This window comes from Sarcophilus harrisii, chromosome 5 (assembly GCF_902635505.1).
Source record: "Sarcophilus harrisii chromosome 5, mSarHar1.11, whole genome shotgun sequence".
NCBI classification, from domain to species: domain Eukaryota; kingdom Metazoa; phylum Chordata; class Mammalia; order Dasyuromorphia; family Dasyuridae; genus Sarcophilus; species Sarcophilus harrisii.
In genome coordinates this window covers 110,807,400-111,062,786 of record NC_045430.1, presented here as the reverse complement: position 1 = coordinate 111,062,786, position 255,387 = coordinate 110,807,400, and the positions used below count along the sequence as shown (strand labels likewise).

General features: G+C 33.3%; 1 protein-coding gene across 4 annotated transcripts; it reads right to left on the bottom strand.

The window, feature by feature from the left end:
* Positions 1 to 29,130: 29,130 nt before the first annotated feature.
* On the bottom strand, positions 29,131 to 235,257 carry PTPRO (protein tyrosine phosphatase receptor type O). Of its 4 annotated transcripts, none has more exons than XM_023504519.2 (27): positions 234,729 to 235,257; positions 143,630 to 143,903; positions 134,772 to 134,930; positions 124,698 to 124,850; positions 119,560 to 120,003; positions 114,630 to 114,791; positions 111,210 to 111,409; positions 107,736 to 107,856; positions 107,230 to 107,423; positions 104,773 to 104,884; positions 99,345 to 99,496; positions 97,425 to 97,545; positions 90,414 to 90,553; positions 87,680 to 87,812; positions 84,676 to 84,796; positions 79,872 to 79,940; positions 74,356 to 74,439; positions 65,070 to 65,105; positions 58,258 to 58,339; positions 55,181 to 55,271; positions 54,055 to 54,131; positions 53,081 to 53,215; positions 51,075 to 51,197; positions 41,275 to 41,429; positions 38,397 to 38,532; positions 35,088 to 35,208; positions 29,131 to 32,619 (listed from the first exon to the last, which is right to left on the bottom strand). In XM_023504519.2, the coding sequence occupies exons 1-26, from the start codon at positions 234,801 to 234,803 to the stop codon at positions 35,104 to 35,106; spliced, it is 3,654 nt and encodes a 1,217-aa protein (XP_023360287.1). In that variant the 5' UTR covers positions 234,804 to 235,257; the 3' UTR covers positions 29,131 to 32,619; positions 35,088 to 35,103. The 4 variants fall into 4 exon arrangements, with proteins under 4 accessions (XP_023360287.1, XP_031794202.1, XP_031794203.1 ...); XM_031938342.1 differs by having other exon boundaries at positions 29,131 to 32,483; XM_031938343.1 differs by lacking the exon at positions 74,356 to 74,439.
* Positions 235,258 to 255,387: the final 20,130 nt, after the last annotated feature.

The window sequence follows — 255,387 nt, the reverse complement described above, 5'->3', positions numbered from 1 at the left end:
CATTTTTCCCTTTTTATTCCTAGTTCTTACTACTGTGTGTTGCTCTGAGAAGTCCTTAATAATGCTTATTGAATAATTGAGTGTGTTTAAAGTACATTTTGTGTACAAGATATTATCATGTAGGACTTTGAGGATAAAAACTCAAATGACTAAATACAAGCCTTCCCTCAAGTAGCTTACAATTTATAACCTGGAATGAATATTATTCATGGGAGTAAGATGCAATAGAATAACATGGAGTAGAGTGTTTTGTTATTTTACGAAGTTCATTTTGTTTTAATTCTGTAAATAAATATGTCTCCAAAATCCTCCACTACCATGGCACCCTGAATCAAGTATTTCTTCCAGTCATGCCAATGGCAATTCATTCACCGTTCTCCTGTGCAATCCTTGTCCATGTCCTGATATAATTTACAAGGAATTCCACTAACATTCTAGGGGCTTTCCTCTCAATTTGAGACATTGCACTAATATAAGTTGCTGCACCCAACTCAGCCACCTCTTATCCTATTGGATCTACCTTTTTTCCTGATCATCATCTATGTAATATCACTTAATGTGAAAAATTGATCATTTCTATTTTGCTTCCACCTTGTTCTGTCCACTTTCTGTACCTTCATTGTTCTTTGCCCACAGTTTTAATTCTAAGGGACTACAATGTTATACTTTTTGTAATCATAAACTATCAACCAGTGGAGAAATATTAATGTAAAAATGAGTTTTATTTCAGAAATTATTTTGGCATCATCATTGAAAGCACTATTCATTTTTGCAAATATAATTCAATCAGCTCTCTTCCTCCTATTCAATTTTCAATCTCATATCTGTCTAAAATATATGTATTGTTGAATAAACTTGATAGCAGAAGATCTTGACCTTTTTGTATCATAGAAACTTTGGTATCTGCTAAAATCTATTGAATTTTTCCAGAATAATGTATCTAAATGAATAAAATAAATAACCTTACAAAGGAAAGTATTTATATTAAAGTATCATTATCAAGACATACTCAAAAAAGCAAGGTTACAGATCCCAGTGTTAAGAATACTTTCTGTATAAGCTGTTCACCTAACTGGATATGAGAGTAAAACAAGAGATAGTGTTCATTCAAACATTTCTCTGAATTCAAGCACCTACTGTGTGCCACCCACAGGGTTTTTCTTGTTGACTTTATTACCTTTGATGAATGTCAAGAAAAGAATGAAAGATGATTGTGTGGCACTGTCATGGGGGATTTCTATTACAGAGATCAAATGGAAGAGGAACTCTTTACAGGTTTTAAGGTGTTCTCAATTCTATTGTTTGTAAATTAAATTATGCTAACTGCATCAACCCAAGCAATTGAAGAATCTTCTACATGAGATCCAAAATCACAAAGAAAAGTTCACCCTACCTTCAAAATACTTTTCATCATCAGCAACAATATTATTCTAACCTCTCAGAGTTGTTTTTTCCCTCTTCTCTCCTTTCTTTAACAGGGCAGAAAGTGGTGGAAAAAGTTAGAGTAACATAGTAGTTTAATGTTTGAAGGAATCAAAATGAACCATATCAATTCCTCTTTTTCCCAGGGTTGACTGAGTTCTTGTTTGTGTATCATTGAAAACTTGGATACAAAACAAAAGATTGTCAGTAAGGTCCAAAATACCCTATGTGTTTAGCAGCATATGTAATGCAGAATTAAAAGAAGAAAACAATCAGCTAAGATGTTCTGTAAGAATAGGATTTAGATTTCTATATCATGGCTTAAAATATAATAACACTGGTTCCCGGCCAAGGATAACATGCTGGCAAGAAATTTATTTATGGTCTCAGAAATTTTGTCAAATGAAAGAGAGAAATAATTGTCTCCATATAAGTACAGAAGTAGAGATGCCCAGAAATTTTCATGAGCCCAATTCTAATAGTGAAGTCCATGGTCTCAGACATATATAAATAAAATGATAATAATCAGATAACATTTTTATGTAGCACTCACTATGTGCCAGGCACAATGCTCAGCACTCTACATTATTGTCTCAATTGATCTTACCAACACTGGAAGATAGATGTTGTATTGGCCCATATTTGCAGCAGAGGAAACTGATGGAAATAGGTTCTTTCCAATTTTATAGATTAGTACCTTAAAGAAGAAATATACTTTCTCTTTTCTAAAAACAAAGGCTTTGTGTTTTTCTCTTTTCTCCCTGATTGATCCTTAGAAATGGTGTCTATTTGCTAATTGTCTGGATTTAAGCATTGATTATTATTTAGCCTTTTCAAGCTGCTTGTTACCTTTCTAGGTTTCACTTATCTTCTGACTTTGCATTTTGGATATTTTACTCACCCTTTCTGTCTATTAACAAGAATGCATGGAATGAATCAGTTTTATTAAAGATCCATTTTGGGTTTTTTTACATTAAATTAATTTTATTTTTGCACACACAAAACCAACAGAAGCAAGGAAAGTACAAAGCTCGGAAAAATATTTACAACCAATGTTTCTGATAAAGGTCTAATTTCCAAAATATATAAAAATGGTGTCAAATTTATAAGAATACAAGTAATTGCCTAATTGATAAATGGTCAAAGGATATGAACAAAGTTTCTGATGATGAAATTAAAGCCATATATATATATATATATGTATATATATATTTTAATTTAACATTTGATTTCTTTTTTTTATTAGAGCTTTTTATTTACAAAGCATATACATGAGTAATTTTTCCAACATTGTCTTTTGCAAAATCTTTTGTTCCAAATTTTCCCCTCCTTCCCTCCCCCCCGTCCCTTAGCTGGCAAGTAGTCTAATACATGTTAAATATGTTGAAATACATGTTAGATTCAATATATGTATACATATTTATACAGTTATCTTGTGGCACAAGAACAATCAGATCAAGAAGGAAGAAAAACAAAGAAAACAAAATGCAAGCAAATAACAGAAAGAGTGAGAATGCTATGTTGTGTTCTACACTCTGTTCCCCTGGTTCTCTCTCTGGATGTAGATGGCTCTCTTTGTCACTGAACAAGTGGAATTAGTTGGAATCATCCCATTGTTGAAGAGAGCCATGTCCATTAGAATTGATCGTCATATAGTCTTGTTGCCGGGTATAATGATCTGATTCTGCTCATTTCACTCAGCATCAGTTCATATAGGTCTCTTCAAGCCTCTCTGAAATCATCCTGCTGGTCATTTCTGACAGAACAATAATATTCCATAATATTCATATACCACAATTTATTCAGCCATTCTCCAATTGATGGGCATCCATCTACTCAGTTTCCAGTTTCTTGTCACTTCTGGCTGCCACAAACATTTTTGCATATGTGGATCCCTTCTCTTCCTTTAAGATCTCTTTGGGATACAATCCCAGTAGAAATGCTGCTAGATCAAAGGCTATGCACAGTTTGATAACTTTTTGAGCATAATTCCAAATTGCTCTCCAGAATGGCTGGATCTGTTCACAGTTCCACCAACAATGTTTCAGTGTCCCAGTTTTCCCACATCCCCTCCAACATTCATCATTATCTTTTCCTATCATCTTAGCCAATCTGACAGGTGTATAGTGGTATCTCATAGTTGTCTTAATTTGTATTTCTCTGATCAATAGTGATTTGGAGCACCTTTTCATGTGGCTACAAATAGTTTCAATTTCTTCATCTGAAAATTGTCTATTCGTATCCTTTGACCATTTATCAGTTGGAGAATGGCTTGAACTCTTATAAATTTGAGTCAATTCTCTATATATTTTAGAAATGAGGCCTTTATCAGATCCTTTGGGTGTAAAAATGTTTTACCAGTTATTTCCCTTCTAATCTTGTCTGCATTAGTTTTGTTTGTACAAAAACTTTTTAACTTAATATAACCAAAATTATCTATTTTATGATCAATAATGATCTCTGGTTCTTCTTTGGTCACAAATTCCTTTCCAAGAGATAAACTCTCCTATATTCTAATTTGTTTATATCATTTTTATGTCTAAATCATGAACCCATTTCAAAATCCATTTCAAATTTATCTTGGTAAACAGTGTTAGGTGTGAGTCTATGACTACTTTCTTCCATACTAGTTTCCAGTTTTTCCAGCAGTTTTTTGTCAAATAGTGAATTGTTATCCCCAAAGCTGGAGCCTTTGGGTTTGTCAAATACTAGATTGTTATAGTCATTGACTATTTTGTTCTGTGAACCTACCCTATTCCACTGATCAACTGCTCTATTTTTTAATGAGTACCAAATGGTTTTGATGACTGCTGCTTTATAATATAGTTTTAGTTCTGGTACAGCTAGGCCACCTTCATGCTTTTCTCTTCATTAATTCCTTTTAAATTCTTGACCTTTTGTTCTTCCAGATGAATTTTGTTGTTATTTTTTCCTAGGTCAGTAAAATAGTTTTTTAGGAGTTTCGTTGGTATAGCACTAAATAAATAGATTAGTTTAAGGAGTATAGTCATCTTTTATTATATTCACTCGACCTATCCACAAGCACTTGACATTTTTCCAATTGCTTAAATCTGACTTTGTTTGTGTGGAAAGTGTTTTGTAGTTTTGCTTATAGTTCCTGATTTTCCCTTGGCAGATAAATTCCCAAATATTTTACATTATCAAGTTATTTTAAATGGAATTCCTCTGTACTTCTTGCTGCTGGATTTTGTTAGTGATTTAGAAGAATGCTGATGATTTATGTGGATTTATTTTGTATCCTACAACTTTGCTAAAGTTGTGGATTATTTCTAATAGCTTTTTAATTGATTCTCTGGTGTTCTCTAAGTATACCATCATATCATCAGCAAAGAGTGAGAATTTGGTTTCCTCATTACCTATTCTAATTCCTTTAATCTTTTTTTTTATCTCTCATTGGCAAAGCTAGCATTTGTAATGCGCTATTAAACAGTAATGGTGATAGTGGGCAACCTTGTTTCACCTCTGATCTTATTAGGAATGGATAGTTTATCCCCATTATATATAATGCTTGCTGATGGTTTTTAATAGATGCTACTTACTGTTTTAAGGAAAAATCCATTTATTCCTATACTCTCTAGTGTTTTTATTAGGAATGGGTGTTAGATTTTATCAACTGCTTTTTCTGCATCTCGAGATAATCATATGGCTTTTGTTAATTTGGTTATTGATATAGTCAATTGTGCTAATAGTTTTCCTAATATTGAATCAGCCCTGAATTCCTGTTATAAATCCTACTTGGTTGTGGTGTATTATCCTGTGGGTGATTTTCTGTAATTTCTTTGCTAGTATTTTATTTAAAATTTTTGCATCAATATTCATTAGAGAGACTTGTCTATAATTTTCTTTCTCCATTTTCCTTTTACCTATTTTAGGTATCAGTACCATGTCTGTGTCATAAAAGGAATTTGGTAGGAGTCCTTCATTCCCTATTTTTTCCAAATAGTTTATATAGTATTGGAGTTAATTGTTCTTTAAATGTTTGGTAGAATTCACATGTAAATCCATCTGGTCCTGGAGATTTTTTCTTAGGGAGCTGATTAATAGTTTGTTCTATTTCTTTTTCTAAAATGGGACTAAACTATTTAAGTACTTTATTTTCTCTTCTGTTAATATGGACAATCTATATTTTTGGAGGTAGTCATCCATTTCATTTAGGTTGTCATATTTATTGGCATAAAGCTGGGCAAAGTAACTTGTAATAATTGCTCTAGTTTCCTCTTCATTTAGTGGATAGTTCTCTCTTTTCATTTTTGAGACTAACAATTTGATTTTCCTCTTTCCTTTTTTTCTAATCAAATTAAGTAAAGGTTTATCTATTGTGTTGGTTTTTTCATAAAACCAATTCTTAGTTTAATTTATTAATTCAATAGTTTTTTTTTCTTTTTTACTTTCAATTTTATTGATCTCTCCTTTTATTTTTAGAATTTCAAGTTTGGTATTTGATTGGGGGGGTTTAATTTGTTCTTTTTCTAGTTTTTTTTAGTTGTAAGCCCAATTTATTGATCTTCTCTTTCTCTATTTTATGCAAGCAAGCATCTAGAAATATAAAATTTCCCTTTATTATCGCTTTGGCTGCATCCCACAAATTTTGGTATGTTGTCTCATTATTGTCATTCTCTTGGATGAAATTATTGATTGTGTTTATGATTTGCTGTTTCATCCACTCTATTCTTTAGGATGAGATTATTTAGCCTGGCCTTTTATCGAATGTAATTTTTATTGCATTGCGATCTAAAAAAAATACATTTACTATTTCTGCCTTTCTGCATTTGATTTCGAGATCTTTACATCCTAATATATGGTCAACGTTTGTATAGGTTCCATGAACTGCTAAGAAGAAAGTGTACTCTTTTCTGTCTCCATTCAATTTTCTCCAAAGATCTATTATATCTAGTTTTTCTAGTATTCCATTGACCTCTTTAACTTCTTTCTTATTTATTTTGTGGTTTAATTTAGCTAGTTCTGAGAAAGCAAGATTAAGATCTCTTACTATTATAGCTTTGCTGTCTATTTCTTCTTGCAACTCTCTTAACTTTTCCTTTAGAAATTTAGATTCTACACCTTGTAGAAGGTAGAAGGTAGAAGTGTAGAAGGTACACTTGATGTACATATGGTTAATATTAATATTTGCTTCATTATCTATAGTACCCTTTAGTAATATATAGTTTCCTTCCTTATTCCTTTTAATTAGATCAATTTTTGCTTTTGCTTGATTTGAGATCAGGATGGCTACCCCTGCTTTTTTTACTTCCCCTTAAGCATAATAGATTCTATTCCAGCCTTTTACCTTTACTCTGTATGTATAATTCTGCTTTAACTATGTTTCTTGTAAACAACATATTGTAGAATCCTGGCTTTTAATCCAGTCTTACATTTTATGGGAAAGTTCACCCCATTCACATTTATACTTAAAACTACTAATTCTGTATTTCCTGTCATCTTATTAACCCCACATTATATACTTTTCTCTTTCTTTTTCCCCTTCCCCTTCTTCCTAGTATTTTATTTATGAACACTCAAGCAATCCTCCCCCTTTAGAGACCCTCCCCCTTTCTTATACCTTCCCCCTACTATTTCTCTTTTCCTTTCTACTTAGCCAACCCCTTCCCTTTTCCCCTTTCCCCTCCCACTTTTCTATAAGATGAGAGATGTTTCTTGGTGAAACCAAATATATCTAATATTCTTTCTTTGGGCATGATGAGAGTAAGATTCACACAATATTCATCACATTCCCTTATTTTCCTCAGTTATAATATGTTTTTTTGTTTTTTTTTTTTGCCTCTTCTGGAGATGTAATTTCCTTTATTTTACCTCCACTTTCCCCTTTTTTTCTGTTATAATCCCCTTTCCACCTCTAGTTTCTTTTTTGTGTTATAACAGTAAAATCAGATTATACATGTACTCTATCTATACCCATAACTGAAATACAGTTCTCAAGAAGTTGGGTTTTTTTAACCTTTTTATGCTTCTCTTGAGTTCTGTATTTGGAAGTCAAATTTTTTTGTTTAGCTCTGGTCTTTTCATCAAAAATAAATGGAATGCCCATCTTCTTCCCTAAAAGAAAATGCTCAGTTTAGCAGGGTAATTTATTCTTGGCTGCATTCCAAGTTCCTTCATCTTTCAGAATATTGGATTCCAGGCCTTTCAGTCCTTTAACATGGAAGCTGCTAGGTCCTGAGTAATCCTTATTGTGGCTCCTTAATATTTGAATTGTTTCTTTCTGACTGTTTGTAATATTTTTCTCTTGGTCTGATAGTTCTGAAATTTAGTCACAATATTCTTTGGGGTTTTAATTTTGGGGTCTCTTTCAGGAGGTGTTCAATGAATTCTTTCAATGGTCATTTTACTTTCTGATTCTATGATATCCAGGAAGTTCTCTTTGATGATTTGCTAAAAGATAGTGTCTAGGTTCTTTTTTTTCATCATGTATTTCAGGAGTCCAATAATTCTTAGATTATCTCTCCTATATCTATTTTCCTGGGTTGAAGTGTTTCTCATTTAGATATCTTACATTTTTTTCCTATTTTTTCTTTTTTCCTTTTTGGTTTTGCTTGACTGATTCTTGTCTCATTGAGTCATTCATTTCTCTTTGTTCAGTTCTAAATTTTAGTGAATTGTTTTCTTCATTTACTTTTTTTTACTCTTTTTGTATTTGTCCAATTGAATTTTTAACTGAGTTATTTTGTTCTATGGATTTTTTCCATTTCACAAATTCTGTTTTTTAAGGAGTCATTTTCTTTTTCTGTTCCCCAAATCCTGTTTTTCTGGGAGTTGCTTTCTTTTTTCCATTTTATCAAATCTATCTTTTAAAGCCTTTTTTAATTTAATTTTTTAATGCCTTTTCCAAACTCTCTTGCAAAATTTTCATTTCTTTTCCCCATTTTTCTTCTAGCTCTCTTTTAAGCTCCTTTTTAATTTCTTCTAGGAGAGCCTTGTGATGGGGACCAGATTATGTCACCTTTTAGGGCTCCCTTTACTCTCCTCAGGGTTTGAAATGTGTTCTATTCTTTAACCATAGAAGCTGTCTATCATCAGAATCCTCTTTATTTTTTTACTCATTAAAAAAAATGTTAAGATCTGCTATGAGAGTGGAGGAGGTTTTTCAAGCAGCCACAGCTGCACTGGATCAATGCTGATTCACTCCCAAAATCCTAGTGCTGAGTGGATGTGGCCAGGTCCTGTGAGATTCTGGCATTTCAAGGTTCACTATTAGTCTTTTGTGTTGGATGTTTTATAACTTCTCTGCTGATCTACTGGCTTGCAACCAGGGCAGAGTGGCCAACACTGCTGTAGATTCCTGTAGATTCTTGGCCATGTGGAGTCTGCACAGGTTTGCAGAATCAACACCACCTCCATAGTCCGCACTGCTGGAACTCTGCATTGTCTGTGTTGACGTTTGTGCTCAGAAGCTTGCGCTTTGCTGCCTCCCTCCCATTTCTGATTGAAACAGATCTTTTCTGGTCTGTTTCCTCCTCATAGATTCTCTGCCACATGGAGACTGCATCACTCTGGGACTCTGCATAGGCTGCACTGGCATTTGTGCTCAGCCTTGTGCTTGGCTGCTTCCTTCCCATTTCCAATTGAAACAGACTTTTTCTGGTGATCTTTGAAATTATCTTCTACTGATAATTTTTTGCACTTTCAATATTTGTGGGTTCTGCCAGTCCAGAGCTAATTCAGAGGCTGGATTTGCTAATTAGTCTGAGGGTTTTAGAGAAGGCCAGCAAGAAACATGTGTTGTCTCCACCATCTTTCTCCACCCCTGTAAATCTAAAGATCCATTTCTTAATAATAAAATTCAGGTTTATAGGATAAGCTCTTTGTGGGTATAGGCATTTTTCTTTTACCCTTTGGTACATTGTATTCTTAACTTTCTCATATTTGCTTTGTAATAAAGTGTGATTTAGACTATGGTTCCTTAGTACTTTATTAGGCACTTCCTGGATGCTCACAATATTTTTCTTATTTACCTGGAAGGTCTGGAGTATGGTAATCTTATTTCTGGAAATGTTAAATTTGAAGTTTCTTTTTTGTATATTTTCAATTTACCAATAGTTCTTTAGTAGTTTTATCCTAAGACTTCCTTAAATATAGCACTCAACGATTTTGTTGTGGTTGTTGTTTCATAAACTTCACTTTCATAGACTCAATAATGCATGAATTATTTTGTAATTTTCTGTTTTTCAGATCAGTGAGTTTTGATTACAATTAGCTCATTTCTTCCAGTATTTTTTGTCTTTTGACTTTGTTCTAGTATTTATTATTCCATTGAATTTCAAAATTCTTTTAAGAGGAGCTAAGTTTAGATTGGAAACTGTCACATCATTATCTTTACTGGACATTTCCCCATTCTTTCCATTCTCTATCTTTATCATTTTTATACTTCATATTATTCACTATTTTCTTATTCTCTTTCTGAAGTTCAACATTTTGACAGGGACCAAATCCAAAAATGTGTTATTTTCAGCTAAATGGAAGACTGAACAATGAGGATATTTTTTCCTATTCAACATTAATTCTGCTTCCATGACAGCATCCCTTTATCTTGCAAGAAGACTTCCTAAAAAATACATGAATGTCATAGTAACTATTCTCCCAAGTGTTCTTGGTTATTAAAATCAGAGGACCTAAGGAAAAGCTAGAATCAACAACTGAAGACTGTTAAGGATTTGCTGCAATTCTATGTACAGTCAAAAATGATTAATATTAAATTTGAAGAGCAAATCTAGATTTTTTTAAGAATTAGACTTTTTTTGTATTGTGTAAATGTATTTTGTGAGGATGCCCTTCTGATTGACCATGTTTTAGCCTTTGCTATGAATTTGTTGTCTTTTATTTTCTTTTGAAAATCTAACTGAGGGACAGCTAGATTGTGCAGGGAGTAGAGCCCTGATCCTGAAATCAGTTGAACCTGAATTCAAATTTGGCCTCAAACACTTAACACTTAATAGCTGTGTATTGCTATTCACAATACACAGCAAGTCATTTAATCCCAAACGCCTCACCAAGAGAAAAAAAGCCTAATTGGGTATATGAACCAAAAGTAGATAAACCACAATTATTATTTCCACATATGAATTATGGACCACAAGATAGTAAAGCAGATTGGAAGACCTGGCTTCAAATATGGCTTCAGATATTTAATAGGTCTGTAAGGCTGGGCAAGTCCTGTGTGTTCAATTTCCTCAGCTGGAGAAGGAAACGCCAAACTTCAGTATCTTTGCCAAGAACAAACCCAAATGGGGTCAGAAAGAGTCAGATATGACTGAATAACAATCACTTCCCTTATCTTCCCTAATTAATAATATAATAATTGTGTTACATTAATGTTTTGTGCAGCTGTAGGCTTTTTAAATCCCACAGTCCTCTGTGCTGTGCTAAAAGAATCACAATACTTCCAGTAGGATAAACCACTTAGCAAATACTGCTACCCCATTAATGAATGGGAAAACTATAAGATAGACATGGAATTATTTACTCCCAATGACTCAATTTACTAACCAAGAGAAAAATTCTTTTTTTCCTCACTACTTTCTCCAATATTCTAAAACTGAGATAAATGTTTCCCTTTCTAGATAAGATAAAATAAAATTCTTTTAATACTTTGCCTCACTGAAAGTAGTCATTAGAAATAGCAATCCAATAGAATGAGTGAATGAAAAAAGCACTTCTTTAAGCACATACTATGTCCTAGATATTATGTTAAGTACAGGGGATGCAAATATAAGCAAAGAAAATGGTTTCTTTCCTTAAGGAGCTTAAAGTCTAATAAGGGAAAATAACACAAAAGGAGAACTAGGGTTAGAAAGCAGGGCAGCATGATATAAAAGTCCAGGAAATGGATTTCCCAATCTAGTATCTCTGCCAAGAAAACTCCAAATGGGGACACAAAAAAATCAGGACTAAAAATGAGTGAATAGTAACAATAATAACAACAACAACAACATCTATCTATCTGCATCAGATCTCTTCCTCTCTCTCATATCTCTCTCTTTTTCTCTCTCCTCTATCTGTCTGTCTCTATCTATATAACCACCCATCCATTCATCCATCTATCTATCAATCTATCTAAACAAGACCTCATCCCTTAGAGAAACTAGGTGGTGTGGTAAATTGGGCACCACGTCTGATGTCAGGCAATCTGAATTAAAATCTGGTCACAGACATTTATCGTCTCTATGACTGAGCAAATCATTTAAAGTTACTATACTTCCTAGTCCAGGAATTGGCAGGATGATCTGGTTCAGAACAACATAAGGTCAAAACTTCTCTAAAGATGGTCCAGTGTCCCATACAAAATTTTAGTCATGATGAAAAAAAGATGATGATCAGAATGAAAGCCATTTAGTTTGGAAATGGCCCAGAAGTGAAATTATGGCCTGGCCACCTATCAGAACCCAGGATTCTGGACCAGGGCTGATTAACCCCACATGAAATGTTTAATAAAGAGGGATCATTATAAAAATTTGTTTTTCCCATTAAGGTGTCCAGAAATAGGTCCAGGAAATACTTTTTTTTTCATTTGGATTCTCCTTAGAGTATATACAAGTAGTAGTCAACTATAATATAAATATGTATTAATGGGCAACAAAGACTAATGTTGATCCTATTGTGTTGTCTTGAAGTCACGGTGAAATCTATCAATGGATCCCAACTTAGGAACTCTATAAATTAGATCTATTTATGTAGACTACAGTGTATACCCTCTTTCAAACCTGGAGTCTACTGGATATAATTGCTGGGAAAATTGCTACTCTCCACTAATGTCTATAAAGTATTATTCAAGAAATCATTGTGAGTAATGGGGAGTAAAGAGGAGTAAAGATCACTAAAAGCCTGATTTGGTTAATCAAGAATATGGTTTTTTTTTGGCAATTTACTAAAAGGGTAGGTCAGGGGAACATGTTATTATTTTATACGGCACATATTATATTTCTGCATGAATTCAATGTTTGTTGTAATCTTTGCAATGATGGGTACGTAATTATATTCAGAATTATTGTCTGTGATGCTGCTATAATACAAAGTGATTAATGCTCTCTGTTGATCAACATATAATATATGCAACTAGTATAATTTCTGGAGATTATAAATATTTTGGACAGGACAATCTTTGGAAATATATCACCCACAATTTATACACATATAGTAGATAATGATGGTTGCCTTGAATGAAACGTGGTTGAGGAAAGCATTTTCAGTACGCCTGGCAGGAGGAGGGCCATGAATTGTTGCAAGGAGATGAGATGCAGAAAGATAAGAGTATAACAATGGAAGAAAGAGAAAAAAAAATACTTGGAGCCAAAAAGCTGTTTAGCAGCTGCTACCTCCAAGGATGTTTTCCTTCTGTGCTAGAAGCAACATCTGCAGGCATCCTCCCAGTTGCAGTTTCTGTCCTGAGAAGCCACAGTGACAAGATGTCAGTGGTTCACAAATCTGCTGCTGAGAATCAATGCCTTTCATTTCCCAAGACTGAATTCAATTGCTGAGCAAATTGCTATAAATCCTTTACTCTTCCTTATTTTGCTGATATAGCAGCTCAAGAAATGCCAGAAGAATAAACTCACAGATCTATTTTTTCTTTTCTTTTTCTGTTCTAATAGTTTATAATGCCAGCCTGATAAAAAGCCAGCGAGAAAGTAGAGTTTGAAGTTTGGGAGACTGTAGTTTGAAAAATGGATGTTTATTCACTGTTTGATTCTTATCTCATGTTACATATATTGCATTCTATTTTAGGTAAATGTTCTTTTATATTGATATGATTTCATGTGGTTAATTCTGGCTGGTTGAGAAAAGATTCAGATGAAATGACTGAAGTTTAAAGCAGTGGGTGAATAGATGATATATCTAAACAGGAACTAGGAACCTGAATGTAGCAGCAGGGTACTAAAGTTAAAAGCCCCAGAGTCAAAAGAAGATTCTCTGCATTTTTAACCTAAAGTTAGATTCTCCATGTGTGGGGTGTGTGTGTCTTTCTCTCTGTGTCTTTCTGTGTCTCTGTCTCTCTCTGTCTCTCTTTGCATCTCTCTCTTCTGGTCCCTACCTCCCTCTGTCTGTCTCTCTCTCCCTCCTTTCCTCCTCTTCTTTCTGTCTCTCTATGTCTCTCTGTGTCTCTCTGTCTCTGTGAATCTCCTCCCCCTCTCTCCTCTCCCTCCTTCCCTTCCTCTCTTTCTTTCTCTTTCTCCCTCTTTTCCTTCTTTTCTTTCTGTGTCTGTCTCTCTCTGTCTCTGTTTGTGTCTCTCTCTGTCTCTGTCTGCCTCTGTCTGCCTCTGTCTCTGTCTGTCTGTCTGTGTCTCTGTCTCTGCCTCTGTTTCTCTGTCTCTGCCTGAACTTTTGACTTTCTGATTTCTCTTTTACTGTAGGACGGTAACTGGTGAGGATCAACAGTTTACCTTATTTCTGCAACTGAGTGAAAAACATAGTCAAGGTCAAGGCAGGATACTTTGAACAAGTAGTTTTCAAGTGAATGAAATATGGAAGAAATTCTATAGCCCTGCAGCAACACAATACAATAGTTAAACCAGAAAATGAAGAAGAATTTTATTTCTCCTTTTGATAGCATGGGTAATTTATTTTACTGCCTTGTCTTCAGATCTATTCTGTTGTTTCAGCAGAATTTGGGATGGGGGGATTTGACTTCTTTTATCAATAGAAAAAATATATATATAATATATACACATATTAAATAGTTTCAGGATATTTGGCCTTAAAATGACAACAGGATATTTGTTCTTAAAATGAAATTAAAAGGCTTAAAATGTTTATCTGGAATTACAGACATTTTTCACTTGATTTTAATACCTGCCCAGTTTAAAGTCCACGGCAGTTAGTTGTATCCTTATTAGACATGAGTATAATTACTGACAAGTTTGATTCCATTAGGATGTCTGTGACACTACCACATTGAGTTACATGTCTAGAAATAGTTTGCCCATTTTGAAGGGCTTTATGTGAGTACTTAGGGATCTTATGGGTAGTTTCTTAAACAAGTCTTAGGGCTTGGGAATGATAACCTGGAAGTGCTGAGAGGGAAAAGATATACTGATGTAGCAATACCTCTATTATATCTAAGGGAGTTAGTGAGGAGAGAAACAGGCTCAGAGGTAGATAGAGAGGCAGTGACAGAGATACACAGTGAGACAAAGACACAGAGAGCATGCAATATTGCTTTCCAACATGATTGCTCGCTTTTGCAAAATAAATTCCTCCAACTTATTGTCCAGAGAAATGTAGAGAGCTGGAACTCTGGAGAAGTATATGTGAAACAAGGTGTTAACACAGTGGAATTGATGAGATAATGGTTCTCTAATTCACATATATACTTAGTATGATGATGTAATGGTTCTCTAGTTCACACATATTCAATGTACTGTAATGATGTAATTATAATAGGGTATTTAAACTGGGGACAAAGTCTCAGACAGTGACTGGTTAAGACTGTCAGACTGTCAGACTGCTGGAGGAGATTGGTCAAGACTATGACAGACACAGAGTGTGTAAGAGACAATAAAGACTTTGGACTCTATTCTTGTCCATTCTCTTGGTATCTATCCTGCTGAGACCAAAGCCCTTCGGGAGGACCTTCAGAAAGTTAGCCCAAACATTACAGAGAAAACATTGTGTAGCAGCACATATAGAAAATATTCTTGGATTCTTTGAATCCAAGACTTGGATTCAAACAATTCTTCTGACACTTACTAGTGGTCTGATCCTGGTTAAGTGACATAACCGTTTTGAAACTCAAGTTTCTTTATTTGTAAAATAAAGGGGTTGGAGTGTCTCTTAAATTTCCTTTCAGTTCTAAATCTATGACCCCAATACAATACTTTCTGTTACCAAATAAATTAGTATACAAAGATTTGTATATATTTGAGTTGTGAACCCCAAGAAAGGGAAGCTATGATTAGAATAAGCTAGCAAAGAGCCATAAATAGTTCATGAAAGCCTAGGATCATTTCTTTCTTTGATAGCATTACTAAACCAATAATTTAGGGGAATACCACATATATAGTATTTCTTTATTTTAGTAAGGCATTTGACAAATTTTCTTAGAAATTCTTCCAGGAAAAAAATGGAGTAAAATAAACTAGATGACACTGGTGGATTTGTAATCGTCTGAATGACCAACTCTGTATAGAAAGGGAGAGGGGGAGGGAAAGAGGGAAGAAAGAAGGAAGGAAGGAAGAAAAACAAAAAGCTAAGATTTGATTTCAGTAACCTAGACTTCAAATTCAGAGTTCTTTTGCACTGTGTCAGGCTAGATTTATATAGAATCAGAATGACCAAAGACTTCAGTACTTTAAAACAAGGAACCAACATTAATTCAATGACATTTAAAATGGAAAAATGTAAATTTGTACATTCACATAAAAAATATCCGTAGAACCTCTGGATGTCCAACATGTTACTTTGGGGGAAAAATCAAAGCTTAGTATACAGCAGGCCACATGTCAACTGTGTGATAGTGTCAGAAAAGCTAATAAGATGTTTGATTGTATTCTTTATAGAATACAAAAGATGTAATAATCTTTTTGTATGTTACTCCTAGTAAGTCACAGTTGAGTCTTCTATTCTAGACAGAACATTTGAGAAATGACTTTGACAAGTTGGAAAATGTCTAGAGAAAGATGACTGATTATAAGGAACTAGCGATTATGCTGTTAAAGAATTACGTGTAGCAATTGTGGAAATTTCTCTTAAAGAAGGGGGTGGGGTTATAACATAACTGACTTTAAACCCAATGACCTTTCCTCAGACCCCATCCTTTGTGGTCTTTCTCAATCATTTGAAGCCACTAATTATAAACTCTTTTGCTGGGGATTTCAGGTCACGATTGTTACTTAGATCTCCTCCTACCTACTCTAGAGCAACTAGATGACATATTAGAGAAAGAGAGATAAGGTAAGGTAGATTTGAGTACAAGTTCTAACACAGATACTTACTAGCTTTGATTACCCTAAGTCTCAAGTTTTATCATTTGTAAGATGGGAATAATAACAACTGTCTTGCAAGGGTTTTTTTTTTATTTTAAGAGAGATAATATCTATAAAATGCTTTACAAATTATGTAGTGCTGTTTAAATGTTTGCTATCATTTTTATTACCTGTTTGCCTGATTGTTTCCTGTTATTAATACTGAACCCTAAGGCTCTATCCTGGTTTCTTGTTTATCTCTTGATATTATCTCCCTCATTAGCTCCCATTAAGTTAAATATCATCTCTAAGGAAATAATTCCTAGATCTGGATATCCAGACATCATCCCTCTCTTGAGCTCCTTTTCATACCATCAACTACCAACTGGACATTTCCAGGTAAAAGATGGTTTATAGGCACCCCAAACTTAATATTCAAAGCTCATTCTATCTTCCCCAAGTTCTCCTCCCTTCCCAACATCCTTATGTCTCTTTTCCTTCTTTTTTAAACGTCTCTATTTATATCAATGACCACACTGTCTTTCCAGTCACTCAAGTTTGGCACTTTAGAATCATCCTAAACTTTTCATTTTGCTTTTCTTTCCCCATATTCAACCAATTTTAAAGTCTTGATGATTCTATCTTCTCAATACATCTCCCATCATCCTCCTTCTCTCTACTCTAATTTTGCCAGATTAGTTTAAGCCTTCATAACTTCTATTTGTTATTAATTTGTTTCCTGCCTCAACTGATGCATTTTCCTTTTCCAATCCATTAGCCACATAGGTCCTTCTAAAGCACTTATCTGATCATATTATTTCCTCAATAAAAAACTTTCATTCTTTCCCTATTGTCTATACAAATATTGGTTAATAACTATGGACTAATCATTTCTCAGTACTCTATGCAACCATCTAAGGCTATCGATTGCAGAGAAGATGTTGACCTAAGTAGGTACAGAGAATTTCTTTATTCAGAATTTCCTATGCCAAACAAATTGCAAGTTCATTTGCTGTCATCTCTCCCCTTTCCCTACCAAATACAGACTCCTTTGTTTGATATTTAAATCCTTGTGGTCTGAATGTAGCCTCTATTTACACATTTACATAATACTCTACATCATGTACTCTAAAGTTCAACCAAACTGACTTCTCTGCTATTCCTCATACACAACAAAGTGTCTCTTATTGCCATTTCTTTGTACAAACTGTCCTCTCTGCTTCGAATGCATTCCCTTCTCCCTTCTTTTAGAATTCCTATCATCCTCCAAAACTCAATGCCATGTTCTTTCCTGATCTTCCCAGCTATGAGCATTCCCATTACACAAAAATCATCTTGCATTTAGTTTGTCTATAGTTGCAAGTGTGTATGTATGTACATAATTTCCAATTTTTCTTCACTGCAATTCTTAACAGAAATATAAACTTGAAATCAGGGACTGGTTTTTTTTTTTATTTGTTTTTATTACTGAGCATCTACAACAGTGCCCGGTACATAGAAAGTAAGTAATTAATGTTTATTGATTGATTGGTTGATTCCTGTATTTGAAAAAGTGTCTTTTGTTGGGGTTTTTTTTTGTTGTTGTTGTTTTGTTTGTTTTTTTTTTGCTGAGGCAATTGGGGTTAAGTAACCTGTCCAGGGTCACACAGGTAAGAAGTATTAAGAGTCTGACTTAAGATTTGAACTCAGTCCTCTTGACTGCAGGGCTGTTGCTCTATCCACTGTGCCACCTAGCTGCCCCCCAAAATTGTCTTATGGAAGAAGGATTCAACTTCTTCTCTGACCCCAGAGAATTAAACAGAAGTTGCAGTATGGCCTTGGTGTGAGAAAACTCCCTAGAAATTTGAGTTGTACTAAAATAAAATTATTTGCCAAAGGAAATGAATTCATTATTACTTAAGGTCTTCAAGAACAGACTGGATGGCCAATTATTAGGAATGTTGTAGAGGAAATGCCTTCACTGATAAATATTGGACTAGATGTTCTCTGATGTACTTTAAAAACCTGAAGATTCTTCACTTTTATGACTTTATTCCCTTAGAACATGGTGCTGCTTATGACTTTTTATAGTATCGCTCTGATGTCTGTTTCAATTGAGGGAAACAAAATACTTGATACTAATATAAGTATCTGGAAAAAAAAAAAACTTAAATAAAAACCAGACCACAATCTGGACCACAAACTCATGATTTATCATAACAACATACCACATATCTACTCTAGGTAATAGATTATTCCCTACAGGTTCACATTCTGGAATACTAGAGATCTAATGATATCACAGAGACCAAATCTAAAAACAGCCCATTGAATTGTCTAATCTGGGAAAAATCAACCTGAGGACTTCAGGGCAGGGGCAGACCTTGGAAATCCTAAAAAGCTTAATTCTGGAGAACTCTGGATGCTTTAGTGGGACTGATAAACTCCCCCATGAAAATCTTTATTCCTAATGTATATTTTTTGGAAAATTAAATGAACAATTTTGAAGCCAACAACTTGATCACTACCTTTGTTACCAGACCCTCTCCACTGAGGGCCCTAGGCCTCACTTATAATATGAAATGGGGGTCACTTAAATAATCAACAGGTTTCTCATTGATCTGTGAGACAAGTCATGTGGTAACCCTTTAGTATGGGCTTTATCAGAAGTAGGCTATTATGAAAGCTACTGTCAATTGGGTTAAAGAAACCACATGAGAAAGCTTTGTTTTGAATTTTCTTCATAAAAATCTTTAATGGCAAATTACCCAGATTAGAAAAATTAATCCATCAACAAGCATTTGTTTATTAAGTATCAACTATGTGGCAGGCACTATTTAAGGAGAGAGTACACAAAGACAAAAATGAAATAGTTCTTCCCATCAAAAAACATATTCTTATTGGGGAAAGCAACAAGGACACAAAAAGGCTAATACAAAATTCACAATAGGTCAATTATTTTTATGCAATTGAGGTACTAGCAACTCTGGAGAGGTAGAACGATGAGTCTCTATTTTAAGATTCCTAACTGTGCCAAATGGCATGGGGCTTATATCAACTTCATGCCAATTTCTGAAGGTTGTATCAGCCTTTAGAGACTTCAGGGTCTTTACCAAAAAGAGGTAGCCCCTCTTCTCCCCTTCCTATCTTCCCTCCCTGCCTCATGGCCCTTAGATCTACATTTGGATTTTATGCATTTGGAATGCATAAGCTAAGTTTGACTTATCCAAGTTTGTCAGCTCTAAGAATATAAGTTTGTCAGCTCTAAAAAGCTGAGAGTAGCAAAAAGAAAGATAATGTCATGTGACCTGAACAGACCAAAAGTGAACAGGAAGGCCATAAGGAAACACAGTACTTCCACTCAGTTGAATTGGCTTTATTCTTCCTTGCAGTCAAGGGGGCAGCAGGTGAGAGCAGAGCTCTTCCACTCTCCCCTTAAGCTCTACTTGAGCAACCACATGGGAAGCCCTTCTGCACACAACACAGCCATAAATCAGTTATCTTATTTCCTCCTATTTACATGAATGCTTGCATGTCTGTATCATATAGCATGATTGTCAGGAATTATATCTCTGATTTATAGAAGCTGGGCTTTTTTATGGATTTGGCAGCACAATGTTGAAATAATTGAGCATCTGGGAGAATTAAATTTTATGCAGAATCCTTCAGTCATTTGGAATCTTAGGGCATCTTTCATGCTAGAGGCAAATACTGTTGATAAATATACATCCCCTAGTCTCATTTGATATTGAAAATCAGAGACTGATTGAACTGAGTTCTAGCTATGGATGAATCTATTAAGGTACCTTGTGATTTTTAACATATATTGAAAGACAGTTCTGAAATTTTTTCAAATTGCCTTTTGTTCTGACAGATTTTTTTTTTACTTTTCAATCAATTATGCAACTGTGAAGATGTGATCTGCTGTAGAAAATTATTTGTGAAAGCCTACCTGTTATCTTCTATTTTCTTTAAGGATATAAGGATCTTCAAAGAATATAATCATTCTTTAAAAGATTTTATTTAGAGAGATGAGAAAGTTGGGTCAGGTAGTTTATAGCTGCCTTCAATTTCCTTTCTATCTCTGCTTATGAGATAATTATGTTTTGCTCACTTGTTTGGTATCTTTTCCATTCTCCAGTATCTTGAAATGAATGTCCTCATGTTACCTAATTTTCTTTAGATATAACTGAACCTAAAATCCATCCACACATGAAGGGGGTACTTACTCAGAAAATCAAATGGATTCCACTAGTCTAAGAGGCCTGACTATAGGATAAATACCTACCAATTTTCCCTTCTCCAAATCTTTCCATGGAGGTTAGATTGTTTCTTTCTCTAAAAAAGAAAAGAAACTTCTATTTTGGAAATCAATTTGGAACTGTGCCCAAAGGACTATAAAACTGTGCATTCCTTTTGACCTAGTAGTGCTACTACTGGATCTGTATCCCAAGGAAATCATGAAGGAGGAAAAAATAACCACACGTACAAAATGTTTGTAGTAGCTGCTTTTTTTGGGATGGCAAAGAATTGAAAAATGAGTAGATGCCCATCAATTGGGGAATGGCTGAATAAGTTATGGTACATGAAGATAATGGATTATTGTTCTATAAAAATGATGAACAAGGTGATTTTAGAAAGGCCTGGAAAGATTTACATGAACAGATGCTTAATGAAATAAGCAGAACCAGGAATATATTGTACAGAGTAACAGTAAGATTGTGTGATGATCAGCTATGAAAGACTTGGAACTTTTCAGTAGTTCAGTGATCCAAAGCAATCTTAATAAACTTTAAATGGAAAATTCCATCTGTATCCAGAGAGAGAACTATGAAGATTGAATGTAAATCAACACATGCTATGTTCATTTTTTTCCTTTTCCTCTGCTTTTTTTTTTCATTTGTGGTTTTTTCCTTTTGTTCTGATTTTTTCTCTCTCAACATGACTCCTAAGGATTTTTTTTTAAAGAAATAATGTACATGTATAACCAGAAAAAATTTTTTTAAAAAGCAAAAAGAAAGAAAAGAAGCTGTTGCCGAAACTTAATTGACATAAAGGCCATCCAAGCTATTTCAAGGTTAATCAGTTTCCTGGTGACTCCCTGAAGGCATAAAAAGATATATCTAACAAGCATGGGGATGCTTGTTGGGGGAACGGTCACCATACTTTCTCATTCCATTTGGAAACTTGAGAGACTGTCTAACTGAGGGAAGTGCTTTTTGAATTCTTGTTGAATATCCTTTCTATGTTGTGGCTAAATAAACCTCTTTTTGTTAAGTATTAAATAATCTATGAATCACTCATTTCATTCAAATATTGGACCTAAATTACCACAGGACCAACCTTAATCAGTTCCAATGACAATATCTTACTCTGCTGCTAATTAACAGTGAATGTTTACATGTGACACTCTCTGAATCCATTTTCTCAGTTATAACTTTAAACAAGATAGAATTTGGGTTTAAATTTTTAGGAGTTCATAACCTGGGGCATTATCTTATGTGAGGTATTTAGAGAGCATCCTTTACTCTAGACATTATGAAATAATCATTTATATGACTTTGTTGGTTTAAAATATAGTGTAGCTAGTTTCCTTGAGAATTACCTATTTGGATTCATTTGTATAATCCAAAAGAAGAAAAAAGACAACTTTTTTTCATGAGCTTGTATGAGTAATAATTTCTTCATGTCTCATCTTTCTCACAGTAAAATGAAAGGGAAAACTAGATGATTTATGAGGTCCCAACTCAAGAGAGCTAAGATCATGTGATCCAGTGCTAGGGTTCCTTGCTATCGACGCAAATCTTATTTCATTAAACAGATTATATTTTATTGAGGTCCTTTCTTTTTATATTGTCTATTTCTCCTTGAATCCTATCTTATCCCCTTCCCAGATAATCACCTTTCATAAAAAACTTATTTTTTTTTTTAATGAAAGAGAAGAAAAAGAGAGACCTTCCTCTCAAGCAAAAACTATCAAAACATTTAAAAAGTCAGATAGTATATGGAATGTTCCACAGTCATGGATTACTGCTATCACTATTTCTAACCTCTATAAAGATTCAGGGGGGCAGCATTTTTCCAGGTCTCCTTTTTGGGATATATATATATATATATATATATATATATATATATATTGAAGCTTTTTATTTTCAATACATATACAAGGATAATTTTTCACCATTGACCCTTGTAAAACTATTATGTTCCAATTTTCCCCCTTCCCCCACCACCTCTCCTAGATGGCAAGTAATCTAATATATGTTAAACATGTTAAAAATATATGTAAATCCAATATAAACATATATACTTATACAATTATTTTGGTGCACAAGAAGAATCAGATCAAAAAGGAAAAAAGGAAAAAAAAAATAAAATGCAAGCAAACAATGACATAAAGAGTGAAAACATTATGTTGTGATCCACATTCAGTTCCCACAGTTGTCTCTTTAGGTGTAGATGGTTCTCATCATCATAAGATCATTGGAACTGGCCTGAATCATCTCATTGTTGAGAAGAGCCACATCCATCAGATTTGATTATAGTATAATCTTGTTGTTGCTATGTACAGTGAAATCCTGGTACTTCTCATTTCACGTAGCATTAGTTCATGTAACTCTCTAGGCCTCTCTAAAATCATCCTGCTGATCATTTCTTATAGAACAATAATATTCTATAACATTCATATACCAAAATTTATTCAGCCATTCTCCAATTGATGAGCATCCACTCACTTTCCATTTTCTTGCCACTACAAAAAGGTTGCCACAAACATTTTTGCACATGTGGTTCTTTGGGATTATTTTTAATTATTTTGTAGTGGTCATTCTTTCCATTCACATTGATGTAGTCATTGTGTATGATGTTTTCCTGGCTCTACTTCCTTCACTTTGCTTCATTTAAAAACAACCAACCTTTTACCACATTGAAATCCATGATGATCACCAATATAACTCTCACTAACCCATTTTTGGGGGCACCTGGTCTTTCCAAAGCATAGGTTTTCTACTGAATGGGAGGACTTGATGCAAAAATTTTGAACCTGTATTACTTCACTGAAGAGTTAGTCCCATTTTCTGGATCCTTATAGAGAACAGAAACCATTATACGTTTCACTATAGGCTTACAGCATAGGTACACAGTGTTCTGAAATGATGCACATAATCTTATGATTATCACAGCCCACTCAGTCTCCTGAGACAAATTCATGAACTTGGCTTCTGCATTACTCTTCTTTAAAGCACAAAGAGGAATATGATTCATGTCTCAAATTTTTTGTACTAGTTTCATACCCATTAATGTCATAAGATCATAGATTCTTAGTTCTGGAAAGAATCTTAGGTTTCATTTCAATTGAAGGAAATTTTCAACCACGAGTTTGTCAAATATTTATGATCATCAATCAGGGACATTGGTGATAGACATTTGGACAAAATGACTGGCATTGTGCCATTCGGTACTAACACTTGCTAAGGTCATTGAGGATAACTTTACATTGATGTTCTTGTATTGCTTTAAATTTGGTTGAAGGAAAAAAAAAACCCACTTGCTAAATTTAAAGCAATCTAAAAAATGTCTACCTTTTGTGACATCAAATAAGGTCTATCAAATGTGACAGTGAATTTATCATCACTGCAAATTTCCAAGAAAGGTAAGCTATGGAAGACATTGCTGATATGCCCCTGGAAAGTCCATTCTAACCTTGTGATGTTTATAAAATATTTTGAAGACAGATCTCTTATCTTTAGGCTAAATATCTAGTCTTTCAAACCATTTCTCTTTTCTCAGCAGCAGCCTATTTAAACTAGAGACCATTCCCTAGAAGTTTTAACCTTTTCTTCTCTGGTACTCCTGCTTTAAGGTTGCCTAATTGATGAAGAGTGTCTTATAGCTCACTATTTCAGGAAACCCCTGAAATATCTTTCATTTTACTTTCTGTTCTCAACAATGGTCTTACTCTTTTGTGAGTTCCATTTCTACCTTACTCCCAACTTTTCTGCTGCAGTTTTGGAATTGTAGCAAGCAGATAGATAGCATGGTAGATAGAGAACTGAGCATGAAGTCAGGAAGATTTACCTCTCTGAATTTAAACCTGGACTCAGACACTTACTAGTTGCGTGACCCTGGACAAGTCACTTAACCCTATTTTCCTGAGTTCCTTCTTCTGTAAAATAAGTTGGAGAAGGAAATGGCAAACTGTTTAAGTATCTTTGCCAAGAAAACCCTAAATAGGGTCATAAAGTATTGGACATGACTGAAAATGACTAAAAAAAAACTTTGAAATCATAATCAAATAAACTCTGCCATTATTCCTGGAAGAAGTATGTCAACACATTCTCCCATAAACTTACCTTTTAGGACCCAAGTGTTCTTCACTCCCCATCTGCATAGTCTCCCCAAAAATAAAAGTCCCTTAAGGGAAGAAATTATCTTTGACTTTTGTATCTAAATCTCTATCCTTTGGCATAGATTTGGCATTTAATGAATTTTAAAGTATTAATTAATTCACATTTACAAACCTTTCATTATGCTGGTGACCCTCTTCTAAATAGTTCCTTTATAATCTCTTAAAAAATGAATTCATTGTTCCAAATGTGGTTAAATAATCCCTCAGGATAACATCTTGTGATAAGTCTGAGCAAAAAGGAAAACCACATGAAGTAGGCAAACCAAATATAACTTCTATGAGGAGACAGTTGTTGCTCAAAGCCATTTTTAAATGCATCAAACAATAGCATTTTAAATATGGGGGTGTGTGATTCAGTTTCTGTGTACCACTTTCTGTGTTTTTAAATAGTGAGTTTTGGCTCATGTGATAGTTACTTTTTGCATGTCAATATTACCTGTTAGTCAACAGATAATTTTGTGTGAGGCACCAGGCAATATTTCTATGAATCAGAAGAACATTTCTATGAATCAGAAGAACAATCAGGTTATTTTATAGCAGATTGTGTTGGGTTTGTTTCAGCCTGAATGGTGAGTACTTCCTACTACCCAGCAGTAGGCATTTTGATTACTGAAAGACAGCCTAGAAAGTGCTGACCTTTGGACCATGGCCAAGATCTCTAGTATCCAACTAGCTGGAGTCAGCACTCATCAGAGACAACAAGAAATAAAGATTTCTAGAAATGAAGTAGTTTTTAAACCCTCCATTCTTAGTAAATGAAACTGCTTTGGATGAAAATTTCAAGCCTTCATGGGAAGATGTATTGTCCCTTCTAGTACATTCAATAGAGAATAGACTATATTTGTAAAATTTTAGATAAAAACTAGACTTTTATCAGATTTTTCTAATTTCAATTCATGTTGCTCTTACAGAAAATGTGGAAACTTGGTAAGTAAACAAAGAAATTGATAATGAAGAGGACAACATTAGGACCTAGAGTAAGGACATAAACACCCACATTAGAATCAATCTAAATGAGACAAAATGATTTTCACATTCAGTATTCAAATAAGGTGTATTTGAAAATTTGGGTCTGATTGTACTTGATCTTAAATAATTTAGAGTTCCAGAAGATTCAATTCTTCTGGGAGTAGAAATTACAGGTCATAAACATTTGATATCTAGGATAGAGGAGCTTACAGCAGAAAAGCCTCTAACACTTAGGCCATACTGTTTTGTTTGTTTACTAATTCTAACATAAGAATGTTTATATTAAAATGCTGGAGCAGTTTGGAAGCAGGTTTTGTCAAATACAGAATGGAGATTATTATTTCCTACCATTTGAATCTGATCTTTAAACTCTCTTAAGGAAAATGGCCACCAACTCACTACCAGAGGAGAAGGAGCTGGATTTTTTAAATTCTGGTTCTGAATCTACAAGAAGAAAATGTACGATGTTCACTAAAGAACAAGTAGATATTCTTAAGTTCTATTTTCAAAAGAATGGATATTCTGGAATTGGAGAAAGACAGCAACTTTCAAGGCTTACCAACATTTCTGAGGATCGACTACATGTGCCGTTTCAGAATAGGAGAGCTAGACAATCTACAGGAGAAAAAGAGCTAGCATCTGAGACTTCTGCCAGCTTAAGACCAAAATGCCTGGAAGATGTATCTCCAGATCCAAGTCTGGAAGAGGATTTCTCTGAGCAAGAATTTTCAACACCCAATGAATCCACATGCCCATCCTGGGCAGGTGATCCTAGTCAAGAAGCTGACCCAAGGAGAGGCTGCTCCTTTGAGAGGAGTACAGGTTCAACTACTGAGGCTGCTTTTTGTATGGACATGGCATTTCTGAAAGCAATCCTTCTGTCTCCTCCCAAACTATGGGATCATCAGTTGATCCTCAATCTTGTGTCCTTTCCAGGCCAATGTCCCAGGGAAGCTCCAACCAGTGGACATCTTCTTTGGCTCTGCAAGGCACCCAACAGCCAAAGAACTGGCCAGATAACACACACAGCTTCCATTATGGAGGACTACAGCTGCTACTGAATATTCAGGAGCTAGACTTATACCCAAATGATCACCCACTGTCTTGTTGGTGTACACACCAACACAGAAGTCCCCATATCAGTTGCAGTAGCCACTTTCCCAACAGCTCCATACCCAACAGCTTCCCTCCCACCAGCTATGCCCCCAGCAACCCTACATCCAGCAGTCTCACCTCCAGCAGCCCTGCAGCCCTTGATGCCCCAGGATCCCCACTTTTCAGGGACAACAGCTGACCTTATGTCGACATTACTCACAGGAGCTTCAAGACCAAACACTGTTCTCATTGGTGAGGAGGGAACAGCAGCCATGTGAATTATTCCCTGCTTTGAACCAACAAGAACTTCATTGCATGGATGTATCTAAGAAAATTGTTGGACTTAGATCCACATTTCTTCTTCCTGAAATTACCTCCCTGCTTTCTCCCCCCACCCCCCCCCCAGGAACATTATTTCCACAAGGACATCAGGGTTACCACTTGAGAGATCTGGCTCTTTCTCTTCCCCTCTTTCCCCAACCAAAAAAAAAAATTCTGGTTGTCTTCTAGGGACAGCTAATTGCCCTTCTGAGATATTTGGCTGGACAGCTAGCTGATACCAGAGACAATCTAATTGACATCCAGGAAGATCTGAGATACTAAATACCAGATTCAAGAATTTCAGATTTCTAGATGTCTGATTGTCTAAGTTAAATGACATTCTCAGCTATGTGAGGAATATGGATCTTGAATTATTTGAAGAATGTGAATGCCATGGTATGACTGGCACTAATAAAATCCTTCGTCTTGCTTTGTCAATGCATCCAAAGGACTCCCTATGTGACTTGTTCAACAAAGCAAGGTTATAGGTGGAGAAAGAATATTAGAGGCTAGATCACAGGAGTTCCCAGTTTAAGGTGAAGGGACACAAGGAACTTTACCTGATTGAGGAGCAATTATCATCATGGCCTATAAAGCAAGCTAAGTTGAATGTACTTTGACTGCCATATCTTTTTTGCTTCAGGATCTATAAGACCTTAGACCATGATATATTAGGCTCATAATAAATCTTTGTGGCCTTGAAAAATATAAAATGGAAAAATGATTTTATTCTATAAGTATTCCCTTTCATCTCCAAAGTCCTTAGTTGATAGTCAAAGTCTAAGGTTGGCAAAATAAGGAAATCCCAGACCAATTCCCATATCCAGGCCCAGAAAATGAACATTTCCTAAAAGTCAGAAACCCAAAACTCTCTCTAGTTAGTGCATTTTTCAGAAGAGAATTGATGAGCATCTGCAATTATTAATTATAATTCTAAGCCTTGTCAAATAATAATAATGATAATAATACTTTACATTTGGATGGCACTTTTCTTCTTTTTGTTTTATTGATGCCTTTTGTTTTTACATCATAGTAATTTCCAAATAAATCCTTCCCCTTTGCCCTCCCCTGTGAAACTTCCCTTGTAACAAATTTTTAAAAGCATTAAGCAAAACCAACTGACACATTGACCATATTTGACAGTGTAGTTACATTCTATACTCATATTCTCCAAGGAAAGGAGACAAGTATTTTTTTTTTCATTTTCCCCCCAGAGCCAGCACTGGCCTTTATAATTCTACAGTGTTCATTTTTATGTTATTGTTCTTTTTTATTTTCATTATTACATTGTTGTATTCATTGTGTTCATTGCTTTCCTGGTTCTGCTTATTTCACTCTGTAGCAGGTCAGACAAATCTTCACATGTTTCTTTGAATTCTTCACATTCATTATGTTTTATAATAAAATCATATTCCATTGCATTCAAAGGTCAAAATATAATTCAGCCATTCTCAATTGATGGGTTCTTTATTTACAGGTCTCCTCTAAAAGTTTTGCTACTAATACTTTGGTGCACATGGGACCTTTCTTATCTTTGACTATCTTGGAATATAGGGATAGGGGCAAGATCTGTGATTTTACTGGCATAGGGAAGTCCTGGATATGGAAGTGTCCCTTTACCAATGCAGCAAACTGGCACCTTCTCTGTGATTTATGGTCTTGGAAAGTTGCCTAGAGCATGGAGTTTAAGTGACATGTCCAGAGTCACCAGCTAATTATGTCAGAGACAGGACTTGTGTCCAGACCTTGGTAGCTCTGAATTTGGTTCTATAATTTCTAACCCTTGAAGTATATGGTCAGAAATAGATATGTGGTTCAAAGGATAGGAATAGTGTAGTCACTTTTTCCCCTTACAAATTTTTTATAGTATTTTTCAAAGCACTTTTACATTTGTTTTATTTAATCCTCACAATGACTCTGTGAGGTAAGTAGAAAAAGCATTAGGATTCTCACAAAAAAAAAAAATAAGAAACTGAGGCTCAGAGAGGTTTAGTGATTTGTCCATTTTTTTTTTTTTTTTTTTTTTTTTTTTTGCCAGATAGGATTCAAGTTTCCTGGAACATATTCCAGTGTTCTTTCCATGATGAATAGGTAATCTAAGAGTTAACAAAGTTAATACTTATTAACATTTAAGTTAAAATTTGTTAAAAGTTAAATTCTAAATCACAAGCATTAAGTATAGCATTTCTAGAACCCTTCCCAAAATGATTCAGTATGAACTGCAGGATATTTGGAGCTCTTTGAATCGTTTTTATACACTTTTCCAAGGTTTCAAAATTATCTCAGGGAATATGGTTCTTGAAAGGAATATTCTTCCTGAATATTGAATTCTCTAGTAGTTAGTTCTTACAATGAATATTAAAACAAATCATTTCTGTCTTTATGTCCATATTCCAAGAGTTGAGAATTAAGTATTTTAGTTTTTCTTGATATTTTGGCTCCTATTCCTCCTCCTTGAAGCCATCTCCTGTTGGAGCTCATATTATTTTTCTTTTTTCCCTCATCCTTCTTTCATTTGGATATAATATCTCAAAATACAACAAGGGAGGTGTAGCTAGACTGCAAATAATCTGAATATAATATCTGGCGGCTCAATAACATACTATAGCAACCAAATGTGATATTAAGTTATATAAAGAGAAGCACAGTGTCCAGGGAGTCGATGTTTCTTCTATATTCTCTCTTCATCAATTCATATCTGGAGTAGCATGTTCAGCTCTCAGTACCACATTTTAGGGAAATGATTTAAAAAGGCTTTGATGTCATGCTATACAAGAATCTGGGGATGTTGAGCATGGAGAAGAAAAGACTTAAATGGAATATACCTATCTTCAAGTTTTTAAAGTGCTGTCTTGTATTGAAAGCACTCAGGAAACATCCATTCCAAGCCCTTGGAAGCTTGACTTCTAAGAAAAAAAAATTCAGAGCTTAGTGGAAGAGTACTAAACTTGACATTAGGTAGAAATGGATTTAAACTCTGTCTCTGACATTTATTAGCTATGTGACTATGGGAAAGGCATTTAATCTCTTTGAGCCTCAATCTTTTTTTCTTAATCTGTTAAAATGGGGAGAAAAATACCCGTAATATTTTCTTTATACAGTTCTTCATAGAGGATCAAATGGGGCAATGTTTGCTAAGTGCTTTAGAAATTTTAAAGTGCGATATAAATGTCAGCCATTATATTATTAATGTTCAGAGAAGCGTTTGTTCTTCAGTTGTGAGAAAATTTTCCTAATAATTGGAATTGTCCCAGAGTAGAGTAGGTTGTTTTTCAGGCAGGTGCTGGATGACAACTTGTTATAGAGTTAATTCTTGTTTAAGTAAATGATGGACTAGATGGCCTTTTGGTTACTTCCTGCTTTGAGATTTCATAATTCAGTCAAATTTGCTTTGCTATGTTAATTTTGGAGGGAGAGAGGAACTAGACAAATTTCCCTGTTCCTTAGCCTGCCCATCGATCACAAAGTTATACTCAATCCCTTCCTTGTGGAGGTCTTAAAGAGATTAATGAGATGTTTATAAAATTCTTGATTTCTAGAGACTGTCCAAAATAAAATGCTATTACATTTTTTTTAAAGACAGCTAGCTTCTGGATGACAATTTTGGGAAAAATTCTATTCTTAACCATACAACTCCTCAGCTGTAGTTTTCATCAATGGCCTGACTCATCTGTGAAAGCCTGATAGTTTTTTTTTTCCCACTCCCATGCTGTGTTGGTTTTTTGAAGTGACGAAATCATTATAATAGTAAGTAGTGATATTAAACAACAAAAGTGAGAAATAGCAGTGGGAAAAAGGGGTGGGCAGGTACCTAAATACTATTCTTTCTTGAGTCATAATTCATGTTAACCTGTTCAAAAAGAAAGAATCTCTGGCCATAGACTTATCAAAGTAAGAACTGAAATAGACAGTCTATGTCTCATATGAAATTTTGTCATATTTTCTGGTTAAATCCTCTCAGCAATGAGGCCTTGATATCCATGCCATTTGCTTGACATTCTTCATAATTACTATGTTTGGTAAAAAAAAAAAATATCAAACCATCCCATACATACTGATTCTTAGAAAGCTGGAGAGATCTCTAAAGAAAATGTCTAGGGAGTATGTGCTTAACCAATAAACTAAAAACCACAAAGTAAGAAACCTTCACGACAACAGCAATATTGTCGCAATAAATAGTTGATGAATATTTACTTTCACTTCTAAATGTTTTTCCTTGTACTTTTAGTACCATCATCTCTTATACAAATGAGTATTGCAGTGAGTGGCACAAAGAAACAGGCTTCTCAGTGCCATCAATGCCCATTTTGACAGCATTCTTGTCACAATACACAGTTATATAATGTCATTACACAATGCTCAAATCATAAAATGTTACTAATTACATCAATAATAGGTGAAATTGACAATCCAAGAGTAAATAAAAACTCCACTGGGACCCAGGTTGACTGCCTGTCTGCCAAGTAATTCTAAGATTCTACAACTCCTTATCATAGGTTCATGAATTCCCTTCAGATGGGTGAAGGAGTGTCTTTATGGCACACATTCTCCAAAAAAAAAAAAAAAAGAGCTTTCACTGTATGCCATTTAATAGAAAAAGGAATGATAGATCTTCAAGCACCAAAAATTACTCGAACAGCTCAACACTATATCAACAGAGCCTCAAGATAATCAGACTGTAGACTGTAAACTGTTCTGAACCCAGACCAGAGTCACTGAAAAGAAACCGAGGTGGTGATATATGTCCATAAGGATCAGGGATGAAACATCCTAAATATGAAGAAAGAACCCTGTCAACAACTAGAACAATTAAGACAATATTTTCTTTTCTATTCTACATCAGAGCTGTATTACAGCTTTTATATATTTGGAATAGGAAAAAAAAATCCATTGATCCAGTACCCCTGCTTCACTTCCTCCATTCTCTCCACCCCAACCTGGTATAGTACTTTAATGGGAGGGTAAACAATAACATCAATATTCCTATTTCCTTGTGCAGAATTGCAATTACTTGATGTATGTTCATGCCTCTCTCTTTAATAATGAAGAGTTATTAGATGCTAATAATAGACTAGTGACACATAGTGAAAGCAACTTTTCTTTCTGGGATAGTCACCAAAAATATATATATATATATATTTATATATGTATATATTGTACTTGTATTTAAACTAAGTCCAACCAGCAAAAGACAAACCAAACTCTTCAGGAATGGTGTACTTTCTGTCCTCTGTTCTCTGTAGAGTATCTCATCGTTTATCATGTTTGGTTGAATTTGGTCCAATATTTTAATTGTCCAGAAATAAGCAGTCCAAAAGACACTGTAGGCTCTTTAAGGCTAAGTCTTCCCAGTGTTTCTACAAGATAAAATATATCCTCTTTAATGGCCATGTACTGCAAAGCAGGGACCTTCCTTGGCAAAATGGCTAGTAGGTTCTTCCCGCCCCCAATAATTTTGAAGCAAGGGAAGGTGGGTATACTTTGTGTCCTCTCCTGTGAATGAAGAAAAAAAGAACACAATAAGCATTCTGTGCTTGGAAAAGGTCCTGCTCCCTCAGTGAATGGGTTTGGATGACAAAATAATACACCTATAAGTTTCTAGTCTCCTCCTAACCTTGTCACTAATTTACTTAATTTTTTTTCAGCTAGAAGCAAGAAGGAACATTCCTAAGTCTCCATATTCTTTAAATTTCTGAAAGACTCTTCCTTTCTTATAATGTTCTTCTCTAAAATTTAATGTTCTCTGGGAGCAGGTATCTTGGGGGACTTTTGGAGGTAGCCTTAGTTTCAGTTCTGTGTAATCATCCCAAATGCAGCCAGGGGTTAAAATCCAAATCCTTTATTGTCTCCTTCACTGGGGCTTGGCTAGTTTTTCTGGAGGCCTTCTGCAGTCTAGGTTCTGACAGCTTAAGCTGCCTTCTCTGGCTTGTGAATATCCCAGACTGAATCCTGGTTGAGGCTTCTAGTGGACTCGTCCTCCAGTGGGCTTCTTTGTCTGGCCCTGAGAGCTTCTTGGTTATATGCTGTACACTGAGTATACATCAATCATTATATCACTGGGAAATCATTATTTGTTGTATGATTAAATCAATACTAAACTAGATTTAAACATTGTCTCCTCAATTCCACTTAGTACCTTGTTTCAAATTCTGGCCCATAACATCTTCTTGTAGGATCAGATAAATCATACTGAACCATGCTAAATTAGCTAATCATTGTCTTCAATTCCACTGACTTAGCACCTTGTAAGAATCCTAACACCTTCTTGTTATTTGTTCTTTTTTCTATGCTTCCTCTTTCTATGGCAAATTTTCTATTTTTTTCCTTTTTCCCTTTCTTCCCAAGTTGACCTTCTTTCTTAAACCAGACACAATCTAGAACTGAAGTGAATTTTTAAAAATTTGTTGTATTTATAGAATGAAACTTTGTTATCTGTGCTCTTGGGTTTTTCTTTGTTTTTTTTTTAATTGAAGAATTAGTTATATGGTATTTGCCTCTCTTGAAGGATCAATGAAAAATCAAATTTTCTTTTACTATCTGGTATAACTTCCCAAACCCAAGTTTTTGTCTTCAGTGTCATATTGAACTACTTGGTCTCACCCTATACAGCTACTAAATCTTGTGATGTCTACTCATCATCTCTTATACACTTCTCTCTACACGGCCACAGAGAAAAGTTACTGGAGATAATAAGAAGAAAGGGAGAGGATGAAAAAGAGCTATCACAGAAGGTGACATTTGAGCTGTGTTGAAGGAAACCAGAGAAGCCAGGAAGCAGAGGCAAAGAAGGAGAATTTTTTTCTTCCTTTTTTGTTTTGGCTGAAGCATTTGGGGTTAAGTGACTAGCCTAGGGTCATACAGGTAGGAAGTGTTAAGTATCTGAGGCTGGATTTGAACTCAGGCCTTCCCGATTTCAGGGCTGGTGCTCTAGTCTCAAGAGGGAGAATTTTCAAGGCATGAAAGCCAACGGGTGAAAAGTACAGAAGAAGGAGATAGAGTCATTGATGAAGTATAACAAGTAGGCCAGGGTAGCTGGAACAAAAGAATACATGAGAGAAGATATGTAAGGAGACTGAAAAGTTAGGGACCAGCCAAATTAGGAAGGACTTAAAAAACCAAACAGATTTTATATTTGATCCCGGAGGTAATAGGGAATCACTACAATATACTGAGTAGGAGTATGTGTGTGTGTGTATGTGTGTATGTGTGTGTGTGTGTATGTGTTGTGTGACAAAGCCAACCCTGAAATTTAGGAAAATCATTTTGATAGCTGAATAGAGGATGGATTAGAGTTGGGAAAACCTTGAGGCAGGCAGACCAATGAAAAGTACATTGAATTGTCAGGTGGGAGGTAACCAGAGCCTGAATCATGGTGATTGGTGACTTTGTTATTTTGTTAGTAGAGACAAGATATAGGAGAGGTGTTAGGAAAGTAATAATAATATTTGACAGAAGATTGTCAAATGTGGGGTGAGTTCAAATCCAGTTTATTGGTATGTGACCCTGAGCAAGTTACTGAGCCCTATTTGTCTTAATCCACTGGAGAAGGAAATGGCAAACTATTCCAGTATCTTTGCCTTGCCCCCCAAAAAATCTCATCAACAGTGTGGTATAGGGTCACGAAGAGTCACTAGTCATTACTGAATAATAATATAGAAATGCTATTGTATTATTTTATAACCAAATTTATTTTTATTGACTTTCTCTTCCTTGCCTATACAATCCAGCTCCTCTTCTGTAGTGCCCCATTACCTTGGTCCAGACATTTCTATCCATGTTTACATATAGCTGAAGGTAGTATGATGGATGTCTGGAAGTCAGAATTACTATTCCTCCCACCATTAACCAGAAATATTAAGCACATACTCATATGTGCTTAATGCACATATTGTGCACATTAGCACAACACCTATTATTAATTATAATATAAGTTATTATTAGTATTAGCCTTCAATACTTACTGTTCAGTATCCTTAACTAGGACTTGCTAACATTCTCATATATCACATCACTGATGCAGAACTGTCTCTTTTTCTTCATCCACATCAATTGTACACACTGATGGATAAAAATGTATTGTTCCTAGAGCAAAAGAGAAGTATGAAATCTTCAGAATCAGGTAGTCTCTTTTCCTATACAGTCCTAAGACTATGATATCAAAATACATTTCATCAACAATATGGCAGGAAACTATGGTCATGGATCTGCTAAACTTTGATAGATGGTTGTTGTGCTGATCTTTGCATACAGGAGGAAGTCTAATATCTCACATTTGCTAATCTAATACCTCGGTTAAAAATGTAATTTTCAGTTCACTCCTTCAAGTAATTGATCAAAAAACATGCACCATAGAATCTTGTGATTGAAAGGGAAATTAAAAGTTTATTACTTTAATGAATTAGTATGGTAAAAACAGAAAAGATAGTTTATTTTCAGTCAGATGACCCAGGTTCCAATCTTAGCTTCATTATGATTTTTATAACATCATGCAAATCACTTAATGGTGCCTCAGTTTCTCCATATGTAAAATGAGAGAATTGGCTTTCATCACAGTCCTAGAACTAGAAAGGACTGATGATTTCTGAGATATCTTATAGCTCCAAACTCTATAATCCTCTATAAAGCATGGATGTTCTTTATAACACCAAACTCGATTTAACCATACATTTATGATAGCAACTTAGAATAAAAAGTCACTTTATATTATCTCATTTGATCTTCACAATAGTTCTTCTCTGACTTAGTCAAAATTACTAAGTAATACACTAAAATTTATATGGTGTTGATGAAATATTTAGTCCTTTAACAGAGAGGGAAACAAAACAAAGTTAAACTAACTTTAATAATCTTCAAGGAAAAAATTATTAAAATAAGAAGCTACCAAATGGTGGGCCCTTCTCTCCTCTTATTTTAACCACTGTCATAGGTATATTTTCTTCCTCAGGATATTCTACAGGGGTTTTGTTTCCTGAAGTATTAAGCCTCCTCCTGGGGGTCTCCCCTTCCAACCCCTGGTCCTTCCATTTTATTTTCTTAGGCACCAGAATTATCAGTCAAGGCTCTGCCACAAGTCTTTTGATCTTATAACATCAAATAGCCTGCTGAAAAAGCTGTTAAACAACATTTAACAAGTCCTTTACTTCTGGGTCAGGTGCAAGACAATTCAAGGGGAATTTTTAAAGGCCACTAAAAGTATAATAAAAAATTATTTTTATTTGGTTCTTGCTTCCCTTCAAAACAAAAAATGGTAGAATAATGCTAAGTGAATACCATGTTGTAGGTATAAACTGGACAGAGAAATGAGAGGCTAAGTAACTAGAAAATAGATGACATGTTCTCAAGAGTTTTGAAGTAAGTCAAAGATGAACATGTGGAATTGTTGTCTAAGATGAATATCCTTTGTTCAAGGTCACCATGTTAACCGTGATTTTTTTATTTTATTTTATTTTTTTTGGTGAGGGCAACAAATGGCCTTTCTGCAGTTCAATGAAAAGAGCTTAGAAGTTGGAATTAGGAAATTTGTGACATTGAGCAGATACGAATTTCTTTGATTTCAGTTTCCTCACTTGTAAAATGAAGAAATTGGGGTGAATTTTCTCTAAGGTCCTTTATCAGTCTAAGATTCTGATCCTTGACTTCAAGTGCTTTTTCTGCCAATTATAACAAAAGATTTAGGTATGAATCTATCTAAGGAGGGAGAGGCAGACATGTATAATGACAATGTATTTGAATTCAAAGGGGAGAAATGATATCTACCTAGCATCTGGAGTTAGATTGTACCCAAATATAATCCTATTATTTCTCACACATTAAACAGATTGTTGTGTCCAATATGTATGAGTATTTGTGTTGGAAGTAGGGGGAGAAGTAGAGAAGGACAGGCTGACAGACATAAAAAGACAGACAGAAAAGAGGAGGAAGAGGAAAAAGAAGAGGAGAGTTGGGAAAATCTAACAGAAAACAGCAATAGCTATTTTTCTAAATTATCCTGACATCTAGTGGTCTAGTCGTGCAAAACATAAGAAAGAAAACTATTTTTGTTCACTTGAAATTTTTAAAAGATCCAGAAAGCATTCAACTAAAGTGTTCCTCCTACACACTCCTTAGAAAAGGGGGTCATTTTCTACCTGATTTTAAGATGTTCAGAATCTAAACTGATTGACTAGGATTATAGGAAAGGTTCCTGGGGTGTTTGTACTTACAATAATTCATGCCTACTTCCACTTTTTGCAAATCAGCTCCTAAGCATCAGGCTGCTGGTTGGCACCAGATTTTGATTATTATTATCACACCCTGCTTGTGTATTCCAAAGACACAAAGATGGGGGTGGGGTAGGGTATTATGTCCAGTACAAGATGATGAAGAAGAATGTCATTGCACATTTATCAAAGGTTTTTCCACGTTGTGAAAAATGAAAGATCTACTTAAATGAAAGAAGAAAACCTAACAATGGAGGTAGAAAAAGAATGGGGGAGGTGGGGTGGGAAAGGGGGAGAAGGGAAGGAGAGAGAGATAGGTTTTCTTCTGAAATCATGTACCAGATGTAGATTAGATGGTAATCCACCCAAAACCTATCATTGGTTGTGACACTTGCATAGAGAAAAACTAATGAAAAATTCACTGAGTCAAATCCAATATTAACAATTTAAATGAAATTTGGTCATCACTCTTACATGTTTTATTTTGTCATGTTTTAACTTGTAGAAACATTCTTGTTTAGATACCTTAGTTTACTCACAAAAGCTTAATTTCTCTTTTGGCAAATGAGGAGGATGGTCTCAATAACCTTGAGATGACTTTCAGCTTTCAATTTTATAATTCTGTGATAAATGTTATGTTAAAAAATCTTGACACCAATAAAATTATGACCAAATTTACTTCTAGAGACACATAGCAGTATGACATACTTAATAGAGTGCTGAATTTGGAGGAAGATAGGGGATTCAAATTCTACTTTTAACATTTAAGAGGTATATGACTCTGGACAAAACACTATTTATGAACCTATTTTCTCATCATAAAATGGGGATTATAATAATCCCTAGAGTACCTATAGCATTTTTGTGAGGTAGAAATAAAAATATAAAATAAAAGCTTTTTTAAAAATGCTAATTTTAGTTTTAATTGCTTCTTTTATGGTAGGATGACATCAAAATGTATGAAAACACAATTATAGATAAAACCAGGATATTTGCTATGCTGTTTTCATATAGATGACATGTTCCCTTCTGAGAGCAAAATTTAAGCATGTACATTAATCAAGCTCTTACCTCTGTCTGCACCATGGACATTCTGTATGATCTCATGTCTGACACCAGACCCAATATGTCAACATATTCATGATCACAAACATGTTGTAGCAGTCGATCCAGGGCTATGAATGTTCCTGTCCTTCCCACACCAGCACTGCAATGTTGTTTAGATAATTTGATTTGTAGTTGAAAATTATCAATTATTTTTCTTTAAATATACTTAGTACTACTAGGGAACATATTAATCATGTTCTCCCACAGTATTTTCCACTTTAATACTTTAAAAAAAGCTATATTTTAAAGAGATGCAGTTATTCTTCCTGGTGTTTTTTTTTCCCCCCTTCGGAAGATTGTTTTTTGCTGTTGATACTTTTTTGGTGAACTTGCTAAAGAAATGATGATCACACATTCACATGGGCTCTTAGTTTTCCAAACAAATCAATAATTTATTTAGTCTATACTATAGGCTTAGTACTACTAAAGTCCATTGGAATACTAGACAAGTTGATGACATCGTCTGTATCTTTAAGGAACTTGTGAGTTTATATCTTCCACAGTTCACATAGGAAGGTTCAGCCTTCCCAATTTGGTTGTTACTGACATTTTTGTACCTATGGGATCTTTCCATTTCTATGTCACTTTGGGTAAATGGGTAGTATACCACAAAGGAAGATCTGATTCTAAATTGTTAGAACTACAGCCCTGGGATATTTCAGTATGAAGTCTGTATGACAAGCTAGTAGTAAAGCCCTAAAGATCATTACCCCTTGATAGAAGGTAAAGGAATTCTATTGAAGGCAGAATCTTCAACTGATTATAGAATAACTCCTTCTTCAAGGACATCTTGGACAATTGTTTCTAAATAGAATTGAATATCTGGATCAAGTCATCCAGATTCCAAACCCCAGGACTCTTAGGATCATGGGGTTAGGACCGGGATGGAAGAATAAAGGATGCATGCACTAGAGAATTTATTGGGATATCTGGTGTTCTGTATGAGTTAGCTCTTCTTTGCTACCAGACAATTGCTTCACATGTTTACTGAAGCATCCAGGCAAAGAATGGCACTAATAGAACAATAATAGAGCTAATGTGTTCAATAATTCTGGTGTTTGATCTTTAAATCTTATGAGATGAACTAAAGGATATGAGATTTCAAAGAAAGAACAATCCTAGTCTGAAAAATCTGGATTCATATTATTTATGTACAGTGGTCTTAAAAGTTAAAAGACTTGGCTGACATAAAACCATATGTAAGAACAAGTATATTACAAGGCAGAAAATAGATAATGACTTTTGACAACTGGATTTAATTAACTCTTGTACTTGCTTAAATTAATCTGCAGAGCAGACTCAAAACATCTCCAGTTTCCCAAAAAGCTACAATAGGTTGGACCCACAGAGTTCTGTGGAATTTTTGTAGCAGAGTACCTTCAAAATGAATTTTGTTGTGGAAAGAATGATACGTTTGATGCCATCAGACCCAAGTTCAAAGTCTGCCTCTGCTACTTATTTGTGTGACTTTGGGCACAAGTTTTTGTTTCTTCAGTGAAAGAGAAGTATTAGAAAACCTTGAATTCCTCTTCAAGGTCTACATCTATGATCCTATTATAAACTTGACAAAAATCTGTAAACATGAACATTTCCACATACAAAGGACAGAAAGGGGAGGTTGTTCATGAGATTATGAATCTCTCTTACATAGTTTTATGATATATATATATATATTTATACATGTACATATATATCATAAACTTAATGTGGCATTACTAACATTTTCTGTGTCCTATTCTGAACTTTCTTTTATTTTCTTTTATGCAATTTTAAATGTCTTTAACATGTCCTTCATTTTTATTTCATTCTCATGCCATCCCTCTTCCCTCTACAACCCCCCCTCCAAAAAAAAGCCTTCCCTTATAATAAGAAGACATAGTTAAGCAAAATAAAATCGCATATTCGTGGTGTTTCATTCTACATGTACAGTTCATTTCTTCCCTGCCAAGAGGTGAGAAGCATACTTATCATTGGATTTCTGGACTAGTGATTAATTGATCTTTGCACAGTTCAGAGTTAAAATTTCAAAGCTGTTTTTCTTTACAAAATGTCCAAATTGTTCTACTGGTTTCTCCATTTCACTCTGCATCAATTCATACAATATTCTCTGAGTTTCTTTAAAACTTTTCCTTTCATCATTTCTTTGGTCTCAATAGTAATCCTTTACATTCACATATTATAATTTGTTACCCATTTCCCAATAAATGGTTACCTACTCTGTTTCCAGTTCTTTAATACATCAAAAAGCATAGTTATAAATATTTGTATAAATAATATAAGATATAACTGTAAGTAGTTGTATAAATTGATTCTCTCTCTTTCTTTGAGCTCTTCCAAATTACTTTCCATAATAGAAAAATCCACGAAACTATATATGTCTTTGTTCTCCAAAGCCTCTCAAAATATTACAATTTTCCTTTTTTCCTTCAAAATAAAATAGGTAATTACAGAGGGTTTTTTTTTTGCTTTAAACTAGAGAGTATTTTAGCATAGGTGCAGACCATAGTAACTAGGAAATATGATTTAAAAAATAAAAGCTTGTTGTTGATTAATGGGAACTCAGAAGAGATTGGTCCAGCACTGCATTCAGGAAAAAGTAAATGAAGAATACATAGTTCCCAAGTGACATGTAGCTGGATGGGAGTACTGCATATGGATAGTAAACGTACACAATTTCATAGGACTAAGAGAGAGAAGCTAGGTAACATTTTCAAAATTGAATAGTACTCATAATAATTCTGAAAAATATTGCCCCTAAGGGAAATCTAGTATTACTTCCATTGAGAAAAAAAAAAGCTCACCCCACCCATTGCTTAAAGGAAAATAGAAATGAGTAAATTACCTGCAGTGTATGATCATGGGGCCTCTGCTCTTTGTGGAGTGCTGTCGGACCATCTGTACAAACTGCATGATGCTTTCTGCAGCATTTGTAGTGGGCACACCATGGTCAGGCCAGGCAGTGTAGTTAAAATGCATGACATCCAGCATCTCATCAGCCTTTTGTAGGAATATACCAAAAAAAGGTGTTTCAGTAACCTTTCTATGTGATTCAAGCACTTTATCAATCAATAAATGCCAACCATGTGAGATGCACTGTGCTGGATGCTAAGGATACAATGAAAAGAATAAACTAGTCTTTCTTCTAGTAGCTTACACTCCATTGGAAACAACATGAACACATATAGTTACATACCGAATCAATACAGATTATTTGATGAGGAAGCACCAATGAGATTAGGATAGGATGAGGGTTGTACAAAAAGTCTCCTATAGGGGGTACTCTTACTAAAGTATGACTGATACTGAGCTCAAAAATATAAAATTTCCAGTGCAAGGATAAAGGTATCTCAATTTTGCTTTATGTTACTTGGTTTTTTTTAAAATAAAATTATTTTTTATTTTCACTTCTAAGTTCTTTCCTTCTTTCTCTCCTTCCCCATCCACTGAGAAGGAAAGACATATGATATTCATTATATATATGAAAAGAGGCAAAACATATTTTTGAATAGATATCTTCTGAAGAGGGGTAAAGAAGAAAAAGAAAGAGAAAAAATATGCTTCAATGTGTACCCTGAGTCTATCAGTTCTTTAAAAAATTAGTCATCAGGAATCCTTTGGCATTGTGGTAGATTTCTGTATTGAACAGAGTTACTAAATTTTTCTTTTTTTCATAATTATAACTTTTTATTGACAGAACCCATGCCTGGGTAATTTTTTATAACATTATCCCTTGCACTCACTTCTGTTCCAACTTTTCCCCTTCCTCCCTCCACTCCCTCTCCCAGATGGCAAGCAGTTCTATACATACTAAATATGTCACACAGTATATCCTAGATACAATATATGTGTGTAGAACCAAACAGTTCTCTTGTTGCACAGGGAGAATTGGATTCAGAAGGTAAAAATAACCCGGGAAGAAAAACAAAAATGCAAACAGTTTACATTCATTTCCCAGTGTTCTTTCTTTGGGTGTAGCTGCTTCTGTCCATCATTGATCAATTGAAACTGAGTTAGATCTTCTCTTTGTCAAAGAAATCCACTTCCATCAGAATACATCCTCATACAGTATCATTGTTGAGGTATATAATGATCTCCTGGTTCTGCTCATTTAGCATCAGTTCATGTAAGTCTCTCCAAACCTCTCTGTATTCATCCTGCTGGTCATTTCTTACAGAACAATAATATTCGATCACATTCATATGCCACAATTTACATTTGGCACATATGGGTCCTTTTCCCTTTTTTAGTACCTCTTTGGGGTATAAGCCCCGTAGTAGCACTGCTGTTACCCAACCATTTTCCAATTGATGGGCATCCATTCATTTTCCAGTTTCTAGCCACTACAAAGAGGGCTGCCACAAATATTTTGGCACATACAGGTCCCTTTCCCTTCTTTAAGATCTCTTTGGGGTATAAGCCCAGTAGTAACACTGCTGGATTAAAGGGTATGCACAGTTTGATTACTTTTTGAGCATAGTTTCAAATTGCTCTCCAGAATGGCTGGACGTGTTCACAATTCCACCAACAATGTATTAGTGTCCCTGTTTTCCCACATCCCCTCCAACATTCCAAATTATCTTTCCCTGTCATTCTAGCCAATCTGACAGGTGTGTAGTGGTATCTCAGAATTGTCTAAATTTTTCACAGTTGATTATTTTACAATAGTGTTGTTATTATGCAGATTGTCCTAGTTGCATCAATTAATATGTCTTCCCAGGTTTTTTGAAACTATCTCCTTCAATATTTCTTAAAATACCATAGTGTTCCATTTCTGTGCCATAACTTGTTCAGTCATTTCCCAAATGATGGACATTCTCTCAGTTTCCAGTTCCTTGCCACTGGAAAAAGTACTGTTATAAATACTTTTGTATATGAAGGTCCTTTTTTTCATTGAGTAGCAATATTGCTGTGTTAAACAGAACACATAATTTTATAGCCCTTTGGGCACAATGTTTTAGAATGATTATACTTGTTCACAAATTCACCAATAATGTATTAGGGTATCTATTTTTTAACATTCTTTCCAGTATGAAATGTTTTACTTTTTTCCTCATCTTAGCCAGTCTGTTAGGACAGAGTTGTTTTATTTTGCATTTCTCTAATTATTAGGAATTTTGAGCATTTTAATAGATTGATAGCTTTCATTTCTTCTTAACACTTGGAGAATGGCTACTATTTTTATAAATTCATCTTTAATATGCTTGAGAAATGAAATCTTTATCAGAAAAACTGTAATTTTCCCTCTGGTTTCCTACTTTTCTTCTAATTTTAATTGCATTAGTTTTATTTATGCAAAAATCTTTCTGATTTTATGTAATCTAAATTATTTACTCAGTTCTGAACTCTCTAGCTTTCTTGGTCATGAACTCTTCCTCTATCCATAGATCTGATAGGTAATTTTCTATGTGTTCTTTTAATTCACATAAATATTACCCTTTATGCCTAAATCATGTTTCCATTTTGAACTTATCTTGGTATATTCCATGAGATGTTGGTCTACTTAATTTCTACCAGACTACTTTCCAATTTTCCGTGTGGTTTTTGTCAAAGAGTAGTTAGTTCTTGCTTCAACAGCTTGGATTTTTGCTTTTATCAAGTACTAGGCTACTGTACTCATTTGCTTCTTATTCCTCCTTACATTGTGGAACTAATATATTTACTGTTCAACCATCCTATCTTTTAATTCCCTACCAAATTGTAATTTCCTTTGTAATATAGTTTGAGATTTGGTTCTGCTAGATCTGCTTCTTCACAATTATTTTCTTTGATTCCCTTGATAATCTCAATAAAATTCATTCATAGGAATAAAAGGTTATTACTTTTTATTAATTTAGTTTTCCATAACTGATTTTTGGTTGATTTTATAGTGGGAATTCACATATCAAAAGCTAGGGTTTGGGCTAGATGATTTCTAAAAGCCTTTATGATTTTTGTACATGGTCTTTGTATATAGTTGAGGGTTTCATTGTCCCAATCACCTATGAACCTAGAATACGCCTAGAAGATGAATAATTGTGATCATACAATGGGAAAGCATAGATTACATAAAAACTGGTTACTGAAGGTTAGGTGCAGATGAAAAGAGCTCAGTAGGAAAAGTTCAGTATCTAAAATAATCAGCAGGACAATAAAGGTCAAATATTATAATGTGACCTTGATCTTTATTTTTAAATAAAATGTTTTAATGAGAGTCATGAAGGTAAAAAATAATCTTTACGAATATGAAAGATGAGAAGGTAGAATCTATCAGAAGTGTTACATGAATTGCTACAATGCACAATACTGAAGAAAAGCAGGAAACATGGTATTTATCAACATTAATTAGGTATATGAATCCCTTAGAGAGCTCAGATGCCATAGGCTACTAAATAACATTTTCTAGAGAATTTTATGATGGGTAGGTAGATATAATGCTGGACTTGGAACAAAAAAATAGTGTTGAAAATTTATTTCTGGCACTTACTAGCTGCAGAACCATACTAATTAACTTTTTAATCTTGATTTCTTTATCCTTATATGGGGATAGTAATATCAGCCATATTCATTTCATAGAGATTTTGGGGAGGATCAAATGAGATAACATATAAAAAGCACCCTGCAAACCTTAGAGGATTATGCAAAGGCTTATTGATATGAATAATGATAGTGAAATGTAAGACAGCATGTAGGATATGGAAATCACTTAATAAATATATTTACATATTCAACTGAGACAGGTAATATTATAATATTTATAAATCCAACAAAGCACAAGTCTTCATTTGATCAAACAAGACAGCAAAAAGAAATCAGCATACTTCCATAGGACGTAAATTACTGGAATAAAAATTTCTGTTCATACTCTTTGTCCCCCAGTTTTTTACAATGTAGTTTCCCATCTGTTCAGTGTAGGACATTTGAGTGTGATGATATTTCTCTGTACTTTACCACATCAGCACCCATCAAACAGACCAAATGAAAGATTTAATTTACTGTTGGCCTTCAGGGTACATTTCCTACATCAAATGAATTTTAAAAATTAGGATACAAAGATTGCAGAAAACTAAAGTGTTGGTTAAACATTTATTCCCATTTTCAGAATTTTGAAGTAATTGTCATTAGAATTTGTTGCTATTATTTGATTCCAATCACCAAAATTAAATCTTTGAAAATATTATGAATCTTGTGATTTTTTTAAACAAATGTCTAGCCATGTCATTCCCCTTTTCAAAAAATTCCTTGCTATTCAGTATTAAAATCAGACAGAGGAGTTTCTCTGTAAGCCGGGGAACACATTGACTGAATGACATGGGGAAAGAGTCTGTTCCATCCTTCTCATAATATTCTTTCCCAGAGCCCAGGATAGATTTCAGAGGGGCAAGCTGTTGCTCTGTATGTGATGGTCTTTCCCCTAGAAACAGTGGAAAAGGGAACTGATGAATTCTCAAGCTAGGATTAAGAGCACCAATTTGTATCATTGATGAGATATTTCTATATTGATTAAGTGAAGTACTTTTGCAAAGAAATATATCACCAAATATAGAATTTGTTATGCTATTAGCTTGATATTTTACTAAATTACCAATGCATTAAAATAATTATTACTGTCAACCTTTTAGAAGAGTTCTATTGATTTTTCTACTGTAGCCAGCAATCCATATTAAATCAACAAATATCCACTAAGTCCTTATATGAATAATGTTTCTATAATATAATTAGCTGAATAGGGCTGTTTCAAGAGAAAGAGGAAAGGCATTAGAGCAACCTAATGAATACTTTCTATTATATTTTCCACTTTATTGACTCAATTCAATTCATTTCTTCAAACATGTATTGAGCACCATCATAATGATATTAAAGTCTTTTGAACAGGTCAATGGTATAATTAGAGCTATACATTAGGGAAATGATTCTGGCATCCAAGTGAAAGAGGAACTAGAGTTGGGAAGAACCTAAGCACAAGGGGTGCAATTCATATGATCATAGATTTAGGAACTTTAAAAAAAAAGCAACTCCAACTATCTTATTTTACAGATGAGGAAACTGAGGCACAGTGAGATTAAGTAATTTTCTAGGGTCACACAACTATTGAGAATCAAAAATAGAATCTGAACCCAAATTTTCCTTACTCCATGTTTACAACTCTAACCACTAACCAAACACCTGCCTCTAGCACCAGAGATCTAATATTCCAGAAGAGAGTAAGTGAGCTAGTAATTTGCTAGGTTTTAATATTATTAGGATAGCAGTAACCAGATTAGAAAGAAGAAGGGAAGACGTTCCAAAAGAGAAAATGTCATCTCTTTTTATTTTATACTTTCTCACTTGGTGATCTTATCCATCCATGTTTCCAATTATCCTTGTTATGCAGATTATTACCATATATATGAATGAATGAATGAATGATTAAGTGCTTACTCTGTACAAAGCAATCTGCCAGGTGCTGGGGAAACAAATAAAAAAGTATGACAGTCCCTGCTTTTAAAGAGCTCACTTTCTATCTGAATAGATATTTTTATTTTTCTTCCAAGCTCTAGTCATGCATTTCCTACCATCACATAGACATCTCAAATTGGATGGCACAGGCATCTCATACTCAACGTATTCAAAACAGATCTCATTTTATTATATTTCATTTCCCCCCACAACCCTTGAAAAATCCCTATTCTCTTCTGTATTGTATGCACTGTTATTACTCTTTAGGGGTATCACCATCTTTCCAGTCACCCAGATTCATGGGTATCATTGATGTCATTCTTGACTTCCCATTTTCAGATACAATCTTTTGCCAAAATTATTTTAATCTTCACAACATCTCTTATAAATGCATCCATCTTTCTATTCATACCGCCACAATCCTAGTAATGGCCCTTATCACTTTTCACCTAGAATATTGCAATAGCAGTCAACTTGGTCTCCCTGACTCAGCTTTCTCCCTATTCCAATGCATCCTCCAAGTCACCAAGGCAATAGATAATTTCTCCAAAGCATAGATCATAGCACTACAGTGCCTCTACATTGTCTCCAGGATAACACAGAGAATCTGTTTGGTATTTAATGCTACTCATTACTTTACCCCTTCCTGTCTTTTCAGTGTTCTTACAATCTACTACCACAACTATATCAACTACCTTGCAGTTCCTTGAATAAAATATCTTTTATTTCTGTATCTCTGCATTGGTTGTCTTCCATTCCTATTATATTCTAGGCACTTAACCTCTGCTTTTTAGTTTGTCTCACTTTTCCTCCCAAGACTCAACTCAAAGTTTTTCTTCAATGAGAAGCCATTCTAGTCCTCCAAGCTGCTAATGCATCTCTTATCAAGTTACCTTCCATCTACTCTGCTGATACTCTGTATGTTCCTAGTTATTGAACTAATCATTCACATTCTATTAGAATGTATGCTTTCTCCTTGGGAAATTAAGTCAAGACAGAATAATAGTGGCTGTAAAGGCAGATAATTAAAAGGCTGAAGGTTGATTTTTTGGGAAATGATCTGTAAAGGAATGAACATTGTATTGACTATGCTCCCTACTGGCTGTATTAGCTTGAGAATATCATGTAATTTTTCTGGACTTCAATTTACCCATCTGTAAAATGGGGAAAATAATATTTGTACTCTGCTTCATAGGATTACTTGAAAGTGAGCTATATGATATGAAATACTTTGTAAATATGACCTATTTTGTTAGCCTGTTGTTATTGTTAATGTCATTATTCTAACACAGATTTAGTTGAGTATGATAGCACATACTTTTTTTGTTTATTCTTGGGAAATTCTTGGGAAACAAAAGGTTCATATTATTAGTGTATCCCTTATCCAACTATATGAATTATCAACTTTCATTAGAAGAAGAGAGATAAGGAACAAACATTTATTAAGAGCCTGTGTTCCAAGCACTGTGCTTATCATCCTAATATATTATCTCATTTGATCACGTAATCAAAATTGTACATTAGGAAGATAAATCTGATTCTTTTTGTAGGAATTGAAGGGAAAGGGGAAAGGTCTAAGGATAAAGAACTCATTTCATAGGATCATAGATTTTGAGTTAGAAGGGATTGAAGACTGGAAGATAGCATTTTTAAAAATATGGTAAATATGATTACTGTCTGATTATTGGACAACAATTTTCACTGTCTTTTAGATGTGCAGAAAGCTGTTTGATGGGTTTTTGATATTTTGTCCTAATCCATAGTTTTCTCTTCCTTCTTTGGCATTGGAATACCTCTTCTTCATTTTTGGTCTCTAGTTTCTTGACTCTACTCTAAGGGGCAGATTTCCCCCTCCTCTTTTTTTCCTACACTTTTTTCTTGGTGGTCTTATCTGATGGGCCCATATGATTTTTTTTAACTAGCCCTAGTTTCTCTCCTAAGCTATGGTTCCAAATAACCAAATAGTTGTTGCATATTTTAAATTGAATGTCTTGTAGGCAATTCAAATAGATTTCCAAAAACTCCTTAGTCTTACTTCAAAACAAAACTCATCTTTCCCTCACACAAACAACACTACTTTTCCCCAAATTTCTGTATTATCATTGAGGGTGCCACCAATCTTCAAGTCAAAACAGATTCAAAACTTTGTTCATCCCAGACATCCAATCACTTACTAAATATCATAAATTTTTTTTTGGAACATGTTTCACATAGCAACCAGCCTAGTTTAACCTCTTATAACCTCTTGCCTGTTCTATATTTATGAGCTTCTAATTTGTCTCCCTGACTCAAGATTCCACATATTTCAACCCATCCTTATCACAACTAACAAAGTGATTTTCTTAAAGCACAGGATTGATGTCATTCCTTCTATGTATCCCACTAAATTCTAGTGGCTCCCCAGCACCTCCAGGATCAAGTAAAAAGCTCTTTGTTTGTCATTTAAACCTTGTTTCCACCCAGCCCTTTCTTCTTACATTTCAGATATTGTTTGGTGAAGTCACACTGTTCTTCATACATAATCCTCTATGTTATACCTCTTTTCTGCTACATAAGTAATTCCCCAGGTCTAGACTATTCTCCTCCCAATTTCAAACTCTTAGAATCTCTTTCTTCCTTTCACACTAGACTCAAATGTTACCTTCTTTAAGTCTTTTCCTAAACTGAGTGGATGCCCATCAGTTGGAGAATGGCTGAATAAGTAATGGTATGTGAATGTTATGGAATATTATTATTCTGTAAGAAATGACCAGCAAATGATTTCAGAAAGTCCTGGAGAGACTTGTATGAACTGATGCTGAGTGAAATGAGCAGAACCAGGAGATCATTGTACATGGCAACAACAAATATTATATGACAAACAATTCTGATGGATGTGGCTTTCTTTAACAATGAAATGATTCAGGCCAGTTTCAATGATCTTGTGATGAAGAGAGCCATCTACACCCAGAGAGAATATTGTGGGAATTGAGTGTGCATCACAACATAACATTTTATTTTTTTGTTTTCTTATTCATTTTCTCTCCTTTTTGATCTGATTTTTCTCATGCAGCATGATAATTATATAAATATACTTACATATATCAGATTTAACATATATTTTAATATGTATAACATATATTGGATTGCTTGCCTTCTAGGGGAGGGGAGTAAGGAAGATAAAATTTGGAACACAAAGCTATGCAAGGGTCAATGTTGAAAAATTACCCATGCATATGTTTTAAAAATAAAGAGCTTTAATTAAAAAAAAGAGTGTTTTCCTAGTCTTCTTGCCTTCTCCCTCCATCTGGTAGTGCCATCATATCACTATTTATCTTGTATATTCCGATTTACCTTTCATTGGAATATAAGCTTCTTGAACATAGAAATTGTTTCATAGAATTCCCCAACTATGTCCGAAGGGCTATCAAACTCTGCATACCCTTTGATCTAGCACTGTCTTTACTGGGTCTGCATCCCAAAGAGATCTTAAAGGAGGGAAAGAAACAGATAGGTGCAAAAATGTTTGTGGAAACCCTTTTTGTAGTGGTAAGGAAACCGAGTGGATGCCTATCAGTTGGAGAATGGCTGAATAAATTATGGTAGATGAATATTATGGAATATTATTTTTCTAGAAGAAATGATCAATCAATCAATGTGGCTAAATCTTGATGCTCATAACAATGGCTATGGAGTGAGCCATAGCCCAGAATGATTTCAGAAAGACCTGGAGAGATTTACATGAACTGATGCTAAGTGAAGTGAGTAGAACCAAGAGAACAATGTACATGACAACAAAATTATGTGATGATCAACTCTGATGGATGTGACTCTTTACAACAATGTGGCTATTCAGGTCAGATCCAATAGCTGTAATGGAGAGAGCCATCTGCACTCAGAGAGGACTGTAGGGACTGAATATGGATCACAACATAGTATTGTCATCTTTTTGGTTGTTGTTTGCTTGCTTTTTTTCTTTCTTTCTCATTTTTTCCCTTTTGATCTTATTTTTCTTGTGCAGCATGATAAACTGGATTGGATTATTAGATTGGATCATTTGCTGTCTAGGGGAGAGGAAATCTCCCCTAGAGACTCCTAGGGTCTGGGAGAGGAAGGAGAAAAATTTGGAATACAAGGTTTTACAAGAGTGAATATTGAAAAACTGTCTTTGAATGTATTTTGAAAATATAAAGCTATTATTTTAAAGAGAGAGAGAGAGAGAATTCCTCCATGGTCCCTGCTACTTACATAGCTGATTCGGAAACTTCTATAGGCCCAATCACTATGTTCCTCTTCAGAGGTCATCTCCACTGTAATGTCTCCATAAGCAATAGGTTCTTCAGTAAAGGGCCAGTAATGATCACACTTTACCTGCAACAAAAAAGGACCTATGTTTTCAGAGTAACTATGAAAATGAATGATAATAAATCAATTAGGCTATTTTAAGAAAAGACTAGAAATTTATACTCTTATTTGATTCTCTCTCTCTCTTTAGTCTTCAAACTTCACTTTACTAAGGAACAAAGATCTAGATTGAAATTCAACCTCTGACTCCTGTGAAATCTCTAACTTTCCTCGGCTTTGGTTTCTCTGTAGAAGAAAGGAGTTAATCTAGGTTACCAGAAACTTTGCTCAGTGTTAGGCATATAAATATGAAAATTAAATCATTTCTGTCCTCAAAGAACTGAGATTCTATTGAAGGAAATAACATGTAAAAATATAAAGAGGTACAAAAAATGCAAGAGATAAAATTATTTAGTGGGGAAGGGAGGTATTAGCAACTAGAGAAAATCAAGAAATATGTCACATAAGAAATAATCTTAGACTGAGTTTTGAAGGAGACTAGAGGTTCTAAAGGGCAGAAGTGAAGGATAAGTGCATTCCAGGTATGTGGAATAGCCTGTTCAAAAGCAGAGATACAGTACCAAATGTGAAGAACAGTAAGTATATCAATTTAGACATTTCTTTCATACAATTTAGAATGTATGGCAAGGAGTTATGTGTAATAAACAGAGCAGTATACTGGAAACAGATTGGGAAAGATTTAAAAAATAAAATAGAGAAGCCTATATTTCATCATAGAACAACAGGAAACCACTCAAGCTCTTTGACTTGGGTAATGACTTGGTTCACCATGTACTTTAGAAATATCACTGGATGCTATGTAGACTATTCTTTGGAGAGGGAGAGAGTGGAGCCTGGGAGGGTCAATAAGGAGGTTATTGAAATAAAACCAGACAAAAAAAGTTGATGAGGGCCTGAAGTTGAGTAATAGGCACATGAGGTGAAAAAAAAAGGTTATGAAGTGAAAGATTATGCAAGTAGGATTGATAAGAATTGGCAAATGATTGAATGTAGGAGGGAGATAAGGGAGTGCAAAGAGTAAAGCATGACAGCTTGTGAAACTGGGTAACTAAAAGAATAATGATTGCCTTGATAGAAACAGGGAAGTGAAACTTTTTTCTGAAAGTTAACTATCTGTATTACTGTGGGAATGTTCCCAGCCTAAGTTTCAATTTTTTGATTTGTAAAATGAGGATAATAAACCTGTAATGCCTTTTTATATATTTGCAAGAGTCAAGTGGGAAAATGCATATAAAGCAGTTTTGCAAACCTTAAAAAACTATGTAAAGAGCAACTATTATTATTCTAGAAAGCTCAACCAGCAAACCACAAGCTAGAGCAGGATTCTACCATACTGGAAAAATTTTTATCAAGGGCCAAGGAAATGTCTATATTTCTGAATCTGAAGAATAGCTTAGCTAAATTGAAGCTGACTCTGGGGAATGTGGAAGTGGATCAGGTCAAACAATTTGCTCTTGGGTCAGAAACAAGGTAGGACTAAAAAATTATGAAGGTGATCTGCTTCAGAGGTTGACTAATGGTATTTCTGAAAGTAGAGTCTCTGTGTAGCAGAGATCAGAAGTAGCAGTATTTGAAAAAGTGAGTATAGCCTCACAGGGTGATTACTTTGCAAGCAATAAGACTCATTTGGATAAAAAAGTTCTATCAAAATCAAATACCCTAATTGATGTTAAAGTTTTATCAATAGGATTATATATTGAAATTTCTTTCCCAATACTTACCATATTTTCTATCTAAATACTATATATATAATAGACAGCATATAAATATATAATAAATATAATAAAATACCTTTATTTATACACGTATAAATACACACAAGCCCTGTTTTCAATAGAAACTGAAGTTTCTATTGATTTTCTCACATAAAATAGAATTTAGGTACTTACCCGTCTTTTCTCATTACACTGAGTGAGCATGACAATAATCTGTGACTTCTGCTGAAGAACCATCTTCCAAAAATCATTTCTGGTTTCTGGGAGAGGTCCCTGTGTGGCAATGTACTCCTGTGGTAAATTATATCCCTGTTTTTAAAAAAAGTGTGGTAAATACATTACCCATAGGCTATTGCCAACATTAATACCTCCTGAATGAGCAAATTATAAGCACCTGCAGCATTAGCATGGCAGGCCTGATTAAAATAAAAATTTGACTCTGACTATATACATTTTTTAAGATTAAATTTTGAAAAAAAATTTTATTGTTATAACCACCCAGGCTAATTTAAATGATTATATAGAACTTTAGGATTTCCACCGTTATTTCCAAGGCAACCTGACGATTTCTGTCTTTAGTCTTTTTGAGCAGTTGGTTGGATTAGCATCCCAGAGACTCAGCTGTTGCTATTTCAACTAGTTCAGATCCCTGGCTTTGAACAATCACAAAAAAGTAGAGGTAGTTATTGGCATCATTTCTATTTCAACTTACACTAAAAGTATGTTAAAATAATATTTGAAAATGGAAATAAAGATACTATGATTTTATTCATTCATTTTTACTCTGTATTCTGAAAAAGAAAAATGGATATTGTCCATTAAATAATAGGGAGGGTAAAAGAATTGTGAAATTTTTTTAAAAATATTTTTCCCCTGGAATTGACATTTCTTTCATTTTATCTCCCAGTATTTCAATTTTTTTTTAATTTTATATTATCTGAATGTATGTCTTACATTTCCTTTAACTTCCATTATTGAAACCTATGCCTTTAGGTATATTTGTATTATTTATATCAGGTTGTTCATGGCAGATTTTTAATAAATGCTTACTGAAGAAGTCTGTTCAATTATTTAATTATATATATGTATATTATATATATATTCTAATATTTTTCATCACTTATGCTTGCTGATTCTTTTTTACTTACAGGAATATAGTTGGCATTGATGTAGTCTGCACCTTCCTCTTCATTCATGGAGACTAGTCTGACACGGCTAAAGTCATCTGTAAAGATACCAGAAGGAAAGGAATTATATTCACATTTCATCATGGAAGATGCTGAATAAGTCCTCAACTCAAGTGTGAGGTAAGTCAGCAAAAGTCAAAGAAACCTTTAGAATCATGAAGGAATATGAGTACCAGCTGGGCAAGGGTCACATGCCTCCTAAACTTCAAATTGTTTTCATTTAGATTTTTTTTTAGGTTGTAGCATAGCCCCCAATACTGTTGGGGATTTTTCCTCATATGAACTATCTAGCTATATTAGACATATTCCCTATACATTTGATTTCTGAACCCAAATATAGAAGTTTATATTTTCCTTATTAATATAATACAATTAAATCTCAATTAATAAAACTTGTCATTATTCCAGCCTTTTTTAATTCCTGATTTCATCATCTAAATATATTAAGAATCCCTACCACTTTCATGTCATCTAAAAGTTTCACAAACATATCATCACTTGAAACATTTTCTGAGGAGACATGACTATACATGTCATCTAACTCTTAGAGTATTATAGGAATTATGAATGTCCCTTTGCAAGAGATAACTTGAGGATAGACCTTTCTGGTGACCAAGGCACCTTCTTTCTGATTTCACAGATCCTGGGATGGCCTTCATGGCACACTTCAACACAGAGGAAGAGTGGAGTCTGGTTAGAAATGGAATCCTTAACTCTATGCTTTGTGGTCTGTTCCTATTGCAAAAATGCTCAGATTGAATCTAGCTTGTCAGTTGTAAGTAGGCATTTCAGATAAACTATCCTTCACTTTTTCCTTCCCAATATGTTAAATAAATATCAACTGTTATGGAAACCCTTATTTCAATCTCAGATTGAAGTTTAATGTTTTCAATGTATGTTAAATATTCATAATTTTCTTTATCACCCATTTATTACCATTTCTTATCAAAATGAACAACCAGCAAAATTTTAATGTGGTACGATATAATTTTATCATAATTTTAAAAAACCTAATAAGCTGCTAAAAACAAAAACTTTGGCCCTTGAAATATACCAGCATGACTGGGACGATGTTCAATACACTCACATGGTAGAATATTTGTATAACGGTTTTTACATCTATTCAGTGGAAGATCAGCAGCAAAATGTGGAATATCCAGTCCAATTAGCTTCAACTCCTATTAAATGACAGAAAACAGAATTCTGAGATAATATTCTAGAACTTTTTTCATTACCTAAAAAGGTAGAGGGTCAAGATACCCCTTACATTGCAGGAGACAAAATTAGAATTAAGGAAATTTCACTAAATAACTGGGAAGTATTATTAAATGTGTCCTTTGAATATTGGAGTATGGACACAGTTCCACTGATTTTCCAAGGGAAATGACAGTAATCTGAGGACCAACCTAACAAAATATAGAAAAACAAAGAATGGGTCCTAATAAATATTGTTCCTTTCTATTTCCATTGGGATCATTGTGGAATGATGAAAAAGAGCACAGAGGATGCTAATTATTTCAGTTTTAAGAGCCTCTATAAATAAGTGTTCTTTGTCTAATGACCAATGAATTCCATCAGTATAGATATTCTTATAAAACTTGAAGCCAGAAAATAAAAAGTAATTGCGACTGAACAAAGAATGATTTAAAGAGTCTTGTTAGAGAGACAAACAAAAAAGTTGTCAGAGTTGGTTCAACATGTTATCAAAGGCAACAAAAAACATTATGTCATATGGTCTTGATCCTCTTGCTTTACAGTGCTTATCTTGAATATAAACAAGAGATCATCATGAAGATAATTTAAAGTTACTCATCAGCATCTGTTTTTAGAAGTCATTTTATTAATATAATTTTAACATCACCACAATTTCCCCCATGTTCCTCTCCTATTCATCCAAGATAGCCATCTTGTATAACAAAGAATATTTTTTAAAAAGAGAAAGAAGAAAAAATAACAATTAGCAAAACATTTTAATATACTGCAACAATATAAAAAGATTGAATGTTCTACAACAATGACTTTTCCATGTCTGAGAAGTAGTGAGAGGAGGTATCTTTTCATAGCTCTTCTTTAGGGCCCTACATAACTTTTATAATTTTGCAACATTCATTTCTTATTATTTATGGTTGTTTTTTCCATTTATATTGTTTTAAACACTGTATACATTTTCTTAACTGCTTATTTCATTTTGCATTAATTCCAGTGTCTCCATGCTTCTCCGTATTCACTATATTTGTCATTTCTTTCAGCATAGCAAGATTCGATTATATTCATATAGTATTAATTGCCTAGCCATTCACCAAAAGGTGCAGATTTACTTTGCAGATTCCAGTTCTTTGCTAGCACAGAAAGCATGGATTTTTAGTCACTTTATTTGCGTAATTCAAAATTATTTTTCAAAATGATTGTACCAATTCACACTTATTTTTTGGATAGTCCTTGCAGAGGAGAAAGTGATAGAGAAATTTTACAATCTGAGGAACTATACAAGATCCTTTAAATCAAATGAAAATGTACTGGGTGATGCTGAATGTCATCACATACACATACACAAAAATGAAATTGTATCATAATAGATGGGAAATAACTATTTACTGATGGGAAGTCATATCATATTAGTTGTGTATGCAATAAAACTAATAAAAACAAAGGACAAAGGAGAAGAGGACACCGTGAAGTTATAATGGCACTAAACTGAGTTATCCAAAAAAGCTATTAAAGCTCTGAAAAATCAAAAATGGAAAAGAAAACAACCAAGTGACATTGACCCTGATTATCATTATTTCTGGCAAGAGTTTACCTGATATAAAATTGACAGCAGAATGAATAGGTAAAAAAAAGTCTCTAAATTCCCCTCACCAGCAAACATGTGATTTTCCTGTCAGATGGGGAGAGATGGGAGCCAAGAGAGGTATTAAAAAAAAAAAAAAAAAAAAAAAAAACTATGAAAGAGAATGAATGACTTTTTTTTTTTTTTTTTTTTTTTTTTTTTTTTTTTAGTAACATCTTGTAAAAGAACAAAGAACACTGGAAGCAAAATCTACAAAAAGTTTGGCATGAAATGCAAATAAGCTTTAACTTCCCAAGAAGTCAGAGGAATCTGGTAGAAGGAAAACAAATAGACATAAAATGTAAGAAATTTTCCCATTTTCCTATATCAATCTGCTTTCATCATCAGTTGTATCCAAATTAGTATCCTAAAATTTCAGCAACTAATACATTAACTGAATAAGACAATGTGGGACAAATACTGACTAGACAAAAGTATATATTGAAATAATCCATACTGGAAACATTATCATCTGAGTGGGAAGAGAGAAGTTGCAGAGGGAGACCCTAAGTGTGGATTTTTATGGAAGTAAAAAAAAAAAGGCATTTTGCAACTCAAGTTCAGAAGCTGGAAAATTGAATATTGAAGTTGAGTAGCTGTCTCTACTTTCAGCATCCAGAATATGTTTTTGGAGTTAGTAATAAGGGTTTCAAGTTCCATCTGAAAAAAATAGGTATCTGGATTTTCCTCCTCCCTTTCTGTCCAAAAGGGGCAGAAGCTGATTCCAAAGCTTATTCTATTATACATACATATATATATATGCATATATATAATATATATATATATACTATTTTCTGTTCAAGTATGATTATTTTCTGACTAGATAAAATCTGCTTAAATCTGTGAAATACCAAAATGAAAACAAGAGAGATGCAAATTTTAATTCAAAGTGTGAAGTTTTTCCCTGGCAATGAGTTTAAATCAAATGAAAAAAGAATCTCATGGCTTTAATTTATTATTATTTTTTAAAATCAAAGTTCCAATACAGGGTAAAGATGAGCCCCAAGATTTTTCTGCTTTTAAGCTAAATCAAAATCAGTAGTCACTGACTACTGGTCAAAGGGGATGGACTCTATTGAATTATCCTCACTATTGTTTTCTCCCTGGAGATGCTTAGATGAGGACTAGGCATTGGGTCTGGCTGCATAGGAGGAGAAAAGAGAATGCCTGGGAAAGTCTAGCCTGCCCACATTCCAAGGATGGGAGCCATCGAATCGCAAATTGAAGATTTTCCTTTCTCTTCATTATATTCCACCAACATTGACAGATAATATAAAAGCCACACCTTTATATATAAATATTTGTGTTATTGAATTGAATTCTATTATACTTACTTCAAATTGCAGAGAAAATTTGTAATCTGAATCTTTGGCCATCTCTTTGATATAGGTGTCAAAGTCGTCCAGCTGAACAGGACTTTGTTAAGCAGGAAGAAAATAATAGAATAAAAATTGTTAAAATATAGTATTATGTTTTAAATGAATATTAATAATTAATAAGACATCTCATTCAGTGATATAGTCTTTCTCTGACCTTAGTCTTTCATTTAACAAATATATAACTTATAATGTTGAACTTTCATGATTAATATGACAATTCATACTCTTAAAATTCAATTCTCAACATTTTTCTTAGTTAATATTGTCTGTCTTTTGACAATCTCTTTAAAGGTAGAAACTTATTCTCTGAACTAAGAAATTAAAGGAAATCTTTATATTTCCCTTATTGTGTCATCTTTGATGTGGTAAAATAAAATAGTGTACCCTTCTACCTTTTTCATTAATTATTGAGACCATTCCATCAGAACTCTAACAATGCTGTCAACTCATTAGAAGTGAAGTATTAGAAACTCAGGCAAAATTGAACTAAGCATTTATTGAGTGTTTATGCTTATTATGCATGGAGATATGTAAATATATATGTGATTGCATATATTTGAAAATGTATACAAACATATGAATATTATATAAATGCATGTACTTCCATTTCTTTATTGACTCTTCATTTTGGGACAGAGTTATCCTTATTTTCTTAAAGGCATTTGCAACCAAGTGTAAGCTCTGACAAGTCCTTTACAGAATTGGAAGGTTTGTAATGAATATCATATATTTATTATACACCTCTCATATATATATAAACCAATAAATATTTTCATATTTATACATATATGTTTATATGTATCATATATAATAATAATAATAGCTAGCATTTATATAGCACTTTAAAGCTTTTTTAAACATTATCTCATTTTATTCTCACAAGAATACTGAAAATAGATGTTATTAGTATCTCCATTTTGAGGCAGAGATAAAGTGACTTTTCTAAGGTCAAATGACTAGCAGACCCTATTAAATCTCTGGTCTTTCTGGTTCCCTCAGTCTCACCATTATAACTGGGCCATTTTTTGCTCACGTACTTCTTTGATGGCAATTTCTATATTACTTCACTTACATAATACTTGATAATGTGACATGACCCATTCATGTCTATCATGTTGCTCTCCATCGCTCTTTGGGTGAATTTGAATTAGAATTCTTTGGAGATTAAAGTGTTTCACTCTTAGTCATTAAACCCCACCAAAATAAAATAATTTTTAAATGGACCTTTCTTTCCTGGAGAACTTAAGGTAATTAAAAGAAGTCTGCAATTTCTAATAGTCTTTGCAGCCTAATTTCTTTCTTCTGTTCAAGCTTAGGTCCCTGTCATGGAGTGTTTTCCATGTTTATCCCAGATCTACATAATGATAGAAGATATCTAAACAGTTTCAATACTTGATTTTTCCTAAATGGAGAGTTAGCTAGGCTCTTTTGAGTGATTAAGAATATCAATCAGTTAGTGCCCTGCAACGTTTTGGACTGCTCTTGAAAGACCATTGATAAATGGGATTATCTGGAGAACCTTGTCATCTGTATGAGTCCTTATTAAACTTTAATTTTGCATTGGGTCATCTTCATTATCACGGCAATCATATTGTGCAAGCATAAATATACGTATTGTGTGCCTCTACTGATACTAACTAGGTGGTTCAGTAGATAGATCACTAGGAGGTCCAGAGTCAGAAAGACATGAGTTTAAGAATTAAGATACTACCTAACTGTGTGATCCCAGTCAAGTGATTTAGACTCTATTTGCCTCAGTTTCCTCAATTGTAAAATGGGAATAATAACAACAATTATCTCACAATGATGTTATGAAGAAAAAATGAGATAACAGGACATACAAAGGCTAAATACAAAGAGGTGACTGGGATGAGGGAGCTCTGCCAGTAGCTAAAGAAATCAGGAAATACTTCTTGAAGGAGGTCATAGAACAACTGAAATTATACTTTAAAACCATCAAATTGACAAAGATGATTAATAAAAAGAAAATGATATTTCTTAAAGAAAATATAGGGTGAAGGGGGGATAGGCATAAAATACTAATAAGGGAGCTGTTCAAAAATTCTGGAAAGTATACCCTAAGAGTCATTAAATCATGTATTTCTTTTGATGCAATATAATCATGTCTTTCAAAAAAAAAATAAAGAAAGAAGAGAAAAACCCCATATAGGGAGGAGGAAGAAAATTTGCAAATCAAAATTAAAAATAGAAAGTATGTGATAAATAAATAAATTTATCTAAAATTATTTGTAAGAAAGTTCTTATGAAAATAATTGCAGCTTGTGTAACAAAATCTATGGCAAAGGACAAGATAGAGAAGTTCAGGAGGCAGAGCCAGAATGGCAGAGAGTAGACAAGCCTTTGCTGAGTTCTTTCTGGCTTCCTTCAGAATCAACACCAGGTCAAGCTTCTGAACGGATTTTAGAATGGCAGAACCCACAAAATTTGGAGCATAACAAATTTCCAGCAGGAGATATCTTGGAAGCAGCCCAGACCATCCTAAATGCAGGGAGGTCTATGGCAGAGAGGCCCCACATGGGGAATCCAATGGGAGGCTCTTAGCCAAAATACAGCAGCCTTGGTTACTCTGTCCTGGTTCAGAAGCCAGTGGGCCAGCACACTAGATGTGAGACCTCCAATGCAATTACAGAAGGCAAATAGTGAGCTCCTGAATCCCAGCATAGCAAGTGGCACTTGGCCACACCCAAACAGCAAGGGAAGGAAGCTTGTAGCACTAGCCCCAGAGCAGCCTAAAAATCCCTCTTGCCCTGTAGAGGAAACTCAAGACAATCCCCCTCTGCCCTAGGAACAGACTTCAACCTTTAAAAATAAGCAAAGAGGCAAAAAGAGCTCTGAACATAGATAGCTATTATGGAGCCAGAGAAGAACAGACCTCAAACCCTGAAGGTACTAAAAGCAAAACACCTCTATATGAAGCCTCAAAGGGTGAGAATTGGCCTCCAACTCAAAAAGCTCACTTGGAAAAAAAAAAAGGATCTTAAAAGAGAGTTAGAATAAAAATGAGGAAAGGAAATGAAAGCTTTGGAGGAGAGTTTGGAAAAGGAAACAGAAATTGAAGAAAACAATTCCTAAATAGCAAAATGGAAAAATAAAACAACTCTTTGAAAAACAGAATTGGTGAAATGAAAAAAGAAGACAATTTCTTAAATATAGAATTGAGGAAATGGAAAAAATACAATGAATAAAACAACTCATTTAAAAGTTCAATTGGCCAAATGCAAAAGGAGGTAAAAAAGCTAAGTAAAGAAAATAATTCATTAAAAATTAGAATTGAACAAATAGAAGTAAATGACTCAATGAAACACCAGGAATCAAACAAAACAAAAAATTAAAAAATAGAAGAAAATGTAAAATACCTCATTGGAGAAGTTCAATGAAGAATACAATAAAAAATTCTAAATTCAATCATCATATATATTAATAATGACTACAACCCAATGATCTGAAGAGCCAAGGATAGCAAAAAAATGTGTTGGGAAAATTTGGCCAGCAATAAAATCTGTGAGGGATCAATGATTGCAAATTATGTGAAAATTCCACAAATATAACTTGTGGGTGCTTTCCAGAGACTACTAACCAAGATGAATATTGGATAACAATAAAAAATAAAATTGATTATATTTTAATAGATAGGAAAGACTCATCGATGAAGGAGTCAATTTTGGATCAACTATGTATAGTGATGATGCAGTATGATTGATAGTGCTTTTCAGATTTTCAGCAAGACAATCCAAAAGACTCAAGATGGAAAATGTTATCTGCATCGGGAATAGAACTGATAGAGTCTGAATGCAGATCTAAAAATATTATTTTTACTCTCTGGGTTTTTTTCCTTTTGTTCTGTTTCTTCATTTACAACATGACTAATATGGAAACATGATTTATATGATTGCACATGTATAATCTATACCAGATTGCTTGTTGTCTTAGGAAAGATGGGAAAGGAGAAAAATTTAGAGTTCAAAATCTCAAAAATATTGTCTTTATATAAAATTGGAAAAAAAATAAAATACTATAAAAAAGAAAGAATTGTTAGGAACCTCTCATCAAGGGAGGGGCAACAACACCAGATGTCAAGTATGCATGAGTTGTGTTTTATTCTTTCCTTATCTTAGATGAATGAGTATTGACTGACAAAATGGATCAACTTCCAGATTTGTGAGTTCCAAAAGGTCATCCCTGCTACTGAGGGAGCCGAGGTTGATAGATTTCTCGAGATCAGGAATTCCGAGCTGCAGTTGTCTAGGTACTTGGTTGTCTATACCAAGTCTGGCCCTGACACAGTGAGCCACCTGCTAGGCTGCCTAAGCTGGATAAAAAGGGATCAGGTCAAAGCTACCATGCCCATCAGTAATGGGATTAGATCAATGAATGAACTGGAGAGATCCAGTCTCAAAAGGAGTTATCAGGAGAGTCTTCAACTATCAAAATTGGTAGCAGAGGCACCAAAGCTTGGAAGAGAAGTAGTGGCTCTAATGAAGAGCCAACCTTAAGTAGAGATCTACTTGACCCAGGAGCTAGACCAGTTGATAAAGGAAGTGATTATAACATTACACCCCAGAAGTAAACTTTGTGGAGACTTCACAATAAAGAAAGAAAAGGATTTTTACAGTCAGGAGTTATGATGTACTCCATGTACTTCCTACTTGTGTACATCACTTTCCTGTTTTAAATTTTAGTCCACTCTTCTCAGAGACTGAATAGGTGCAGAAGCAAGAATATGGACTGGTTTGGGGATGTTTCTCCAACTCTTCCTCCTCTTCCTCCTCCTTCTCCTCCTCTTTCTACTCCTCCTCCTTCTCCTCCTCTTCCTCCTCACTTCCTCCTTACTTTCTCTTCACTTCCTCCTTACTTCCTCCTCACTTCCTTCTCTTCTTCCTCCTCCTCCTTTTTCTCCTCCTCCTCCTCCTTCTTTTTTGCTGAAGCCACTGGGGTTAAGTAATTTGCCCAGAGTCACACAGCTAGGAAGTAGTAAATGTCTGAGGCCCGATTTTGAACTCAGGTTCTCCTGACTTCAAAGCTAGTGTTCTATCCACTGCACCACCTAGCTGCCTGTGACTTCTTTTCTTCCTATACTTTCTAAGTGAATATTGCTTTATAAAAGCTAACTGATATCGCCTGGTTAATATATTGGAGGGTGAATCACACTGGAGGAAGACTTGTGATTGATTGTATTAAAAACCCTAACTATTTAAGGTTATTCCTAGAACTCCAAAGACAAAAATAATCATCTGCATTCTAGGGATTCAGCCAGATAATATGAATAAGTTGAATAGCTATATTAATAAAGTCATATCAAAGGCATTTATAAATGAAATTAGAAGAAATTTCCTCCCCAATGTTCCTCCCCAAACATTGTTTGACTGATTCTTGATATCTCATTGAGTTATTCACATTCCGTTTTTAAATTGCATAAAATATGTAAATATTTTATAATGAACTGTTTTTACTCTCAAGGATAGTGAAACTATCACATATAGCCTAATATTATAGGCTTTTGTATCCTTATTATAGAGAAGGAGAGAGGTGGCCTTAAAGGGAACAATAAGTTTTCAGAATAAAGATCTGTACTGGAGATAATGCAATTTTGAGGGTTTTTGGAGATCAATTCTCAAGTTTTCTAAGGAAGATAGAAAGATATCCAAGAAATGTAGGAAGATCGTAACCTTTATCACTACCCATAAAAGGAGACCATGGAAATATCGATTTCTACTGCCTGCTTTTCCAGATAAGTAATTTTTTTTTTTTTATTAAAAGAGTCTGCAGAAATATTTAGGAAAATCTTGATGAAGATATTGGAGAACAGTTGAGTTTTCACAGTTAAAATTCCATAGAAAACCAAATCTTAACCATTATAAATTGGCTGAAAGATGCAGAGAATACAAGATTTCCTTGTGCTTATTGTTTGTTGACGACAAAAGCATTTGATTTCGCATCTTAATATTAACTTTGAGAAATATTTAATTAATGAGAAAAGTATTATATAAAAATAATATTAATTCTAACAATGCTAATACTATTAATTTTTATCTATTCAATGAATTATTTCTATTTTATATCATCCATTCCCTACTTACCTCCAATGGAAGTGGGAAATTCCCATATTTGCTATTATCTTTTTTGCCTACAATTAGTAATGATGCAATATTCTACCAGAGATAAATATCAAGAACGAATTGTTTGCATAAATGCCCCATTTTTTATTTAAAACAATTTTTATTCTTAATGAAGGAAAAGCCTGAAGGGAATGGGTAAGTGTTAATTTTTAATGATTATAATCTTGCTTCTACTAACTGTTCCTATATAGCTGAAATACATTTATCTTAGAAAAATGATTTTTTGCTATTTATTTATTGAGGTTATCTGAGATAGTTCTTCCAAAAGCATTTATTATATGCCAAATGTAGTAAAAGGTCTAATCACTGAATTAAAAACGCAAGCTGACAAAACAGAGTATTGCTTATAATAAATAATTTTTTTTCATTTTTAAAATTTTTATTTCAAAGGCAGGTTTTGAAACCAACTCTTATTAACAATAATGTAAGACACATAACTTCTTGGCTTAGTTTTATTCATTTTCAATATACAGACTTATTGTTTATTATAGGAGATATTTGTTTTCCAAATATTACCCTGTTTTTTTGCAAGCAGAGTTTTTGGTAATTAAGTGAAAGTTAGTCAATCCATTCACACAGATATATTTTAATAAGTCATCAAGAGATAAAAAAAAAACCAGAGAAACCTACTTGGTTAATTTTCTCTTCTTTAGTCCATTTTTACTCCTGTAAATAATAATGAAAATAACAAAAAAAAAAAGATTAAAACAAATTTATCTGGGAAAAATAGCTGATTAACATAATGACTTGAATCACAGAGATTTGTTGCTTAATTACACAAAAGTATTACATTTTCATTGAAATTAAATCATTTTACTTCTTTCTTAAAAATGAGAAAATGATCTGGAATGTTTGGTTAAAAAATCTTTTAAATTTTGATTTCTGAGAATATGACTATATTTTAGGTTTCCTTATATTTTCATATTGCATTTACTCCAAGTTTTATAATCATATAACTAATTTCTAAGGAATAAGTAGAAGGTAATTAATATACTTGGTAAGTATAACAGTATAATCTGCTTCCAAAACTACCCTGGCACTTCCTGATATAGTAAAGGGTTGCAAAAGCTTGGAATCCTGTACTATTCTAGAAATAGAAATATCTTAGTGCAGTTTTAAATTATTTGAGCTTATGGCAAGATAAATATGCCCCAAAAGGTTTAGTACATTTTAAAACTATATTTTAGGGACACTGTATTTACATTGCCTTTAATAAAAAATTTTGGCTAGGGCTTATAACTTAATTGTGAGTGTATATGTATGTCTCTGATATGAAGAACACTGCCATGATGAAACTAACATATATATATATATATATATATATATGTATATATATATATATATATATATATGTATATATATATATATATCATGTTAAAATTGTATCTATATGTGTATAAATGTATCTATAAGTACATAGATATGTACACTTATTGATATATGAAATATATATCATAGTATATAATACATATAAATACACATATACATAGACATACTTAATTTGTTATATGTGTGTATGTGTATGTGTGTATATATGTGTATGTATTCATCTTGATATTGTTCTTATCCAATAAGAAGAATACTATTTTGAACATTTAAGTTATATGCTTTTTCTTTTTTGACATGTTTGTAGACATAAAGGTATGTTATTTATGAATGCTATTTTTGATTTTCCTGGGTTAAAGATAAATAGTAACACAGATATTAACCAGTAATTAAATTACATTAATTTAATTTTCAAAAACACAACAGAATAATGCCCTTAAAACAATTTTAAAAAACACTTGGTTTATGATCTATTGGTATGAAGTACTTGAGAAGCTGTGAAACAGTAGAAAGAACTATTCTAAGCACAGGGGAATACAAAGACAAGAATAAAATATTCCTTGCCCTCAGGGAACTTATATTCTATCACAAGATATAACACATAGTAAGTATATGAATAATACAGACACAATAAACAGCAAATTTTTAACATTTTTAGAGGTGGTGAACTGGAATCTGGATTAGGAAATGTTTTTGTGTAAAATGTGGAGCTTAAACAGAATTTCAAAAGAATCAAGAAATTCTAAGAGGCAGAGAAGAATATGGGAGTATGTTATTTCAGGCATGGGAGACAGTCACAGAAAAGGTACAGAGATGGAAAATCGTGTATTAGGAGAAGCAAGAAGGCAATTTTGGCTCAATTATAGAGTAAGTAAAGTAAGAGAAGGGGAACAAAGGAATAGGAATCAGGAGACCTGAGTTCAAGTCCCAGCTCTACCTCTACCTTAATGAATGACACTAGACAACTCATTTAACCTACATTACTGCTGCTTCTTTTATAAAATGAGGCTATTGGAATAGTTGGCCTTCCCTTCAAGATTAAACAACCTACTTTAAAGCAAAATTTAATATATATTAATATCAAATTGGCCTTTCCATCTTTTTAATAAAAACATTCAGAATGCAAAGGGCCTTGGATGGAAGTGAAAATATTTGATCTCTAGTCCCAGCTTTGTCACTACTTAACTATGTGACCACGGGCAAGTATTGAACATCTTGAAACGTATCACTTTCCTGTTGGGTGAAATGGGAGAGTTAGATTAAATTATTTCTGCAGTCTTTTATATCATGACAGTTTTATGATTCCATGAGAATATAGGAAAATAAACTATTTGATATTGGTATATGAGACCAAAGTTTGTTAGATCACCAGTTATGTTAAGGTCAGAAACACTAGTTTAAATTCCATTTGAAGTCATCAGCAGATATACTGCTGAATGATCAAAACAAAAAAATTAAGATGCCCTTACTAAATAAATATTTTCTTTTTGGTTTTTCATCAAATGATGTATTTGATACACCATCAAGTCAAAGGGGAGGGAAATATTTGTAAGAAGAGAGGAAAATTAAGAAAATAGAAGGGAAAGATGACACATGGGGTAGGGGCAAATAATCTTGTGTCTTTGGAAGTTTTTGTTTCCTGCCTTATTTCTAGGTGGAAAGCCAATCATGCTGTAGTATTCTTGTTTCTATCACTCCCTTTCTTCATCCATCATGATCATGAGAAGGAAGAAGTAGAACCATTGAGGTACTCTTCCCCTATGCTCCCACTAAAGTGGAAGTATCCTGTTTTTATATATTACATATTAAGACATTTTCTGACCCTCTTGAATCTAACATAGTTTCTAACCTAGGCATTAAGGGTCTGTTTTAAATACATTTAGGAGTTTCACAAAATATTAGCCTTCCTGGATAGGATGGGATTGGTTTGAACAAGGACTAAGAAGTGATTTATTTAGTTTCTTTTTTAGAATATTTCTTTTCAACATTTCTTTTTCATATTTTCCCTTGAGAAAGTTTTAAAAACTGAAAGTAGATAACATTTCTGGAAACTATATAAACTGCTAACATAGATTATTACTAGGTATAAGAACTATAAAGATTTCCTACCTAAATCAGAACTCTTATTGATTCTTGGGGCAAAAGAATAGAAGATGGAGAAGAAAATAAATCTATTTCTAAAACTGAGATGACAACATGAATGCATTCATCAATGAAAATTTAATCTGCAATTACTATTCAAAAACTGACTAGATACTTGAGTTATGGAGGAGGCAGAATCAGGTTTTGTTTCTGCATTGTAGATATGGCCCGAATCAATTTTCATATATATATATATATATATATATATATATATATATATATATATATATACTTATATTTCAGTTGTCTCATCATCAGTGGTATGTGTATTTCTATAATTTGTTCAGGACTAATTTGAAATATTTTGTTTGACTCATCCTGAATTTATAGAAGAGCCAATTTTTAGATGCTCGGTTATGACAGATAAAATGGGGAAATTACATAGCATCATCATGAGAATGTCCTGCTTGCTCAAGGCTTTATGAATTGTAATGCTAATGCAAAACTGATGTAAACTGAATCCATTAGAAAGTTATATCTAGTAATTTTAACTTGATTGTCTTGTAAAAAAAAAACAACATAATGTATATTAAAGTGATAGGAGGGAGAGGGATTAGATTTCACTTCACTGATATAGGGATCTACCTCTATCAATCCAATTCAGAATTTTCTCTGTAACTATAATCATAGACCAGTAGTTCCTTATGGTTCATGAACCTCAAGAAGCTTGTGCTAATAATTTTTAACAGTGTGCCTTAAGCAGTAAATAAACATTGAATTCTATTGGATTTGAATTCTATGGATAGTATATTAAATTACCCTGGAGGTCCACAATACATTTTTGTAGTTGAAAGGGGTTTGCAGAACAAAAAAAAATATTGGGAATTACTTACTGTATTAGTTATTTAAAGCATGAAATGATTAAATGATTTGCCCAGGGTCACATAGGAAGTATGTGGCAACATGTAACCTTTCCTTTTACTCTCTTTAATTTAAAATATATACTTTTAAAATTTGTGGTACAAAACAAATATTTCCACAACATAGTAAAATAAAAAAGATGATTACAAATGAAACTTCAAATTTGTTAAGTACAACTTTTCATTCCTTTAAAATATATAATTAATGTATCATGTAAATTTATTTTTTCCTTTTTTTCTTCCCTTTCCTCCTACCCTAGAGATAACTTCCATTAGATATAAATATGTTTATGTTATAATTGTGTACAATTATTTTATTCATACTTCTATTTATCAGTTCTTTCTCTGGATGCAGATAGCATCTTCCTTCTTAGGTCCTTTGTAGTTAATTTGGATATATATAAAAGTAGAAATGAGTCAGTCCTTTAAAATTGTTCTACTTTCTTCTTAGCTCTCTATACTCTGGGTTCTGAACTTCATCATTCTCTCCAAAGTTACTAAACATTTCCTAACTGTTCTAATAGGCTTTTCTCTATCTTCACCCTTCTAGAGCATTTTGCAATATTTGATATTATTCACCATCGTTTCCTTTAAGATACTTTTTTTTCTTTTCTAAGTTTTATCAAACTGTTCTCTCTTGGTCATCCTTGCTCCTTTGCTAAATCTTTATCCAGGTCACATCTGTTAATCATGAGGGGATGGGTGTCTCACAAGATTCTGTCCTGGATCTTCTCTTCTTCCTCTATATTATTTCACATGGTGATCTTGGAAGCTCTCATAGATTTAATTATCATCTCTAATTAGATGATTCTCAATTCTACTTTCTAGTCCTAACCTCTCTCTAGTCTTGACTTTTTTAATTGCCTAATAAACATCTTGAACTAAATGTCCCATAGATATTTAAAATTCAGTATCCCCAACCTAAATTCATTATCTTCCCCCAAAGCCCTCCAATTTTTTCCAAACTATAAGAGTACCACTATCCTTCTAGTCATCTAGGCTCACCATATGAGTGCCATTTGTGACTTCACTATGTCCCACTTCTTCATATCCAATCAGTTGTTGAATCCTGTGGATTTTATTTTTGCAACATTTACACTCCTACACCTAGTTTGGACATACCCTCATCACTCCATCCTGAACCAGTAGCTTACTGATTAGTCCACCTATCTCAAGTTTCTCCCTAATTCAGCCATCCTCCAGGTGGCTATCAAAGTGATATTCCTAAAGCACAAGTCTAACTGTGTCCTTCACTGAGACAATTAGGGTCAGTGACTCCCTAAATGCCTCCAAAATCAAAGATAATGTTTTTACTTTTCTTAAGATCTTCATGTCCTTGTCTATCTTTACTTTTCCATTCTTCTTACTCTTTACTTTCTGCCACATATGATCTAGAAATCCAACCCTCCCTTCTGTTTCTTGAACAAGATATACCACCTCCCATCTCTGACCCTTTTCATGCCCTCTCACTCCTGGCTTCGGCCCTTCCTCACTCACTTCTGTCTCCTGGCTTCCTTCAACCCCCAACTAAAACTTTACCCTCTACAACAATGTTTTTCCAGCTTCCCTTAATACTAATGCCTTCCTTTTGTTATTGCCTGAAATTACCTTGAACATTTTTCTTTTTGCACATTGTTTTCTAATTAGATTGTGAGCCCCTTGATATAAGCAATGGTTTTTGACTTTCTGTGTGTCTCCAGTGCTTAGTACAGCATCTGCTTATTGACTTGACTTGAGGCTAAAGTTGAACCCAAGTATTCCTACCTCCAAGACTATTTCCCTATTATTCCACACTGTGATGATAAAAATGCTAATTTGAAATGATTATCTAAATACAGTGAATTTTCCAAACAACCTATCTAAAAAAAGTTATCAAATAGCAAAAATATGCAGAATGAAGAATTTCTTTTCAGTATCTTGCTTTTCATTTGATACTAGGGAAAACTTTTCCAAATATCAAATTGAATGAATTAAATTGATCAAAATGCATTTATAAATCTCAATGAAAGTGGGAAATCCATACAACCAGCCAAATGGAAATTTATCTCAAAGGAAAATTATGAAGGTATGAAGTACATTGAAGTTTCAGTGAAATATTTTAATGGATTCCCAAAATAAATGTTACATAGATTATAATGAAACGTAACACTTTAAATAATCTCAAATGAAATTAATCTATGATTCCTAAAATAGAATGAAACACAAATTCATTTGAAGCAAAGACAGCATTATAAACTGTGTTGTGTCTTGCTGAAAATGTCAAATGACCAAATGAATAATTCACCACACTGTGGGTATTAGAAAAGACTCTAGACCTTACTGAAATTAATGTGTGCTTTAAATAGGAAATAAAATCTGAGATAACTGATATAAGAACTTCTGGTAGAATATTTTTTTTTTTTGATTAACATCACTGGGCAATGGTACTCCACAATGATGCTGCTTTCTGCCCTTCTCCCTTGGCCCCTAAAAAAGAAAAAACTCAGCCAACACCAAGAGAGATTTTCTTGAGTTCAATACAAAACACAGAAGGCAGCATAGGGATTTACTTGAAAACCTATAGAGTACAAAGTCCTTTGCAAGAAGTGAATAATTTATACAGGAGGCTGGAGGGGATGTTAGAAAAATGAAGCTATGATAAATCTAAAACATTGTTATGGGAGGTGAAACTAGATAATGCATGGAGATGGGCAGACTGAAAGGCTTAACAACAAGTATTCAACAAATGGAAATAACATGAATAAAAAATAGAACCCTTATAAGGACAGGAAAAAAAACGACCTAAAGAAAGGACATTTGAAAGGCTTCCCAATCTTAAGCAGGAGTTTTAAGGCAGGGACTATGTCTCACTCTTCTGTATCCCCTATAATAGCTAGTACATGTCTGGGTTTACACTAAATGTTCAATATAAATTTAATAGTTGACTGAAATGTATAAAGGGCAGAAAGTTGTATTTCTGCTCTTAGAAGTAACCTTATTAGTTGAAAAGTAAAAAAAATTGTTATCTTAGGATTTAACCTGATTGTGATTGTCAGATATTCAATTAGAGACCAAAGGTATCTAATAAAAATAAAAACCATGAAAATTCATGTTCACAAATCTGGGGTATAAAAATAAATCGAGGAGGCTTTGATGTGAATTAGAAAGTGAAATGGAAAGAAATTTAGTACTGGTGATTTTTTTATTGGGATTTTAAAGAAGAAATGAATTATTTTATGATCAATAATTGAAAATGGTTAAATGATAGCATTAATAAATATTAGGATAGGCAACATATTCAGAGGATCACAGTTTGTGCAACTGTAAACAAACTATATACCTGCCCACAGGGGAAGAACTAAATGAACTATAGTATATAACTGTAATGAAATATTACTATATCATAAAAACAAAAAATATGAAAAATTCATAGAAATGTGGAAAACATACAGTGAAATAAGCAGAATTAGGAAGAATATATATGTATATGTATGTTTTTATAAATATATATATGATATATAAATATAAAATATTTATACTTATATATTATAAACAAATTATATATGTATGTAATATATAATGAGTATAACATATTAATGTAAAGAACACAAAACAAATAAATTGAAGATAGTATAATTATAATGACCAAACAGTCCTGGAAAAGACAAGAAAAATATATATCTTCAATGTGGTGATATACATAGAATTTTCAAAATAGTATTTTAAGAGTATAACAGTAAGTAGATTACTTCATAAAAAGTAAGGAGCAATTTGATGATAACTTCAAGTATAGCAAGAGGTTAATAAAGTAGCTCTGGTATTAATAATTATAAATTAAATACACACATATAATTTAGTAGCTATAATTACCACTTAAATTTTATATTCAAGGCTCATTCATGTTTTCATCTAATCATTGCATTCAAGCCCCTCCCTTTTTGCAGTCCTGATGGATCATTGGTTCCTATGTTTTAAAAATTAATTCATGAAATAAGATGCCCTACTATTCTTTCTTTATTCACCATAATAATTAGCAAACCTTATTTCCAGGAAGTTCTTTATATATTTCTTATGTTGCAAGCCAATTTTAAAATTCTTCTTGTTGCACCCACACTGTTCTCAGAGGAGCTAGACACATCTTGTCATAATCCTTTGCATAATTAGTCCCCTTTGTCCTTCCTTCAATAAATTAAATAATCTCAATTCATTTCATCTCCTTCCCTACACTTGGATCTCTTTCTTAGTCTTTTAATTATTTCTATTTTTTTTCTTTGTACCATTCCAAATTACTTACACCTTTGGATTGCTATGCCTATCACTGTAGCTCCCAAACTATATGCATTATTATACAAGAGCAAAAGTATTGTAAACATTGATTCCGGGAGACTAATATTCCACTGTTTAGCCTTAAAAGTCTTTCACAATATTGGTTTACAATATCTTTCCACGCTGACTATACCTTTCTCCCCATCATTCACCCAAATTGTTCTGTTGACTATTCTCTGTGAATGACATTCCGTATTTTTTCTCCCTGCCTTTGTATAGGATGTTCCCCATTCCTGGAATATTCTCTCACTTCCCCTCTTGGAATCCATACCTCCCTTCAAGACTCAACCACCTCATTCTATATGTTCTTCCTAATTCCTCTGGTTGTTGATGCCCCTTTTGAAATTTTTTTTTCTTTTTCTTTTGCATGTCTTTTATCTACTTATCCATATTAGTATTGTGTTCTCCCAGTAGAACATAAGTTGCTGTTTTTTTTTTTTTAGAGTAGGCTGTTGTATGTGTGTGTGTGTGTATTTGTGTTGTACCCACAGTGGTACATACTAGGCACATAATAAATGCTTGTTGAACTGAATATATCAACCAAATCCTTTCTCTTTTCTCATTTGTCCCATATGAATTTGCACAAACTATAACTGTAACATCTTCCTGATTGCCATTTTTGATATCCCTCACTTCAATGAAGGTCTCTAAATTCCATTTCCTTCTTTTCTCCTTTCCACCCAAAGCCAGCAAAAATGACCTTACTTTTCTCAAGTTGTTGGTAGCACTTTGCTGTTGCTTTAATAATAATTAGTCCTTTCTTGATGTTAGATGATAAACACTTATAGGTTCTGAGAGCAGGCCTATATTGAGTCAAACTGAATTCTCCAGTCATGACATAGTATTTTGAAAACAATAAGTAATTAATAGATGTTTAGTGAATTAAATTGAATTAAGGAGAGCATATAAAGTATTCTGATTTTACTACAATACATGAGTGTATAATTGGTTTTTTTCTGTGATATAAAGTCTTCTAATGGACCAAAAATCAGGAAAAAGGTGAAACATATTTACAAAGATGAAAGGCATGTGGTAAGACATGAAATGGGTGGGTCAAAGGTTAAAAAAAGAAATCATAAAAAAAAAACTTTGAAAAACAGAAACATAAATGATAAAATGACAGCATTTTAGCCCCATAGATTGTCTTAATTCCTTTTTTAGTTCATGGAAAAGTATTTTAGATACTTTCAGCAAATTAGATAAATTTTACAACCCCTTTTATTTATTAAGAAGATAACATTATTCATACATTGCACAAGGAAAACAGTAAAAACATCACTTACCAGGGGTTAATATAAAATGCCAAAAGATAATCAGTCCAAAGACATGAGGGTAGCAGGGTTAGGAAAGCAAATATACTCCTACGCCTGTGAGCATTAATAGATAATAGATGTGGAGATGAAAAAGCAAGATGTTAGTAATGTAAACATAAAACAGAGATCAGTTATCTAATAGACATATTCAAATGATAGACAATTTGTATTATTAGAATTAAAGATCATCCTATGAAATTTCAGATATAAAGGTTTATTTGTTAACTGACAGATAACTATGCATTATCTTATGGTCACTAGGTAGATTTTGTGATAATTAGCATGTTGCATGGTGATTCATGTTATGTTTAGAGAATTAATGCTCTTATATTTTCCTTGGGCCTTGAAAACTGCCCCCTCAAAAGACTGATACTAGAATGAACTTCTATGTTGGCAGAGACTGTCTTAGCTAAATTTTATCCTTCACCTGGGAAAGTATAGTGTACTTTGTTTAATACATTTTATTAAATGAATGATTGAATAATGGAATGCACAATATTTTTTTAAGATATAAGCGAGCTACCAAGATTACCTCCCTGGCAACCACTCTGAACAAAGATCAGAGATTTTGTTGCTAAGAAGGATGCTCAATAAAGAGAGACTGAGAGTTCTTCAGTTTCACCTAGCTCCTTTATCCTTATTCTAAGGTTTTTTTGCATGTCATCCAAAAGGATGGAAAACAAAGGGAACTTTAATGCCCTGAATCCACACTGATCCTTGGAGGTTTTGTTGGGTAGGGTCTCTGAAATGTTTTTAGGAAAATGTCTTAACAGGAATTTGAAAGGAAATAAAGGGAATTTTCTAAGTTGTAAGGATAAGCATCTTGACCTGGATGTCTGTTGCCTTTTTCCAGATGCTTGGATGAGTCTAGCTGTTATGGCTTTAGGCTACATGAGCTATAAAAGATCTGGCTCCTTCCTTCTAAGGGAAGAGGCTTCCTGCCAACTGCACCACAGAAGATTGTAGCAGAAAGGACTTTGAAAAGACTGTGTAGCTAAAGACCAGCAGATGGTAGCAGAGAGCAGCACAGTGAACACCTCAGCTATGGAACAATAACAATATCCAGCAGAGATAAGATGTGACATGCAGTAGAGAGCAGCAAAGACACTGTTACATCGAGCAAGAGCAGAGAGGATGAGATAAACTAAGGGCATTCCAGCTTAATGGAATGACTCATATTGTTAAGTTTTCAGAGTGAGCATTTATACCTTGCAGATCAGCAAACACTACAAATCAAAATGATCTATTGCCTTATTAACTCTATACTTAAAAAATAATGAAAAATGTTAATAATGCAGATTGAACTTAAAATATGTCATGCATATTTTTTTCAGATAGCCAGCTGTTAAAACATTTACACTCTCCAGAAATTTGTCATCCTACAAGATGAAATCAATTCTGTAATTGATATTTCTTCAGTTATTTCTCAACTCTTCATCTTGTCCCATGCTGAGTATACACATTGTCTTTTCAACTTTGTGTGCGTGTGTGTGTGTGTGTGTGTGTGTGTGTGTGTGCATTAAGGGCTGAGATTGCCATGCCTTTTTTTTTTTTTTTTTTTTTTTGTATTCCCAGCACTTAGCATGGCACCTAATACATAGTAATACTTAATAAATGTTTATTGATTCTGATTTGCAAACATACTTCTGAGCCAGACTATACAATGTGCAAATGGTAGTGCAATGATGACATCATCAGAGGTTATCAGTGACTCTTCAAGCTCAAAAAGGTGAGTTTCCCCAGAAGTGCAGGCACGTAGCCTGCATTTGTATTTCCTTTGAGTATTCCACTTTGTTTGTGAATATATATTCTTCTTCATGCCTGTATATTAAGAGTTACCTATATATTCCCCTCCCACCTCCAACCTCTGTGATAACCTATGAAGAAATATACCCCTCTGAGCATTAGAGAGTATCTTCTTATCAGTTTTTTTTTTGCCATGCCTTTTGATAAAAAGCCTTTCCTTTGAATGAGTGTGTCCTTTCTAGTTAAGAAAATGTTTTAGGTCACTTTTCTATTAAACTACACCATTTCAAGTCCAACCACGTGGAAGAAGTTTGTTTTCAAATTCTTCTTTCTGAAAGGTCCTGGGAGGTAGGGAGTAAGGAAGGTAAATTCTATGTTGCTTTAGATATCCCTTGTGCCCATTCTGTTACATATGTAGATCATGTTGTACATAGGCCTGGAGACTCCAATTTATGAGTATCAATTAAGGAACGAGAAAAACAACGATTAGAAAAAACACCCACATATAGAAGATAGAACAACTTTACTAGGATCTGATGGTTTGACTAATTGATATTATATGACATGTTATCTTTGTAAAAAATTATTACATGGGGGAAGGTCCTTCCACTAAAATAAATTTAAAACCACTTTACTTTGCTGGTTTTGATCTTTTTTGGGGGGGAAAGGAGTAAATGTGAAAGTCTCTATCCTAATACTGGTAGATTTTTTTAAGCCAAGTGTCCCCTCTCAAAGAGCTATTTATTATATTATTATGAGACTCAGATGAAAGGATAAAATGTTTGGGATACAGTTTGACATACGGTAACTCAATGTATCTCATTGTCTTACTTAAAAGGATAAGTTATTTCTGTAAAGATCAGTTTTTTTTTTTTTAAAGAGATCTCTTTTATTTTAAGAAAAACTATTTAATACAATGAATGTTCCATTTATCCAATATTTAGTATAGGATTCTATCATATCTGGGGCTAATTTTTAAATATATACTTTGTATAACTGATTACTCAGATACTCAGAATAATATAAAATAAGTGGTTTATTTTGTAATAAATTGGCAGTTCTGCCAACTTTGTCAATTTAGCTTGTCTTCTAAATTTTCTTTTACTATACTTGTTCTAATATACTTTCAATCCATTGAAATACTTATCATAACTTAAGTATCTGGCCCTCTTTCTCATTTTAACATAATGAGAAAAGCAAAGCAATGAGGGATTAGGGTAAGGGTGGGGTGCAGCAAAAAGAAGTAGGAAGGTAGCAGGGGCTGCCAAAAGCCCTAAGGAGGTCATATATTTTTTCTAAGATTGCTTGCAAATGGAAGGAAAACTAAACATTCAGAAGTTTTCCTAAATTCACTCCTATATAGTGGTTTTAGAGATGAGGGAGATATGAAGTTTGAGTTCAAATCTGCTTTCCCATATTTATTAACTATTTGACCCTTTATGAATAGGTAGTGACCCTGGAGGGAGGAGTAAAATGTCACTGGATACATTGACATATTCTTGGAGAAGGTTGGTGTGGTCTGAAGTAGGAAAACTCAAATAATCTTGGCTGTTTTGGAAAGTAATCAATTTTGCCTCCTTAGGGATTTTGTTGTTTACTCTTTAATTTCTCTGATAGTAAAATCTCTGAATGGATTAACTTTCACTTATCTTGGATTGGAAATGAGTCTTCCACCCTTTCTAAGACCTCAGAACAGAAGCTGCAGGTTTACTTGAGTCAAGATCAGTTGGAAGAAGAAATTGAATGGCAGCTTCCTTGCCATGAGTATAGCAGGCCAAGAGATTGTTCGGACATGTAAAGAGATGCTTCTGGGGAATATGACTTTCAGGTTCAATACTCTATAAAGAATGATAAGCCTTCCTAGAAAAGAAGGTTTGGGAACCAACAGCTCACCCCTTTAGACAGAATCATGAAGGAACTGTATAATGGTAAAACCCTGGAGGAGTTCAGTGAAAAGACAAGAGTAGGGATGACTAGAATGACTAACTAGCCATTCATCTGAAGTACAGGAAAGAAGAATGATTAAAATCAAGGACAAAGATTGTTATACATATTATACTGGGGTGAAACATAAAGGACTTTTCTGATATACAGGCACCAACTGAGGAGAAGGTAGTGAACTAGTATAGTAAGCAATGAGAAGCCTTTGTTGGACTAGAATAGATATTCCTCTTTCAGGGAGGGATGATACAATTAAAACAATCAGAAAGACAAAGCAGTTGATTTGTGGATACATCAAGGTGAGAGCTATAAATTATGAGAATCCTGGATTCTCTCCCACTCTGAAACTTCTTGTAAACAGTGTATAAATGTCAGAAAAATCAAAATCTCTAAGTTGTTTTTCCTAAAGTGGTATCTATATAATAATTCTCATGGAGTTGAAGGATGGTTACTTTTGTTAGTTTTAGTGATTTTATTTTTCAGGATCATATGAAAGCTTTGTAAAAGGACTTATAAAACTAAAAGAAAGGAAAGAGAAAGAAAAGGGAGAAAGAAAGCCAGAGCTTTTTCTCTGTGGAATAGCAGTGCAGTTCTGAGGATCTGGGGTACTGTAATGGTTGGTGAAGCACTGTGTTTAGGGAGCTTGAGGCATTGGATCAAGAGTACCACAAATGTGTGGAAATTATTGTTTTGTATAACAAGGAACATGAAAGCTACAACTTTTAAAATATAGTTGAGCCTTTTCCTATTCTTTTGGATGTACCTGCATTTGAGATTGGGAGACCTAGAAAACTAAAAGAAATAAGTTCATGAGCATTTCTGTCATACTTTAAGGCTTATAACTGCTTCTAAAATATTATCTCATTTTATTTTCATTTTTAAAATCTAAACCTTGGGAGGTAGATGGTATTATGATTCCCATTTTGCAGATGAGGAAATTTTAGTCAGACAGAGTTTAAATGACTCATTTATGGTCACAAAGCAAGTAAGTGTCTCAGGCTGGATTTGAATTCAGATCTTCTTGATTTCAGATCCAATGTGTTATTTGCCCTATTGCCAAGTTACCAAAAACTGTGTATTGAACTTATATTTGCATATTTTAATAGGAAGAGTGGCCTGTAGTCCGGGGGCAATGAAATCTAGATTTTAAATGGGATTTATATTGCCTTGCTATGCACAGCTACCTGGGATTGTAAGTTTATATTTCTTCCTACCCAGCCTTTTTTGAGAACAATGTACCTCAAACTCTCACTCATCTGCTCACCATTTATCTGGGGCTTTCGGCTCATGTGACAACTAGGTGATCTGTTATTTGTAGAATTATTTTCTCCATTTAGTTGCTATGATGTTAAAATACATATGTATCAACATGAGGCTGCAACTACTTAGTTTATTTCTCTTAGGCAAGGACCTAACTAATGTAGGCTTATATATATCAAAATACACATTAAAGAGCCTGATATAGTAACAAAGAGCCACAAGGCCCTGGATTTGAATCTCTTATCCTCAAATTCTACCTCTTATGATTCACTGCCTATTTGAACTTGGGCCTGGCTCTTATCCTTCATGGACCTCAGTTTTTTCTTCATCTGTAAAAGCAGTGCTTTGGACTAGATAGCCCCTATTCTTCCATCTTATACTTGTGTAATTGAACTTGAAAAAATTCAATTAGGAAGCCTTAGCAATAATTAGAGGTCTTTATTATCTGCAATTTTATAATAAAACTCAAGTACAGTGCTTTAAAGTGAATAGGGCTCTTGGAATTTTTTCCTGAAGGATGGTCCCAAGTTAATACTCACCAGTTGTAGGGAAGCTTTCCATCTCTTTCTAAGGAGGCAAAATTGACAAATGTTCCAGCCCCACATTCTCTGTTTGAAAAGAACCAAATAGTTAAGGTTATGCTTGCCAATGCTTGGCACAATACTGCTCTAAGACAGATTCTTTATTTTAACAACATTGGAGGTGTGGATCTGGGAACAACAAAAATCAGCTAATGTAGGATGTAATGAAAAAGCAAAACATCAACCGTTTCACAGAATAATAAAATCAAATTGGATGGAATCATAGCCATCTGTTTTGAGTCCCTTCTACAAGGCTCTCATATAATCCTGAAAAACAAAATCACTAAAATTAACTGCAGTAACAATTCTTCAAAATTTCCATGGGAAGTGTTAGTCAAAGTCCCCCAATAAATTCTGCAGTGTTTGAGATGGTAAGAGCTTCAAAGGAATGTAATAATTTTCCTTTGCTGTGACCTGAGTCCTTTGCTTCTTGACTAAAAGGTCACAGGACTTCTAGATGGAGTTCTACCTTGGAGTATATCTAGTTACAAAAGCTCAGAGTGGAATGGGAAGATGAGAGACACTTAAGTCCAAGCCATACCCCAGTGAGTATCCCTTTTAAAACAGTCCTATCAAGTAGCTCCTCGACCTTTCTTTGTGTGAAGATGAAACCCAATGTAATGGAGTAGTTTCAGATGTTAGAATGTTTCTCCATTTATCAAGCCTAAATGTGCCCCACTTTTAATGACTTCCTTTCTTTTTTTTTTTTTGACTCTTTTTGAGCCAAGAAAAACAAATCAAATCTTTCTTTTTCCTTCAAATACCTAAAATGATTATCTTTTCTTATCCAAAGATGCTGAGTTCCCTCACTCAGTCTTCACATGGCCTGATTTCCAGGCTCTTTTTCATTCTACTCATACTCCTCTAGATGTTCTCCAGCTTAACACTATCTAGGTGAAACACTGGATAAAGTGGATAAGAAAACACAGGTTCAAATCCAGCCTCAGATACTTACTAGCTCTGTGACTCTGAGCAAGACACTTAACCTCTGTTTACCTCAGTTTCTACTTTTGTAAAATTGGAATAATATTTTATAACACTGACTTTACACAGTTGTTGTGAATTTTAAAAGGAATAATGTATGCAAAGTATTTTACAGACTTTAAAGATATATGTTATTATTATTTTTGTTGTTAAGGAAAAGAGCCTATCTAAGTTCTTATAGAATATTTGAGATAGAATAGAACTCCATCAAGGAGAAAAAAATCACTTTCCATTGCAAGGGTCAGGAAAGGCACAAAAAATGAGATAACTGGGGTATGCTCAGAAGAAAGATGAAGATTTTGAAATCTAAAAATGAGTATAGAATGCATGCCTGAATGATTATCAACTCTAAGTTTTTGGAGACTATAATATTCCATGAAGCATGACTACAAGAGTATTATTGCTAATAAATGGGGCTTTTTTTCCCAAGAGAAAGCTTGGGATCACTTAAAATTACACAATAATATCCTCAAGGAAGTTTAATACATTCTCCTTTCAGCTCAATTCTGAACCCATGTAAAAGGTCTGACCAAATTAGGCATCTGTGTTCCAGAATTACTGCAATAAACACTATGTTATCTGAACACAGGAACAAATGAACAACCTCACCATTTTTATACAATTCCTTTTCAAAGTATATTTTGCAATGAACATCCAAATAGAAAATGGTAAGGTCCTTCTGATAGTTCTTTTTGCAGTTCATATTTTACTGATTTTATAATTATAGTAAATCATCATTTTGTGTTGAATATGCAACCTGTTAAATTCTCCCCCATATGATTTTTCATTGTGGTATTATCTGGCTTGTTTCCTGTTTTGTATTTGTAATATTTATTGTACCCATTAACAGCTGACTGAATGAAATAAAACTAGTACTTTCAAATACATGGAAATCTAAAATAAAAAAAGGGAGGAAGGGATTGACTGTTGAACCACTGAACTGTAGCTAGATAGATCTGAACTAACACAAGTATTCTATTTTTCAGGGATTTCTTAAGGAAAATGATGGATCACTTGAGTAATGTAGAGCTGGACCACAAAAAAGCACTTGAGAATATACTCTGATGAGCAATGCATCACTGATAAAAGGAAACATGAAATCACAAAAATTGAAAATCAAAAGGATTTCCCATTTGAGTAAAAACTTAAATCACTTATACCTTCAAATAATAGTTATGAGACCAACAGAAAGTAACTCTAATGACTTAAACTGCACACACATTTTACGATAGCACAGTTATAGTGAAAAAAAAAAACAATAAATTTTTCCCTCATTGTCTATTGTCTATTCTCTTCTATTTCTTTCAGGGAGAGACCATTCTTCAAAATCTTTCTCACCCCTCTGGTCCCCCAAATATACTAAATACCCAAACTGAAGTTATCTAAAGTGACAAATAGAAAAGATTGTTTTGTGTTAGCAAATAACTCTGCTCTGCTATTACAATAGCAATGTATTTTATAATAAAAAAAGTCCCATTCACCAAGCTGTGGTATAAAAGATAAACCACAAGATAGTAAAAATCATTCTAAAATAATTCTGAAATATAATTTAGACTATTAGTCAAAGAATTATGATAACTATATAACATTCCATAACAAGTTTGGTTTCAAGCAATTGTAAATTTCCCAAAGAATCTTGAGAAATGTAATATGCAGGATTCCTTTCCTACCAATGTTGGGATAGGGAGCCATTAGAGAAAACATCATCTGGGACTAAGGATTGGGGAATGAGTTCACAAACTACAAAAAGCTGGAGTAGGTATAGAGCTTTGAGAAGTGTCAGGCTAGGAGTATTTTGATAGGGATACACTGAGAGCTGTGCTGCAGTGTTTACCTTCCCAATCCCACAAGGAGAAGGGAAAATAATAGGTATAGACTTCTCTGATCAGTCTTGGCAGCTCACCTAAAGTTCCAGGAACTTAAAAGATGACTTGCATGGAACATGGAGGCACTGGATTAATCTGCTTCTCCCTTTAGTTAGGTATATCCAACCCCTATTTCTAAGCATATTCCTTTAATTGACCTAGTTTTACTTCTCAAAAATAACTGAGGTCAACTCAGATATATCTTTCTTTGGGTTTATTTATGGTACAAGTGGGTGGTGAGGAGTTCCTGGTAGTTTAGGAGATTTACCAGGAACAAAGCTTCAAGTGAAGACATCCAGGGTAAGAGACTCTCTCTGAGGACATGCTTATGAATCATTTATCTAATATTTTTATTAAAACATTTTAAGCTCTAAAAAGCAGAAGTTTTAAAAGGAAATTGAGATAATTCATTTCTCCCTGACTGGAGAGTCTATTATTATAATCATAACTGTTGATGGAGCTCACTAAGAGAAACAAGTCTTCCCTTGACCTCTTGAAGTTAGACAAGGGTTGGAGAAGAAAAGAAGACTAAGGACTGGACATAAAGCCATTATCACTGTACTGGCCCAGTAGGCAGAGTTCTGACTATTCATTTTCAGTTGGGAGGGAGATGTAAAGAGAGCAATTATTGTTTCAAAGCAATATTAGTATTACATATTTTAAAAATGCATTTAAAAGGCATGTGTTCTTTCTGCTATTCACCTAAATAGTTTAGGATAAATAATTTTCCTGCTACTTTTCATGTTCTGTTTCCAAATTTTAACAATAGTATTCACAGAACATGAAATAAATTGCTGAGATTTTCTTCTTTTTTAAATCAACAATAGTTTCAAGAATAAGACCAGAACTAATACAAAGTAAAATTTTGCTTGTTGGTTAACTGAATAACAACTTTGATAAGAGATCAAATTGTTAAGTCTTGAGATGAATATAAAACACTTTAAAATTTTACTATATAAATGTTGGCTGTCATTTATTTTCTTCCCTACATTCTAATCCAGCTTTCTTCAAAGTCCCCAAGATGATAACTCTTAGAGTAAAGGAGTTATGCTGCCAACCTGTTGGATAGTATGGCAAAGTATGCAGACTATTGTCATGATTTCCAAGATGCCAGGTTTCTGCTTTCAGAATTATAGGTTCAAAGATCATTTCTATAAATTCTCATTCTTTGTTTTGATCATATTTCTGATTGTTGTGATGAAGAAAACAAAGAAATTTCTCCCCCAGTGGCCAGAAGGCAAACAAATTCCAAGGTTGGAGGTGGAGTGGCTGGTTAAGTATTCTTGCCTGATATAGGAGGATTAATTAACGAAAAAATGGATGATGTGATATCAAATTATAAAATATTTGCCAATGATGTCAAATAATAAAATTATCTTCCTTTATACATTTATCTAGAATGTTGAACCTAAAAAGTTGATCCTCAAATTGGAAAGATTATATGACATCACTTAGAAAACTTTACAAAAAAATTTTAGAACAATTCTCCTTATCCTGTAAAGCTTGCACTGATTTTCACATTTATCATAAGCAGTTCTTTTATAAACAATTCATTGTTGTTCTTCCATTACTCCTCTGGTTCATTAGACTAAGAATGCATAAATTGCATCATTTATTCAATGATCATTAAGATTAAGATATTACAATAATGTTGTCTTATCAATAATATCAGTAGAATCATATTTAAGCAAGAGAATTTCTGTTTCTGTGAAGTGTACAAGTTAAATGACTAAGATTCTTTGAGCTGAAATGTTTGTCCATATCCCACTTTCAAAGCAGACTGGTTTATGAAGGAGTACTCTAGGAAAATTTTTTAAAGTTGAAACTAAAAATCTCAACTAAACTAATTAATAAAATAAAAAACTAATAAGCTAAAAAATTACTATTATTGCTTAGTGGGAAATGGGACTCACCTGGCCATCTGCAGATGCTTTTTCCTGAGAATTATGAGTGTAACAAGGAGCAGACCAATCAGGAGTGTGCTCAGGATTGCCAACACCGAGATCACTACCACATTGGGATTCATCTCAGTAACTATAAAGAAAAGTAGAATATATTAGTAATCAGTGGCTTTGACACATAGAAACTAATAGTTTTTTTTTTTTTTTAATCAGACTGTATTAACTATCCTCAAGAATAAAGGAACTCACCTAAAGAAATGATGCATTTTCTAGGTTATGGTATCACAGAGTAAATTTCATTAGTTCTGGCTGCTAAATATTATTCTGGAAGAATTAATTATGACTCCTTTTCAAAGGCCCCAAACTGTTATGTTTTGTTTTGTTTTTTCTTTTGTGACTAAGATCATTGTGGGATTTAGAAAGTGTTCATGTCATATCTATTATATCAAGAAGTCATAAAATATTAATATTGGAAAGAACCTCAGAAGCTAACCAAATCAGTCCATAACTAACTAAATGCCCCCTTAATAATAAGTGACTTTCCATTCTTAATTTAGATCCGTAAAGAAACAATCCTCTAATTCCTGAGCTATTTTTGAATGATTCTAATTGTTAGAGTTTTTTTTTTCCTTTACATTTTGAATCTTGCTGCAACTTGTACTCCTAGTTCTTTCTCTTGGGACCAAGAAACTAAGTCTATTTGTCCTTCAAATAGTTGAAGGTATTTTTTCTCTAACACAAACATTTTTAATTTCTTCAGCTGATCATCATATGGGATGAACAAAGTCTTTCATCTTTCTGGTTACATTTCCTGGGACTTTTAGGACTTGGGGTTATGAATCATCTTCTGAAAATATGATGCCCAAATTTGAATATAGTCCTAAATGTGATCTGATCATGGCAAAATACAAAGAAACTATTATATCCTTAAACATTACCTTTCTTAATTTAAGCTAAGAGATCACTGAATTTTTTGGTTGTCATATTGTACTATTGAGTCTTATTGGATTTGCAGTCCATTAAGGTGTTCAGATCTTTTTCACATATATTGTTATTTAAATACCTTTTCAAACTTGTACTTTTGCAATTATTTAAAAACAAAACAAAACCATAAGTGATCCCTGATATGATTTCAAATTTAATTTCTCAATGCTCTAGATTCAACTGTCAAACACATGGACAACAAAATTCCTGAGTGTAGCCAGAACCAAATTAAAATGTATCAAATTAAATATGATCCAAGAGATCATATTAATTGATGGTTTTCTAAGTGAACGTAGAACTACAGCTATCTATTTGTATTTGAGTGTAACACCTATTTCTTTTTGAATATGACCCTTTTTTGAATTGAGTTTCCTCATCCCTAGAATGGGGATAACAACATATTACATTAGCTACCTTACAGTCTCAGGAGGAAAAAAGAAGTAAATATTTCATTTACAACAATATGTAATAGATTCTTATTGTATAATTTTCTATTTATTGTAGATTGTGAGTTTATGTAAAGCTTACATAAACACAGCAAAAAGGATGTGATAAAAAAGGATTACTTATTCCCCCTCTCAAAAAAACCCCAAAATTCTCTTCTAATTATATTATTAAATAGATAAAATATCTATTAAAATGATATATCTATTGTAATTATTAAATTAAAAGATCCAATTTATATTATTTAATAAAGATCTATTAAATAATATACATCATTAGTATTATATTATTTATATATATGAATATATATATATATATACACACTTTAATATTTTGATTAATCTGGGAATTCCTCGACATGAATATTCCTTCAATGATGTAGAATGCTATTCAATCATATCTTATTGTTTTCTTGTCCAAGTCCTGCACCTTTCCCTGGATTTCATATCATTACATGGATACCAATAGAATACAGCATTCATTGCTTACTTTTTGGCTATATTTCAATTATAGTTTTTGGTCAGACATGTGATTTCATTGATCTGGAAAACTCCCAATGAGGTAATTCCCTCTACCAGTACAAATCAACCCCTACCATGGAATAATAATTGGGAAGAATTGTATACCAAGAGATTAAATGAATTGCCTAGGGTCATCCAGGTAATGTGTACCAGAGGTATGACTTCAACCCAAATCTTTTTGACTCTGAGGCCACTTTTCTATCTACTATATGCTGCCTCATATGTGTTTCAAATATATACATATATATATATATATATATATATATATATATCACTGTACAGTGATTAAATTATATGAATTTTATGTTTTTGTAGATCAGTACTATCAAACTCAAATGGAAACAGGGGCCAGTAAACCATATATTAGGATCCCTGCTGACAGCATATTGATTTAATTTTAAAATGTTTTATTGGTTTTTTAAAAATTTGGTTTGTTAATTATATTTTGATCATATTCAAGGGAACTAGGGAGCATTGTGAACCACATGTGGTCCATAGACTCCAAATTTGACACCTTTGAGAAAATAATATAGAAACGATATTATATAAAAGAAAATGGTAATAATGAAAATAACAAAAAATTGATGACTATAATCTTAAAAGTTTTAATGACAGATTCTTTACATTGGGTATTGGATAATATAAATGTTGATTTAAAAGCTAAAAATGATTATGTTGACTCAGACATATTGAAATCTAAATACAAAATAAAATTATGAAATTAAGAAATAAGAAATGAAAAGTAAGCCAAGAAGATAACAATGAAAAAATATTAGATTAGCTGTCCCTTATCTATCCAATTCTACAGATGATTAGAGAAAATTTCTCTGTTTTGCCTTAACAATGTCATATTATTGTAGTTTTATAAATGTCTAGGTAATTCCAAACCTGAAACATAGTGTTTAATTATTTTACTTAAATGCAGCTTGAATTGTAAAGTTGTGAACATCAGGGAAAGCACTTTGGATCTAAGTGTATGAAAAGAGACAACACACAATTGGAAAGAAAAGGGAAAGACAAAGCTGGAAACAGTTTACAAAGAGAATGTATGCCATAAATGTATCTACCCATTGTGGAGATGGCTATGAATGTAGGAACACTGGGACTGTTGTGGCTGAAGCTGGTTACGCTACAGTTGTAGGCAGTGGCAGGCAGGAGGCTGGAGATCGTCACAATGTGGGAAGAAACAGAAACTGGCTCCTAGAATTGCAAGGGGGGAAAAGAAAAAACGAACTTCATTTTCTTTTTTAAGAAGTTCTTTCCAAAGCAGTGATTCTGGAAACACTGAGAACTACCTCATATCCATCTCACTCAGCCTGAATCTATTTTATTAATCCATGTCTTTATAACTCTATTTATTAAGTGAACTGAGTAACTACATTCCTGGAAATATTAGTCATATTCTTTACTATCAAAAAAGCCAAGGGAAGTCAAAGTCATTAGAAAAACTTTCAGGGGCATTTTCTCTTCTCATCACCTTTCTCTGAAAGTACAGTACTAAGCAAGGTCAATGGGGTGAAGGACATGATTCTTTGCATTTTCCCTGATTTTCTCTCATACCTCCTCATCTACTAAGAAAAATCTCACTTTTATAAGAAGTCTTTCCCATATATGCTAGTGCCTTCCCTTTGTTGATTATTTCTATTAATACATAGGTATATCTATATTTCTCTATCCAACCATCCATCCATCCAAATATTTCTCTTAATTTCTTTTGCTTCCTCACCTATTTTCATATTTTCTAGCCCTGACTGTGAACTTCTTAAAAGTAGGAATTGTCTTTTGTTTTTCTGTGTCCCCAGTGCTTAGATTCAGTGCTGGGCATATAGAAAGTGCTTAATAAATGCTTGTTGACTCGGTTATTATTTGGTGAACAGACTTAAATAAGAAATGTTAGGTAAGAAATAAGATTTGACTAATCATTAGCAAAAAGAGCATATTTGAAGTAAGGAAGGGGAAAAGGAACAAAATATACTTTCTAAATATCTGCTAAATTATATCTATTTTTGAAACACCTTCTGTTACTCTTCTATTACTCAATCCCAAGGATTCATCCTTCAAAATGCACTGAATTTGTATGTATAGTGAATAATAAGGCCCTCACCATTCTGCTTTTCTTTCAACAAAGGACTGTACGGGGCCCTAAACAAAGTAGGTCCTTCATCATTCTGCTTTTCCTTCAATTGCCCCAGGGAAAAACAGGTAGTAAAATGAAAGTATAGGCTTACTGCCTTTAAAATGTAAAATTACTGAGATTAGAGTACCCATAGTTCAAGTAATGCCTTTTAATTCAACTAATAAATGTTGACTCTGAAAATCCCTTAAACCTCTCTTTTGCACGCCAGTCCATACTCCACTTTTTTTTTTTCCTTCTCATAAAATATTTCAATGGAATTTTGCAAAATTATTTACACTAAAGGTAGTATCATTCTAACCCTAGAACCCAGCAGTGAGGTTAAACAATGTTTCTGTTAATATTGGTAGGACTAGGATAAGGACCAAGGAGAAAAGTGTTAAAAGAAGAGGAAAAGGAAGATTAGGAAGAGGAAGAAAAATGAGAAAAGAAAAAAAAAAAAAAGAATTTTATTTGATTGAGGGAAGAGTTCTGACAGCACATCAGAAAAATTGCCTACATTTACTACTCAAAGACATTTTTCAGAGATTACCTGTGCTTGATTTATTCCCTTCACTTCTCTGGAACAAATAGAAATGGAGTTTCTGTACAGTGATTCGCTGTGGACCATATTGACTTAGTTTTAAGATGTTTTATTTATTGTTAATTGGTATATATTTACCAATCTGATAGTTACTACACTTAGGGGTGTTATGGGGTACTAGGGGGAACGTTCGAGACCTCTATTTGAAAGCTCTCTTGAATTTTTCTTTGAGTGGAAGATTCTCTTGACTGCAGAGTTAGTTGCTATTTTAAGAGTCCTGGCCCTAAATTTTGGATTGAAAATGGTGGCCCCAAAGACTAATGAAGGGAAAAAACAAAGATATTCATAGTTCAACCTTATCATTAAGCTAGGAGACAAGGTCCTAGAAACAAAATTTTTCATAAGAAATTTTGAGAATTGCTATATCAGGCCATAAACTATTATCCCTTGGTTCTGTCTTTTATAGTGGCTCCAAGTGATCATTTAGGGATTATATTTTTTTGACAGCAATTTCAGATTTTGAAACATGTTGAATCTCTAAGACCTTTTTCAGCTCCAAATTTCATTAACTCTGTACTAAATATCCCAATTGAAACTATTGCCTACAAATTTAAAAAAGGATACTCATATTTTCAATCACTTTGTAGGTTTATTAATTGTGTAAAGTGACACATCCTTTTATCTGTTCCAAGTTAGTATCCCCTATTTGTAGGTAAATATCATTGATAAATAGTTTCTTACCACTATCCTTCCTGTTTTTAAAGACCAATCTTATTTTCAGATTCCTCTTTCCAGAATGAGCAATTTAAAGTATTTTAGTTTGCATTTCACCCACCATATCTTCATATAAATATGCTCCTTTACTATTCCAATTCCCTTCCCTCCTCTTCAATAACATGAAGAAGAGCTCATGGGCTAAGAATAAAAAACATATCAGTCTCCAAACCTAGCTTTTGGTTTTTACATTTTAAAAGTTTTTTTTCATATATTTTATCTACCTACAATATATAGACCTTGAATTCTTGTTGATTGAAAATACATAGAGGAGATTATTCTTACTCAAGTAACTTACCCTAGGTATTCGTTAATTTAGATAATGAAAATAAACTTAGAGGAGAAAAAACCTCATAGAAATGTACAGTACCTGGAGCTTTATTTCCTGGTTAGAACCAACTTGTTGACAGAAGACTTTGTAGAAGTCAACTACTCCGTCTTCCACCCACAGCAGAGTCACTGAAGTCTGAGTCTTATTCACTGCAAAAAGTGATTTTGGAGGAGCTGGTTCTGTATGCAAAGAAAAGCAAAACCTTTAATTTCCTTGTCCCTACACCAAATTTATAATTTTGTCTTTGGACCATCAAGAGGAACAAGTACACAAAAGGAGTCTAAGAAGCAGTCCTCCATAAAAATTTTTCCATTTTCTTTAAAAATAATTTGTATCTAAAAAGTCAGGAGCAATAAGTCTTGCCTTTTCTTCTCCATCTCAAATATTTCTCTATTTAGAAAACTTCCTGTTTCAAGTTGAGCTTAGTTATAGACATCATCTATTAATAGATTGTGCATTGATATATGAAACAAGCACAGGGAGTTGTCACTTCCTTGCATTAGAAGAACTGGGCTGCAGCAGAAATTCATAATAGCTACTTAGGAATGCTGGGTAAAACAACACAGAAACAATTAATCTGAGCAAATGATGTCTAGTAACACTTGTCATCTTCAAATTGAGTCAATTCAGTTTTATTTCCAAAGAATGACTCCTTATCATCAACTTGAGGAAATACACTTTTGTTATTTTCAATTGTCAGGATGAATGAACTAGTTTAGTGAATCCAATGGAAAAATGTGTATCTTTTCAAAGAAAGTTATGGGAGCTGTTCTGATCATTAAAAATATAGACCAAGGGTTCTTAACCTTAATTGTGTCATCGACATCTTTGGTAATCTGGGGAAGTCTGTGACTCCTCAGAATAATGTTCTCATATGCATAAAATATATAAGAAATTCAAAGGAAACTGTTGAATTACAGTTATCATTATATGTATTAATGTATATGTGTGTATATGTATATACAAATGTGTGCACACATACATATAAGCATCGAGTTTATGATTCTCAGGAGACTAGGATAATTCACATGGGTTCATTTAGATCCCTCTCCTCTTGATTGACAGATTTAGTCTAGTCTTGTGGGATTCACTCTAGCAATAATGTCTATGGCTCTTTTTCTCCTTGAAAATATGGCAATCTAATCTATCTCATGAAGAATTTTCTAACTTCTTGTAGCCATCATACTTCCAAAACAATAAAAGTTGAATGAATTTATTAATAGCATAAAAAAACATAGTAAAAGGCAACTTGATAGAATGAAAAAAAGAGTGGGCTTTAGAATAAAAAGGACTTCACAAAAATACATAAAAACAGAAAAAATAAAAATATATAATATACAAATATATATACATATAAATATATTTTTTAAAAGTACTTATGTCTGAGTTTCTTTTGCACAACACTAGTTAGAATCTTATATCTGGTGAGCCCAGTTTCCTTTCCCATCCAAAGGTTCAATCACAGTGTCTACAAATTCCCAGAACTATACTTAGAAAGGTTTCACCACTGTGAGAGGAGCACGGCATGGTTCCTGATTCAGTTCTAGTATCTCTGAACTCTGTTAACTCCTTAGGCTCTGGTAGTTAAGGATGTAGTTATTTTTCTATGGCTACCTTGCTCTTTCAGTGTCCCTATCTCTCAGGATGCCAGTCTGGTATACAGTGCCATTATTCTAGTCTATGCTCTTCTCTTAATGTTTTCCAGCTTCACTTAGAATTTCGGGATATTTATTTTGTAGCTGCTGCCTCTACAGATTTCATTCCGACATTCCTTATTCTTTACCACATGATTTTCCAATTGATTAAAAGTTATTACTTCTAATCATTGTTTCTCCCAACGTGGAGGCCCCTACTCTGTCACCTCTTTCTTATGACTGCTCTTTTCCTAGTAATCCTGGCTACAATTTTTTATATACATACAAATACACTCTCAGATTTTCTTCCAGCTAAAATTACAGAGCGGGAGGGTGGGGAAGGCGTAGCTCTTTTAAGCATGGTAATGTGCATGTCTGCCATAAGAAATATGCTCATCTGGTGGATGTCCTTCTAGCAAATCTTGAATAAAAAGAGTTCATTTATCTTGTATTCAATAGAATGATGTGATTGGTTCCTTGCCTTTGAAATCCTTTGACATTACTAGCTAAGGTCACTTATTCCCACTTGTAGTACTTGTCCTGACTTGAGGCTCTGGGACCAATCTACCCTTTATTTCACTACTGCAAAAAATCCATGATTTTATCAGTGTGAGTTTTCAGATGCTTAATGTCTTTCAAGAATTACAGAGGAAGAAAAAAAAAATCATATCCTAATGAATAAACATCAACATTTCCAGCTTTATATGAGTGTGTAAATGTATGCACTATAAGTCCCTTGTCCTCTATATAATTAAAAATGAAGGATTATCCTTATAAAGGAGTACTATCTTTTGTCAGTGGTCAAAATATGGTTATACATGTAGTCATGGGGCTTTTTAAATCCCACAGTAGAAAACAAAAAGCAGCTTCTTCATCAATTTGTTGTTTATTCATTAAACTTGAGAAGAAGCAATTGGTTCTTCAGTGTCATTTGGAATATTGTGACTCAATATAAGTCTAATGTTATGAGGTGAACCTCTTGACAGATACAGTGGGTGTTCATAATAATGTTCTAGCATAGACTCAGAAATTAACATCTGAATAACAATCTGAAGTGTATTTTCATGCTGTTAAATTCTATACCATGGAACATAATTTTTTTTTAAGAGGAGGCTCAAAGGTAGTGAAGAAAGTCTTAGTAAATATTGAACAGGAGGGGAGGATTCCGGGAAGGTGGGGGAGTAGGTCAGAAATTTCAAGCTGTCCAGGTTTCCCCCACAAACAGAACAAATTTGTGGCTTGCCTTAGAGCTAACATAGACTGGTGAAAAAGAAAGAGGATTTGGGGCAGAACAGAGGTCCTCCTGAGATAAATCAGGAATATCAGAAGAAAGACCTCAACTGGGGATTAACCCATGTGAAGTACAAACACCTAGGGGCTAGCTCTACAGAAATAGCACTTGAGGACCCTGGTGTGAGCTAGGTTTGGGTACAGCCTCAGCCGGAACTACAGGAACTTTCACCTTCCAGATAATTTGTGGAATCAGGGTCTGAGTGAGGGAACCTCAGCGATTAGGAACTCCAGTCCTAGCTGTGCTGATGAACTGCAGCCTTGAACAACAAGAAGCCAGCACACCTGGTGAATGCAGAAGTGGTGGTCCTCCCTTTACTGCAAATAGTGTCAGATTTTTAGGGGCTTCCTTACATAGTATCTTCTGAAGGAGGAAATGTCAGTCTACTTACCTCTCCATCATTAATCTCATATTGCTGCTATTTATTGATTTATTCATTCATTCATGGTTTCCTACAATTTCAGCCTAGTGGGCCTAGTGTCATAGAGTTATTGTATTTTCTAAGGGGTAGCATCTGATTTCCAACCCAAATGAGGTCATCTCTTTCTTGGTATTTGCTCCAAGTTGTATGTTACATTAACTAGGTGCAAAATTTTCCAATTATGGCTCTGAATAGTAAAGAGTTCAATAATGAGATGCCTTAATTAATGCTATTAAAGGAGATTTCACTCTTTCTATAGCAAGTGTGATTTTAACATTTAATTGGTACTTTCCCATCCTTTCAATATTGAGATATAGATTAATCAGGTGTCTTAATATCACTTCAAAGATATATAGATATGCCTCTGGACAAAATATGATAGAATGAAATCGCTCTCCAATTTAAGATAGATTGTAAAAATTCCAAGAAAGGTCAGCCTCACTGGAGTGAAAAGGGTGTTCAGCCTATTTCAAACAGATTCTGGGAAAGCTAGGGAGAAGGTGTTTTAGTCATAGCAAATCAGCAACTGAGATCTTCAGTCCTGGCTCAATAGAGGAGCAAACCAATGGGACAGCCTCTAGGGCCTGCTCAGAAGGCAAACTCTGGAAAAACAGGATATTTCCTAAATGTAATGGGCTGAAGCTGAGCAGATGCACTGAAGTCAGAGCACTTAAGGCTAATTACCAGTTGGACAATACTCTATTAATATATGCTTGGAGAAAGAATGGCCCCGCCCACTCTCTATGCAAGTTTGATGTATTGTATAGAAGATTGCTTAGAAGATTTGGTGGGTGGAGGCACTGCTGGCTGGATTTGTGTTGAGATTGCTCTCACTTTGTATGGCCATTCCCCTTCACCTCCACAAAGAATAAAGATCAAGGACTTTCACTTATGCTGACTCCAGCTGATTTTAAAATACCCTGGATGCTAAATGCGGTCATCACCTAAAAAGAGTGGGCAAAGTTATCCCTGCAAACACAAGGGACCCCTGTGATCAAAGCCAAGGCTCAGAGATGTACAGGAAGGTTGGGACAGTGCCTCCTTTACCCCATTAACAAAACTCAATCACGAAAATAAAAATGAGGAAATAGGGGGCAGCTAGGTGGTGCAGTGGATAGAGCACCAGCCCTGAAGTCTGGAGAACCTGAGTTCAAATCTGGTCTCAGACACTTAACACATCCTAGCTGTATGACCCTAAACAAATTACTTAATCCCAATTGCCTCAGAAAAAAAAAAAAAAAGAGAGAGGAAAAAGAAAAGGGAAAGAACATGGGCAAGAAACAGAAAAGAACCTTGATCATAGGAAGATACTATGGAGATAGGGAAGACCAAAACATTTACTCAGAAGAGAACAAAATGTCCACAGAGGAAATCTCAAAAAGTGATATGAATTGGTCTCAAGCCCAAAGAAGCTTCTTAAAAGTGTTTATAAAAGACTTTAAAAGGTAAATAACAGAAGTAGGAAAAAAATGAGAAAAGAAATGAGAGGTATGAAAGAGTCAACAGCTTGAAAAAGGCAGGCAATTTCTTCAAAAATACAATTGGCCAAGTGCAACAACAAAAAAAAAAAATCCACTGAAGAAAACAACATCTTCAAAAGTAGAATTAACCTAATGGAAAAAGAGATACAAAAGCTAACTGAAGAAAATCACATATTAAAAACTAGAATGGGACAAATGTAATCTAATGATTCTATGAGACATAAAGAATCAAACTAAAAAGAATGAAAAAATTGGGGTGTCACATGGACAAAGGATGTGATTGTGAATGAACTCTGATGTTAAGTTAACAAAGTAAAAGACATTAAAGGGTGGGGAAAGATCTGTATTGGAATAAGAGGAAAGGGGAGGTATAATGGGAGAAAATAGGGAGGTATAATGGGACAAATTAGATTGCATGAAGAGGCACAAAAGACTTAATACAATCAAGGGGAGAGAGATGAGTATTGTCTGAACCTTGATCTCATCAGTTTTGTCTCTCAGATAGAATCACATAATCATTCAGTTGAGTATAGAAATTTATCTAACCCTTTTAAGAAGTAGGAGGAGAAAGAGGAAAGAAAAGGGATAGAATGAGTAGAAGAGAGGACAGAAACAAAAGGAAAAAATGGTAAGAGAAGGAGGGGAGGTTGAATAGAAGATAAGATAGTGGATGGGGTGAGTAAAAAGAAACACAAAACACTAGTAAGGACAATGTGGAAAGAAAGAACAAAAGCATATACATGGGAGAAAATAGGATGGAGGTAAATACAGAAGTAGTAATCATAACTGTAAATGTGAATGGGATGAACTCTCCTATAAAAGGGAAGCAAATAGCAGAATGAATTAAAAAACAGAATCCTACAATATGTTGCTTACAAGAAACACATTTGACACAGAGAGACATATACAGAGTAAAAATAAAAGTTTTGAAAAGAATTTATTATGTTTCAACTGAAGCAAAAAAAAATCAGGGGTAGCAATTCTGATCTCAGATATAGCAAAAAATAAAAATAGCTCTAATTAAAAGAGATAAAGAAGGAAAGCACATTTTGATAAAGGATACTGTAAATAATTAAGTAAGTAACTCTATTAAATGTGATGCACCAAGTGGTAGAACATATAAATTCCTAGAGAATATATCAAGCCAGTTAGAGGAAGAAATAGATAGTAAAACTATATTAATGGGGAAACTCAATCTTCCTCTCTGCAGATATGTATCAGCCCATATCATATATCGCATCTGAAAATATTCCAAAGAACATGATTTTGGAAGAAAACATTTTCAGATGTGAAAACTAAGGCAAGACAAAATTTGAAAAGTTGAGGTCAAATAAACAGTAGTTCAATTTGGAGTTGGGCTGAAAGTTGCCCTTCTGCCGGAACAGAAAGTTTCCTGCTTCACTACATCTTCGTGAAAGCAGAAATCATTCCTCTAGTAAATTATATATTAAAAAAATGATTAGTCCTTATGAATGAAAACTATAACACACATCCATTCTGCATTACTAAGATATTAAACTAAATTTTGAGAAATTTAACTAATATTTTATTATTTGTATTAGAATAGAAATATGAATATTAGTCCATAAATAAATTATACTTTCTCACATAGATGTGATTTATGTAAAAATTGAATATAGATTATAAAAAAACTTTTAAATTTATCCCTTTCTAATATACTATTTTTCACTCTAAGAGTTGTATTTTAAATATTTATGAGTTATTTTTATATAGTTGTTTTTATGTTGTCTCCTCCACTAGACTGGGAAATCCTTGAGAGCAGGGACTATCATTCATCCTGGGGATGACAAGTACCTTTCTTTGTATTCCTAATGCTTAGTGTATAGTAGGCACTTAATAAATGGTTATTGACTAGCTGATGATTTCTATTAGTAAGTGATCTATATTGAGATACATATGGTAATTACATTTATTAGCATGTTATGGTACCAAAACACTTTATATACTTTATATTTTGTATACATAACATCCCTGTATGGTAGATAGTGCAAATATGCTTATTATAAAATGGTGAAATAGCCTTGGTTAAATAGAGTTGGTTAGTGATTTGTCCAATATCACACAGATAATAAGTAGTGAAACTAAATCTTGAATTGTGTATTTTTTATTCAGAGTTGACTTCTTTTTACACACACACACACACACACATACACACACACACACTCCCACACTGTTACACACTCACACACACAGAAGACTTACCCAACTTTACGAGATGGGGCAGAGAGGTGTTGCTTCCTCTCTCAGTGCAAGCAGTTACTGAGAGGTTGTAGATATCACCTGGAGGTAGGTTTAGCACGGCAGTCATTACATTTCGTGTTACCTGCAAAAATAATCAAAATCAAGTGTAAAGGCTCAAAGTAAACCACAAAATATATCATTTCCCCAAAATCTCTTTAATAACTTTAGAAATCATAAATGCTATAAACTCAGATAAAACATTAGGAAGGTAAATTATTTAAAATTTTAAAATATTGGTATGTTTCTTATTAAAATTCAGCATCACTGTCTTGTGCTATATATTGCTCTAGTTAATTTTCTAGCTATAAAACTTTCATCAGAGGCTGCTGATGAACAGCATTGCATTTGTAATCTTACCCCTGCAACATCCAAAGGAGTAAGTTTTGATTCATATATGAAAGTTTTAATGTGTCCTCATTAAAAAAAAAAAGTTTATTGTAGATGTGTCAAGTGACTAAAATGGCCAGGCAAAAAGACCTTCACTAATAATCTATTATTGTTTCCATTATACAGACTAGGCAACTGAGACTGAGAGATTGAATGATTTATCCATAATCACACACCTTAACATAGTAAATAAAGAGGTAACATTAACCAAAAGGATTATAAAGTTTGGAGCAAAAATATTCCTTTTTCTTAGAGTACAACATATCAATAATATCTACTACTGGGATGTATGACGTTTTTTGGATAATGATATGAATTCCATGCACCAAGAAGGTTCAGGGCTATACAAGAAAGTAAGTTCATGGCAAATCAGGGCATGTTTAAACAAGCCTAAAGAAGTAATTGTTAAATTTTCAGTGTAAACATTTATACCTCAGAAATCAGCAGACACTATAAGTTGTCGTGATTTATTATTTTCTTGATTGTCTAGGCTTAAAAAAGTAATGGGGAAAATGTTAAGAATGCTATTAAATTTAAAAATAGTGTCATCAATATATTTTCCCCCCAGAGAACCAGCTGTTAAACATTCACCAGCACACTCCAGCTTATGCCAGAAAGGATTATCATAGAGCATTCTACCCACACATGTTCAATTGCTGCTGATGAGTATATCAGGCAAATCACATAATCCCCCTGGATCTGTTTTCTCATTTTGAAAAGGAGTGGTTGGATTAGATGGTTCCTGGGGCCCCTCAGAACTCTAGCTTTATGATCCAATGATTGAAAGTATATTGTTTAGTCTGGTTATTTATGCACTGGAGTTGGACGTTTGAACCGCAAGCAACTATTTCTCTGATACAATCCCAACACTGAATTCTTTCTTCCCCTTACCCATCTGCTCCTAAAATATCAGGGAGTCAGAATCAGCATTCATTGATACACATGCCAGATTGATTAATGAAAAAAGAACATAGGTCAGGCTGAGAATGTCTAACTTTACTGCCCCTCTGTGCTCCTGCAACAGTTGATACAGAGGAAAAGGAAAATGTGCATTATGCCAATATATAGAGTTAGTGTATAAAGATAGAAAAGAAAAAAAAAGAAAATAAAGAAAAGAATATTAATAAAACACTAAAAATATATAGAGAAAATGGAAGGTCAAAATGCAGCCTGGATAAGCAAAATATTGTAGGTATTGCTGTGTTACACTTAACACATACTTTAAAAAAAATGTAAAGCTTCATATATTAAGAGAATCCCAGTTTCATATATCAGTTCCCATTTTCTGTCCTCTATTTCTAGAAATCAGTTATTAAGTAAATGTAATGAAAAAGAAAATATGAAATAGAAATAAAAAAATCAAAGTAGAAGTTAAAACATCCAATGTAGATTTCAGTTCAGAATTTAAAATAGATGGTGTGGTAGGTGTGTTTTTAAGCATTCGCACAAATAAATGTTCTATCACTTCTCTTTTAGAATTCTATGAACACATACACTCTTTTTTATCTTTTTCTTTCCTTCAGCGACGACCATCCAATGCAGCATTCTGGAATGGGAGAGGTTAGTTGTGTCATCCCCATACATCCAACTTATATACAACAAATTGTTGAAATATTCAACAGAAGTGATTTCTGGAGCCACTGGGGCTGAAAAAAAAAAAAAAGATGTATTTCAATATGATAGTGATGGTTATTAACATCATGATCATTCCAACATACATTTAATTTAGATAATGTAAAATCACTTGGCCCTTACCCCTCTGTGGTTCTAAGAACATGTGTCATCTACCAAAGAATTGAGTAGGAGAATTGCATAGGTCTTGGGTTTCTTGGAAACTACTTCCCTCCCAAGCAATTAAATTGATGCATTTCTAAGTCTAATATACTGTGAGTGAAACAAGTGACACATGACTCCATCTGGAAGCATATGCAACAGTCTACAACCCTACGCATTTCCCTCCCCACCTCTTAAAGGAAAAAAAAAAAGAAATAGATATATCTCTTCTTGTTTATGGCAGGACATTGAGGCATTCATTCTAAATGCTATGGAATAGCATTCCATATAATTCTGTAGCATTCCAAAATGCTATGGAATCCTTAAGAAGCTTGTATATGCAGCTATACCTACTGTAACAATTGACGCTAATATACATACATCAATGAAATTTTTATGTTAACTAAATCCTATTTGAAAGTTCAGGGGAAAAAAAAATCAAAGAATACTCATCACATTTCATAGTGAAGGTGTAAGTTTTCCCTTAGCTCTCAAACATTGGATTTAAATAACTAGAAGTAGGAATAGTAGGGATACAAAATAAGACAGAGTTTTAAAAATAACATTTAAATGATCAATTTAATAGAAATAAAGCATTAAAAATAAAAATAACATTTTTATCATGTCATAAGGTTAAATTGGATCTGGCATTAACTACTAGAAAGAGATCATTCCAATTATTGACGATTGTTGATTGTTTTTGGCTTAGGGTTTCTGTTGTTTTATTGCAAGGAATAAGTGTTATCATAGGATCCTAGGATAATATATTTAGAGCTGGTAGGGGTCTAAAGGTCACACAATCCAATTCCTTCATCTTATAGATGAAGAAACTGTGACTAAATAACTTAAAAAGATTTAATGATTTGCCCAAGATCACATAAGAGATATGGAGTAAAGACAAGATTCCAATCCTCATTCTGACTCCAGCAAAAATTCCACTGCAATTTTTAAAGAAAACTTATCAGTTGTCAGCCATGTAAACATAGCTGAACTCTGAATTTCTCCTATGGTTGCTTTTTAATTGAAGATTAAAAGAATGTAATCATCACATGGGAAGGCCATATTTTAGGGAACAATTGTACAGATTATATATAAGTACAAATAGGTTCTTTTCCAAGGTCTAGTATAATTTCAATGAAGAAAGTCTGGAACTGGGATTTCTGCTGGAATCTGGAAGGCAAAGACTAGACTCTTTCTTCTCCCAAGCTCTCATTAATTCTGCCCCTCACTTAAGGGTGGAGTATTGAGTAATCAATCACTACCAATAAAAAGTCTTATGCAAATGAGGAAGTTTGAGCCTGGTTTCATAATTTAAACATAATTTACAGATAACAAATCTGTGAATGACACAGACTTCATCTTCTAATATGTTGTCCTTAGCAGAATATAAAATCAAGAATTATTAATGAAAGGGATTTGTAATACTAAAAACTAGGTAACAGCACAGATATAAGTGGAGAGGAAGTGGCAATTTTCAGTGCACTTAGCAAAAACATTTAAGATGAATTATACATTTACTGGGTAACAATGTGCCTTGCATACAATAAGAACTTAAAAAATGCTTGTTGAAGATATGAAATCACAGAAAGTACTATATAAAGCAAAAACCTTGAGCTAACTATATTCACAATGGAAGCATGCATGCATTCAAAACAAATGTGATCACAGATATTTCCTAGACGTTTCCTCTCTACCATCTGATAATTCAAGTGAGGAAAAAAAATATTTTGCTTACAGTAATAAAAGTGGAAATAGCATCAAATTTAGATATCTAATTCATTTCAGAGGAAGGCTTCAGATTGCTATATCATTTTAGCCCTTTCAAAAATCTATGATGTTTCTGAAAAACCACAAGATGTCACCATTGGTTTGTTAACTGTCATTTGGGACCCATTGACCTGTGTTAATGTTACTGGGAATAGTTGCTTTCAGATAAAATATATAATTGTGGATGACTTCAATGTAAAGGTTTTAGTAACCCTCTTTACTTCCTCCATAAGGGAGAGATATTTCTCCTTACCATTGAAACACAGGATACTTTTCTTATTCTTCACTACAACCACACACACACACACAAATCAGATCTGATATCCTGAAAGATTATACATAATTTAAGATCTTTATTTTGTTATAATGTGATACTATCCTATCTATAATAGCACCATATCCATGCATATGCATCAAATCTTACAAGTATTAAAACTTAATAAAAAGAGGAGGAAATCATCAGAAGTATGATCAGCCTAAAAAAGCATTTTAAGAAAGCACATTTTCAGAAAAAATTTATTATATATATCTATATATTATAGAAAGAGAGAGAGGGCCTCAGCTCTGCTCCCAATTTACTGAGTGACTTTGGGCAGGTCATTTCTCCTAATATGCAATTTAGTTTCTTCATCTTTAAAATGAGAGAATTACGGAAATATCCGTGGGTAAGTACATCAAAGAAAAAAAATAGCAATTACTGTGGTAACAACAATAACATCATTTTTAAAAAGTCAAATAGAAAAACTGGAAGATAGATTTAGAAATACAAGGGATTTTAGAAGTCATTTAGTTTAATGGTTCTTAACTGGGGGGGGGTCTATGGATAAATTTCAGTGAATCTATGAATTGGATGACAAAAGTTTTTTCTTTATTGTCACAAAATTTTAGCTAATTTACCATTTCCTTTTATTATACAAGTTCGCAAAAACAACATTCTAAGGACTTCACCAGTTTGCAAAAGGGAGCCATAATACAAAAAGTAAAAGGGCCCCTGATTTAGTTTAATCCTCTCCTTTTACAGTGAAGAAAACTGAGACCCAGAGAAATTAAAAATGATTTGCTCAAAGTCAGTAGGGAGTGACAGAGTTAGTATTTGAATTCAAGACTTCTGCATCATACTGTTCCATAAATGCACATTGACTGGGGAATGATAAGAAGGGAACAGAATAGTATTGCATTATAAAAATGATAGACATTTTTTTTATCATCTTTGCCAATTTGATGGGTGCTAGGTGAATGAAATTTTAGCATTACTTTAATTTTCATTTCTCTACTTATTAGATATTTGGAACTTTTTTTTCGTTTGGCTGTGGATAACTTGGATGTTTTCCTTTGAGATTTCCTGTTCTCATCCTTTGAGCATTTGTCAATTAGGAATGACTCTTATTAATATAAACTTGAATAAGTTCCATATATAGGAAATGAATGAAAATAAGCAAAAAGTAAAAAAATAAAAAGGAATGTCAAATGTAAACAATTCAGAGAAATGTGTGAGTATTTATATGAACTAAGGTACAATAAAGCAGAGATAAGAAAACAATATACACTATAACAGCCTTAATATGAACAGAATGAATGTGAAACAAAATTGAACAAAAAAAAATTTGCATTGAATACTAGCCCTAGAATAGAGATGGGAAAATGTATCTTCCCTCATTTGTTGGAGAGGTGGGAACTAGGTTACATTTGCTATCAATTGCATTCAGTTTTAATTCATTTTACTTAACTGTTTGAAAACAAGTTATTGACTATATCACCTCAGAGAAGGATCACTTGGTGTGTGGAGAGATGTATGGTATATATAGAAATGATTTATGAAAACTAAAGGGCATAAATAAAACTTTTACTTTTTTAAAGGAGAAGGTTAGACTAGATCATTTGAGATCTTTTTTTCTAGCTTCAGTATTTTATCATTTTTTAAATCTACAGTGTCCAAATGTCTAGATTTGATATCTAAAAACTCTCCAGAATAATAAAAATGTAACTAGATTGAGGAAGAATATCTTATAAGTGGATCATAATAGATTTTTATATATTAATTTCCTTCTCTAAATCCCTTCAAAATAGTTTTAATCTTAATTATTTTTATAAAAGAAATTTATTTTGTATACATCTTTATATGAATTTATATAGGCTTTACTTCCTCATTTCTTTCTTTCTACTTCTACTCCCAATTTAAGTTCTCTTTGAAAGGGTAATCAAACACTTCAGTGGATTTGTGATATCACTGATGTGAACATTCCTTCCAAGATACATATTGCAGTCCATCCATGTTTGCTCATCTCCCATATGTTTTACCAAAAGTTCCTAGGAATTTCCCTCCACTTTTGGTTGGGAGGAGGGGAGAAGAAAGAGGGAAAGAAAGATTTTCTATATTTCTTCTGACATCAGATAAAAACTCTATTGATTACCTCTTGGTTTTACCAACTTTTTTTCCCAACCATATTTAACTTTAATGACAAACTTAATTCTTATCCTTTTTAGTTCTTATTTATTGTGTGTTTCAGTCTGTTAACACCTACCATGTGCCTCCTCATTGCCCTCTTAAGTGATACTCATTCTTAATGATTTTGAGAGAATAGTGTTCCATGATTCACCTCCATAAAATAATATCTGCAGAACTTTGAACTCATTTAAAGAGCTTTACAATTTATTAAAAGGAATTCAACCCACTCTCCTATTAAATTCTGGACTCAATTTCTTGTACATTTATCCAAGATAGAGACATAATGATTGAATTCTACAAGTAGTCTAATCTAACTCCATAGATATCATAATCTAAATAGTAGGCATTATTCATCCATTCAGTTTTTCCTGTGCGGATAGTTATATGCCTATACACTTTTTTGATTAGTTCTGAGTCTCTTTCAAATTACATCTCTTTTAAAGAGCATGAAAAGTAGTATTTATATACCCACAAATACTTATGTGTCTGTCTTTCTACCTATCTAAAAGCCCACTTACCACTACAGTTGACATAATTATACAATATGAGGTCCTAACCATGGACTAGACTAAAACTTTTTAACATATTTAAGTCTAAGAGATTTGTCATCATTAGCTAGATTAATTAAATTGTTTAAAAGTAGATACAAAATGAAAATTTCACTCATTAAATAAGTAAAGCCAATTGGACATGAAATGCAAACTTAAATGGTAAATCCTCTTTTATTAAAAAGTACATTATTACACTGCCCTATTTCAAGGAATCAGTCCTTCATATTGGAGTAAGAGCCAAGTATTTCCATTTTGATTTTTAAAGCCAGCCATCTAACTAATGAACAATCAGGAAATAATGCAGTGCCACTGAGACTTAAGGGAGAGATTTTTGCCACACATCTCAAATTAATGCTTGTGTAACCACTTCCCACATAAAACACACCTGTTATGAAGCTTATAGTAGAACTGTCACAACAGCTCAATTCTGGCTCTCCCCATGTCACCATGGTAACCCGAAAGTTGTAATACCATGCTGGTAACAGATTGGCTATTCTCTGAAACAGGAGACAAAGACAAAAAAACTACTGAGAGAGAGGGAAAAAATAATGAATATTTTGAGAACACAGGGATTTGTGGAGGGGTAGTTTTGAGGTTTTTTGCTGATTAAAAATAATCAAACTGTTAAGGGTTTAATTTTGCCTTCAGGATTCATCTGAAGCTTTAGCATCCTATTAAGAAAATGCCATGAAGAGAACTTATAGAATAATTTATTATATAAATATGAAAAGAGTTGCCATATGCTCATGTTCCATGTCTATTGAACATTCTCGGAAAAAAAAAAAAAAAAAAAGGTTTCTTTACTTTCATTTTCTTATTCCTCCACTATGATCCATAATTATCCCATTTGTTACCCTCAAATTTATGACTTTCCCCATTCTTTTTCTTCTTTATTTCCTTTCCTTTTCTTTGTTTCATTCTTTAAAAAAGGAAACAAAAAACATTTTCTCCTCTAATTTGTCTTTCTTTGCTCTCTGGACTTTCATTTGTATTTTCTACATTTAATTTTGGTTTTGCCTCCCTCTAGCTAATTTGCCATCTTCTACTATCATTCATGATACTATTTATTTTCCTGATATTTTTCTTTGGTTTCCTTCTTTTTGTTGAAATTCTTTGTAATCCCTTATAGAATGCAAATAGTGGTCATGGGTTTTTTTGTTAAAAATACTGGGATGGTTTGCCACTTCTTCCTCCAGATCATTTTATAGCTGGGGAAACTGAGATAAATGAGATAAGTGATTTGCCTTGGATCTTAAAGCTAATAAGTGTCTGAGATTGGATTTGATCCCAGGTCTTCCTGACTTCAGGCTCAGCACTCTATCCATTGAACCACCTACTTGCTTCCTGTGGAGGTCCTAGGCTCTGCTTCTTAGTTGAGTCTATACTAATCTGCTTTAAATGTTATTATGACATTTTATTAATGTTATTAATCTATGGCCGGCTATACTAATAATGAACCTTTCCACAATAAGTAGCTAGACTAATCCTTGGAGAACAAACATAATTTAGTAGTAGGACCTGCTAGAACTTAGGCTTCATTGATATAGCTTTTGGGATTCCAGGGTCATTTTCCTAACAGAAGGAGACAACAGAGGAGGACATATGAAAGTCTGTGTTTAACAGTAGAAATATTCACAAGTGGGCATTTGGGCATGTTTTTAATCATTTTTCCTGCCTCATTCTTTGTAAGATCAGTGATTTCTATAAAGCTTTTCCCAAGGAAAACTTATGTTTGTGAGAGAATCAGTAGCACAAGAATTGGTTCTATGATGATGGTTGATGGTAACAATTCACATCCTATACTGATTGAAGATTTGTAAAGGACTTTCATTTTAGTCCTTTAAAGAAATTTTACTTTCAAGAAATTTTCAAGTCAAAAAGTTACAAATTCTGAGTACCATCAGTTTCTCAAACAGATTATTGTTAGGTGTCAGGAATTTAGATTAGTTAGAAAAATATCATAGTTTCATTGATGAACTGAGAAAAAAATCCAGAAGAAGAGCATTAACATCCTGTAATCTCATATTTTATTAATAACTTAAAGGACAATCTGAATTTTTTCATCCTTTCCAACATCAAGGAAGAAATGACAATGGTATGCAATCCTAGACATGGTACTTTGAGAATTTTTCTAGCCTACCTTTTTAGAGTCCAGTGATAAAGAATATCAACTATTCCCTGAATGACTCACATGCATCTCTTATATCTTCCTCCAAAAAATAAGTATTATACAGTTTTATTTTAAACAACCTTATGTATTAATATATTAATATCAGGTATATTAATACCTAAGATAATTTAGGGAGTACATGTTAGTATCATAAAAAAGAACTTTGATTAGAAAAAGAAAATTACAGTAACAAACTACTTCAGTGAACTTATAATTTGATTTACAGACTTTTAAAGAACATATTGGGCAAATTGAGATACACACATATATATCTACACAAATATAATAGCTAGAATTAACTTTAATAGTAAATTATAAAAATGTGCAAAGCACTTAATAATATTATCTCTTTTGATTCTCAGGACAATCCTGGGAGATAGATACTATTATTATCCCATCTTACTGATGAGGAAACAGAAGCAAATAGTAGCTAACTGATTGCCCATGGTCACACAGTTAATGTGTAGCTGAGGCTGGATTTGAACTCAGGTTTTCCTGACTTTAAGTTCAGTGCTCTATTCACTGTGTCAATTAAAAGTCTTATTATCATGCATATGTACACATACATATACATGTACGTTATAAGGTAAGAGTAGACTAAATCTTTATTGAATGAATAAATCAATGAATCAAAATATGAAACAGTGTGAGAGTTTGTAAAGGGGCTATTACCACAGAAGCAGTTAAGGAGACAGTTGCAGCTATTTCATAGTAGGTTGTCCATTCTGATATCATTGTTGCAGGATTGAAATAAAACATTTCTACCACATACTTCCTGAATGCCCCTAAGTAAGGCCTGGTCCAGCTCAAAACAACGGCAGTCGGACCCAAAGGGTAGAGCATTAAATCCTTGATTCCAGTGGGGACTAATGTCAAAAAGAGAAAGAGAGGAAGGGAAAGGGAAAGACAAAAAAAAAAAACCCAGGTGTATTAATATCCTCAAAATTTTGTTTCAAAATTTTATGTTTGACAACTGATATATTCCAGAACCAAACTTTTTTCTTATAGTCATAATTGAGCTAATAATTAATATTAATAATATAATGTCTCAATAGGCAAACCAGTGAATTAGCACATCTTATCTGTGACAATGATATATTTGTGCAAATCAGAGCCCCTCCCATTGGAATTTTGATCTGAGAAAGATCAATAAGGATTTTAATCGTGTTCACTATTACCTATGGCAAATGTAACAGGATCTGAAGGTGGTCCAATCAAAGGACCTTTTCTTAGGTAAATCACAACCTGGTACTGGGCACCAGGAACCAGATTTTCAATGATGCTTTTGCTTGAATTAACCTGAAAAAAAAAGATACATAAGGAAGATTTTTAAAGTAGGTACATCATATATGAAACAGAATTATCAATAGTATGCAGAAAGTCTCTGATGAATTACTGATACTTATAGAATTCAGTGCCCTGTAGCTGAGTTTTCAGAAATTAAATGATTTATAGTCCAAGGAGTAATCTGTAAGAAAGTCACAGCTTTTTAAATGATATAAGCACTTGTGTAACAGAACTTTCAATGTCAATTGGAGTTAAGTGTACTAGAGACACATTAGCTGTAATAATAACTAAATCTGTTAAGACCACAAGGGTAACTCAACATCTTAAATTGATGTGTCATAAAGAGATCATGATAACCAAAATCAGTTTCTGGATTCCTGTAGCTTCTCTTCTTTTAGAAGTATGGAATTGTAGAATTATAAGAGATTTTGGAGTTTAGTCCAACTTCCTCATTCTGTAGATGAGAAAACAGAGGTTCAAAGGGCAAAATCCTTTAAAGCAACATGTGTTAACATTTACATAGGGTTTTCTATGTACCAGGCATTTGCAAATATTATCTTATTTGATCCTTACAAAAACCTTTGGGAGTAAATGCTAATATCCCCATTTTACAGATGAGGAAACTGAGATAGAGTTCAAATGACTTGACAGAGCCAGAAATATCTGGGCTTAGATTTAAACTTAGGTCTTCCTAACTTCAGGATCAGCATTCTGTTTACTGCACCACCTACCTACTCACTAGTTTGAGGACATGCCCTGTTTTGCCTTTTCCCTCTTCGTGCCTTTATTTGTCATGGATTTATTTGTCTGGAGTGTCCTTTCTTATCTTCCCCCTGATTTCCTATCTAATCTAACACTGGTAATTTGATCATATAATTCCTTCCATCTAATTCTAAAGATTAATATAATTTGGCTGGAGATTCTATCATTTGATTCAGTGAGGCAGACCCTGTTGGTAAGGGAAGTTAGTGAAAAAACATATCCTTCCCCTCCTTTTAATGAAAAAAAAACATATCCTTCCCATCTGCCTCCTCCAGTGTGGCCTTCTGCAGGAACCTCCATATTCCTACATGCTTCCCTCTTTATATCAGTGGATACTATCAATTAAGAAATCAACAGTCATTTTATTAGATGCCTACTAGGGATAGGCAATGTACTGCTTGTGGTAGGGATTAGAAAACAAACAGGGGGAAAAGTCTCAACTTTCAAGAAATTCACATTCTATTAGGGGAGATCAATACTTAAGTATGGAAAAAATATAAACCATTTGGTATTGCTAGGTGAGGGGATCAGAAAAGACCTCATACAATAGTGATTGAAGTGGGCTTTGAAGGAAACTAGGGCTTCCAAAAGGAAGAGGTAATAAGTGTGCTTTCAGAAAGGAGGGACAATTGATGCAAAGCTATAGAAATGGGATATTATGTGTAGATAATATCTATAAACCAGATAAGTTGGATCACAAAATACAAGAAAGGGAATAACATATATGACTGAAAACTGAATTGTGTTGTAAAAGGGCTTTAAATACCAAATAGAGAAATTAGTATTTTATCTTAAAGATAATAGGACGGTGCTACAATTTATTAAGCTGGAGAGTGACACGCAAATAACTTTGTATTAGGAGAATCACTCAGCAGCAAAGTTCAAGGAGGATTAGGGAAGGGAAAGACTTGAGGTAGGGACATTTATTAGAAGGCTACTATAGTTATCCAGAGATTGATTAAGATCTACATCAGCAGAATGTCCATGTTCATAGAAAGAAAGGAATGAATGTTGTAGAGATAGAATCAACAAATGTAGGCAATTGATTAATATAGTATTGTGGATAACACTTGATCTGACATCAGAGGACATGGATTTAAATCCCAGCTTTGATGAGGATTATCTGTGTGACCTGGGACAAATCATTTACTATCCCTGAGTCTCAATTTCTTTATTTATAAAATGAAGGAATTGAACTTAGATGTCCTCTGACATCACTTTCAGATCTAGAGCTATGATATTATTATGAGAACTGTAGGGTGAATGATAATGAGGAACTGAGGATGCCTCTATGGCTATGAATATCAATGTCTATGATTCTAGTTCTATTGGAAGCCTTCATGAAACCAAAAAGAGTCAGTTGGACTTTTCTCAATATTAGGCCTTTTTATTATTTGGGTCTTGGTTTCCTCATGTCTAACATGATTCCACTTAAGATTGATTCCATGATATTTAATTACAGGGAGAAAATAGAAAAGGCAAATTGTGTCAATTTATTAAGTAATTCGACAAGCAACTTTCTGAAAAGCTTTGCTCAAGATCACTGTAATAAGCCTTCCTTGTTCCCGTTGCTCTCTATAACAACTCCTAATGAGTTCTAAGGACTCATTGTGCTTTGTAACCCTCTAATGTATTTTGTGCTGTTGTTATTGTTATTGAACTGTTTTCAGTTTTGTCTTCATGACCCCTTTTAGGTAGGGTTTTCTTGGAAAAGTTACTGAAGTGGTTGGCCATTTCCTTCTTTGGTTCATTTTAGAGACGAGGAACTGAGGCAAACAGGTTTAAATAGCTTAGTATTCACACAGCTAATAAGAATCTGAGCCAGATTTGAACCCAGGAAGATGAGTCCCTTAGTTCACTCTACTAGGATTCAAGGCAAAAAGAAAATAGCAAAGGAGGGCTTTGAGCAAAGGTTGCTAAATCTGAATCAATAAAAATTACATTCTTAGCAACATCCTATTCTCCTGATTGGATCAATGATACACTCTCCCCAATTCCACTGAGAAACTCTGGCATTAGGTTCCTTAATAGTAACAACAATAATAATATCTAAGATTTACAGTGTTTTATAATTTATAAAGCCCTTTACAAATGTTTTCTCATATTGTCCTCACAAGAACTCTGAAAGACAGATTATTACTCCCTTTTGCCATTGAAGAAACTGAAGGCAGTGAGTCTCCCAGAGAAATGCAGTTAACAAATGTCTGGGAGAAGATTTGAACTCAGGTCTTTCTGACTCCAAGCCTAATTGTTCTGACCTATATTTGCATTCCCTAACATATAACCTCCTACCTTTCACAGAACACTATCAATAAGAACAGCCCTTAAATAGAATTGAGTCAATATTCAAAACAAGTCTCCTCAGTGGAAACAACAAATTTTAAACATGTCAACAAAAATATAAAAACTTCAATAGTGCCAGACAAAACTATTTCAAGATTCTTCTTCTAGTTTCTAATAACACTACTCTGAGTCCATGAGGAGGGAATGAATGAGTCAAACTCAGAAAGTTATTATGCCACCTTGGATTTTTGAAATTTATTTAACCCTTCCCTCCTGGAGTTATAGTCAGGTAGGTTTACACATTAGGATTGTTTTTTTACCTGAGTACAATAATGTTTTTCAAGTCTTTGACTTTCCTTTTGTTTCTGGCAGGTTAGAGACACAACAGACACAATTGTGTTATTGTTGTCATTCTCTTGAGAAGATGTCCAGGACATTAAGGCAGTGGTTGAGCTCAAAACATTCACACGGACATGCTGAGGCTTCTCTGTTAATTCTTCAATCCATTCTCCTAAAGGACCTGCAATATTCAAGAGGGAGTAGGAACTATGTTGAGTAGTTCACACCAGGAGAGATGAAAGTACGTTAGCAATTGTATTTTTTCTATCTTCTTTTTCTCCTCCTTGTCAAAGGTTATTTCAGGGAGGTGAAAGGAAAGAGATAGAGAGCCTTTTGGACTGATATTATCCATATTCCTCAACTGTAACTTCAACACCTGTCCTCAAGGAATTTTCTCTTAAATGAAGAAATGTGAGCTTCATTTACATTGTTTATTGGGTTCTTGAACTTTCTTACAAAGCCCTAACTAAAGAGATAATGATTATTTGCATCTGTATTAATTTATCTGTTAACTAGATAACTGGCACTTCAAGAAGTCATTTCATCAATACTTAGAGCACTCTTACCCTCAGGGTCTTTTGTAGATAGAAATCTGATTAATTTGAGATAGATTCCAATTAGCTTGTATCTCAGTAGTATAAGAGCAGTTAGGAATTTGAGGATAAATAAGGCAGCTGTGATTCTGTTGAATCGAAGGTAGCCAAAAGAGCTGGTTCTACAGAGGGACAGCCTCTATAGTAGGGACAGCCTCTATAGTAGGGACTGCCTGAATGATATACAATCATTTGAAGGGAACTAGAATTTCCCATCGCCCCCATCTCTCTTCATCTCTGTCTGCTAGCTTCCTTGATTTTCTTCAAGTCTCAATTTTTGCTCTGAAAGAAGCTTTTTCTGTTTCTAATTCTTAGTTCCTTCTCTCTAAGATTATCTCAAATGTACCCAATGTTTGTTCATAGTAGTTTATTTATTGTTTTTTCTATTGGACTGTGAACTCCTTAAGAGCAGATACTTGTTTTTGTTTTATTTTGTTTGTTCTTTCTTTGAATTCCACCACTTTGCACCCTATCTGACATATAGTAGACACTTAATAAATTCTTGTTGACTTTACTTAAATTGCCCCAGACCTGAGATTACACCATTAGCATCATTCCCTTGTATTAGAAATTGTTTTGAAAAATTCCCTGCTAAAATAGAGCTATATTTAGTTTTTGTTTTTTACAACCTCTAAGCACCTACTATGTAACTAGTCTATACTAACTTATGTGGGAGAGAAAAGAAAAGTTGGATGTATGATCCTTGTCTTTGATGTGTTCATAATTTGATTGAGGAGCCAAGACATAAAATAGAAAGTGACACAGTGCATGTTACACAGTGCAAGGTAAAATAAGAATTCCGAGAAAGGGAACTGTAATTTTACTGGAACAGTCAGAGAAGAGCTCCAGGAAGAGATATCCTTTGAGTTGAGCTTCTGGGTATACTACATTTCTCAGCTGCAAGGAGTAACAATACTGTATTTGGAAAGAGTTGCAAGTCATCCTAATGCTCTTCACTTAAAATAAATCTCAGGAAATTATGCAGAAATTTTTATTAAATACAATAAAAATAGCAATTTCATCAAGTTTGATAATGAAGACTTGGAGGATTGAAGCCTCATAGCAAAAACCTCATAGAATATCATTTCATTATTGTTTTTGTTTTTGCAAAATAAATAAAAAAGATCTACAAACTTCTTTAAGCAATTCAGTTTTATTTCCATCTCTAAAAAGTGACTGAATTGTTCTCCATCTCTTTTTTCAATATAGAGACTCTCTATAGGTTTTCTCTATATAAATCAAAACTCCATGATTGGCTTTCTGAGAAAGCAAAACAAATGACTAAAAACTTTCAAAAATTCTATAAATTTGGGAGGTTTGGCTAAAAAAAGATATTGTTTTTTAAATACAGCATTTTGTGGTGTGAGCTAGAGGGATCACTATTCTCTGAACTTCCTTTGGGAAGTAAACCTTCCCTGGACTAATTAGTGGATTAGATGAACATTTTTGTTTTAGGTCCTCCATATTTTCTCTTACATCGGAAATTCATTCTAAATACTGTTTAAAGGTATCTTCCAATTACTCTGTAGTTATCTTCTATGTTTCCTCCCCTCTTTTTGTTTGTATCCCCATTACTTATCACAATGTCTGGAAAATAATAAAGCACCTGATAAGTGTTGATTATTATTATAAAAGTTTCACATAAACTCAAAGGAGTGCATAAGGAAAAGTTGGTTTCAAATGAAACTGTAGAGATGGAGACTAGATTTGCGATTTCATGGGTCTTGGAAACTAACAGATAAGAAAATTCCTTCTGCTAATGAAGCTCATCAATTTGAAGTCCTTTAAAGCTAGAATAGTAATATTAAACTTAAATTGAAAAGGGGGGATATCAAGTATCCATACATAAGGATTCCTGCAGGCTGAATATTGACTTAGTTTTTTAAAAAGTAAGACTATGATTTATTGCATTTTTTTATTTTGTTCAATATTTTCCAACTCTATTTTAATTTGGTTCCATATGTGCTTGGGAATGTGTTTGACACTTCTGGCCTACAGCACTGAAAAGCTAATTGACTGACCTAGAGTCACTATATTAAAGGTGGTTGAATTTAGGTCATTCTTACACTGAGGATAGTTCTCTATCTAGTAAACTAATAATAATTGCTCAATATTTTTGCTTCTCAATCATAATTGCCAACATGTATATAATTCTTTTAAGTTGCAAAACCCTCAGTATATATGTTATCTCATTTGATCATCACTATAGGTAGTGAGGTGATGCAGTAGATAGAGCCTGGATCTGAAGTCAGGGAGAACTGAGTTCAAATCTAGCCTCAGACATATACTAGTTGTATGTCCCTGGACAAGTCACATACTATCGGTTTTGTCAATAGTAAATTGAGGATAATAATAGCATCCATCTCAAAAAAGTTTTTGTGAGGATCAAATGAGATCATATTTCTGAAAATTACTTAACATTGTGTTTGGCTTTTAGTAGGTACTATATAAATGCTTATCCATCTTTCTTCCTTTCCCCTTCCCTACAACTTCATGAAGTGGGTGCTATTATTATCCTCATTACATTGACAAAAAAATGGAGGCTGAGATTTCCCCAGGACCATATAGCTAGTAATTGTTCGAGGCAGGATTTGAATTCCATTTTTCCTGTCTCCAAAGCTAGGACCATATTCGCTATGGTCACCCAATTGCCTCTGCTAGACATTTTCTTACCTGCTAAACATTTGATGGGATTCAGCAACTCCAGACCTTGTAGACTTCACAGGGTCCCCTAAGCTCAATAAATAACCTGAAGTATTATCAATTTTTTCCCTTGCATAGCTAACATTGTCTTTCATTGGTACTTACTGATGTAAAAACTAATTGATTTGGCTGATTGACTTCCCCGAGTTTCGCAAGATCCAGAGGAACTAAAAGTTGTCACAGATAATTTATATTTCCCAGGTTCATTCAGTTCAGTGACAAATTCATGTGCTTCCTCATCCACTGTCAAAAATTCAGTAGAGTTTTCTAAATCATAAAAAAGAAAATATGAATTTTATTGTGATTTGAGATTAAATTAAAAATTACCTGGAAAAATATGTATTGAAGGTATGAGAACTGTGGAGCTGCTAATTAAGTTTATCAGGTCAAATATTTAATCTGTCCATCTACTTAGCTACCAAATTGATCTTTCTAAAGCACAGATCAGACCATGCTACCATCCCCTTCCCCAAAAGGGAGACAAAGAGATCTCTATTCCTTCTAAAACAAATCCTCAACATAGCTTTTAAAGACTTTCACAACCAAGTCTCTTCTTACCTTTCTAGTCTTATTGTTTTCTCCCCTCTACATACTCTATTAGATAGTGATATTGGTATCCCACAGTTCCCTATAGAACATGTCATTTTCTTAATGCTAGTGACCTACATCTGTTAATGAATCCCTGTATATATATTGTTTATACTTAGTTGTTTTCATGCTGTTTTCTCCATTAAACTGTGAATTTTTTGAGAGCACGAATTATCTTTGTTTTTCTTTGCATTTGCAGAATTTAGCACAGTACTTGGCACAAGAAGGTGCCTGATATATACTTACTGACTCGATTCTAAGCAAAGGTTGACATAAAGGGATAATAAAGCATAGAATTCAAATTTCATTTTTATAATATGTGCATGTTCAAATCTGTAAATCTAGAAATTGAGGATATATATGTATATATATATATTATGTATATACATATATATGTATATGTATATTATATATATATATACATATATATATCCTCAATTTCTAGATTTACAGATATATATATTCCTTTTATCTTTATGGCAAAATTACTTGTTCCAGATGGAAAAAGGTGACTATTTAGGAAGATCGTCCATATTCCTCAATGAATAAGGAATGAAAATTAACCACAACAGAAGATCCCATTGCTGTTTTAGGATTTATTAAATAGCCTGGAATGTCTTTGAGAATATCTTTAGACATTTCAAGTCAGAAATAAAATATTTTCTGTCATTTGTGACAAGAACATCTGCAGTAAAACTGAGTCTCCATTACATCAAAGTTCATTTCCAGCTGCTTACTTTCTCATTTGAAGTCATGATCTGAAGTTCATGTCACAACTAGCCTTCAAAAAAACCACTTAGCAATAGGATAAAAGGCTGATTGAGTTTTCAAGGGAATAGGCAGCAAGAAAGAAAATTCTGAGCTTTCTACAAAGATCCTATTTTCAGTCAAATATAGCCAAGAGCAGAAAAAAACAGAAGAGAGATGAAAGAAAATCTTGCATTAGTGATGGCTGGCAATATATTTTCATTTAGGTGTGAACCTCAGTTCTTTTCATTTGACAAATAAAGCTAGTAATGACCAACTTATATAGAACTTGACTGATACAAATCATTTTCATATTCATTCCCTCCTTTGTTATTTAAAACTATCTTATGAGGTAAGCATACAAGTAATATTTTCTCCATTTTATAGATGAAAAAACTGAGGCTCAAAGAAGTTAATCCAAGGCCATAAAATTAAGAAGTAGTTCAAAATAATATGTTCTAACACTAAATCCACTGCTTTTTTCATAACAATTATAATAATAGTTAACATTTATATAGTAGTTACAATGTGCCAAGGACTGTGCTCAATACTTAACAATTACCTCATTTGATTCTCACAACAATCCTTTTTTGGAGATGAGAAAATTGAAGTAGACAGATTCTGCCCAGAGTTACATAGCTTGTAAGTATCTAAGCTATTCCTAGTTTTAGACCACTTTATCCATTGCACCATTTTATTCTCCCCACTCTATCACAAAAATGGTGACTCAAAGTTTTAGAATCATGGACATAGAGTTGGAAGGAACCTGTGGGTTACTTAGCCCAACGCTTTCATTTTATAGATGAGTAAACTAAAATCTAGAGAGGTAAAAGAGGCTTGCCAAGATCACATGACAAAATCAAGATTCAAATCCAGATCCTCCAACTCTAAACTATATATATATATATATATATATATATATATATAGTTTTTTCTACTGTACCATGAGTCTGGGAAGGGATGGCTTAAAATCCAGAATGAGTGGACTATTCAGAAAATAAAGACTGAGCAAGTCCCACAAGAAAGTGGATGTCTAGTCTTAAGAACAGTAGTAGCTAGGTGGTACAGCAGATAGAGTGTAGAACCTGAAGTCAAGAAAACTCATCTTCCTGGGTTTAGATATGGTCTCAGAGACTTACTAGCTGTGTGACTCTGGGCAAGGCACTAACTCTACTTGCCTCAGTTTCCTCATCTGTAAAATGAGTTGGAGAAGGAAATAATAATCTGCTCTAATATCTTTCCCAGGAAAATCCTAAATAGGATCACAAAAAGTCAGACATGGATAAAACCACTGAACAACAACAAAAAAGTCTTAATAATATTTGCCAAGAGCAAAAAAAAAAAAAAAAAAAAAATTGACAAAAGCCGTGACAGGAAATATGGGCATCCTATAAAGTTACAGTGGCAGTAAAATTTAAATTGAGAGGTTTACCTACCCAAAATGTCTACTCTCTATTGAACTATATTAGATATAGAACAATACTTTTTTTTTTTATGGAATTCAGTTGCCAAGCAACCTTACCTAAGAAGAACATAGTCAACAAACTCCTCCAACTCAATCCAGTCCCTAAATAGCCAAAATAGTCATTAAAATCTATACATTAAAACTTATTTTTATCTACTGTGTGTCTCCTTTAAAAACAGAACTGTGAGAATACAAAAGATTGTTAAGAAAGGTGCTGTTGTTTAATCATGTCTGACTGTGACCCCATTTGGGTTTTTTTTGGCAAAGATACTTAGAGGGGTCTGCCATTTCTTTCTCCAGCTCATTTTATAGAAGAGAAAACTGAGTCAAACAGGTTAAGTGACTTGCTCAAGGTCACATAGGTAGGAAGTATCTGAAGCTTCATTTGAACTCAGGGAAGATGAGTCTTCCTGACCCAGGTCCCCCACTCTGGGCATTATGGCTCCACTTAATGGTCGTGATAAGATGTGATCTTGCTTCAAATTTTGACACGGGAGATATACTGTAGTAGTAGGGGGGAAAATGTACAAGTAAATAAGAGAGGGATGTTAGATTTCCTAATCATATGAAATTTCTTGAGTAACCTCCTGAGGCAACTAAATTGGGCTCCAAACCACATGTGAGCCAAATTATCTCTATATGTTTAGACAGAAACTATATATATATATATATATATATATATATATATATATATATATAATATATATAAAATCACATATATATATGTGTGTATATATGTATGTATATGTACCTTACATAATATTTAGATAGTATTCATTATCTGGAACAGGAAAATCCGCTAATGTTTTTTTCTTTATTAAACAAAACAAGGCTAACTGCTTATTTTTTTATTAAACAAAATGGGGTCAATTGCTTATTCTTTTACTAAACAAAAACAGGATCAAATCCTCTATGATTCAGTGATATTGCTTCTTTGTTGTTCCTTGCATATAAGACTAGCTAATTCAAAGGACCTGCTCTGAATGCAGAGGTGTCATTCATATGACCTGTATGAAGACATATAACAAATAAATATATGTATTAAAAATTCAAAGAAGACGTCTAAGAACAAATGGTAATATCAGTCAGTATGATGTTTAAAAAATAGTATTCAATTCTTTACTTAAATTAGTCAAATGTAACAACATTGCCGTAATAAACAAGTGTGCTAAAACAGAAAACTAGGTACCAGATGCTGAGTAAATGGACACAAGATAGAATTTTAGTAGCTACAGTGAAAGTACCATCTGCTATGTCTTTCCTGCTTTACTTCACAGCTGCTCTGTGGAAAAATGCCAGTGATGGGTAGCAAGGAGGGTAATGCTCTTCAGAAAGAAAAGAGTAAGGAACTCTGTGTTCTGTAGACATGACACAGAACTAATAATTATCATGAAACTTGCCATCTTGCAAAGGTATCATGTGCTAAGGAAGAACATAATAAGGACCCTAAATCTGGATGCAAGAAAATAGATCTTCTGCCAAGGCTCTGTTGCCCCTTCTCTAAATTATAAAGGTCAGACTTTTAATTCCAGGTCTTTCTCAGTTGCCTGATGGAGTAGAATCGTTGAGGAAGTAAAGCAATGTGCAGTTTCTAGGATCTATGCCAGCATAACCCAATAGAAACAATAATTGACTTAGAATGAGAAAATATAAGCTATAGAACTGACTTTAAATAGTCATGTAAAATTGCTTTATTATTATTATCATCATTGTTGTTGCTGTTGCTGTAACTGCTCTTTATTATTAATATTATTAGGCAAATAGTAATAGAGAACTAGCCTCCAATTCTAGACAACCTGGGGTTCAAATTCTGCCTCTGACATGTATTAAGTGTATGTATTGAATGTATGTAAATTTCTCATTTAATCCATGAGATCTTCTGATCTGCAGTTTTCTCATTGGAAAATTCCTTATATCAATGAAATCACAGGTTGCCTTACAAATAATATATGTAAATAAATAGTGTTTTAGACAACCAACACTGGAGTTGTATTTTTTTTTCAGGTTGATAAGGCCTTAAGTTTACATTTTATTGTCAAATTCCTTAGTTACCTCCATGTTTCAATAAAGAGTCAGAACAAAACCTGAGTGGACTAATTTGAACCTTGACAAATTTTTTTTTTCTTAGCCTATGTTCCTTCTCTTCAGCAATGATTTCCTGAACTTCATTCTACCCTTTCCAACTTGTTTCCTTCTGAAATACATCTGAATAGTAACAAAGAATTAATACTTTACCTTCTCTCTCTATGCGAATATGGAACCCATCAAAGGCAGTAGGTGGCTTTGGGGGCAACCAGTTCAATATCATTTGCACAGGAAAAAAAGATAGAGGTGCTGATGTTGATTTCTCAATTGGACTAATGGTATTATTATTTTTATCTTCCCTGGGAAGTACATTGACAAATTCATCTTCACTTTCTGGCGTTACAGATTCACTATCCCACCAATATGGTTGGAGAGTTGTTTCCTCATCACTACTATTAAAGTCTGGCCACCCAGAAGAAGTATTGACTGAGGAAATTTCAGGAGGATCATCTGGAAAATGAAGCAATTTCTCTTTCTCAATAACATCTTGTGGCTTCAGGAATGATTCCTCAGGGAAACTTCCACTCTCTTCTTCCCAGTTATTCTTGTTCAGGTTTACAATTCGAACAGAGATGTTCTGAGGTGGGAAAGGAGCTGGAAAGAGATATCTTTTTTTTAAATATTTTGTATTTTTTATATCTTGTATCTTATTACAATAAAAGAAATTATAACCTATTAAAGAATAATATGCACAAGAATTTGTGAGAAATGCAACATGGAGTGGTATCTTAACACATGAGTAGACCTATTGTAATGTCTAGATGCATTTGAGCATATTGAACTTTCAGATTTTTCAAAGATTCAGAAATTTATCATCTAGTAACCATAATACCTGAAATATATTAACATATCATCATACTCATTTCTTTTCAAAGAATTAATTTGTGATAGCATTTTTGTTCAAGTGGTAATTTGACCTTTTCCCTTAGCAAAGTAATATTAAAAGAGATAACTTAAAAAGAAAGAACTTGGCAGCATTTTAATTTTGATATAGACACATTCCCTAGTACTATGTCTTTCTTAGAGAAAAGTTTACAATATTTACTTTTGGAGGCAAGAAACTGCTGAAGAGTTAAAATCAAAGATAAACTCAGTAGATCCCTAGAGTATAGCACCTATAAGGGTTCAAGGGAGGACTTTTTAATATCACTTGCTATAAATGTATATGTCTTAATGACAGCTAATTCTGTTATCTCCAAGTCATAGATATTTATGTAATAAATCAAATCCCATATTCAAATTCAAAAATCTTGGTGGATTAATAATACAGGAACAGAGATTAAATTTTCAGTCTGATCTAGTAAGAACAAATGCCTTATCCCAGTTTTGTGACAACAAGTATTAGTAGAGACTTAGTGCTATACATCTAATTAAAGACGATTTTAAAAGATTTCCCAAATTGTTGAAACACAAGACTGATTTGAAAATCATGAAAAAACCATACTTTTTTGGAGGCATATTGCATAAGGAGGATATAAGTGGAACTTCAGATAATTACAGAATCATAGCATGAAAGGTTTTCAAGTAATCTTGATCTAGTTCAATGTTTTCATTTTATTGATGAAGAAACTGAAGCCAAGAGAGATGAATTTCCTAGTCTAAAATCATGCAATCAGTTAGTCACAGAGCCAAGACTATAATGCAGGTCTCCTCGTATATATAATATAATATAACATAATATAGTATAATAAGCAAATTTCATTTTACAGGTATAATAGATATATGAGGAGACCCATAAGACTCATGAATAGAATATGGAGCAAGAAGAGTATACTTTGTTCAAAAGAAAAAAGACAGATGTTCAAAAAGAAAAAAGTGGGAGATGATGGATCAAATAACATTATTGAAGGAATTATATTCATTTGAGGAAAGCAAAGAACTGGAGTAGAAAACATGCGGAAGGCATTTGAATAAAGACATGTAGAGACAGAATCATTAATAGTATTGTCATCAGAGTAGAATGCATTTGACCTGACAAGAAAGAACTGGAGAAAGAGTTTGGGTATCACATCACACTTTTAACACAGAAGTATGATGTAGTAGTTTTCATATACTGAAATTATAGAGACATCTTCTAACGCTCACTATCTCTGACAAATTCAGAGTAAATAATGATTTATTGACTTCTCTGATAATTTTATTTCTTTAAAAAATGAAGGAAAAGAAATTCTATTCTGATATGGATTATCACTAGCAAGGAGAAACTTTCTTTTCTTCATAGGAAGACTTTCTTAGGAAATTTTGGGATAGGAAGAGTTATTACTCTATCCTAGAAATTCTAAGTAGAGCAAAGTAGGTAATAATCTTGCTTACACCTTAGATTTTGGGGAATACAGATTTCAAAGGGCTCACGCTAATATTCTCTGGACTAAAATTTTATAGGGACAGCCAGAAAGTATGGGAAAGTATAAGGTATGAAATAATGAAAACAAAGAAAATGACAGTTCTGATAAGGAACAAAAGGAAAGTTGCTGATATAGATGGCAATATAGATAATCCCACTATGGATATATAGGAAGCTCACTAACTGACTTAGATATTTTAAAAAGAGATTTCTTTAGCAGGTTGAAGCAAAGGCACATCAGACAAGACAAAAAGAACAATTGCTTAAACTAATAAAACTAAGGAAAAAAGGTCTATAAACAACAAAATGATTTTTTAAAAGCTACATTGCAAAAAAGAGGGACGATGGAACATGAATTATCTGAGTCAATGATAGTGGACAAAAAAACAGTAAAACTATTCTAATTTTGCGTCTGCTTTCTCTCCCAATCAGAATGCTATTTGTATTGGAAAGGATAGAGAGATGTATATGTGTAATTGATTCCCAAGATAAACAAGAAGATAATAACATATCATCTTTAGGTCTAAGACAAATTCAAATCACCTAGCTCAAATGAACTACAACTTTAAGATAACACACAAATGTGACTGATAGTCATTGTGTTTGATCCTTGAAAGATGCAGAAAAACAAGAGATACTCCTGGATGTGAAACTAATATAATATAATATAATATGTGTATATATATATATATATATATATATATATATATATATATAAAGAGTTTGAAAACTACATGAAAGTGAATGATGAATGTGACAGGGAGTCCTGGAAAATTCTAAAATGTATCATTAAAGTACTGGTTAAGGAACAGATAGAAAAGGAAAGCAGTAATAACAAAGTCAGATTAACTTTATTTTTTAAAAAAAGGGTTGGTAGAACAAGGGAATTCTATAAGAAGAGATTACCTATATTATTAAAAAAATCCATAAGTCACTCATGCATTTTGTGGAAAAGATGAAATGATGTGAAACTAGGTCACTAACTGGGCTCAAAATGTCATTAATATCATTTTGGAAAGGCAATTCCAATAATTTCTCCAGCATCTCTCCTCATGCTATTTAAATTTTTTACAAATTAATTGGATAAAGACAGAGTGCTTATCAAACTTGCAGATGTCAGAAAACTGGAAAGCATGGACAACATTTGAACACCAGTCAAGAATCAAATATATCTTAATATACAGAACATTGGGCAAAATCTGAGATAATGAAATTAATAGAAATAAATAAGAAATCTCATGTTTACATTCTAAAAAAATTAACTTTGTAAGTATGAGATAGGAACTGGGCATAGATAGAGAGTTGTTTGTTGTGGAATTTCAAACTCAATATGAGCCAATAGTTTTATATGACAGTCAATAAAATTTCTATCTTTGATTACATTAAGGAAAACATCATTCAGAAATAGAGGGATGATAGCCTTGTTGTACTTTGGCTTGGTAATACCATACCTAGAATACTGGGTGTAGTTCCGAATCCACCTATTAGGAAGGACTTTGATAAGTTGGAGAGCAAAAAAGAGAAGGATAACTAGGATGAGGAAGTATCTCATGCTTAAGTCATATAAAGATCAGTTTTAAAGACTAAGAATGTTCAATTTAGAGAAGAGCAGCCTGGGGTGGGAAAAAGGTAGCGCATCCAGAAAAGTTGTATTACAGTATTTGAAGGTCTATCACCTGGAAGATTTATTCTGATAGGTAACAGTGAAAAGAACCAGAAGCAATGAGGGGAAATTGCAAGGTGGTAAATTTTATTGTTTTATTAAGGGAAATGTCCTAACAATTAAAGCTATCCAAAAGAGTACCTTTTGGAAAATGTTAAGCAAAAATGGAATAACCGTTTATCATATATGAGATAGAGAAGATTCCTTTTCAGCTACAGATTGAAATAAATGAACACTAAGGTCTTCTCCAATTTGGAAATGCTATGATTTCGTAGTCTTATTTCTCCCAGTCCAGTGTTTATTCTCCCATATCAGACCACTTCCCTTTTTTATGTAAACCATTAGTTAATTATTTAATTGAAATGGCTTTGCATCATGTAGCCCAAAGTTTCTTCAACTGTGGTTCAACTTCATATAGGTCTCATAAATGAATGTGGAGGGGCCACAGAGTTATGGTTTATTATCAGTAAATGTTTGGCTTGTAATTATTTTATATACTTATACACTTGGGTCACATAAACATTTCTTGGGTAAAAGTTGGTCATCAGTGGAAAAAGTTTAAGACGCCCTGGTATAGATTATAATTGTTTTCTTCCTGGGTTATAATTATAAAGGAAAAAGATCAATGATTTCAATAGTTGGCTAAATACACAAATGCATGACTTTATTCATTTACTTATTACACATATATACATACATAGATGCATTTATGAAGTTCAGTTAGGACCAAATTATGTTAATAATGCTTTAAATGTACTTTTACTCAAAGTCCGATTTTCTACCTTGAAAAAGACCTATACTAAAATATTTTCTTTTTTATTTATGTTAGGAGATACAGTGTAATAAATAGCTTGTTTTTAAACCATTTCTAACACTTCAAAAAGTAGACACTAATTAATGTTTCATAAAATGTATTTATTTTTAGAAATTTCCTCATGTCATCTTATTATATATATTCCCTTGTGTTCTTTGTTCTTAGATAGTAGCATATGATATATGGTCATTTTGAGATTCGTAACTGTAATATATTATCTTGTCATTTAAATTTTGTCATTTAAATGTCATTTAAATTTTACTTGGAATAATTAATAGAAAACATTTATTAGACTATTATATAAATACTAGTACAATAGCTCCCCTTATGTTTATTGTTGTAAAAACATGGTATTTTTCTGAAATTTATATAAAACAAATAGAAAGACAGTGAAGAAAAGGTCACATTGTGCATTCCTTGTAATTTAATCATTTTAATCACATAATTTTGTTTTTCAGTAAACTCACCTGTTCTATGCTGTTTAGGTTCATGACTTATACCACTGTATTCCACCAAAGTGCTTTTGTTGAATGTTGCCTCAGATACTAGCTGAAAGGTAATATTACTATAACATATCCCAGGCAGCCAATGATTAAAAACTGTTTTACCTTTAAAAAAATCTGTAGAGACAAAAATATATCAATTTCTAAATTTTCCACTCAAAGTATACTTTCTAAATTTCAACACAAATGAACACCAACTAGGAAAGAACGTGTAAGGGATTATTTAGCAGAGGAATAGGTACAAAAACATGGCCAGAAAGCTGTGTAGGGATGGTAGATTATTTCAAATCTCACTCAAAAATCCCTACCCGGAATTCTTATAAAGGCAGAAAAAAGAGACTATAAGAATTTGAATGAACAATTTAATAAGCAGGATGAACTAAATAAAGCAGTTATAAAAATTACTTTTGAGTTAAGAACTCAAGGTTTTGTTTTAGTTTGATTACTTCATATCTCAATGACAAGCAATTATGTAGGAATTATACACATTGAAGCCCATGTTTTAAAACTAGCTTGCTGGTAGGCAGTTTACCCAAGAAAAGAAGAGAAAGATTCAAATTTTGAAAACCAAGCTATTATTTATTTTCATTATTATTCTACCAATATGAACAATTACTATGAAATCCATTTCAAGTGACTAGAATACAGATATGAAAGAGTGCACTCTCAGCACTTAGCACAATGCCTGGCACATAGTAGGTGATTAATAAATGCTAATTGATTTGACTTCAATTATGCTTTATTCAAAGGACCCAGGAAAGATATAGATAAAGAGAATAATACAAAAGCATTGTGGATTTCCTTATGAGTATATCCTTTCAATATACAATGCTTCTCTATCATCATCATTATCTATTCTGTCTTTTTGGAATTACGCATAATATCCTTTCAAATAAATTATCTAGTCAAAAATGCCAACCTACTAACTCTCAGTGATACATAATTCAAATTTATTTCTTTGCCTTAAGATCTCCTGTAGACTTTGTCTATCACTAATGTATTATGGTTTTAGAGATAAATATCAAAAGGCATTTTTTTCTTTCTTTCTTTTTTTTTTTTTAACATTTTGATCCTAAATGAATCTCTTGTCCATTTTATTCAATATAACCTCCATTTGGATTTCCTCCAAAGTGCTAGAGACATTCCCTTATTTGTTTATACATTCTATGGATATCAAGCCAAATTTGAACTATTATACCTTGAGTTTGTTTGTAATAACTACATCTTTTCTAATCAGTCATATAAATCCATATATGCTCTTTTGGGAGAAATTTTGTCTTTGTTTTGAGGTTTTTTTATTTTTTAACACACATTGCTTTATGAATAATGTTGCGAGGGAAAAATCAGAGCAAAAGAGAAAAACTATAGGAGAGATTAAAAATAAACAAAACAGAAAAAAGGACATGAACATAGTATGTATTGATTTACATTCACTCTCCTTAGTTCTTTTTTCTAGATGCAGATGGCATTTTCTGTCCAAAGTCTATTGGTATTATGTTGTACCACTGAACCACTGAGAAGAACCAAATCTTTCATAGTTGATCATTGCACATTCATGATGTCATTGTGTACCATGTATTTCTGGTTCTGCTTGTCTCACTCAGGATCAGTTCATGTAAATCTTTCCAGGACTTTCTAAAATCAGCTTATTCATCATTTTTTTATAGAACAATATTCCATTATTTTCATGTACCACAACTTGTTAGCCACTCACCAATTGATGGATACCTATTCCTTTTCCAACTCTTTGCTACCACAAAAAGCTGCTATAAATATTTGTGAGCATATGGATCTTTTCCTCTCCTTTATGGTTTTCTTGGGACACAGACCCAAGTCTGTGGTCAAAGGGGATGCAAAGTTTTATAGCCCTTTGGACATAGTTTTAGATTGCTCTCCAGAATGGTTGCATCATTTCACAACCCCACCAAAAATGCATTAGTGTCCCAGTTTTCCCATATTCCCTCCAACATTTATCATTACCTTTTCCTGTAATCTTTAGTCAATCTGAAAGATGTGAGGTGGTATCTCAGAGTTGCTTTAATTTACATTTCTTTAATCAATAGTGATTTAGAGCATTTTTTTCATATAACTATAGATAGCTTTAATTTCATCATCTGAAAATTGTTTATATCCTTTGACCATTTTTCAATTAAGGAATGACTTGTATTCTTGTAAATTTCACACAGTTTTTTATATATTTTAGAAATGAGACCTTTACCAGAAATACAAGCAGTGAAGATTTTTCCCAACTTTGTACTTCCCTTTTAATCTTGTTTCTGTTGCTTTGTTTGTCCAAAAACATTTTAAATTTAATGTAATCAAAGTTGTCCTTTTTGCCTTTTGTAGTGTTCTCTTTGGTCATAAATTCCTCCCTTCTCCAAAGATCTGATAAATTATCCCTTGTTCTCCTAATTTGTTTATGGTATCATCCTTAATGCCCAAAGCATGTATTCATTTTGGCCTTCTTTTTGTATGGGGTGTGAGATGTAGGTTTAGGCCAAGTTACCTATTTTCCAGTTTTCCTAGAAATTTTTGTCAAATCGTGAATTCTTATTCCTGAAGCTGGAGTTTGGGGGTTTATCAAATACTAGATTGCTTGATTATTGCTTCATGTGTGTCTAATCTATTCCATTGATCCACTACTCTATTTATCAGCTATTGCCAAATGATTTTGATGACTGCTGCTTTAATATAGTTTTAGGTGTGATACTGCTAAGCCATCATCCTTTGTATTTTTTCATTAATTTTCTTAAAATTCTTGACCTTTTGTTCTTCCACATGAATTTTGTTATTGTTTTTTCTAGTTCTATAAGATAATTTTCTGGCAGTTTGTTTGGTATGACACTGAAAAAGTAGACCAAGCTAGGCAATATTATCATTTTTATTATATTAGCTTGGCCCAGTCATGAACAATTGATATTTTCCTAATTGTTTAGATCTGACTTTATTTGTGTGAGAAGTGTTTTATAAGTGTCTTGTGATATAGCCAGTGGCTGCTGGAGGTCTAATTCAGACCTGTAGAATGAATCTCTTCATGTAAGAGCATGATGATGATACAAGGAGACTGAGAGACAGTTGCATTCTCTGACATCTCTCCTCTTCCTTCTTGACTCCAATTTATTTCATTCCCAATCCATAAGGACCATCTGTGTCAAAGGCTGCTTTACAACTTCTTCAATTGTTATGATTCACAGCTGTGGAGGCTCTCAGAGAATTGACTTGCTCCTTCACTTAGATATGGTCCTTAACAATTCCCCATTTTTTGCTTTATGAGACTGATTATTTTCTCCCCACAGCATGGTCAGTAAGTCTATTCATTGGCTGTTATCTAAGTCCACATGCTAAGGTATCTGAATCTGCATTCTAGGGAGTGCAAACAGCACTATAAGCAGATGTTCAATTTTGTGAGATGTCATGGAGGCAAACTTTCAAATGGAGAAGAGGACTGTAGTCAAAACAAGCATTTTTCATAAGTCTCTCTTCAGTTTCCTGGCTCAGCCCTTTGTGTGTTGGCCCATTTAATTGCCCTGACTAAAAAAGTCTTACTGGGTCTCTTCTCCCTTTCCTTCACCATGGGTTACCAAAGGAACTCTCTTGGGAGGATCCTACTCATGAACAGCTCTCAAGTGCTGTTGCTTCTTTGTTTCTTATGTAATTGTGTTTATAAAGTTCTTGTGTTTTTCTTGACAGATAGACCTCCAAGTATTTAGTTTTGTCTACAGTAATTTTAAATAGAATTACTCTTTCTATCTCTTGTTGATGAACTTTGTCAGTAATATATAGAAATACCAATGATTTGTGTGGGTTTATTTTATATCCTGCAACTTTGCTAAAGCTGTGAATTGTTTTCAGTAGATTTTTGGATGATTTTCTAGGATTCTCTAAGTATATCATCATATCATCTTCAAAGAGTGATAGTTTTATTTTCTCATTGCCTATTCTAATTCCTTTCATTTCTTTTTCTTATTATTAAAGCCAACATTTCTAGTACAATGTTGAATCATAGTGATGATAATGGGCATCCTTGTTTCATCCCTGTTCTTACTGGGAATGTGGCCAGCTTTTCTCCATTACAAATAATGCTTGCTGTAGGTTTTATATAGGTACTGCTTATTACTTTAAGGAAAGTTCTCTTTATCTCTATACTCTCTAGTATTTTTCATAGGAATGGGTGCTGTATTTTGTCAAAAGCATTTCCTGTATCTATTTAGATTATCATATAAGTTCTGTTGGTTTTGTTATTGATATGGTCAATTATGGTAATAGTTTTCCTGATATTGAACCAACCCGGCACTCCTGGTATAAATCCTACTTGGTTATAGTGTATTATCCTGCTGATAAATTTCTATAATCTCTTTGCAAACATTTTATTTAAATTTTTTGCAACAATATTTATTAGGGATTTTCTTTTTCTGTTTTGGCTCTTCCTGGTTTAGGTATTGGTGTCATATTTGTGTCATAGAAGGAATTTGGCAACACTCCTTCTTTATGTATTTTTCTAAATAGTTTACATAGTATTGGAATTATTTGTTTTTTAAATGTTTGTTGGAATTCACTTGTGAATCCATTTGGTCCTGAAGATTTTTTTCTTGGGGGGAGGGGTCGTAGTGACTTGTTCAATGTTTTTTAAAATGGGACAATTTAATTTATTTCTTCTTCTGTTAACCTAGGCAATTTATATTTTTGTAAATATTCATTCATTTTGGTTAGACCGTCAGACTTTCTGCAATATAGTTGGACAAAATAACTCTAATTGTTGCTTTAATTTCTTTTTCATTGGTGATAAGTCCACCCTTTTCATTTTTGATGGTGGTGATTTGGTTTTTTTTTTTTTTCTTTCCTTTTTCTGATCAAATTAACCAAAGGGTTATCTATTTTGTTGGTTTTTTAGTTTTATTTGTTTGTTCAATAGTTTTCTTAGTTTCTATTTTATTTTTTTTTCTTTGAATTTCAGAATTTCTAATTTGGTATATAATTCAGGATTTGAAATTTGTTCTTTTTCTAGCTTTTTTTAGTTGCATGCCTAATTCATTGAGCTCTTCTTTCTTTATTTTATTTATATAGCTATTTAGAGATAGAAAATTTTCCCTAAGACCTACTTTGGCTACATCCCATAGGTTTTGGTATGTTGTTCATTATTGCCATTTTCTTGGATAAAATTATGGATTGTTTCTGTGATTTGTTGTTTGAATTACTCATTCTTTAGAATTATATTATTAAGGCATCCAAGTAACCTAGTGGATAGAGCACCAGGCCTGGAGTTACAATTATATTATTTAATTTCCATTTGGTTTTTAGTCTATCTTTCCCTGGTCCTTTATTGAATATCATTTTATTGCATTGTAGCCTCAAAAGGAAGCATTTACTATTTTTGCCTTTCTACATTTGATTGTGAGATTTTTATGCCCTAATACATGGTCAATTTTTGTGTAGGTGCCATGTATTGCCAAGAAAAAGATGCATCCCTTTCTATCCCTATTCATTTTTCCCTAGAGGTCTATCATATGTAGGTTTTCTAGGATCCTATTAACCTCCCTAGTTTCTTTCTTCTTCATTTTGAGGTTAGATTTGTCTGATTCTGAGAAGGGAAGGTTGAGCACTCCCACAAGAAGAGTTTTGCTGCCTATAACTGGCTTAATTCAGGAAATTGCCTGCTCTACCACTTGATACATACGCATTTAATATAATTACTATTTTATTATTTCCAGTACCTTTTATCAAGATGTATTTTCCTTCCTTATCTTTTTTAATAAGATCTATTTTTACTTTTGTTTTATGAGATCAGAATCGCTACCTCTGCTGTTAATTTTTTTTACTTCAACTGAAGTATAATAAATTCCGTTCCAGCCTTTTATCTGTACTCTGTATGTGTCTCTTTGTGTCAAATGTATTTCTTGCAAACAACATACTGTAAGATTCTGTTTTTTAAGCCGCTCTGCTATTTCCTTCCATTTTATGGGAGAGTATATTCCACTGATATTGAGAATTATGATAACCAGCTCTGTATTTTCTTCCATCCTATTTTCTCCCCTGTATATACTTTAATGCTCTCTTTCCACCCTGTCCTTAGTTGTGTATTCTTTTTACCCACCTACTACCTTATCTCCTATCACCCCTTCCCCTTCTCTTAATGGTGCTTTTTAATCTACTCTACCCACTATCTTATCTTCTATCAACCCTTCCTTCCTTCTCTTTCCTTTTTCCCTAGTATTTCTACCCTCCTGTCCTTTTCTTTTTCTCTTTCTCCTACTTCTTTATAGGGTTATATAAATTTCTATATTTAACTGAATGATTAAGTTATTTCCTTTTAGAACTAAAATTGATGAGGTCAAGCTTCAGACAATGCTCATCCTCCTCCTTTCTTTCCCTCCATTATAATAGGTCTTTTGTACCTCTTCATGTGAACTAATTTTCTGTGAATACTGCGTATTTTAAAATCAGCCAGAGTCAGGAATTCAGGTTAGGGGAAAATCATCAATCTTTATTCTCAGTGAAGAAAGATTGGAGGTGGAAGAGAATGGGCAATAGCAATGTGTGCAGCTGAGTCAAGAAGCTAGCTAGATCAGCAGCCACACGACCAGCAGCAACCAGCATAGAACCCAGGCCCAATCTCTCCCAGACTCTCTTCTTATCTCTCTGCCTCCACCCACCAAAATCATCATTTCCTATACAACACATCAGGACTTGCACAGAGAGTGGGCGGGGGCCATTCTTTATCCAAGCATGTATATTAATAGAGTATAGTCCAATTACTATTTAGCCTCAAGTGCTTGGGACCTCAGTGCATCAACTCAAGTCTCAGCCCATTACAATTTTCCCTTTATACCTCCCCTTTCCTCTTTTTCCAGCACAGAGATCTTTTTCCATCCCTTATACTGATTACCTCAAAGTCCATTCACAACCACACCCTCAGTTCATATAATGCTCCCCTGTCTGCCCCAGTAACAGGTATAGTTCTCAAAAGTTACATATATCATTTTCTCATCTAAGAATGTAAACAGCTTCATCTTTAAATAATGTATATTTTTCCCTGTTTACCTTTTTATGCTTGTCTTTAGTCTTGTTTTTGTTGATTAAATTTTCTGGTTAGTTCTGTATTTTTTTTTCAATAGAAATGATTGAAAGTCTTTTACTTCATCTCCAACGCCTCCCTGCAAGATGATCCTTAATCTCATTGGGTGGTTATTCTTGGTTGTAACCCTAGGTCCTTTGCCCTCAGGAATATGGTATTCCAGTTTCTCTGATCCTTTATTGTAGAAGCTGCAAGATCCTGGTAATCCTGACTGTTGCTCCTTGATATTTGAATTGTTTTTGTCTGGCAGCTTGCAGTATTTTTTCCCTGATATTGCAATTTTGGAGTTTAGAAACAACATTCCTTAACAGTTTTCCTTGTGAGATCTCTTTCAGAAGGTGATCAAGGGACTCTTTCAATTAGCATTTACCTTCTGTTTCTAGAACTTTGGGACAATTTTCCTGAATAATATCTTGTATAATGCTTTCCAGGATTTTTTTTTTTTTTTTGGTTATGGCCTTCAGGTAAACCAATAATTTTTAAATTGTCTCTTTTGGATCTGTTTTCCAGCTTGGCTATTTTTCCAATGAGGTATTTCACATTTTTCTTCCATTTTTTCATTCTTTTTAGTTTGTTTGATTGATTATTGCTGTTTCACAAAGTCATTAGCTTCCATTTGCTCTGTTCTAGTTTTAATGTGTGATTTTCTTCAGTTAGTTTTTTTTTTTAAATCTCTTTTTCCATTTGGTTAATTTTACTGTTGAAGGAGTTGTTTTCATCAGACAATTTTTTTTATCTTTCCTTTTCTAAGCTATTGACTCTTTCATGCATACCTGTCATTTCCCTTCTCATTTTTTTCTACCTCTCTTATTTGCTTTTTAAAGTTTTTATGAGCAATTCTAAGAAGCCTCTTTGGGCTTGAGACCAATTTATCTCATTCTTGGACACTTCTTAAGTGGACATTCTGTCCTCATCGGAGTTTGTGTTTTGGTCTGTCCTGTCACCATAGTAGCTTTCTATGGTTAAGGTTCTTTTCTGTTTCTTGCTCATGTTCTTTTCTTTTCTTTTGGTATTTCTTTCTTTTCTTTTCCTTTCTTTTCTTTTGGTATTTCCTTTTTTTTTTAAACTTTTATACTTGGAGCTAAGTTCCTGGGGTAAAGGGGATACTGTCCCAAGCTTCCTATGCAGCTCTGAACCTTGGCTTTGAGCACAGGTACCCCTTGTGTTTGCAGCAGGTAGCTTTGCCTCCTCTTTTCAGGAGCCATTCTGGTTTTCCAGAGTTTGCCTTTTGAGCTTGGACTGGAAATAGCACCACTGATTTATTCCTCTAAGGAGCCAAGATTGAGGGTCTTAGCTGCTGATTTGCTGTGATTAAGACCCCCCTCACTGGCTTTCCCAGAGTTTATCTGACGTGGCTGAGAATATCCTTTTCACCCCAATGACCTTTTTTGACCTTTCATTGGGTTTTTTCAGTCTATCTTGAGCTGCAGAATAGTTTCATTCTGTAAGACTCTATTCAGAGTCTTTATTTAATGTGGTTTTTGAATGACACTAGAAGTTTCCTGACTCTCCTCCATCATCTTGATTCCACCCTCAGAAGTCCCCCAATTTTTATTCTTAGATATTGTCTTCTGTGAATTACTACTCATCTCTACTGATATGTTTCTTAGACTCTATCTACTGTTTAATGGGTTATCTGACTAACAAACTGATATATATATATATATATATATATATATATATATATATATATATATAGAGAGAGAGAGAGAGAGAGAGAGAGAGAGGTTATATATATATATATATATATATATATATATAGGCTGTATATATAGGCTATATATATAGGTTCATTTATATATATATATATATATATAAGATATATATATATATATATAGGCAGTTTCCTCTCTCTCTATCTTCAATTTAAAGTAGTCATGATCAAATTTTAAACAATGTTTAAGAAATTTTCTTATATTTCTAATTTCTCTTCTTAGTCTAAATCTTCCTCAATAGTTTTCAAAGATAAGAAATTCATTCATTTTCTCCTAAAGGCTTCATCTCTGCCCAGACAATCATAATTCCTAGGAACACTCCTTAGGTTTCTTAAAGGGGGTGACTTCTGTGCCTAGATGCATCACCAAAAGTGAGTATGGATCTATTAAATTTGAGAAATTTAAGAAAATTCTCTTTTACATCACTGGGGAAGACAGAAGTCCCTCTGGTCTTCACGTAGGTTTACAAATTCCAACCTGGTATTTTCTGGTCTTTTCTTCTTGTGAGCAGTATTGTATGGCCTGGTGGCATGTATATACACACACAATCTCTTGACACATTTAATTCATTTGACTCTTTTTTGACCATCTTGACCAAACAACTCAATGTCAGAGAAGAAAAGTCAAGTCAAATAAAAGTCAAACTGATCATAGTAGACATAGTCATATAATTAGTCATACATAGAGACTCATATGAATAGATGATTGTGGTCATAAGCATTTAAAGAATAATGCTGAAATTTAGCTATATCAATTTTATTTCTTTGTATCTGAGAAAAATATTGAAAGGAAGCACTCTTGCAATCAACAATCGGAAGCTATCTTTTCTGACAACAATTATATTAGGATCTACTTGAGGCCAATCTACTTAGAGAAGACCTTTGTGTTTAATAGACATCTTCTCCACTAAGAAAATAATATTTTTCCATAGTAGCAATAACTTGGAAATTTTATATATTTTATAGGTTCCATAATACCCATAGGAAAATTCACTCTGATTACTTTGTTAAGACACTCCATGCAAAATATTTCCATTTAATTGTTTTTTTTTTTCCACCAACAGTACAACCCCCTCTTTCTGAAATAGTACTCTAATAAATAGTACATTTGAAAATCTAAGAAATAAAACAACTCTTTTTCATATTTTTCAAGTCAAGCCTAAGAACTCTGTACTGTAGAATTCTCACGATTTTAATGATACTGTAATTAATAACAAATCATGCTATTTTCAATCTTCACTTATCTTCTTACCTTTGTATAACATTGTCCGGAAGTCTTTGCCTTCCCAATAACTTATGTTTACTCTTGTAAAAACATTGTATTTTTCTGGATAATGAATTTCAAATAAGACTCCTGTTTCAGGAGAAGGCTTATAATCATATATAGAAACGCTGGTGACAGGAAGAGGCTCTACAAAAAGAAAATGAAAAAAAGAAGAAAAATGGGAAGGGAGATAAAAATGGAGACTATGGTAAAAATTTTCTATAATGAGATGAACTAAACTTATCTGAACCATCAACAATATCATTACCTTCTATAAACACTGAAAATTTCAATAGTCATGAGCCAAATTATATTCTAAATTAGTATCACTTTATTTTTCCTTTATCTTTTGTAGTTCATTCTTTTTTATCTTTTGCATTTTATTCTTTTCAGAGTGCTATTATAGAGGTTTTTTGTAAGACTGAGTTTCTTTATCTCATCCAGGATGAAAATGGAAAATTACACATATACTTTTTTTTAATGTCTGGTTCATTTTTCCTTAGGCACCCTGGTGGACCCCATTCTTTTGTGCTTTCCATATTAATGCCAAACTTCTTGGTTTAATCAACTGTAGCTCAGAACTTCTGAGCTCAAGAGATCTGCCAGGCTCAGCTACCCCAAAGGCAGAGATTATAGATATATACTGCTAGCACCAACTCATCTATTGTTTCAACCCTGTAAAGCATGATGGATAGGTATTATTCCAAGTCTACAGATGGAATAATCAAGGTTCAGAAATTTTAAATTACCTGAAAAAAGGTGATAAAGTAATTTAGTAGCAGAGCCAAATAATAGAATGTAGAATCTTGCTAGGATCTTCGCAGCATACTACACAAAATCATTTTAATAAGATACAAATAATGAGTACTTAACTTTGGCTCCAAAGATAAAGGTTAAATGAGCCTTCATTTTTATTTTGACCTTCTGCAATTATTTCTCTAATTCAATTATAATAAACCTCAAACCATCGCAAGACAGGGACATTATGAAGCAATAATTTATTTTTTTCTCATATAAAAATTACATTTTCCTAATAATTTAGAATCATACGGCTCAATCTTTTTATCATGCATACTGAAGTCTAGATTAAATGCCTCCTGCTCCTCTTTCTCTAATATGCTAGTTACTTCAACAAAGCCTTTTGTTTCCTGTCTCTGCATTAACTAGTATCCCTCAAAGCTAAGGCCGAGAATTATTTTCACAGCTCCTATGCTTATTTTGTCCTCCAAAATGATACCTTTATTTATTTCACATATATTTGTTTATGTACATATGATCTACTATAGCATGTAAGTTCCTTGAGTTTAGGGGATTTTTTTTTTTTCCTTTCTAACTCCCTGCCTAGCACAAAGGTGGCATTCAGTAAAAATGCTTGTTGATGAATTAATTGATTTTATACATTCTATCACAAAAGCTATCTCTTTCTCTGATTCTAAGCTAGTTTTTATTCCTCTATGTTAATTAAAAGTGAGAAAACTCTGCAAAGTGAGAATTGAATGAATTTACTTATATTTATTCTGGAGCATTTACACTAAAAATTTCAAATAATTTTAGTAAAGATTAAATATTAGGAAATTACTCATCATCTTTACAAAATGTCAGAGACTAGGCATAATAATATACTACTATAGAGTTATGAATTGGTCTTACTGTGAAGACCAGTGTGAAATAATAGCTAGCACTACACAGTGGTTTAAGTTTTGCAAAGTGCTTTACAACTATTATTTCATTTAATTCTCACAACAACCTGACATGATCAATACTATTAACCCCTTTTTACATATAAGGAAATTGAGGCAGGCAGAGGTTAACTTGTCTAAAGACAGCTAATAAGCGTTTGAGAAAGGATCTGAAACAGTGAGACACCTGTGGTGTCAAACTCATAGAAACTGATTCTTGCCATAGCATAATGACTTAGAAAACCACAAATTAACATTATCTATGTTATATTGCATTTTATTTATTTTATATTAAGTATTTCCCAATTATATTTTAGAATGGTTCAAAGTATACTAGGTGGAATTTTGCTAACTGTATGGACTATGAGTTTGATATCTCTGCACTATACTATCTAACTCATGTTACCTGTTATAAGAAGGTATGGTGCTTGGGAAATTATTTATCAAAAAAGGAAATTATATCAATATAACAATTTTAATGCATATATCTATTAGCATAGAACCAAAATTCACAAAGGAAAAACTAACTGAATTCCAAAAAGGCATAGTAAAACAACAGTTGCTAAATAAATGTTGATAAAGCTGAATTAAATATAAAATGAAACCATTAATTAATAAAGTCAAAGAAGACTTTAATCTGGGATATGACAGGTATAAAAAAGTGGGAAGGTGTTCTTTTCCTTTGGTGGTCTTCATTGCCACGGTTCATCTCAAGTTCTCTTTGGGTCTATTCCACTGAGACAGCTATTATCTCTGGGGTCCTGTGCCTCACTTCTATACCTGCCTTCCCCCAATTCTAGAAGAACCAAAAGTTGGATCACTCCATCTCCTAGTGTTTCTGCATCTATATGCAGATTTTCCCCTCTATTACTGTATATATGACAAACCACAATGTCTCTTTGTGTTCCAAATCATTTAACAGTATAGACTAAATTTTAAATCAGTTGCTTTTACTAGGATTTTCATAAGGGCTTCCTTCCTGCCACCTTCACTGCAATAATAAAGTCATTCATATATGTAATTTAAATATGTCTATAATAGATCATGAGGAATATTTTCAAATTGAGATTTATTATCATGAACATGATTTCACTTTTAGCCTAACTGAAGCCAGCAGATGCCACATATGACTTGAACTCACATAACTTCTACTCTTAAACTCCTACTATTTTTTATGGATATCAACATGATTTCTAACAAAGTCTGACTGCTGACTTTTGATCTAAAAGTACCAAAATGAATGCCAACAGCAAAGAGATGTCACAAAAGAATAAGCTTTCTTTTTCTGCCTCCTCTGTCACTAGAGTTCTCTCTCTAGAAGAGAAAGGCTGCCATCTCTCTTTTTATAGCTTAGGGCACAATGTTTTTAGATCAAAGCTCTTGTCAAAAGTCTGAAACTTCATAAGCATGAGAACAAGAGTTCATATATTTAATTTTCTTCTACTGTTTATACTACTCCAATCTACATAAACTTTTAAACTGAAAGAATTTTTAAATCTCCACTTGTTTGTTGGCTTTTTTATTTCAGTCAATTTGGAATAAAATAACTCGGTTTCAAATCTTCAGACCTGTTCTGAGTTCAAATAAAAATAGTACAGTACTTAATAGTATAATAGTACAAAACTTAAAATTATAAATGAGTCTCTTTAAATTCGCAGATTACAGGAAAGATTCTGGGAAGATGGCAGAGTAGGTCAGAAAATGTCATGCTCTTCAGATTTCCCCCACAAACAGAACAAATTTGTTTCTTAGGGAAAACATAGACTAGTGAAAAATAAAGAAGACTTGGAAAAATAGGGGCTCTCCTGGGATAAGCTGAGAAGACCCAAAGAAAGAACTTTGTGAAGTACAATCACCTCTAGATTAACTTCTCAGAAACAGTAGAGCTCCTGAGTCTAGCTTGATTTGGCTGGAGCCTCAATAGGAACCAGAGAAACTTTCACCTCCAGATTATGCTTGGAGTCAGGGGTCTGAGTCAGGGAAGACTGAGGGAGCTTTGGCTGATTAGGAAGCTCAGGTCTACCTGTGTTGAAGAGCCATGGCCCTGGGAGAGAAGGAGCCAGCATACACAGTGAGTGCAAAAGCAATGGGGCAGGGATACTGCTGCTGGCTGCAAGTACTTGCAGGTGAGGGATGAGAAGGGCTTTTGGTTTGGGGTTCCAGGTCAGAGTGGAGAGCTGAAGTGAAGCTAAAGGTTATCTCTCCTCCCATCCCCATCCCAAGATTAGAATTGCTTACACAAATAGTTCTTATTTTTTTAAAAAATGATGAGCAAGCAAAAAAAAAAAAAGGAACTGAACCATAGAAACTTACTATGGCAATAGGGAAGACCAAAGTTCATCTTCAGAGGACACTGAAGTACAAAAAACCTCTTCTATTCCAAAGAGTAATATTAAATGGCTACTTTTGCAGAAAGAATTTATAGAAGAACTCAGAAAATATTCAAAAAATAAAGTGAGAGAGATTGAGGAAAAACTAAGACTAAAAATGAAAACCATCCAAGTAAAACAAGATTATAAGAAAAACATTAAACAACTAGAAAAGGAGACATAGAATCTTAAAAAAGAAATTAATTCTTTGAAAATTATAATTGGATAAAGGGAAGCCAATGAAGCTATAAGAAACCAAGAAATAACAAAATAATATATGAAGAATGAAAAAATAGAATAAAATGTGAAACATAAGAAACATTAAAGATCTGGAGAACAGATCAAAAAGAGAAAATATAAAAATAATTTTACTATCTGAAAGCTGTGACCAAAAAGAACCCTAACACAATAAATGCAAGAAATAATTCAAGAAAATTGTACCAGAGTGATAGAACAGGAGGGGAAAGTAGAACTATAAAAAGATCCACCAATTAGAGATCCGTAGTGGAAAACACATAGGAATTTTATTGTCAAATTTCAAAACTCCCATATCAAAGAGAAAATTTTGAAAGAAAGAAACAAAAAAAAGTCAAATAGGCTGGAGTTACAATTAGAATTGTTCGGGATTTATCAGCCACCACAAGAAAAAACTGCAAGTCCTGGAATCATTTATATTGGCAATCAAAAGAACTAGGCCTGTGGCCAAAAATATATCCAGCAAAATTATCCATAAAATTGGATGGGAAAAAGAAAAAGAACATTCAACAAATTTGCAGATTTTCAGGTGTTTCTTTCAACTAAACCTGAATATAATAGAAGACTCTACATATAAGAACCAATATCAAAGATTAGTTTCAAGGAACTCAACATGAATAAACCATTTATATGTTGTGTATGGAAATTTATATCATATATTTAAGATTGATGTTAGTAACTGGGTAGCTCAAAAGAAAGATTGGGGCAGAGTTGAGTATGATCTGATTCTAAAAAGCAATGCTGTCTAAGGAAGGGTAAAAATAGTCATTATATTATACAAATGAGGTGCAAAGGAAGAACTGAAATAGATATTAGAAAGGGGGAGGAGGGTTCCTAGTTCTGAAAACCTACTCACATTTGAAATGGGTTAAATATGGAACACTATATTTGCATATATATATATATACAACATGAAGAATATAACACCCTCCAAAATTTATTAATAAATAAGGGGGAAGGGAATAGGATAAAGTGGGAACAGAAGGATGTGTAAATTTATGGCAGTGGGTCAAGGTGTATAGAAGGATATGTAGAGTAATAGTAGTGGGACAAGGTGAATAGATTAATGGGAAAGGGATAAAGAAGAGGGATAAAGGTAAAATAGAATAATATGGGGTACAGAAGGATGTTAAATTAACAGGAGCCTGATAAAGTGGATAGATTAATGAGAACGGGATAAAGAGGAAAAGAAAGGGTTGGGGGGAGAAGATAAGGGAGGGATCCATGGGTAGAGGGAAATTAAGTAATAGCAAGGCAAGTTAAGGAGCAAAATTAAATTAGAAGAGTTAACAGGCATAGGAAATAAGAGATATTCAGACACTACAAGAAGAATCAGAAGTAGAATTTATTAGGAAAAAAATTACGGCTAGTAATCATTGATCTTAGACAAAGTCTAACTTAAAGATTCAATCAAGAGAGAAATCTACATTATAAGTAAATCATATTAATATAATTTTGGATGCATGTTACATATGGGTAAATATGTGTGTATATATATATATATGTGTGTGTGTGTGTGTGTGTGCATGTGAATATATGTGGTTATTTATGTATGTGTGTATATAGATATATGTATATGTGTAGGTATGTGAGTTGGTGTGAAAATATATGTGTGTATATTTTTGTATATATATATGCATGTATATATGTGTGTGTGTGTGTGTGTGTGTGTGTGTGCTTAATTGTAGCCTGCTTGGAGGAGGAGGGAGGGGATGAAAGAGGGAAAAAAGAATAAAGTAAAAAGTGCACAAGCAGACAACAAGAGAATAACCTAAAAGAAAGCAAAGAAAAGACGAACACTCTTGAATATAATTTCTTCTATTATTACATTATTATATATTCTTTAATGAAATAGAAATTTATTATATATTTTGAATTCTCCCTGATGTTCTGGTGAACTCGTGACAAATTTTTGTCCTTTTTTTTTTCTTTTTCTATTCTGTTTTTCCTTATTGTGTATTCTTGCAAATTATACAACCCTAGGTGGGATATTTGTCAGGATACAAGAAGATATGGACATGCTAGAATTTTAGATTGAATCTAATAAGACAACATTAAATAAAAATAAATGAGAAATCTTACATAGAGGTTCAGAATATGAACTTCATAAATACAAGATGGAAGAAGCAAATATAAGATAGAAGAAAAAGACATGGGAAGTTTAATGAACTTTTAAGTTCTTTCTGAGTCAACAGACATTGCAGACAAAAAAGCTAATTCATACTCTATATTAAGAATAGCATAATTTCCTTAAGATAAAAAGTTATTTTTAGCAATATGTTGATAAATGCTTAACAATTAGCTCCCCCCCCAAAAAAAATGTCATGCATGACATTTTTTGTCTAATCTGAATTAGTAAGATTTTCTCCATCATTGTTGGATCATCATTATGTATCTGTGCCAAGATGGGAAACAAAATGTATATGATTGAAACTAAATCAATCTGCTAATCATAACAAAATTTTTGTACAACATGTACTTTGCAAAGAACTTTTCCTCAATTGTCTCCTCACCAGGTCATAAGATAGGTAAGACCGATATCATTTGACAGCTTCTTTTACCAAGAGGACCACTGAGGCTAATTGGAAAAAAAAATAGTGATTTATTGTTATATTGAAGACTGGGAAAATCGTTTTGCTTGTTCTATTCTTTATACTACAAGTACTGAACATGGGATTAAGATTTGAAAGATCTATGTTACAGGTTTGACACTGCCACTACTTCTGGGATCATGATAACCTCTTGGATTTCATTTTTCCCAACCATAAAATTAGATGTTTGGACTACTTAACTTGTAATTTCCCTCTGATCGGTAAGGGACCAGTCTATGAAAGCTCAGCCCTAGGAGTATACAAGTTTGGTGAACTTGCTTCTGGAAATACCTAATGACAGGGAATGGACAGTCTTGGGTCTCTACATAAGAGCATTCATAGACATTTTGAAACCAATTTTTACTGGTTTCTCAGGTAGTGAAGTTGCTGCAAAGTCAGAACTGAATACATAACAAAAGTCAAAATTAGCTAAATCAAAACAACAATCTGGCTGAAACATAGAATATATAGACAGGAAGAGGATGAGATATGGCTGATGACTGATTGTGGAAAATCTTAAATGTCACGCAGAAAAGTTGAACTTTATTTAATTGGCAATAGAAAGCCATTGAATATTTTTCAGCAGAGGATCAATATTGTCAGAACTATTATTTAGAAGCACAACAAGGGTTTGGACTAACATAGAGAAATATGGTCTTATGATTCTTATTTGTGGTACATGACCTACAACAACCCTGAGAAGTAAGGGCTATTTTACAAACGAGGAAAGCAGAGATTATATGAATAAAAATCCAAATTTGGATTTGAATTGAGGTCTATCTTTATTCCAGATTCTTTGAGCCACAAGTGCTTACTATTTGCCAAGCATTTGGGCTAAATATTCAAGTTCTACATCTAAAAAAAGAAACTAGTTCCTCCTTTAAAGGATTTTATAGCATATATTTTAAAAAGTGGTGATTAGGGAGAAGTATTTTGATTTGGAAAATTGTAAGGTTAGTGAAGAAGACCCCAAGAAGAGCTGAAATGACATACCCTTTCCAGGAGCAATGACAAAGTTAATATGACTATCATAAATGAGGTTAGCTTTTCACTCCATTTTAATGCATTATTTTATTAATAATCAGTACCAATGAATAATTGGCAAATCATGATATACCTTTTTATGGTATTCATCATGCTGTGGGTGATAGCACTTTATTTAGGTTCAGGCTTGTTGATTCTATAAAGTTTTGTACCAGCAAGTTACATGCAACAATCATTCTTGTGGATTTGTCATTTGACTCCAAACTGTCCTTTCTCTATAAAATCTATATCTTGATCTAAAGACTTTTGTTCAGTTTATTATTCTGACTAAAAAGTAATCATGTTTTCGAGAAATTAGCAAAAATTAACTTATAATTAAATTACATATGTATAAATAAATAAATAAAAATAAATTAAAGATAATTCAATTCCACTGAATACCGATTTAAAGCCTATTCAGTTTTGTATACTAGGGATAGGACACATATAAGACTTGTTCTTGGAAGCTTACATTCTACTGAATATTGTATTGTATTCTATTATTATGTTCTATCTGAAGAATACTCAGATAAATACAAGATATCAAAAATTAAATATATAGTCCTGAGACAGAGAAAACTGATGGCCAGAAGAAACAGGAAGGAATTCATGAAGCTCTTGCACTAATCCTTAAAAGGATCTGGGCGTTCTGATGAAGTTAGGAAGGAAAGCACTTCAGGAATGGGAAATAATTTGAATGAGGCACATGCCATAGGCAGAGAATTGCAGATCTAACATCTTCATCTTTAAAAAGTAAAAACTGACATTTGCCGTCATCTAAGAACACTATTGCATAATTAGGACTAGAATCCAGGTATCCTGACTAGTTCTACTGCCTTTCCAATTGAAATAAATATTTTTTTGTATGAGCCCATATGAATATGTATCCAAAGAAGGTACTTGGAGATCATGCTGAAGACAGTACTTACTTGTTAACACAGTGATTGATCTGGCTGGTTTGAGCACAACATTTGCGTTCACTACCACCAAAGTGATTATATAATAAAGACCATGATAACTGGCATTGAAGACCACAGGAGCAGGCAGTGTACTGTTAAATTCCTCAAACTGGAAGAAATAATTCTTAGATTCACCAGTTATTTTCACAACATATACAGATGATGAACTCACGACATCTGATGGTTCCAGGGAGACAACAATACTGTTATCATCTTGGACAGTAACGTGGAAAGGTGTAGCATTCTGTTGAGATAGAAAGAAAAAAAAAAAAGAAATAGAGATAAAATTCACACTATCATCCAGATTCATATAGAATATGAATCTAATAGCTGAAAATTGCAGAAATTAATTTTCACAACTGGATTGTGGTTTAAAAAAACTAATTGAATACTTATAATTAAAAAGAAAGAAATATATGAACACTGAAGTAGCTGAACTCAATACCAATGACTAAGGATCCTTTCAAGGTTTTATACTTCTTTGTTCCTTCATGACCTTAAATTATCTCTCCACTGACACATCACAATCATAATTGGTTTTACTGTATGAGAGAATTACTACTATCATGGAAAAGTTTGTTATTTCATTTTGGTAAAGGGAGATATTCAGTAGACATTAGGGTACTCCAAGGCCATAAATGGAATTAGTACATTGACAATAATAGGTGGATATTAGCATAGACCAATGTTTCAAAGTTAAGAGGCTGAAGGAGAGACAGGAATTGAGGAAAAGGCCAAAGATTTTGGCACAACTCTTGAGATAAAGATTTAAGGTAAGTTAAATCATGTGGATAATGACTTTTAATGATATACTGAAGGGTAAAATCATGGCTGATTGCACCTAAATATTGCTTATGAGCTACTTCCTAGAATAGTCAGGAAATCTGGATGGAAGAATGATTAAGCCATTAAGCAGAAAATTGCTTCAGATGAGTTACTATGCTGACAGGTACTTAACAATAATAACACCTTACATGTGTAAAGGAGTTTGTAACTTATAAAGCACTTTCTAATATAGTATTTTATTTGATCATCATCATAGGCAGGACATATATTGTCATTTCTATTTTACAAATGAGGAAACTGAGGCACAGGGATCATAGAACTTAATATCATACAATTGGAAAATAGCAGGAACAGGTCTAAAATGCAGTTCTTCTGCCTACTCATTTTCTGCTTTATATTGTTAGTACTCTGCTTTAAAGAGCCCAAACCATGCACCAAATACCCACACTTGCTTTTTTTTTTTTTTTTTTTTTTAAAGATCCCAGAAGGGAAAAGGACATGCAGAGGGACTCTGTATGTGATTGAGGTAGAAGAGGGATTTCTAAACCTACTAAAAGTCCAAAAGAATTTCTGAAGTCCATTTTTAAGGGCAAAACTTTGGCCCAAGGATGGTTTAGTCTATCCAATGAGAAGGTTCGAGCCTTTTGCTTTTAAACCCTGGACAAGCCGGAAGCAGGTCAGGTTCCAGGAGCAGGAGTTGGGATGGCTCCCAGGTGTGTCTGAGCCTCTCCCTGCAGGCATTAAATAAATGTTTTCACTTTGTACCTGATGATGTCTCTGATTACTTAATTGAATTGGAAAGGGGGTCTTGCAACGACCTATCCCACACACAACTTTAAAAAAATAGCAGAAATCTTAATAAAGCATTTTACTCTGTTCTAAAAATTGAAAGGGCCAAGAAAAACTCCAAAATAAAAATACTAGACTGGCAGAACAAATAATAGTAAAAAAACAAAACAAAAAAACCCCAATACAAGAACTTCAGATCTTGACAAAACAAGTCAATAACAATAGGGTAGAGCTTCTAGGGAAAATATAGCAATAATTCTAAGGTCCTCTGACTTTAAAATGCTATTGTTTTAAAAGTCTGTCCCTCTGATTCTAAAATCTTCTGGCTTTAGAATAGTTTTACAAACCTTGCTGACTGTCAGATACATAATCTGCTGGTCAGTGATAACTAAATTCCTGAGATCATTCCTAAGGAGTTTACATTCTTTTAATCTTCAACCCCCATTGCCTTGATTATTCTTTGATGTCCCTGTGAGTTTCAATTTTCTAATTTAAGTTTCATTTCTCCAATTTAATTTTCATAACTGTGGAAACCAAATAAATCCATTTCTCTCATGATGGTAAAGTAGAAAGTATCCTGAATTTGGAAACAGAGCACTTTGCCATTAATCCCAACCCTGTTGCTTTCTAGCTATGTGACAATGGGCACAGGATTTAAAATCTTTAACTTCAGGTTCTTTTTCTTTAAAATGATGCAATTAAACTAGTTTACCTTCTTCCTACTCTAACTTCTGATTCTTTCATGTTTTCTTTACTTTTTTGGTATTATTAATTCTCTGCTTGTATAATTTTTAATATATTATAATTCACAATTCAGTAATCTTTACTTTCTCTTTTGCTAATATACATCTTAAATTGTAATTTTTCTCCTAGGATTGTTTTAGCTACATACTATAGAATATGGTATGCTATATCACCAGCATTATTGTCTTTAATAATGTAATAGTTTTTATATTTTTGTCTTTGACCTAAACATATACATATGCATATATGTTTGTGAATATGTGTATATGTAAATATCCTTTGTTCTCTGCCCTTAACCCTCTTCTGTTACCTCCCTCCTTTTAAAAAGAGGGGGAGGTAGCAGAGGTAAACTCCTTTGGGTTAGAGACTGACTATGTAATGAGAGGTAGAGATTCATTTTGTGTAACGTCTGTAACATCCTATTAATGGGGAATCAGGGGAGGGACTTGTGCTTCAAGATGGGGAATAAAAGGCTGTCCTTGGAGTTTCAAAGGTATGACTGCTAACTCAGGCACCCATTTTTGCAAGAATATAAAATAAATCTTTCCTGTAATCAAAACAAACAAACAATTAATCTCCTGTTATATTTCAGGCTACCAAAGTGAGCTCAGTACCTGAGATACAAAGAAAGGCAAAAAGAAACAACAAAAGAACTCTTAAAAAAACAAAACAGTCCCTGCTCTCAAGAAGCTCACAGATTAAGGGGTGAAACAACTTCTAAAAAATCATGTACAAAGAGGATATATAGATATATAGGATAAATTGGAGATAATCTAAGAAGAAGACACTAAAAAAGAGAAAAATATATTGCAAAACTAAAAAATGAGAAGGAAAAATGCAAAACATTAAGAGGGATTTTTTCTTAATCATAAATAAGCATATCAGATTGAATGCCAACAATATTAAAACCTTAAATGGATGCAGTTTTGTGAAAATATAAAATTCCAAAATTAGACAAATGGAAAATAGTTTAAATAAGTCAATCTCAGAAAGAAGATTTAACTAGTCCACAAATTTAATTCACATGAGCAAAGCTGTAGAAATAGACAGACTTGGTACTGAATTCTATCAAACATGAACAGAACAGAGTTCTTATGCCATATAAATTGTTTTTTAAAATAGAAATATTTTATGTATTTTATAACTTTTCTGTATAGGATTTCTCTATTTTTTTTTCTGGGTTTAGTTATGGCTATGTGGAAATGTTGACAACTTTGAGAGATTTACTTTTATCCTACTGTTTGTAATATAGTGGAATAAAAAAGAAATTCACAAAATTGCCAGCATTTCTATATTTTGGGAATAAAATACAGAACAGAATTTTAATTCAGAATAATCACAAAATTCATAAAGTCTCTAGCAGTCATTCTAATAAGACACAAAAATACAATTTTAAAAGATTCTTTAAAGAAATAAAGATTGGAAGGACATTCGTTGCTGTTGATTAATCTTCCCCCAATATAATCAAAATGAGGATTCCATTTAAATTAATTTATAGATTTAATCTTGTACCAATTAAATTTCCATGGCATATACACATAATTAGGCAAAATAGTAATGAAATTCATTTTGAAGAAGAAAAATTTGAAATCTGAAGAAACACAATGAAAACAAAGTAAGAATGAAGGGAAAATGTACTTTCAGATATTAAATTTTAAGTAATAATCATAAAAATTATTTGAAGTGGCTAAAAAATAGAAAATTAATTCAGTTAGAAAATAATTGATAAGCAAATAATGAGAGGAGTGGTGATGAAGGGTAGATTGAAGAAATTCCTAATTTAGGAAACTATGAGATTGGAAGAATATAATGTCTGGGCTAGCTTTCTGGTGGGCTTAGTCGAGGAGTGAAGTGAAGGAGGGAGGAGAGCCACATGACTGGTCAAAGATGGAGTCTGGAGCCTGAAGTCTTTCCTATGGCTGAGATCGCTGTAGCCATGAAAGCCCTCTGTCTCTGGGACTCCCTTAAAATACCCCAGCACGACTACCTCACCACACCACACTGGGCATGCACAACTGTAGAATATCACATCACCACATTACCATAAGTATACGCCAACTAGATTGACCACATAATTACATTACATCAAGTATGTGCTTAGAGAACCACCATCTCACATGGAGTAGGTACTTAACTACAAGCACCCTGCTGTCTCAAACTCAAGTACACCCTTTCAGAGTTATAGAAAATTAAAGACTTAGAAGAAACCATTGGAATAAACAATGAAGAAATCTTGGTAATGTTGGGGAAAGTAATTTTGTTTGGGAGTGGGGGAGCTTGAGAAGTGAATGGGAAATCAGAAATTGGAGAGTAGTATAAATGGTTTTAGGCAATAATTTAAGAATTTTGCTGTATCTAGTAATATTTTTTTTTAAGAATGAGAGAAATCTATCTAAATGTGTTTGCAAACATAACATGAGTCCTTGGATAAATAGATATTGTTGATTAGAGTGAGAAAGAATAATGGAAAGATCAAACTTTAGGACATGAGAAGGGATGGGACCAAAGTTACAGAGAAAGGAGTAGAGAAAAAGGACACTTCTTCAGATATTGGAACAAAAGAGGAGTGAATAAAGAGGCTAGTAAAGGAACTTGAGTTGTATATTTGGATAAAGTGGACAAAAGATACAGATAGAGGAGTAGGAAGAAAAGACACATCTTCAGACATTGGAATAAAAAAGGAGTGAGTAAGGGAACTGGTGAAGGAACTTGAGTTGGAAAATTGGAGAAAAGTGGGAACTAAAAGGGATGCCCTGCTTTCACAGGAGAGTTAGAAGTATTCTGTTAATACCCATACATATAACCTGTAAATAAAAGGCTATTAAAATTTTTTTAAAATAATAAAAAAAGAAGTATTCTGCTAAATGGGAGGAAGGCAAGAATGATAGAGGTGGCTTGAAGAGATAAGAAAAGGTTTGAAACAATCACAGAGAAATCTTCTGCATAGTGATATTGTTGAACCAATAGAAAAAGACAGGAACTCCAAGAAAGAGGGTTGCATGAGCAAAAGGAAGAATACAAGGATTGGTGTGCAGCAGAGAGAACCCAATGGATGCTAGATTATGTGCGTTTGTTATTTATCCAGTCATTACAATTCTATGAATGTTTTCAGGATCATTTCTCATCAATAGGAGAGAAAGTAGATAGTGATGGCAAGATTAGCAAATATAGATCAACCATAGGACTAGGAAGCAAAGGATCTGAAAGAAAAGGACAATGTAAAACTGTACCGCTTAACTTAAGATGAAGATATTGTGAAGAAAAGAAAAACTGCCAGAAGAATAATAGACTAGGAATGTAGGAAGGAATAAAACTATTACAGATCAAGATGAAGAAAAAGAATATATCTAAGAAGAGTAAAGCAGAAGGACAAAAGGAAGAATGGGGGAGGGGGGACTACTGGAAGACAAAATGTGTAGTCAATCTTCTAAATAGCCTATGTGTTAGCATGATTACAGATCTTTCCCAGGCTTCCCTTCCTTCTTTCTTTTTTGAAAGATTTTCTCGGGACCCTCATTCCTGAAATATTCATTTAAGAAGGAAGCAATGGAGCATTGTGGTATAGATTCTTTATTCTGACTCATGGATTCTAGCTCCTTAACTTTTTTCCTTACCAGCTGTCTCTCTTGAAGATAATACATCCTCTCTTTGAACTTCTGCCCCGTTTCCCTCTCCTTTGACTTGGATTCCAAAACACTCAAATATTCTTTCCTCTAAAATTAGCAAATAGATCCCCTGTTCAGAGAAATTTTCCTGGTGTCCACTCTTTTCAAATGGAACAAGTCACATTACCCCAACTTCAAGGAAAATGCATCACAAAAATCATAGACTGTTCTCTATGAGTAAAACTTAACTCCTATTCCCCTTCATGGGTTCAATTCAGTTATTCTTATTTTTCAAAAGCCCTCAAAACACAAACAGGGATTTAAAAAATCATAGGGCATTTTCCTCAATGCTTAGGAAGATGGTAATATAACTCCCGGTCTCTCTCCTTTTTCTCTGCTCTTCCTAATCAAAGTCTTTTCCTTTTTACTATTCTCCTAGCCTCACAAAAAGGTAATTTTTAATAAGGAAATATATTTTTCAATATCTAAAGGATTAACAGAGACAAAACTAGAAACCTGGTTGTATTAGTCTAAGTCTTGAATCCTTTCTGTGACACAGACACACATACTGTCTTCTCAATACACTAAATAGAATGTTCTAACCTTCCCCATAAAAGAAGGCAAAGCAGTACTATATTAAATAGTTCTAATAAATATTTTCCCGTGGTATAGTTTGACTTAATTTATAATTTCCATCATCTCATAGTACAAAAAAGATCACTATCCTCATGCTGTTTTGGTATAAAAGATGGCAGGAATGACAATATGATATTTATGTTTTATAACTGGAACTCAAAAACGTCGTTGTCTTCCAGAACAGCTGTAAATAGACATTATGTATTTTGCTTCATCAAGTGAAAAGATTCCATTCTTTCTGAAGGATGAACATTTGTTTAAGGCCTGAATTGGTGTATGGCATTAAGGAAATATCATTAATTTTCTTTGACAGAACATAGCAGTTTGTATTAACTTAACTGGTACTTTCCCATTACAATATTTTTATGTAATATTTCCAATGATTATTAAAATATTAAATAAATAGAAATGTATTTGTAACTTTAAGGAGGAGAATATCACTTAGATTTTTGCAAAATAAATTCCAATGATAAAGGTGAAAATGTTAAAAAATAAAATTCATTATACAAAGGATTAAATCTCTTCTTTCTACTTCTGGTCATTAGTTTAAAACCTCTGTAATTAAAGGCAAGCTATCCTTCTGAGAATTGACACACACAATTTTGAAATCACTCATGCTTTATGTTTTAGTCCAAATGCCTCCACTTAATAAGCTTTAATGCAATTCAAAAAAGTAGGACTTAAAGTCAGTAAAAGAACTTAGCTCATTTAAGAATGGTTGGAATAGAAAGAAAAAGGAAGAAAATTAATCAGATATACTTTTTTAAAAAGTGAGATCACATACACAAAAGTTTTGTTTTGTTTTGTTTTAAAGCATTACACAAAATTTATACAGAATGAGTTCAAACTTAGGAGTGACTCCAAAAATCCTATTTCTTCAGCCCCCCCCAGGGAATTGCCTTTGGGAAATCCCCACAAGTCTCCATACATGTGGGTAAAAGGGTCCCTTGTTCCAACGTAAGCACTCAATATAACAATATATTTGGGTTAAAAAACTACATCATATCTGACAGATATACATTTGGAAATTTTGGAAATGCATAAAGGACTTAAAGAAGTCACAAACACTTCATATAATTCCCCTTTCCTTTCAAGTGAATCCCACATTCCTTCCCAGAGCCTAGGTACTACTCTAGCTTCAAAGAGACACCCTCAGATTTGGATTGCCTTCTGCAGGGTGATGGAATACAAGAAAATGTTAGGAATTTATGTAGAATACAGCGATTCAATCTATCTAGACCAAAGGTCCTTAATCTGGCATCAAGAAATTTGCTTTCAAAATATTTAAATAATTTTATTTCATTATAATTTATTTCCTTTGTTATCCTTTTTTACTTTTTTAATTTAAAAACAGTATTCTAAGAAGGGTTCCACAGGCTTTATCAGACTGACAAAGGTTCTGTGAAATTTTTAAAAAATTAAGAATCCCTACTCTAAAACATATGCTTCCTTTTATAGGTAAGACTATTAAATGCTAAAAAGAAGATGTCACACAAGTATTTGAAGAAAAGTAGACTACACACTCTAGGAAAGAGAATTGTATTGGTTATTTTTTGTCAGTAATTGTTTATTGTTGTCAGATATTGTTTATTCTTTCACTAAAGGTAAATTTACATGGGATAGAGTACAAGGCATGGAGTAAGAAATAGTTTAGTTCAAATCCACCATCAGACACTTATTCCACTGTGTGACTTTAAACAAGTCGTCTTTTTTTTTTAACTTCTATTTGCCTCAGTGTCCTTCACTGTGACATGGGGATAATGATAATACCTTCCTGCCATTGTTATGAGAATCAAATGAAATGATAATTATAAAGCACTTAGCTCTGTGCCTGGCACACAGTAAGTGCTCTATAAATGTTAGCTATTATTATTATTTTCATTATTATATTTATAAAGCAACTTAGTACAGTGTTTGTCACAGAGTAAGAGTTCTATAAATACTAGCTATTACTATTATCATTATTGTATTTATGAACCACTTGGCACAGTACTTGGTACATAGACACCCTATAAATATTTTTCCTTTCTCTTTTTCTTTCATTGTTTTCTACATTTCTTTATGGGATCATATGATTTCCCTTTATTTTCAGCATTTTCTTTTTATGAAATGAAGCCTGTTCTATACTCAACAAATGCATTCATTATATTTAATGTTTGTATAGTACCTGAGAATCCATTTACCCATAATTGTAGAAATCTAGACAGGGGATACACACAACTTATATTTAGAAATAGATTTATAGGTGAGTACAATAATGAGTGAAAAGAGTGACCTCTTTGGTCACCTCCCGAATTTGAACCTGACTTGAGTGAGCCCAGAGCTGGAAAAAGTTGTTTTGTGTTGATAAAATATTGATTAAATAGTAACAAATAAATATATACTTAGATAGATTTTAGGGACTCAAAATGTTTTCACACATTATTTTACTGAACCTTCACAATTGTGTGATATTGCAAAGAGGGCATTATCATATCAAGAAAGTAAATCTTAGAGTGGTTAAATGAGGATTAGACAACTACTAAGTGTCTATATTAGCAGCTGCATATGAGTCTTACTTCTGGTACTTTTTCTACTTCACCATGGGGCTAGGCTGACCTTATACCTATGCAATAATTTTAAGATTGAGAGTGCTTTAAAGCATGCTGATTTAAGAAGCCAAGTGATTTTGTCAAGTGAGGGAGAAGTGAGACAACAGTTAGCTATTTCTGTTTCCAAATATAATTTGTGTGTATCTCCTGTCTAGATTTCTACAAATATGGGTAGAAGGGTTCTCAGGTACTATACAAACACTGAATATAATGAATGAATTTTGGTCTTTTCAACCTATGCTCTTGAGAAGAATATTTATGAATCCCTTTACCACTGCTTCACTTTCCCTTATGTTAGGTAAAGAACAAGAGAATGACTTGTACTAGTGAGGAGAATAATAGGAATTAAAAGGAATTTTCTGGGAAAAAATAATATGTGTTAGTCTGAGAGGCTGATTGATGGGTCAGTCAGTCAACCAGCATTTATTAAATAAATATTTACTTTTTGTCAAATACTATGTTACCTGCTAAAGGCACAAAGAATAGTAAAAATATAGTACCTGTCTTCAAGAAGGTCATATTTTGATATAGGAGATAAGGAAAATACTTTTGGACATACATGATATATAAAGTGCAAATGAAAGGTAATTTCAGGAAAAGTAATAGAAGTTAGGGTTAGGAAAATAAAGGGAGGATGTAGAAAAGACCTTTTGCAAAAAGGGAGTTGAAATTTCTCTCTTTTTTTTTTTAAAAGTGGAATAGCTAGGTCAAACAGTAGATGGGCCTGAAGTTAGGAAGACTCATATTGATGAGAATTCCTTAGTTCAAATCTGATTTATTAGTTGTCAGATCCTGGATAAGGCACTTAACTCTTTTTTTTTTTTTTTGCCTCAGTTTTCTCACTTGTAAAGTGGGCCAGAGAAGAAAATGGCAAACTATTCCAGTATCTCTGCCACAAAAACCCCAGATGGGATCACAGAGTCACACATGAATGAAAAAAATTATTTTTAACCAAAAGTAGATGATTTTGGTGCCTTGTTTTATAATATGGTTTGAGGTTTGGAAGTGATATTCCCTCTTTATCCCTAGATTGAGGTGTTTTTTTTCCATTTCCAGATTTTTTGTTTTTTTCCAAGTGAATTTTGTGATTATTTTATCAAGTTCTATAAAGCATCTCCTTTGAATTTGATTGCCAGAGCATTAAAAGTGTAAATTAATTTTGGTAGTCTTGTCATTTTTATTATATTGGCACATCCTAGACATGGGCACTGAATATTCTTCCAACTAGTCACATTGTTCCTCATTTTTTTAAGGGTATTTTGTAATTGTATCTATATACATCTTTTGTGTGCTTTATTATATCAATCCTCAGATAATTTATATGTTTTGTAATTACTCTGTTTCTATTATTGTTTCTTATGTTTTGTATTATATAGATATGTTGATTTTTGAGGATTTGTTTTATAATCTGTAACTTTACTAAGCTAATATCTTAATTTGTTTCTGCTGATTTTCTAAGTGTAAGATTCTCTGAAGATCTTTGAAATACAATCTATCATCAGCAAATAAGGATAATTTTATGGCTTTACCTATAAGAATTTTTATTTAAAAACTTGATAGAATATTCCTTTGAATTAACCATACATAGAAATTCCCCTCTCCCCCACAATTTGACGATTTCTTTGTAAGTAGTTCTATTTATCAACGTTTCCTATTTCCTTTTTGAATTAGATTAAGTTTTTCATTTGTTCTTCTGCTAGTTTGGATATTTTGTATTTTTATTCTTTTATGTTTTCAGTTGTGTTAGAATATACCCCAGTGCATATTAAGTTCTCAAAATTATTTTTATTTCTTTTCATTTGCTATTTTGTTGAACTGAATTTTTAAAATTTTCCAGGTGTATAATAATCTTTTATTTTCAATTTGAGTGCTTCATTTTAATTTTATGCATATATTTTTGTGTGTTTCTAAAATAACAGATTGCAGGGTTTTGTTTATTTTATCAAATATATCTCCTTAAAATTTATATTGGATCATTTAAAATTTAAACATTTAAAATTATTAGAGTTAAATTTGCATTTTTCTCTATTTGTGGCTAATAGTACCCCCCACCATCAATCCTCCCAAACTGGGTTTTTCTTCATATGGAAAGACAATACTTTGCCCCCTCTATTATTTTAGTTTACTCCCAGAACCATATTTCCAACAGCTTTCTTCCCCTCACCCTCAAGCACCACTGCTGTCCCATTTGTTATCCATTTTCTACACTCTGGAGTTTTGCTAATTAAGCCCATGTTCTTTCTTTTAGCTAGTTATTTAATTCCTTCCCTCTTTTTTCCTTTCAATTAAGTAATCAAGTAAAATCCTTCTTCCCTTCAATTTATTCACTGCTTGTCTTTTATTTAATTTTTATGCCTTTTTAAAATAAGAATTTTTTTTTCATTTTCTTTCTTTTGTGTTTATTTTAGACATTTATTTTTGATTCATGACTATTATACTTATTTGGTTCTTTTTTAGTTCTTGTATTCTTCATGAATTAAAGCTTCTAAAGTATCTTTTTAATTTCCCTTTTCTAATAAGTTTCTTTGCAATTGCCTGATAGATGTTTCCCCAACCCCACTCCACTTTTATGTTGTGCCTCACTTTTAAAAATGCCAGTTCCTATCCTCTTGTTGAATAATTCCCTCTGGCAGAAATTTTCCTATGTCCATGATTATGCAGTACATTTTTAACCATTGATCTCCCTAGGGACATTTTTTCCCCCTATTTGCCAAGAAGTGGCTTCATATATTTTCATTCTTTTGAATATTGCCTTAGAAGCTCTTACTCTGGACACAAGAGGATAGTTTCTCTAAGTCTCAAAAGCCTTAACATATTGAAAGGTCTTTTCACCTCTGTAAAATATCTCTCTTCCACTATGGGAACACAACACAACACACATCATAGAATCAAACCTATAGAAACAAGATTTTTCCCTTCCTTTCTCCCTATTTCAAGCACATCTTTTATTTTCTTCTTCCCAAGATTACAAAGAAGTTATTTTTATTGTCAGCTTTTGACTTAATTAGGGAACATAACATTCCCCTATATCTTCTTCTTATCCCTTTTATGCATCTTTCTTTTTTTTTCCCCCAGTTCATTTTTTTTAACTGAAGCTTTTTATTTACAAGACATATGCATGGCTAATTTTTCGGCATTGGCCCTTGCAAAACCTTTTGTTACAACTTTTCCCCTCCTTCCCACCACCTCCTCCCCCAGATGGCAGGTAGATCAATACATGTTGACTATGTTAAAGTATATGTTAAATACAATGTATGTGTACATGTTCATACAGTTATTTTGCTGCACAAGAAGAATCAGACTTAGAAATAAGGTAAAATTAACCTGAGAAGTTAATCAAAGTGGATAAAAACAGAGGGATTGGGAATGCTATGTAGTGGTTCACACTCATTTCCCAGAGTTCTTTCTCTGGGTGTAGCTGATTCTATTCATTATTGAACAAATGGAACTGATTTGGTTCATCTCATTGTTGAAGAGAACCATGTTCATCAGAATTGATCATCATATAGTATTGTTGTTGAAGTATTGATCTCCTGGTTTTGCTCATTTCACTCAGCATCAGTTCATGTAAGTCTCTCCAGGCCTTTCTGAAATCTTCCTGCTAGTCATTTCTTACAGAACAATAATATTCCATAACATTCATATGTCACAATTTATTCAGCCATTCTCCAATTGATGGTTATGCATCTTTCTTTTCTGTAATTTAGTCTCATATTAATGCTAGTTTTGCCTGTTATGAGCATTATGAGGTTTTGTACATTAAATTTCAGGCCAGTTTTTCCATCATCATTTTCATTTGACCTCTGCTTTTATTCTTGTTTCCTTGTGTACTTTTAGAAAAAAAAAATCTCTTATAGTCTCTTACTTTATTGTTATCTTTGGTATCTGTATTTGTTTACCTTTATAATATTTCAGCTTATGGAGTTTTTGAAAAGCAAATAATTTGTTCACATCTGATTTTTCCTAGGATTGCTTTGAATGTCTCTTTTTATTGAATATCAACTTTTTTTTTCATTAATAATTAGACTGACATTTGCAGAATAGGTCACCGTGGGTTGAATTTTGAGCTCCACTGTTTTTGAAAACTTTAGTCTATGTCCTCTCATATTTTCTAGTGGGCATACAATTGTCTTATACAACTTACTTTTCCTTTATATTTGAAGATCTTTCTCCTAGTCATTTGAAGAATTTATTATTTTTCTGTGGAATTATTAAATTTAACTATTAAATTTCTTCACTTAATAGAATAATGATCTCTGATAAAAAAAAAATTTGGAGTCCATAGAGTTTGCAGCATAATTACATTTTGTTTTGTTTTTTCCTTGAAGCAATCTATAGATTCTCTCGATAGACAATTTTCTTTGTTCAGAAATTCAGAAATTGCTATAGCAAGCATGCTTTTTAAAAACAAAACAAACAAAAAACATTATTGCTTTTTGCTTCTCTTCTCCGAGATTGTCCTTTACCTTTGTATATTTGCATTCCCAATCGATTGTTCTATTTTTCCTTTGGTGAGGCTTTCCATAGTGGATTCAAGTTTTTCTGTTCTATCAATTATTTCTACTATGTGGGCCAAAAATTCTGCTTTCATAACTGTCATTTCATTTTTAAATCATTCTGGAAGATCCTTTTGTGGTTTCATGCTCTCTTACAAATTCACAGGGCCCTCTGCATCATCAGATATTGACTCTTTTTTTTTTTTTCTTTCAATAGTTGTTCATTAAAAAAGTCTGAAATTATACCCAAAAAGTTATTAAAATACCTATAGCCTTTGGCTCAGAAATACCACTACTACATCTGTTTCCAAAAATGATTAAGGAAAAAGAAAAAAGAACCTATATGTCATAAAGTATTTATATCACCTCTCTTTGTGGTGGCACAGAATTGGAAATTGTGGAACTTCCTGTCAATTAGGGAATGGCTGAACAAGTTGTGCAACGTGATCATGAGGGAATATTACTGTGCTATAAGAATGATGAGTTCAGAGAGGACAGAATTGGCCCCAGGTAAGGACCAGATTTAGTATATTGTCACACAGCCACATATACTGGCATTATGCCCCAGTTCCCTCTACTCCTCAGCTCTGGCTGAACTTTGTTGTAGCACAGCATACTGTACACTGAAGTTCCATTCAGACCAAACACCTGAATTTTTTATTTTTCTTGGTACAGGGAGGAGGCATGGGAGCTAGAGTCGAATTATTTTGCAAGTCCATGGATCAGCTTGTGTAGCCCTGAAAGAATGTGGTAAGAAATTGGGGAGGGGATACCCAGTCATGAATTAAGCTTGAGGATTAGCCTTCTCTGTTATCTCCAAAAGATTGTTATCTTATTACAGTTTTTAGTGTTTGGCCCTTGGAGACAGTTTAAATTACTTTGTCTCTTAATCAGAATTCCTATTTTGAAAAGGGATAGGTTGTAAAAATCAGTAAATTAAAAAAAATCTAGTTCTCCAACCTGTTTATCACTATGCTTCATGTTTTAAGTCTTTGTCAAGGCATACTTATGTATTTTGAGTATTTGTATGTGTGTGTATGTGAGAGAGAGAGAGAGAAAGAGAGAGAGAGAGACAGACAGACAGATGGAAAGACAGAGACAGAGAGACAGAAACAGAGATAGAGAGACAGAGAGAGAAATAGCTATTCTTGATCTACATTCTATATTGAGAACCTTTATATTCAATTCCAGGAAATATTGTAGACACAACTCAATCTTTTAAGCAATTTTCCCTAGAGTTCTAGCATAGGCATATAATGTGCCAGTGCGAATAAAAATTCTAACTCCTTTTTTTTAGAGGGCAAGGTTCCCCACTACTTAACCCAGCTTATGTCAGGATCCCAAATCTGGGATCTCTTAATGTTAGCTACATATATGTGGATATGTGTAATTATATCGTTCAGATATTGCAAATGAAAAAAATATTCAAATCAAGAATTTAACAGGGAAAGAATTGACTGGATTGACTTTGGGAAACTGCAAAGTTCTTTTAATGATCCAAAGCTTCTCCCTAAAACAAACATTCATCTATCTAAATCAATAATCTATCAGTGTTGTGTATGGCTGTTGTTAATGGAATATTATGTTCTCCAAAGAATGAAAAATGAGCTTCATTCAGAGAGCAATGGAGAGATGCATGATGAGTGTGAGCAGGCTGTGGCACATCACAAACAGTGAACTATGAAGGAGAAAGGGAGTAAATTTTTTCAGTATAGAATTCTCTGGTCGAAAAAGGTGGTACATTGATCTCCTTGCCTTCTCAGTGAGGGGGGATGGGAAGGGAGGAAGGGAAAGAGTTTGAAACTCAATTTTTAAAAATAAATGTTAAATCTTTTTTTTTTTATATATGTAACTGGGGAAAATAAAATACTAAATAAAATTTTAAAAAGGAAAAAAAAGGTGGGGTGAGCATGAGGTAAGAAAGAGAGAGAAAACAAAACAATTCCTGTATATCCTGGAACCCTCATAATATCAAGAGAAAGCAAAGAAGGCAATCAGAATATTGCATGGACTTCCTGCAATGAGCAAGTACATGGCCAATATAAATACAGGAGAGGGAGACATGAATTAATTGAAGTTAGCATCGCTGAAGGGAATGTTCAAATCGATGAGATTGGAAATCCATGTGAGCTTTGTGTGGGTAGTTGAAAAAGGCTCATAGTGGGGTATTATTAAAAATATCTATTGTTACAATTGCTTATTACACTTTCTTATTATAACAATACCTACTAGCCTATTTACATTAATTATTCTTTCCAACAAACTGCTAAAATTAGTTGTTTCTTTGCTGTCAAGGGATTATATTCTTCACACTTTTGTGCCCTCAAATTTCAACACCCTATAGCCAAAGCCCTAATTTGCTATTTTATTGAGAATAAATGATTTATTATTATTATCTCTGACAATAACAATAATAATGGTTTGGTTATAAGAATGATGAGATTCAGAGAGATTTATTAATTTATAATCAGTCACAAAGATAAGTGGTAGAGCTGGACTTTAAATCCATGTTTTCTAACATAAAAATCAGTACCTCTCTTTACACTACAGTGTGCATGGCAAAGTAGAACGGACACATACTAGCTTTAGAAACAGAAGACCTAGATTCACAACCCAGATTTAATACTTTCCAGCTGTGTGACTTCAGGCAAGTCTATTTAAGTCTCTGAACTTGTATTCTCAGCAGCAAAATGGGTACTTTCATTCACTATATCAGAAGGTGCTAGGAGGAAAGCTCTTTATTAACTCAAAAGCCAATAAAATATGACTTCATTTGAGCCTGCATTTTTAGTTAAAGTATTATTATTCTATATTATATTTTTAGGAAACCTAGGCACAGAGTCATTCAATGAATTTCCCATAGTCTGAAGGCTGAATGATGAAGTTGATTCTCAATCACAGTTGACTTCAAGCCCAGAATGTTTTCCATTACACCATAGGAACATAGTCAAATACCCCATGACAATTTTAAAATGATGCAAAATGAAAAAAAATTCTGGAGATTCAGAGGACCAGATTAAAATTCTAGCTTTTTCCCCCTATGTGATGTTAGATCACTCACTTAATAACAATAACATTTGTTTGTTGTTCAGTTATTTCAGACACATCTGACTCTTTGTGACCCCACTTGAGCTTGTGGGTTTTGTTTTTTGTTTTTTTTTTTGCAAAGATATTGGAATGGTTTGCCATTTCCTTCTCCTATGTATTTTACAGAGAAGGCAAGCAGGGTTAAGTACTTTGCCCAACATCATCCAACTATTAAATGCCTGAAGTCACATTTAAATTCAGCACTTGTTGATTCCAGGAACAATGCTCTATCCACTGCACAACCTAATAGCAATAATGATTAACATTTATATTGTGTTTTAAGATTTGCAAAGTGATTTATACTTATTATCTTATACCTTACAACAACCCTGAGAGGTAGATGCTATTATTATCTCCAGGTTATAGTTAAGAAAACTGAGGCAGAAAGAGTTTAAGTTACAACACAGCAATCTGAGGTTGGATCACAACTCAGGTTTTCCTGACCACTTAGGCCCAGAACTCTATCCATAGCATCACTTAACTGCCTCAATTCATCTGTTCCAAGGCTTCAGTTTACCCTTCTGCAAATGAGGAGGCTATATATTAGATAGGTTTTAAGGTTCTTCTTCTTCTTCTTAAAGCTGTGATCCTATGATTGCAGAATAGTGGTAACTGTTAAATTCAGCAATATTTTAAAAGGAAGTAGCCAGCTCATACTGTGCTGAAAACTTAAAGGGTGAAAGCAGCCCTATGATTCACAATCCAAACATCATTTCTTTGGGGCTAGTGTAAGTGCTGCGCTTGTCTGTTTTGTCAAGAGTGAAGGAAGCATAGAAATACATTAGAATTAATCTAAGACAATACTTTCTGCCCCTCTTTCCCCAGCTTTAATTCTTTTCTTATTTAATTTTTAATTTATGGAATAAAACAAGCATTTCCATAAAATACAGATGATTATACAAGAAACTGCAAAACTATTGTGTACAATATAATAAAATTATGACATAACTTTCTTTTTCTCTCTTTTTTTTTCTCTTTACTCCTCTCTTAGAGATATGTACAATTAGACAAAAATATGTGCATATATGTAAAATCATCCTATACACACTTTATCACTTCTTTGTCTGGATGCAGATAGCATCTTCCTTCACATGTCCTTTGTTCAGCTTCTTTTCCTTCTCTGATTCCCAAGCTTAGGCTCTAAAGTATGAGCAAGTAATACTAACACCTCAAGGATATATAGTATTTTATAAGCCTTCAAGTGGTTTTTCTCACAATAACCTAGTGCAAGTATCGTCATAACTATTTTATAAACGTTTAAACTTTGGCTCCAGGCTTCAAAATGACTTCTCACAGATCTCTCACAGATGTCTCAGATAAGGCTAAATCTTCAAATACAAGACCAGTACCTTTTTATCTACCATGTGGCTTTTTCCTCATTTAAGATAGTCTAACAAAATACTATGAAACTTCTGTAATATGAAGTACAAGGGACCAAATCTTTCCTTTCTCCCTGCCAACTTTGTAGCTAATTGACTTGGGATGATCTTTAAAAAATAGTTTATCCAGTCAACTGAGAAATGGCAATGCAGTTGGGCACTGTTCTGAATCAATTGAGGCAATATTAATGAGGTTTTATTGCATTGAAGGGTACAATGTATGAAAATTCCTCTGTATATTTGATTATATTTACTTCAATATTTTCCCCCTGATTTGGTAAGTGCTATGAAATCCTGAAGGGCCAAGTTCATCTAACATGGATTTGGCTGTTATGTTTCACTTGAGTTATTTCTCTCACTCTTATTTGGCATTTGGTCTTTTATTTTAGAAAAACCAGAAGCCTGGCCTAGGGAGATAAGGCTTAAATTATTGAAGATAAATTACAGCATATAATCCAAGTAGAAATTTGCAAAGACAGGTCTGTGTCAGTTACAGGCTCATTATATTTCACTCAAATGAATTTTCTCTGAATTTAGCTACCAAAAAGTATTTTTCAAAATGTAGGAAGTTCTTTAGAAAAAAAAAATCACAAGAGTACATGTGTGGTTCATTTCTTAGAAAAAAAGTTTATAACCTCCAAGAAAAAGGAGGTATGTGTTTCTACAGTTCTTTAACCTTATGTGATTTGAAAAAATATTCATTTTTATTTGATATAAAAATAAAAGCAACTTAAGTGATTTATTCATAGCTACCTAGAAACATTGCAAAAGAATCTCTAAATAAATAGATTCAAAATAAAATCCAAGCAATAAGACATGATTAATGGTGTCTAAATCTAATCACTAAATCTAACAGCAAATATTTATTAAGTCTTGTATTTGGCATTGTGTATTTTATGGATACAGAAAAGTGAAAAGAATTGCTTGCTTCAGGGAGCTTATATGCTAAAAGGAGAGACAACATATATAAGTCAGCACAGCACAAGACAGTAGTTAGAAAGTGGCTACAGAGGAGAAGGCAATAATAACAGCAGTGGATAGGGATAGTAAAGCTTCCTAAAGGAAATGGCCCTTGAGTTAAATCTTAATGGAAGCCAGTGATTCTAAGAGTGGGAGATAATGCAGGAAAATCTTCCAGGCACAGAGGATAGACAATGCAAAGGTTTAAAAACAGAAGAGGAAAACTATGTGTGAGAAATAGCAAATAGCTAAGTATGCTTAGGTCATACATTGTGGGAAAGGAATTGTTGTGTTATAAGTTAGGAAGGAGCCATGTTATAAAGAGTTTTAAATGCCAACAAAGAAAATTATATTTGATCCTAATAGAAATGCAGACACTCTGGAACATAGACCCGTGCATTAGGAAACTCATTTTTAATTGTGTAATGGACAGATTGTGAGGGGGGAGACTTGAGGCAGGTAGACCAATTAGAAAGCTAGTCTAGGTGAAAAATGAGGAAGATCTAAACTGGGGTGGTAGTTATGTAACTAGAAAGAAGCAGACATATATGAGAAGTTTTGCTGAAAAAGATTCTAAGATTTGGCAATTGATTGGATACATGAAGTGAGCAAGAGGAAGAGTTGAGGTTGTCAGTAAGATCTTGGACAAAAGTGACTGGAAGAATGGTAGTGGCCTTAATTATTATAGGTTTAGAAGTGTAGAAGAAAGATGGTTTTGGAGGGAAAGTTAATGAGTTTAATTTTGTACATGTTGAGTTTGGGAAACCTCCTGGACAATTCAGTTTGAAAAGTCAAAAAGGCAGTTAGCGATATGGGATTGGAACTCAGGAGAGAGACAAGGACTGAATAAACAAATCTGGGAATCATCTGTAGAGTGATAATAATTGAATTTATGAGAGTTGATGGATTCACCAAATGAGAGAGTATTTTAAAAAAAGAGAAGAGGACCCAGGACAAATCCACTCCATTAGTGGATATGGTATTAATAAAGAATTAGCAAAAGAGACTGAGAAGGAAAAGTCAGGCAGGTACTAGTGGAAGAGAATGAAGAGAAAGCAGAGTCAGAAAATCCCACAGAGACTGTATACTGGTGGAGAATGTGGCCATTAACGTCAAATACTGTAGAGATGTCAAGAAGAATGAGGTTGAAAGAGCCCCATTAGATTTGGCCATTAAATCATCAATGGTGATTTTGGAGAGAACAATTTTAATTGAATGATATGTTCAGCTACATTGCAGAGTCTTTAAAAGAGAATGAAGGAGAGATGGTTAAGGCATCAAATATAAATTAGTTTTTCAAGGAGTTCAACTGAAACAGAAAGAAGAGAAATAAGATAAAAATTGGATGGCATGGTAAGATCTACTAACAGTATTAGGGAAGCCAGATACAAGAATATATTTGTAGGCAATGGAGAAGGAACCAAAAAAAAATAGAGATTAACAACTCAAAAGTAGAAATGATCGCGGTGGCAAGTTGCTAGAAAAGAAAAGAAAAGATGGGATCAAATGTATGTGTACAAGGTTGGTCTTAATAAACACAAGGGCCACCTTATTATCAAAGACATTCTCTTAGTTTTTAGTTATTTGCTATTACAAAAATATATACTAAAGTATTTTTGTACATATAGGTCTTTCTTTCTTTAAACTCATTGGCCTAGTAGTGTTATTTCTGGGTCAAAGAGTATGCACAATTTGATGAGATTTTGAACCCAGTTCCAAATTGCTTATTAGAATGATGGTAGCAATTTGCATCTCAATCAACCATATATTTTCTGGTTTCCTACATATCATATTGTTGTTTTTTGTCAGTTTTATTGTTCTGATGAATATGATATAGAGTCTCATAGTTGCTTTGATCTGCATTCACCTAATAGTAATTTGGACCCTTTTTTCATATGGCAATTAAAACGGGTTTTTTTTCTTTGAAAATTAGTCCATATCCTTTGACTAAAAGTATTATGTCAATTTAAAATAGGGCTAGTTCATGGACCTATGATTTCACTGATATAAAAGATATTCTTTCTATAAATGCAGGTCCCTTTTTTTCCCCTACTTAGGTCTCAGAGAACTGTTTAGAACACTGAGAAAATAAATGAGTTTCCCAGGGTGACACAGCAGTTATGTGTCTGAGTTCTAGAAAGATTTGATTCAAATCTTCTTGGCTTCAAGAATGTCTCTATCCACTATGTCATGCTGTTTCTCTCTTATGTGATTACATAAAAATATGTTTTATTGCAAAGATAATCATTTTAGTTTCATATATCATATCTTTGATCATATTGGGCAATAATCTTAAGCACCAAAAAAGCTAATAATGGAAAATATAGCTTGGCAATATAGTTATTTTTCTTTCTAATACTGTATTGGCTTTTTGTGGGGTTTTTTTCTTCAGAGTAATGAATTTCTTTTTGTTGTTGTTCCTTCTATGACTTGGAATTCTTAGCTAGAAAAATCATAAAAGAGAAGACATAATGACACTACATTAAGTATTCTGCCTTCCATTATCTTGTATATTTTCAGCATTCACAGAATTGAATCTGAGTCATTTAATTGGCTTAGAATAGTAATTAGAATCTTGATAGGCAAGAATTATGTGTAGGGGTAAGTGCATGATTATCCTAGTACTAGCATTACTCAATATGATATTTAAACAAGGTTATTTTTAATTCCCCAAACCCCAAATCTAATAAATCTAAAAACTTTATTCATTAACATTAGGAACTTAATTTAAGGAACAGTGAGGGAAATCTAAGAAGACTTGTATGAGTTGATGGAGAGTGAAGTGAACAGAACCAGGAGAAAAAATTTCTATAACAGCATCATTATAAAGAAAAATAACTTTGAAAGATATAAGAATTCTGATACAACAACCTACCATGATTCCAAGGGACTCAGATTAAATACAGTTCTTCCTGACAAAGAGATGATGGACTCAGAGTGAAAATTGATACATATATTTTGGGGATGACAAATATGGGTATTCATTGTACTTGATTGTGTATACTTTTTTAAAAACTTAAATACAAAAGAAAAGAAACAGAAAAAAAATACCCTCTGAACAACAGAACATAAGAGAGAATTCAAAGTATGAAACAAATTTCTATTTCAAAAAAACTATATAATAAATACTATATATTGTGTTCAGAGCTGACCTTTTTTTTTTTGCTTCTCTGTAGGTTTTCTTTTGTTTTCTGCTGTGCACTTTTTTATTTTATTCTTTTTTAAACAGATATATTTATATATACATAGATATCTATAATCATACACATATATGCACCTGTGCATTCATAAACATCTTTGTATCCACACTTGTTTTCCCTCTGTTTCTCTAAAGGTGAATAATTTCTTCCTTCATAAGCCCAAATCTTTCCATAATTTTCAAAATCCACCAACTCATTATTTCCTATAGCAGAACAATATTTCAACATTTTACTATCTAGTTATGAAAAAGAAAATAAAATGCAAGCAAACAACAACAAAAAGAGTGAAAATGCTATGTTGTGAACTACCCTCCATTCTCACAGTATTCTTTTTGGGTATAGATGGCTCTCTTCCTCACAAGATCATTGGAACTTGCCTGAATCATCTCATTGTTGGAAAGAACCATGTCCCTCAGAATTGATCCTTGTATATTGTTGCCGTGTACAGTGACTTCCTGGCTCTGCTCATTTCACTCGGCATCAGTTCATGTAAGTCTCCCCAGGCCTCTCTGAAATCATTTCATGAAATCATCGTGGCAGGTTCTATCAAGCTAGAAAAAGATTTGATTGGAGAATACTTTTCCCCTGGGATAGAGAAGCATTTTCCCCCTTACTGCAAACAATTCTTTGAGGTAGTTCTGAAATGTTACTTGAATGTTTCTATTACTTGGGATTTTTTTTCTAGTAATGTTCTACAGATTCTTTTGATTGTTTTCTTCTTGAAGTATTTCTGGGTAATTTTTGTTATTTGAATTTTCAGAGATGACATAATATTTGCATTTACATGATGGTTCTCTGAAATACCTATAATTTTCACATTATTATTATTATTATTCCTTTATATCCTTTCTCACATTTATTATCCTTATTTCAGAAAACTCATGATCTTTCAATCTGGTAGTCTTTTGGTTTTATTCAGTTCTTTTGTCATTCTCTTTTTTTGAGAAAAAGTTTTGGAAAGTGTTTTAGTCTTTTATTGTTATATCTGTTGTTAGGTCTATTTTCTTCCTTAAGAGAGATATGGGGGCAGTTAGATGACTCAGTGAATACAGCACCAGCCCTAAAGTCAGGAGAACCTGGGTTCAGATCTGACCTCAGACACTAAATGCAGTTCTAGCTGTGTGATCCTGTGTAAGTCAACCCCAATTGCCTAGCCAAAAAAAATACAAAAATAGAGTGATGTGGATGATGTTGACACCAGATAATGATAGGCTCCAAAAGCTGGGGTTTGGTTATATGAAGAATTCACAATGACCATTCGCTTTGGCAAAATATAGGTTTATTTAGGGGAACAGGTTATAGACAAAATGATGGGTTAGAATAGACACCAGGAATGGTCAATATAAAAGAATGGGAGAGCATATGAAAGCAAGTCTCTCAGTGAAAAAAACAATTACCCCAATAGAAAAGGAGAACCCTATGAGATTGGGGAATTTATATTCTGGGGTCAGGAGAGACACAGAGTGGTGCAATTAGGAGACACCACCTGATATGGGGGAGAGGCAAGGAGAAAGATCCCATGAGAAAGAGTGCTGTGGTGGTAGATTGACCCAAAGGAAGGCCTCGGGGAAGCCATGGCCCAAAAGTAGATTTCATAGGGAAATTTAACCTCAGGGACATAACTGGAATTTCTAACAGGATATAGCAAGGTGAGACTGCCCAAGACTTCTACAGAGAATCAACTTAAGGGTTTTGACATAACTTGAATTTATGACTAGAGGACCTCCCCAGAGGATGGAACCATGGAGCTAAACTGATCTCTACCAGTACCTTCTCTGCCTGCCCTAGGGATTGATTTTTTTTTTAATCAATTCTTCAGTTTCTCTCTGCTAACCACACCCAACATTGAGTTCCAATTTTTATTCTTATTTCTTTGATATTTTCACTTACTTCTTTCATTTATCATTTGAACTATTTTGAGAGTGGTTCTAATTGTCATTTTGAGGGATCTTAAATTTATTGTAACACCTTATTCTTACTCAAGATATTTGAACTCAATTTACAACAAAATACAAATGTAGTAGGAAATGTCTTTTCTTCAAATGTTTGTTTATTCTCCCTCCTTACTCAGTTTCTATCCTTTTTTTAAATCTCTTTGCTGATTTTTTTCTATGATATCTTTGTGTAAAAAAGATACTTCTTAAAACTAATCCTTTGCTTTTTGTGGTCACAGACCTGTTATGCCATCCCACTGTCATTCTACCTATTCTTTGTTCTCTCAACCTTATTAGATATATATCTGTGGATTACAAAGAGCCAGGGTGATCTTATGAGATATTGCTTCAGTAAAACTCTAAAAGGTCACTGTAGTTGAAACTCTTTTTCATTCCCTATTCCACTCTTCTGGAATCCACCATCTTCTCTCCAATTAGTTTCTTAATTCCCTCTCCTACCTCTGGAGGATTGGTTGGAAAAGGTCTAGAAGAGGATCCCACAATACACTGTTGACAAGAGAAGATATGCCACAGGAAGCCAGTAGGCAAGTAGGATTATGGTCGAGAGAAACCTGTTATCTCTTCACATAAACACCTAGACTATACCTTTGTCTATATGTATATTCCTTCATGAGGGTGTATTAACAAGATTTGGAGTCAGGAGGGCCTGGGCTTGAATGCCACTTACTACTTGTATGATAAATTGTTTGTCCTCTACTGACCTCAGTTTCTTGTTTTAGTTTTTAATCTGAAATAAAGAAATAGAAAACGGTAAGTGATTTTAAAGTCCTTTACAACTCTACATTTGTAATCATTCTGTCCTAAGGTGGATTTCTGATGCATAGATGAGTATCACAAACCCCTAAAATATCTCTAAATGATTTCTCAAAATGATATATAACCCCTACAATGTTTTTCTTCTCTACTTAGCTTACATAGTACAAGATGAAGGGAAAAACAAAACATTAAAAAAATAACCCTTAGGTTCTTCCAAGTCTATAGAAAGCAGAGGCTAGGACTTCTGAGGAAAGAGCTGAGGTTCCTCAGCATTCCCCTCCAAACAACATTAAAATAATAGCTCAAATCAAATCTTACCCCAAAAGAAAAAAGAAATAAAAGGATGTATGATAAAAGACAGGGCAGATAAAAGCAGGAGATGTCTAGAAGCATAACAGACTAGATTAGGGGCAGGATAAAAGAGAGAAAAAAGAATAGAAGAAAAGAGGAAAGAGGAAAATGAATAGTTAGTTATCTTGCCCATAAATAAGACTATAAAACAACCTCAGCAAAATTGCAGCATATGAAATAAACCCACACTAATCATTAGTATTTCTTTATAAGACCAACAAAACTCAACAGGAAGAGATAGAAGGAGAAAATCCATTTAAAATGAGTGTATATATTATAAAATAATTAGGATTCCACCTGTTAAGACAAACCCAGGGATTAAAAGAATACGATTATAAGACATTTTTTACACAAATAAAAGCAGATCTAAATAATCACAAAAATATTAATTGAGCATAAGTAGGCTGTCAATATAATGAAATTGAAAATTCTACCTGTCAATTAACTTATTTAGTATCATGATGAAATGATGAAAGAATTGTCTTATAGAACTAGAAAATAGTAACAAAATTCATTCAGAGGAAGCAAAAATTGGAATTAGCAGTTAGACATTTCAAACTATATTAAAAAGTGGTCATCATCAAAGCAATATGGTAATGGCTAAGAAATAAAGTGATGATTCAGTGGAATAGGTTAGGTACACAATGCACAATAATAAAAAACCATAGTGATGTAGTCTTTGATAAACATTTTGGTAAATTTTGATAAATTTTAAAGGTAAGAAAGAATTCAATATTTGACAAAAATGCTGGGAAAATTGGAAAGCAGTTTAGAAGAAACTAGGCATAGCTCAACATTTCATACCATATACTGACATAAAGTCAAAAATGGATAAATGATTTAGACATTAACAGTGGGATCATAAGTAAATTGGGGGAGCATGGAATAATTCTCAGATCTATGAAAATAGGAAGAATTGATGACTAAACAAGAAATAGTGACGATTACAGGAAGTAAAATAGATCATTTTGATTATCTGAAATTAAAAAGCTTTTATACAAACAAAACACAGCCAAAATTGGAAAAAAAAAAACAGGAAAGTAGGAACAAATTTTACAGCAAATTTCTCTGATAAAAGTCTGATTTCTCAAATATACTGAACCAAATTTATAAGAATATGAGCTATTCCCAGTTGATAAATGATCAACGGATATGAAGAGACAGCAAAGTTATCAATACCCACATGCAAATTGCTCCAAATCACTATTGATTAGAGAAACACATATTAAAGTAATTCTGAAATACCACATCATACCTACCAAATTCATTAATATGACAGAAAATGCTAGAGAAGATGTGCAAAAATTGATGGAGTTGTGGAAAACAGTTGGGAACTAAGCTCAAAGAGTCATAAAATTGTACAAATCCTTTGCTTCAGCAATAACAAATACCATGTTATATATCTCAAAGAGATAAAATAAAAATGTTTATATATTTGTGGTGGCAAAGAATTGGAGGGTGTACATCAAATACAAAAGGGCTAAATAAGTTGTGGAATATGATTGTGATGAAATACTATTGTGCTATAAGAAATGCTGAGCAGGATGATTTCAGAAAAAAAAAAAAAACTCGGAAAGAATTATATAAACTCAGACCATCTCTTTCTCAAACTCATTTTACAGATGAGAAAATTAAGGAAAATATGATTATGTGATTTGCCCAGGGTCAAGCAGTTTATAAGTGTCTGAGGCTGAATTTGAGTTCAGGTGTTTCTGATTATAAGATCAGCACTCTATCCGTGTAGCTGCTCCTTCAAAAGGGCTTATCCTTCCTCTAAGAAGACAAAGGTATCTCTGGGATCCGATTTGCCCTGGCATTCCTAACATAATTTTATGTACCTAAAGGCATATTAGCTTCAGTCATGGTCAATCAAGGTATTTAAGACTTAGTAGATTTTTAGAGACCCCTTGAGTCATTATATCCTTCATCATATGATGATCAAAAGTGTTTCCACATGGAGATGAAAGGGGCTGTGCCCATTGCTGTTTGAGGACAAAATAAATTTCCTGTTGCACACTGTTCAGTGATTTGCAAGTCCCTCAATTTATCTTTACATTGAATTTGAACAAAAAGAGTGACTACATTAGAGTTGCTTCCAAAATCCACTACAAACCTTAAACATGTTAAATAACTATTCTATGATCTGTATATGTATATGAGAATATATATGAGAGAGTTACAAGTATAACTTTTCCTGTAAGTATCTGTCTATTCATAAATGTTTCTAGCCCACCATTGAGAAGAAGAAATAGCTTGTGTTTCTATAGTTAAACTAGAATCACAAAAGAATTTCAGTAAGAAACTGGAAAATAGATCTTTTATTTTGGCCTAATTTAAATAGCATCTTTACTTTTTGTTTTGTCTACTCTGCTCTTCCTTCCTACTGATCAAGCTAATCAGGAAAAGATAAATGAAAAAAAATAAAAAGATGAGGACAAAAAAAAAAAAAAAAAAAACAGACAGGCTAATGTTGCTCCCAAGCTTTGATGTAAAAACTAAAATTAATGATTCAAGACAAAAAACTCTTTATACATAGAGAGTAAGGGAATTAGTCATCATCTATTGTAACATGAATTTGGCAAAACTGATACTAATTAGAAGAAAAACTAGTTTTTGCTATAAATATACTGTATACTCAATGTCATAGTGAGACTTCTTGGTATATGGTTCAATATAAATTCACTCAGATTTTTGCTGAATTTGGACAGAGATATCATCTCTCTCTTTTTGTCTCTGTCTATATCTCTCCCCACACCCACTCCTCTCTTTTTCTGTTAGGATGAATGAATCTTCCTCCTTGTTGAGTTCATATAACAGCAGTTTTACAAAAAGTAATTTCCTGCCCTTCACCTTATCATGAGACCAAAACTATACAATTATTTTTTGAAATTCTAATTATATTCAAGTTTAATTTCATGAATACTGACATCCTACTGTGGATCTGGAAATCTTAGTAAATTAGAAAACAGATTATGAGATCTTATTCTATGAGAAAGGAACCTTTATAAAGGAGCTATAGAAAAGGAATGCTCACTTAATAATAGTAAATTTCATTCTAAAAGGAAAGGTTGTTTGAAAAAAAAAAGACTATCATTGTAATTTGATTTGGGGATTTGAAGACAACAGTATTAAAAAAAAAAAAAAAAAGAAAACCTTATTTAAAAAGTGATTAGAAGAAAACTGCTTATATTTAGACTGTAATAAACTTGTAAAATTGGAGAGGGGGGGGTTGCCATACAGTTTTTAAAAGGAATTGCTTGTAAAAACAGTAATACTGAATTATGATCACTTGTCACCCTATGGTGAATTAGATTGTCTCCAGGGTTCTATTTTCCATATATGGTAATAATAAAAAGAATAACAGCTAGCATTTATATAGCATCTTAAAGTTTGCAAAGTGCTTTGTAAATATTTTGTTTGATCCTGGGAGGTAGGTACTATTATAATTTTCCTTTTATAGATAAGAGAAAAAAAGGCAAAGAGAAAGGTTAAGTTACTTGCCCAGGATCACACTTTTAGCAAATGTATGAAGCCAGATTTGTATTCATGAAGATCCTTATACCATGGACTGAAAGATGAACTTGTTTATTTATTTGCAGGAATCCAAAGGCAAACTTGATAATATTCAGATACTTTTGAAATTTGTACTATATGAGGCAACAGGCATTAAACAACTGAGGGCCTTACTTAGTGATTTAATAGTTATTTGTTTAAAATTTACTTTAAGCCTTCCTATCTATACAACATTAGTCCATCCTCTTTCTTTTACTTTTGTTGTTAATTTGTCACACAAATATTTGGTTTGGCATATAATGATTATATGGAGTGTTATATAAAAATGAGATGTGAGACTGAAAGATGGGAAAGGAGGAAAAGTAAAAGAAACTTTTTAAAAGCTGTAACGAGAATGTAATAGATATAAAGTATTGATACTTTACATGATTATAGTCCACTTTCTTACAGTTACAAACCATTCCAGCACATATTAATGTAAATGTTAAATTGGAAATAACAATTTTCTGTTTAAATAGAAAGATATCTTTAATGGTTGTAAATATTAGAATATTTGTAAGTGGATATCACTAAAACTATAAATTGTCTTTATTATATTTCTGTGACCTTATTTGAATACTGGATTAACCATTTCTATGGCAAAATGGTCCATACTGACATATTGGGAACCCATCCTGCAAGGGAAATACTGTTAGTGGGATGTTTGCCAAGGTAATCAGAGTAGTACATTTGAGTGTCAAATCAGCCCAAAGGGATGAATTAAATCAGTCAAAAAGTCAGACACTCAGTCCTGTGAAGGTGACCAAAATTTTCCCAAGTTATTTCCACACTGTTAGACCTACTTACACATAAGACCTACTTATAATGCCTCTTGGATGTTAAAAAATTATGATCAATTAATTGGATACTTGCAAACCTTACCATTTTTCAAAGATCAAACAAGGTTAAATAGAAGCAACTAGGCCTGGCATATCTATGACAACTAAATCTATAATTTTCAGATTGTTAGAGACAAAGCTCAATACAAATATAAGCAGGTCTCTCTTTTGACTTGTTTAATACTTGATAAATGATTAAGTATGTAGTAATCACAACAAGATTACAACTGGTCCTGAAACTATTTCCATCTAAATTCAACTAAAATTATGAAAAGTATAAGAGAATAGTGATGATGCTGTTGATAACAATGAAGATAATAATATATCTTTAAGATGGAAATACTGAAAATGAGATGAATCTTTAAGTCACTAATAACATTCCTATATTTTAAGATTCTCAAAGCTCTTTTTTGTATGCATTACAATGATAAATCATTATCATCACTATCATCATTCTCAATTAGCTGGTGGTGTTGTGACAATCAGAAAAGTTGAGAAAAAACCATGAGTTCAGTCTTATATATTTCATTCATGCTTGCTATTCAATAAATCCCAACCAACAATTTTAACTATAGTTCAGGAATGAATCAAAATGGAGACAGAGATAGAAGAAAAATAGAAGTAACAGTTAAGCTAGAAGAGCTCTCCTAGAAAAAGAGACAGACAGAGACAAAGTGAGCAGAGAATGAGATAGAGAATGCTGAAACAGACATGACAGAGACAAAGAGACAGGGAGAGAAGGAAAGAAAGAGGGAAAGAGAGAAAACGAATTACCATATTAGGGGTCAACTATCAGATTTTTAATATGAAATTATGTTTTGTGGGATGCAATTTGACAAATCTATTGAAAAATATCAATGTCTAAAGCAGGGTGACTGTTTCTGGGTGATTGAGAAATGAAAGGAAACTAATCAAATAAATCTTGCCTATAAGAACTATATGCTATATAACTATATATATATATATATATATATATATATATATATATGGAACTAATGTTCCTTTCTAGATTTATATCAGCTTTCTATTCATTACTTAGAGTGATGCAAAATGAAGTTGATGGTGTCTTAGAATGGCAGAACAGAGAAATATATAAGTAATTACAATTCCATTCAAGACTCTTTACAGTATAAGGAAATGAGACATGAAAATATTTCATCTAGCTGTGGCAACAGTTTCTGAGAAATAATTTGTTTGAAGGAATTTTGCTGTTCAAACTTTGTGTGGGTGTTTGCTGACAGAGGTTTTTCACTATGTGAACAAGTCCAAGTATTCCTTAATGAGGAAAACAGAGCATTTTGGTTTAGCTCACAAAAAAGTTGCTACTAAATTTACCTTAAAATTTAGAAGCACACTGTTCCCTACACTTCCAAAAATACAAGGCACACCTATCATCAGTTTGGAGCTAGAAAGAACTTTATAGGTTATCTGCTCCAATGCCTCATTTTACAGATGAATAAATTGATAATTGGCTACTTACTCAAGATTATTAATTATTAAGTGGCAGAGTCAATATTCAAAATCCAACTTCTTTGATTTAACTCTTGCAGCTTTCCCAGAGTGAGGAACTACTCAGGAGATAGTGGCAATAATTTAGTTGATTAGATGTATGAGTAAACACAGAAAAGGAATTAGATCTGAGAGATATGGAGGTTGACATGACAAGATCTGATGACTTTTTGGATATCTGGGGTGAAGGAAAAAGAGAAATTGAAGATAATGCCAAGATCTGGAAGACTAGAAGGATGGTGAGACTTTTAACAGAAAGAGGTTAAGTTTGGAAGAGGAGAGAGTTTGGAGGAAAAGATAATTGGATTAGTTTTGGATATGCTGAATTTTAAATGCTTTTAACACCTCCAGTTTGAAAGGTCTCATAGGCAATTGAATTAGGACTGAAGTTAAAGGAAAATTTTGTCTCATTTAAGCTTCTTCTTCCTCACTTCTTTCAAAAATTCAAAACTTTGGTGAGTGGTTCATTCACATCGACTTGCAGATGAAAATTTAAATGGTAATAATTAATCACACTATCTCTTTATTAAATCTAAAAGTGTGACTCTTGTGTCTTGAAGTTAAAAGAAACATCTTTTTCTTATAAGGAGGGAAAAATACTGCCCTCTCTTATATTGTTCCTCTAGGCTGCTTCACACCAGTTTGTCTTGAATTTGTGCTATGTAATGAGCATTGCCTTCTTATATACAGTCCTAATATTCACATAGATCAAGCTGTGATATCAGAGAAATAATTAATTTTATAGATTTCAACCTGTGGTTGATGTGGGAAGTAGACCAATTCCATTTGTTTCTGATGTGTTCAGACAGCATGGAACTGTGATTGCTATAAATGTATAAGATTTGTCTTTCTTGTTTTTATTTAAAAAAAATTTAAAGACTTAAAAAAGCTTATTTAGATTTATATTAAAACTGGTAGCATTGGGAAAATGCCTTGTTAAACAGTTATGACAAATGATGAAAGCTGCACATTCTAACATTGATTTGAGCTTCCAGTTTTTCATTTTAGCAGCATTTTATTTTTCCAAATATATGCAAAGATAGTTTTCATCATTTACCTTTGCAGAACCTTGTGTTCCTTGTGTTCCTCCCCAAGACAGCAAGCAATCTGATGTTAAACATGTACAATTCTTTTAAACATATTTTCATATTTATCATCCTCCATGAAAAGAAAAATAGGAGGAAAATACATGAAAGGAGAAAAACAATCAAATAAACAAGAAAAAGGTGAAAATACTATGCTTTGATCCACATTCAGTCTCCATGGTTGTCCTTCTGAATATGGATGGCACTTTCCTTCACAAGGTTATTGAAATTGCCTTGAATCACCTTACTGATGAAAAGAGCCAAGTCCATCATAGTTGATTATCACATAATCTTATTGTTACTGTGTACAATGTTCTCTTGATTATGCTCACTCCACTTAACATCAGTTCATGTAAGTCTTTTCAGCCAGCCCCCATTCTTAAACAAGTCAGTGACAACAAGAGCAAAAGGTACCACTTTAAGAGTACCCTCAAAACATGTCCAGAATTGATTTCAACTGCATTTTCCTTTCTTTTTTTAAAAATGGAAACAAACTCCTTAACTATAATGTTCTTATTTATCACTTTATGAAGATAAATCACTTTTCTTAAAATAATCCTGTGAGGTAAATACTGCAAGTATTATTTCCATTTTACAGATGGAGAAACTGAGACCTAAAGAGTTCAAGTCATTTGTCTAGCTAATAAATGTTGAGATACTATTTGAGACCAGGCTTTCTAACTTCATACCTAGCCCTCTTTTCTTTGCATATCTTGAATTCTTTTATTTGGAATTAGAAAGAGCCTTAGGAACCATCTAATACAATTCTCTCATTTTACAGATGAGGCAAGTTCAGGGGGTTAAATAATTTGTCCAAAGTTATACAGCTAATAAAGTTTGCAAAGCCAAGACTTAAAAAGGGTTACCAAGTCCAATATTCTATTGTCTTTCCCCTGATCTTATAGCCAGTAATAATTCTCATGGCCTCAGATACCAACGCATAAATGTAAAAGTCATGTAATTATACCACTTTTTTCCTCCAACCTAATACAGGTTCACTGCTGAAAGGACTCATCATTGAAGCCAACTCATCATACTGAAAAGTAGAGCATGAAAGGAATGCAACTGGGTAAGAATGGTACTTGCCATAGGCTGGGCCTGATTGGTTCCCTTGGACCAGACTGTGATTATATGAGCAATAAAGACCAAAAAACTGATATTTGCAAAGTTCTTTTGAAGAGAACCATTGAGAAAATGCTGTATAACCACAAATCACTTACTATTAGGCTGAGGATTGAGACCCTGGCTCAGAAGTATTAGGTCACTACCATTATCAACAAAGTTCATGGGCTAATTGTCTTAATGTAAAGTTGTGGTCTAAGAATCAGGCAAAAAAATCTAGTACTGGGAAGGAAACACTGAGAGTGTTTCCATAGCAACTCCATGAGAGCTCAGCATAATTTACAATCATCAGCTTCCTGTGGGCATATGTCTCTCTCTCCTTCCCAACCCTGGCCTTTCACTTTTCCTCAAATTAGATAAAACTGGAAAGCTTTTGGCTATTGCTGACAGCTTTCTACTCTGAAGAAACACCATCTCTAAACAGCAATGGCTCCCTCCAGCATGCTCCCCTAAGCCTGAAGAATCATGGAATACAACAGTTACACAAAAAGAAGGAAGCAAACATTTATTAAGTACCAGCTATGTATCAGGTGATGCATTAAGCAGTTAATAAATATTTGAACTAGATCTTTCTTGACTCCAGTTCCAGTGCTCCTTTCACTAGCTACATCATTCAAAGGGCAACAGGAAGATCATGATGGACATGAGAAGGCTCAAAGCTATTTCTAATGAAGAACTCAAAGGGACTAGCAATGTAAAAAATGTCACTAGGAATACACAGGTGAGCGAATTATATAGAGGAATATGAGATGGGTAGTCTACATGACACATTGGTAAGTCCATTAGTTGAAGAGAGCAAGAGGACAATCTTTAACGTAACATAACATGAATAAAGAGCTTCACAATCTTTAAAAAGTTATACAAATGGCCTTGTTAACACAATAATACTATCTGTAACTAAAATTTTGTAGCATATTTACTATAAAAGCAGAAGAACAAGAAGAGAACTTCTCCACAGGCAGAAGCATCTTTTAGCAAAAGAACATAAAGAGGCACTCATAGATATTTTTATGAATGCCATATTTGTATGAAAAATATAAAATTGAACTTGGGAAAATTTGGAAATCTTTGTTTTCACTCTATTCTCTATCAACTTCTTTGAAAGATCCTTAAATTTTAAAATATATATGTTAAGGTTTTGCTCTTAAAAGCTTTAATTAAGACGGCAAAGTTGCACTTTCCCAAATACTTTGAGCCTTATTCTTATTTTTTTCTTGCAGAACAATTTATCACTACTCTGTTGAGATGACCATAGACTATACAAAGCACAGATTCAGCACAGATGCTTCACACTTAATAGTGCTAGCAAACTGAATTTTTAGCTAGTAATTTGAATATTGCAACCACATATCACTTTTACATTAATTTTCCCCATGTATTTTTAACTATGTTTTTTACCAGACAGTTGGAGTTTTTAATTACTGACTGTCCTCTAAACTTAAGTTCCAATTTATCCTTGTGATGGATGTGTTATTAACTGACTCACTACAACTTCTAATTAATTAGCTGACAAGAATAGAGATAGTCCACCTACTTGTACCAGCATCACTCTGCACCAACCACAAGGGAATGTATTACATAGCATTCCTGAGAAAAGTCTGTGGGACAAGCAGATGGGAGAATCTTTTTTATTCCTCAGGCTAAATCATAAAGGGAACCAAATGTTTGCTTTGTAGTAGGAAAACAATATCAACCCTTCCTTCAATCTGTGGATTCAATGCTTGACTCACTGGAGTATCCTGAATAGTCTTACTATGCCCAATAAAATATAATAGGTAATTAACAGAAGCAAGCTCTGAAGTGATCTAAGTGTCAAAGGTTTAACTCTAGTGTCTTGGGTGGATTCCAGTTTGTTTAATTATATCTTCCCCTTTCTGAACCCTACTCCCCCTCTCACTATGGTGATTTTAATTAAAGATTCCCTCATTCCTATCTGAAGACAAACAAAAAGCCTTCTACCTGTATTGTGAGGTAAGTGCTACATCCAGTCCAGTGGAGGCTAATTTTCAAAATAGGTTTTAGTCCTTAATCAGTTTTATAGCATATATTAAAACTAGGAGAGATATTAGGGAAGTCTGAGGTGGTATGTCAATATTTCAATGGTTCCATAGAGTGGCAAATAAGTGGGAAGGACATATTTTCCCCAGACCCTATATCAATTTACATATTATTTCTAAATTTAAACTATATTCCAGTAAATAGAAAGATCAACAGATTCCCTTTCCTGAGTTGAGCAGTTTCGTCACTATATATATATATATATATATATTCAACTCATTATGTGACAGATTACACCCACATCAATTGTTTTAATTATATATACAAACCTCACTTAAGATAAATAATTTACACAAATAGAACTTGCAAAAAATTCACCTTGTTCCAAAAGATGACTGACCTTCAAAAAGGATTACCATGGTAGATTTTTTTAAGGGATTGTCTTTTAGTATATTCAATTTTTCAATTATGACTCATCTGATAAGTCAATTGACATACAGTTTTACAGGTAGATATATCTATTGCATTTAGCCAGGGATGTGTCCATATGACAGGTTTTGTAATTTCTTAAGACTTTTCCTTTTCATGGTATCCCTTGCCTGCAATGAACATTTTACATACAAAGGTTTACATACAAAAACTTTTGTTTTTGATATTTTAAAATAACATTTGGTTCAAGAGCAAACAATAAAAACACAGATTTTTTTCAACTAATTTTTTGGTAAAGCTAGATTTCATTAGATCATCAGTTCTCTAAAGTTTTATCTTTCAAATTGTGGTGGTAAAATAATATACAACTGTGCCTAATCTTGCAATTGGCCAAGTATCACTAATCACCTGTCCACCTTTACTTTAGCCAAAGATGAGGGATATTTTGCTTTGTCTCTGATAACTATAATTCAATCCTTGTTCTAAAGTTGCAGGGAAGATATTCAAAGATTATATTCAAAGAGAATTCTGCAATTGAAGCTGTAACTCGTGCATATGTTTTGATGTCTGAAAAGTCCAAGACATATAAATTCTGGGTAATTAACAATCATTTTTATTATTTATGATTATTATTTATAGTTAACAAAATATGGTCAGTGGCTATGAACTTTTTGGGCCACTGAATGCTTAAATATGATTAGAAGAGTAGATTTTCCTAAAGGTGGAAATCTACTCTCATTGGTTATCAATTAACAAAAGAATGTATATTATAATGAGAAGTGAATCTATTCTGATCAGGGGTGGAAGATATTATTTTGATTATGTCACTCTTACTCATATACCCAGGCTACTCCTACTTTGGATAAACTAGATACCCAAGCCACTTATCTCCCAGTTGTGTAGGTCATGTTCAAGGGTGAGGAAAATGTTAACCCAATCTCATCTATCAGTAATATTCTTCATTAGGACTGGACTTTGAATGAGGAAATAGAAAGGAGAAATCCTGGATCCCACAATATTAATTGATTATTAACATAAGATAAAAATAATAATTTCACTCAATGTACAGTAATGCTTTGAAAAATTAAAGCTAAATTTATCTTGGATTAGAGTAAAAAAAACCTCTATACTTGTCTATGAGACACATTTTCTAATCAGATTTGCACTAATTCAGGGAACTTTTTTTTTTTCTTCTAGAAGATGATCTAACTACTTAAGGCCTGCTACTCTTGGATTTCTCACTTTAATTTTAGTTGAAAAAAGCTGCATTAATTTAAAATCCAATTAAAATTACTTTAAAATAGTACAGCAATCTCAATACAATGGTTAAGGAGTTCATGAACCAGCACATTTGCAAACTAAGGTCTATCAAACTAGATTCATTTGTGGGCTTATCAATTTACAATGTCAATGGCTTTTCAGCCTGAAGATTTCACAGATCTCAAGGGAATGACTATAAAAAAAGAATGTTACCATCTTATCTAAATCTTTTTTTTTTTTCTGAAACAGATATGCTACTAAGCTAATTGTCTTTATCATTTTAGGACTGAAACAGCCTACTCTCTATCTTTTAAGGCCTATTAAAGGGATACTAATACTCACAATACCAAAAAAGCAAAAATTTCAACGTTACTCTTAACAGATGCTTCAAGGGTCTCCTGGAGTTTCTCCAATTTGAGAATAGAAGAAGATTTGGGGAAGTAGTTGGTGAAGAAAAAGTTCAATGAGTAAATTGCATTTTTAAAAAATATTTTATTTTCCCTGAATTACAAGAAAAAAATGTTTTAACGTAAGTTTTTTTTTTTAGTTTTGAATTCCAAATTCTTTCCCTCTCCACACTCCACTCCCCAAAGGTAAGCAATCAAATATAGATTTTATATATACTATCATGTAAATCATTTTATATTAGTAACTTTGTGGCAGAAACAGAGACATACAGACAGGCAGAGGCAGAGAAGACACACACACACACACACACACACACACACACACACAGAAGGAGGGAGGGAGGGAAGAAGACAAGAAGGCAGGAAGGCAGGAAGAAAGAAAGGGAGAAAGGGAGGAAAAGAAAGGAAAAGATGTAAGGAAGGAAAGAAGGAAGGAAGGAAGGGAGAGAGGAAAAAAGAGGGAAGGAAAGAAGGTGACAGGGAGGAAAGAAGGAAGGACAGGAAAGGAGGGAGGTAGTAAAAAAGAGAAAAATAGTATGCTTCAGTCTTTATTCTAACTCCATCAGTTCTTTCTCTCAAGGCAGATAGCATTTTCCATCATAAGTCTAAATTGTCTAATTATTGTATACTTTAAGTGAAATCCAAGATTTCACCAACTATCTTCATCTTTAATTGTGAAATAGCTCAACAATCATTAACTGATATTAGTTCTATAGATGGTCCTTCTTTAATGAGTTACAGATTTAAATATCATATTAGAATAGATCACTGAATAGCTGATCTCATCTCTTAGTTCAGTGTACAGAATAACTGTATGCCCAAATTATTGAATCTATAAACTTCATAAATGTATGTAGTTTTATGACAAATTCAACATGTGATTTTATGATGAATTCATTAGTATTCAGTTCTTGAAATCTGGCCCCAACCTGGCTTCTGGATTTATCTTATAACATTCTGGGGGCATTATTTCTTTATCTGTAAACTAGAAGCTAAAACTTTTATCCTACTTTGGCAAAGTTGTTGTGATAATCAAATACCCAGTACTGTGGAAACTGCGTGATAAGCAAAAAGTAAGAATAAAAGGAAGTGAACAGGTAGAAGTGAGTCAAGGTCTGGTAGCAAGAGATTGTTTTCTTCTCTGTGCAATGAAAAAGGAAAGAAGGAAGACCCTGGACCGTCTGAGAGTAAATTGGGTGTTTTCTGGAAGGAGAGGCAGACATTCCTACTTAAAGGGATGATAATTCACTTCTATAACTGTAATCAGATGAGAGATTAACTGATAAGTATCAGAGAAAGAAATGACTAGCAGCCATATTGATTCATTGCTGAGAAAAAAAATAGCCAGTTTATTCCTGGTCCTGACAATGATAGAGGGTATGTTACTCACTTTTGGTGATTTATTTCAATATTTCAGAATGCAGAATGAATGAAGAGCATGAATTTATCAAACACTTACTATGTGCTATACATTATGCTAAGTGATATAAACAGAAAAGTATGTCAACCTGTGATTTCAAGGTTGCAAAGGCAAATCAAATGATTCTGCACAAAAGAAAGTAAAAGATTTTTTCAGAGATTGTGAAGTTTGGGGCAAGAAATTAAAGACCTTTGTAGCACAATTGGTATTTTCATTATTGCTACTCAGCAGAACCACCAGATTCATATGAGCGAAGCATATTTGGGAAGTAAAAAACTGGTTAAATTTGTGTCTGAGAAGAGGGTGTGTATTGCCAAGCACTGAATTTAAAAAGAACAATGGAAATATTTCTGCCTGGGGATAGTGTATCTAAGGAAGGCAGTTAAGAGTGTATTGGCTTATTGTCTTACAAATTTAATTAAAGGGGCTTTAAAAAAAAAAAAAAAAAGAGGGAAAGATTATAAAGATCCACCAAGGGCAGTTAGGTAGCCCAGTAGATAGAGTGCCAGGTCTGGAGTCAAAAGGGCTCATCTTCTTGAGTTCAAATCTGTCCTCAAATACTTATTAACTGTATGATACTGGGCAAGTCATTTAATCCTCTTTGCTACACTTTCCTCATCTGTAAAATGAGCAGGAGATGGAAATGGCACAGAGAGTTAGAAAAGGCTGAAAACAATAGAATAACATCTAATAAACAATACCATAAAGAGTGTCTGCATTGTAGAAAGAATAGCAGTTGAGGCATTGGAATTTCTTAGAAGATAATATCCAAAAAAGGAACCAGTAATAAATCCCATAGCCTCAGCTGTTTATACACAATAGCACAAAGTATAATTACTAAGGAATATGAAATAGTAGTTCTATTACAACTGGTTCTCAGAAATGAATAACACAACATTTTCTCTATCACCTTCTGAAGTACAATCAATAAAACAATAAATCAATCCCTAATTCATAACATTTGACTATTTTCATGCTATAATACTCACACTAAACATTTAAGCTTGTAGGACCTACCTCCAGTACACCCTTGGAAGCATATCATTTTACATTGTACAGATGTACTCATAAGAAAAATCTAAGAACTGGAGGGAAAAACACATGGAAAATATTTGGGCAAGCATATAGGAGATAAAAACAGAAGCAATGTTGTCAATAGAATATGCTACGGACCATCTGAACAGGAAGAGGAAATAGATGAGGGGGGTCTAGGAAACAGACCACAAGCATGAGAAAGAAAAGCATTATAGTATCATTGAGGGACTTCAACCTTCTAGATATCTGCTGTAGTTCTCTGCACAAAAGTAAAGTAGATAATAATCATGTTACTTGCCTTAATGATGATATCTTTTTATTTTTTAAGTAGAGAAACCAATAAGGGAAACGCCTATTGCCAAATTGATTATCAACAACAAAGAATTTTTTGTTGAATTAGAATATGATGGGATCTTTTGGTTAGTGCTTTTTGAAAGATAATGAAAAACTCAAGTGATATCACAGGACTAAGATGAAAAAATATTGACCTGAATTTCAAAAAAGAAGAGAAAGGACAGAGCAAAATCAAGGATGTATATTTGATTTAAATTCTGGCAAAGTTTTAGAATACATAGTAAAGAGTTATGTAACAAAAACCCAGGTAAATTAAAGCCAGAATGACTTCATCAATAATATGTCATTATAAACAAATGCAAGTCTACTAAAGAAGTAAATATGGTGAATTTTAAAAAGAATATTCAATCCAACAAAAATGTATTTAAAAAAAAAAAACAGCCATGTGCAAGGCATTGTGCTAAGTTTTGGGGATTGAAAGACAAAAATGAAATCAGCATGGTTTTCTTAAATCCTAGCAAAACATTTTGATAAAGTGTAACTGGGTCCTCCGAGTGACTTTCCCTTCGGGCAGAAAGGACAGCTCTGAACAGCAGGACAATGATAATAGAAATAAACCAATGTAAGTGTTTTATGATTCAGACTGGACTAGAAATTGGTTTAGGCATGGATCTAGCAGGTAAGACTTTTTATTTAGGGCAGAGTTCTGTTTTTTCATGTTGTATTATTATTTTTAAAAACTCATCTGTTTCTGGTCTCATCTTCTATCTCCCATTCTTCTACCTACCTAGGTAAAGAGAAAGAATATGTCCTGCCTTTAAAATTCCAAAAATAGAGTTAAGGAAATTTTTCTTCCTTTCATTGCTGTTTTTTCCCATCTGTACTACCAACCTTGCCAGATAACTCCACCTGCTGGTTTGTATTATAAGATACAAGAGTATCTTAATGAATACTTGTGAATAACAACAGCATCAATATTTACATAGCCTTTTAAAATCTACAAAATTCTTTATAACTATCATCTCAATTTATTCACACAATAACTCTGGAAAGTAGGTACTGTAATTACCTACATTTTAAGGATGAGGAAACTGTGGCATGAAGAGGTTACATAGTTAATACTTGAGGTTGGATTTGAATTCAAGTCTTTTCTGACTCTGTTTAGTAATTTATTCATTATATTACTTGTTGCCTTAAGATAGAAGGATGATAGTATTAAATGGAATGACCAATAGTGGTTTGATATTAAATTAAAATTAGTCTCCAGTAGAGTATCTGAATATGTTCTTGGTCAATTGCTATTTAATATTTTTATCAATGCCTTGAAGAAAGGCATAGATAAAATACTTTTTAAATTTTCAAATGGCAAAGCTTGAATAAATAGCTAACATACTAAAAGATGAGTCAAAATTCTAGCAGTCTAAAACATTGGGTTGAATGGTATAAGGTGAAATTATATAGGGATCAATATAAACCTTAAATAGACTTAGAAATCAACTTCATAATTATGAGATATTTGTACTTAGTATTTGAAAAACTGGTTCCTGGGGAGAAAGAGGAGTTATAATAATTATTTTTATATTAGTGGGTTTGATATAAAGAAATATTTCTTACTAAATAGTTATCCAAAAATAAAATAGGAGGCAGTAAATCCACTCCCATTAGAACAAGAGCTTAATGACCACTGCTATAGCATGTTTTAGATGAGGTATTCTTTTTCAAAGATCGATTGGACTAGCAGAGAGGATTCTGGGAATATGGTAAAATCTGTTAGAAAATTCTGAGCTCTCTCAGTTTCTTCCACAAACAAGACAAAACTATAACTCAAGGTGAAAATAGAGAGATTAAAAACAAATTGGGGCAGAACAGTGGTCCTCCTGGGACAATTAGAACAGAGCCAAGTAAAGATACTAGCATGGAGGTTTGGCCAGAGTAAAGTATAAACATTAAAGTATAAACAGGCTAGTTCTGCAAAAACAAGCAGGGAGGTATGGAGTTAGCTGGGTTGGGAGATAGTCTTGGCTCCAGCCATGGAACTTTCCCTTTCCTGACAGTATGGGGTGGTAGGTATCTTGAGTAGGAAAGATTGAGAGAATTTCTCCTGATACGGAATATTAAGCCCGGCTGTGCTACAGAAATGTGGCCCTGGGTAAAAAGGAATCATCACATGTCTAGTGAGTGCAGAAACAGTGGGACAGGGATGCTGCTGGCTGCTTAGAGAAGGGTAGAGTCCAGGTTTTGATTCAAGGCCAGAGTGAAGAAATGAAGAATGATCAGAGGCCTGAGGCACTACTGATATCCCACCATCACCACCACCACAGGATAAGAGGTGATTACAATAACAAGCTCTTATTAAAAAAAAAAAAAATAGCAAGCAAAGGAGAAAATACAAATCTGAAAAAGTTATTATGGAAACATGGAAGACTGGGCTTAATCTTCAGAGAGGATATTGAAGTAAAAAAAAAAAAAAGCCTCTCATCCCAAAGAGTAACATTAAGTGATTACTGTCCAAAAAGAATTCATTAAAAAAAAAAGCTAAAAAAGAGTTTTTAAAAATAAAATGAGAGAGAGATTGAGGAAAAACTAAAAAGGAAGAGGAAAAAGACAAGGAAAAAAAGGAAGGCAAGGAAAAGGAAGAGATGATAAAGAACTGTCCAAGAAAAATAGGAAGAAGATGAAAAAATATATATCAACCAGTGGGAAATCCAGAGTCTTAAGGAAGAAAATGATTCTTTGAAAATTGGAATTAGATGAGGGGAAGCCAATGACATTACAAGAGGTGAAGAAATAATAAAACAAAATACAAATAATGAAAAATGGGAAAAAATACAAGGAAGCAAAGATGGAAGGCTCTGAATGCAATGCCTTCTATATATTGTTTTCTTGAACTAGAAGTTTATTGTTATGTTGTTTATTGTTACATATTTTGAATCCCGTCTTTTGTTCTATTGTGCACATGTTTTTTTCTGCCTTTTTTTCTTTTTTCTATTTTGTATTTAATTTTTAAATACACTTTTAAAAAAGAATAGCTTGAATTAGAAGGTCTTATCCAACTCTGACACATTCTATGATTCTGTGAAATTCTTAGTATATAAAAAAATCAATAGAAAATGTACAAAGTATGGGCAACAAATAACATGTGCTCCAGATTCTATAACACAAGGAAGCAAATATTTGACAAGTTGAGATTTGATGGGATAAGAACCAGGATTGGAATATTTACAACACAAGGCTGTGGACCAAAGCCCCTCCCAAATTTAGAATGTTATACTTTGTACCTTGTCACTACTTTTGAAGGAGTTTATTTACAAATTCAAGAAACTGGCAATGATGATGTTTATCCTTGCCTTTTTTCTGCCTGCTAACTGACATGGGTGAAAGGACAAAAGTGAGAATTTTAAAATGGAACTAAGTCTACCAAGGCCACCCAACTCCTTTGAGTAGTCTAAGTAAAGATAAGAGTTCAGTGAATGAATAATGGATGGGACAAGTGTCCAGAGGTGGCAGACCTCAAAGAATGAATTCCTCAATAGTTCTAGCTTAAGTGATTTGTTTAAGGTCACACAGCTAATAAGCATCTGAGGCCTGAATTTAGGGAGATGAATATTTCTGAATTCCAGGACTGGTATTCTATCCACTGTACTGCTTAGATGCTCAAGAGCATCATGGGCATAAATACACACACAGATATATATATACATACTATATGCATGTGTATATATATATATATATATATATATATATATATATATATATATCTGTGTGTGTATTATTTATATGGAGAAATTACTTAGCAGAACCTTAGATCAAGAAGTCAACTGAGCTAAGACGGGATGCTATATGCAATCTGGAGCAAGTCCAAGATACCCAATAGATTTACTTCTCCAGGAGGAATCATGCGGGGAATGACATCACAAGGAAAGAAATCCCTTTAGCACCAAAAATGAAATCTGCCTTTGGCCACAGATGTTCCCCATCTATATGTCTTTCCACAACACTGTCACTGGTAGTATGCATATTTTCAGCAGACTGCAACCTAGATTTATGGGGATAGGGAATGTAACTAGTAGATGCCTTCTTACTGTTCATGCTATCTTTGTTTTATATCTTAGTAAATTACATTATATCTTAGTAAATAGCTTTGTTTTGACAAATTAGAAGACTATTGTAAAAGCCTGTGAGAACTATGATAAGGCTCTAGATTAGTGTAGTTCTGTTGTGAGTGGAGAGAAGCAGACAGATTCATAGACAGGACTTCACAACTTACTGAATATGAGGGCTAAAGGGGAGAGAAAATTTGAAAATGTCCCTGAGTTTGGGAACCTGAGTCAATCATCTCTAATTATATCTTTATTTCTGTAGAGTATTCTGTAATTTTATTTGCTTTAATTAAGAGATTATTCTTATATCAGAAAAACTTCTTTTTCTTTCTGGGCCAAAGGGTTATTCTTACAGGGATCCTACTGCCTAAATAAAACCAGTGAAGTCTGAGTCACTTGGCAGACCCCAAGGCCCCTAAGTATGCTTATTTTTACTTGAACAATTTGGATAATTGTCTCAATTCTACACCAGTACTTGATAAGAAAATAGTAATAGGAAAAAGGAAGACATTTGTAGTCTTTTAAATAGTACTGGTGTTTTTGCCTCCTGGTGAGTGGGACTCATGCTTATAGTTTGATAAATCTGATTGGAATGGAGGGAAAACAACAAATAGCTGTTTTGGGTATCTGCCAAGTTGCTGAAGCTATTTTGTTGCTAATATGTCTCATTTCGTTTAACATGTTTCTAAGCCTGCTTCACTTTGTAATGTAAATGCCTCCTAAGAAAATGTAATTGTTAAATTTCCTCAGTCTATATTCAACTAATATATTAGAATGGAACCATCTGGTTCTACCATTTTATTGTATCTTATAGGGTCCCAAGGTCATTACAATAAATATCAATTTTCCTGATTTAAGACCAGAGATATATGGGTGCAATATGGAAGATAGCCTTAATGTATACTGATCCAAGGGAAAAGCTGTGGATTTGCTCTTCTGATGAAATTCCTATGTCCCCAATGAAGGAGACAGCTACTCATTTGGGGATCCAAGTTGATGTATCAGAGATTCTCAGCCTCAGGTTATTAAGAAGGTCTTTACCTGAGAGGGACTCAGAGATAAATGTGTTTGTTCCAGGTGTGCCTCATCCCTATGATAGATCTGTGGAACTGTCAAAGATAAGTGAGAATTAAGTAGCTGCATCTGATTACTCATTATTCACTGACCCAAGCAGCCTCAAGTTCTCAATGATTATATTAACAAGCCATGAAAACTAATGCTTCTGTTCCTCCACTGAAACAATTCTCAATCATCTCAAAATTCAAAAGATTGGTACCATCATCAATTTGTACTTTCCCCATGTCTTATGGTTGGCAAATATCCTCCTACTCTTTTTAATCCTTTAATTCAGAATCTCTTTGATCTGAAAAGTACTCCCTTACTCCCTAGTGCTACTCTGCATATTTTCATACATAATATTATAGGATCATAAATTTAGAGCTAAAAGTGAATTTAGAAGTCATATAGCTCAACAACCCATTTCAATGAATTCAGGACCAATGAAATGATATATATAGGGTCACTCAGCTAAAGTGACAAGGATAAGATTAAAATGGTCCTCTGCTGGGAAAAAAAAATCTTAATTTTATGTAATCCAGGTAAACTATTTTATCTTTGGTGATATATTCTTCATTTAGGATTCTTCTACTAGCCATATTTATGAACGTTACCATCTATTCTCTGTTAGTTTCCTTTTATGCACTCAATTTAAGTTGTATAACTCTAGTGTTTATATTGTGGCACATGATAGAAAGAGTGATTTAAACCTACTCTTTTGCCAAATTGTTTTGCAGTTTTCCCATCGGTTTTTGAAATAGTGATTCCTTCAAATTTGAACACGTGGCTTTTTTTGTTGTTGTTTTGAACAATTGACTACTGCATGTGTTTGGTTTTCTAATTTGTCTATTTCATTCCACTGATCTGATTTTTCGTTTTAAACTTATAAAGTTGTTTGAATGAACACTGCTTTGTGATATAATTTATATTGTAGGAATGAGAGGCACCCTTTGTAACTACATTTCCTCCCCATTATTTATAATTATTTTGACTAGATGTATAAAGTGATACTTTGGAATTTTGATTAATATAGTTTATTGTTTATCATATATTATATTTAATGTTATAGTATAATTAATTGTTTATAATTAACTATATATTGTTAATTAATATGATTATATAACATAAATTGATTATATAATAGTTATATGGCTGATTATTGTATGGTTATTATATTATGAAATATTAAGTAGTTTAGTATTACTAATATATATTTGCTGAGGCAATTGAGGTTAAGTGATTTGCCCAGGGTTACACAGCTAGGAAGTATCAACTGTCTGAGGGAAGATTTGAATTCAGATCCTCCTATCCATCTAACTCTCCCCAATAATTTGTTAAGTAGCTTTGTGATTTTAATTTATTATTATCACCATCATTTTTGTATTATATTGGCATGGCTTATACATGATATGATAGAATCATTAACTATTAGGATCTATTCTACACTCCCTAACCCAATGTAAGTTAGGCAAGCTCTTTTCATAAAAGGCAGAGAATTTATCCACAAAGCTTTATTGACCCAGGAGGCTAAGGCAAGATGAAGCTTTAAAAGCCCCTTTCTGTTGGATGCTGCCCATAATGATCCGGTTACCTGAGGGCTAGTATCATCATACATTTTCCTGCTCATTAGTCTTGGAGCAAGGGAAGAAAAGTGATTATGCTTTTTTCTCTCTCAAAAGCATTTTATTTTTCCAAATAATATAAAGAGAGTTTTCATCCTCATCTTTGCCTCATGGCTTCACTGGCTTCCTTCAAGACAGTTCAATTTCCAGCTTCTGGAGGAAGGACTTTTTTTGATCCTCCCATCTATTATTACCCTTTCCTCTGGCTTTATTTTTAATGTAATTTATATATTATAACATAGATAATACATATGTACAGCATATATACAAATATATTTATATTGCATATGTACTTAGTTATTTACATGTTACATCCCATTAGAATCTGAGCTCCTTGATCAGGAAGGATAGGATTTAAATATTCCAATCTTATAAAGGGAAATTAAGCTAGTCAATTTTTCCTTTTCTCTTTCCTTGTATTTTAAGTGCTTAACGCAATAGCTGATACATCATAAGTTCTTAATAAATATTTGTTGACTGACAATGACTTTTATTCCTAGGCATTTTTGTGTTTTTTAAGCTTAGATAGATGGTATATTTAGCTTTTTTCTGCATGTGTTACTATAATAAGGGAATTGTTATTATTTTTGGCATTAATATACTTAAATATATTTATGTTTCTACTAAAGTTAAGTCATTCTTAAATCCTGGCATAAATTCAATTTGAATAGTTTTTTGAATATATCCCTTTGCTAACATTTAAATTTTTTTTGTATCTACATACCCTAGAGATGTTAGTCTATAATTTTCTTTTTCTTCTTTATTTTTCACGATTTGAGTTTACAGACCATATGCGCCTCATAATAGGAATTATCTTTATTTTTTAAACAGTGTAGCATACAGGTTAATTATTCTTTAAATGTAATAAAACATACTTTTACATTCATCTCTACCCAGGGATTTTCCCCACCCCTTTAATTATTCTTTTTATGGTGTGCTTAATTTCCCTTTATAAGATTGAGATGTTTAGATTCTATATTTCTTGATCTACTAATCTCTTTGTTTCATATTTCTGTAAACATTCATTCATTTCATGAATTTCCAGTTTTGTTTGCATAATACTGGATAGAATAGTTTCATATCTATATCTATCTATATATATTTTAATTTCCATTCCACTCATTATTTCTTCCTTCTCATTTTTTTGAGATAATTTGACTTTTCTCTTAATTGGCTAGTGCTCTAGCTAACAGATATTTCTGTCCTTAACCTGTGCTATGCATCATCACATTCTATAAGGAAGATTCATAGAACAAAAGACAAGCAGAGTATTCTCCCCACCCACCCCCAGCCTTTTAAACATCCTTTCTTCTTCCAGAAGGAGACATATTCTTATCCCGACCCTCTATCTGACATAGGGTGAGAAAGTAACTAACTCTTGTTTAAGCCATTTTGAAAGCCCTACAAAACTCCACTGTGAGTTCCAATTAAAACATTATTAAATGTTTTTATTAAATGAAATCATGAAACATGAAAGAAATAAAATATATATATATACATATATAAAACATACATACAAATCTCAAAAGGACTTAAGATGTAAACATCTAAAAATAAAGTGGATTTTGTGAATAGAGTAAATGCTAATAAGTTTTTAAAGGAAGAGCAGCAATAATTGTCTATCTCAAGCTTCTTAATAAAGCTTCTTCTAAGCATTTATGCCCCTTAAATAAAAATTGATAATAGCTTTGCATATGTAACATAGGACACAGTATATGCACCCACTTAGGGCATTTCTATGATTTTAAGCATAATTTTGGAGATTTTAAAATTGTATCATGTTTAAAGTTTGGTGACTCTCATGACAAAATGTTACTGTGAAGTATGGCTTTTGCACAATTTTTATATTTTTTTAAGAGAATGGAAATGGTGTTTAAAAATATGTCCATTTAACTGCTTCCAATTTTCTCCTGGTTCAAACTCAAGCCTACTTTGTCCATTTCACAGAGAGCCCACCCAAAGAAAGGAGACCAGCATTCTTCATCATTCCAACTTTAAACATAGAAAAGGGCTGAATCTCATTGGCTGCTGGTGATAAATAATGAACAAAAAAGAGCCTTCAGAATTAGGAAATGCGCTGCATTGGTAAATTGTGTGACTCCAAGGCTAGATAGGTAGGGAAAATGTCAATTCCCAATGAACAATGCTGATTGTGTATTTTCTCATTTTTTAAAGTTTGTTTTTTTAGGGATGCTCTGCATTCTCTCCAATGAGTTAAAATGTGCAAATTCAGAGTAATAGAAGATTCTTTAGGGACTATTAATGCATGTCAGACTGTACCTGAGATATAATTGGGATAGGGAATTAGAATAGGCCTAGGTTAAGAAACTTCTAATTCAGGCAGGTACATTCTCTGTAATTTACACCCAATCAGATTTAAACCCAGATTTTCCTGGCTCCAAGCCTAGCTTACTTTTCATTATGTCAAATATATAATAGCATTTCACAAAATCAATTTTATTTTTATTTTCTCTGTTAAGTCCTTTTGAAGTTTTAAGTCTCTTTAGTCTGACCATCTTCAAATTTCCAGATTTCAATTTTTAAGCAATTGATAGATTTCCATTTTCTTATACTTAATTTTTAGGAGGCTAAAGTAACATATTTCCTTGTTGGAATAGTTTATTTATTCATTCATTCATTCATTCATTTATTTTTTTTTGCTGAGGTGATTGGGGTTAAGTGACTTACCTAGGATCACACAGCTAGGAAATGTTAAGTGTCTGGGGTCAGATTTGAACTCAGGTCCTCCTGACTTCAGGGTGGGTGCTCTATCCACTGTACCACCTACTGCCCCAGAATAGAGTTTAAAGAAACATTTAAACATTAAGTAAATCTTGATGCATTATTTTTTCCCATAGATTTAGATGTCAAAAGGACACCAGGAACTCCATCTAATCCAATCTCTTCATTTTATACATGAATAAATAAAGGACCAAATTAGAAAAACCAACAGTTTTGCCACTTGTTCAACAGCATATATATGGTAAATGGCAAACAGAATGTGAAATTAGGTCCTCTGATTGCTCTATAATAGAACTGTCAACTATGGGAGCATTCATATTATTTTTACAAATGAGATAACTATGTCAGAAAGAGATCAAATCATTTTTATGAAATCACATAAGAGTTGGTGGCAGAAAAAACCCCAAATAGTGTTATATAAGTTAGATATGAATGATAAAGCAGACCAATAACAATTGACAAGTATTAAGATGTTAGATAAGGGTTCTGGAATCATCTTTCCTCAGTGTTCCTCCCAGGCCAGTGATGAGTCTTCAGATTTCCACATCAGTGGTTAGTTCCCTTTTCCTCTAAATTGCTTTCCAATCTGGCTTCTGACCTCATGATTCTGCAAAAACTATTCTCTTTAAAAATACTAATGATCTCTTGATTTCAAATCCAATGGCCAATGAGTTCTCATCCTTTAATAACAGTTTTTATTGATATTTTATGGTTTTTTTCACATCACTATAGTGTCTAATGTCTCTTGACCCTCCCCATGAATCTTCTCATATAACAAATAGTATGTTTTTTTAAGAGAGGGAAAATATCAGCACAATTGATTAATATATTGAAAAATTCTGAAAACATGTTCAGTTGTGTAGTATCTGTGGACTTCCTATCTCCATGAAAAAGTAGTGTGGGATATCCTCTAATCTTTCTTTACTTCTATAATAGTAAATGTTATGATTATCTGCCTGAGAATTGCTTAAGCTACATCCCAGAAATTTTGGTATTTTGTTTCATCATTACAATTTTCTTTTAAATGGTTATTGTTTCAATATATTATTTAGTTCTCTAGTTATTTAAAATTTCTTTGTTAAGTCCCCTAAAAAAGAACTAGTGAGAGAGATGGGATTTATCATATATTCTTTTTATATTGCCAAAACAAATAATGCCTCTGAAAGTTTGTTTTATAATAGCATTTCAGCATAGTTAAGTATAGGCATTGCCTACAAAAATAAAAAGATTATTTCTAGATCTATTAACCATCTTGAAGTAGAGTTGAACTGGCATGAGATAGTTAAATTAGAGAGCCAATTAATCAGAGGTTATCTAGTTCAATTCCCCTGCCTGGTGAAGGAATTCTCACTACAATATCCCAGATCCAGTATATGCTCAAATAGTTCTAGTAACGGGAAATCCATTCCATTTTTTAACTCATTTACATTGTTCAAGAAATGGCACTAAGCTTCCAGAGCCAGAGCCAGAGCCACTTAAAAGATCTGACTGAATTAAACAAGCAAAATTGTTCAGTGTGTTCTTATTCAGCCACAGTTATGTTGATAGTTTACAAATCAGAGAAAGCTTTGACACCAACATAGATTACTGGTGTCAAGACAGAATGAGACCTGATCTGCCATTAACTAGCTACATGACCTTGTTATATTACCTTACTATTCTGGGTCTCTATTTTCTCAGCTACAAAATAAGCTAAAAGAATTCTCAAACCTCCTTCCCAGCTCTTATATTCTTTGATTCTATGACTCTATTAAAGAGAAGCCTAAAAATCATCTCATCTACTTCTCTTTGCACAAGAACTCCCATTCATTTTAATTAAAGTGAAGAATTTAGATTGCTGAGCACAGAATTCAGCACTCTCCTCCCACACTATCTCTGCATCACAGCACTGCCCTAGCCTATCTGTTATATCAATATATAATGAAATTTTTAATTACACCAAAGAGACTGACAACTGATGAATGAGGATTGGAACTAAAGCTTTACCAAACCACAAAAGCCAATTACAGTAAATATTTTCAGAAAACCCACCTACACTTTTCTCTGAGGATTTCAATTATAGTAATATACTTGGAGAGATAAATAGAGAAAAGATTCTTTCAATGTGTGTTTATCCTGATTTTCTAAATCTGAACATTAACTAGTTTTGTCGCCAACAGGTATAACTTGATTTCTTATTAATACATAATTTTAGCCTCTTATTTTATTGCCTTCTAAATATATTGTGGTACATTCTTTATGTTTAAGACCAAGGTTATATGACTTTGTTATGGGTTATATTCCCAATACCATTGCTGATTTTTGCAAACAAAATATTTCTATATAGATTTTTGAAAAATTGCATTTCTTTTTTTTCTATTGTCAATGATCAAGAATTATAAGAACTATATAATCACATTGAATGAGTGGGATTCCACCCACCTTATACTGACTTTAAGCTTTGCATTTTAGTGATATAGTTTGCCATCTTTTTTTGTTCATTTGTTTTATTGATATTATGATTCATAGAATCTTTATGCAACAGTGTTATCCAGAATTTCTATCTTAGAAATTTTGTTCTAATATTAATTCTTGGAATTTCAATAGCAGCAGTAGTATGTAACTAAGGTATGTAATTTAACATTCAGATCTCTGTTAGTATATTCCAAAAGTCAGCAGATTACAGTACAGCCCTCAAGCTAAGAATTATTTTTACATTTTAAAATATAACTGAGAAAAAGTCATGAAAATAAAGGTGAAAGTACTTGGTACAAAGTGTCTTATTCTATGGCAATTTTACAAGCCAAATTGTATACATTTTCTTGATGAGAGATCAAAATCAATCATTTGCTAAGTTTTTCAGGATGGTACTAAGTGCTGGGAACACAAAGAAAAGTTGAAAATAATTCCTGGCTATGAGAAGCTTATATTTTAGGAGAAAAACCAGCATACACACACATCAGTAGATGAGAGAGAGAGAGAGAGAGAGAGAGAGAGAGAGAGAGAGAGAGAGAGAGAGAAATACACACAAAATCAATACAAGATAACTTTAAAGGGTAAGGTTCTTGCCTCTAGAGACACCAGCAAAAATCTGCAGAAGTTGGTGCTTGAGTTTCATCTTAAAGGAAGTTAGGAATTCTAAAAAGATATTAGAAGGAAGGTCATTCCTGGCATAGGGGTAGCCAATTTAAAATCAGAGATAGGAGATGGAGTTTCATGAAACTTTTCCTCCTGTTGGAGAAGAAGCAAGCAGAGTCACAAAAAGATAAGGAGAATATCTAGAAGGAGGGGATCAACAATGTCAGATGTCATTGAAAGTTCAAGAAAGATGGTTGAGAAAAAACACTACATTTGACAATTGAGACAAAATTGGTCATTTTAAAGAGAACAGTTTGAGTTGAATGGTAAGATTGGAAGCCAAATTGCAGAAGCTTAAGGAATGTTTAAAAAGGGAGCTGCTATATAAGCTCTTACTAGTATGGAGGAAAGAATCTAATAAAAGTTCTTTAAAGATGGAGGACATTTGGGAATTTTGGTAAGCAGCTGAGAAGGAACCATAAATAGACCAAGTGATTGAAGATTACGGACCTATAGATATGATTGTAAAGTCCATCTGCTTAAAAAAAAAAGAAGATTATGAAATCAAGGGAATATATTAAAAAGGTTGACTTTAATTTATCAGATCAGTTCTTCCTTTTAGGCTCAATAATGTGATCTTTTGTAGTCACAAACCCTGTGTTCTCTCTATAACCATACTTATACTGGTTTGGACCTAGAGAATTGTTCAGCTGCCACCTGCAGTCATTTTCTTCTCATTGACTTCAGGTACCATACAATAGCTCATTTAACTCTTCAATTATAAAAATTCCTTAGATCACTTTCTTTCTCTTCTTTTTTTCTGCTTCTCAATAATATCATTATAAAAGTATGTTGCATTTTATTCCAAAATTAGAATTCTTGTTATGTCAATTAGTAAGATGTACATAGCCAGCAACATTGGAGGACAGAAAATGCATACAATCTGGGTTCCATAAAACATACAGAACTTCACAAAAAGTGATTTTAACATAGTCTGTGATGTAGGGGCTAACAGTACCTTTTAGTAAAGGTATCATAGTGACTTCTTCTGAAAAAAATACCTCACAAAATATTGCCTTTACCCATTTTCCCACTTATTAGTATTTTTCCAATTACATGCAAAGATAGTTTTCAGCATTCACTTTTTGTAAGATTTTGAATTCCAAAGTTTTTCTCCTTCTCTCCCTCTCCTCCTCCCTCCTCAAGACAGCAAGCAATTTGATATAAGTTTATACATGTACAATCATCTTAGAGATATTTACATATTAATCATGTTGTGAAAGAAAAATCGGAATTAAAAGGAAAAACCACAAAAAGGAAAATGAAACAAAACAAAACAAAAAAAAGGGTAAAATAGCGTGTTTTGATCTGCATTCAGTCTACACAGTTGGATAGCATTTCCTGTCATAATAATGTGGGTTGATGTAGCAGATGATATGGTTTGAAAGCTTAGCCACCAAATTATGTGATTTGAGAGAGCACCAAATGTTGGGATTTGGTCATGTGAAGAATTCACAATGGCCATTCCCCTTGGCAAAGGTAGGTTTATTAAGGAGAAGAGGTTACACACAAAATGGAGAAATTCAATAGACACTTGGGATTGTAAATAAAGTTGGATTGGGAAAACACATAACAAAGCTCAGTGGAACTCACAATTACCCAGGAGAAATGGAATACCCCATGAGGTTGGGACATGTCCTTAGCTGGCAGGTTAAATCTTAAAGGGGATCTAGCACCCTAAAAGAGTTAGTTATAAGAAGGAGAAAGACACTATAATACATAGTGAGGTTTGAAAGGAGAGACACCATGAAGCATGGTGAAAGTTGGCATGGGAGAGGGAGTTAGAGAAAGACATAATGAGACAAAGTACTGGTAGGTTGACCCAAAGGTATGGGTCATGGACAGATTCATAGGGAAAATTTAACCTCAGTGACATCACTGGGATTTCTGCTAGGACATAGCTGGGCTGCTAGGTCCTCCACAGAGAATGTGCCTCAGAGATCTGACATAACTTGGATTTCTTGGCTGAACATAGCAAAATGAGGCTATCCATTGTGGGGGGAGGAACCTCCCACAGAGGTTGGGACCATGAGGCTAATCTGATTTCCATCCATGCCCTACTCCAGGAACAGCTCCATCAATATTTCATTTTTTTCCCAACCAAACCAAGAACCTCATCAATAAAGCTATTGAAATTGTCTTTGATCACTGCATTGCTGAGAAGAGCTAACTCTAACATAGCTAATCATCACACAATATTGCTATTATTGTGTACAATGTTCTCCTGGTCCTGCTCATTTCCCTTTATCCATTTTTTAATGTTATTAACAAATATATATCAAAACCAAATTCCATTGTGAAGATGGGAAAGCCCAGTGTTTCTCTGGCCAATATTCACCTTCTTATTCAAGACTAGAATTGAACAATTGAAACCTATCTAAACTAGTGCTTGAATATAAGGGGCATTAAAACCCTTGAAGATTAATCGACTCAATTTATAGCACTGTCTCCATGGTACTAATAATCCACTGTAATAATGCTTTCTTAATGTTGTACTTTCATAAAACTAATGAATGATTCAAGGATCAGAGATTCAGAGACAAAAGGGAACTTACAGGCAATCTAGTCCAAACCCTGCCTTTATAAGGTACAGGAAATGAAATGCCTTCCTCAGGGTTTCAATTAGTCATTCCCATCTCACAGGTGAGATTTTAACCCAGATTTTCTTGATTCCAAATCTAGTGCTTTGTTAATAACTAGAATAACAGCACTTACATAGCAATTTAGGATTTGCAAAGTGCCTCACTATCACTTATTATAGTATATCACTTAATTTTTACAACAATCCTGGGAGATAGATATTATAATTACCTCCATTTTATAGATGAGGAAATTGAGTCTGAGAAAGGTTATGTGATTTGGCCAAAGTCACACACCTAGCAATTATCTGGGATGATATTCAAATGCACATCTTCCTAATTCCCAAGTCCAGTATCCAATCCACTATACTAACTGTACATCATTAAAAAATATTAAAAATGACTTCATCTGATACTATCGAATTGCCAGTTGAAATCTGCTCTGACTCTCATGTTTTTTTTTTTAAATCTACTCAAAACAATGGTGGGTTTTTAAGATGAAATTAGGAAGCATGTTTAATTTGAAAAGCAGCCAATTGTAGTACAGCTGTTCCATGAAAAAATGGAAGGTAATTAAACAGCACATAGAGGAAAGATAATTACTTATTTTCTTTGTTCCTGGAGGAGATGACTTCAAAGGTCTTAGAAAAATAAGATACTGAGGGAGTTGAATGAGTTAATCTTTCAGATATTTATTTTACTGAACCTTCATTCCAAGGACATACCAGCCCTATTCTATGTTGATAAATGAATTCCAGTTTTCCTCCTAGGGTATAATCAAGATCAGTCTAGAAACTGGATTTTTATCATCTCATATTTACAATTTTTTCCTTACAACACATTTCAGAGTCACATTTTGAAGACTGTTTAAAAAACCATTTGTCAATCATGTTCAACAATTTCAAACAGAAAAAAATGGATTATTATTTCTAAATGCTTGTGTAATAATATTATCTATTATGTTGGACTAAATTTTCAAATCTATAACTGGAAAATGCTAAGCATAAAAGGCTTATAATAAAAACAGTGTTCTTAGATATACGTTCTGTAGAAAGGCTTCATAAAATTCTATGATCATAAACTATGAATTCTATGCCTACACCACAGTTGGATTTTCTTCAATCAGTAGTCAGATTTTGACAATATCACATGAGGCATAAGGAGAATATATCTGCTGTAAAATGTATGGTGTATTTGTATTTGTTAACTTAGTTATATTTTGCCAAATAATAGATTCAAAAAAAGTTTTGTATTACAGAATTGATTTGTCATTACAAAGTAGAAAAAATAATTTGACTAGAACTTTGATAAGGAAATTTTTAGAAGCCTAATTAGGAATATTATAAATTGTAACTCAAAACTAAATTGTTCATGTAAATATCAAAATATATAACATTCTAGCCCAGATTCTTTTTCCAGGTTCTGACATAAAAATAACATTTTCTTTTTACTCCTTTCTGGACACATTTTCTAATAAGGATCACACTAAAATAGAGCTAAGAACCATTTTACTGATCGTAGAATTAAAGAATAGGAAGAAATATCAGAGATTATCTAATTCAAGTATTTCTGTTATGTATAAGAAAGCTACAAACCAGTTGGAATTAATGAATTCCATGATTCCATGATTCCTCAATGGTATAAGGCCCTAAATGAGTTTTGCTGCTACTAAAGAAGTTACTGGAATAAGGTTTTCTCCTTAAAAAAAGATTTCTCTCCATATGTTTATATTAATTTACCCTTTGACATATAGGGTAGAAACCTATGCTTAACAGACAACATATAGAGAACTGACCATGGAGGTAGGATGTGCTGAGTTCAAATCCTATTTCTGAAACTCATTGACATTTTCAACCTGAGCACATCAATTAACCTTTTTGCTCCAAGAATTTCTCTAAGATTATACATTGCAAAAGATTTGGCTTCAGTTTAAAAAAAAAAAAAGGCCTGAATAAAGAAAAGAAATGTCTCTCAGAAAACCTGCTTCAGGAAAATAGAACTATCAAATCAAAGCTCAAAGATTCTTTCACACTTCAAATAAAGAAATATTAGTGTTTTAAATTTCTTGAAAAATCATAGCTCTTGAGCTGGAAGGCATCTCAGAGGCCATCTCGTTCTTCATTATACACATAAGGAAATTTAGACAATATATCCAAGGTTCATAGGCAAGAAACATCAGAGGCAAGACTGGAACCCAAATCCTTTGACTCTGAAGCAGTTTTCATTCTACTTTATCATGAACAAACTTTAGATTATTTATCTGTGTATCTGATTGAATTAGCATAGTGCTTCATATACAATAAGTACTTAGTATTTTCTGTTGATATTAGTTAATATTGACCCTTGTCATTAGGGAAATAATGTTTTAGACCTGGGTTCAATTTCTAATTAAATATTCACAATAACAATAATAGCTAGCATTAACATGAGATCTACTAGATGTCAGACACCATGCTTATTACTTTATGAATATTATTTTATTTGATTGTCACCTCACATACATCTAAGAAGTAGATGCCAATGTTATCCCTATTTTACAGTTAAAGAAAGTGAATGAAAGGGAGTTTGAGAGGCTTGCCCAGGACTACACAGCTGGTAGGAATCTGAGGCTGAAATTGAGGTCTGGTCTTCCTAACTTCAGACCCAGTGCTCTATTCACTGAGTCACTTAGCTGAAAGACAGTTTGCTACATACTAATTAAGTGACCTTAACTTTGCAGTACCCCAGGCAATTCTTTAAGATTATAAATTGCAGAGCAGGTACTGATACATAATCTGCACAGGGAAAGGGAGTTTTCTCACCAGAAGCTCCCTCTAGCCATGAAATCATAGCTTTGTTCCTCAAAATGAAATGTAAAGTTAAATAAACTACATATAATAAACTACATATAACATCACATATGTCATCTTCATGGTGCCAAATATTCATCTCTTTGGAAACAACCAAATGACTAAATGGATTTTTCAGTTCAAAGACAGGAAAACATGAATTTCAAAATTGTTTTTCATATCTCTTTTGTACCTTCCAGGGGACCTAAAACAGTAAATAGTAAGAAGCATAGTTATTACACATCAAACACTTTGATTGACTGAGAGGCAGCAGAGCATTATGAAAAGAAACTTCCCTGGATACCATTTTTTTTCACTAATAATTATACTTTCGCTTATATTTCTGGGCTCACAGGTCATCATAATGGATTCGGATTGCTTTTTGATCCTCTTTTCTACTTCCTCTTCTTTGACTTTCACACTCTTCATATTTATTCCCCAATCAATCTGATGGCAACTATGACCTAATAATCCCTCAGACCATTCTCCCTTCTTCTTCAATGAATTCAATATTTGGGTCACTATTTGTTTATTCATTCCATTACTCATATTAGAGAATTTCATTAAACAAACTTTCTCCTACTCTAATTTGCCAGCTCCTCAATCTACTCATTTCCCATGATTGACTCCTCTGCTCCTTCACAGCTATATACAAATATTCTTCCATAATCCACAAATTTTCATCTTCTCTGCTTGTGAATTCAGAAATTCCTTTATCTAATGATAATTTTTAATCATTCCATTTTTTCCCAAAGACTTTTTTACTTCTTAACCTGTCCTTGGTTTTCACTGAGACTTCCAAATCCATTCAGACTACAATATGATACTTGCACTGTCTATAAACTCTTCTCTCCAAAGTTTGACCCCTTATGAACCATACCACTCTAAAGTATCCTCTGTTCTCAAATCCCCTGTCTTATTGTCCTAGTGTTAATTATGCCTTACAAAACCCCAATCCTGTATTACCCCCCTCCTCTTTCTTTCATTTCTATTCATATGCTATCAAGCAGAGATAGAGGAAATCACAAAGTCTTACTGAGTAGGTGCACTACAAATATATGTTGCCTAACCTCAACTAGACTTTCTTAACAGCATAGAAGTCCTTTTACTTTTAAAAGATTCTTTTTTAAAAATTTAACTAATTCATTAATTTTAATACACATTGCTTTATGAATCATGTTGGGAGAGAAAGATCAAAGCAAAAGGGAAAAATCATGAGAGAGATAAAAAAAAGAAAAAAGAAGTGAACATAGCATGTGTTGATTTACATTCAGTCTCCTTAGTTCTTTTTCTGGAGCCAGATGGTAATTTCTGTCCAAAGTCTATTAGATTTGCTTTAGGTCACTGTGAACCAAGTCTTTCATAGTTGATCATTGTACATTCTTCTTGTTATTCTGTACAATGTACTCCTAGTTCTGTTTGTTTCCCTTAGCATCATTTCATGTAAATCTTTCCAGGCCTTTATAAAGTCAGCTTGTTCATTATTTTTATAGAACAATAATATTCCATTATCTTCATTCACAACAGTTTGTTCAACCATTGCCTAATTGATGGGCATCTACTCATTTTTCAATTCTTTGGTATCACAAAAAGAGCTACTACAAATATTTTTGTACATGTGGGTACTTTTTCCTCCTTTATGATTTCCTTGGGATACAGACCCAGTAATAGCACTGCAAGGTTAAAGAATATACACAATTTTATAGCCCTTTTGGCATAGTTCCAGATTGCTCTCCAGAATGGTTGCATCATTTCACAACTCCACCAACAATGCATTAGTGTCCCAAATTTCCCACGTCCTTTCCAACATTTATCATTTTCTTTTCCTGTCATTTTAGCTAATCTGAGAGGTGTGAGGTAAAAATTCAGAGTTGTTTTGATTTATATTTCTTTAATCAATAGTGATTCAGAGCATTTTTTCATATAACTATAAATAACTTTTATTTCATCTAAAAATTGTCTGTTCATATCCTTTGACCATTTATCAAATTGGGGAATGACTTGTCTTCTTATAAATTTGGCACAGTTCTTTATATATTTTAGAGATGGGACTTTTATCAGAAATACTGTCCATAAACATTTTCCCCAGCTTTGTACTTCCCTTTAAGCTTGTTTCCATTGGCTTTGTGCAAAAACTTTAATTTAAAGTTATCAATGTTGTCCATTTTACCTTTCATAATATTCTCTAGTTCTTCTTTGGTCATAAATTCCTCCTTTCTCCAAAGATCTGAGAGGTAAACAAATATTCTAATTTGTTTATGGTATCATTCTTTATGCCCAAATCAGGTATCTATTTTGACCTTATTTTGGTATGGGATGTGAGATGTAGATCTATGTCAAGTTTCTGACATTTTATTTTCCAGTTTTCCTAGCATTTTTTCAAATAGTGAGTTCTTATTCCAGAAGCTAGAGTTTGGGATTTTATCAAATACTAGATTTCTATAGGCCCTGATTATTGTGTTGCATGTGTCTGATCTATTCCACTGATCTACCACTCTATTTCTTAGACAGTAACAAATGGTTTTGATGACTGCTAGTTTATAATATAGTTTTGGGTTTGGTAATACTAAACTACCATTATTTGTATTTTTTTCATTAATTCCCTTGACATTCTTAACCTTTTGTTCCTCCAGATAAATTTTATGATTTTTTTCTAGTTCTATAAAATATTTTTTGGCAGTTTGATTGGTATGGCACTTAAAAAGCAGACCAATTTAGACAGAAGTGTCATTTGTATTTTATTAAATTGATATTTTTCCAATTGTTCAGATCTCACTGTATTTGTGTGAGAAGTGTTTTGCAGTTGTGTTCATAAAGTTCATAAAGTGTCTTGACAGGTAGACCCCCAAATATTTTATTTTGTTTATAGTAATTTTAAATGGAATTTCTCTTTCTATCTCTTAATGATGATCTTTGTTGGTGATATATAAAAATGTTGATGAGTTATGTAGGTTGATTTTATTTCCTGCAACTTTACTAAAGCTGTGAGTAGTTTCCAGTAGGTTTCTGGGTGGTTTTTTTAGGATTCTCTAAGTATATCATCATATCTGCAAAAAGGGATAGTTTTATCTGATTGCCTATTCTAATTCCTTTCATTTCTTTTGCTTTTCTTACTACTCTCTAGTACAATGTTGAATAATAGTAGTGATAATGGGCTTTCTTCTTTCACTCCTGATCTTATTAGGAATGCATCCAGCTTCTCTGCATTATAAATAATATTTGCTGTAAGTTTTAACTAGATAATGCTTATTAATGTCATAAATTCTTGATCCCACTCACCACAGCAGCTGTTCCAAACCTTCTCGTCTCTTCTCAAGTCTCTCATGACAGCCTCCTTCTGGTCCTCCTCCAGCTCACATTTCACTAAAGCCATTTGCTATTGGTTTCTTCTTCTGTCCTTTTCCTTCTCTCACATCCCTCTGATATCACCCTTTATTACTTCCTCCTTCACTCTAGCTTCTGATAAAGGTCATCCTTTTTTTGAGAAGGCCAACACTTCTACATACATCCTAAATCTCCTTCTCTCTTCTCTAGTAATTTGCCTCTATCAACACCTTGCTCTCTTTCTTTAATCATTAGTATCGCCTTATCTACAAAGTTCTTGGTACCTAAAAACAGCTCCTCTATCTTCAAAAAGCCCTAACTTAATTCTACCATCAGGAACAGCTGTTGTCCTGAATTTTCTCCTTTATCTGATAAACTCCTTGATGTAGTCAGTGTCTTCACTTCTGTTCTTACTTTCTTCTAAATCTATTGAAATCTGGAATGTTATCTCATCATAGAAGAGAAAATGCTTTCTTTTAAGATACTAAACATTCCTCAATTGCCTAAACTGATTATAGTTACTCAGTCCTTATCCTTTTTTATCTATCTGCAACATTTGATATTATTCATTTTCCTCCAAAATGCTCTTTTATCTTTTGATTTTCATGACACTGTTCTCTCATAGTTCTCTTCTCACTTATTCAACTACACTTTTCCTTTCTTTCTTTTTAACTGTTTTCTCTTCAGCCATGTCACATCCCAAAGCTGAGTATTTTCAGACCCTTTTCTCTTTTTCCCTTTATATTTCTTATTTGGTTATCCTAGTCATAGGTTCAATTATTATATTTATGCAGATGGTTACCAAATCTATAGATCCAGATTTATCTCTTTCCTGAGCTCCAATGTCAAATTGCCAACTGTCTTCTGAATTTCCTGAGTTGTATATCTGATAGGAATCTCGAATTTTACAGGTTCAAAATAGAAATCATTCTTTTCCCCAAAACCTTTCTCTATTTTCAACTATTATTGTTTGAGGGCTCAGAATTCTCCTATTTATCCATGTTTGCCATCATGTCACTAATATCACTTCCTCATTCATACTCAACCACCATATCTATTCTGTTGTCAACTCGTCATTTCTACCTTCAAAATACTTGTAATATATATCCCCTTTTCTCCACTCACATAGCCACCATCACTGAACAAGCCTTATTTTTTGAACTATTGCAATAGCCTCTGATTAATCTCTGTTTTATTTCTGAATTAGTAAATCCTTCCATGTCCGACATCTTAGTTTCCCTGATTTCCATCAAAATTTAGCTCAAATCTTTTGAAGAAGAGTTTGCATCCTGATTCCCTTTGAAATTACCTTTTATCTATGTTATATAGGATATGCATTTGACTATCTACTTATTGTCTATCATCTATTTATCTATCTATCCATCCTATACTATACTACACAAACATATGTATTTACATGGTGTCTCTCACATAAGAATGTGAGTTCTTTAAGGACAGGGACAGAGTTTTTGTCTTTCTCTGTATTCAGAGTGACTTTTAGCACAGTATCTGGCACATATTAATTAAGTTTGTTGATTGCCCGATAGTCTCTATAAGAACAAGAAAGGAAAAGATTGAAGTGTGAACCTAAAAATGACTAATTACAAAACTCCTGAGAGCTTAAAGTCCCTCTAAAAGATAAAAAATCCCAAGTAACTGGATCTCTTTTAACTTTTGAATCTATGCCTAAAGTTCAATGTTGCAGAGTGTTTGTCATTCTATAATTATTTCTTGGCCAAAACCATGCGCAAAGCAAAGTTAAGAATATTTTCTCTTATAGCTAAAGTCCTCTGAGATGAATCCCTAGAGCTGTCACAAGGGCTAAAATAATGCTAAGCCTAGCAATACTGTGAGCCAACTTCTGTTCTCAGCTACACACATGCTATTCCCATTCATATCAATGGGAGATGTGTGTGTAGAACTGAGGACAGAAGTTGGCTGGGTATAAATAGCTCTGTGAATGAGATTCTCTTTTTGTGCATCTGGTCCAACAGAGGTAGTCATTTACAGCTCATGTATGCTTTTCCCAATGCCACTGAGGAAGGTAATCTCACAGTGTCAAGGAAGCCTAAATTGTTATATTTTATAGGACTCTAAAAGAATAATGTTGGGGAAAAAACAGCTGTAATTGCTAAAAAACTTCTACTTTGTCTCATAAATAAGTCTCAAGTGAGCATTTAAAATTCTGTTGTAATGACTAAATTTTGCCCATTTCACTGGTAATGTTGCTAACTGACTAATGGACAGCTAATTATTAATATGAGGAATCAATGTGCAAAAGAAAAGCTAATAAAAAGTTACTTAAAGCTGACGTTTACTATCTCCCAATGCATTCTCCTGATGCTTGTTATGGTTTCTTTAAGGAAAAAAAACTGACCAATCAAGAAGTCTGGTATTCTGCTAATAATCAGTGACTACCCTATTGAAGTATTTCCTTCCCTCTCTTTCCCTGAGGCAAAAAATTTGCTGCTCATAGGATTATTAAGGGTAATCTCTGCCAATGTTAGACTCTTGAAATGAATAAATCCATATTGAATTTGTAATGAGTATGTGCATTCTGACTAGAACCAAGTATGTCTAGTTATGTTGACTAAGTGTTCTGCACTGGTCAGGGTTATTTTCTAAGTTATTTTCTGAGTTATTTTCTAAACATTTGATAGTCACTTTGATGTGTATGATGTAAACATACTACTATATCAATACAAACAATTTCTTCCATTAGCTGTGTCATCTACAAATTGATTGTTCTTCTTCAAAAGTAGACCATACTGAACCTACATTGTCACTTCTGGTCATGAGGCTGACTCTGTATTACACTGGAAATCACATCTAATATTAAGCAAAGAAGAACCAGGAAAATTGGCAATAGTGATGACCAAATATTTGAAAAAAATTTCTCCTGTGTCTTCTGTTTCCTAGAACCCAGATGAGGTGGACTGCAACCTTACCAGACATCAGACCATGAAGAGTCAGGACTACCAATTACAAATACCCAATTTCCAGATCTGGCTAGGCAGACTCAGCTCCTTTATTCTTTAAATTCAGATCTCCATTCTACCATAGTAATTTTTATCATTCTGGGGAAATGGCAGGGTGGTTAAGTTATTTTGATAGTTTCAATGTGATATGAGGTTGAGTATTTTCTATTGAAAATTTCAGGGAATTTGCATGATTTCTACTAAATGATATGAATCTATGAATAAAGGGCAGTATTTTCCAGTTAAGTAATGAAGTAAATTAAGTGAAATAACTAAAATTGCATAGAAATTTTGATTGACTAATCATTGAGTAGCTTGCCTTGTCTTGGAGGATAAATTCTTGTATGCAGCCACTCATTTTCAAATAATTCCTTGGGTATTTGTATTCAAGAGGTCTATAAAAGAACCCTAAGAAATATCGATTGAGACACTAAAAGTTTTCTTTAGAAATTTTTTTTAAGTTTCGCTTATTCCCTAAGAATTAGTGTGTGAATGTTTCCTCTTTCAAAATGATAAATTAACAAGTCTATGCCATCAAGATAATGGAAAAATAATGTCAATAGCTTCAGTGTGGTAATAGGAACAACACTTTGCTTCTCTCTTTGTGGAGTAAAGCCATAGAATGAAGCAATTTTAATTTTATTTTTGAAATCCTGAGAAGTAGAGTAGGGAAGAATCAGGACAGGCCTTATAAACATTATATTGTAATCATCAGTAATTATGAGTGTGATCTATTGAAGATTTACCAGGTAGTTAAGGTCAGTACCTTAGTGAAGATCCAAATGACCTCAGCTTTCATTCCATTGCTTAAAAGAAGTCAATTTCTTCTAGTTGTTTTGCTGTCTCTGCCTAGATATTTATCATATCTCTTAACTATGTGTAGGGGTTTTCCCTTTAACTATAGCGATTCTATATACTCAGAACATTTGTTTGGATATTTTAAGGGTCTTTGATTTTTTTTAAGATGAGTATTCCATCTATTAATGCAAATCATTTATTGAATAGGTCTCATTCATCTTCTATATGACAGATCTTCAGATACTTAAATATAATTATCAAGTACCCTCTAAGTGTTCTCTTTTCTGGATTAAACATTTCCAATTTCTTTGATTGATGGGAATGATCTTTTTAAGGAATGATCTACTGCCAACTCACCAACTGTTTGATTTACATATGTGTTTGTTGATGTACTTCCTAAAATTTGACACCCAGAACTGAAATAATACCCCAACTTGTTCTGAACAATATAATTGTTTTTACTGAGATCTAACATTGATTTTTGGCTGTCATATGACAATGTTGACTCATTAAGTTTGAAGGCCATTAATATGCTCATATGTTTTCTTTATGAGCTGTCATTTAACAAAACTTATCCAAAAGTGATTGATCCCTTGAAACCAAGTATAGGACATCCCCCATTAGGCTGTATCACATTAGATTCAGGTCATAATTCTAACCTAGAAAGAAGTTTGGTGGGCTTTTTTTTTTACAGGGAAAGGGAACTGTCAACCAGTATGATAGCAATAATTTCCAGCTTCTTGTTATCTGTAATATAAGAATATTATATAGTATTCATAGATGTAAGTGATTTAAAAAATCTGAAAAATACAAGGCCAAGGACTGATCCTTGATCTATTCTACTAAGAATCTCCCTTCTAGGTGACCTAGATATATAATAACTATTGCTGATCTGTTCATTTATAAGATCACCGATTTGCAGATTTGGAATGGCCATCTACTTCACCCCATCCATTGTTCAATCATTTAGTCGTGTCCCACTCTTGGTGACTTCATGGACTTGTCCATGGTGTTTTCTTTTAAAAATATTTATTTATTTTAGTACACATTGCTTTATGAATCATGTTGGGAGAGAAAAATGAGAACAAAGGGAAAAAACCATGGGAAAGAGAAAAAAAACAGAAAAAAGAAATGAATATAGCATTGTTGATTTACATTCAACCTCCATTGTTCTTTTTCTGGTTGCAGATGGCATTTTCTGTCCAGTCTATTGCGATTGCTTTGGATCACTGAACCACTGAAAAGAACAAAGCTTTTCATAGCTGACCATTGCACATTTGTACTGTACCATTGTATACAATGTATTCCTGTTTTTGCTTGTTTCCCTTAGCATCATTTCACGTAAATCTTTCCAGGCTTTTCTAAAATCAACTTGTTCATCATTTTATAGAACAATAATATTCCATTACTTTCATATACCACAACTTGTTCAGCCATTCACAAATGATGGGCATCTACTCATTTTCTAATTCTTTGGAAAGCTCAAAAAGACCTGCTACAAACATTTATTTTTTGCACATGTGGGTACTTTTCCCTTCTTTAAGATTTCCTTGGGATACAGACCCAGTAGTGGTACTGCTGGGTCAAAGGGTATGCAAGTTTTACAACACTTTGGGCACAGTTCCAGATTGCTCTCCAGAACGGTTGTATATGATGTTTTCCTGGTAAAGATACTGGAATGGTTTGCCATTTCCTTCTGCAATTATTTCCCCATTTTACAGACGAAGAAATAGGAATTAAGTCCTATTGTCTTGTATTGGCTCATTCAGGGTCAGATAGTGTCTGGGGTCACATTTGAACTCATCTCTTCTTTATTCCAAGCCCAGTGCTCTATCCACTGTATCATCTAACTGTCTTCTCTAACCTGTATATCTTCCCCCACCAAAAACAAACAAAAAAGCATTACAACACATTTGACAAGTGGTCAAACAGTCCCTGCTTGAAGACCTTCAATGAAGAAAAATCCATTATCTCTTGAGGCAGCCCATTATATTTTTATATAACTCTAATTGAGCCAGCTTTGAATCCATTTAATTATATTATGATGCAGTCTAAATATCTCCATTTTTTTCTCCAAAAGAATGGATATAGTTCCAATGACTTTGTGATGAAGAAAGCCATCTCATGCTCAGCAAAGGGACAGTGAATCACAACATTACATTCTCTATCTTTTTGTTGTTGTTTGCTTGTATTTTGTTTTCTTACTCATTTCTTTTCCTTTTTGATCTGATTTTTCTTGTGCAATAAGAGAATTGTATAAATATGTTTACACATATTGGATTTAACATGTTTTAACATGTACAACATATATTGGATTGCTTGCCATTTAGGGGAGGGAAGTTGGGGAAGGAGGCTATGCAAACACAAGGCTATGCAAGGGTCAATGTTGAAAAATTATCCATGCATATGTTTTGAAAATAAAAAGCTTTAAAAAAAAAAAGAGAGAGATTGTGGAGCATGGACTCCAAGGATTAGGCCAATGTCATTTACTAGCCTTGTTCTGAATGACCTGTAGGGACTCTTACTTGAATAAGGAAATAATAGAAAGGAAAAACCTCAATCCTACTCTAATAATTAATTGGTATTAATATTAAACTTCAATTATATAACAGAAAAAAGAATGGCATAAGAATTTCCCTAAATGCTTGTCAAACTCACCAAACCCCTAGCACTTTTCTGATCTAGTAACTTTTGTCAGAAAGAGAAATGAATGACCTGTTCTAATCTGACATCATTTGCTCTTGATAAATCTAGGTGGTCATAAATTTCTTCTCTAAATGCTTATAAACTGTACTTTTAACAATATGTTCCAAAGTTTTGCCAGGAATCACAGGTGAGATCATAAGGCCAATAACATAAAGGATCTGTGAGTTCACTGATATGACAACTCCCTCAACTATCATAGATCAAAACCCATTAATAACTCAAAAAATGTATCTTACAGAGTTGCCTGAAGCTTAGAGAGATAAAATGATTTCCCTCTGGTCACAAAGCTATTAAGTATCAGATATGGGGTTAGAACCTAAGTTCTCTGAACTCCAAATCCATGGTACTTTCCACATCACAGCAATTGCTTTTTGAAGTTGAGCTTTGAGCTCTGCAGGTGAAAGACTATACCCCCCTTTCTCTTCTTTTAAAAATCAGTATATATCCTCTTCTGTAGTTTTATGGGTCCTCTGGTATTTCCATTATTTTTTGAAAGATCACTGACAGTGGCTGAACAATCATATCCATCATTTCTTTCATAAATCTAGGATGTAGTTTGCATGAGCCTGCCGATTCGAAGTGACTGAAGACTGTTAGATATTCTCTTATTTTTAAATCCATGTTAAATTCTTTCAGTCTCATTGAGACTGCGTTCATGTAGACATTTTAAGCTCAACATGTCCAAAAATGAACCATCCTCCTCAAATTTTCCCCTCTTCCTAACTTTCCTGTTAATCTTGTTTAGGTCTATAATCTAGGGGCCATCCTCAATTCCCCACTCTTTCTCTCTCCTAACTCTCCATATGCAATTACTTGCAAAGTCCTGTCAATTCTAATTTCCTAACGTCCCTCACATATGCCCCACTCCTCTCCTTCTGCCTCTCATCACTTCACACCTAGACTATTTCAGTAGTCTGCCAGCAAGTCTCCCTACTTCACTCCAGTACATCCTTTACTCAGCCGTCAAACTGATCTTCCTAAAGGGCAGGTCTGACCAAGACACTCCCTGCCCCATTCAATAAATTAAGGTGGCTCTATAGTAGATAAAACAGAATTCTGTGTTTGGCATTTAAAGCCCTTCATAACTGAGCCCCTTCTTACCTTTCCAGTCTTTTCTTATTTTGTTTTCCTTGCATTCTGTGAGCCAATGACACTAGCCTCTTTACTACTCTTTTCAAAAGCTTTTCAGTGCTATATATTTTCATTGGCTATTCTCAATTGCTTAGATTTTATTCTGTGTTCAGTTTATTTCTTGACTTCTCTAGCTCCCTTTAGATCCCAATTAAATCCCACCTTCTACCAGAAGTGTATCTGATCCATCTCATGGCTAATTCCTTTCCCCTAAGACTGCTTCCAGCTTTTCAATGATTGAGCCAGTTTATATCCACTTTATTATATTATCATCCAGTTTAAATATCTCCATCTTTTCCAAAAGAATAGCAGAAGTTTCATCGAATGCTTGTTGAAACTCACCAAGTCTCTGGCAATTAATCTCTCTCTCTCTCTCTCTCTCTCTCTCTCTCTCTCTCTCTCTCTCTCACACACACACTAACACACACACACACACACATTTTGTACACAGTTGTTTGCAAGTTTTGTTCCTCATTAGACTGTAAAGTCTTTGAGAACAGGAACTGTTGTTTGCCTATTTTTGTATCTCCATCATTTAGGCACTCCATCATAATGCCTAGAACAGTTTTAAAGGCTTAATAAATGCTTTCTGACTTGTATTTGATCTGTCTTTCCTAGTACAAAGTATGGCCTCCAAGAGAGAAGTAACGGAAAAAAAATTAATAGTTCTCCTTATCTTTGTCATTTATTTTCCGAGTCTCCCTAACTCATAATCACCAAATTGTATTAGATTTATTTTGTATTCATTTATCTATATTTACATGTTTATCTCTTATCTTTTCTCTTTTCCCTTTCTTTCCCCAGATCCATAATGTAAACTTTGTAAAGGTAGGGCTGTTGCAGTCTTGTTTTTGGATCTAAAATACAGTTCCTGGCTCAAAGTAATTACTTAAAACACTTTTTCATTGATTTGTTAGTCTAGGTGTGAAGTGTCATTTTTTCTTATTTTATATTTAATTTGATAAAAAAGTAATACAATAAAAAGAAAAAAGTTAAGTTATGGTACCCTTTCTATCTTTTATTTATGAGTAGATTATCAGTCTATCATAATTTCTAAGCTGGACTGGTCACTTCTTAAGGTTCACCTAATTTCTACTTTAGCAAATAGTTCCTATTGGTTGGTCATAATCAAGATCTTAAGAACAATGTCCTCTTATTGTTTGAAAAATGAAATTATCTTCAAGGAAATTTAAATATTTATCAGCTACTCTGCTTTTTGGCAGACAGAGAGCTCTAGAAAATATTCAAATAACTGTCATTTTCCTCACCACCACCAACTCCTTCCCCACCTTTATTTTATCTCTGTGCCAAGTTTGTGAGTTTCCAAAGCTACTCATTTTTTTCTTCCTTCTACTCTGGTACTCCCCAGTTTATTTCCATGACAACATCAATAACATTGCTTTCTAATGCTACTTTATCAATCCCTTTCTCAATCCCATTACTTTTCAACAAATTATATCTTTACATACCAACATATGAGATATTTGTTCCATGTCTCCAAGTTTCAGAAATATTTAAGAGGTTAAATTTTCCTTAGTGCATTAGGATTTTTTGTTTTTCTTGTGCATTTGTGTTTATGACTGTGGGAATCTTGATACTTATTGCTTCCTCTCTTGTTGCATATTATCTTGTTGTATATAAATTATATGAGTGCTTTTATTCTTCTATTATACCTGCTGTTCTGTGTTATCTGACTTGGTAGATATGTGGGTAGTTTTCCCTTTGTCCTACTCTTTCAAGTCAAGCCCTCCTAATAAGATTCACAGGAATCAGGAAAATATTTTTTACTGCTTTTTATTAGAGATTCTCAAAACCTAATCAAGACCTTATCCTTCCAGTATTTAATGTTGTGATCCAGATAGCTAAGTCCCATCCTTTGTTCTTAATAGCTTTGTTCTTAAATTTGCCTTTCTTAGCTAACGAACTTCTCTTTGATTGTTATACCAAATCTGTGTGTTAGGAGTCTTTTTTGACTTCTCTATCTTTTATTCTGTCTACACTAACTAGCCTATCTCCTTTTCTAATCATTTATGTTCTAATGATATCTTTTATCCACATACAAATCATTGTTGATAATGGTCTACAATCTATTTATACCTACTAGGGTATTTCCTTCATACAATTTTATGCTCCTTGAGGACAGGGACTATTTTTGCCTTTCTTTGAACCCCCAGTATGTAGCACAGTGGATTCATAGCACAATGTATTCATTCAATTACATAACAGGTACTTGAATGCTTATTACCCTGATTTGTTCACTGGAATTTGAATTTTCCTGAGAGTACAGGTTCCAAATCTGGGATCTATTAACTTTTTTTTAATATTCTAAAAAGGAAGTTAGCAATCATATCATGTTCATAGTCTATATAATATTTAACATATTCATATGTTGCATAGATGGTCATAGGTACTTGAAAGTCATTCCAACAAGCTCAAACAGGCTCTGATATGTTAGAAAAAAATTAAATAGGATTAAATAGGATTCTGCTACAGTCTGCATCAAGAACAAGCTTAACTATAAATGGAGTGTCCTAACACCATCCAGGGTGGTCATTAAAAAAAAGTCCTTGGATATGAGAGTGTAAATAAATCTAGATCTTAGTCCTATGTATCCCTTATCTGATTCATCAATGATTTTATGGCTAAATGAAAGGATGGCCCTCAGATTCTCTTTAGATGGGCAAATAAAGGAGCTGGTGAAATTGGTTTTATTGTCTATTGAGAGACAAGAAGAAACAATCTCATGGGGCGTTAGTTCATCTTGTCTTAGAGTATGCACAAAATAAACATGATTATAGCTTATGTGCCAAAATCTATATTAAGAAAATGAGGAAGTAAAGAGGTTCTGTGAACAGCTCAATATGACCTTTCAAATAAAATCAATATGTGCTTTAATATAAGGGCAAAGAAGAGGATCATGAAAAATATATTGAGAAATGTGGCTCAGGATCAAGAAATAAGACAATGGCTTATTGATTGAAATGAATCCTCAAGAATATATCTCATAAATTCAGAAGGCACTAGACATGAGCACAAATATCACCAAAAGTGAAATTGTCTATAGAAACAGGAAATGACTGCTTACTGAATATATATATGTGCTTAAATACTTGTTGCTGAATTGATTAGATTTTTGAGATGACTGATGTGGGTATGCCCTCCAACAATACAGACTAGAATTCATTTCCGCTTGATCTATATGAGTCTTCTTAACATAAATTCACCATAGGAAGTCCATTCATCAAGGTAGAGCCCACTCTCATTTTCCCCTTACATTGTAGAGATATCAAAAGAGTATATGGACAAAATTGGTTATACCTCATTTTCACTTCATAACCCACTATATTTTTTACTCCAGGTGAATTATTAAAATTTTCAGCGCCCCAGGAAATTCTGGAATATAAAATGTAGAACAATGGTTAATCTACCTTGGTAGAAGGAGCTTTTCCATTGGGAATTCTCTAAATAAATTCTCTAAACAAATCACAGGTCAAGACTTCACTAAAAAATAGCGATACTGTTAGAAATCCATATTTCAGAAAATTACTTTCAATTTTCTAAGCAAACTTTTTATACCAAATGAGAACTATAAAATGCTTTGAAAATCTGAATTATAACAGATTTATATAATCTGTTGTTTGGTTTGTTGTTGCTGTTAAACAGAGTTCCTTCCTCAGTAGTTTAACTATTTAATTAATTTAAATTAAACTATGATGGACATTTGTTTCTGGGACCTTATTATTTGGTCTATTTCACTGATCAACTTTTTATTTTTTAAGGAATACCAGTGAGTGAGTTTTTCTCATTACTGCTTAGTAGTATGTTTTGAGAACTAGTAATGTTAAATATTCTATTTCCTACTATCATTTCATTGTAGCCTTTGATATTCTTGAATTTTTTGCCTACTTTTAGACTGTACTTATTCATCTGATTTCTTTTTTAAGGAAGGGTCTTTTATTCTTGTTCTCTATAGAATTGTAATTAAATGCTATGTTTTGGTCAAAAGCTTTTCATTCATTTATTGATATAATCATATTCATTTTTGTTATAAACGGGATTAAATATAGTTGTTTTTCCTGATTTTGAATCTAGAATATTATTGGTAAAATTTTAATTTGACAATAGTGGGTAATTTATTGATATGTTGCTGATAGATTTTATTCAATATGTTATGATTTAAATTAATTATACAATTTTATTTCTTTGATTTATGATTCTGGGTTAATATTGGAATTATATTTGTGCAATTATGTTTATGTGCCATCTTTATTTCTGAAATGATTTTCACAATTTTTCTTTAAATCGACCAACAGACACTTAATCAATACTTATTATCTACCAGAATCTCAGGATACAAGGGAAAAAAGAAAATAATTTCTTCACATTTTATTGGTGTTTAATAGAATCTATTTACTATCCATCTATAATAAAGTTGGATTTTGTCATTGTTTCTTTGGAAATTCACATATAATAATCAATTTACTTTCCAATGTCATATTGAACTCTATTTTCTTATTTCTTATATATTTTCTTAATATAGACATATATTCATCTTTTAAAACAAAACCGTTTTCTGGTTTCTTGCCTATAATTGGTAAAAAGTTGATGATTTCTTTCTTCATTTCCTCTCTATTAATTTTGAATTCTCCTGTTATTTGTAATTTTGATCATCTGATTTTCTTTCCTCTCAGAGCAATCTAGCTAATATTGTGTCTATTTTATGATTATCGAAAATATCAACTATTTTATTTAATATCTCAGTAATCTTTGTTTTCAAGTTTATGTAGCCTATTGAGGCAGAATAAATTAACTCTTGATAAATCTTCATAAATAATTTTTTATAATTGTAATTGTATTTTACTTTCTATTTTTATTATACCAACTTAACACAATTTTCTGAATGAGTTCATCCTATTTATAGACAGAATTACTATTAAATTTGTTCCTTGTTTGACTTGATTGGATTCAATGATATAATTTTTTCTTTCCATCTCTCAACTTTTTATAGAAGGGGAAAAAAGCAGAAATGAGAACTAGATAACTGTACAATACATACTTATGTCCTTCAAAACATTTCACTAGGATACATAACTTTGTGTTCTTGTTGTTTAGTCATATCCAATTCTTTGTGACACCATTTGAGGGTTTTTTTGTTTGTTTGTTTTTTAGCAAAAATACTGGAATGGCTTGTTATTTTCTTCTCTAGCTTATTTTATAAATGAGGAGTTGAGTCACACATGATTAAGTGACTTCCCTAGGATAACACAACTAACTAGTAAGTGGCTGCAGTGAAATTTGAACTCAGATCTTTCTACTCCAGGCATGGTAGGTGCTCTATAACTTTGTGCATCACCTGTCTTTTCATTTTCTGACCACATAACCATCTATTTTGAGAGCTTTTGCTCCTAAACAGTGAAGACCCAGTAGGAGAAACTGATCATCTCTGCAACCTCAAAACATCAGTTCTTCAAACTCAGAATAGCTCCAGGAGTTCTGATTGTTTCTTTCCTGAGGATTTCTTCATAGTCATTAAAGACTTAATCTCTTCTTCTGAAGTTTTACCCTGAGACTTTGCTTCCTAAAATTTCTTCCTTGTATTAATAATTTTCTTTGTTAATTTTCTTAGTCTCCCAATGTGGTAGTATAGTTCCAGTACAGATGAGAAAAAACTTGATTAGTTCACTATCTAAGGAAAGCACAATTCATAAAGAAAGGCTCTTTATAATTGTTCACTTCTAATTCTAAGTCCTTAAGTTCCTTCCAATTTTAGCACTGTAAGGTTCCACAAATAAATGAGTCAGTAATAAAATCAATTTACTCAATGATCAATTTCTCTAATGATACTTTTATTTGAAGATAATATTTCTAATAAGAAAGAAATTGGTTTTTCATGAAGCTAAAATAGTTATATAATTACCATATTTTATATACATAGCAAACTATGTATGTGAGAGGGTGTTTTACCCTTTTAAACATTTTATGATTCTTTTTTAAAACTTTTAACATTTAAATAAAATTTTAAGATCTATTATTTTAACAAATCTGGTGTTAAAATCTTTATGTCCTTAACTGCTTTTCAGAATAAATTTTCAGAAAAATGATCCTACTTTTGAGCATTATTACTACTGTTCTATCTCAAAGCCATGACCATTTTAGAACACTTGATGAACATTTTTTTCTCTTTAAAATATGTCTTAATTATGAAAAAGTACCAGTCTGGTTCTTGGGCTCAAGGAATATGGCTATACAATATTTAAATATAACTCTACAGGATTTATGGGGGAAGGACAAATATGTACTGTGAATTTGGGGAACATTTCTTCTCTCCAGAAAAAAAAAAAAACACCCTTAAGGGCTAGAGAAACAGAATTACAGGCAGGATTGTATAAAAAGAAGCCTTCAGGTTGTCAAGGACAGGATGAGTTTGAACTAGTACTGTCTTGAAGGAAAGTTTCCACTAACTTAGAATTATGCTGACCCCAAAATAATTTTCTAATAGGACTAAGTACGAAGAAAATTTTATCTCACTGAAACAGACTTGATCTTGGATACCTGCTAAGATTTCTAAGTTAATACATTCCCCTTAAAATTGCCTGGCAATTTCCCAATAAGGAAAGCCTAAGAGCTCTTCTGATTTCCTGACTGAATTTCCTCTTTTCCCCAGAATTTCCCTTTGATATTATATAAAATTGCATATGTGTGTATGTGTGTGTACGTCCTTTTGTTTAGAGTCCTTGCTAGCCACCTGATAATTGCCCATCTAATTAAACTTTTTAATCTTTTAGTTTTGACTTCTGATTTATTGACTTCCAGTTAAATGGACCAAGCAGCTAAGAATTGTCTCCTAGAAGGTCTTAGGACACCAGGTTGAGGAATTCCCTCAAAATAAAAACCACTATAACACATACATGAAAAATTCAAGAATACAAAAGCCAAATAACTGTCTATTTTATTTTCTAAGAGGCAAAACAACACACAGGATAATTATAGAAAAAACCTGCCAGAAATATGGGCTATCCCTGATAATGGTAAAAAATAGCACTATTTAGGCTACAGCAGGCAAAAGCTGTAACCTTTTTCAAATGCACCAAGAGACCAATTCACCTTTTGAACACAATAGTCTTATGACTAAGCGAGATAAATATACATACAGGGGTTAGGAGTTAACCAATTGAACTTTATATTGTCTTATGCCCTTGTGTACTGTGCCTCTTTACCTTATGGTTACTTAGCCCCCTTTCCAAACTATAATCTTGGATTACTCCTGACATTTATCCTCCTCATATGTGCTCTAATGCTGATAAAAGCCTCCTGAGCTAGGCTAACTAGAGCTAGGCAAATATAGTTTTGTATTAATGCCTTTCACCAAACTTTGTTATCTCACCTGCTTAGCAGAAATGAAGGTTTCTGGGTTTTTTTTTTTTTAAGATTTGTGCATTTATGACTTGAGAGCATTCTATTTCCACAATTTGGAAACCTCCCATCCATCCTCCTACTGAACTCTAAGGACTATTGGGACTTTCCATCAGCCCTACAACTAAACTCTCCCATATGTCTTATCTCCTTTAATTACCATATGAGCTCCTTGGAACTGTCTTGAATTTTGACATATCTGTAGCACTTACTGGAGTGATTGGGATATAGTGTATGTTTAATATTTTTTTCACTTACTTATCATCTTTTCTATTAGTACTAGCTCCTTGATTAATCTGGAGCAAATATCTATGGGAATATTTGTCCATTTCCCTGCTTTATTCATATGAATTTCCTTGAGAATTGGGGCTAATTTTTTTTTTTGGTCATAGTATAGTCAATACTTCACAAAGTTCCTTGAATTTTTTGTTGAGGGAAGTCAGGAGGAAAAGACCTGTTCACCTGTGTGTCTACTGTTAGAATGAAAACACCTTCAATAAAATGTAAATGTTTTGAAGACAGAGACTACTTTATGTTTTTCTGTGTCACCTCAGCACTTAGCATAGTGCTTGGCATATAATTTATTTGTCCATATGTACCTAATAGCATGTGTCGTTGATTTTTATAGCTTGTAAATTCCATGAGGAATGAGATTATATGTTAAATTGATGAATGTAAAATGCTGAAAGACATGTCCTAATGATCAAGAATCTGGGATTTCAATAGTGTGGGGAACTTTCAGTGCAGGAACTCTGTACTCCAACAGAACTCACAACCTATCTAGTCTTAGAAAAACTCAGAAAAGTTCCAAATTATTCCTGATTACACAGCTAGTGAATCTCACAGATGAGATTTAAACTCAGGTTTTCCTGATTGGGCTCCTAGTGGTCCCACTGGATCATGTTCCTATCATGCAACATTACTTTTTGGTATAATACCTTCAAAGAATATTATAGCTAGGAGAGACATACCACTTCACTTTTATAAATCAGGGAATAGAGTTATAGAGGTTAAAGTGACCAACTCAAGTTTTCATAACTAACAAGGAAGTTGAGATTTAAACTAATATTTCATGAATTCAAGTGCGATATATTTTCTAGTAATGCAAAAAGGCATAGTGCCCAGAGCAAGTTTATGAAGTACTTAGAACATTTCCTGGCATGTAGTAAACATTTAAGAAATCTTTCCATCTTTTCATCTTTCTCTCCCTCATTCTTTCCATACTTCCTTCCTTCCTTCCTCCCTCTCCCTTCCATCCTTCATTTCTTCCTTCCAAAAAGCAAAGAAAGTAGGATTATAACCACAAATAACCTACCTAGCAAAACAGAAAATAATCTTCCAGGAGGAAAGTGGATATTTAATGAAATAGAAGACTTGCAAACATTCCTGATGAAAAACATTAAGTGAATAGAAAAATTTGACATTCAAACACAAGATTCAAGAGAAGCATAAAAAGATAAACATCAAAGAGCAATCATAAGAAATTCAATAAGGTTACTCTATTTGAATTTCTATATAGGAAGATGATATATGCAACTCTTAAGAACTTTATCATTATATGGAAAATTAAAGTCTACATAAAGGATATAAATGAGTCAATTATGTTGGGATGATCTCAAAAAAAAAAGTATCTCATCTTTCATCCTAAAGGAGAACACTAGGGTAAGGTTGAAGGGAGAAGTGGAATGGAGAAAGTTTTCTCTCATGAAAGAGGCAAAAAGAAAGAGTATTTATAGTGGAGAGGAAATGAAAAGAGTGGCAGGCAATGTTTGAACTTCATTCTCATAGAAATTGGCTCAAAGAAGGAAGAATGTGTGTGTGGGTGTGGGTGTGGGTGTGGGTGTGTGTGTACAAAGTTTGATATAAAAAATAACTTACTCAACAGGTAATTAGGAGGAGAAAAGACATCTAAGGTAAGGATGATAAAAAAGACAGGGGACTAATAGAGAGAGTGATCAGAAGAAAAATTCATTTTTAAGGAAGAACAGGATAAAGAAAGAATTATAAATGGAAGAAAATAGAATGGAGGGAATCATACAGTTAGTAATCATAACTGTGAATGTGAAGGGGATGAGCTCATGCATAAAAAAAGAAATAAATAGCAAAATACCTTACATTAGAAACCAGAATCTAACAACTTGCTATTTACAAAAAGCATACATGGAGTTAAAATAAAAATCTGTAGCAAAATCTATTATGCATCAACTGAATAGGGAAATTATATTTGCTAAAAGTGAATAGCGAAATAATATCACAACAGCTAAACAGTGAAATAATATAAAATTTTATAGTATTTCTGATAAAAGCCTCATATCTCAAATATATAAGGAACTAAGTAAATTTTATGAAAATAAGAGCTATTCCCCAAATGATAAATGGTCAAAGGATATGAAGAAGCAGTCTTCAGAAGAAATTAGAATGATCTATAGTCATATGAAAAAATAGCCTAAATCACTACTTATTAGAGAAAGGCAGATTAAAATAACTCTGAAATATTCCAGGGATAGAGCCAAGATGATAGAATCAAGCCAGGAAGTTGCTTGAGATTTCCCATTTCCCCTGGAAAACCACATGAAACCAAGCCTCTAAACAAAGTCTGGAATTACAGCACCTGCAAAGAGAGAATGAAACCACTTCTCCAGATAGATTAAAAGGACTTCAAGAAAAATTGGTCTCACTGGGGTGAAAGGGATACACAGCCCAGCTCAAATAATGAAAGAGAAAGCCAGTGAGAAGGTCTTAATCAAAGTAGATAAGCAACCAATCTTGAGTCCTGGCTCAGTAGAACAGGCCAATGGGACATACTCCAGTTCCAGTATAGAAAGCAAATTACCAACCTGGGAAACTAGGCAACAACAGGAAGGATTAGGTTGGGTAACTCTCTGCTGTGAGCAAGACACCAAAACAAAGGGCCCCTGTGCTCAAAGTTGTACAAGAAATAAAGAAAATGAGTAAGAAACAGAAAAGAACCTTGATCATAGAAAACTACTATGTTGACGGGGAACACCAAAATACCAACATAGAAGAGGACAAAACACACACATGAGATACCTCAAAGGATGATAGGAATTGGTCTCAAGTCCAAAGAGCCTTTTTGGAAGTGCTCATAAAAGGATTTTAAAAGTCAAATAAAAGAGGTAGAAGAAAAATTGAGAAAAGAAACCAGAACTATCCAAGAGAGAATTAATAACTTGGGAAAAAAAGGACAAAATTTGACTCAAAGAAAGCAATCCCTTAAAATTGTAATGGCAAAAAAAAATCCACTGAAGAAAACAACACCTTAAAAAAGTAGGAAGAAGGTACAAAAGATAACTGAAGAAAATCAGACTTTAAAAACTAGAACCAAGGAAATGGAAGCTATTGACTCTATGAGACATCAAGAATCAGTCAAACAAACTAAAAAGAATGAAAAAATGGAAGAAAATGTAAAATACTTCATTGGAAAACAACTTTGAGATAACACCTCTCATCTATAAGAAATTATAGACAAATACTGGAGGAGATGAGGAAAAATAGGTAAACTAATAAGTTGCTGGTGGAGTAGTAAACTGTTCCAACTATTTTGAAGAACAATTTGGAATTATCCCCCAAAGGCTATAAAGCTGCATAGTCTTTGATCCAAAAATAAGAGATCTGTATCCTAAAGAGATCAAAGAAAAAGAAAAGGACATATGTAAAACAATATTTGTAGTAGCTCTCTTTGTAGTGGCAAAGAATTGGAAATTGAAGAGACACTCCATCAGTTGGGGAATGACTGAACAAGTTGTGACATATGATTGTAATGGAATATTTTTGTGTTATAGAAATGATGAAAGAGATGGTTTCAGAAAAACAACAACAACAACATGGCAAGATCTATGTGAATTGACGCAAGGAAAAGAGAAAAGAACCAGGAGGTCATTTTTCACAGCAATATTGCAGTGATGGTCAACTGAGAAAGATTTTTCTGCTCTGATCAATACAATGATCCAAGACTATTCCAAAAGACTCATAATGAAAAATGTTAGCCACTTTCAGAAAGAGGACTGATAAACTCTGAGTGCAATTCAATATATAATTTTCTTTTTTTTCTTTTCTCCTTGATTTATCCTTTCCTTTTTTCTTTCTGGCTAATATTTCCATATTTCGCATGATTCTATATTTTCCATGTTTTTCATGATTCTATGTTTTGCATGATTTCACATTTATAATTGATATACTTTTACTTATTTTCTCACTGGATGGGGGAGGATTCTGAGAAAGGTGAATAGTTTGGAACTCAAAATTTTAAAAGAAAAGAATGTTTTAAAATAAATATTTTTAAACAAAAATTCATACCCATGTTACAAATAAGGAAACTGAGGGTCAAGAGTAAATAATTTGTTCAGGTCACATGAGACTGAAGCAGGATTTGAACCATGATCTTCCTGGTTTCCATGTTCAGTCTCTATTCAATAAGCCACAATGCATCTTCCTACTTTCTTCTTACTTCAGAATAGAAATTTAAGATATATTTATGTGTTCTTAAATAAGGCTTATATGGACTTATATGGGGAATCTAAATTGATCATCTCTAATTATAATCTACTTTTCTAATGGATTGAAGTATAGTAGATTTTATATTATTCAGTGAAAACCAGGCAGCAAAAAGACAATGGAATGTTATATTAAAAGATATAGCCTTCTATTTTAGAGACACAAATGTGATTAGCATGTCTCCAAGCAGGCAACCAGAATCACTAGTAAGCATTTAAAGTCTGTTCATTCCTAAAGCACACATTGGGAAAAAAATCTGTCAGGGCAAATTTAAGACTATGATTTCCAGACTGCTTAATTCTCACTATTTTTATATAATCATTTTTGCACAGTTTTGGAAGAACAGGATTTCTATACTGTTAAATCCTAAGTACCTAACCATTCTTACAAAGGCCTGTAGTCATTTCTGATTAAGAGGAACTATTTAAGAAATATAATTCAGGTAGTAAAAATGCAAATTTCCCATAAAATGTGAAATGAATGTAGCCATATCACCATATTTATATGTAAATGCCAATATACTTTATATCAACCTCTTCTATTGTAATCCCTTCAACAGGAGTCCTTTAGAATAAAAATGTTATTAATATATTCCAGAAAATGCACAATCTCCTTGGTCTTTTATTACCCACATATTTAATAATTTCTGCATAAGACAGATTTTGGAGACAATTACTTTACCTAATAAAAATCTAAAAAACTTAACAATACCTACAGTAATATTAGATTTCTTGGAGTGCTGGGGATATTACTCACTGTTAAATATGACACACTAAATTATGATGTGTTTTACAAAAGCACATCTATTGCCTTGATTATTATTTTAATTATAATTATAGACCTTGATGTACATTGTTATAATTGTAATGACAGTACCAAGAAATGGTCAGTTTGGATTGTCAATTTGTTTTGGGATAGAAAAAGACCAATTTATTCAAAGGAAAATGTAGCTTATGATTAACAAAAGAGATGAGTATACTTTGACCAATTAGAAAGCCAAGATTATTGTTATCTGATTATATATTTCAATTATTTTGTTGTATGATTTCTTCAATGTAGATATTTCCTCTATTTGCATGTACTATCCAATCCTATAGTACACACACATATATATACATTATATATATATATATATATATACACATATATACAACTATATTTAACATTATACATGTCTTTCTATAAACTCACCATAAAAATATGCCTAACATGCTAGAGGTCTTTCGCTATTTCTTTTAATACATTGTGGGTACTAAGAAACACGCAGCTTGTCCATTTTTATGCCATACTTTTGTTTCATTACATGACAAGACTACCTCCTTTTCTAATCATACATATGCAGGGTAGGATGACTGAGTCTCAAACAGATGGCACAAGGAAGAAGATGAGGTTGGACCTCCAGCATGGCAATCATACTCAGATTTGATCTCATGCATGACGAAGTGGAATAGCTTAGGTGACTATGAACACAAACAAAACTCAATACTAGTAAGCTAGAGTAAAATATTATGCAGTGTAAATGTGAAAAGAAAAAAATTTGCCATCATAATAGCAGTTTATTCTCATTGTAAATGACAATAGAATCACTACATTGTATTCCAGGTTATATATGAGATTGTGGAAATGGAATCTCAGATGAAATTAAGAAGGGCCACTGAATCTAACTGAATCTAAAAAAAAAAAAACAAAAACAAAAAAAAAAAACAAAAACATGTGCTGAAGGAGATAAAATTCCAAAGGCAATGAGATAATAATTATTTAATTGATCAAAACAAGGGGAGATTTCAAAAATGTGGTTAAAAAAAATAACATCGTATTGACATCTCAAAAAAGTAATTATCCCCATGCCTGCTTCCTCTCCTCTATCAAATCTCTTTGAGAATGGTCTCTTTATATATCAAGAGTTTCAGAAGTAAAAATATGAAAAGTAATAGGAAGACTTTTATACATGTTCTTCACAGTCACACTACTTATTAAGAGATATAAAGAATGTGAGAACCCACTGTTATCTATTTTTTACACATTTCATTACATTACACATTTTTAAAAAACCAGCATTTTATCTGGCAGTCTCTAACTAGTTGTGTGGTCTTGGCAAATAATTTGATATCTCTAGGTTTTCAGTTTTCTCATTTTATCTTCAATATGGGGAGAATAAATCATATTATTTCTAAGTTCCTCTAATGAGTCCATGACTGTAAGCATTATAAAAGTTTAAGAAAAGGAAGGATCACCAAGACCTAGGTTAATCAGGGAAGGCTTTATGGAGAAGATGAAGCTTGAGCTAGATCTTAAAAGATGGTTGATTGGAATAAACAGAGAAGAGGGCGACAGGTATATTGTTAGAGAAATACATGAATTTGGGGGGGGGAATTTGACTAGATCAGAGGTTATAAGAGGGTGAAGGAAAAAAGGAAGATTTCATATAGTGAGAAATAAAATTGTAGAATGGGGTTAAATTTTGAGGTATCTCAAAAACCAGGTAGAGAGGTTTTGATAGTACTTCACAATAGGGAGGGTGAAGGTGCTATATTGGGAAGAATAACACAATAATAACTCAAATTTAAATAATATTTTAAAGTTTACAATTGCAGCTAGGTTGAACAGTGAATAGAATGCTGGGACTGAAGTCAGAAATACTTATATTTCTGAGTTCAAATCTATCTATCTAGGTGACCCTGGGCAAATCACAACCCTGTTTACTTCAGTTTCCTCATCTATAAAATGAATTGGAGAAGGAAAGAGTAAATCATTTCAGCATCTTTGCCAAGAAAACCCCAAACAGCATCTTGAAGAGTTGGACATGAATGAAAAGTGAGTGATAAACAACAGCAACAACAAAAATGCTGATAAAGCACTTTTCTAATTGTGTTGGACTTGTTGCACAAGTATTGTTAATCTCTCAGGTTCAGAGAAATTAATTGTTATATCTAAGGTCACACATCTAATAAATATTGGAGCCAGGATCCAAACCTAGGTCCTTCTTCACTATTGCACTATATAGTCCAGCACTATCCCCACCATTACCTAGTGAAATTAATATTTAAGAAAAACTGGTGGTGGTATTCATAAAGAAATGAGGTCTGTTGGCATAAAAACAAAAAAAAATTATCTGGTAAACATGCTTTTAATAATTTTGGAAAGTGATATGGAGCATAATTTAGTTCATCTAATTCTGTTTAGTTTATTCTTTTTCAAATATCATATTCCAAAACAGGACTTCTTCATTTCTCTTGTGTCTTAGACCCTTATCAGAGTAATTGCTTATATTCACAAAATAAAATATATGGTATTTTAAAGGAAACAAATTATATTGAAATACACCTAACAATGTTAGTGGGCAACAGGTTAAGAACCCCAGATCTAGAATCTTTTTATTAGCATGAAGGCACTAAATTTTATTTTTTTCATTTGCAAGTATATATTCCACCAACTTCTCAATTCTATGCTATGCCTTATTATAGTGTAGAGATGGTCCTAAGATCTTGAAGGCTTGGGTCAATAAAAAACAAATGCCACAGATATCTCCAAGATGAAAAACTCAAATTGTAAGCACAGTGACAGATTATCTATAATCTCAACATCAAACTAGTTAAATTCAGAGATGGTCACCTATAGAGATCTAGACACCAGATTATCATTTTGCTCTACCCAGCTTCTATAAAATTGCCTAAGAAAACTTAGAGGGATTGCTATTAATATTAAGGTAGGGAGCACTACATCAACAAAATCATATAATTTGTAAACCATCTAAATATATAAATTCATGAACAATACTCTATGCTGAATATCCTTTTGGAATACCCTGAGAACTAGAGCTAAAAGGTATATTTAAAATTTACTAAGAAACTATATAATTGTAAATTGAAATAAAATCTTTTCTTTATGCAACTATACCTTTATATACCTTCAATAGCCAGAAGGAATGATATATTTTCAAATTAAGGGCAAAAATGACATGCTCTTTCATTTTCTTTTCTTAAGGAAATATATGAACTAAAGTACCACTAAAGCAGATCTAGATAGATTTTTTTTCATGTTCCTATCTGTCTTCACTTGTCATGATGTGAACACAGATATGTTCCATATGTTCTCACATTGCCAAAGAAAAACATGGACAGATGTGCACAGCAGAAATCATTTTAAAGCACAGTCACATATTAAACTCAATCATCATCAGCTACTCAACAGTGATATTATATGTGAAAGAGGCTGGCTAGCTGGCTGGATCATTCATCAAAGAAGTCAGATGGCAGTGAAGTCAATGGCAATGTAGTTTATTACAATGTCAGTGCCCTTACCTATTTGGGATGAAATGCAAAGCCTATAAATTCTAGTGTGTGATATATAATATGGATGCCATTTCAAAAAGGAAAGCAACTGTGTAAGAATTTGTAGAGAGAATATGCATAGGAGAGCAAAAGCTTTCTCCTGGTACATGTTTATACTTTCAAGAGTAAATAAACATTTGTTTTCGTTTGTAAATAGCATGAATAATCACAAAACTCATGTTTGATGGGAATAAATATATTTTTCCAGAAATGTAAACTAGTAGAAATAAATAATAATTTTCTTTTCAATATAGTAAGAGACAATATAGTAAAGAAAAATAGAAGAGGGACTAAAAAAGAAAGATGAATACCTAGTCAGTGAGTTCAAGGAAAATAAATTCCATCTTACTGCTATCTGATAAAATTCAGAGAAGGCAGTTAATTGGTCAACAAGTATTTATTAAGTGTTTACTGCCAGGGATAGAAAGAAGGGCAAAAATATAGTCTCTAATCTTAAGGAGTCCATACTGTAATGCACGAGATGACACAAAACAATTATGTGTATATAAATTATATAAGGTAAATGGAATGTACCTTCAGAGGGAAGGCACTAGCAATAAGGGACCAGGAAAAATTCCAGCAAAATGTGGAATTTGAGCTGAGTCTTAAAGGAAGCCAGGGAAATCAGGAGGCAAAGGTGAGGAAAGAAAGTATTCCAGCTTGGGGAAGTAGCTAACGAAAACACATGGAGTTAGGAGATGGAGTGTTATATGTGAAGAACAATAAGGAGGCCAGAGTCTTTGGATCATATAGTATGTGGAAAGGAATAAAGGAAAGGATAAGAAGAGCACGGTGAAGTTATGAAGCAATTTAAATGACAGAGTATTTTTATATTTTATCTTTGAGAAAAAGAGAGAGTTATTAGAGTTTATTGATTGGGAGGAGATGACAATCAGAACTTCAATATAGGCATGTCATTTTATTGTATTTCATTTTATTATATATCATAGACTATGTGTGTGTTTTTGTTGGTTTGTTGTTGTTTTGTGCTTTCACAAATAGAATGTGACAACCTTGTATCAGACAAGTCTGTAGGTAACATTATGTCACATATGTCTATGTCTTATTTTTGTAATTCTCACAATGTTTCAAATTTTTTCATTATTATTATATGTTATGTTATCAGTGATCTTTGATATTACTATTGTAATTGTTTTGGGGTACTACAAAATAAGATGTGAACTTAATAAAGTTGCTCTATTGACCAGCTATTCCCTCATCTCTTCCCCTCTCCTCAAGCTTCCATATTCCCTCAGGCAAAAATAATATTAAAGAATATTACATAAACTTAGTTGATAAAACAGCAGGAGGATTTGACAGGATTGATTCCAATTCTGAAAGAAGTTCTACTGTGGGTAAAAGGCTATCAAACAGCATCACATGCTACAAAGAAATCTTTTGTGAAAGGAAGAGTCAATCAATGCAGCAATCTTCATTGTTGCCTTATTTTAAAAAATTGTCACAGCCACCCCAGCCTTCAGCAATCACACCCTGCTCAGTCATCAGCCATCAACTATGAGGCAAGAACCTCCACCAGCAAAAAGATTACAACTTGCTGAAGGCTCAGATGATGATTAGCATTTTTAGCAGTAAAGTATTTTTAATTAAGGGTTTTTAAAGATATAATACTATTGCAAATTTAATAGACTACAGTATAGTGTAAACATTACTTTTATATGAAATGTGAAGACAAAAAGAATGTGACTCACTTTATTATGATAGTCACTTGATTATGGTGGTCTGAAACCAAACCTGCAATGTTTCTGAGATATGCTTATAGAGGAAAATCATTTTGACAGTTCAGTGAAAATAAGATTGGAGGAGGCAAAGTCTTGAGGCAAGGGAGTCAATTAAGATGATTATTTCAAAGTCTAAGCATGAGGTGACAAATTTCTCCATTAAAGCAGTGGTTCAATGAGAAAACAGAAGTCTATATATACAAAAGAAACTGTGAAAGCAAAATGGACAAAACTTGCCAATAGATTGGAAATGAAAGGAGGGAGGACATCTTTTGGTTGCAAAACTGAATGACTGGAAGAATGGTGGCTCCCTAAATAGTCTTAGGGAAGTCAGGAAAATGGAAAAGGTTTTTGGGAAAGATAATGAGTTTTATTTTGAACATAATGAGTTTCAGATGCCTACAGAACATCCAGTTTAAGATGTCCAAGAATAGTTTATGATTCAATATTGGATCTCAAGACAATGGTTAGGGTTGACTCTGTAGACCTGAGAATTATCTATATAGAGATGATAACTGAAGTCTTTGGAACTGATGAAATCATGAGGTGAGAAAGAATAAAGGAGAAGAGAAGAGGGTTCAAGAGATCTTGAAGTATACCAATATTTAGTGGGAATGAACTAAAGAAGATACAGTGAAGGCATATATTGACATGTTTCATATTCTATCTAAATTGAAAAAATAGATAATGGTGAACCAGAAGTAGGGCTTTGGAGTTAAACAATGATCAAGATAGTCTTGGTCCAAATTCTTATAATAGAGTTGTGATAATTATAGGAACATTCAGAAGAATAAGACAGCAGAGTAAGGCAGCAGAGATAAGTTTAAGTTGTATTCGTAAGACCACAGGTTTAGATATGGAAAGGACTATAGAGTAGTCTAGTTAGTTCTAATTTGACTGATAAAGAAACAGAAAACTAGAGAGATTAAATAGCTGACCTGAAGTGTTACAAGTAGTCTGAATGGGACTCAGTATTTCCCTTACTCTCAATAATGAGCTCTCTCCCTTTTACTATATTGCCTTTTATGTGATAAGTTCCCTAAGAATCACAATGTTATTACATTACACTCATCTATTCTTGCAATTCTTTCTACAAATGCCAAAATGTTTTTTGGGAAAAAAATCACTCAATATCTAATATATTCATAATTAATTATCATTATATTAATTAGTTTCATGGTATTTAATGAAAGAGCAAATAAAACAATAGATTTATCATAAAAGCAAGGTGCTTGAAGTTGTATTTCACTAATATATGGCTACAAGAAGCATATAGGCTATCTTGATTGATTATTTAGTAAGGTTTAAGCTTAGAAACATTCATTAATCAATATTATTGAAGAAAAAAGTTATAAACTCAGTCTAGTGTAAAAGTATCCTTGACTTATTGTCCTTAGGGATTTTAATTTATTTATCATGTTTAAAAGATGGACTCGGATTTGTTGGACATCATAAAAGCTATGGGAACGTATTTTGGGGGTGGCTTGTTTCTTTTTTGGTGGATGGTTTATGACTCATCATACATGAGTAATCACTCTACTTTCAAATATATATTGTTTTGATGACTCAACCATACCCAATAGTAACAGAACTACAATTTTCATTGTTTCTCTGATTCCAAAAGCTGTGCTTTTCCCACAGTTACATTGCTTAGCAAAGATTTTTAATTTTAGGCCAAAAAGGACTTATCTGTATGGAAGAAAAGTTTATTCAAAAAAAGGAATCATCCAGGTGTTTTTAGATATTTAAATGCCATGTATCATGGTCAAATACACAAGTGATATATATTTACTTTTAGTTCAGATTTTTTGATATGAAGATTGAAAGGGCAGTAAAATTTAAAATGCTTCAAAAAATCGTGATTACATTATTTTCTACAAAGAGCATAATATCTTAGTACATTGTCTTATTCAGCTTCCTGCTTCTGATTCAAATCATTTGGTGGTCAACCTTCTAGTAATTAAAGTCTTCAAGTAGCAATAAAAATTTTAGAGACACTTTAAAAGAAACTGCAGGCATTAGTAAGGACAAAGTCCAAAATGGTTAAGTGCTATGCCTAATCAAATTTTCCTACACAAAAAGCTTTTAGAAAGAGTTGCTAACTTAATAGACTTTATGTTCAAACATTTAATTTCAAAACATTCTTTTCAGCTTCTTCCTGTAGGTCTAAAATGTATTGGAAAAGTTGCTCACAAATCTTTTTTTTTAACATCTTCTTGTATGCTTTACTTTCTTTCCAGGGTAAGGCAGAATATACTTAATATTTAAGGATGCATAATTTCATAAGCATGAGCATTCTTTTCACTGACACAAATGGCACTCCCTCTATACATTAGTAGATCATCTTTGAGATCAATTTTTTATGTAGCCAACTCAGAGATGAGCCTTTCTGAACTTGGCTTGTACCCAGACAACAGACATCATTTGGCCAATACTCAAAGCTTGTGCAGCTTGGTAGGACCTGTCAGAACTTGTGGTATGGCTTAGCATTTGACCTCGGGTCACTACTATAGAAAGATGAGATTAGTAGAGAATATGAGAGATTTAAAATCAAATTTCATCCTTATTGGTTTAGTACTAGTCTCACAGACAAATATTCATTAATTCATAGAGTATATAAACAAGAATTGCACATCTCTGATATGAGAACCATTTCCATCCATGAATATCTCCTAGGTGTCCAAAATTAGATAATACCGTAGTGCTAGAAGGACAGCTCCCATTCTCTTGTCTACATTCTTTAGTTTTCTGAGAAATGAAACTAATGAAAGAATTAAAACATAATTCCAGAAGACAGAGTGGGATTTAATCAATTTACAACTTCACATCACTTCTCAGGAAAATCTTCAACAAATTTGTACTGTAAAGTACAGACAGTAATTTGCAAAACAAAAGAAAAAGTTTTAGAAATAATGCTGTGTGATCTTAGATAAGTCACATTACCTCTTTAGGCCACAGTTACCTCATCTATAAAATGAGAGGCTTGGACTATACAGCCTCTGAGGACCCTTACAGCTCTGCTATGATCCTATAATTGTTATTTTTGCTTATTACAAATGTATTCAAACATCTCTCTCCCACTAAGAAAAATACTTGAAATGTAATCGTTCAAAGTAGATATAGAAAAGTTAATTGTAACAGTATTCCAAATATTTACTATACATAATGGCATCTTTCCAGATGTATCAATATATTAAGAACCTGTGTTTGAAAAAAAAAAGAAAAGAAAAATCCTAGAGAGCTACTCTTTAGCAGTGTCTAATAGCAAAAATAATGATTTGCAAAGAGGTTCATCCACAATACTCCCTGACTTGATCTCTCAGTTCAAGAGGGGGAAAAAAGCACAATTATAGCTAACATCTGCAGTCTACAGCCAGAAAAGAAATTAAAGGTAGAGCAGCATACTCTTTGAGTTTGGGGGAGCAAAGCAACCGCCTAGGTGCGTGGAAAGTGACCTCATTTTTCCTTAGACGGCTTTAGCCCACAAGCTAACCATCTCTGACTCCCATTTCTGAATGTTGGGTGTGGGGAAGCACAATGGGAGAACCACGGGGGATGAGGCAAACTTCTCTTACTGCTCCCCCCTTTTACTATAAGGCCCCAAACCAAATACAAAGAAATATGAAGCGAATAAACCTCCACGCTCAAGTCCAAGAGCAATACTGGCTCCTCGAGTTGCAGCCATCGCACATCTGTCCTATCCCGGCATGCTGGCTGGCACTGTAGAGGGCAGAGCCTGGCAGGCTAAGCCAGCTTGCGCTGTGGTCAAAAAGGCAGCTCATGAGTATGTCGGCGTTTCCCTTACCTTGAGGAGCACAAAGAGCCAGAACAGGGGCAGGATCATGAGGCTGCCGCTCGCCCTCGTGGGCCGGCTTCCCATAGTAGCTCTGACGGGTCCGAGGAAGGGAGGGAGCCGCGGTCTGGGCAGAGGCAGCCGACGGCCCCCGCTCGGCTTCTCCGGCTGGTTCCCTCAGCTCACAATGGCGTATGGGTGCCGAGGGATCAGATGGCCGGCACCGTCGCCACTCCCGGGGGGCGCATCCTCCCTTTTCTCTCTTTCCGACAACTCCTCTGCTTCCTTTCCCTCGCCTGGGTTTTTCCGAGGATGTGTCAAGCGGGCTTGCCCTTTGATGGCTAAAGAAGAAGGGATGGAGGCTTGGGGATGGGCGAGGCTTTGCTGCCAACCCGGCTGTTCTTGGAGCTGCAGGGTCCGCGTGGTGATAAGCTCGGAGTCTCAGCACAGCCTACTGCTCTCTAAGCATCCTCAGCTAACAAGGAGCCTCTTACTCTGAAGGCTTAACATGATAAGAAGCCTACCATCTCTCTCTCTCCCTCCCTCCCAACTCCCGCCCACAATTTCTTTCAGATTCCATGTTTGGCTCCGCCCCTTATCCCAGCCTCACCTCCTTATCTCCCTACCTTCCCTCAATCAGGAGTGTTAGAAGTGGATTTTCATGCATCCTACTCTCTTCCTTAGCAAAAACTAGGATTTCTGGGAAAGAAAGAGAAAGAAAGAAAGAAAGAAGGAATGAGGAAAGAGAGGGAGGAAAAGAGGGAGGAAGAAAAGTAAAAGAAAGGAAAAAGAAGAGAGCGGAGGAAGAAGGAAGGAAGGAAAGAAAGAAAAGGAGGGAGGAAGGAAAAGAATATGGGGAGGAAAGAAGGGGGAAGAGATACACAATGAATTTACTATTCTCCCTTTACACACACACACACATATCCCTCACCCAAGTTTCATTCAAGAATTTTCCGCTAACCTCTCCATCAAACACATGCACATACTCAGAACAAGAATATGGAGACAATAGTTTTTATGTCATGAGCTGTTGTGCTTTTACAACCGTAAAAAACCGTATTTACAAATATGTAAACTTGTATACAATTTTTCCCATTAGGAGGAGAAGAAGAGTAGGAGGATGAAAAGGAGGGGGGAGAGAGAGAGAGAGAGACACAGAGAGAGAGAGAGAGAGAGACAGAGAGACAGAGACAGAGACAGGGAGACAGAGACAGAGACAGAGACAGAGACACAGAGACAGAGAAAGAGACGAGGTGTGTGTGTGGGAGAGAGAGAGAGAGAGAGAGAGAGAGAGAGAGCTGGCTTCAGAGCCAGGATAGAAGTGGGTTCAAATATTTTCTTTAACATAAACTGATTATGTGACTTTAGGGTAAGTTCTCTTAATTTATTAATATATGTGAACTCCCTTAAATTATACAAAAGGTACCCATCTGCGTTGGTATAAAGAGGTTCTATATGTGGAAGTTGCCTAAATCAATGAAATCAAAAGTTTAATCCCTATCTTCCCTTCTTTCTATCTATATCATCACCACTCTTGTTGAATGAAGTTCAGGTAAGAATAGCCTAAAGAAAAGTCAATCTTCTTACACCTTACCTCCCACATGCTGGCCTCTTGACTACTCCACAAATAAGACATTCTCTGGTCAATTTCTCTGGCTCTCCCTCATGTTTGGAATGCTCTCCCTTCTTAACTCCACTTGCTGACCTCCCTGGCTTCTATTGTAACTTTTTATTGACAGAACCCATTCCTGGGTAATTTTTTACAACATTATCCCTTGCACTCTCTTCTGTTCCGACTTTTCCTCTCCCTCCCTCCACCCTCTCTGCTAGATGGCAAGCAGTTTTATATGTGTTAAATATGTTACAGTATATCCTAGATACAATATATGTGTGCAGAATCAAACAGTTCTCTTGTTGCACAGGAAGAGTTAGATTCAGAAGGTAAAAATAACCCGGGAAGTAAAACAAAAATGTAGTCCACATTCATTTCCCAGTGTTCTTTTTCTGGGTGTAGCTGATTTTGTCCATCATTGATCAATTGGAACTGAACATTGTTGAGGTATATAATGATCTCCTGGTTCTGCTCATTTCACTTAGCATCAGTTCTTGTAAGTCTCTCCAAGCCTCTCTGTATTCATCCTGCTGGTCATTTCTTACAGAAAAATAATATTCCATAACATTCATATAACACAATTTACTCAACCATTCTCCAACTGATGGGCATCCATTCATTTTCCAATTTCTAGCCACTACAAAGAGGGCTGCCACAAACATTTTGGCACATACAGGTCCCTTTCCCTTCTTTAGTATCTCCTTGGGGTAAAAGCCTAGTAGTAACATTGCTGAATCAAAGGGCATTCACAGTTTGATAACTTTGGGGGCATAATTCCAGATTGCTCTCCAGAATGGCTGGATTCAGTTCACAAACAACTCCATAAACAATGCATGAGTGAGGGACTACTTTTTGTTTTTTGTTTTTTGTTTTTTTTGTATTCCAGTGTTCAGCACAGTGACTAGTACATATTAGGTTCCAGTAAATGTTTATTAATTGATTGATTGATTAACTATTTGGTTGGTTAGTCTCTTTTAAATGTATCCTAGGTCTGCCTGAAGAGCCAGTTATTAGACTGTAAATAATCCATCTCTTCACAAACTGGTTAGCACACCAGCACCATATATAATGTTTGTATATGCTCCCAACTGAGGAGCAGAGTTTTTCCTTTATATGGCATTATGTTTTCCTGAAGACCTCTTCCTTATGTACTGACACTAGACAAAGCATGCTACATATGGTCTGGAGATAGAACTCCATTCACTTTTGCAAAACTTTGTGTTTCAATTTTTTTTTTGTTCCCTTTCCCCTACACTCCCCCAAACAACAAGTAATCCAATATGTTAAAGATGTGCAATTCTTCTATACATATTTCCACTATTATCATGGTGCACAAGAAAAATCAGATCAAAAAGGAAAAAAATAGAAAAAAAAATGCAAGCAAATTTCAATAAAAAAGATGAAAATACTATGTTGTGATCCACACTCAGTCCCCACAGTCTTCTCTGTGGGTGCAGATAGCTCTCTTCATCATAAAACCATTGCACTGGCCTGAATCATATTGATGTTGAAAAAAGCCCCGTCCATCAGAATTGATCATTTTATAATCTTGATGTTGCTGCGTACAATGTTCTCCTGGTTCTATTCACTTCACTTAGCATTAGTCCATGTAAGTCTCTCCAGACCTCTCTGAAATCATCCTGCTGATTGTTTCTTTTAGAACAATAATATTCCATAATATTCATACACTATAATTTATTCAGCCATTCCCCAACAAATGGGCATCCACTCGGTTTTCAATTCCTTGCCACTATGGAAAGGGGTGCTACAAATATTTTTATACATATAGGTCCTTTCCCCTTTTTTAAGATTTCTTTGGGATATAAGCCCAATAGAGACATTGCTGAATCAGCAGGATGATTTCAGAATATAGGATTTCATATAGTTTTAGGTCTGGTACAGCTAAGCCACCTTCATTTGCATTTTTAAATTAATTCCCTTGAAACTCTTGACCTTTTGTTCTTCCAGATGAACTTTATTATTATTTTTTCTAGCTCTGTAAAATGATTTCTTGGGAGTTTGTTTGGTATGGCACTGAATAAATAGATTAATTTAGGTATATTGTCATTTTTATTATATTAGCTCGGCCTATTGATATTTTTCAAACAAACCCCATCAAGTCCTTCTAATTCCAAGACATTCACAGGGTTAGAGCTGGGGTGGGGGTGGAGACTGAAAAGAATTTGCCAAAAGTCATGAATTATATGAACACAAATACAAAACACATAACCTTTTAAACTTAATATAATCAAAATTATCCATTTTGTATTCCATAGTATATTCTACTTTTTCTTTGGCCACAAATTTCTTCAATCTCTACATATGATGTGGTTAAAAACAATTTCCCCACCCTAACTTAGCCCAAAGTCTTTATCTCTTGCAAAATAAAGTCATGGGAAATTGCATACTAAGAAATAGGATATTCTAGGAATTAAAATGAATTTAAACGTAATAACTTGGATAAGAATCAAATGGGAAAAGATTGGAATGTAAAGTCAGTCTATCAGTCAGTCAACAAACAGTTCAAGAAACAAAATTAAAATGTCAAAGCGTTTTTCCCCTACCTTGCAGAATATTTGTAGTTGCTTGCAGGATGAAATTGAAAAGAGTCTCCTACATTTTTTTCATTCCCTCAGCAGAACTATAACTCTGCTAGCTATAATCCAAACAAGGCCTTGAATGCATGACTTAGATAAAGAGTGAGATAAGCAAATTGTGGAACAAGAAAGAAATTACCTGTCAGATGCATGTTTGGGGAAGAGTTCAAAACCAAATTAGAAATAGAGATGTTCACAAGAAGTAAAATGGATAATTCTGATTATATAAAATTTAAAAATTTTTGCACAAACAAAATGAATATGACTAAAATTAGATAGAAAAAGGAAATTGGGAAAAATCTTACAATAAATTTTTTTCTGATAAAGGTCTCATTTCTAAAATATATAGAAAACTGAGTCAAATTTGAAAGAATAAGATCCATTCCTTAATTGGTAAATAACCAAAAAATATGTACAGGTGTTATCAAAGAAAGAAATCTAAGTTATCAGTAGTCATATTAAAATACTCTAATTCACTAATAATTACAGAAATAAAAATTAAACTAATTCTTAAATACCACCTCACCTCCATCAAATTGGTTAAAATGACAAATGTTAGAGGGAATGTAGAAAAACAGAAACACTAATAGTTGGAAGTAATAGTTAAGTAATAGTTGGTTGAACTGTGATCAACCATTTTGGAAAACAAGAATAAAAAATAAAATGATTTTAAAAATAGGAAGTCTTCTTGTGGAAAGTGAGGTTTTAGTTGTAACTTGAAGAACTTCAAGGTAGCTAGGAGGTGGAGATGAGGAGTTTGAGATAAATCTCATCTGCATTCCAGGCATTACAAGCAACCGTGAAATACACAGAATCAGGAGGTGGAGCATATGAAGAGAAGGCAAAACAATACTAGAAAAGTAAGAGGTGGCCAGGTTACAAAGGACTTTGAATGATAGCAGATTTTATATTGCATCTTGGAGGTGATAAGAAGCCATTAGAATTTATTTAATAGGAGAGTGACCATAATCATATTTGTCCTTTAGTAAGAAGATAAATTTTCACATCTACATAGAGAATGGACTAGAATGGAAAGACATTTGAGGCCAGAAAACCAACCAGAAGGCCACTGTAATTGTCTACAAATAAGGTGGTAAAGGCCTGCACCCAGAGTAATGGCAGTGAGAGGAGAAAAGAGAGTTTAGAGAAATATTATGAAGGTAAAATCAAGAAGACTTATAACAGATTCTTATTATTTAAGTAAACTAGAAGAATATTTTTGGTCATAAATTTCAGTAAGTTCATTCTCTCTGATCTGTTCAGGTCAGTTCTTTGATATGACATTTATTTTCTTCTATTTTTTTAATCTTTTGACTTTGTTTTAATGATTATTTTTAAGAAACTAAGTAATTAACTTCTTTTTGGCTCATTTTAATTTTCAAGAAACCTATCTGTAATATTTTGCATCTCTTGTGCTAAATTGTTGATTGTTTCCAAATCTTCCAAAACTTTCATTTGCCCTGAAGATCATCAGCAAGAGGAAATTTTCCATATGTGCTATGAGGGAGGCGGATTCAGCTTTCAATGTTGAAACAAATTAAGATTTTAAAGAAATTAAATCATCCTTGCATCACCAAGATTAATTTTTTTTTGAGGTGGAAGATTACTTTATTGTCTTAGAAATGATGGAAGGAGGAGAGTTGTTTGAGAAAATAGTAGGAAATAAAAGACTAAACGAAGCTACCTGTAAACTGTATTTTTATCAGGTACTCCTCACTGTAAAGTACCTTCATGAAAATGGTATCATACACAGGGATTTAAAGCCTGAGAACGTGCTTCTGTCATCTCAGAAAGAGGACTGTCTCATAGAGATTACTGATTTGGGGCAATCAAAGATTCTGGGGCAGTCATCCCTTCTGAGAACCTTATGCGGCACGCCCACCTACTTGGCTCCAGAGGTGGTCATTTTCATGCGATCCGCCGACCATACCCATGCTGTAGACTGCTGGAGTTTAGGGGTTATTTTCTTTGTTTGCCTTAGTGGATATCCACCGTTCTCGGAGCATAAAACTCAAGTCCCTCTGAAGGATCAGATCATCAGCAGGAAATACAATCTCATTCCAGAAGTTTGGAAAGCTGTCTCAGACAAGACTTTGGATCTTAAGAAGTTGCTGGTAGTGGATCTAGAAATGTTATACAATAGACAAATCCTTGGTGCATCCATGGCTTTAGGATGAAGAGATGAAAAGCAAATCCCATATCCTGCTTATGGAGGAAACAAAATCATTGCATCTACCTTTGAATCCAGCCCAGCTTTCCACAGGCAGGAAGCGTCCCCATGAAAGGGCAGAAGAGAATGAAGCTAGCTCTTCCAAACATTACCTAGCCTCTAGGTAGGAGCACACAGAACTATTAAAAGAAAAAAGGGAAAGAAAGTGACTCTCATCACTTGCCTTTGGTTACTTATTTGGGAATAATTTTCTATTTTTTATAAAAGAAGTTTTTTTAATGGAAAAATTGTTTAACAATCACTGATGTACAAGTAAAAAATTAATATAAAAAAAGTCCACGCTTTCTTAATTTGCTTGGTAACTACATCATGTACTCATTTTCACCTTATTTTGGTAAAACAGTGTGAAGTGTGGGTCTATACTTAATTTCTGCCAAACTGCTTTCTAGTTTACCCAACAGTTTTTGTTAAATAGTGAATTCTGGATTTTTGCATTTATCAAATACAAAATTACTGTGGCATTGTCCTACTTCCTATTAGAGTACAAGGGCACATTTTGTCTTACACACTTAGATTAGCTACATGATCTCAGGCAAGTCACTTAACCTGTTTGCCTTAGTTTCCTTATTTGTAAAATGAGTTGGAAAAGGAAATGGTAAACCACTTCAGTATCTTTGCTAAGAAAACCCTGCATAGGGTCACAAAGACTCAGACATGACTAAACAATAACAACAAAGTGTACCTAATTTATTCCAATGATGCACCCCTCAATTTCTTATTAAGTACCAAATTGTTTTGATGTTTACCATTTTGCAATATAGTTTGAAATCTGATTTGACTAGGCTACCTTTCTTCATTCACAATTTTTTTGCCCATTTATCTCCTTGATATTCTTGACCTTTTCTTCTTACAGATAAACTGTATTACTTCTTCTAGCTCTGTAAAATATTATTTTTTGTTTTTTATTGGTATGGCACTGAATAAGTATGTTAATTTAGGTAGAATTGTTATTTTTATTTTATCGGCTTGGCCTACCCATGAGCATTTAATATTTTCCAATTGTTTAGATCTGATTTTATTTGTGTAAAAAATGTTGTTTTCATATAGTTCCTGGATTTAACTTGGCATATAGATTCCCAAATATTTTATATTGTCCACAATTATTTTAAATGCAATTTCTCTTTCTATCTCTTGCTACTGGACTTTGGGTGTGTGTGTGTGTGTGTGTGTGTGTATAAATGTTGATGATTTATGTGAATTTATTTTATATCTTGTTTCATTTATTTTCCAGTTCTTTTCTTTAGTATTATTTCATTCATAATTATCACATTAAACTCTTTAAAAAGAACCTTCTTGCTTATTTCTTTTTCAAAAAGTCTAATTACCTTTGAGGCTGTTATGCTTTTCTTTTAGGCTTTAAAACTTGTAAGTATTTTGGAATTAATTTCTTCCCAGGCTGTGCCTCAAGTACCAGGTACCTCAGAATAGTTCTTTGTTTTGTTTTGTTTTATACATTTGTTTACTCTGTTCTCCCAGCTTTACCTTCCTGGATTAGGAATTTGTATTATAGATAGAGTCAAAGCACTTCTGATGGAACTATTCTGATGGAAATACAGGCCCTGTATTTTCTTGGCCTATCTTATCTTGGGTTCTGCTGCTCTATTCTCTGAATATTGAGTACTATGTTTATCAAGGATTCCGAGAATGGCTCAAGGCCAGAGATACAAATTTTAGCAGACCTTATGTGGTTTCATCAAAGCCATTGTTTGAACATTTTCCTCCTGTGTTTTTTAGGTTCCAGACACTAGTCTGAATCTAAGTAACACAGTAGTAGACTTATGCCTGGATAGTCGCTGGCTTAAGTCTCTGTCAGCTCAATAGAAAATTCAAAAGTTTAAGCATAACAGAGTTTGGGTTCTCAACAAAGTCTGTGATCTCCTTTAGGGTCAGAATAACAATACTGCTATTATTAGTTGATACTGAGGGAAAATGGTGAGATCAAAATCCCTAAACCCATTTGATTTTTATCATGAATTTCAATTGCAAAATCATGTATTTATTAACTTGGCAACCTCATGTGAATTAGACATAACCTATGGCAGTAGAAAGTTTGGAGGGAGTTAAAACATGAGAATAAAGCTCACTCTACAGATTAAGTGGCAAAACAAGTAGACGTTTTAGACTTCTATCTATTCTATCATTATCATAAATCAACCTAATATATAATGAGGATGGATTTTCTGGGTTTGTAGAGGGTGACCTCAGTCATCCTCACCTATTAGAATGAAAAAAGCTCATTGGAACTTGACTTTGTTAAAATCAAACCATGATATATTCCTAGGGACATTTATATCTGAGATTTATGTAGCGGAGACATAAACTCAATGGTAAAACTCTGCTGATGTAGCTAATTTCTTGCATATATGGGTGGATCATGTCAGCTCAGCAACTCTTTTGTTGTTTTATCATTCAGTTATGCCCGACTCTTCTTGTGGTATTCTTGGCAAGGTTATTTACATTTTCTTCTTCAGCTCATTTTATAGATGAAAAAACTTGGGTAATCAGAGTTAAGTGACTTGCTCAGGGGTCACTCAGCTAGTGCATATCTGAGGCCATATTTGAATTCAGGGCTTTCTGACTGATCTTGGGATCAGTATTCTATCCAGTGAGCCACCTAAGTGCCTCAGCAACTCCTGGATCCTCCCTTAGCTGAATGGAAAAATTCTCTGGACAAACCCCATCCTTTTAATCGTTCAACTATCATTTTCTTTGACTAATGAGGAAATTAGTCCTCCCTCACCATTTTCCCTCAGTATCATCTAAGATTGAACTAAATCCTTTATTACCTAGCATTTAAATTGGCTTATTGAGTGTTCAAATGCACTTCTATATTTATTTATAACATCAATCATTCATCACTCATCCATCTTCATTTAATTTTTTGGTTCCTTTTGCAAAATGGACTGATTTCCTTTCAGAGACAATATCTGTTCTTAGTCAGGGCCTGCTTATTAAAAAGCAGGGTAGTATTTTTCCAGTTTAGCCTCTATCTTAATGTCAATTATAAGATAAAAAGAGAGAGTGATGAGTGTGTGTTATTGCTCACTTCAATCTCTGTACAAATTCAGAAAAATGTTTTTCTCTGCAGTCTATTCTTGCTAGAAGCTGTGAGACTGATATTTAAAATACCAGTGACAGATACTTAATCCCAAAGGTAAAGGAAGAGTATTTTCCTCAGTTTTGGTGTAACTTTTCCCCAGATGATTTTGGAAAATCCCTGAAAGTCATGAAAGGTTTAGAAGTGAATGGAGGGATATTTGACACTGGAAAAGTTGAGGAGGATTATAGAAAGTATTGTTCAATTGCCCCATCTATATAGCCTTATGGTAAAAGCCCTGGGACCACAGAGGAAATTGCTGAACCAAAAATGTGGTTTGATTTACTTGGGTGTTTACTCCTTTTGTGAGGGAGATATAGTTGCAAAGAGTCTCGGGAATATAGAATGGATGAAGCAAGGGAATATAGAATGGATGAAGCAAAGGATGAAGGTATTATCTAAGGCTAAATAGAACAAGTTACAATAGAGCAGATTATAAACCCATTTTACAGATGTTTAGAGTAGAGAAACTTTTTTGAATCCTTGTTCTAGTAATCAACTTTCTTTTATTAATTGTGGTCATTCCAGAGCTATATCAGTGCCAAGACTAAGGGGATCCCTCATCTTACTGAGATTTTGGGCTCTAAGGGATTAACTGGATCTTGTGGCATTAGCAGTTTAATATACATGCATATATTCCTTAGCCTTGAATAACTAGAACAAGGATAAATTAAATACACTAAAGCTTGCTTTTTGATGATCTATATAAGTCAACATCAGGACTGGATGGACTCTCTGTTCCAATTTTGTTGTTAATTCTTCTAAATACATTCTTCTGGTGAGGATATGGAAAACTGCATCTGCCATATATCATTTATGTCCTTCCAGCGTGATTGTTTGTATTTAATAAAATAAGTTCTCCCTCTTTATATGTTTCATTGATTCAATTTCTCTAGATATCAACCTTGAATTTGGGGCCACTGTGTATCTGACCCAACATATGTAATGATCCTGGCCGTATTTATTTTTAATATTTGTACCACCTGATGTAAATTTGCTACACACATCATGTGTAATATATGTTGCCCTAATTAAGTAGTTATTCCCTTCCCACTGACATATGGTAATTTGTAGCAGAATATATATGTATATGTGTAAGTGTGTGTATGTATGCATATGTGTGTATGTGTGTGTATATATACACATATATAATGAGAGAGTTGTATTTTATCATTTTCAATATTTTTTCCAAATACATGTAAAAATAGTTTTTAATATTCACTTTTGTAAAACTTTGTATTCAAATTTTTTCCCTCTCTCCCTTCCTTACTTTCCTTCTTCCCAAGACAGCAAGCAATCTGATATGTTAAATATATGCAATTCTTTTAAACATATTTCCATATTTATCTTGGTGTGCAAGAAAAATCAGATCAAAAGGGGAAAAACATGAGAAAAAAGAAGCAAACAATAACAACTACAAAAAGGTGAAAATACTGTGCTTCAATCTACATTCAGTCTTCTTAGTTCTCTCAAGATGTGGATGGCATTTCCCATACCAAGCCTATTGGAATTATTTCTTGTCATTTATGTTGCTATGTTGTTTAATTAGAACATTGTTGTAATAATACAATAATTGTAATACAATACAGTAATGTAATAATATTGTATTGTTTCTTGTCTAATTGATTGTTGACGATAAAAAAAAAACACATTAGTGGGGGCTCACAAATTATGATTTTAGGAAGATGCTGATCCATATCATGCCTTAAACCTAAAGTTCCATTCATGTGCAAGGGGGTCCTAAGTGTTACATATTCATATTCCTTAAATTGGTCATTCATTGTCCGATGGGCATCCATTTTGTTTCTAAGCTGTTCCTTAATTTACTTTAATTTATTTTTGTGCTACCACAAAATCATGAATGTGTTTTTTCAACCTAAAGAAACTTTCTAATCTTTGACTTCATTGCAATAGTGGCATTGCTGAGTCAGAGTATAAAGTTTCTTATATGTACTTTGTATTTATTTTTTGTGCACATATTTTATTCCTCCTCTCACCCCAAGTAAGATATATGATCCTTCAGGAGTTGTTAGCTTTTGGTCTTTACATATTCAATACCTAACAAATTTATACTCAACACCTAACAAATTTCTAGAAATTAATAAGTACTTAATAAATGGTGATTGCATTGGGTTGAATAATCCTAATCTGTTTTCCAAAATAATTGGAAAATTGTACAGTTCTATCTTATTGTATTATTTTACTATATCTCAGATTTCTATCTTTTATCATCCTTATTAATTTCATGGGAGTGAAATGAATAACTCAGACTTATTTAATTTTCATTACTTATATTAGTAGTGATTTGGAAGTATTTTATAATTAGAGTTTGCATTTTCTTTCTTTAATAATTTTATATTCTTAAGTAAATTATGCATTGGGGGATGACTATGCATATCAAGTCATGTCCTATGTTGAATATCAGGCTTTTATAAAAGATCTATGATGTAAAATTTTTTTCCACTCAATTTCTATTCTTATTCTGGCTAGATTTTTTTTAATACAAAAAATGGCTTGCAGAGTGAGAAGAACCTATGGGATCAGTGGATGGACAAATGGCTTAGAGTCAGAATGAGTTGTTTGAATTCCGCCTTTCATATTAATTAGCTGTGTGACCCTGGACAATCAAGTAATTGCTTAAGATCTCAGTTTCCTCATCTGTAATATAGGCATAATAATAGCACTGTTGTGGAGATTAATTGAGATGTTTTCAAGTGCTCTGAAAGTCTTAAAATACTATATAATCAATTAACTTATTAGTTATGAATAATATTAGCTATTATGGATATGTTATAGCTTTATTGTTTCCCAAAATGCTTGTTGAGTCATAGCTCTATCAGCAAGACATTAGTGTATCTATCTTCCCACAAATTCTCTAACAGTACTCATTCCCATCTTGAGTCATCTTTGATAATTTTCTGGATATGGGAAGAAACCTCAGGGCTGTTTTGATATGCATTTTCCTTATTGATTTATTATTAGTGACCTGGCATATTCTTTTATGTGGCTAATAGTTTGCAATTCTTTTTTTAAGAACTGTTTATTCTTGTCCTTTAAACAGTATTTATTGGTGATTAATATGTATATGTGTTTATATATATATATATATATGAGTTTGTATATCCAAGATAGTTTACATACTAATTTATCTGAGAATTCTGATACAAAATTATTTTCCTTTAGACGACTTCCCTTCTCAATATAGATGTATTAAATTTTTGTGCAGAAACTTTTAAAATTTCATGTAATCAAAATTATCTATTTTTATCTTGTAAAATTGCCACTCTCTTGCTTGCTTCTACCCATAGAGGTGAAAAGTATACGATCTATTTCTCGTCTAATTTTTTATGTTCCTTGAATTTTTTAAATACAATATCTACTGAAAATAAAGATTATTTTGTGTATTTGCTTAGATTTGCTCTCTTCTACATGTTATAACTAAATTATATAACATTTTATTTTAGAAATATGTCAATGGTTTCCAGGAAAGCATGAATCTTTGCTTTATCCTAAAGTATTTCTCCATAGGAAATAATGCTATTTTTTAAACTTTGAATATAATGTTTATTTTGTCCAAATTAAATAAGAGCCCTTTCATGACTAGATTTTTAAATTTGCTTAATGTAAATAAAGTCTTTTCTGTACTTTTTTCATATAACTTAATGGATTTTACTTCTTTTATTGATGAAATGATGGACTGTACTTATTGCTTGCCTAATGTATTGTGTGTGTATATGTACATATACACATATGAGCATATATGTATGCATCCATATATACATATATATCTATAGCTAAACATATATATATATTTATGTATATATATCTTAGTAATAATGAATAATTTTGGCACATGTTTAAGTCTCTTTAACCAAGTCCTGTCAATTCTTTCTTCATAATATTTCTCTATACATCTCCTTATTTTCAGGTCTGGATTAGTGCAATACCATGTTGATTGACTGCCACAAATCAATATTGATTTTTTTCATATTCCACTCAGTTTTCAAAGTGATCTTTCTAAAGGACTCATCATCACCCTTTCAAATTCAATAAATTTCAGCAGCTCTCCAATATCAAATATATGATCCTCCACAATCAAAATATGATTCTCTGCTTGATATTCAAAGATCTTCATAACCTGCCATCTCTATCTTATATTTCACATCTTCTTCTACCTTATCTTTACATGTTCTACAATCACATTAATGTTGGCTTTTCCTTTTGCAATACTCCTTCTCTTCACTATGGTTTTTTCCCTAACTGTCCCCCTTATCTACAGTGCTTTCCCTTCTTATTTCCAAATACTGGTTTCCTTCAAGTCTTAGGTAAAATCCCACCCTCTATAAGGAACCTTTCCTAATTCCTTTTTAATGGTAGTATTTTTACTTTGCTGATTATATTCAATTTATTTTTGTATGTGTATTGGTTGACTGTAAATGTTTGTGTATTGTCTCTTCCATTAGTCTCTGAGCTCTTAATATGTCTAGCACCTGGTAGGAGTTTATTAGATACATAGAAAATTGTCTAATTTAATTTAATTTTTTAAATTATTTTTTAATTTTAAAAAATCTTTGAATTAATATTAATTAATGAAATGGGGTAATAGTTTTCACTGTCCACTTCATTCTTTTCCTGGTATGTATGTTTTACCTTATAATAATTTCTTCATTTTAATTAACAATAAGATAAAAAAATTTTATCTTATATTTAATAACTAATCTCAAAATGTTTGATAGAATTCAATGGTGAAATCGTTTAGATTAAGTTACTTGTTTTTTCCCTCTTTGGTAATTCATTTTGACTTATTTCATTTCTCTTTCTGGGATTAAATTATTTAAGATCTCAATTTCTTGTATTGTTAATTTGTATAACTTATTTTTTGAGGATAGTCATCTATTTCCTTCAAGTTCTCATTTTTGCTGGCATATAATTCTGTATTATACGTCTGATAATTTAAATAAAATCCTCCATTTCAAATCACTTTGCTCATTAATTTTTTAACAATTTGACAATTTTGACAAAATAATAATGATTTTTGTTAGCCTTTTTAAAAAAATGGCTTAGTTTCTTATAAAAAATTCATTTTTCTAGTTTTTTTCTCCATACTATTTCTTTTCTTATTTTCTAGATTTCTTATTTTTCTTGAGGTTGTTAATTTATTTATAGCTTTTCTTTAAAATATGTACTCAGTTCATTAATCTTTCCCTTTTTCAATTTTTTAAACTAATATTTTAAGAAATATAAATTTCTGCTGGAGAACTTCAGGCTATAAATTCTACTATGTCATCTCACTGTCATTCTCTTTATCACTGTTATTTATTTCTTATGATTTGTTCTCCAAAACACTCATTATTCATGATATCAATATTTAGTCTTCATTTAGTACTACCATATTTTTCTTTGTTTTTTTGTATTAATTTTTCTTATATAATCACTTTCTTCTCTCATGCTCTATAAGGATATGATAAATATACTGACATTTTAATATTTTATTATTGTTTATTACATCCTAAAATACAATCAACTTTTATAAAATTATCACTGAGATCTAGGAGGAGAAATACAGGGTACAGGATAAAGTACATATTGTCATCATCCTATCTACTTCCAGAATCTTATTGGGGATGCTTTCTAAATAATCCCACAAAAGGTGACACTTTTACACAACTACAAAAAGCAGTTACTTTTTTTTTCACATACAATAATTGATAGAACACTAAATATAAAGAATAATAGTACTAGTCAAACAGAGGACTGTCTCTATTTTAATTCCATAATAGAGAATTTTGAAATAATAATAGAAATAACAATTTACATTTATATTTTCCTTTAAATTTTCCAGAATACTTTGTATATTTGATCTTTGTGACAACCCTAGTGTATTCAGTGATATTATTTTTCTCAATTTATAATTCAAGAAACTGGAGCTCAGACATGTAATTTAGAGTTACACAGTTATTTAATATTTGATACTGTATTTTAACCCAAGCCTTCCTGAATTCAGGTTCAGTTTGAATCAATTATGCTATACCACCTCTTCTATCAAACACGTCATTATTGCTTTTCCTTATTTATATTCACTATATTTTTCTTATGATGACAGTCCAAAACCTCAAACCCATAAATGAGTTAATAGACTGTCTACCCCCACTTGCAGAGGTGGAGCCAAGATGGCAGAGTTAAGCTAGAAAGTGGCTCCAGCTCTCCCAGTTTCCCTCTATAACTACATGAAACAAAACCTCTGAACAGAGTCTGATAAGAAACCACTCTCCCGTTCAAGATAGACTGGAAAAACTTCAAGAAAAATCAGACTCACTGAGGTGAAAAGAGTATTCAGCCCAGCTCAGGTAAACTCTGGAAAAGCCCATGAAAAGGTCTTAATCATAGCCAGTCAGCAACTGGGACCCTCAGGCCTGATTCAATACAAGAACAGATCAGTGGGATGGCCTCCACTGCCAGATCAGAAGGCAAACTCTGGGAAACCAAAATGTCTCCAGAAAAGAGCAGATAAAGCTGCCCCCCTGCAAATACAAGGGGTCCCTGTGTTCAAAGGCAAAGCTCAGAGCTGCACAGAAAGCTTGGGACAGCTCCCCTTTTACCCTAGGAGCAGAACTCAACCATAAAAGTGAAAAAGAGGAAATATCAAAAGAAAAGAAAAGAACATTAGCAAGAAACAGAAAACAACCTTGACTACAAAAAGCTACCATGGTGACAAGGAAGACCAAAGCACCAACTCAGACTAGAACAAAATGTCCACAGAAGAAATCTCAAAGAATTATATGAATTAGTCAAGTCCAAAGAGGCTTCTTGGAAGTGTTCATAAAAAATTTAAAGGCAAATAAGAGAGGTAGAAGAAAAAATGAGAAAAGAAATGAGAGGTACACAAGAGAGAATCAACAGCTTGGAAAAGGAAAAAATATATAATTGGTCAAATACGAAAAAAAAATTGAATGAAGAAAACAATACTATCAAAAGCAGAATTAACTAAATGGAAAAAGAGATTAAAAAAGAAAACTGAAGAAAATCACACATTAAAAATTAGAATGGGGCAAATGGAAGACCATAATTCTTTGAGACATCAAGAATCAGTCAAACAAACTAAAAAGAATGAAAAAGTGGAAGAAAAGGTAAAATACAACATTGGAAAAACAATTGACCTAAAAAATAGATCTAAAAGAGACAACTTAAAAATTATTGGTCTACCTGATGACCAAAAATAAGAACCTGGATAGCATTCTTCAAGAGATCATAAAGGAAAACTGCCCTGATAGTCTAGAAACAGAAGGAAAAATAGCCATTGAGAAAATTCGCTGCTCATCTTTGGAAAGAGATCCTACAAGGAAAATTCCATGGAATATTGTTGCAAAACTCCAGAAGTACAATCTCAAAGGAAAAATACTGCAAGCTGCCATTCAAAAACAATTCACATATCAAGGAGTGACAATCAGGATTACCCAGGATCTGACAACTTTTACAATAAAGGATCAGAAAGCCTGAAATATCATATTCTGAAAGACAAAGGACCTGAGGTTACAACCAAGAATTAACTACCCAGGAAACTCAGCTTCATCTTTTTGGGTGGATGATGGATCTTCAATTAAGTAAGAGACTTTCAATCATTTCTATTGAAAAAAACAGAACTAAACGGAAAATTCAATCTTCAAAAACAGGAATTAAGGAAAACATAGAAAAGTAAATGGGAAAATATATATTATTTAAAAGTTAAACTGTTTATATCCTTAGATAGGAAAATGATACTTGTAATTCTTAAGAACTGTATCTGTTACTGGGACAGACAGAAGGAGGCATCTGGAAGAAGGGTTTGGTTGTGAATAGACTCTGATGTGATATCAAAGAAAATGACACTAAGGGGTGGGAAAAGAACTGTACTTGGAAAAGAAGAAAGGTGAGATATAATGGGACAAATTAGATAATATGAAGAGCTACAACAAATCTATTACAATACAGGAAAAGAAGGGTGCGGGAAGGCATTGTCTGAAGCTTGATCTCATCAGTTTTGGCTCAAAAAGTGAATAATTTGGCAGACAAATTTACCTAGTCATATAAAATAGGAGGAGAAAGAGAAAAGAAAAGAAATAGAAGGGAGGCCAGAAACATTAGGGGAAAAAAAAGAAAAGAGAAAGAGAGAAAATAAGGAAGTGGGTGGGGAAGGTCAAAGAAAACAAAACACTCCTAAGGACAGGGTGGAAAGAGAGAATAAAAGTATATATGGGGGAGAAAATAGAATGAAGGGAAACAGAGTTGATAATCACAAATGTGAATGTGAATGGGATGAACACTCCCATAAAAGGAAAGCAAATGGCAGAATGGATTAAAAAGCAGAATTCTACAATATGTTGATTACAACAAACAAATTTAACCCAGGGAGATACATGCAGAGTAAAAGTAAAAGTCTGGAACAGAATTTATTATGCTTCAGCTAAAGTTAAAAAAAAAAAAAGGAGGGGTAACAATTCTGATTTCAGATAAAGTAAAAGTAAAAAGATCTAATTAAAAGAAATAAGAAAAAATATATCTTGATAAAGAGTACCATAAGGAAGTAATAATGATATTAAATGTGTATGCACCAAGTGGTAGAGCATACAAATTTCTAGAGAAAATTTTAAGCCAGTTATAGGGAGAAATATACAGTAAAACTGTATTAGTGTGGGTTTTCAACCTTCCCAGTTCAGAATCAGACAAATCTAATCACAAATTAAACAAGAAAGAAACTGGCAAGGTTAATAGGATCCTAGAAAACCTAGTATTGAAAGAAGAAAATGAATAGAGACAGAAAGGAAAGCATTATATGGTATCCACACAAAAATTGAACATGTATAAGGACATAAAAACTTCACTATCAAATGCAAAAAGGCAGAAATAGTAAATGCTTCCTTTTCAGACCATAATGCAATATTAATAAGAAGCCAGGGAAAGACAATTGGAAATTAAATACTTTAATTGTAAAGAATGATTGGTCAAACAACAAGTCACAGAAACAATCCATAATTTCTTCCAAGAGAATGACAATAATGAGACAAAATACCAAAATCTATGGGATGCAGCCAAAGCAATTTTTGGGGGAAATTTTATATTAAATGAAGCCTGCCAAGAATCAATGTCAACAACTTACTGCTTCTATAAGGACTAATAATTTAATGTATAGAAACTATAGAACAAAATAAAAGCATTAACTAAAGATAGTTTTTGACCAGAAAAATATTGTTTTAAAATTTTTTCATTTAGAATTCATTTATTTGTAGAAATATGTATAGAGAAATTACATATGTTTAACACATATTGGTTCACTTGTAGACTGGGGGAAGTGGGGGCAGGAGGGAAAAAATTGGAACACAGGGCTTTGTAGGGGTGAATGTAGAAAATTATCCGTGTATATATTTTGAAAATAAAAAGTGATAATTAAGATGATTTTAAAATATTAGGAAAAAAAAGCCCTATGTATTTATAGATGTTCTTGAAAAAGCTCACTTTGTGTTTTCTCCTCAAAAACCATGAATATAGCCATATACAAAAGAACAAAAAAATGAAGTTTGCATTTAAACCAGGGAAAAAGAATTCATTCATTACTATGATTTTCATCAATTGAATAGTGGAATAATATTTCATATTTATGTAACACTTGGCACTTTTCTCACAACTACCCTGTGAGCCAAATGATATTAACCCTATTTTACAGACCAAGAAAATGAAGTCTAAAGAGAATAAATTATTTGCTCATAGTCCCACAGGTATTTCCTCATGCTTATATCCAAATCTACTAACTTGAAATCAAAGATTCTTTCCACCTTGCTTTCATTATTTAATCTATTACTAAAATAGTAATGTGATGCTTTTTAATTTCCATTTTTCTTAAAAGTATTAATATCATGTGAACTGTTTGAAGGTATTTTTTGATAAACAGTTGCTTGTTAACAGTACACAAATTCTTTGCCTTTCAAAATGAAAATGATTGATAGTTCTTTTGTAAAGAAAATTGTTCACAATATAGAGATGTGTTATTCTTGCCATATTTAAGAAACCTACATAAACTACAGAAGGGCATTTTTTCTTTTAAATTTATTTTTCTTGGTCTCTTACATTTTTTATCTTCCTACATATTTACTTTTATTGATGTGTTGTTTTACAAATAATCAAAACAGTGAAATTTATGATAAATAAAATACAAATAAGTATATCTGAAGAAAAATAATAGGATATGTACCAACTATACACCTTTTCCCCAGGAAATAGGATTAAAAACTCCTTAATTGGTAAATTAGATGTTTAGTACAGTAGCAAGAGTGTTGACTTGAGAGTTAGAGGACCTCAGTTTCAATTTAACCCTGCTTTATAACCCTGAGATATCAGAGCTATGATTTCCTGATTTGTAAAATAAGGCAGTAAAGCTAAATTACCTCAAAGGTCCCTTTCAGTTCTAAATCTATGATCCTTTCAATAGTAAAAGTATTATTTATTTTATGTACATCTAATTTGTTTTATTACCCCCATCTTCTTTGATCTTATGTAAAGCAAAAGAATAAGAAAGTACATTTCATTCACGTGCAATTCTTGAATTTCCCCTTGTTCTAATTCCTACCAAACATCCTAGACATCAGTATTACATTGTCATTCATTCTTACCCCGAATTTACCCATTTTTTTTACCCTATTATCCTGTGATTCTACCCTATTATCATGTGATTCTGAATAGTTTTAATTTAGACTTTGGATTTATTGCATGGTATTTACTCACCCTGCTCAGTGAAAATTATATACAAAACTGTTTCTCCTCCAGACTTCTTTATTTCTGTCTGTTGAAGCTGCCACTACTAGTCATCTTTGTTTCTCTGAAATTATTTCCCAGACCTACCCAGCTGCCAAATCCTGTCATTTTTACTTCTAATGCCTCTCATATCAGCCTCCTCCCTACCATCCACCCTGCCACAACTCTAAATTCTTGTTCTCAACTATTATCTGAATTATTTCAATATGCTCTTAATCATATTAGCCAAAAATCCAGTTGTTTGAGTCATGAAGAAGCTGGGTAAACCTGCCAATGGTCATTCAGAGATATCAAAACTAGATATAGACAACCAAAATATGGGTTTAGAAACTGGGGATTTAAGTTCAATAAGA

Excerpts from the sequence above, each read along its gene's own strand:
- PTPRO (XM_023504519.2), bottom strand. The coding sequence starts at position 234,803 with ATGGGAAGCCGGCCCACGAGGGCGAGCGGCAGCCTCATGATCCTGCCC. Across the intron at positions 65,106-74,355 it reads GCATTTTATATTAACCCCTG|GAGTAAAAATGGACTAAAGA; the intron begins GTAAGTGATGTT and ends TATTATTTACAG. Across the intron at positions 54,132-55,180 it reads TTATACAAATATTCTACCAT|ATGACTTTAGCCGTGTCAGA; the intron begins GTGAGTGTATTG and ends GTATCTTTACAG.